General features: G+C 38.8%; 3 protein-coding genes and 2 long non-coding RNA genes across 10 annotated transcripts; all 5 read right to left on the bottom strand.

Moving 5' to 3' along the window:
- Positions 1–18,901: 18,901 nt before the first annotated feature.
- LOC134314383 (guanine nucleotide-binding protein G(I)/G(S)/G(O) subunit gamma-4) lies at positions 18,902–63,809 on the bottom strand. The gene is made up of 3 exons (XM_062994965.1): positions 63,726–63,809; positions 58,869–58,976; positions 18,902–19,030 (listed from the first exon to the last, which is right to left on the bottom strand). Exons 2-3 carry the CDS (start codon positions 58,965–58,967, stop codon positions 18,902–18,904), a joined length of 228 nt encoding a protein of 75 aa, XP_062851035.1. The 5' UTR covers positions 58,968–58,976; positions 63,726–63,809.
- Positions 63,810–74,050: 10,241 nt separating this feature from the next.
- Positions 74,051–195,802, bottom strand: lyst (lysosomal trafficking regulator). 5 transcript variants are annotated; one of them, XM_062995818.1, is made up of 55 exons: positions 195,741–195,802; positions 194,888–195,127; positions 182,542–182,633; positions 176,318–176,519; positions 169,194–169,284; positions 165,279–167,376; positions 163,563–164,442; positions 161,981–162,142; positions 155,284–155,437; positions 151,595–151,815; positions 147,799–147,865; positions 144,276–144,385; positions 142,536–142,878; positions 141,800–141,941; positions 141,463–141,636; positions 134,011–134,174; positions 129,070–129,260; positions 127,967–128,215; positions 125,698–125,871; positions 123,232–123,381; positions 122,977–123,114; positions 116,842–117,040; positions 116,148–116,285; positions 112,405–113,005; positions 111,043–111,223; positions 109,506–109,675; positions 107,478–107,708; positions 106,636–106,802; positions 103,143–103,295; positions 102,538–102,699; positions 101,918–102,109; positions 99,844–100,037; positions 98,495–98,704; positions 95,917–96,093; positions 94,948–95,024; positions 94,629–94,817; positions 92,637–92,782; positions 92,395–92,491; positions 92,188–92,249; positions 92,036–92,091; positions 91,795–91,950; positions 89,872–90,116; positions 89,637–89,703; positions 89,371–89,527; positions 88,772–88,912; positions 86,734–86,951; positions 86,139–86,369; positions 82,720–82,909; positions 81,902–82,038; positions 81,728–81,817; positions 80,839–80,978; positions 80,292–80,389; positions 78,207–78,363; positions 77,890–77,961; positions 74,051–75,783 (listed from the first exon to the last, which is right to left on the bottom strand). In XM_062995818.1, the coding sequence occupies exons 2-55, from the start codon at positions 194,963–194,965 to the stop codon at positions 75,645–75,647; spliced, it is 11,520 nt and encodes a 3,839-aa protein (XP_062851888.1). In that variant the 5' UTR covers positions 194,966–195,127; positions 195,741–195,802; the 3' UTR covers positions 74,051–75,644. The 5 variants fall into 5 exon arrangements, with proteins under 5 accessions (XP_062851888.1, XP_062851886.1, XP_062851890.1 ...); XM_062995816.1 differs by having other exon boundaries at positions 81,728–82,038; XM_062995820.1 differs by lacking the exon at positions 102,538–102,699.
- Positions 195,803–201,101: 5,299 nt separating this feature from the next.
- On the bottom strand, positions 201,102–245,801 carry herc4 (HECT and RLD domain containing E3 ubiquitin protein ligase 4). 2 transcript variants are annotated; one of them, XM_062995812.1, is made up of 26 exons: positions 245,570–245,801; positions 241,767–242,001; positions 240,763–240,846; positions 233,908–234,195; positions 232,012–232,171; positions 231,839–231,915; positions 229,325–229,546; positions 229,149–229,240; positions 227,394–227,524; positions 226,713–226,873; positions 224,487–224,563; positions 223,584–223,708; positions 223,406–223,465; positions 217,647–217,758; positions 217,364–217,553; positions 215,465–215,637; positions 214,230–214,349; positions 212,288–212,386; positions 212,007–212,180; positions 209,750–209,893; positions 209,497–209,663; positions 209,329–209,395; positions 203,947–204,029; positions 203,008–203,191; positions 201,923–202,025; positions 201,102–201,805 (listed from the first exon to the last, which is right to left on the bottom strand). In XM_062995812.1, the coding sequence occupies exons 4-26, from the start codon at positions 234,131–234,133 to the stop codon at positions 201,597–201,599; spliced, it is 3,156 nt and encodes a 1,051-aa protein (XP_062851882.1). In that variant the 5' UTR covers positions 234,134–234,195; positions 240,763–240,846; positions 241,767–242,001; positions 245,570–245,801; the 3' UTR covers positions 201,102–201,596. The 2 variants fall into 2 exon arrangements, with proteins under 2 accessions (XP_062851882.1, XP_062851883.1); XM_062995813.1 differs by lacking the exon at positions 240,763–240,846.
- On the bottom strand, positions 205,004–206,384 carry LOC134314963 (uncharacterized). Its single transcript, XR_010012439.1, has 2 exons — positions 205,357–206,384; positions 205,004–205,255 (listed from the first exon to the last, which is right to left on the bottom strand). It is a non-coding gene; the product is annotated as an uncharacterized LOC134314963 (long non-coding RNA).
- Positions 206,538–208,017, bottom strand: LOC134314962 (uncharacterized). The gene is made up of 2 exons (XR_010012438.1): positions 206,891–208,017; positions 206,538–206,789 (listed from the first exon to the last, which is right to left on the bottom strand). It is a non-coding gene; the product is annotated as an uncharacterized LOC134314962 (long non-coding RNA).
- Positions 245,802–288,358: the final 42,557 nt, after the last annotated feature.

Raw genomic sequence — 288,358 nt, 5'->3', positions numbered from 1 at the left:
TATGTGTTCAAATCCATCAGATGTGAGTATATCTTGGATATGAGTGACATTTGAGAGGGGTTCAAGTTTAAAAGATTATCCCATGATTGGCCTGAGGGAAAATGAGCATGATCCAAAAATGAAGAGGAGATGCAATGCCTGATCTGGAAGTATCGAAACAAATGAGAGGCAGGTAAATTAAAATCTGCAGATAACTGAGTGAAACTGCATAATATTCCATCCTTGTAAAGGTCCTGAAAAGAGTCAATGCCTCTCTCGTGCCACAACTTAAATGCCATGTCATTTAAGCCAGGGGGAAATAAGTGGTTATTTAAAATGGGCATTTTCATAGAGGGCAATGTCAACTTAAAGTGGGACCTAAATTGACACCAAATACGGAGAGAAGAAAGAAGCAGTGGGTTATTTGTAAATTTTGACATTTTAAGTGGTATCGGGGCTGTAAGTAATGTGAGTACTGATGATGGAGAGCAAGACAGAGATTCCAGCCTGCACCACAGTAGTTCAGGGAAGTGAAGCAAGTAAAGCAATTTGTGAATATTGGCTGACCAGTAATAATACAAAAAGTTGGGAAGGGCAAGTTCACTATCAAATTTAAATCTTTGTAGAAGCAAATTTCTCACTCTAGGGACCTTGCCATCCCATATAAAAGTAGATATAAGCTGGTCCAATGATTTAAAAAACTTTTTAGGTAAGTACAAGGGAATAGTTTGAAACAAAAAAAGAAATCTGGGCAGCACATTCATTTTTATTATATTTATCCTAGCAATAAGTGATAGAGGAAGAGGCCGCCATCTCTCCAGATTTAAGTTTTTCAAGCAGGGGGGAGAAGTTGGAGTGGAAAAGAGATGATAAGGTGTGAGACACAAAAATGCCCAGATATTTGAAACCAGTTGGGGTGAATTTAAAAGGCAAAATAGATTGATCAAGCAGCAAAGCTAAAGAATTCACTGGATAGCATTCACTCTTCTGCAGGTTCAATTTATATCCAGAAAATGAACCAAATTTCTTCAACAGCGATAATATTGATGGAAGACTACTCTCAGGGTCAGTTACATACAGCAACCGATCATCTGCATACAGTGACAGCTTCAACTCAATGCCTGAGCGAAGAATACCCCGAAAGAGTGGGAGAGATTTCAAGGCAATGGATAAAGGCTCAACAACAAGTGCAAACAGTAGGGGGGATAAAGGACAGCCCTGTCTGGTCCCACGTGACAAAGAGAAATGATCTGAATGTACACTATTCGTATGCACACTGGCTCGAGGAGATGTGTATAGTAGTTTTATCCAGGATATGAAAATGTCTCCAAAACCGAATCTACGCAAGACAAAAAAGAGATATTGCCACTCAACACGATCAAAAGCCTTTTCTGCATCTAAAGAGATAACCACCTCCGGGGCAGAACTTGAATGCTCAGTGTAGATGGTATTCAAAAGTGTACGAACATTAAAGAAAAGCTGACATCTCTTGATGAAGCCGTTTTGATCAGGGGAGATAATTTTAGGGAGTACATCTTCGAAACGTAGTGCCAGAGCTTTAGCCAGAATCTTCACATCCACGTTTAACAAAGAGAGAGGTCTGTATGAAGTGCAGAGATTAGGGTCCTTGCCCCTCTTCAGAAGCAGTGATATAGATGCCTGAGTCATAGTAGGAGGTAGAGCAGAGGAAGAGAAAGACTCATCAAAAAGAGCTAGGAGAAGAGGAGCAAGCTTATTCAAAAATTTCTTATAAAATTCAATAGGAAAGCCGTCAGGACCAGGAGCTTTACTAGACTGCATTGATCTAATAGATTGGGTAATATCTTCTAACCTCAGAGGTGAGTCAAGATTATCTGCAACTGTCCGATCCACAGCTGGAAGCACCAAACCCTCAAAAAATGAAAACATTTCAATGTCATCAGACGGGGACTCAGATGTATAAAGGTTGGAGTAAAAGGACTCGAAGGTTGCATTAATAACCAGAGGGTCTGAACAAAGGTCACCCTTTGTGTCCATAATTTGTGGTATCCCCCGAGACGCGGCTTGTCTCTTCAACTTATGAGCCAGAAGTCTAGATGGTTTGTCACCATGTTCGTAATAAGTACTACGCGCGTGTAACAACAGTCTTTCTGCCTCGGACGTTGTGAGAAGATCGAATCTGGTCTGTAGCGCAAGTCGCTGCTTGAGTAAAGACGCCGATGACTGAACTGCAATAAGCCTGTCCAGCTCTGCAATTTCATTCAACAGGTTTTGTATATTGGCTCGCTGCAATTTGTTAAGGTGTGCTGTGTAAGAAATGATTTGACTGCGAAGATAAGCCTTAAGAGACTCCCAGAGCAGGGAAGAAGAGATCACACTTATTGATAGCAATGAAATCGTCAATAGAATAGGAAATAAACGTATTAAAAGTGTCATTTGAAAGCAGTAGTGAATTGAATCTCCAAGTGGGTGGAGAACAATGAGTGCCCGTGAATTTTATGTTTATAGTATGAGGAGCATGATCGGAAATAACTATAGAATGATAGGTAGGAGAGGTGACTTTGGAAATAAGAGAACTGTCCACAAAAAAATAGTCTATGAGTGAATATGTTTGATGTGGGTGAGAATAAAAAGAAAACTCCTTAACTAATGGATTGTAAAACCTCCAAGGATCAATTAAAGAGCTTCCAGTTATAAACTCAGAAATTACCTGGGACATTAGAGATGGATTTAATGTACGTGGATTTGAGTGATCCAAAGTCGGATCGAGAGTAGAGTTCATGTCTCCTCCCATTATCAGGAGGTGAGTATTTAAAGAGGGAATCAAACCAAAGAGATTCTGCATGAATGTGGGGTTATCAAAATTGGGGGCATATATATTAACCAGTAGCACTGGTTTGTTGCAGAGAGAGCCCCGAACAATCAAAAACCTGCCATTCACATCTGCAAAGACGTGATCGGAAATAAACTGAATACCTCTCTTAATCAAAATCGCAACTCCTCTATATTTAGCATTAAATGTTGTATGAAAAATGTTACCAACCCAGGGAAATTTCAACTTAAGGTGATCCACCCCTCTGAGATGAGTTTCTTGTAGAAATGCTATGTCAGTGTTTAAACGTTTCATATGAGCATTAACCCTTAGACGCTTAACCAGGTTGTTCAGACCATTGACGTTCCAACTCAGGAATCTTATATTAGCTCCGCTATCTGGATTGTATGAACTACAATTAGTCATAAAGATTAGTTATACAATGGTGAAGAAAAAAGTAATTGAAAGGCCTGCCAGCCAACCAAATAAGGGCGAGGGAGGGGAAGGAAGAGAAGAAAAGGGAGAAGAAAAAGAAAAAAGAAAAAAGAAAAAAAAAAAAGAAAAAAGAAAAAAAACACATACATATACACACATGCATACACACACACAAATCCCTAACCACACACAACAACAACCCAACCAACATCTTCCACCAACCCGAACGCACAAGCAACACTCCGAGTAGGACATGATCAACCATGGAGCCCCTGTAGAGCAAAGACATCAAAAGAATTGTAGAAACATGTGCATGTACATGTGGAAACATAAGAGAACCAGAAATATGCACATGCATGTGGGAAAAGGCACAAAGACCAAAGATTAAAAATAATAATGATGAGAACAAATGCAATGTAAAATTAAATATTTACAAAAATAAATATACATTTAAATAAATAATAGAAAATTAAATAAACTAAATAAAAAAAAAGAAAATAAATATCACCAAGCAGGAAATCTGTCATAAATAAAAAGGTCGCGTTAAAACTAAATCAACGCCCAACTAGGGAGCAAGATATCCAGGCAACCTAAAAAGAAAAGAAGTAAATGGAACACGACATTGAAACAGGAAATCCCGCCTCCAATAAAAGTGTAAAATCACTAGATAGGTACAGCCCCAAAACGGGTGCTTTTTAACACTAAACAATGAGAGTAAAGTTCCAGAACACACAGCAAAACAGGCTAATAACTCAATGTCGTCTCACAACTGAGAAGATAGTGTTCAATCAAAAATGGTTCGGTACATAGAAACACTCAGAAAATAATTAGGACGAAATCAGGTTGAAATAGAAGACCAAACCGCTTCGCTTCATCAGCAGATGTGAAAATCTGGTGTTTATCGCCATGAGATATACGGAGACGAGCTGGAAAGAGAAGGGAATATTTCACATTGTCCAAAGCACGAAGTTGTTTCCGTACATCATTAAAGGCAGCCCGAGCCCTGGCGACCTTTGCCGTGTAATCAGGATACACCGAGATACTCAAGCCCGATACGGAGATCCGCTGCAGCTCCCTGGCTTTTCTCAGAATGTCAGCACAATCCTTGAAATAATGCAATCTAACTACAGTATAATACCTCGCGGTGGATCGCCGGATTTAGGGGTCGGAGCAAGGGAGCGGTGAGCTCGGGACACAATCACGGGACATTCGTCCAGGTTAAACGCGTCTTTCAGAAGCTGAGACACGTATGAGCTATGAACACGGATATCAGCTGCGATTCCGGGACCCCAACGATCCTAATGTTCTGTCGGCGAGATCTGGACTCCAAGTCATCGCACTTAGTGTCCAACTTACTGAGCTCCACAGTTAGATAGCTGACTTTAGATTGTAGACCCACGACATCATCTGAAAATGAGGAGAGAGACTGTTCCACATCTGAAACCGTCTTCCTGAGATCAGTAAATTCGGATCTCAAAGCAGCGTTATCGCGTAAAATGTCTGCCTTTAATACCTGGAACTCAGACCGAATACTGGATCTAAACTCATCCAATGCAAACCGCAGCTCCTCTTTCACAGCAAGAACCAGTTCAGACTTCAGCGCCGCGATGTCCTGGTTCAATGCCGAAGCAGCGCTCACCTCCGCCGGGGCCGCAGCAGCACTACCAGGTGAGGACGCGGACCGAGCTACAGGCCTGATGAGGCTCTGTGAGGGTCCCGGTGTTTTATTAACTTTTGGAGGCATCGTAACAAAAAAAACAAAAACTTAACCAGAATAAATAACTAAGAGTTAACAAAAACCTAAATTAAATAAAAACGGTAAATGTGCCTTAAAATAATGAAAACAGATGACTTTGCTCGGAGGGAAACACGAGCTCACGTCCTCTCCATGTGGCGCCAAACCGGAAGCTCCAAAAGGCAAAATTGTTAACAGACAAACAGGATCAGAGAGTTGAGGAAAGTACAGGAGAGAAAAGAACAGAAAAGCGTAAGTACAAGTAAACTTTCATCCTTTTAGTGTTAATTGTGTAACTATTAAATGTTCTTGCCAAGGGTTTGAGATTGTTATAAAAGATAATAATGATCATAATATTAATAGTATAATGATAAATGTATAATGATAACACGCTGGATCACGTCTACACGAATGTCTACACGAGCCTACAGCACCATTCCGCTGCCTCCATTTGGTAAGAGTGATCACATCTCGCTACTGATGAAGCCTACCAACAGCTGCTGAAATGGGTTAAAACAACAGTGAGAACTGTGCGTGTGTGGCCTGAAGGGGCAGAATTAGTATTGCAGGACTGTTTTCATGGCTTCATCCAGAAATGTGTTGATGATGTGACTCAAACAAAACAAATTCGCACATTTCCAAACCAAAAACCATGGATGAACAGCAAAGTCCACAGTCTATTGAAAGCACGGGATGCAGCTTTTAAATCTGGCAACTCTAAAGAATTTAAGACTGCTAGACATAACCTAAGGGTCGGCATCAAGGCTACTAAACACAGCTACAGCACACAAATTGCAGCCCACTTCAACACCAATTCAGACCCCCGACGTATGTGGCAAGGAATCCAAGTGATCACTGACTACAAGAGCAAAGTCAGTAACTCAGAGACCACAGACGCCTTGCTCCCTGCCGAACTGAACACTTTCTATGCCCGCTTTGAGACCACTGCTCAGGCTCAACCAACCACGTCTGCCGTGCCTCTCTCCACAGAAAAGCTAGCACTCATACTAGCTACAGAGGAGGTGAGAAGAGTACTGATGAGGGTTTCAACTTGGAAAGCAACAGGTCCAGATGGCATTCCGGGACGGTCCTGAAGGCATGTGCCAACCAGCTGGCTGCCACTTTTACAGACATCTTTAACCTTTCCCTGGCACAGTCTACTGTTCCCGTCTGTTTCAAGACCACCACCATCATACCAGTCCCAAAGAAGTCCAGCATCACATGCATGAACGACTACCGCCCCATCGCTCTCACACCCATAGTGATGAAGTGTTTCAAGAGACTGATCTTGGCTCATATAAAGAGCAGTCTTCCTAGCACCTTGCACACTCATCAGTTTGTTGTTTATTGACTTCAGTTCTGCTTCTATACCATCATCCCATCCAGACTGGTTTCCAAACCGAACACACTTGGGATTAGTCACACAATATGCTACTGCTAACAACCTCTCCCTCAATGTTAGAAAGACCAAGGCTATGGACCCAACAGTGGCTGCATAGCACCAATCCACCACCAATCTTCCGGTTGATAGCCCAAAGCTCTACCCACTAGGCTACCACTGTCCCTAAGGGTGAGCAACTTCAAGTTCCTGGGCGTCCACATAGCTAAGGATCTCACCTGGTCACTCAACACATCATACGTTATCAAAAAGGCACAACAGCGTCTCCACTTTCTCAGAAGGCTGAGGAGAGTCAACCTGCCACAGCAGCTCCTCTGTAACTTCTACAGATCGACTGTAGAGGGCATCCTGACAAGTTGCATCATGGTCTGGTACAGCAGTGCCACTGCTGCTGAACACAAGGCCCTTCATAGGGTGGTGAAAACTGCCCAGCACATCACAGCAACCGCACTCCCACCCAAACTGGACATTTACAGCAAAAGATGTCTGAGGAAAGCCAAGAACATTTCCTCTGACCCCACACACCCCAGCCACTTCCTGTTCCAGCCACTGCCATCTGGGAAGAGGTACCGGACCATTCGAGCCAGAACCACCAGATTTAAGAACAGTTTTTATCCACGGGCAGTTAAACATACCTCTAATTGCACCTGCACTTTATTGGGACTTTGTTTACTTAAACCTAAGCTGCTAATCCACTACCTCAGACCTGTCTATGCACATTATCCTTGTACCTTGTCTTTGTCTATGCACCTTTATCCATGCACCTTTTTTTTTGTGTATCTTTTGTCTTGCACTATTGTCTTTCATTGTCTACACTGGAGATGTAACCTGACAGTGTTTGGTTATACTGTACAACCCTGTATTGTATAATGACAATAAAGTTGAATTGAATAAAAATAACAGTACTATAAACAATAACACCATTGTAAACATAAGGCTAAACAAAAAGTATAAATTAGCCTGTTTTATTTAAACATCTGTGACACCTTAGAATTTGGGTATCAGCTTCTGAAGGGCAGATTTTTAGACAGACATCAAGCACAATATTTTTGCTAGACCTAGAGTGCTAAACCAGTTTGTAGCTAGCTGCTCTTAGCAATTAAAGTAAAACTGTTCAACTGTTCACCACTTTAGAGCAGCCAGTGGGCCACCCCACACAAACACACAACATAAAGAAGATGCCAAAGTCTTTCAAACCCAGATTTTCAGATCCTTTATCCTGGTCAGAATCACAGCAGGTCCTGTTCAACTGAGAAGCAATGGGTGCAAGGCAGGAATACCCTGTACAGTTCGCCAATCCATCACAGCTCTTCCACTATCCCACTTCACACATAGCAAATCAAGTGTTGATGCCCAGCTGGCCAATACCATCACTGACCAACACAACCTAATATGCTGTCAAAATAGCTCTGACAAGCTAAACATGGACTCCACAAGACAACAGAACGTCATGTATTTAGTCGGGTATTTACAGTAGTACCAGATTATTACCAGCACTTGTGAGATGGATCATCCTACAGCGCATCTAGATTCACAAGTCTTCCACAAGTAATCATCTAAATGATCTTGGGAGAAACAGGATACGTCTGTCCAGTCTATTGCTCCGATGTCCAGTTCTGATGCCTGCATGCCCAATGTATATGCTTTCAGTAGTGGACAGGAGTTAGCATGGGCACTTTGACTGGCCTGCAATTATGCAGCCCCATACACAGAAGGGGTCAGTACATGACACCATAGCCTTCATGTCCTCTGGCATAAACAGGACTTGGTACCCAACAACAGAAATTCTTCATCATATGGCCTGTGATGAAGTTTCTTTTATTGTGAACAATGACAGATGACAGTCGCCCTCGGCTTGCTCAACAGGGGTTTTTGTATCTGTTGGTCCTGGATTTTGTAAAGTTGCTTTGAGACAATGTCTATTGTAAAAAGCGCTATATAAATAAAGTTGACTTGACTTGACTTGACCTTTTATAACTGGGTGAACATTTATTTAGGCCAATGGGGTCAGATCAGAGTAAACATGACTACATCTGGCAAAAATTAAGAGAAGTTGCCAGACTTCTCCAAGAAGCAAAACAGAGGACACTGCTGACATGGATGGAGGAACTCACTGTCCCAAATTTCCACATGTCATATCAGCTGCACTGTAAACTCTAATATTGTCTGCATTTAAAAAATAAAGTTGAAATTACTTAATTTCTTACAATTAGTAGACACTGCTCTTTGTATTTAGTATGTACTATCTCTTTTAATGACCGAGTGTGCTTAATGTTTTGAGTAAAATGAACTGAAGCGAAGTGTGCATTTTTAGACTGTGAAATATTCTCACCTTCCTTCACATATTAAGTATTTACATTTAAAGTACACGTCAGTAAATTTTTCTTGTAACCATATTTTAAACAAAGAAGTTATAAGTTTTTATGGACAACCAAAACAAATTGATAGCTAGCCAAATAATTCTAGTTTAAAAAGCACTATGCAAATATTGATAGTATCAATACCAGCATTGGTATTGGAATTGGATCGATACTAGCGTGATGGGATCGATACTTTCGGTTCAGTTTCACATCGATACATTCAGTACGTTCCTCCTGTTTCATCAGAAAGTAGAGACCATGGCTGTGTTCGAAATTGCATACTTCCATACTGAACAGTACACGAAAAGTACCCGATGACCTACTGCCTGGGCAGCCGTTTTTGAGTATGCAAATGATGCACACTCACGGTCCGAGAATCTATCCCATAATTCAACTGGAGCTGCAAAGGCGTTCGTAGCAAAGAAGAAAGATGGCGGAAAGTGGAGTAAGACAAACATTAAAAATGTTATGATTAAGTACAACCCTGAATAACGTTATGAGTAGCTTTGTGGAGAACGACAGAATAAATTTTGTCTGATTTTAAATTTGTTATAACTGTGGCGATGAGACGTTATCCATCACGTGACGTTGGTAAGATGGCAGACGTAGTACGTACGAGGTTGCGTGCATACTGCACACTTGCCTACTGAAAGAGCTTACTGCTTTACCGGCCGACCAGAGCATACTGCCTCGAATCTAGTATGTACTGTTTAAGTATGTGATTTCAGATGCAGCCCATGCCTGTACAGACTACGCTCCTCTCACATCTTACTTGCTCACCCTGCTCCTCCCCTCTTGCTCTGCTGAGTTTTGTTGTCGTGCCGTCATGTGACTCAGCGACACTGAGAGAAAATACATGTACAGTAGTTTTGTTTTGTTATTATATTATTGTTTTTGATCAAAACCTCAAACTAAAAAATAAGTTATTTTTAATATACAGTCTGTATATAAGAAAATCAAAGTAGCAATTTAAGTAAACATAAAGAAAACTTTTCAATGTAATCCTTTACAGCTGTACTTTAAGGCCCTCCTGATTAGCTTAGCTTCTTATTCTATAATTGAGAGTATGACAGACACCCAGGTTAGGAATCTAATTTCTGTCACCTGTAACTGCAATCTTAATCTTTCAGTTATTACCCACAGCTTACAATCATGTGTGAACTTACTGGTACATAGACAGCACTGTTTACAAAACTAAACTCCTGTCTCACCACTACAGGAATACAGTGATAGCAAAGCTGCTGCCACTGATTTGATCCTCCAGCCAATCTCATGCTCGCTCTTTTTATCACTTAAGAAAAAGGTCCCAAGGTATTTTGATTTCTCCACTTCAGACAGGTCCAATCCCTCTACTTAAAGGGAGCACAATTAACTTAAAATCGAGGGCACTGATTTTTTTATCCAGCCAGTTCACATATATTTAAGTATATGATAAATGTTCACTTTAAAAGGAGCCAAGAGGAAAAGTCTACAGGCAACAGTGATGTAACATCAAACCCTCCATATGGGACACATTTCTAGACTCAACTGTGCCTTATTAGCCTGTTCATTAGACCTGAATAACCCACCTTAAATGACTTTGACATACAACTCTCATTTACATTCAGACAGTGACAGGATTGCTAGAAGAGTCTTTCTTCTCCATCTTTCATATGTGTGCACTAAAGCACATTTATGAGCTCATATTACCATTTTGATTAGCCAACTGTAATACCAAAACGAAGATTTTCATACAGTATCTAAGATATTGAGTAATTCCATTTACTAAATTGAGTTTACAGTTTATGTCAGTCTACAAGTAGCTCAATAGACCAGTAGTGATAATACCACACAGTGTTGCTGTAGTCAAGGTCCTAAAAGGGCCTTGCATGATTACATTAATCTTAGTATTAGTATAATGGTATAGTAATATTAGTATAGCTAGGAGATTTTTTGCCTTTTGGCTGCTTTTGTACTAAAAGCCATAGGGCTTGCCACAACAGATCAATCTGGTCTGCATTTCTGATTTTTTTTATGCCGGATGAGTAGTTTGGTTATTATTTAGGAGTATGCTCATAATATTGAAAGGCTTTTGCTTTATGCCCTGCATATCTTACTGATTTAATAATGCCATGTAGCACATCCTGAGATCTAAAGTATATTAAAATGCAGGATCCATATTATGTTGTATTATTTTAAAATCTGGGTATAAATCGTACTTGTTCAGCTGGCCATATTAAAAGCTTGCCATTAATCTGTTATTATTGTCATTTAAATATATTGTAATTTTTAATAGAAATAATATTATTACTGTTACATTTATAGAAATCACTTATTTTTGAAGAATTATATGAATAAAATTATTTCATTCAACATCAAAACAATAACAATAACATTACAACATAATATTACATACTATATGTGACAATTGGATCAAGAAAATTCCTTGTTAAGAGTTAGTATATCCCAAAACTAAAAGCTAAGTAATGGTAAGGCAAAGTCTAACAAAATATAGCAGTAATCCACCAGAGGTTTCAAAAAACCTACCAGAGGTTTACTATAATTCTCCAGAAATTTAAAGTAATCAACCATACCTCCAGCATAATCAACATGTTTAATGTAATTTGTCAGAGAAATAAAGTAACCCATTAATGCATCTGCTTAACCCATCTGCAGTTGATCATTTAGTCATTTTAAAACATTACACAATGAGCTGGTAAACCGGCAACAGATGAGGGTCTCATGATTGGGTATAAATGGAGAGTCTTTGCTAGCAAAGATGGGTTAGAGCAGGGCCGGCGCTAGGGGGGGCTGAGGGGGGCATTGCCCCCCCAAATTGTGTCTTTGCTCCCCCAAGCACAATGCAAGCAACGGCTATTTTTAAAATTATCTCTGAACCAATCACAAAAATGCATTTTGTTTTACAGTGTGAAGATATTTCCTTGCTTATTCCTGATTGGCTCTTTGAGTCATATAAAAATCGGCAGACTGCCCCAAACAGTTCAGTTCGGCAGTATATGTTCTGTTAGTGTGAGCGAGAGGCAGGTATACTGGTAAACACTTTTTTTTTACAGAATTAGTATTCTTTTGTTTTCTTTATATTTTAATTTCCCAATAATATAAATATTCTCACTCATTCCTATTTCCACGTTTGAATATTCTCAGTCTGTGTGTAGGTACATTTGTCAGCTTTGACTTAAATTTGTATTAAAGCCTTTCAAGAAATAGAGTTGTTCTATTAGTAATGGCAATTTAATTAAGGGGGCGTCTTTTTTCTCCATTTACATAATCAACATGTATTTTTTAATCATTGGGTTTTAAGTTTAAGTTCGAAAACATGCATTTTTATTTCTTTACCTCATACATCACTTTAAGCCAGTATCAATAGCTTGGCTGTCATCATTCATGCACAAATCAAGCCTTGAATATATTTCTGGCTTCAAAAACATGACTATCAACATGCCCCCTCATTAGGTTTTACTGCCCCCCCAAGCAAAGCAGTCCAGAACCGGGGCTGGGGTGATGTAGTAAACCGTCAAGTCCTCAGATGGCAGCAGATAAGAAACTGTCATGCTACAGTGATAAATATAGTCGCATGGACGTGGGAATAATTTGGAAAACCATTGCTACTTGACACAATTCACTGCTGCATCAAAAAAAATGCAACCTCAAACTCTACTACGCAAAGTGAAAGCCATACATCAATTCTACCCAAAAATGCCAATAGAAAATAAAGTGTTCTGGGCCTGAGCTCATCTCAGATGGACCCAAACTTAGTGGAAACATGTGCTGTAGTCAGATGAGTACATGTTTCAGCTTGTTTTAAAAAAAAATGGTCATCGGGTTTTCCATGCCAAAAAAAGCAGTACTATCCTGACTGTTATCAGTGAGAGGTGTAAATATATGTCATAATATAGAAGTGCACTTGCATATATGTGAAGGTACCATTAACACAGAGGTGTTCAGTGGGATTTTAAGAGAGACATGCTGCCATATCCTTTCTTCAATTGAAAATGAATGGCTGATCATAATAAAAAAAAAAAAAAAAACGAAACTATTAAAGTCAGCATTAAAGTCTTGTTAAAAAAAAAAAAAAAAGAATGGTCAAAAATTCCACTGCAAAATTGCAACAATTAGTTGTCAAACAGTTTAAAGTGTAATGTAAACATGCCTCTCTTCCAACTTTTTTTGAATGTGTTGCAGGCGTTAAATTCTAAATTTGTTTATATTTACAGAAAACAATCATGTTGGTCAGTACAAACAATGGAGACCTTTTCTTTGTACTTTTGTTAATTTGTTCAAGAGAATTAACAAATCACATATTATTGTTTTTTATTACAAAAAATGTTCAGTCAGTACAAAGTAACCCACCAAAGGTTTAGTGTAATTCAGTAGTAATCCAACAGAGGATAAAATAAATTCACAATAGGTTTAAATTAAAATTTAAGTTAAATTAATTCACCTTGGGTTTAAATCGATCCACCTTGGGTTTAAAGTAATTCACTACAGGTCCTGTAAAATCCTTGAAAAAGTATGGAGCTCAAACGCTGCCATAAGTATTTGAATCTGAATTTTATAAATTTGAAATATTTCAATCTGAATTTTATAAATTTGAAATATTTCAATCTGAATTTTATAAATTTGAAATATTTAATGGCGTAATTTATAAATTTGATATTTAACAATGCTTTTTTGTGATTTGAACTTGTGAGGTAATGACATTTGCTGTTGAAAAAATTTCATTTCAAAATCACAACTTGCAATTTTCAGATTTTAAAAATTCAGATAAAAAAAATTCAGATCTCTCAGATTCAAATCTCAGAAATACGAATTCAAGCTTGAGGTGAAACATCCGGGTTTCCCAGGAAAAACGCAGCATTTAACCAATCACAGCGCTGCCTCACCTGCGTTCATGTCTGTGGAGGAGAAATGAATCCCAATGAGGTAAGTGCATCCAAAGTGTCAACCTCAACTGACCAGATGAGTCGAACCAGGTGTGTTATGTAAATGAGGTAAAGACTGAACTCTGAAGTGCTATACGGCACACCAGGAAAGAAGTTTCACAACATTTCTGAACTCCCCGTTTTAATATGTGCAAGCAACGGAATATCCATGCCTTCCTAAACTCAGACCAGCTCATGCCAAGCAAAACTCTTAGCTAACCACTACCAACAAGCTAGCTAACGCTAACTAACCTTATCCCGCGCGTTATCACGCCACCAGCGTTACATAACGCAAAATATAAAACTTGCCGTAAAGCACGTTGAGTATTTACCAGAACTATAAATAATTAGCTGACTGTGTGGATCTGAAGAACTTTGGATGCACTTTCCTCATAGGGATTTATTTCTCCTCCACAGACATGAACGCAGGTGAGGCAGCGCTGTGATTGGTTAAATGCTGCGTTCGATCGCTCTGGAAAGTTTACTTTTCCTGGGAAACTCGGATGTTTCACCTCAAGCTTGAATTCGTATTTTTGAGATTTGAATCTGAGAGATCTGAATTTTTTTTATCTGAATTTTTAAAATCTGAAAATTGCAAGTTGTAATTTTGAAATGAAATTTTTTCAACAGCAAATTTCACCACCTCACAAGTTCAAATCACAAAAAAAGCATTGTTAAAATTCAAATTTATAAATTACGCCATTAAATATTTCAAATTTATAAAATTCAGATTGAAATATTTCAAATTTATAAATTACGCCATTAAATATTTCAAATTTATAAAATTCAGATTGAAATATTTCAAATTTATAAATTACGCCATTAAATATTTCAAATTTATAAAATTCAGATTCAGATACTTATGGCAGCGTTTGAGCTCCATAAAAAAGGCCTAGGATTTAGAAGTGAATAACACTTATTATCTAACACCCACATTAGACATAAATAATGTGGGTGTTAGATAGACTAGACAGAGATGAGCTCTGAAGTTTTAGAACAACAGTTTTATTGAGCATAGGAGGGTAGCAGTACTAACACACAAGGTTACAGCAAGCCAAATGCATTTTTTCCTTTGTCCCAAAACACCCGGACTAACCAAATATAGTCAATAGCACATCTGTGCATGTAAAAATAGCCATTGATTTACTATTGTTTGGCCCTCTGAAAATTTATAGATTGACCAATCACCAGCATTGCTTTCAGTAACAGCAGAGGTGGCTAAATTCTGGTAGAGAGACATAAGACTAGCCGGCCAGTAGCAGAGCTGGAAAATTGGTGAGCTCGAGATCGCCATACTGGTGGGCTAAAGTATGATGAATTTATGTGCTTGGATTTGTATTTGTTTAAATGTTAATTGTCAAATTTTGAGTAGATCAATAAAAATACAATTGTAAGGCCACAGAGGGCACTGTAAAGTCTATGGTGATGTAAAGCTTGTTGAATGTGGACAGTGTCTACATTAATTAATGACACCCTGATTTTTGGTGATTTTTAAGATAAATCTTTAAACCTTTTTTAAGGTAACAGTTTGGGTTTTCTTGATGGTTCCTGATGATACCGCTGACTGTAATGTGGAGAACTGCATTTCCCAGGAGGCAGTGGGCGATCATGTGTAATAAGCAGTCAATTGGACAGCGCAGCGGGAGCCTGTGTCACCAACTTACTAATAAACACCTGAAGCCAATTTATGAATTTATATATAAGCGTGATTGCAACAGAGGTACTTCGCGAGGTATTGCCAGTTTCAATCTGCGTACTGAGTGGTTTGCATGTGTTACGATATTTCAGTGTATGACCCTTTTGCTTTGTATTACAATTACGAGTTCGGTGTTCCCTTTGGACTGTGTTTTGATTGGTGACTTTGCGTGCTGACTTACTGCCTGGTTTTGACTTCTCTTTGGATCACCCCTTGTACTTTTAACTGTTTAATAAACATCTTCTGCTATCCGCGATCGTCTGTCTGTTCTGTTCACGGTCGTGACAATAATCATTCAGCCACAAAGTAATATTATTAAAATCTTTATCTTACATTCTTAGTGAGTTCAATTTAAGTTCAAGTGTATAATACCGAAAAATAATCCACCAACTAAAATGAGTGAACTTGAAATATTTTATTAATTCATCTTCACCTCCAAACAAAAAAAAGTGCATATATATACAGTGTATCACAAAAGTGAGTACACCCCTCACATTTCTGCAGATATTTAAGTATATCTTTTCATGGGACAACACTGACAAAATTACACTTTGACACAATGAAAAGTAGTCTGTGTGCAGCTTATATAACAGTGTAAATTTATTCTTCCCTCAAAATAACTCAATATACAGCCATTAATGTCTAAACCACCGGCAACAAAAGTGAGTACACCCCTTAGTGAAAGTTCCTGAAGTGTCAATATTTTGTGTGGCCACCATTATTTCCCAGAACTGCCTTAACTGTCCTGGGCATGGAGTTTACCAGAGCTTCACAGGTTGCCACTGGAATGCTTTTCCACTCCTCCATGACGACATCACGGAGCTGGCGGATATTCGAGACTTTGCGCTCCTCCACCTTCCGCTTGAGGATGCCCCAAAGATGTTCTATTGGGTTTAGGTCTGGAGACATGCTTGGCCAGTCCATCACCTTTACCCTCAGCCTCTTCAATAAAGCAGTGGTCGTCTTAGAGGTGTGTTTGGGGTCATTATCATGCTGGAACACTGCCCTGCGACCCAGTTTCCGGAGGGAGGGGATCATACTCTGCTCAGTATTTCACAGTACATATTGGAGTTCATGTGTCCCTCAATGAAATGTAACTCCCCAACACCTGCTGCACTCATGCAGCCCCAGACCATGGCATTCCCACCACCATGCTTGACTGTAAGCATGACACACTTATCTTTGTACTCCTCACCTGATTGCCGCCACACATGCTTGAGACCATCTGAACCAAACAAATTAATCTTGGTCTCATCAGACCATAGGACCTGGTTCCAGTAATCCATGTCCTTTGTTGACATGTCTTCAGCAAACTGTTTGCGGGCTTTCTTGAGTAGAGACTTCAGAAGAGGCTTCCTTCTGGGGTGACAGCCATGCAGACCAATTTGATGTAGTGTGCGGCGTATGGTCTGAGCACTGACAGGCTGACCCCCCACCTTTTCAATCTCTGCAGCAATGCTGACAGCACTCCTGCGCCTATCTTTCAAAGACAGCAGTTGGATGTGACGCTGAGCACGTGCACTCAGCTTCTTTGGACGACCAACGCGAGGTCTGTTCTGAGTGGACCCTGCTCTTTTAAAACGCTGGATGATCTTGGCCACTGTGCTGCAGCTCAGTTTCAGGGTGTTGGCAATCTTCTTGTAGCCTTGGCCATCTTCATGTAGCGCAACAATTCGTCTTTTAAGATCCTCAGAGAGTTCTTTGCCATGAGGTGCCATGTTGGAACTTTCAGTGACCAGTATGAGAGAGTGTGAGAGCTGTACTACTAAATTGAACACACCTGCTCCCTATGCACACCTGAGACCTAGTAACACTAACAAATCACATGACATTTTGCAGGGAAAATGACAAGCAGTGCTCAATTTGGACATTTAGGGGTGTAGTCTCTTAGGGGTGTACTCACTTTTGTTGCCGGTGGTTTAGACATTAATGGCTGTATATTGAGTTATTTTGAGGGAAGAATAAATTTACACTGTTATATAAGCTGCACACAGACTACTTTTCATTGTGTCAAAGTGTAATTTTGTCAGTGTTGTCCCATGAAAAGATATACTTAAATATCTGCAGAAATGTGAGGGGTGTACTCACTTTTGTGATACACTGTATATATATATATATATATATATATATATATATATATATATATATATATATATATATATATATACATACAGTATATGCTAAAGGAACCATGTCATTTCAGGCTTCTTAAATTAAACCATTTATAATCATTGTATCAAATTTTGCATTTTGTAAATTGTTATAAATCATTTATGTAAAACATCACAAAGCCTTATACCAATACATTTACATTTTGCATTAGAGATATACGTATAAATACAGTGCCAAACTAGCCACTTCAGAAAGTAACTTATTAAACCCAATTTAAATCAAGTTAATTCTAAATTAGCCTAGTATATAGTGTACTTTGCATGCTTCCATTTAATGTCCAGCTTCTTAGAAATCCTTGCAGATATTTGTAGTTTATGCTCACAGTAGTACCCCTTGAAGTATAATACACAAAAGAAACACCAGCTATCAGAAGTGCTATTCATTAAAGAGAATGTCACTTAGGTACAAATCAGTAAATGCTAAACTAAATACACTTAATGTTGTGCTTTTTTAGAGAATTAAAACATGGTTTAATACAGTCAACACAGTCAAACCATCACAGTACACAGTCCTTGGCACTCTAGTTCTACGTAGTTAGCTTTTTTATCACACACAATCAGACAAAACATGCTGGTGCCCAGTTTGGCTTATTAGTTTAAATCTTTATTACTCATATCTCAGCAGTTGGGTCAGTAAAAAAATCACAACATATTAATTAATTAATTTAAAAAAAAAAAAATTCTTTATGACTGTACTACTTTGGAAACTGAAAAGATGTACACAGTGCATTTGAGATATATTACAGACTCTAAGATTTTACATAATACTGTGTTTTTTTATTTAGAGATTAATGGAATAAACATTACATCACCTGAAAATCTATTAATTGTTATTATGTTTAGACTTAAACTTTCCCTTTATTTCTAAAACAGGACATTACAGGACTTGTTTAGTATTCAGTTTAGTAAGTATAATATGATTGCAAGTCACTATGTGGTACAGTACATATGTTGTGCAGAAAAGTTTTAAAACTGAGTGAATTTACCATGGAATTTTGATCACAGATAGCTCAAATGTTAACTTTTGCAGTTCACTAAAATTACTTGTTTGAGTCTCCTTTCTATCCTTGGCAATAGCATAGTAAGACAAAGAAATTGTCATTTTACAAACAAAAAATTTTGTAAGCCACCCAATAGTCACCCTCTCACCAAACAGTTATTTTATTTACTTGACCTGCTATACACAAGTGGTAAGTATTTTGACAAGACATAAGTTCTGATCGCCATCTGAATAACTTTAGCACCACCACCCACCCCATTTCTAAATTCAGAAAAAAACCTTCCAATAAACCCTGTCCTTTTTCAAGCCACCAGAAGGGAGCTGACCCAACAACACATGTGGTTGTTACTTAAACTAGGCTTAATGCTAGCAGCCAAGAGTTGCATGGTTGGAGGCTTAGTAGCATCCTTTTCTCAAAGTATGATACAGTAAAACTTCTTCTCCCGAAACGGATTCTCAGAGGCAGGCATTGGAATGATCAGTGGGTCCTCTCGTATATGTGCTTCGCAGTAAGCCATAAGATCTGCTGCTGCTTTGGACACCTGCAATCACAACAAATGAGCTCAGATAGCAGATCTCAGAATCATACAGGCACTTCTTAGTAGGAGGTTTGATTGTATAAATGTATAATGCTTCACATGTATATGTGTGTGTGTGTGTGTGTGTGTGCGTGCGTGCGTGCATGTGTGGTCTGTATGTCTATATTCTTTTGCTCTATTTTTGATCTCTTTCTAATTCTTTAACAATACGCTTCCATGCCTACTACTATTATTACTAAGACTAAAGAGATTTAAATAAACGGCAAGCAATGAGGACATGTTTTTATGTACATTATTATTACATGTATCATTTTATGTACACCCATAAAAATGATACCCATGAACACTCAAGCAACACATGATAATAAAAAAAGTAATGGTTTACATGTAACCATGGTTCTAAAACTTCAAAAGTCATCACAGAAAACATATCACACAATGAAGCAATGTTCTAAAAAGCTTAAAAAATACTTTGTATTGTGTTAATAGAGCTGATCAGTAAATAGTGAAAATGCACATTTAATGACTAATGTCTGTGCCAGGGGCGGCTCGTTCCTTCGATCGGGCGACGCACCACCAAAGGACGAAAGGGAAGAAATGTTTGTATCACAGCTGTGACTGTTTTGGAGTCTGTCTTGCCTCGGAATATCGTAGTCCAATCAGCGTTGAGTTGTGTTCCGTACAGTACCGCCCCTTATGAGATTGCTCATGTTAAGGCTCTTTTTTAAACTGCAATACATTCTGAATGAGTTCCGGGAGGGCACGCACTTACGATCTCATCAAAATGACTACCATTACTTCAGTTTGGAGCAACTCCATCGTGTAATCAGGATAAATTAGCAACTTAAGAATTAGGGCCACCCAGACCAAATGTAAACATCAAGCAAGTATCTACAAAGGGGGGGAAATCATATAAGTTACAAGTAAATTACAAGTAAGTAATGTAATTTTTAAACTGTAAATTGTGATTGCACTTATTGTATCTTCCCAATTGTTGAATTGTACTTCTTTATTCATTGCACATCAGCCCAGATGCCAATGTTTATTCTGGATCTGCTGCACCTAAAATAAAATGCTATCTGATGAAGACTGAATTAAATTGTTAGTGTGAAGGCTTTACTTAATTTTATGATTAATGGTAAAGCTGGTTAGTTATTTGTGAGGGCAAACTGACAGATGACTTAAGATGTTAATTATTTAAACTTTAATTTACCCATTGAACGGGTCACCTTGGCCATCATCGCAACAATTGCCCCCCCGAGAGATTTGGCAGGAGCCGCCACTGGTAATCAGGATAAATTAGCAACTTTAGAATTAGGGCCACCCAGACCAAATTTAAACATCAAGCAAGTATCTACAAAGGGGGGGAAATCATATAAGTTACAAGTAAATTACATGTAAGTAATGTAATTTTTAAATTGTAAATTGTGATTGCACTTATTGTATCTCCCCAATTGTTTAATTGTACTTTTTTATTCATTGCAAATCAGCCCCGATGCCAATCTTTATTATAGATCTGCTGCACTTAAAATAAAATGCTATCTGATGAAGACTGAATTAAATGAAGGCTTTACTTAATTTTATGATTAATGGTACAGCTGGTCTCTCTTCATGTTTAACGTTATTTGTGAGGGCAAACTGACAGATGACTTAAGATGTTAATTATTTAGGCTTTAATTTACCCATTAAACGGGTCACCTTGGCCATCATCACAACAATTGCCCCCCCCTGAGAGATTTGGTAGGAGCCGCCACTGGTCTGTGCATTGGTGTAAACATTTTGTAGGAACATTTAAGTACAAAGAGTAGAGCAATTGTTCTATAGGTGGCTTGGAATATAAATGCATACTTAATTCTATTAGCATGAAATGTTCAACAGAAACCACCCGGGGGTAGTATGGTTTTGGAGAATATCGTCAACTCCACAGATATCGGCATTTGCTAGTAAAAAAATTTTTGATCATTACTTGTCCCTTTGATCTTTCAATTATTACAATTACAATGATTATATGAAAAATCTAGATCTTATTATAAAATATTGTGGCGACGGCAAGACATACTTGTCTTACTCTCTGTAAAACTGTTTGTCAACTAGCATTGTACATTATTAACTACATTCTCTGTTGTTTTACCCCGAGGGCATTCTGATGGAAACCTGTTTACCCGCTGAGGTTAAGGATTAAAGTCGAGACTGCCGGGACAACGATGCTGCTCCTGTCAGATGTGACGGATCTGGAGTAATTGCAACGACAAGAAATCACTACAGACTTTATTGAAGACTAGAGCGGATAACAACTCTATTATAATTTAATTGTTTATTTATCTATTTATTACCAGTTATGACTTTTAGATCATTTAATTCTGTGTTTGTATGATTTGTGTAAATCGTGTATTTATTTAAAGTATCCTCCAGGCCACCCAAGAAGGATGGGCCCTGCTGAGTCTGGTTCCTCTCAAGGTCTCTTCCTGTAATTTTCAGGGAGTTTTTCCTTGCCACAGTCGCCCTCGGCTTGCTCAACAGGGGTTTTTGTATCTGTTGGTCCTGGATTTTGTAAAGTTGCTTTGAGACAATGTATATTGTAAAAAGCGCTATATAAATAAAGTTGACTTGACTTGACTTGAAGGAAACATAATGCTCTTGCTCTTAGGAGAGGCCTTTTTAGCTTTTTTTTTTTCAGCTTTGTTATTTAGGAAAAAAATAGCTATTGTGTGAATTACAAATTGTAATTCACACAATAGAGGCCAGATCTGCTGTACGGTAGATTCCTCCCACTAATTAAACAAGCGACAATGAGCACATAGGTCATTATGTACAACACACTTAATGAAAAGGGGACTCAATTCCACTCGAACACTAAGAGCGCTATGCACTACAACTCTTCAAACACATCTCACTCTACACAAACGCTCCTAAAACAATTCAACCATTAATCCCGTTTAACCCTTATCACTGTTTTAGCCGTGGACATGCTGCATCATGGAATACAGCACACCCACAGCCTCAAGATGGCTGCCTGCTTACCTTTCTAACTCAGCAAGCCGGCCGCTCGCCACACAGCCCCCTTCCCATAGGCCAACCGTCCTGGTGGCCCCAACACGCAAAGCATCCCAGCAATCACAACACCAGCATCACTATCACAACAATACTCTGCATGGGGAAGTTGGCAAGGTATTAGGGCAGAAGCTGCGCCCACCAAGGCCAGGCAGGCTGTGGCAGCATATCGCAGCCCACAGAAGTTGGTGAGGGCTCAGTCTCTGCCTCAGCCAAGCGTACCAGTCTATCATGGAGGACGACTGCTGTGCACCGTCACATGCAGACACGGTAGATGACATCAGAAAGACGCTCAAGCACGATTTAAGAGCCCTCCTAGGTGCTTTGGAGCTTGAGGTTAGGCCCTATACGGGGTTAAATGGCCATATCTGGGCTCTTCCTGACACCTCACGTCGTAGGCCCTCTTCTGATGATTGTTGGTGCCCCTCTGCTGCTGCTGGCAAATCTGGTGTATGGCATCCATCCTGCCACTCAATTTTTGCGCATAAGGCAAACACCCAACCAGCAACTCTCCAAATGTCCACTAGGGTGCGAAGCTCCCACCTGAACATCACCATGAAACCAAAAAAGCACTATGGGCTACATCTCTTCAAACACATCTCACTCCACAAACGCTCCTAAAACAATTCAAATGTTAATTCAGTTTGACTATTAGTTTTTGTGTATGTAAATTTTATTTAAGTCCAATTAATATAAATCATCCTTCAGGCCACCCATAGAGAATGGGTCCCTGCTAAGTCTTTTAAGTTCCTTTTAAGGTTTCCTCCTGCAATTTGAAGGAATTTTTTTTTTTTTTCCACAGTTACCCCTGGCTTTCTCAACAGGGGTTTTGGTCTGTTGGTCATAGTCTGTTGCTGTAGTTGCTTTGAGACAATGTATATTGTAAAAAAATCACTATATTAATAATTTTTACTTGACTTGTTTAAATGTAAAATTAAATTATGAAAATAGTGTGTTGTTTTTTGGGCCACTAGGGTGATGCAGTGGTAAAACACACCACAGCTGACATCTCGAACTTGCAAGTTTGAATCTCAGCTCTGTTACTGACAGGCTGGGTTCCTATATGGACATTGATTGGCTTGTCTGCAAGTTGAGGGATAACGAAGAATGGTGTGTTTTTCTGTTCGCAAAACAGATCCTCATATAAACTTGCCTTGTGCAGGTAAGAAAAAAAAAAGCACTGCATAAGAGTTGAAGGGGGCGTGTGACCTCTGTCATGGCTCTCCTCTGTCAGCAGTAGAGGCCTGCATCAGTAGAGATGAGATACAATCAGGGAAAATGAATGCAACTAAACTCGGCAGAAAATTTAATTTAAAAAAATCACAAAAATAGACCACATAAACAATTTTTTTAGGTGGTTGCTAAGCTATAGTTGCTATGGTAGAGCTGGCATTTACTAATATGATACCAAGTGGCTGCTAAAGTACTGCTAGGTGGTTGCTATGGTATGTTGACTGGTTGCTACGGTGTTGCTAAGTGGGTAGCAGGATATAAGGAACACCTGAGCATTGTACAGCCCTCAGTCCACATCTGGCCCTTTGGCTGTCCCCAGCCGGCCCGCATGGGGTCAGTGGTAATTAGAAATCAGACATAAGTAAGTGTACATTATACATGCAATGCAATAGCATAGGTTTTTTTTATTTTAAATGTTTGTGCGTGTAATGTTATGTTTGTGCGTGTGTGCGAGTGTATCCAGCTTCACTGTAATGTGTTGGTTAACAGAACTGTGAGTGCGATTGATACAAAATGTATGAGTTTTTAACAAGGCATAAACTCGACAAGACAAGTATTTATTTACTCAGATGTAAAGCAGAGTGTTCAGTTTGTGGAGAACAGACCACTGTTAGAATTACATTTTCAATTGCTATTGTGGTATAACACACAGAGAAATACAAGAACTTGAACGATGCAGTCACATTGGCCACATCTGAAGCTTTGCTAGCACAACTGTAAAAGCAACAAGGACTTTTGTATCAAGTTTTACACATTCAGGACTGGAGCAGTCCAGAACAACTTTGTGATATCCAAAAAGAATATCCAACAAGGACTGAAAACAGCAAATAAGGTAATTAGACTCCAAACAAAATAGTAATTTGTGTAAAGTTAATATAAAACCTGCACATTTTGTTCAGAATTGTTTTTGTGAAAGTTGATTAAATAATGAAATGTGTTTTTACTCTGCCTGCTTCTCATTTTCACTGGTTTATTGTAATGTCTGTTCTAAACAGTAACTGCTCATTAAAACATATATTTTACTGCCCTTTTAAAGAGATATTGAGTGGAATTAAGTTCAGCCTATTGGTTAAAACAGTCCCAGTTTCTCATGTGGCTCCATGCAAAATTGCCCACCCCTGATATAGGGGGTTGATTGCTAAGTTGTAATTAAGTGGCTGCTAAGGTGTTGCTAGGTAGTTACTAAGGTTTTGTTATGCAGTTGCCAAGGTGTAATGAGGTTGCTATGCTGTTACTAGATGGTTACTCCATTGGTGCTAGTCAGTTGCTATGCTAAGAGGTTAGTTGCTTAGGGTTGCTAAACTGTTGCTAGGTCATTCTTAATGTGTTGCTAGGCAGTTGCCCAGATTTATTGGATGGCTGCTAAACTGGTAAAGATGGTTGCTAGGATGTTGATTGCTAAGGTGTAGGGGTGCAGTTGGATGCAAAGGTGTAGTCAGGTTACAACGCTGGGTTGCTACTAGGTAGGTGCTTGCGAGGGTGCTGGTGGGTGTTTCTCATGTGTTTGGTGGGGGCCAGTGATAGCTCAGTGGTTAAGGTACTGGACTAGTAAACAAAAGGTTGCCGGTTCAAGCCCCACCACCACCAAGTTGCCACTGTTGGGTCCTTGAGCAAGGCCCTTAACCCTCAATTGCTCATTGTGTTCTGCTCATTGTGTAAGTCGCTTTGGATAAAAGCGTCTGCTAAATGCTGAAAATGTAAATGTAAATGTTTGCTATGGTGTTCAAGGTGCCTGCTAAGGCAAGTATCTATGTGGGTGAATACTTAAGATATGTGATTTAATTATTAGGCTAATGAGGTAATTGTTGTTAAGGGGTATTTTGCTGTTTGGTTAGTTGTTGTTGATGGGTTATATGGCTATTGGGGTAGCAAGTATCTATGTGGGTGAATACTTTTGTTAAGATATGTGATTTAATTATTAGGCTAATGAGGTAATTGTTGTTATGGGGTATTTTGCTGTTGGGTTAGTTGTTGTTGATGGGTTATATAGCTGTTGGGGTAGTTGTTGAGGGCAATTTGGCCTGAGGGGAAACTTCCTGTGAGGTAGCTGAGGCTGAAGGGGTATTTATCTGTTGGGGTAGTTGTGGTTAAAGGTTATTTGGCTGTGGAGTAGTTGAGGTTAAGTGGGTATTTAGATTTTGGGTAGTTGTGATTGAGGGGTAATTGGACGTGGTTTAGTTGGAGTGAAGGAAAATTTTGATGTAGGGGTAGTTTTGGTTTAAAGCTACTAAGCTAATGAGGTAATTGTTGAGTGGTATTGAGTTGTTGGAGTTCATGGGACAGTTGTTGAGGTTTATTGGTGGATGGATAATTTGCTTTGGGGCAGTTGGGGCATAGGGGTTATTCAGCTGTTGTGGTATATAGGATTGAGTGGTAATTGGCTTTGGGGTAGTTAAGACTAGCGGGCTATTTAGCTGTTGGGGTTTTTATGGTTAAAGGTTACTAATGGGGTAGTTGGGGTAGTTGTGAACAATTTAGCTGATAGAGTTGTTGAGGGGCTGTGGGGTAATTTTGGTTCATGTATAATTGGCTTTGGTGTAGTTGAGGCTGAGGGGTTATTTAGCTGTTGGGCTACTTAGGATTGAGATGTTATTGGCTGTGATGTAATTAAGGCTAAAGGGGTAATTTAGCTGTAAAGGTTATTAGGGTTGAGGGGTAATTAGCAGTTGGGTAGATGAGGCTGAGTGGTTTTTAAGCTTTTGGGGTAATTAGGGTTGAGGGATAATTGGTGGTGGGTTAGCTGATGCAAGGAGGTTATTTAGCTGTTGAAATAACTAGTGTTGATGGGTAATTGGAGGTGGGGTCATTAAGGTGGAAAGGTTATTTAACTGTTAAGATAATTAGGGTTGGCTGTAATTGGTGGTTGAATAATCAAAACTGAGGGGGGTGTTGGTGTGATTAGGGTTAATGGGCATTTGAGGCTGAGTTGTTATTTAGTTGCTGGGGTTGGGGTAGATGAAAGGCTAGTATGAGGGCAAGTATATTGTGTGTGCAAGTATGTATTTGGTGGGGGGTGTGAACTTTCAGAGACGTGATTGTGTGTGTGCAAGTACACAAACGTCCGGCAAATGCTATTGTGTTGCCAAGGTGTACTTGTTGGATGTTAAGGTTTTCTTTGGTGGTTGCTAAAGTATAGCTAGATGGTAGCTGTGGTAACAGGTTGTTGATAAGTTGGTTGCTAGTTACTAAGATGATACCAAGTGGTTGCTAAGATGTTGCTAGGCAGTTGCTCTGGTAGCAGCTTATTTGCGAATGTGTTGAGTGTTGCTAAATTTGCTAATCAGACAAAAAATAGGCATAAAAACAAGTGTGGCAAGTGAACAGGTGCGCATATCCAAAAGCTGTATACAAGCTGTGATGTCATCAACAGAACAGAAGGAACAATTTATAGTTGGAACAGTGTTGATATCTGTGAATAATGCAAAAAAAAATGGATATAAAAATAGGCGTGGCGAATGAACGGGTGCGCATATCCAAAAGCTGTATACAAGCCACAGTGTCATCAACAGGACGAACCATTTAGAGTTGAAACAGCGTCAATATCTGAAAAAAAAAAAAAAAATGGGTAGAAGTGAATAGGGCCAAAAAGGGTTATAACATAGGTGTGGCAGGTGAATGGGTGCGAGTATCCAAAAGCTGTATAAAAGCAGCGAGCGAACGATTAAGAGTTGAAACGGCGTCAATATCTCAAAAATGTAAAAAAATTATGGAAGTAAATGGGGCAAAAAAATTGATATAAAAACAAGTGTGGCTGTTGAACGAGTGCGGGTATCCACAATAAAATTGCGGACGAAGAAAGACAGTCAAAAAATATGGAATAAGAAAAAGAAGAAGAACTAGAGGTGCATTTCCTAAAGAAAATGCAAGTGTGATTGTAGATCAGCAGTGGTAGGTGTCCGAATACTTTTGGTCATGCAGTTGGTGGCGTCCGAATACTTTTGGTGATGTAGTTTGTACAAACGATTTAGAGTTGAAATAGCGTCAATATGGTGGAAGTAAATAAAGCAAAAAAAATGGGTATAAAAATGGACGTGGCAGGTAAACGGGTGCGCCTATCCAAAAGCTGTATACAAGCCGTGGTGTCATCAATGGCACAGATGATTAATAGTTGGAACGGCATTGATATTCTGAATCAAATGAGAGTGTAATTGTAACCTGTGCAAGCATGACAGTACATGTTCTGATACTAAATACGTAAAGTAATTTGTAAGTATTGATCAAGACCCTGGATTCATTAAAAAAAACCCAGGCTGCTTTGTTTACCTGGAGTGGTCTGCACAACAACCTGAGGCAAAGACGGAGGCGCTGTATGCAGAAGCGGAAGCGTGGCACCTGCGGTAAAGCTAGCAATAGGCTAAGAGATAGCCACCATTTCTGCTGGCCAATGTCTACACATGGGAAAATAAAATGGTTTATTTCAGGTTGGATTTAACAACAAAACGGAACATTAGAGACTGCTGTGCTCTAGCTTTTGCTGAGGCCTGACTAAATGAGATTGTAATGGACGATGCCAAAAGCATGAAGGGGCTAAAAACTTTCCGTGCAGATAGGGGAAGCGTCGTGATCGTGGTAAAAAAATGTCGTGGATTGTGCGTGTACATAAATAACAGGTAGTTTGATTAACAGGTAGTTAATGAAAATAGCCTTGAAATTTTGACAGTTAAATGTTGCCCCTACTCTCTTCCAATGAAAATTCTCTGTTATTACTATCATTGCAGTATACACCAACCCCCCAATGCCGACACAAATGCAGCCTTAAACATACTATATCACTCCATGAGTGATTTATAATTCTTATATCATGAGGGGTGTATTAATTTTTACTGGGGATTTTAACTTGGTAAATGCTTTTACAAACATGTGGATTTTGACACAAAGGGAGCCAACATTTTAGACCATGTTTATACAAACATTAAAGGGGCATTCAAGGCCACCCCTGCCCATACTTTGGCTCATCTGATTATATCACTTTAATGTTGATACCATCATACAGACCCCTGCCCTCCAGACGAGTGAGGGTCTGGCCTGATTGAGCCATGTCTGCATTGCAGGATTTAACTGTTCTGACTGGTCTGTTATTAGGGAGGTTGTCACCAAGGACCAGTATGTTGATGGGGTATGCTGAGGCTGTAGTGGGCTACATTTACAAATAAATAAATAAGTGTCACGAAGAAAATCATGGTGGGGGCAAATCAAAAACTGTGGATGACCACTGAAGTCCTAAAGCAAAAACACTGCTTTTAAATTTGGTGACACAAGTGCCCTTAAGTCTACAAGAGCTAAGTTAAACAAGGGTATCAGGGTGGCAAAATGGCAAAGAGAGCCAATGAACAGAAAACCTTCAGGACAAAGACACCAAGAGGCACCAAGAGGATGTGGCAAGGAATACAGTCCATTTCAGACTATAGGGCTGTTCTTTGTTTCTGTGATGACAACACTGACTTCCACAATAACCTAAATAATTTATTGAGGTCTGAGGCATTAAACAACATACCAGCATTGAAAGCCACTCCACACCACAAGCATTATAATCAGTATTGACCCAGCTAATGTACACCGGACCCTGAGAAAAAGGCAAGCAGTCAAGCAGGTCCCGACATACTGCCAAGCCAGGTGCTTAAGGAACCTATAGATCCTGTTTTTTCAGATTTTCTTCTTATTTTTAATACTGCATACACATTTCCTGTATCTTCTGGTTGTATTCTAATAAAGAAAAATAATTGTCATTATACTATTTCCAAAGCAACAAATCCAGTGGTGGCCTAGGACTTCTGCGTAGTATGTGCAGAACATAAAAAGAAGAACTCACAATTGCAACCAGTTTAAATAAAGAAAAGATGACTCAATCGTAATAACTGTATTTACCACTGTGAGCATGGAGAAATGAAAAAAGAGCAAATAATTTTCTAAGAATGTGAGAACAGAAATGTGCAAAAGTATGGACAATCTTAAGGCTACAAAGTCCATCTCCAGATAACTTAATATGTCTTCAAGGCACCCAGGTGGTGCAGTGGGATAATCCGCTAGCACACCAGCGCTGGGATTCTGACCTTCAGAGTTCGAACCTAAGCTCTGCTACCAGTCTGCTGGGTGCCCTCTAGTGGGCATAATTGGCAATACCTGCAGCAGACAAAATTGGCCATTAAAAGTCTGCCGGGAGGGTGAAAGACTGGACTGAAAAGTGGGTAAGGTCTTTGACGCTGTGTAAAGACTTTGGTTAGTAGCCCAAGGCTAACTGCAACAATTTTCAAGGAGAAATACAACTTTTGAAAAAAGTGCAGGGGTGCCAGTATTTTTGGCCATGACTCTATTATGCATTTTACATTTCACTATTACATATACATTTACTGACATTGAAGAAAAATATGTATTATTCTTATTTCTGTATTTGTACACCTCTGTTGTGGTATATCATTTTGTGGGTGTTAAATCTCTTACATTTACTGAGAGACGAATAAGTTTTTCATTGTTCGCTGATAGTAATTAATCCCTCTCTAGTCATACAATAAATATTCACAAATGTTGAAACGCTGAAAAGAAAATTTGTACCCATTCTGATTCTGTCTCAATTTTTTCATCAGCAACATATCCAGAACATACAATTTTAAAACTTGTGTAACATAGAATGTTAGTAATAAAGTTTTAAATACACAGGTTTATGCCAACACAATTTGCACTTTGCACACACTTTTTGTACCTTGTTTGATTATTCCAATTAAGTTTCAGGTGTTCCTGCAAACAAATCTGAAGGTCTGCAGTATGGAGTCACTGTCACATTTTTTTTTGTTTCAAAACAGGGGAAGGTTAGGACTGCAGACAGGCCAAAGACCTTTCACGAATACTTTTGCTTTTGTTCCAAATCATAATTACAATCAACTGTTAGAATCGCATTATTATTAAGATGTTGCATTTTTATAAAGAAATACAAATGTAATTTTAAAGTACAAAAGCAGGATCCACAAAAGGCTGAGTCTTTAAGGAGAAAAGGTGAGTAGAGGATCTCCAGTGAGAATGTGTGAAGAACCTTGATACAAAAAAAAGTGTTGTGAGAAGGAAGAACAAAATTACAAAATGGTAAATGCTTTACCATCCCAAGTTTTGGAATGTGTTGCAGGCCTAAAATGTAGAAATGTATGTATATTAAGAAAATATCTTGGGTTCATCTATCTGCAATTAAATAAAAAAGTTAATGTAAGAAAAACTGTTTTTTTCCTTTTCTTGCATTTTCCATACTGTTCTGGGCGGCGCAGTGGCTAGGTGGGTAGCACTGTTGCCTCACAGCAAGAAGGTCCTGGGTTCGATCCCCAGGTGGGGCAGGCCGGGTCCTTTCTGTGTGGAGTTTGCATGTTCTCCCCGTGTCCGTGTGGGTTTCCTCTAGGTTCTCTTCAGTTTCCTCCCACAGTGCAAAGATGTGCAAGTAAGGTGAATTGGAGACACTAAATTGTCCAAGACTGTGTTTGATATAAACTTGTGGACTGATGAATCCTGTGTAATGAGTAACTACCGTTCCTGTCATGAATGTAACCAAAGTGTAAAACATGACGTTAAAACCCTAATAAACCAAACTAACCATACTGTTCCAAATTTTCTGATTTTGGGTTATAAAACAAAAATAACAATAAACAAAGCAGAAACATTCTGTATGTATGTTTGTGATAGATATCAGAAATAATAGCTTAGTAAAGCTTTAATACAGTGCCTCCAAGGGTATTCAAAATGTATTCAATGTATTAAATGTATTTTGAAATGTATTCAAAATGTACCCTCGGTTTAGTAATCCGTACCCTCGGTTTAGTAAACCGTACCCTCGGTTTAGTAATCCGTATGTACGGTTTAGTAATCCGTACCCTCGGTTTAGTAAACCGTACGCACGGATTTGTAAACTGTACTCTTAGTTTTAAAGTCCGACCGTGGTCACGCTATCTGCGCTACAAGTTTTACTGTGCGCCTACACCCCGTTTTACGGTAATACAGTTGTGAAGCATTGAAGAGGATAAAGCGTCTCTTTACATCTTAACATACTATATATTAGATATAATAATTTAATAATATATATATATTTATATATATATATATATATATATATATATATATATACATACAGTGGGGCCAAAAAGTATTTAGTCAGCCACTGATTGTGCAAGTTCTCCTACTTAGAAAGATGAGAGAGGTCTGTAATTGTCATCATAGGTACACTTCAACTATGAGAGACAAAATGAGAAAAAAAAAACAAGGAAATCACATTGTAGGATTTTTAAAGAATTTATTTGTAAATTATGGTGGAAAATAAGTATTTGGTCAATAACAAAAGTTCAACTCAATACTTTGTAACCAAGGACGGATTAAGGATAGTCTGGGCCCCTGGGCAAAGGTTGACTGTAAATTCAAATTTATCATGGTTTTGAGCATTTTACTAGGACATTTTTCTTTTTCTGTTATGAATGATTTGTATTGTATCAATTCATCTGCCAGGCTCATGTTCAGATCTGAAGGACATGCTGCAGCGAGTGAGTTAGCCTTTAAAGTGAGCTCACTGTTGGACATATTGTCAGGCATGAAAAGAACATCAAATAGCTCAGTTAAGTGTGTGTATGCATCCAAACTGCTTGAAATTGCTTGTCTTAAATTTAAATAATTGCAAAATTGCTAAATTAATTTGTGTCTCTGCGCTTAAGAGAAATTGAACATAATAATTTTGAAACAATACAAATTCAGAAACATTAAGTAAGGGCCTGAATCGCATATTTGCAACAAAACGTCCGTTATGAAATATGGTAGCTTGCCTGGCAATTTGTAGGTCCCTAGAAAGTCAAGGAGCCATGGTAAATGACTTCTATGGAAGTCAAGGGCCCCATAGCAGGGGCCCTCGTGATCAAGGGCCCTCTAATGGTATGCCCTGCTCTTCTCTAGGGCCCCTGGTAGGGGCTCTCATAACCAGGGCCCTCTAAAAATATGCCCCCCTCTTTCCTAGGACCCCTAATAGCCAGAAGTCGAAGTCAGAGCAGTGCCACAACGCCTCATCCATTTTCATAAGGGGCCCAAAAGCATGGCTAGGGCCCAAAAGCATGGCTAGGGGCCCCAAAAGCATGGCTAGGGCCCCCAAGAGGCCCTGGGGTCAAAGTCCCTAATAGTCAGAGGATCCTTAAAATGGAGGGCCCTCGGAAATAAAAATATATTGTATCATAAATGTTGATAGGCATCGCAAAATGTTTTGGGCCAGGGCCCCCCCGGGGCCCCCTGACCTCAAGGGCCCCTGGGCGCTGGCCCCACTGGCCCGGTCAGTAATCCAGCATGTTTGTAACATAACCTTTGTTGGCAATGACAGAGGTCAAACGTTTCCTGTAAGTCTTCACCAGGTTTGCACACACTGTAGCTGGTATTTTGGCCCATTCCTCCATGCAGATCTCCTCTAGAGCAGTGATGTTTTGGGGCTGTCACTGGGCAACACGGACTTTAAACTCCTCCACAAATTTTCTATGGGGTTGAGGTCTGGAGACTGGCTAGGCCACTCCAGGACCTTAAAATGCTTTTTACGGAGCCACTCCTTCGTTGCCCGAGCGGTGTGTTTGGGATCATTGTCATGCTGGAAGACCCAGCCATGTTCCATCTTCAATGCTCTCACTGATGGAAGGAGGTTTTGGCTTAAAATCTCACGATACATGGCCCTGTTCATTCTTCCCTTAACATGGATCAGTCGTCCTGTCCCCTTTGCAGAAAAACAGCCCTAAAGCATGATGTTTCCACCCCCATGCTTCACAGTAGGTATGGTGTTCTTGGGATGCAACTCAGCATTCTTCTTCCTCCAAACACGACGAGTTGAGTTTTTACCAAAAAGTTCCATTTTGATTTCATCTGACCACATGATATTCTCCCAATCCTCTTCTGGATCATCCATATGCTCTCTGGCAAACTTCAGACGGGCCTGGACATGTACTGGCTTAAGCAGGGGGCACGTCTGGCACTGCAGGATTTGAGTCCCTCTCGGCGTAGTGTGTTACTGATGGTAGCCTTTGTTACTTTGGTCCCAGCTCTCTGCAGGTCATTCATCAGGTCCCTCCGTGTAGTTCTGGGATTTTTGCTTACCGTTCTCATGATCATTTTGACCCCACGGGATGAGATCTTGCGTGGGGCCCCAGATCGAGGGAGATTATCAATGGTCTTGTATGTCTTCCATTTTCTTACAATTGCTCCCACAGTTGATTCATTCACACCAACCTGCTTGCCTATTGTAGATTCACTCTTCCCAGCCTGTTGCAGATCTACAATTTTCTTCCTGGTGTCCTTCGACAGCTCTTTGGTCTTGGCCATGGTTGAGTTTGGAGTCTGACTGTTTGAGGCTGTGGACAGGTGTCTTTTATACAGATAACGAGGTCAAACAGGTGCCATTAATACAGGTAACGAGTGGAGGACAGAAGAGCCTCTTAAAGAAGAAGTTACAGGTCTGTGAGAGCCAGAAATCTTGCTTGTTTGTGGGTGACCAAATACTTATTTTCCACCATAATTTACAAATAAATTCTTTAAAAATCCTACAATGTGATTTCCTGGATTTTTTTTCCTCATTTTGTCTCTCATAGTTGAAGTGTACCTATGATGAAAATTACAGACCTCTCTCATCTTTCTAAGTAGGAGAACTTGCACAATCAGTGGCTGATTTTAAAATTCCATTAAAACAAGTGAAACTGTTATAGAACAATTTGAAAGGTCTAATAAAATAAGCAAATCAAACTGTTATTAAAGCACTCCACTTTTTTCTTTAAGAGAATTAAATCTTTTATTAATGAATAAACTTATTTTAATGAAATTTTAAAATTATCCATTTGCATAATTTTACCATGTTATGTGCTTATGTTGTCAAAGTATAAACAAAAGGATGTATAACAAATAGGTAGGAAAGTGATTTTTTAAAATGAAAAATAAAAATAACAGAGAAGGTCTGAATTTCCAACTTTTTAGATCTACATATAGGTTGTAACTTTTCTTTCTGGCACGTTTTTGTGCATCAGAGCTGGGTTTTGTATATTAAGATAAAAGTAAAGAGACGCTTTATATGAGAGGCCATGTAGGCCATAATTCTGAGATGAATTCTCTCACACACACCATCATACTCTCTCACACACTATCATACTCTCTCACACACACCATCATACTCTCTCACACACACCATCATACTCTCTCACACACACCATCATACTCTCTCACACACACCATCATACCAGGGGCGGAGCCAGGGGGTGGCCAGTGGTGGCCATGGCCACCATTAATGAATCTTCGGCCACCCCTCCGGCCCCCCCATCACCGCTTTGCCGGCAACTTTTTTTGCGGAAGCATTTCTGCACGCAGGTGTTCTCACAGGGACGCAATTCAACAGCGCAACTCAAAGAAGTAGTTCTCCCCCAAAACCGTGCAGTAATACACGACATAAATGTCAACCACCAACACAATTACAGAAGCAGTACTACATAGTGCTACTAGTACTATTTAGTAGTATTTGTGGCGAGCTACGAATAAAGGCGCAACCGGGCTCTGCGCGTTCCAGTGTTGCCAGATTGGGCGGTTATACGCCTAATTGGGCGGATTTTGTTGGAAAACAATTTAATAGCAGTTAAATAACACTTCTATTTAAAAGAATATATTCCGTTTTAAGAAGCTCCAGCATTGTAGAAGGCTGTTAAAAGTAAAGTCTATTTTCAATGCTGATTTGGCTTAATAGTGTTGGTCAGTCTGTATCATATTGTTGAAAGAAAATTAAAATTTGTTTTCCATGCATTCACACTAGCATGTTCTGGGGTTCAAATGAGTCTCATCATTACACACAAGTTGGCAGCCAAATAATAATGTATTGCAAAGGAATAGCTTTGAAATTCTTCCTCATAATGTTAAGGTTATAGGCTATATTTTGGTTTTTCACTTGTCAGGGAAAATGAAGAGAGAAAAAAAGCTTATTATTCTTCGTGATGTAATTCTACATGGCACTTACTGCCTGTATAGGTAAATGAGTGAGTGAAAAAAAGGTATCAGTTTCTGTGCCACCCCTGTGTGAGCAATGGTCTCAGTCTGGCCACCCCTATGAAAATTGTCTGGCATCATACTCTCATCATACTGCATCATACTCTCTCACACACACTATCATACTCTCTCACACACTATCATACTCTCTCACACATACCATCATACTCTCTCACACACACCGTCATACTCTTTCACACACACCATCATACTCTCTCACACACACCATCATACTCTCTTACACACACCATCATACTCTCTCACACACACTGTCATACTCTCTCACACACACTGTCATACTCACTCTTACACACTATCATACTCTCATACATGGATTACTATACTCTTTCACATATACTACTATACCCTCTTACAACTATAATCACACTTTCTTTTATTTACTATCATACTCTCACACACACAGCACTATTCTCTCTTGCACAGAAAACTATAGCTAGTTAAACATGCATTATGTGCTTTCATGATAAACTGTGTAACAGAGAATAGTAGTATATGTATGTAAGTTTGGTAGTCTGTGTAAGGGACGTTAACACTGTATGTAAAACAAAATCTACTATATGTGTAAGAGAATATTATTATATGTAAAACAGAATAATAGCATTGGTAAGCGTAATAAATAGTGTATGTGAATGCAAATAATCATGTTTATGGAACAGAATGATAGTGAATACAAGACAGAATGATGGTGCATGTGAATAAGAATAGTTGTATGTGTGAGAGAGTTTGATTGAAACGGAAGTAATATTAAATTCTCAGTACCTGATTGTGGGATTTCACAGACATGTCCCGCCTTCCTCATTATTACTGATAGGAGAGGATAGTGGACCGAGAGAGGCTCAAAGGAGCATCGGCCTGTTAACAACATTTTAAACTTTTCCACCGCTGCCACATCCATGTCAGAAATGTGGATTTAAACCCGACAGCCCGACAGGAGTCTAAACGCGGCCGCGGAGGAACAAATGCGGTGAAGCTTTATATCCGAATCATCAGTGATGCGAGCTCCATATCAGCCTCAACCACAGAGAGCAGAGGCTTCAGAGTCAGGGGACAGGTGAGTTCACTACATATAATTCAACTCTTCATTTAGCTTCTGATAGATTCGGGTTTAGATTGGGATATTTAATGAATATTCCTCTTTGTAAGGGACCGTCTGCAAATTACACGTTTTAAACGTTTTAGTAATGCCAAACTAAGTAAGTGAGTTCTCATAAAGCACATTTATAAGAAACTCTGTCTTGGAAGCTTTCTTAAAGAACAATAAATAAATTTACTTTATCGTTTTAATGGCTATAGTTGCTCCACATTAATGTGTCACTACATTAGAGTGGTTTTTTAAGTCGAATTACATGGAACTTTTGGACTCTTCCCTATGTATCTTGATAAGTAAAATAAAATATAGATTCATTTTATATACACAATCATAAACAAGCTGCTGCACATGGAAAGCTACAGACTTACAGTCTAACATTTCAAAATCTGTCTCAGTGGTCATTCTAACTTAGTCACTTGTACTATTAAAGTTTGTGATATTTCTTTTATTACAGAAAAGTTATGTAATTCATTATAGATTGAGACCAAGCTCTTTTGAGTAACTGTTCTCTAAATATTTGATTGTATTGGGTGAATTGCTATAGACTGGTTTTGAAACTAAATTCAATTTTTGTGTTTTCAGTATTGAACTTTTGATGGCATGTGGAAACAAACTGGTTTCACCAAAGTTGCACGAGGGCCAGAAACTAAATGGCTTCATGATTCACAATACATTTACATCAAAGGCAGTGTACAGTAGACCATTACACATTTACGGTAAGTTATTTAAAAATAATGTAAGCAGTATGTTTATATTGCATATTAATAATAATAAGTAATTTGTAGCATTTAGATTTCATGGTTTGGCAATAGGCTAACCCCCAACATTTTCTAAATGCATTGTGTGTGTGTTTGTTTTGTTTGTTTTTAGTTTGTCACCACAAATTTAGAGGACAGTGGTGTGGAGGTTGACACGACAACAGCATCTAGTGACCACAGAAGTACCACACCAGTCATTGTATGACTACAAGGGCTAAGGATACCTTAATCCACCTGAGTGACAGATTATTTGCTGTTGAGACTGTTCTGAAATATTTGGTTTCTGCATGCAACAATAAATAAGAAACATTTGTTTGCTTGGGACAAGATCTTTGTTAACCAGTCTAATAGTGATTTCCTGACTTGTCCATAACTTGATAATAAATATCTAAATATTATATGGGGTGTCCTCATTTTTTTACATTACTGCATTGTTTCATTTATCAGAAATACTTTATGAAGTTTAATTACTATCACAAATAACTCTAATAACCATAACTAATTGGGAATTTGAACATTGTAAATTCTTTGGCCAGTTGCACACCCGTGACGGAAGGCATGTCCATTTGGGTCAAGCACTTGCAGCGCATGCCAGCGCTGTTTTCTGATGTTGCAAGACTGTAGTCCTCCTAGCACGTACCTTTCATCTGCATTTGGGGTGGTTTGAAGAATCTTATTAACAATGTCAGCCAAAGACATTGCTGTATACGTCAGTTAACCAATTTGAAGTTGCTGTCTGTGCCTGTATAATTTCCTCCTGATGATTCCAAAGCATACAGCTATTCTTTAGCAACGAATTTCAAGAGACAAACCGAAGGTAATTTGTTTATGTAGTATATTGTACTGATGGCAACCAGGATGACCAGTTCTGATTGTTGGAGGCAAGGACGGATTAAGGATAGTCTGGGCCCCTGGGCAAAGAGTTGCCCAGGATACCACCCCCACGCCGCCCCCCCCCCCCCCCCTTCAAAAACATAAATAAATTAATACATTAAACAACCTGTCAATAACTAACCCTAACACAAGAATCTATTTTATATAAGTTTCTTTCTACTCTTCTTTCTTGCAAAGTCATCCACTAATTCATCAAAATTAAGCTGTCTGACCAAATCTGATTCAATGGCCAGAAGTGACAGTGAGTTCAGGCAGTTTTGGCGCATCCTAATCCTGAGTTCATTCTTAATACGAGCCAGTTTGGAGAATGAACGTTCCCCTTCACAATTTGTGATAGGCACAGTCAAAAAAAGTCTAAGTGCTATGTAGACATTTGGAAAGGTTGACTGTAAATTCAAATTTATCATGGTTTTGAGCATTTTACTAGGACATTTTTCTTTTTCTGTTATGAATGATTTGTATTGTATCAATTCATCTGCCAGGCTCATGTTCAGATCTGAAGGATATGCTGCAGCGAGTGAGTTAGCCTTTAAAGTGAGCTCACTATTGGACATATTGTCAGGCATGAAAAGAACATCAAATAGCTCAGTTAAGTGTGTGTATGCATTCAAACTGCTTGAAATTGCTTGTCTTAAATTTAAATAATTGCAAAATTGCTAAAGAGAAATTGAACATAATAATTTTGAAACAATACAAATTCAGAAACATTAAGTAAGGGCCTGAATCGCATATTTGCAACAAAACGTCTGTTATGAAATATGGTAGCTTGCCTGGCAATTTGTAGGTCCCTAGAAAGTCAAGGAGCCATGGTAATCGACTTCTATGGAAGTCAAGGGCCCCATAGCAGGGGCCCTCGTGATTAAGGGCCCTCTAATGGTATGCCCTGCTCTTCTCTAGGGCCCCCTGGTAGGGGCTCTCATAACCAGGGCCCTCTAAAAATATGCCCCCCTCTTTCCTAGGACCCCTAATAGCCAGAAGTCGAAGTCAGAGCAGTGCCACAACGCCTCATCCATTTTCATAAGGGGCCCAAAAGCATGGCTAGGGCCCCCAAAAGCATGGCTAGGGCCCAAAAGCATGGCTAGGGCCCCCAAGAGGCCCTGGGGTCAAAGTCCCTAATAGTCAGAGGATCCTTAAAATCGAGGGCCCTCGGAAATAAAAATATATTGTATCTTAAATGTTGATAGGCATCGCAAAATGTTTTGGGCCAGGGCCCCCTGACCTCAAGGGCCCCTGGGCGCTGGCCCCACTGGCCCGGTCAGTAATCCAGCCATGGTTGGAGGTACTCTTGGAGTAAATATATCCCTATGTCTAATTTCTACTGATCTTGAGTTTTCATATGAATTTTTTAGGGAACAAAAACATGCATAAAGTGCCTCCAGTGCACCCAAACTTCATTGACTGTCACCTCCTTCTAACTGCTGGCTAATTAAAAGAAAGTAAAAAGTTGTCAGTGTTTATCCATTAAGCTCACAAAATAATATTTCCAGAATCATGCTGGTATGTCCCATGCTGTCAGTTTTCCTTTCAATGTTCTAAATGCATCTCATTGTGACAGACAAAAATGTCCTCCTCATTACCATTTATTTCCACAAACCAAAGTGACCTTGTAAAAAAAGGTAGAAAGTAGAAATATCATGGCTAGCTCAACAAAAGTGTAAAGTCATAGTTAAAAGGTCTGCTGCCAGATTTAAATGTTTTTTGTAGACCAATTTATGCGCAGGCTCTGTTCTTACAGCTGTAAGCCAATCAGGTAATCTGACTTCCGGTCCTCCTTCCTCCTCCTTCCTGTCCTCCTTTGAACACCTTGATGGTGTGCGAGAGAGTATGATGGTGTGTGTGAGAGAGTATGATAGTGTGTGTGAGAGAGTATGATGGTGTGAGTAGTAAGTATCATACACTATCTGTCAAAATATGATTTATGACCTTGATTTATGACCCCCAATGTGAGTGACTGGGTAGTTTGATTGACAGGTCATGTTGACTGCCATAGGTATGGAACACCCACCCACCCACCTCTCCCATCCCACCCACCTCTCCCATCCCACTCACCCCACCACACCCCCCATCCCACACACACACACACACACACACACACACACACTCCACACTACTCAGACACAAAAGCGATTTAAGTTGGTGTCTTAAAGCAAACATCATTTGATTAATGCTAACTAAATATAAAATTATATTTAAAATTAAATGTATAATAATACAATAAATGAGATACTTAGTTTTTCTTCACAGGCCAACACCACAGACCCCAACCCACCCACCCACCTCTCCCATCCCATCCCACCTCTCCCATCCCATCCCACCTCTCCCACCCCACACCCCAGCACACCCCCCCATCCCACACACACACACACACACACACACACCCACACACACACACTCCACACTACTCAGACACAAAAGCGATTTAAGTTGGTGTCTTAAAGCAAACATCATTTGATTAATACTAACTAAATATAAAATTATATTTTAAATAAATGAGATACTTAGTTTTTCTTCACAGGCCAACACAACAAGCATAAACACACACACACACACACACACACACACCCCACACCTCAAGGGTTTATCTGGCTAGGGCTCCCCTAGGTCTCTAACATCAAAAGGTCAATTAGGAACAATGTATCTATATATGTTAATGTTTAAGGGTTTATAACAACAGTCAGGCCGGCAGACAGGCCGGGGTTTATCTTTACTACAAAAGACTTACAGATGTACACCCCACCCCACAAATGGTGAACACAAACATGCCTCCAAAGGTTTATGACACCTATGTCACACAGACTGGTCAATCTTTTTAGATATTTTTCTGTTAGTTCTAGTGTTCGTGAAACAAATTTGATTTTTGATCCAAGAAAGAAGAGATATGTCAATGCTTATGGCAGCCGGTATTGCGACCACTTTAAGGAAGTTAAAATTAACCTATTTGATTCTCGGGCTTATGACGTTTGTGGGTTGAACAAAGAGTATCCCGGTATACCTGTTTTGACTGTTAAAAGAAACATCAACCACATTCACTTACACCTCTCGCATCACTCCACCACTACTCAGACACAAAAGCGATTTACAACATCATTTGATTAATGCTAACTAAATATAAAATTATATTTAAAATTAAATGTATAATAAAACAAATAAATGAGATACTTAGTTTTTCTTCACAGGCCAACACAACAAGCATAAACACACACACACACACATACCATCACAAATAAGGCTAGTTTAAGGTATAGTGTTGCTTTTTTTTTTTTAACATTAAACGTATAGCCACCTTTCCTAAGACTCTAAAGCTACATTTTCCTAAGACTGAAGACATTTTTTCAGCAAGAGATTTTATTTTGTGAATGGCAAAATATATTAAGATAAGATAAGACTTTATTGATCCCCTTAGGAAAATTAACGTGTTACAGCAGTATGAAGACAGGAAAAAAATGGAAAGAAATATTAAAATATTGCACACATAGTGTGTAATTATTTACTCTAAAAAATATCTAACAATAATATATACATTAGAAATATACATAATATATTATGTTATTGCACTTCTTTCGGCTTTTCCCTTTTCAGGGGTTGCCACAGCGAGTCATCCTCCTCCATCTCACTCTGTCCACTGCGTCCTCTGTCCTCACCCCAACTACTTCCATGTCCTCTCTAACTGCATCCATATACCTCCTCTTTGGTCTTCCTCTTTGTCTTTTTCCTGGGCAGCTGCATATCTAACATCCTTCTACCAATATACCCACTGTCCCTCCTCTGGACATGTCCAAACCATCTCAGTCTGGCCTCTCTAACTTTATCTCCTAGTTGTTTAACCTGTGCTGTACCTCTGATTATCTCATTCCTAACCTTATCTATCCTTGTCACTCCCAAGGAGAATATTAGGTTATTGCACTTATTGTAAATAAATTACATATTGCACTTGTTATTACACCATGAACATGTAAGATTGGGTATGAGTGAGATTATTATATATTATTACTGTTGTCCTGATGGCTGCTGGAATGAAGGACCTGCGGTAGTGCTCCTTCTTACACAGGGGGGCGGAGAAGTCTGGTACTGAAGGAGCTTGGTAGGTCTCCTCATGTAGTGGATGTGTGGTGATGTCCAGGATGGATGACAGCTTGGCTATCAACCTCCTATCTTCCACCTCCTCTACAGGTTCTGGGATTTAGCAAGTGATCGTGCTGTCAAATTTAGTTTTATACAATGTGGATAAAGGTTCCACATACATTTTCTTATTAGCTTATTAACCTATAGAACTACACACTAGATAAATACTTAATCCCAAAATGAAAAAGTTACCAAATAAATTTTTATACATGTATAACTTTATAATACACCTATAGCTGTATTGCTAAACCACTAATTACACTTTAGTTTACACAATTACAACTTAAAATACAAGTTAATTTTATTTGTGTAATTGTGTAATTACACAATTACAACTTAAAATACAACTGAAATTTAGCTTGTTGCCCCCAAAACTTTTCCAGTCTTTGTTCGAATGTGGATGGTGCATCCGTCCTTCAGATCTACTGCATTTAAACTCTGGAGCCCACTCTCTCCCACAATTTCTGTTCTGCTCTTCCATCTCTTTCTTCAAAGATCAACTAAAAACTTTCTTCTTTACAGCTCATTACTTTTCTTCATCCATCTTTTACTGATTTTTATGTTTTCCTCTTCTTCGTTATACCTATCATAAGTATCGCTGAGTTTGTGAAAAAGTTATATAAATAGAGTTATTTAATATTATTATTATAGTATTTAAGATGCTTTTACTTGCTGTTTTTGCATTAAAGTAGTTAGCTTGCTACACATTTGCACAGCGTTTTGTGTAAAAATAATATTATGTTAATCATTAAGTAGTTTCACACAAGGTTTTATTCCCAACAACACTTTCTTAAAGCGATGCAGCCATAAATTTCACCTGTGGTTATCAACATATTTGTTTGGGTCTAATCATGTTGTAAGAAGGTGTGATGAGTGATGCTAATGAGGTGGCAGGGTAGGTAATACATTTACATAAGTCATTGTTTTTTGTTGTTTTTGTTCTTTTCTTGGTACAGGAATGATTTAAGATTCTTGTCCATTGTAATCACTAATGCTATAGAATGGTACATAATATAAGGTTATAATTTATTCCTTTAACATAAGAGCACACATTTTCCTGCTTACATCAAAATGAGAAACACTAATGCTGGCACAGTTATACTTTTAACATATTCTTCACAACACAGCAGTAGTACAATCCAAAGTATGAAAAGTCACACAGGATCACTTTTTAAAGTGACAAAACTCTTAACTCAGTACATGCATAACATATGTTGTTTAATTATTCTAGTTAATTATTGTTCACTACATATACTAGGTTATCAATAATGCTGTGAAGTTTTTTGTTAAGTCCATTGCACTTGGTTATTATTATTGTTTATAAATATTAAAAACTTAGATTTATAATCATCCATAGTATTACAGAATTGACACAGAATGTTGTAGAAGAAAGGCCTTTAAGTTTAAATGTCTTAAATAATTATTTAAATGTTTTTACATCAACCGATAAAGCTATAAGTTCTCGCTGCAACTAAATACAAACCATTTTACAAACTGCCGTATGCAATAAAACCAAAGAAAAATACAGTCAAGAAAGACAGGCCATATTCGTCAGATAAGGTCACTTTGTGATCATGCAAACTGATTGCTACTGAAGACATGCAAATTGCTAGAGCGGATGTCGGTGAACAAATAAACTTTAAAAATGTATTGTTCATATAATTATGTATAGTTAGTAATTAACAAGACTGACTGATCTTGTAATTCGGACTTTGTAAAGTATCATCTATTGTTTTTAACTAAATAAGTTTATCATATCTAGAATCTTGCTTGAAATAAAAAAGATTATGGTGAAATACATGATTGTAACTGTAAGATTAACAAAAAAAAAAAGAAAAAAGAAAAAAGTGAAATAACATATTTACACCTCAAACTCAAGAAGGGAAATATATAAACATTCACTCATACTGTTCTGCCTACAAAACAGTTGGCAAACTTTGTTAGCTCAATAATATGATGCACAAGAGTTTAGTGTTCTTCAAAAGAATGTAAAGACTCATTTCTTCTTCATTTCATTTGTTGCTCGATATCATTTTTTAGAAGTTGGAAGGTTTTCAATTTGGGCTTATCATTAAATATAACCGGTTTATAAATAAAATGTGTCTGTATTGACATAATTAAAATTCCTATTTCATCGCAATACATAATGTATTAGGCCATAGATCTGTTTTAGACTGTTGTCAGAAATGTTCAGACTATGTTACTAGAAATAATAAAAATACTGCTCAAGCTATTTCTTGAAATGCCGGATTTATCTGAAGTTATGTTTATTTTAGACATACATTTTTACACACAGATAAGGTGAGCATTTTCAACACATTCACCATGAATGATGGGTATATGAAACAAGAAAATTGAGCTTAACAGGACACATCAGGATTTCCCACCTACTCTTTCCTTAGAAACAATAGTATGGGTTATTTTAATATCATCATAAAGCAGGCAGTGTTAAACTTTTCTGGTTGTAACAAGAGAAAGTCCGGTGCAAGGTATCAGATACGTATGTCTGATTGTACTTGATATCAGTACTAGATATTACCAGATTCAGTTATCATTGTTCATCATCGCTTCATTAAAACAGACAAACTTTTACTGATCATTACTGTAAAACTGATTTCATCAAGGGGAACATGCAATGTGATTGTTAAATGTAACTCTCATGTGGTTTTGATACAAAACATTTTTGAAATTTTTTTTATTGTGCCATTCAGTTTATCATTATAAACATGGGTTACATTAAATTACAGTAGTGTTGAATAAATCTGCCATTAATAGTTACAGATCAATGATTTAGTTTACATGCTTTATTTTACTCTTAACATATATAAAAACAAATAAAAATTTTCATATCCACGGATTAAACAGGTTTTACTTAACCGGTAAATTGTACGGCTTACATAATAGTTTATCGTACAGCCAGCTTTAGTCATATTTAAAGATCATAGGACTAAATGTATCCAAATAGTCATGAGTTTATGCATGTACTTGATTTGGTAGATAAGTGTAAATAAAACTACTCAGACTGAGCAAATAAAAATAGAAGGAACAAATAAACCAGTTTAAAAATCTATCTGATTTATACATATAGCTCCATGGTTAACAGAGCTAATCAACTCTAGAGCAGACCTCAAAAGATCATAATTTTAAAACATTATTATTAAAATAGACAATATTTCATTCTTAAAATATTGTCAAATCACTTTTTTCATGTTTTTGTCCCTGTAAAATGGCTGCATGCATTCCTTTATCTTTTAAAAAAATTAACCGTATGGTAAACTGTCTAAAATCCGAGAAGCTGTATTAAATCATAAATTTTTTACTCTAATATTCTTATACACATTATCTGTGATGCATTCATTACACACAGAGTTTATCAATCACAGTAAATGTTGATAAATTCAGTTGTTTAAAGCGGTCTGATTTCTTGTTTCTAGTGCTTTACTTTCTCACAAAGTTACCATCATAGCATATCACCAAACAGCGGCTAATGTATAGTTGTGTTTGTTGGGTGAATACATTTGTACATTTTTAATAGTGACCGAATATACTGTATGTGTCCTTGTTCATTTAAAATAAAAAAACAATGCTTTTCTGTTTACAATAAACACAAAGTCAAAAGAAAAGAGCACTTATTCACCTAAATACGGAATAAGTGCCTCACTACGCATGTTTCGATTCATGTGCGTAAGGTGCATCTGTACTTTACGTACGTATAGTTTACACTATTATTTTCATAAAATCGCCACTATTTCTGTACCTGCAAAGCAAAGTATTCAAAAACTTACAATCTTCCAATGCCTACCAATGTACTGATATCTGTTAGGATTTTAACAACATAACAACGAGACGGTACCGCAACAAAACACAGCAGAGCAGGAGGGGAGGAGTAAGGTGAGCATGTAAGATGTGAGCGAAGCAGCGCCTGTACTTTACGGGAGAAACGTGCTTAATGTAGAGGAGAAAAAGTACAACTAAAGTATCGATCCCATCACAACGGTATCGATCCGATACCAATACCAATGTTATATCGTAATATCGTAACATAATATCGTTATTTGTATCGCTCTGCCCACCCACTACTTAATGACATGTTAAGTACTAGAAACAAGAAATCAGACCGCTTTAAACAACTGAATTTATCAACATTTACTGTGATTGATAAACTCTGTGTGTAATGAATGCATCACAGATAATGTGTATAAGAATATTAGAGTAAAAAATTTATGATTTAATAAAGCTTCTTGGATTTTAGACAGTTTACCATACGGTTAATTTTTTAAAAAGATAAAGGAATGCATGCAGCCATTTTACAGGGACAAAAACATGAAAAAAGTGATTTGACAATATTTTAAGAATGAAATATTGTCTATTTTAATAATAATGTTTTAAAATTATGATCTTTTGAGGTCTGCTCTAGAGTTGATTAGCTCTGTTAACCATGGAGCTATATGTATAAATCAGATAGATTTTTAAACTGGTTTATTTGTTCCTTCTATTTTTATTTGCTCAGTCTGAGTAGTTTTATTTACACTTATCTACCAAATCAAGTACATGCATAAACTCATGACTATTTGGATACTTTTAGTCGTATGATCTTTAAATATGACTAAAGCTGGCTGTACGATAAACTATTATGTAAGCCGTACAATTTACCGGTTAAGTAAAACCTGTTTAATCCGTGGATATGAAAATTTTTATTTGTTTTTATATATGTTAAGAGTAAAATAAAGAATGTAAACTAAATCATTGATCTGTAACTATTAATGGCAGATTTATTAAACACTACTGTAATTTAATGTAACCCATGTTTATAATGATAAACTGAATGGCACAATAAAAAAATTTTCACAAATGTTTTGTATCAAAACCACGTGAGAGTTACATTTAACAATCACATTGCATGTTCCCCTTGATGAAATCAGTTTTACAGTAATGATCAGTAAAAGTTTGTCTGTTTTAATGAAGCGATGATGAACAATGATAACTGAATCTGGTAATATCTAGTACTGATATCAAGTACAATCAGACATACGTATCTGATACCTTGCACCGGACTTTCTCTTGTTACAACCAGAAAAGTTTAACACTGCCTGCTTTATGATGATATTAAAATAACCCATACTATTGTTTCTAAGGAAAGAGTAGGGGGGAAATCCTGATGTCTCCTGTGTCCTGTTAAGCTTAATTTTCTTGTTTCATATACCCATCATTCATGGTGAATGTGTTGAAAATGCTCACCTTATCTGTGTGTAAAAATGTATGTCTAAAATAAACATAACTATAGATGAATCCGGCATTTCAAGAAATAGCTTGAGCAGTATTTTTATTATTTCTAGTAACATAGTCTGAACATTTCTGACAACAGTCTAAAACAGATCTATGGCCTAATACATTATGTATTGCGATGAAATAGGAATTTTAATTATGTCAATACAGACACATTTTATTTATAAACCGGTTATATTTAATGATAAGCCCAAATTGAAAACCTTCCAACTTCTAAAAAATGATATCGAGCAACAAATGAAATGAAGAAGAAATGAGTCTTTACATTCTTTTGAAGAACACTAAACTCTTGTGCATCATATTATTGAGCTAACAAAGTTTGCCAACTGTTTTGTAGGCAGAACAGTATGAGTGAATGTTTATACATTTCCCTTCTTGAGTTTGAGGTGTAAATATGTTATTTCACTTTTTTTTGTTTTCTTTTTTTTTTTGTTAATCTTACAGTTACAATCATGTATTTCACCATAATCTTTTTTATTTCAAGCAAGATTCTAGATATGATAAACTTATTTAGTTAAAAACAATAGATGATACTTTACAAAGTCCGAATTACAAGATCAGTCAGTCTTGTTAATTACTAACTATACATAATTATATGAACAATACATTTTTAAAGTTTATTTGTTCACCGACATCCGCTCTAGCAATTTGCATGTCTTCAGTAGCAATCAGTTTGCATGATCACAAAGTGACCTTATCTGACGAATATGGCCTGTCTTTCTTGACTGTATTGTTCTTTGGTTTTATTGCATACGGCAGTTTGTAAAATGGTTTGTATTTAGTTGCAGCGAGAACTTATAGCTTTATCGGTTGATGTAAAAACATTTAAATAATTATTTAAGACATTTAAACTTAAAGGCCTTTCTTCTACAACATTCTGTGTCAATTCTGTAATACTATGGATGATTATAAATCTAAGTTTTTAATATTTATAAACAATAATAATAACCAAGTGCAATGGACTTAACAAAAAACTTCACAGCATTATTGATAACCTAGTATATGTAGTAAACAATAATTAACTAGAATAATTAAACAACATATGTGATGCATGTACTGAGTTAAGAGTTTTGTCACTTTAAAAAGTGATCCTGTGTGACTTTTCATACTTTGGATTGTACTACTGCTGTGTTGTGAAGAATATGTTAAAAGTATAACTGTGCCAGCATTAATGTTTCTCATTTTGATGTAAGCAGGAAAATGTGTGCTCTTATGTTAAAGGAATAAATTATAACCTTATATTATGTACCATTCTATAGCATTAGTGATTACAATGGACAAGAATCTTAAATCATTCCTGTACCAACAAAAGAACAAAAACAACAAAAAACAATGACTTATGTAAATGTTTTACCTACCCTGCCACCTCATTAGCATCACTCATCACACCTTCTTACAACATGATTAGACCCAAACAAATATGTTGATAACCACAGGTGAAATTTATGGCTGCATCGCTTTAAGAAAGTGTTGTTGGGAATAAAACCTTGTGTGAAACTACTTAATGATTAACATAATATTATTTTTACACAAAACGCTGTGCAAATGTGTAGCAAGCTAACTACTTTAATGCAAAAACAGCAAGTAAAAGCATCTTAAATACTATAATAATAATATTAAATAACTCTATTTATATAACTTTTTCACAAACTCAGCGATACTTATGATAGGTATAACGAAGAAGAGGAAAACATAAAAATCAGTAAAAGATGGATGAAGAAAAGTAATGAGCTGTAAAGAAGAAAGTTTTTAGTTGATCTTTGAAGAAAGAGATGGAAGAGCAGAACAGAAATTGTGGGAGAGAGTGGGCTCCAGAGTTTAAATGCAGTAGATCTGAAGGACGGATGCACCATCCACATTCGAACAAAGACTGGAAAAGTTTTGGGGGCAACAAGCAAAATTTCAGTTGTATTTTAAGTTGTAATTGTTTTAAGTGTAATTGGTGGTTTAGCAATACAGCTATAGGTGTATTATAAAGTTATACATGTGTTATACATGTATAAAAATTTATTTGGTATCATTTTGGGATTAAGTATTTATCTAGTGTGTAGTTCTATAGGTTAATAAGCTAATAAGAAAATGTATGTGGAACCTTTATCCACATTGTATAAAACTAAATTTGACAGCACGATCACTTGCTAAATCCCAGAACCTGTAGAGGAGGTAGAAGATAGGAGGTTGATAGCCAAGCTGTCATCCATCCTGGACATCACCACACATCCACTACATGAGGAGACCTACCAAGCTCCTTCAGTACCAGACTTCTCCGCCCCCCTGTGTAAGAAGGAGCACTACCGCAGTTCCTTCATTCCAGCAGCCATCAGGACAACAGTAATAATATATAATAATCTCACTCATACCCAATCTTACATGTTCATGGTGTAATAACAAGTGCAATATGTAATTTATTTACAATAAGTGCAATAACCTAATATTCTCCTTGGGAGTGACAAGGATAGATAAGGTTAGGAATGAGATAATCAGAGGTACAGCACAGGTTAAACAACTAGGAGATAAAGTTAGAGAGGCCAGACTGAGATGGTTTGGACATGTCCAGAGGAGGGACAGTGGGTATATTGGTAGAAGGATGTTAGATATGCAGCTGCCCAGGAAAAAGACAAAGAGGAAGACCAAAGAGGAGGTATATGGATGCAGTTAGAGAGGACATGGAAGTAGTTGGGGTGAGGACAGAGGACGTAGTGGACAGAGTGAGATGGAGGAGGATGACTCGCTGTGGCAACCCCTGAAAAGGGAAAAGCCAAAAGAAGAAGAAGAAGTGCAATAACATAATATATTATGTATATTTCTAATGTATATATTATTGTTAGATATTTTTTAGAGTAAATAATTACACACTATGTGTGCAATATTTTAATATTTCTTTCCATTTTTTTCCTGTCTTCATACTGCTGTAACACGTTAATTTCCCTAAGGGGATCAATAAAGTCTTATCTTATCTTAATATATTTTGCCATTCACAAAATAAAATCTCTTGCTGAAAAAATGTCTTCAGTCTTAGGAAAATGTAGCTTTAGAGTCTTAGGAAAGGTGGCTATACGTTTAATGTAAAAAAAAAAAAGCAACACTATACCTTAAACTAGACTTATTTGTGATGGTATGTGTGTGTGTGTGTGTGTGTGTGTGTTTATGCTTGTTGTGTTGGCCTGTGAAGAATAACTAAGTATCTCATTTATTTGTTTTATTATACATTTAATTTTAAATATAATTTTATATTTAGTTAGCATTAATCAAATGATGTTGTAAATCGCTTTTGTGTCTGAGTAGTGGTGGAGTGATGCGAGAGGTGTAAGTGAATGTGGTTGATGTTTCTTTTAACAGTCAAAACAGGTATACCAGGATACTCTTTGTTCAACCCACAAACGTCATAAGCCCGAGAATCAAATAGGTTAATTTTAACTTCCTTAAAGTGGTCGCAATACCGGCTGCCATAAGCATTGACATATCTCTTCTTTCTTGGATCAAAAATCAAATTTGTTTCATGAACACTAGAACTAACAGAAAAATATCTAAAAACATTGACCAGTCTGTGTGACATAGGTGTCATAAACCTTTGGAGGCATGTTTGTGTTCACCATTTGTGGGGTGGGGTGTACATCTGTAAGTCTTTTGTAGTAAAGATAAACCCCGGGCCTGTCTGCCGGCCTGACTGTTGTTATAAACCCTTAAACATTAACATATATAGATACATTGTTCCTAATTGACCTTTTGATGTTAAAGACCTAGGGGAGCCCTAGCCAGATAAACCCTTGAGGTGTGGGGTGTGTGTGTGTGTGTGTGTGTGTGTGTGTGTGTGTGTGTGTGTGTGTGTTTATGCTTGTTGTGTTGGCCTGTGAAGAAAAACTAAGTATCTCATTTATTTAAAATATAATTTTATATATAGTTAGTATTAATCAAATGATGTTTGCTTTAAGACACCAACTTAAATCGCTTTTGTGTCTGAGTAGTGTGGAGTGTGTGTGTGTGTGTGTGTGTGTGTGTGTGTGTGTGTGTGTGTGTGTGTGTGTGTGTGTGTGTGGATGGGGGTGCTGGGGTGTGGGGTGAGTGGGGTGGGAGAGGTGGGATGGGATGGGAGAGGTGGGATGGGATGGGAGAGGTGGGATGGGATGGGAGAGGTGGGTGGGTGGGTGGGTTGGGGTCTGTGGTGTTGGCCTGTGAAGAAAAACTAAGTATCTCATTTACTGTATTATTATACATTTAATTTTAAATATAATTTTATATTTAGTTAGCATTAATCAAATGATGTTTGCTTTAAGACACCAACTTAAATCGCTTTTGTGTCTGAGTAGTGTGGAGTGTGTGTGTGTGTGTGTGTGTGGGATGGGGGGTGTGCTGGGGTGTGGGGTGAGTGGGGTGGGAGAGGTAGGTGGGATGGGAGAGGGAGAGGTGGGCGGGTGGGATGGGAGAGGTGGGCGGGTGGGTGTTCCATACCTATGGCAGTCAACATGACCTGTCAATCAAACTACCCAGTCACTCACATTGGGGGTCATAAATCAAGGTCATAAATCATATTTTGACAGATAGTGTATGATACTTACTACTGGTGTGTGTGAGAGAGTATGATAGTGTGTGTGAGAGAGTATGATAGTGTGTGTGGAGATAGTATGATGGTGTGTGTGAGAGAGTATGATGGTGTGTGTGAGAGAGTATGATAGTGTGTGTGAGAGAGTATGATGGTGTGTGTGAGAGAATTCAACTCAGAATTATGGCCTACACGGCCTCTCATAGCTTTATCCTCTTCAATGCTTCGCAACTGTATTACCGTAAAACGGGGTTTAGGCGCACAGTAAAAGTTGTAGCGCAGATAGTGTGACCACGGATGGATCTTAAAAAAAAGTTTACAAATCCGTGTGTACGGATTACTAAACCGAGGGTACGGATTACTAAACCGTGCGTACGGTTTACTTTACCGAGGGTACGGATTACTAAACCATGCGTACGGTTTACTAAACCGAGGGTGCGGATTACTAAACCGTGCGTACGGTTTACTAAACCGAGGGTACGGATTTTGCTCTTCACATATTTTTTTTCTTAGTGACCCCTAAGGGTCTCCGTACAAACATGCCAACTCTGATGATGATAATGTAGGGGAGGAGTACTAACTAAGCACACCCACACATGCAAAATGGCCAATATGAATGCAGTGCATTTTTGATGACCAATGACAAACAGAAAACTATGAATGCTCAAATCCCCCCCCCCCCTTTTAGCGCTTCAATTTGCATTGTGCTTCCTCTCTGTCTATGCCGAACCCTGCCCTAACCATGGAGATCGAAGCTAACCCATATCCCCTGGGCAGCAGCCGGATGCATTTTTGCCACCCACACATTGATGAGTTTGGTGCCACCTAGCGTTGCATGCGGAGAGACACACCCTAAGGGCACTCCAGTGGTGTATAAAGTCCATACTTGAGTGAAAGTACAATTATCTTACCAGAAATTTACTTTGATATAAGTAAAAGTCACCTTTTAGAATATTACTTGAGTAAAAGTCTAAAAGTATCTGATGTTTAATGTACTTAAGTATCAAAAGTAATTTGATATTAAATGTACTTAAGTATTAAAAGTAAAAAGTAAAAGTAAATGCTGTTAGTATAAATGGTCATTTTAAATATAAAGATTGTTCTTTTAAGCCACCTTAACTTTCTTTTTTAATCACCTTAACAATTAACCTGTTTTCTTCCTTTCATCTGAACATGATTTGTGCCAATTCATGATCATAATCAACTGTTGACATGACCTGTTTGAAATCATGACATTATTTAGTTGTTTTTTTTAACTTATTACTAGCCCTAAATGTTCCTGTTCCAACGTTTTTAGAATGTGAGTCGATGTAAATGTAAGAAACACTGCATCTATTTTATTTGCATTTTACTGTCCCATTTTTTTTATTTGGGTAGTATATTTCAATAACAAAAAAATAATTTTGGCATAATTAATTTAAAGCAAAACTCAGGAGAGTTTAACAAAACGTGTGGCACTTTTATCCCTTTAATGATCTGTTCAACCATTAATTTAAATCAAAATATTTGAGTAAAATAAGCTATACTTAAATAATCTTTTTTGGGCTGTATCTACTCACTGAATGGCATGTGTTAAACTAAAAAAATATTGGTATTCTTACTTTAAGAAAACACCATTTCTAACTTGAAGCCAACAGCTTAAAAATCATTAATAATAAGTTGGATAAGTTGAGTTCTTGTTGAGATGATTAAAGGGTTAAAGATGTGCTGCATGTTCCTCAGCACCATGAATCTCTCTTCTGCCGGTGTAATACAGAAGTTATCTGAGGAAATACTTGTCCGTAGGTGAGTTTTTAAAAATAATGGACGTGTCTTCATGAGTTTTGCAGTCAATGAATTCCAAACAAATTTAATGATTTATAAAACGTTTTATTTTTGGTTCGAATGTAATCCGTAAAAATGGTAGGTAGATATCTGAACAATGTTAATGCTAATAATATTTAAAAAACGCTGATGCTGCAGCTTTACTTTGTTAATCATTGTTAACTTACATCAGTGAGTTGGACGGGGAACTTCTAAAATGTCCATATTTGTGTGTCTTTGGGTGAACGGCGCACTTTTAGAAAACTCTGATGGCTTTTAGAGAACGTTTGCACATGCACATTAATGTGTTTAACCACCGTCTAACTCACAAGCGCAGATTCACCAAACCAGCGTGCAGTCCGTCACACATCTCACATCATTTAACTTTCATTTTGTAGTAACGAGTAACGAATTTACATACTGCGAATGTAACAGAGTAAAAGTACACAATTTTTTTAGAAAATGTAGTGGAGTAAAAGTGAAAGTTGCTGAAAATTCTTATACTCCAGTAAAGTACAAATACTTCAAAAAACTACTTAAGTACTGTAACGAAGTATTACTACTTTGTTACTATACACCACTGGGGCACTCTCCCTCATATCTGTGCAGGCGCCTCTAATCAGCCGGCAGAGGTCGTAATCGCTGCGCCATCTGAGCGGCTCCTAAAATTTTTGTTTTTGTTTTTATTGGATGGGCAGATGATTCCTCTGGGTAGGCAGTTCTTAACTCAGTCAGTTCTTAACCCATTTCTGTCCATCCATAGACGTGCCAATTCACATGCTTATTGTGGAATATTTCAAAAAATTGTAACAATAAACTTCTATCAATATTTTATCGCTACACTCTTATTTGTCCCAGCTTTTGCCACCCTCCCAAGTTTTTAAGTGTGTTGCAGGTACCAAATTCAACATTTTATTTGGTCAGCCAAAATATTAAAAGTAATTTCTTTGTAATTTTGTTAGTAATTTTGTATGAACAATGAAGATATCTAAGTAGCACTTTACATTACAGATCTGGGTAATGATTTGGTAATATTGGGGTAAGTCATATTTATTCATAAACTGAATGTCAATTTCCTAGCTGTTACATAATAATACTTCAGTTATTGTAGCTATAAAAACCTGCAATAAAACAATAATAAAAATTTACAGATTCTTCTTTCAACTGCAATTTACAAAAAGTACCTTTCTGGAAATGGCGTATGTACTAAGTAAGTATATTGGCAAGTAAGACTTTTTAAATGTTTGATTTCTTGTCTTTTAATTATTATTCATTATTTCATATTTACAATGAAATTTATGTTTAAGTTCTGTAGTTTTTACAATATCTGCTCCCTCCAGTGTCTGCCAGCAAACTCTAACACCCATGATTCAAGCAGAGTCTGACCTCACAATCACAGGTCCACCTTCCACTTTTCTGATCTGAACTTGTATATTGGTGTTCCATTTTAAATGTAAAGAAAATATAAACAGGTCATATAAAGATATATGTAGTGTGGTTTTTGTCTTATTTTTGAGCCTTTTGTCATATTTGTGCTATATAATTTATGTATTTGTTTATTTATTTAAAAATTTAAAAATGTCATGTTTTACACACTTTGGTTACATTTATGACAGGACAAGTAATTACTGTTTACACAAGTTTCATTAGTTCAAGTCTTTAATGTCAAACACAGTCATGGACAATTTTGTACCTCCAATTTACCTCACACTTGCATGTCTTTGGACTGTGGGAGGGAAATGGAGCTCCCAAAGGAACCCCCATGCAGACATGGAGAGAACATGCAAACTCCACTCAAAAAAGACCCTGGACCTGGGAATCGAATCCAGGACCTTCTTGCTGTGAGGCAACAGTGCTACCCACCGAGCTTACCAGAAAGCTTACCAGACCTTGACCTGTGCCACATTTGGAAACTCTGTCCACTTCCTCATCCACCTCATCTCTTTATATAAGCAAAAGCTAAAAACCACAAAGCCTGCGAGGAAGTCAGTGAGAATTTGGTCTCTTGATGCCATAGATAATTTGAGGGAATTTCTGGACTCAACTAACTTGGACTCCTTCAAATCTGCAAACAGCAACCTGAATGTCTATGCAGATGCAGTCACCTCATACATAAGCATCTGTGAGGAAACTTGCATTCCATCAAAGACTATCTATGCACATAACAACAACAAACTTAGAAAACTACGCACAGACAAGGAAATGGCTTTAAAAGTTGGGTGCGTGATGCATAAAAAAAGCAAAGTATGCAGTGAACAAAGGAATTAAAGCTGCCAGACACAAATACAAGAAAAACTGTAACAGAAATTATTTTCAAATGTCTTTAGTCTATAACAAACTACAAGCCCAAAGCTTCAAGCGCATCTATAGACCCCCTGCTGTCAAACCAGCGCAATAACTTTGATTCAAGCTTCCCTCCTCCCCAGTCAAGCTTCAGTCTGTCTGCTACACACTGTCTGCTGACTTTTTACACTTAACAACCATTTGTCCTCCCCTCCACAACATCTATAACCCCCTCCTTACCACCCCCATCAACAGCATGCAACAGCATGTCAGCTGTGTTCTCAAAAAAAAAAAAGATCAGGAAAGCTGCCGGTCCTAATGGAATCTCACCCACAAGACTTGGGCACTGTTCTGAACACTGTTCTTTTTTCTCCCATCTTCACCGATCTCCTTAATCAGTCCCTGACTATGTTTGCTGTTCCTGCATGTTTCAAGACCTCTGTCATCATTCCAGTATCTAAAAAGCAGACGATCTCCCACCTAAATGACTACAGACCCGGTACCCTAACATCTGTAGGCATGAAGTGTTTTGAGACTTCAAAACCTTAAAGTTATGATTGATGCTCTTCAGGACCCTCTCCAGTTTGGGTACAGAGCCAACAGGTCTGTAGATGATGAAGTAGGCTTTTTCCTATTTCCTGCAACACCTGGACGGCCCAAACACTTACGCCTGTGTGCTGTTTGTAGAACTCTGCTTTTAACAACATCATTCTTGACTACATGAGCTGTGGCAGCTCATTTTTCCCCCATCTGTTTGCTACTGGATCCACAACTTCTTGTCTAACAGAAAAAATTATGTAAAAATGGGTGACCACATTTTAACAACTTGGAGCTTAACACAAAAAATGATGGAGATGATCATCGACTTCCTCCTCACTGCCTCTACTGAAAATAAACAGCTCCATAGTCAGCAGAGTCCCACAAATTCTTGAGCACAACCATTCAACAGGATCTTAAATGGAATAGGCATGGCACTGCAGTTTCGAAGAAGGCCCAGCATTTCCTGTGACAGCTTAGGAAATTTAGCCTACCTCAAGCACTGCTCATTCAGTTCTACACTGCTATAATTAAGTCCGTCATAACATCTTCCATCACTGTCTGGTTCGGCTCTGCATCTCTGCACACCAAGCGTGAGCTACAGCATACAGTGCGATGTGCAGAGAAAATAATCGACTGTTAGCTTTCCACCCTAGAAGATCTTTACTTCTCTAAGATAAGGAACAGGGGAGGGAGGATTATGGCTGACCCCTCACACCCTGGTCACTCCCTTTTCCAGCGGTTTCCATCTCAGTGGAGACCAAGTGGGACAGCCCTAAAAAATCGGACCAACCACCTCCTCCACAGCTTCTTTCCCCAGGAGATCACTCTCCTAAACAAGGACGCTTCTCACATTCCTTTGCTTCATTCAACTGCACATGCACTTTATCACACATGCAGTACATACGTATGTATTCACTGTATATACTATGCCATAATTCTACTGTGTACATATGCACCTTAACTGTTTGAAGTACACATTTAATAGCCAGTTCAGTAATATCTCCATTGCACATTTTTTTACCTGACGTTTGTGTACTGTAATATCTCCATTACACACTTTTTTCTTTAAGTGTGAACTGCCTATTTGTGTCTCTATTCTATGTTTATATATAGTAAATATTATGTATTTATAATTAGGTCCAAAATGTGTTTTTTTCCTTTTAACTTTAATAAATGTACAGCTGCTCTTTAACAAGGGCCTTTATGGTCAGATAATCTTATTCCTTCACATTCAGCGTTAAGCCCTAAACAATAATAAGAACAAATTAAAAAACAGTTGTCACCTATAAATAAAAATCCCTTTATTTTTTAGTTTCTTTGATGTATTGTACAATCGTATCAGCACTTATTAGTAGTGTTTTTAACTTTAATTTGATTCACTTTAATTATTTGCTCCCATCAGTAGAAACCCAGCAGTAAGATGTCTTCTAGTGCTTGCTGAGCAATTTCCACCAAATGCAGTGCCATCACGGTGTTGACAAGAGCCTCTGTGTTAGTATGTGCACATGAAAATCAGACTTATTTTAACAAAACAGATGCACTCCTAAAAAGACCTAAAAACAAACCAATGCAAACCAATGCAAACCAATGCAAAAACATACACACAGAATAGTCACCAGACATTTTTGGTGATTTAAAAATCCAGGCCAGACGCATTTTTTAGGTCTCAAAAAGAGGACATGTCCGGGAAAAAGAGGACGTATGGTCACAAAAAACAAAACATGCCCCTACACTGTATGTCTAAATTGGCAGCTCAAGGTAAATAGTAGTCAGTACCCACCTGCTATGTGCAAGTATGTGCATGAGGAGGATTGATTAATTTGAAAGCAGAAACAATCTGTCTGTGAAGGGATCCTGCTTGTGAATAAACAAGTCATGCTTTTGACTATGGCACAAAAAGAACAAAACAGATTTTTTCTTTACAATGTTATTTTTAATAATCTAAACATTTTATTATATAAAATATACATAATTTTTTATTAATGCACCAATGCATGTACAAACACTGTTTTTCTGACCAGTCTTCAAAACTACTTTGCATATATTAGCTTACATTATGTTTATCTTAATTCAAAGGTTGTGAGATCTGACAATGACTAATCATTGGTAAATGTCAAAGTTATTTGGATAATGTTTGTGAAAAACATGCCATATTTTATCAGTTTTGTGTAAACATGTTTATAAACATGCATGAAGTTACACATGCACACAAACCTTTATTCTGTCCATGCAAGCTTCCATTTTGAGTTGTTCTACTGCTTTTCGAGCCTGGGAAATACTGGCCATGTTGTTATTGGCCATGCTGTCCTTCATGACTGTTACCTGCAGGACAACATAAAATATACAGTACTGAACAATAAACAAGAATATATTTGAAAAGAGCTTTTCTTAAAATGTTTTTTCTTTTATTCTTATTTATTTGAACTCTATTATGTTTTTTGTTTTGACTGTTGTAACACTCATGTAGCTCTGATTGTACAAACTGACATTTTGTAAAATGCAATAAAAATAAGAATCTGTGATTTGTTCATTCTCTTGAAACTTTATTTAATTTGACAAATGTACAGACAAAACATTTTCACATTTTGTAAATATTAACAAATTTAGAATTTGATGCTTGCAACACTCAAAAAATTTTAGGACAGAGGCATGCTTGCCACTGTGTTCACCACATCACCTCTACTATTAATTTACAGAATATCTGAGGTAAAAAAAAAAAATAAAATTACGTAACTAAAACACCAGTGTAAGGTTATTGTTTGTGAAAAGCATGTCACTGGTAATAGAAGGGATTAGAACATTTACCCAATATAGTGTAAAGCTTAATCTGGTCAGCTGTGTTTATTGAAACATTCATAATAAACAACTGCCAGTTTAGTTAGCCAATTAGAGAGCTAACTGCAGTAGTTTGGCTGGCTATTTGGCAGAGGGAAGCGCAGGTCAACAAGTTGTAGGTCTAGACAAACTACAGGTTCCAGGGCCTCATTATCTTATCAGCACTTATGCACTGCAGCTAGGGTTGTGAGACAACCAGTGGCACAGAAAACATTGCATAGGTTGAAGTATATTTGACATAAAATGTAAAGTCAGGACTATGTATACAAGCTACTGGATATTGATTTGTTTAATTTATTTTGCTAATTTTCGTGTGATACTGCCACCAACATCACAGGCCACGATTGGCAATGGTTATTTCCTGCCATTCAAGGCTGCAATTCTCTTTTCTCTTAGTAGAGGTCACATGGATTTGCTCAGATTAGTCTGTAGCCACATACAGTAGACCTACAGGGGTTGGACAATGAAACTGAAACACCTGTCATTTTAGTGTGGGAGGTTTCATGGCTAAATTGGACCAGTCTGGTGGCCAATCTTCATTAATTGCACATTGCACCAGTAAGAGCAGAGTGTGAAGGTTCAATTAGCAGGGTAAGAGCACAGTTTTGCTCAAAATATTGCAATGCACACAACATTATGGGTGACATACCAGAGTTCAAAAGAGGACAAATTGTTGGTGCACGTCTTGCTGGCGCATCTGTGACCAAGACAGCAAGTCTTTGTGATGTATCAAGAGCCACGGTATCCAGGGTAATGTCAGCATACCACCAAGAAGGACAAACCACATCCAACAGTATTAACTGTGGACGCAAGAGGAAGCTGTCTGAAAGGGATGTTCGGGTGCTAACCCGGATTGTATCCAAAAAACATAAAACCACGGCTGCCCAAATCACGGCAGAATTAAATGTGCACCTCAACTCTCCTGTTTCCACCAGAACTGTCCGTCGGGAGCTCCACAGGGTCAATATACACGGCCGGGCTGCTATAGCCAAACCTTTGGTCACTCGTGCCAATGCCAAACGTCGGTTTCAATGGTGCAAGGAGCGCAAATCTTGGGCTGTGGACAATATGAAACATGTATTGTTCTCTGATGAGTCCACCTTTACTGTTTTCCCCACATCCGGGAGAGTTACAGTGTGGAGAAGCCCCAAAGAAGCGTACCACCCAGACTGTTGCATGCCCAGAGTGAAGCATGGGGGTGGATCAGTGATGGTTTGGGCTGCCATATCATGGCATTCCCTTGGCCCAATACTTGTGCTAGATGGGCGCGTCACTGCCAAGGACTACCGAACCATTTTGGAGGACCATGTGCATCCAATGGTTCAAACATTGTATCCTGAAGGCGGTGCCGTGTATCAGGATGACAATGCACCAATACACACAGCAAGACTGGTGAAAGATTGGTTTGATGAACATGAAAGTGAAGTTGAACATCTCCCATGGCCTGCACAGTCACCAGATCTAAATATTATTGAGCCACTTTGGGGTGTTTTGGAGAAGCGCGTCAGGAAACGTTTTCCTCCACCAGCATCACGTAGTGACCTGGCCACTATCCTGCAAGAAGAATGGCTTAAAATCCCTCTGACCACTGTGCAGGACTTGTATATGTCATTTCCAAGACGAACTGACGCTGTATTGGCCGCAAAAGGACCATACTAATAAATTATTGTGGTCTAAAACCAGGTGTTTCAGTTTCATTGTCCAACCCCTGTATATCATACACTGTTTTCATGTTATAGTGCAGCCAGACCAATAAGTATTTTTTAATAACATTTGTTTTGAGAAAAAAAAAAGGCACCAGGCAGATTAATCAGCTGAATTAAAATGTAAAACATCATACTGATCAATAACAACTAAAAATCTATTTGTTTGAGAAATACAACGCCGCTGTATTGCAGTTTAAGCAATCTGATCACCAAACAAAACCAAAGAAAAAAGAGTTAATAAGGAACTCTAAGCTCACAAATGCACAGGAATTTATTTCAGACATACACAAGTCCTAAAACATAGCATTCAGTTCATTCATTCTTAGGAAACAAAGCTAGAACAAAACATAGTACATGACAACCAAAACACACACATACAGTCTAATGCTACTGCTGCTGACCTCCACTCCTGACCGAGGAGAGCCGTGACTAACGCCTCCTCCAAAATGTGTGCAGAAGCAGGCTGCTTCTCTTTACGTTTCATGGGGAACAGTATTGCATAGTCACGCAAATCTCCAATATCCCACATCTCTGTGCAGGTGCCTTTAAACAACCATCAGGGGTCATAATTGCCCAAAGGACAAGACAATCATTGTTTGTATAGGTGCCCGGCCTGCCGGTAGCAGAGCTGAGATTCGAACTTGCAAGTTCAAGATTTAAACTCTGGTGTGCTAGTCTGTTTTACCACTGTGCCACCCGAGCCTTAATGTGACATTTTTAATGTGATGTAATTTTTAATTTTTAATTCTTCATTCTTCACAATCTTCACAGTACAATTCAGTCCAATTCTCGAAATATTTTAATAATGCTATGGACTGTGTATCGCTTTGCAATTGTGTGTTGAGATGCAGTGTTTTGAACCCATTTGACTTTCTTTTATATCTAATTATGATACACCATAAAGATAAAAGTATATGGACACCTGGCCATTAGCTTGTTGGACATCTCATTTCAAAAACAAATGGTATTAACATACAATGATCTCTGTGTGATCAGCTATAAGAACAGCCATTTTTAAGCCATGAGAAGGCTTACAAGACTTTAAAGTATGTCTGAGGGAATTTGTGCCTTATCAGTCAAGTGAGCATTTGTCTGGGCACTGACGTTGGTCTAGAAAGCCTCAATTGATGTTCCAGTTAAGTCCAAAGCTGTTCAGTGGGGCAGAGTTCAGGACCATTAGAGTTTCTTTAAACCAAGCTTTTCACTGGTCTTTGAATCAAAATGTTTGTAAATGCCAAATAAACTAACTTTTGTTGTGACTGCATAATAGTTGAGCTTATTCAATTCTGTGGTCAAATTTTTTGTGGCCGAATTTTTACATTTAGCAGCATTTACTAGGTAACTACCTTGTTAAGTATGTGGTATTACCCTCAGTAAACTTTTGGCCACTTTTTGTTTTTTAACTGATGTTGCTTGTCCATGTTGGATGTATGCTGGCATGACTTTTAATATAGATTTCTCTCAAACGTATTACTATTCTAGTTTGACTCACATAGAGTATACGCTCACATTGAGTTATAAGTTCTTTTTTTTTAACAATTAACTTTGCATTATTTATTTTCAATGCTCTGATGCTCAATAAATAATTATTTTTCGTAATCAATATATCAGATATTTTACTTTTTTGGTGAAAAATATGTTAAAAGGACCTTCAGTTTTATAGTATAGCTGTATACTAATTTAAAGTACAGTTTCCCAATAATAGTGTTCTTTTAAACTTTGTATATTAAACTTTAATGTAATATGTTTTCTTGTTTAAAGTGTTTGTTTAAAGACAGGAATATTTAGTTCAGTCCTTCTTTAAATGCAGATATTTCACTCTATAAATCATTTTCCGAGTTCATTGGTGTTCGCCCGTTCATCAAAGCTATGATGGCATATAATAAGACACGTGTTTAATAAATGTTACCAAGCAGTCATGTAATTCTTAGTCTAAATAAATTAAACCTTTTTTCGATCAACGTATAGGGTTATCCCAAAAACAAAATTGAGCATATTACATCTTTACATGCTTAACAAAGATGTATTGTCAGAATTGTGCAGATATGTGAGGTGGGGCCAATTTTCTAAAACCCTTTCATGATATATAAATACTGGGCATTAAAACAGGTAAAATGTGTGAAATATCACTGAAAGAGACAAAAAATACACGTCGTGTGTGAGAACAAGTTTAAACCAATGCCATCATTTAAAATGTGCATTGCAGTTAAACGCATGTTTCGATTTTGCGTGCACGCTTGTTTTCTGCTCCGTGAATGGTAAAAATACATACGATGCTGACCCATTTGTTAATGTTGCGTCTAGAAATTATAGATTGATTATGCACTGCATTAGGTGATCTTGTGCGCTGTCTGGCTTTGTGCTTTTCCTTTTAAAACATACAAGACGTCAGGCAGTTGCTTCTAAATCGGCGTTCTGTGAAAACGACTAAAACATCTTCAGTTCTAGGACCTGGATTGAACACCTAGACTTTCACCTAGCCTTTGCAGCAATAATAAATAAACGCAGTAGCCTAATATAGTATACATACCCCAAATGTAACAATGATCGAAGTGTTCAGCACGCGAAAAACACGGTCGACTCCTCCTTAGCGCTCAGTCAATTTGGGCTTTACGACGCATGAAAAAACGTGGAATACCCAGCGGCGACCCTAGTCCCTGTTCCGTCTGCAGAGCAGATTCTTTATATGCATGAACGGACGAGTTTTCTCACAATTTGCGAAGTGGAATTATTAGTCTTTCAGATTTAGGGAGCTCTTTTTGTGTTGATGTTCTCCGAGACCGTCAGATGTATGGGGAACCTCTCGATGACGTAACACTGGACATATTAACAGTGGCACTAAGATGTTGTGATATGATGGTACTGTAGATAGCACTGCGCCTTTAAGGACAGCTTGAAGCTGTCAGTGGAGGCCTGCTGATTTTAATCATGTCTGATTTAAAGTAGAGTTTTATTGAATGCGAATTATTATACCATTCTTTCCAGTCTACAAACACGCAAAATATACATTGGGTTGCATTCTGACTTGGTCTTTTTTACAGCCGAGCGCATGGCGGCGCGTGGAGGCTCTCCTGTTTAATTTTACATCACTACTGACATCACCGGGCTTCCCAAATGCTATAGTTGGATTTGTAAAGTACTTTTAAAGGTGCATTCGGTGGAATTTGGACTTTTTACATGCTGAATTACAGCAGCGCATTTACATTTCTTAAAATTTTTCAGAAACATGTAGAATGTGAAATAACCGCTTTAAAAAGCCCCTGATTGTGAAACTAATTAATAAATTGTACATTCACTTGTGGCTGAGGTGGTGTCATTAAGAGTATGTCTTTTGTATCTTTGCATATTTTTAGTAGATACAATTGATTAAGTGTACCTTTTATTCAGTTTAGGTACATAAAACAATGTTTTTATGATGTGTACATTCCTTTGTAAAAGTATATATTTAAGGTACAAAGGCCATACCTGAGATAAACACCACAGTGATAAGCAAAGCAATATTTTAATATTTTCATTTTTGAGAGTGTAGGGCAACTAAATTACCATAATTGTACCAACTGGGTCATTATCGAGCAGCATTAAAAGTGAAATAAAACACTTCAAATAAAACAAATAAAAATTTCATAATAATTAAAAAAATGAAAAGATAAATAAAAAGATTATTAATTATAACAAGTATTATTAATAATAAGTATTATTATTATTTTTATTATTATTTAATTTCATTAATAAGAATAACAACAGAGCTAAATGTGCACTGTAATAGTGGATATTTTACTGAAATACAAAAATCTGAATTTTTTTTTTTTTTACATGCAACTAAAATACACACTACACACACACACACATCTAAACACCCACCTGTGTTTTAGATACAAACCCTATTTCCGGAAAAGTTGGGACATTTGTAAAATACATATAAACAAAAACCTGTGATTATTTAACTGATAAAAGTACAAATGCAAGATTTCTAGTGTTTTTTACTGCTGAGCTGAGGTGCCACTGTGGTTTGGTTGCCTCACAGTGAAAAGGTGCTGGGGTTCAATCCCCAGGTGGAGCGGTCTGAATCCTTTCTGTGTGGAGTTTGCATGTCTGGGTGGGTCAGAGACAGCCCCGGTTCTGGACTGCTTTGCTTGGGGGGGCAGTAAAACCTAATGAGGGGGCATGTTGATAGTCATGTTTTTGAAGCCAGAAATATATTCAAGGCTTGATTTGTGCATGAATGATGACAGCCAAGCTATTGATACTGGCTTAAAGTGATGTATGAGGTAAAGAAATAAAAATGCATGTTTTCGAACTTAAACTTAAAACCCAATGATTAAAAAATACATGTTGATTATGTAAATGGAGAAAAAAGATTATCTAATTGTATTTCATTTTAATACGCCCCCTTAATTAAATTGCCATTACTAATAGAACAACTCTATTTCTTGAAAGGCTTTAATACAAATTTAAGTCAAAGCTGACAAATGTACCTACACACAGACTGAGAATATTCAAACGTGGAAATAGGAATGAGTGAGAAAATTTATATTATTGGGAAATTAAAATATAAAGAAAACAAAAGAATACTAATTCTGTAAAAAAAAAGTGTTTACCAGTATACCTGCCTCTCGCTCACACTAACAGAACATATACTGCCGAACTGAACTGTTTGGGGCAGTCTGCCGATTTTTATATGACTCAAAGAGCCAATCAGGAATAAGCAAGGAAATATCTTCACACTGTAAAACAAAATGCATTTTTGTGATTGGTTCAGAGATAATTTTAAAAATAGCCGTTGCTTGCATTGTGCTTGGGGGGGCAAAGACACAATTTGGGGGGGCAATGCCCCCCTCAGCTCCCCCCTAGCGCCGGCCCTGGTCAGAGATGTTCACAAGTCACAAAATACGAGTCTGAGTCAAGTCACAAGTCTTTAGGCTAATCCAAAACACAGCAAAAAAAAATCATAACCACTGCTTACCTTAGTTTATGTTCTTCCGGATGCTATTAAATTTATAACCGTGTGTTGTCCCATTTGAGATATAATTTTGTAAAACACTAACTCGTTAGAAAGCCAATCAAGCGTTTCATTGACACATCATCTGTGTGATGCAAACTGAATAAATGTAAATAACAGCATTTTTTACTTAAAATTTAAATCAGAAGGTCTGATTGGTTCAGAAAGCGGTTCTTTCAACCATTAGCGCCAATTCTGTAGGAGTCTTCCATTCACCCCAGTTGTTCCTGTGAAGTGCACTACGTAGGGTATTCCACCATTTTAAGTGAGATTCCAATCCAAAGGTAATGAAAATGTTCAAATAAAGTGAACTTCAAACTGTGTAGGGAGTGACGCTTTATCACTACGCCGGAAGCTGACTGTAACATTTACCCATTGCGTGTGTTGCGGGTTAAGACGGACAGAGCGTTATTAGAGAGCAGAAAATGACTCGAGCAGAATGATGTTGGATTGACATTTCATTCATCTTTAATAAAAACTAGCAGTAATGTGAGAATAACCAGTGAATGTCCAGAAACCCTGCACACAATCCACCAAAAACACAAATGTAGCTTATTAACTTTTACACCACTAATCACAAACAATAAAACACCATGTGGCATCACAAAGTGGCTGTACGATGATAAAATCAGGTTTATTCCTAGATTACATCACAATATGATAGACGGCTGAGCTTCATTAATTTGATAGTTTAGAAAGTAAAGACACGCTCAAATGCTCAAAGAAATTTTGGTAACAAGGCGTGTTGTCATGTTCATGATGATGTCACAGGGCGACCGAATGAATTCGTTTAACCTGCTTAAGGTCCCATGGACAAGATCACGTGATCAGTATGTAGGAAACACAAGGGCACTCAGTAGTAACTAATGTTAACACATGCTAACGCTAGGGACTCTTGTTTACAAGTAATTTTTTTGCAAGTTATAAGTCAAGTCCGAGTCATTTGAAACGAGTCTGAGTCGAGTCTGAAGTCTCGAGTCCCCATCTCTGGGGTGGGTTCCTTCTGGGAGCTCCAAAGACATGTGAGTTCGGTAAACTGGCCTTGATTGTATTTGAAATTAAACTTATAATCTGTCCTGTCATGAATTTAAAAGTGTAAACTTGACATTAAAATTCTATCAAATAAAAATAACAACACTAATAAACTTAATTTTTCTTAATAAAAACAAATGTAAAATTTGTTTTAGACATTTACATTACACTCAACACAGCTATTAATACTCTCCTCTCCTCACTTTCCTCATCAACTTACCCGAAGCAAGTTTACCAGTGTTACATCAACATTTCTATTAATTCTATTAATTACTGCTCAGTACCTCAATAGTGGTGTACTTTCTCTGATTCAATTTAAATGAGGTGCCATACATTTTTGCTAAAATAACCATGGAAGAGACTTCCCAGGAAGAGACGTTGCATTGATGGCAACATATGACTCTCTAAGTCCCAATATGTACCTCGGTGACTACAGTACCTTTACACACATGCAAGTCACCCCTGAGGCACCGACATACCATGACAAATTACTTTTGCACCTTTCACTGTTGACTTTCTGGATGGTACTTTTTATGGCATGGAGAACCCAATGTCTGTTTTTTTCCCAAAAACAAAAAAACAAAATCCATGTGTTTGTAATGGTTCGTTGGATTCAATTGTGTGTCTGCATCATGCCAATAAAAATTACACCAGCCATTACCTTAGGGAAGCAGTCATTGTTGCAAATTAAACTGTAAAAGGTCAGAGGAACATTTTCAAACAATTTAACTGACCGGGATGACAACCAACTCATTCAAATATCGCTCAGCAACTTTAAGGATGACATCAACTACCAAAGGAATGGCAAATGGCAGTTGGGGTCAAGTAAATGACGAAGACATGTCAAAGCAGGCACCTAGGGGCAGGGCTGATGTCATGTAATGCTACAAAAAATTATTATTAATAAAAGCAAGGAAAAGCCAGGTTGAGGTATGTCATAAGGACTGTACCGTAGAGGACTTGAGTAAGGCCATCTACTGTGATTAGTCCAGTTGTTAAGCTTAGCCCAATACCTAGAGAGGCCTACAAGCCACAGTATCCTGCACGCACTGCAAAATCTGGTGATGGAACAGTGATGATGAACATAAGCCATGTCTTAGTGGTCGTGGTGGAGGAGTAGCCACGATTTATGACAAAGACATAGGCCTTACTGTAAAATCAACTCCTATAACAAACTCTTTTGAAGTTCTTATCTCTGACATAGCCAATAAATGTTCATCTGATAAAACTAGTATGTTTAAGCTGGTTACTGTTTATCGACCCCCTGGTCCTTACTCGAAATTTCTTCACGAATTTGCCGATTTTCTTTCCAAATTAGTCCTATCAACCGAAAAAGCTTTAATTGTTGGAGACTTTATTATTCATTATGAGGATAAGTATGATCTGCTCAAGACTGCGTTTGATTCTATTTTAGAATCTATAGGTATTATACAAAATGTAACAGATCCCACTCACCGCTGTAAACATACCTTAGATTTATTACTTACTTATGGTATGAACATAGACAGCCTGGTAGTTCTACCACAGAACGACTTGATTTCTGATCACTCCCTACTAATATATGAAGTGTCCCTATCCAATAATATTCAGGAATTACATCGTTTTAAATGTAAGCGCACTATTACGTCTGCAACTGCAGCAGCATTTATAAACAGCCTACCAGAATTACCAACTGTATCACCATCAGAACCTAAAGAGCTAGATCAGGCAACTCAACATTTAGGAAACTTCAAACAACCTTAGATAACATAGCCCCACTCAAAACTAAATTGATTAGGGAGAAAAAGCTTGCTCCATGGTACAATGACCACACATGTGCACTTAAACAAGCAGCATGAAAATTAGAAGCAAGTGGCGGCACACTACACTGGAAGTGTATAAGATAGCATGGAAAGATGCTCTAACTGAGTATAAACATGCACTCAGAAAAGCTAAATCTTTATATTATTCTTCCTTAATAAAGAAAAATAAGAATAATTCTAGATTCCTTTTTGAGACGGTGTCCAAATTCACTAAAAACGTCAATGAAACTGAATCTAATATTCCACCCAACTGTACCAGCGATGATTTTTTAAAATTATTTAATGACAAGATAGAAAGAATACAACTTCAAAGTCAGAGTGTATCACATGTTAAGTATGAACTCACTCTGAGCAGCATTGGCGATAATCGTGACTTGCCCCTGCTTACATTAATTAATGCATCTCTTAGCCTTGAGTATGTACCTAAATTGTTCAAAAGTGCTGTTATTAAACCCCTAATTAAAAAACCTAATCTTGATCCACGTTCTATCTAATTGTGGGCCAATTTCAAATCTTCCTTTTGTTTCTAATATACTAGAAAAAGCAGTTTCCAAACAGTTATGTTCTTATTTAAATGAAAACTGTATTCATGAAAAATTTCAAACAGGATTTAGACCCAACCATAGTACCGAAACCGCATTAATTAGAGTAGTTAACGAGTTGTTAGTCTTCTGAAAATGGATGGGTCGCTTTTCTTGTTCTATTAGATCTTAGTGCAGCGTTTGATACTGTTGATCATAACATTTTACTGGATAGGCTAGAAAATACAGTAGGTGGTAAAGGAGTTACTCTCTCTTGGTTTAAATCCTATCTGAGTGACCGCTCTCAATTCGTTTATGTAAATAATAAATGCTCGGAAACTACAAAAGTAAAATATGGTGTTCCACAGGGGTCAGTACTGGGACCTCTATTATTTACACTCTACATGCTTCCATTAGGAAAAATTATTCATAAAGATGGTATAAATTTCCACTGCTATGCAGACGACACACAGCTGTATATATCAGCCAAACCAAATGATACTGACACAATCAGTAAGATTGAAGATTGTGTAAATTACATAAAAGACTGGATGTCGTGTAACTTTCTTTTACTAAATTCAGATAAAACAGCTGCAAGAGACAAGTTGTCTAACCTGGTGCTAAACCTAAAAACTTTCTCTGTTACTCCCAGCGAAGATGTAAAAAACTTGGGTGTCACAATAGATTCAGATCTCTCCTTTGATTCACACGTTAATAATATTACTAGAGTCGCTTTCTTTCATCTGCGTAATATCTCTAAAATAAGAAATATACTATCTGTAAATGACGCTGAAAAACTGATCCATGCGTTTATAACTTCTCGGTTAGATTATTGTAATGCTCTTCTCACCGGATGCTCTGGTAGATCCATAAACAAACTCCAGTTAGTTCAAAATGCAGCAGCTCGAGTGCTAACTAGAACTAGAAACTTTGATCATATTAGTCCTGTTCTATCATCTATACACTGGCTGCCAGTTCAATTCCGCATTGATTACAAAATACTTTTACTAACTTATAAAGCGCTACATGGTCTGGCTCCACAGTATCTGAATGAACTTATTAATCACTACAACCCAGCACGTCCACTTCGTTCACAAGATGCAGGGTTACTTATAGTTCCAAGGATTAAAAAGATCACGACTGGTGGAAGAGCATTTTCTTAAAAAGCTCCACAACTTTGGAATAATCTTCCTGCCTCTGTTCGGGATTCGGACACAGTGTCAATGTTTAAGTCTAGACTGAAAACATATTTATTTTCTCAAACTTTTGATTAGTATAGACAAAGACGCAAAGCTTGGTGGTTTTGGTCATAGAAACTTGTGGTGATCAGGGATGTTGGATTGCTGTCGTTCTGCCTCTCTTGTCCGATCACTCAGGTTTGATAATGGTGGGGAGGTGGGCGCTGATGTCCTGTGAAAGCCTTCATGACCTTGTTACCTGCTCGCTCTCCCTTTTAGTTATGCTGTTATAATTAGGGCTGCCGGAGTCTAAAACTCTCTGTAAAACTGATATTTTTCTCAACTCGCATTTTACATTTTTAACTACAGTTTCTGTTGTTTTACCCCGAGGTCCTTCTAATGGAAACCTGTTTACCTGCCCGAGGTTAAGGAATGAAGTCGAGACTGCCGTGCCAACAATGCTGCTCCTGCCGGATGTGACGGAACTGGCGTGTTTGCACCAAGAATGTCAAGAACTCAGTACAGACTTTATTACAGACTGGACTGAATAATAACTCTATTATTATTTATTTTATTATTATTGCTAGTTATAACTTTTAGTTCATTTTAATTCTGTGTTTGTATGATTTGTGTAAATACTACTTATTTAAAGTATCCTCCAGACCACCCATAAAGGATGGGCCCTGCTGAGTCTGGTTCCTCTCAAGGTTTCTTCCTGTAATTTTAAGGGAGTTTTTCCTTGCCACAGTTGCCCTCGGCTTGCTCAACAGTGGTTTTTGTATCTGTTGGTCCTGGATCTTGTAAAGTTGCTTTGAGACAATGTCTATTGTAAAAAGCGCTATATGAATAAAGTTGACTTGACATGATCGGGGTGGGGGTGGGGGGGGGGGGGTGCTTTAACAATGCAGGAATTGGGCAAATTTGTCTTTGTAAAGGACATATTAATCAACTTCACCATTTCTTCCATCTCCTCTGAGGACTTTTTCCAGCAAGATACAGCTTCATGCCACACAGCCAGGTCAATCTATGAAATCTCCAAACCCATCTGCAGATGGGACTTTTCACATTGTTCTTAAAAACTCTAACTTTCAGTTAACTTCAGCCTACCAGCCTTTTTCCTCTACTTTTATTCTTTTACCTCCTCTTTAACAACTGCCCCCTCACACACACACAGTAGGCAATCTTCTAGACAGAGTCTTCAGTCGACCATCATCAGCTCTTGCTCTCAATGTCACCGATCTCTTTGACCATTACTTTTTTTTGCCTTTTTCCTTTATCTATCAATTCTTAATGTTTCTAACCCTACGTACCTCCTTTTTCCCTGATAGCCGTCAACTTCCTTGTCACACTTGTCATACAGTCTACCCTCCCACTCAACACTGCTATAAGTACCTCCCTCTTCTCACCTTCCTCATCAACTGACCATCTTTGTGCACTTTTCCTCAAACCAGGAAAATATTCCTCCTTGTTCCTAGTGGAGAAAATCTAAACTTAATATTTATCTTTCTTACTACACTACCCTGTTTATGTTCTTATCTAATGTAAACTGCCAAATAAACCCTTCAACAAAGCAAAGCTTGAAGAGCCACACAAGCCATACATCCCATCGTTTCTTTACTTCTGACTGCTCTTTCTTTCCTCACTGTCCTTACTGCCAATGACTTTGCCATATATAGTACTTTCAGAAAAAGATGAAAAAATTCAAGCAAAGTCAATCAACAGTAAGGGAGGTGAAGAGAGGAGGATGATTAGCAAAAGCAATGATAGCTGAAGAAAAAATAGATTGTGTCCTGAAAGAATATGGCAAATTATTTTCTTTAGCTACCATTGCTTCTGCCTATCCTCAAACTTTAAATTCACCTACCTGCTTCTCTAATTTTTTCCACTCGGCAAACCTAAAACCTGTCTGCTGGGTCCTGTACCATCTACATTCTTTCAAATAATTTCCCAAGACATTTCCCCCTTCTTCACATCCATTACAACAGATCCTCGACATCTGGTGGTGTCTCTACAGATTTTAAAAAGGCAGATGTTATCCCTATTCTTTAGACTACCACAACCATAAACCTTTCTAAAGTTTGCCATTTGGCCAAACTGGGCATCCAGGCAAAAAGGCCTTGGTCAGAGGGGTGAGAAAAAAGCCAACTGTCACTCTAAAAGAGCTCTAAAAGTTTTGTGCCAAGATGGGAGAACCAGTTGGACAACCATCACAGCATTACTCCATAAATCAGTTCTTTATGGCAAAGCATCATAACAAAAGCCACTGTTGAGTTGGAGTTTGCTAAATACCATGCAAATGTTGTTTGTATGTTATTACCATGTTAGTTCCATTGCAGTCTGAAGTTCCAATCGACTGATAAATAGAGAAGAAGAGGTTGACAAAGACAAACAAAGCCAAACAGACCAACAGATAAGCTACAGTCAGTAATTTTACACCACCAAAGTTCATTATGATCCATTCATTCTTACCTGAGCTTTGGTTAACTTGAAAATGTGCTTGGGATCATTGTCGCAGCGAGACAATACTCCCAATGCTGTATTAAGAAATGCTCCGAGTTTTGTAAATACCATTGCCTTTTTGGTGCAATGAAATCTACTTTTCTAGGTTCTGTTACAGCTCCTTATAGCAACACACTTTAAATACTCTGTTTATATAGCACAGTTGTTATTAGGTTGCCAGTGGTTAAATCATATAGTAAGCCAACGTTGGGTCATACAGACAAGCAGTAGATTTCAAGATCAGCAATATTATTTAGGACAATAACTGTGACATGGTAGTATTAACAAAATATCCAGCTACTCTAAAATACTACATAATTCACTTTTTTTTTAAAAGACTTCATTTAAAGTTAGAAGAGTTATAAATCTTTATTTTCCTTAGAGGGTTAAATATTTCCAGTTGCAACTGTATTAAAGTGCTTCTTATGTGTATATTTACATTATTGGTAAAATGTTTGAGAACACCCCCATTTTACTGTTTTTTAGGGCACGCCTCTTTTTATTTTGCCATCTTTGCAACTGCTTTTTTACTGCACACTTTTAAATATACACTTAAGAGTTATAATGGTTCATCTCTCTTCTTTGGTCTTCTCGTCATTAAAATAGCAATATACTATTTCATGCAGTGCAATATTGTCAAAGTACAACATACGTTTTTAATCAATGACTCACCTGTACAGCCGTTTTGTTATAAAACTGACATTATTTTTTTCAGTTTTTGGTAACATAAACTTTAAGTTAATTTGCTAGAACCACTTTTCTAAATAAATATTAATTGAGAGGTACCACCATTGGTTTGTGTCTCCCAAGAATGCCACACAAGATTCTTAAATATGTTTTTTTTATTTAGGCATATATTCATACTGTGCTGATCACTCTTGTCCATTCACAAATGCCGTTTAAAAATAATTAAATCCAAGGCTCTCTAGGAAAAAGGTTTAAAGAAAAAGGGGAAATTCATGCACATAGAAAACACAAGACTGAAATGACTCTCGAAATAATTTGCACCCATATTTTGCATTGTCTACCTCATTGCTTGCTGCTTTACAACCCACTCGCAGTAATATCAAGTTAATTTAGAGTACCAACACTGTACAAGGAAATACACACATGACAAGTGAAAACAAGAAAGAAAAATAATAACCTAAGGGTGCTGACATTAATAATTAACAACACTAAATACAATAAGATAAGTGTGCTGGAATTAAATAGGCATTTCATGGGTGACATAATGAGGAAATAAAAAGACAGTCATGGATATGAAATAGATAGGTAACTTTCCCTTTGATAAAAATACAATTTGTCCAAGTCTGCAAAACATGCTTTCAAATATCCAAAACAAGTGTCTTGCTGCCATACAACCTTCAAAATGAGAGCTTTTTACAAAGTATACATTTTGGTCTGTGGGTTTACCATAATAATGACTAAAATTACAAAAAAACTCTTTTTAAATGGTTCAGAGTTAAAAGATGGATCCCCTTTCATTCTACTACCATCTGAGTAGATTAAATAAATCTATTCTTTTTGTACCTAAAGATTTCACTTGATTTTTGTCACATGCACAGACATTTTTATTCATTCATCTTTAGTGACTTGTCAGAGTTTAATCCTTGTCGTGGTTACAGTAGGTGTCATTTCCTTGCTAGGCATCACATACACCTACTTACACCTATGGACATTTTAGAATGAATTGGGGTAACAGATGACATGCATACATTTTGATGTGATCCTAAATTAAATGAGACCCAATACAGCACAAATGCATTGCCCTAGACATGATTAATGCATTATTAGTTTCCTCCAAGGAAGCACTTACTTTTAACATATACATTAAGTGGTCCACTGTTGATACATAACTCTCAGTTCAAAGGAGGAAGATATACATAGTAAGAATTACCCTCAGAGTTAAATGCCTTCTGGTTTTAGAGTCAATTTTATTTCTCTGGCTGAAAATACTGAAGTCTACATTCAAAGGACTTTTTACTTCTGAAGTTACTTCAAATGCTGAAGTTACTGAGAACATAGAAAAACAGAATGTTTAAAGCAGTTACACACTAAAAACTGCATTATACAGAGCAAAACTAAACACCACAAATCAAACAGCAGAAAATGACAAAAACATGACAAAATAATACTAAATCATGAGGAAAAAACAGTGGTCAAAGTCCTCTATCGTTTACTTGCAATGTTAAACTGATCTATTTTTTCCTTCAGTTTGTGTATCTACATAGACACTTAGGAGTATTTTATAGCGCATTAGCTATTAGCACACAGTGTGCACTTTTGATGGTGGTGTGAACTCATGCCTTGAGAAATAGAGTTTTGATGTCCAGAGACAGTTGGATGCATGCAGGCTCCTCCTCCTGAGGCAGCAGTTTTTAGAGGTTTTAGGCTGATGGAAGATTGTAGTTTATGGTCTCAGCCTGCTGCATAGCTGCTCAGGAATGAGTAGAACATGGGCAACTTGGTACGCTGCTGATCACGGCGACACCACGCAATGACCATTCCTTCACTGTTTGCAGTGTACAGATGGTGCCCATCACACGAGAATGTGAGACTGAAAGTGAGTAGAGCAGCAGTTATTTAGGAAAACTGAGAAAAATCTCATTGCATAGTAATGTCAGGTGGGGTTGTTAGCAATACTTTTGACCACAGCTGGTAACAGGTGCCCAAACATGCGAAAACATTAGGACCAACAGTCTAATATGCTGTCAAACTTCTGTTCACTGCAAGGTGGATCGTCCAGTGCATCCTAGTGCAAGTTTTTCCACATATAAATGATACATATATGCCTGACCATACACAATCTCAGAGAAAACCAGATTCATCTGCCTCCTTTAATTGCTCTGATGTACGTATATTCCTATGGCCTTTGATCAGTGGGTTTGCATAGGTATGTTGATTGGTCTGTGAATAAATAGTGTTATACAGTGCATGTATTACATGTAACTACCATCAGCCCAACATTAAGTATACCCTAACCAAGATGTGCGCTTTTTGGGGGTGGTCCTAGTGTTTTTGCGTAACAGTGTAAAATGAGCTGATTTTACTGCACCAATTTCAAAGTATGTGGAGCAGTGGTTTCTTTGACAAGAACAAACCGTCAACTTTTACAGAATGAAAATTTGTCCAGATGGTCATATGGAATCTAAAAACAACCATGAATTTGAAACTGCTAAGACACAGGTGACATTCTCTATAGCAATATTAATGTTGGCATGGGTTTAGAGACTGCCACTTAAGTAAAAAAAGCCCTTGCTTTAGGAATTTCCAACTAAAACCTTGAATAAAGTTTGTGGCTGATCGCATAGACAACAAAAAAAACAAAAAAACAAATGAATGCCTTTGTTCTTAAACTGTAGTCTGTAAGCCCATAGTAATCTAAAACTTGCTTGTCTGTGGGCAATGTCACTCAGGTTTCAACGGTTTCTAATTGTCTGAAGACCTCTTTAATACTAATTTTTAAATTGTATCACAACATCCAGATAATGTTTCTCCCTGCACAAGGTGCCATTTTTTGTTTTATGTAATTTGTAATACAAACCCCATTTTCAGAATTTTTATAAAATGTAATAAAAACAAGAATCTGTGATCTGTTAATTTAATATTTTTAACTGACATGTACAAAAATAAAATAACTTTTAATGTTTTGTCTGACCAACTTGACTGTATTTTGTAAATATGAACAAACTTTGAAAACTGTTATGGGGCAAAAAAGAGTGAGAAGTTTATACAATATTTATCAGTCAATAGGTGAAGGTATCATAATTAATTATAAAAGAAGGCTCCACCAAAGGTTTAGTCTTTGCAAGCGAAGATGGTTTAAGGCTCATCACAATGTCCCAGACTTTGTGGGAGAGCTGTCAGGTTATCTGTGCCAAAGACAAAAAGGGCCATCCCGACTGTGTTATCAGCAAGATGTACAAGATATTTTTGAATCAAAGGTATATATTTGGATTTGAGAGATACCATCATGTTTTTGTGGTAAGTCTGGGGTTATATTAGCAGGACAATGTCAGGCCTTATTCTGGACATGCTTTAACAGTGTGACTTCATAGACACAGAGACTGGCTTGCTTGCAGTCCACATCTGCGTCTTATTGGAAATGTACGGCCCATCATGAAGAGGAGAATCAGATGACTGAAATTTGGGTTAAAAAATAACATAAAGTATAATCAGTTCCCAAAAAAAAGTATAATTTGATGTAACATAGTGGTAAGTTTGAGCATATTAGAGGCATCAAATTAAAAGTTTGATTATAATTACATAACACAATTAATCTGGTCAGTAACAAAATGAAAATCTTTTTTTTGTATTTTTCTTAGTTAATAAAATGAAAAATGATCATTTAATTTTAATAATTTAATAGTTAATTTGTGAAAAAATTTATTTGATCACATTTTACAAAATGTTCCTTAATCATGCATCTTCACCATTAAAAGTGTGAAACATAGCAATACAGTAAATGAATTACTGCATATAAAATAAATATAATAGTAATATCCTTTTCAAACAAATTTTTTTGCCAATGACCCATATATGATACATCAACCATTTTGTTCATTTCATTCCAAAAGTATGAGGAATATTATGAAGTTGCCTTTCTTTGTGGCTATACTTTTGGCCATACAGTGTAGAAACACAGAGCATATGTAAATCATACCTTATAATAGGCTTGTTGGACTTGGGGAAGGTTATTTCTCTCACTGGCTTTAGATCCCATGTACTCCAGAGCCTAGTGTGTATGTTTGAGCAGTAAAACAATGAGAAAGTGAATAAAAAGTGTTTCAACTGATAAAACAGATAAAAGGTCAAAAGCCACAGTAAATAACCGAGAAAAGCCACAGTAATTAATCAAGTGATAACCATAAAGTGTTAAAAGTAATGAGCTGCCTGTCTTTCTCAACAAGCAAACACATTGCCAAGAATGACTAAACAAGTTATTTACACAAACAAATGGTTGTAGTGCATAAACTTTACCTCACAACACCGTTCTCTAAGCCACCTGCGATCACATTGACTGACACCCCCTCCGGCTGATTGGAGAAAGCCACTGAGCATATAATCTCTCTGCAGTGGACGTGACCAATCAGATCACCATTCACAGTCCACAATCGCAAATCACTTCCTCCTCCCACTACATACAAGATAAAGCATAAAGCAAGTAAAAAGACTATATTAGTGAAAATCAAGTAATTCTGATCAAGTTTCTTTATATGTCTGTAAGTTTTCATGATTTATGGGATTCATTTAAAGATAATTAGAATAAGGGGTCTGTAGTGTCTAGATCAGAGTATTTAAGTAAAACTCAGTAAGGTCCAGATAGAGAACATGTCCTCAAACATCATAATGTCTAACTTGCATTATGATTTAGTGCCATAAACTGTATATTCAAGGAGCCGAGTAGTCATATTAACATCTTATGTAAAAAAATCAAGTAAAATTCTATATATTTGAACAATATATATTGTTAGTTTGTGCACTGAACTGGATGAATTATAAATGACAAAAACTCAAAATAAATGTTGAATTCTAACTTTACGTAAATATAAGGGCTGCATTTTAAAAGTGAAATAGAATGCTTTAGGCTCAATTTTAGAAAAAGTAAATAAAAAGTGCAGTTAATTTATAATAAAGAAATCTCACGTCTTAACAGCTGAACAGCTTTTAACACCTTTTTTCCCCTTCTCTTCCTCTTGCATTCCTTATCCCCACTTCATAGATATTGTCATGATTACAGTAAGACAGTAATCAGAGCCTAAGGCTGCATTTACATTATGCCCAACAAAACTTATATTATAACTTTTTATTATTATACTTCCTAACTTAACAGCCATTGTTGCTTTCTCTATCCTTTACAACTTGACATGCCCAAGGGTGATGCCACAGTTCACACTGAAACCCTAGTATTCTTTGGTTCCAGCTGCGAACAAATGGGTTTTTTTGGGTGGAAAAGGGCTGAACCAGTTCAAAATCAAGTTCGCAAAACGGAACGGAGTCCACGTCTACTGAAAAAGGCTAATTGTTTCCAAAAACCTGAACTTTACATTAGAACCCTGGCATTATGAGAAGACAATACACCATGGTGACTAGTGAGCTGTGAAACAAGAAAACCAGGTTTGTATTTTAGATAACACTAAACTGTTACTTATTTGCTTTCTTATTAAACATTCACTGTGTTACCTAGTAAGAATGAGCTGTCTTTTTCTTGTTTACATAGTATCTGCATGGTATTTGACAAAGGACAACCATCAGGGCCCTCTAAGTCCCCAGAGAGGGCCTAAGATATTTTAAAAAATATACAATATACTGTATATATTATAGTATAATAAGTGTTCAGTTCTAATCTTAATTTAAACATTAAGCATTTAAACAACTACAGATCTATGCAAATAAACCTTCATAGCTGCCTATTTGGTTTTTGTTGAATGTAAAGGGTTAAATCAAAGAAATCCTTTTGTCGCCCTTTGTTGTTGCTGAAAAGAATCTTGCGCTGTGATTGGTGGTGCAGCTACAGATTTTCAGAGGGCCAAGCAATAGAAATTTAAAGAAAGACCAATTTTAAGTGACAGTAAAATTGACCAATCATATCAGCCTAATAAATGGGTGGGCTTTGTTATTGCTAACCTTATGACAAGTTTGCCCACTTTCCCAGCTGCAGCAATTTCTGCCTTCAGCACCACATGGGCATTACTGTCATGTGTTTTGAACTCTGGCCTGAAACAGAACTTGTGTTGTGATTGTTCTTGTATATTGTCATAATTTTTTTTTTTATATTCCTGAAACAACACATAGCTTTAAATTCCTTATTTTAAATAACACAAGCTAAGCTTTTTTATTTCTTGCCATACTTTCGTTTTACAATAAAAACGCTTTTGGCGTTTTTATGATCGTTCATTTGAGGCAAAATGGCAAGTATAAATGTGATTGTGGGTGGGATATATTAGGCAGCAAGTGAACATTTTATCCTAAAAGTTGATGTATTAGAAGCAGGAAAAATGAAGTGGTTTTATATTGATCAGCTGAAAAGCTGAGCTCCTAGTTCTGGAAACTGTATTTACTTACCTGAGTCACACACAGTAGCAATGTCCCCAGTGGTCTCACTTGCTGACACTGCATTTACAGGGCTTTTGTGGCCAGTAAGACTTTGGACATAGCACAACCTAAGAAGACAATACCAATTACTCAGCAGGTTCATATTTTACCTATTAGACAAATCCAAATAGAATTTACTTTTTTATTGCAACGGATCTCAGCATTTGGGTCAGGACATCGGCTTGGGATGCAGACAGGGAATTTTTACAAATAGATAGTATGACGTTTTGGGCATTTTAGCAGGCCATAATTTTATTAGTCTAGGATATTTATTTTATATGAAACACCTCCTACAGTCACGTAAATACTGGCTACATTACCACAACTAATTACATACTTTAATCTGAAAGTGATATGAGAAAATGGCACATATTACAGTAAGGGTAAGGACTAAGACAAAAAACTTTGAAAACGCCTGGCCTTCGCTTGGGCACAATTAATAAACATCTCAGTACTACTGTTTATTACTACCTGCAAGCACTAGGAATGACCATAATAAATATGCATGCAAACACACCGATTGAGATCCCAGAGAATGCAGGTTCCATCTCGGCTGACGCTTATTAGAATGCTGTAAGGTTTGCAGACAAACAGGCCTGTGACCTCTTCTGTGTGCCCATACAAGTAAACTTGAGACTCTACCTCCATCTCAGAGGACTAGAGAGAAAGAGAAAGAGAAAATGAGAGAGAGGGCAAGAAAAACTAATAAAGTACGACAGAGAAAACAGGAGTCATTAAAAGGTCATAAGTTTAAACAAATTTTAAAAGGATAATAAGCCAATATGAAAATTCTTGACACTATTTTTTATTTAACCAAGCAACTAAAAGTAACAGTAATCCTTTTTAAATGAGTATCAGTAAATAAAAAGCAGTGGAGAAGTAAAAAGTAACAATGAGAGGAAAAAGAATCAGAATACTTTATTGATCCCAGAGGGAAATTGCAGTTATAGCACCCATTTATGTAGAAAGAATAAACACTCTACTAGCTTAAAACAAAGAAAAAAGAAGAAGAAAAATTTGCAAATTGAAGTTGAAAAGTTATTTACACATAATTAAATAATTAAAATGCTTACTTTATTATTATTGCACATATAAATACTGAATATTGCACAGATGAACCAGTGTCACACATAAAGGGAGGAATTATAGAGTTTGATGGTCACAGGTAGAAAAGACTTCCTGTGGCGCTCTGTGGTGCATTTTGGTAGAAAAGTGCAAAGTGTGATTGGCCAAATGGCAATACGTCTCTCTCCTGTCGTAACCTCAGTTACAAAAAATGTGTTTCTAAAGCAACGCAAAATGAAGAATAAGGCCACTCCAAACTCAGTGTGCATATGTGTGTGATTAGAGAGTGGGTGAATATGTGGGGGTGGAAGCAAGAGAGTCATGTTGCTCTGGTAACCTACCACAAAGCGATTGCTGTAGGCGGTGATCACTCCACATTTACTGCCCATAAACAGCTGACAACCATCAGGCACCCAGGCACAACTAGTCACCTGAAAGAAAGTATTCAGAGTACGTTTAGGGAAATCAAATATAGCAACAGAAGAAACAGAAGGAAATTCACAGCTAGGACACACCTGGTGAAGTGGAGAACACTGGATAAAGTTGATTGGTGGCTCACTCTGCTTGCTCTTTAACCGCAAAGTGTTATCATTGTAGCCCCAACTAAGAATGGCCGACCACTGAATGTCAGTGCTGTGCATGCTCCTCACACCTGCAAAACAGTGGGTTGTCTGCTAGGATTAATATTTCCTGAGAAAATACATTTCAACACTATGCTTTTCTTTTTTATGTATTCATTAAACTTTTAATTTGATTTACTTTACTGTCAATATAGTTGTTTTCACTTCCTGATTTCAACTCTTTTGGCACTTGCACCACCGCAGCCCTGACTGGGGAGAGCCAAAGACAACACGTGCACTGACATGCCTGCTCCGACACACGTGCAGTTGCCCGGCACTTTTTTTTTAGGAGCTATGCACTTTGTGAATCCAAGCAATGAGGAACCCTGTTTACTTCCCTCCCACAGCCAGGGCCAGCTGTGCTTTTCAAATGCTTTCAGATGATTAAGTGACATCAGCAAGTTGGGTTTTAGAAAAGCCTGTAATAAATCTCACTGTTGCAGCCAGTTCAGTAAAACTTCTTGGTATCAGACAAGCGATCCAGTCACTAGAGCAAGTCTGAGAATTTTTATAGAGATCATAGATGACCATAAGCCGGCATATGGCCCTTTTTATTCATAAATAAAAATGAGCCAGTGTTTCCCATTGTGCTACTGGTGAGAAACCAACTAATTTCTTTGTAAAGATGTACAAATTTGGACACTGACCTGGTAATATTCTACACAGTACAATAAAATTGTGTCTGTCATGTGTGAGTCTGCAGGTTCCCTCACCTTGCTCCTTGCTGTAGATCATCATGAGGCAGAATTTGGAGGAGAGGCCACAAATGGCACGGGTAGGCAGAGCAAGCAGTGAGCCAAAGCGTTCTCCATGAGGTTGGCTGAAACACACCACTGGATCCGGGGCACTCGGTGAGCCAACATACTCACCCCATTTTAAGCCCTTAATCCATGGCAGAGGACTCTTAAAAAATTAAATGGAGGTTTAAAAACACAAAATAGTAGACAGAAAAAGATCCCTTAATCTTAGTAAAAAAAATGCTACCCTAAGCGTAGCTAAATGTACATTTAGAAAATATATATGATCTTTCCTCAACTACCAAACAAAATATTGAGCAATAATACAGAGATATAAAAGTACAGTCTCATAGTCTCATGCAATAGTTTGGACACCCCTGTTTTGCTGATTTTCGATGTAAGAATAAGTTAATACTTTAGAAAACCAACTTAAATTTAAGTCCTATTACAAAGTTGGGACATTTTGTATATTGCAACAAAAACAAGAATCTTTGATTTAATTCGTAATTCTTTGGAACATGGCTGACAAATTTGACAGTATTTTGTAAAAATAAACAAATTTGACGTCTGCAACAAGAGAGAAAGAACGAAAATTTTATGAAATATTCAATTTAGGCGCTCAGGTGGCGCAGCGGTAAAAACACACGCTGTTTACCAGAGCTGAGATCTCGAATACATCGTATCGAATCTCGGCTCTGCCTGCCGGCTGAGGCTGAGCAGCCACATGAACAACAATTGGCCTGTTGTTCAGATAGGGGCGGGATTAACCCGGATGAGGACTCTCTCTCAGACTAGTGCGATTACGACCTCTGCTGGCTGGTTGGTGGCACCTGCACGGAGATGGGAAAGGAGTGCGGTAGAGGGTGTGGCTCTCCATACACAGCGCTGTACTGCACTGCACTCGTCAAGTGTAGGTGATAAGATGTTCGATTGCTGTGCACGTGTTGTAGGGGGTGTGGAGCAGCCTCGCCCTCCCCAATTAGGAGCAGGGACCAGCATTAAGTGAGAGGATGATTGGCGGGCAGAAATTTGATGCGCTAAAGTCAGAGAAAAATGGGGGGAAAAAAATATTCAATTTACAGTTTAAGCTGGTAACAGGTGAAGGTATCATGATTGGTTAAAAAGGAAGGATCCAAAAAAGACTCTTTGCAACCAAAATGGTTTAATATTTTGTGCCAAACTTTGTGGGAAAATTGCTTGTCAGAACATTTCTCAATGCAAGATCACAAATAAAGTAGGTCTTTCTTCAAACACTAAACATAAAAAAAAGATTTAGGTAATCAGAAAAAATCTTAGTCCATGTACAGCAAGGCTGGAAACCACTGTTATATGTGTAAACTTTGAGCTCTTAGACAGCAGTGCATGGGAAACCGTCCTGTAAGCCGTAGCCTAGTGGTTAAGGTACTGGACTAGTAATCAGAAGGTCACTGGTTTAAGCCCCACCACTGCCAGTTTGCTGCTGTTGGGCCCCTGAGCAAGGCCCTTAACCCTCAATTGCTCAGACTGTATACTGTAATGTAAGTGGCTTTGGATAAAGGCGTCTGATAAATGCCAAAAATGTAAAAATAAGACCCATATGAGTACTTAGAAAATGGGTGACATGGGTGTAAGGAGTGTAATACAAATGTTATAGCTATATCATCAAGCTCTATCTGTTATACATGCTGCATGATTAGTTAGCTACATTTTGTAGGAAACTGAATGTCATTTATATAGGTATATAAATATTACTTAATGTAAATCATTTTACAAAAAGATTGTAAGCACATGCTGTTAGCTATTAAATAAATTACATAGCTCAGTTAGGTAAAGACAGAAATACACAACTTTTTTTTAACTTCACTGCACTGTTACTTTTTTGTAATTGTTTTCTGCATGTTTATGTAAAGCAAACTGTCTTTGTTCATGTATGTTCATTTAAACATATAAGTGGGCAGCACAGTGGCTAGCACTATCGCCTCACAGCAAGATGGTCCTGGGTTCGATCCCCAGGTGGGGCGGTCCGGGTCCTTTCTGTGTGGAGTTTGCATGTTCTCCCAGTGTCTGTGTGGGTTTCCTCCAGGACCGCTGTTTCCTCCCACAGTCCAAAGACATGCAAGTGAGGTGAATTGGAGATACAAAATTGTACATGACTGTGTTTGACATTAAAACTTGTGAACTGATGAATCTGTGTAATGAATAACTACCATTTCTGTCATGAATGTAACCAAAGTATGTAAAACATGACGTTAAAAATCATAATTTAAGTTTAAGTTAATTTATATATGTTCATTAAAAAATAGAATAGAACGCCCTTGTTTGTCTTATGTACATATACAGGTGTACAGTACACTGGAATTCTTTCTTCGCAGATCCCAGTTTATATCCCATGTATATATAAATATAAATATAAATATATATATATATATATACATATATATATATATATATATATACTGTATATATACAGTATATATATCCAAAAAACATAAAACCACGGCTGCCCAAATCACGGCAGAATTAAATGTGCACCTCAACTCTCCTGTTTCCACCAGAACTGTCCGTCGGGAGCTCCACAGGGTCAATATACACGGCCGGGCTGCTATAGCCAAACCTTTGGTCACTCGTGCCAATGCCAAACGTCGGTTTCAATGGTGCAAGGAGCGCAAATCTTGGGCTGTGGACAATGTGAAACATGTATTGTTCTCTGATGAGTCCACCTTTACTGTTTTCCCCACATCCGGGAGAGTTACGGTGTGGAGAAGCCCCAAAGAAGCGTACCACCCAGACTGTTGCATGCCCAGAGTGAAGCATGGGGGTGGATCAGTGATGGTTTGGGCTGCCATATCATGGCATTCCCTTGGCCCAATACTTGTGCTAGATGGGCGCGTCACTGCCAAGGACTACCGAACCATTCTGGAGGACCATGTGCATCCAATGGTTCAAACATTGTATCCTGAAGGCGGTGCCGTGTATCAGGATGACAATGCACCAATACACACAGCAAGACTGGTGAAAGATTGGTTTGATGAACATGAAAGTGAAGTTGAACATCTCCCATGGCCTGCACAGTCACCAGATCTAAATATTATTGAGCCACTTTGGGGTGTTTTGGAGAAGCGCGTCAGGAAACGTTTTCCTCCACCAGCATCACGTAGTGACCTGGCCACTATCCTGCAAGAAGAATGGCTTAAAATCCCTCTGACCACTGTGCAGGACTTGTATATGTCATTTCCAAGACGAATTGACGCTGTATTGGCCGCAAAAGGAGGCCCTACACCATACTAATAAATTATTGTGGTCTAAAACCAGGTGTTTCAGTTTCATTGTCCAACCCCTGTATATATATATATATATATATATATATTTATATATATGGTACAAATATATCAGAGACAGAGTGGGTTTAGACTCACCGGGTGGACAACGTCTTTGTTCTGATCACGGCTTTCCCTGAAGGCCAGCTGCACCAGTAGACCCATGGCAGCAGGCAACTCTCCCTCCATCATAAGTTTGGGCCCAGCACGACTTATATGTAAAGTGTGAAACAGCTGCCTGGGCGTCTGGCCATACGTCTTGATCATAGTCTCCAAGGCTCGTCGCTGTACAGGATCTTCCACTGCTGAGACGTCCATACCAAAGTATGTCTACAGAAACAATTTTTTGTACATTTCTTTTTAAAACAAAAATGCATTCAAGAGTTTTACAACTGCATTTACAACTGCACTCCTTAAAAAATAAGACAAGTGAGAGTACAGCTTAAACTGCATAGAAGAGTAGTGAACTGATCACACTGAAAATTTTTCCTAATATTAATTTTTAATAAACAATATCATTTTAATAATATTAACAACAACAATTACAACAATAACTATTATATAGATTCTCTCACAGGCTAAAAACTCGAAAAAGGCAAAAAAGAACATTAATGGTACATAACCATATAACATTTCCATAGTATCTAAATTTTTTAATTTGTAAAGCAGAAAAAATAATTTTGGTACAACAAACCGCTGGATGAAAGACATTGATGGCCTGGATAGCAGGCTTGCCCTTTTGCTTGAGACCAAAGACCAGATCTATCCACTGACAGAGTGTTTGAGACACCTGATCAGACTCAAGAGCCTGTCTGTGAATTAATATGAAGAGCCGTGGGTCATTCCTTGCCCATGGAGGCAGATTAACATGGTTCACCCTCTCACCATTTTGCCGAACCCCAAAGTCAAAACCTGGCAAGAAAAACATATGCTTAACACACACACACACACACAAACACACACATACACATATATATACAGTATATATACAGGGGTTGGACAAAATAACTGAAACACCTGTCATTTTAGTGTGGGAGGTTTCATGGCTAAATTGGACCAGTCTGGTGGCCAATCTTCATTAATTGCACATTGCACCAGTAAGAGCAGAGTGTGAAGGTTCAATTAGCAGGGTAACAGCACAGTTTTGCTCAAAATATTGCAATGCACACAACATTATGGGTGACATACCAGAGTTCAAAAGAGGACAAATTGTTGGTGCACGTCTTGCTGGCACATCTGTGACCAAGACAGCAAGTCTTTGTGATGTATCAAGAGCCACGGTATCCAGGGTAATGTCAGCATACCACCAAGAAGGACAAACCACATCCAACAGGATTAACTGTGGACGCAAGAGGAAGCTGTCTGAAAGGGATGTTCGGGTGCTTACCCGGATTGTATCCAAAAAAAATAAAACCACGGCTGCCCAAATCACGGCAGAATTAAATGTGCACCTCAACTCTCCTGTTTCCACCAGAACTGTCCGTCGGGAGCTCCACAGGGTCAATATACACGGCCGGGCTGCTATAGCCAAACCTTTGGTCACTCGTGCCAATGCCAAACGTCGGTTTCAATGGTGCAAGGAGCGCAAATCTTGGGCTGTGGACAATGTGAAACATGTATTGTTCTCTGATGAGTCCACCTTTACTGTTTTCCCCACATCCGGGAGAGTTACGGTGTGGAGAAGCCCCAAAGAAGCGTACCACCCAGACTGGTGCATGCCCAGAGTGAAGCATGGGGGTGGATCAGTGATGGTTTGGGCTGCCATATCATGGCATTCCCTTGGCCCAATACTTGTGCTAGATGGGCGCGTCACTGCCAAGGACTACCGAACCATTCTGGAGGACCATGTGCATCCAATGGCGGTGCCGTGTATCAGGATGACAATGCACCAATACACACAGCAAGACTGGTGAAAGATTGGTTTGATGAACATGAAAGTGAAGTTGAACATCTCCCATGGCCTGCACAGTCACCAGATCTAAATATTATTGAGCCACTTTGGGGTGTTTTGGAGAAGCGAGTCAGGAAACGTTTTCCTCCACCAGCATCACGTAGTGACCTGGCCACTATCCTGCAAGAAGAATGGCTTAAAATCCCTCTGACCACTGTGCAGGACTTGTATATGTCATTTCCAAGATGAATTGACGCTGTATTGGCCGCAAAAGGAGGCCCTACACCATACTAATAAATTATTGTGGTCTAAAACCAGGTGTTTCAGTTATTTTGTCCAACCCCTGTGTATATATATATATATATATATATATATATATATATATATATATAAGAGGTGTAATATTCTGTCATTTTCAACCTTCTGGTGATTTTTGTTAATAAAATACAGAAATAATTTGACAAACTATTCCACTACTGCAGTTAACTATTGAAGTTTATCGAAACTTGTGTTTGCAGTGTCTAATTTGGATTGGATGTGTGATTTTAATATTTGTCTACATTACCATTTAGGTACAAGTAATTTTTTGTTTACCCTTATTTTAGCTTAAATAAAAATATAGAAATTTAGTAAAAAGACAGTAACAATGCTGAACAATCAAGCAACTTATTGTATTAGCTACATTATGGGGTTGCTTACAGGGGTTCATATGGTGTTTAAATAATTGGTTAATTGGTTAACATGAGAAACAACGAGACAATGAATTAGGAGGCTGCAGATACACCATGCAGATGTTTGTGGTTGAGACAGTGCAAAAAAAAGAAAAAGAAAAACTAAATACCTTCTCTGTTTACCAAGAACTCAGGCAGGTAAAAAAACTCTGGAATGAGCTCCTTAACGTCAGTCATGGACTCATAAGACGAGAGTCTCCATGTCGTGTTCATGGAGTGGAAAGTTCGGTCAGGAATATCAAAGCTTTGGTCTATGGGATCAGAGAGATAGGTACAATAATGTCTGAACAAAGGAAGGCAAGTAGAAAGGAAAATGGAACAACATATGATTAAAACAGCCTAATACTTGACACTACAGGAAACCTTTGCTACTTCAAAACAGTCTTTAAAGCAGTGGCCTGTTTAAAGGCCCAGCTACTTATATGCAAGCCCTGTTCAACACTAATATTAAATGCTAATTATTAGTACTAATTGCCGTTTCCTCCCACAGTCCAAAGACATGCAAGTGAGGTGAATTGGAGATACAAAATTGTCCATAATTGTGTTTGAGATTAAACTTGTGAACTGATGAATCTTGTGTAACGAGTAGGTACCGTGTCTGTCATGAATGTAACCAAAGAGTGTAAAACATGACGTTAAAATCCTAATAAACAAACAAACAACACTGACACAACACTCTCAGGTTAAGGACATTAGAGCGTTAGATTACCTTGATAGGCGAGAAACATTTTGGTGAAGGGAGGCATCCTGACTAGGAAGTGCAAGACAGTACCACTGTTCGAGTAGTGGGACCCATAGTGGTAAGGTTGTACAGGGGGCATAGGATCATCCTCACAGGCACCCTTTTTATACTCCTCTTCCAAATACTACAAATCCAGATTAATTGATGTCAGTTTTGAAGTATTGTTTTATGAATAATAAAAATAAAACCATTATTAAAAAGAAGAATTAACCAAGAAATAGCCAAAGCAGTACCCTGTAGTTGTCCACATATCTGTCTTCCTTCTCTTTTGACTGTACTGCAATGGGTTTGCTTAGATTTCTAAAAAATATCAAAGAAAATCTTAGACATAAAGCTGTAAAACACTTTCTGAAAAGTAGAATGTCTAAACTTTTTCATAGTTATTTAATGTATTACAATCAAAACAAAATAAATTAAATACTTGATTAAATGATCAGGTATTTTTTAAATCTCAAAGTAATGGATCACCTGTATATAGATGAGTCCTGAAGATCCAGTGTCTCACTTACATAGTCTCTCAGGATGAAAGGAAATACTGGGTATTGCATCAAGTCATTGAAAGAGCGTCCTGCATGCTTGTTGAGATGTGTGAGGTACTCAAAGTTAGTAATCTGACTGGAACTCCATAGATGAGTGAGTGCATTTATATTGTCGTACTCTAACAGGTTGGGCAGTTCGGATGTAAGGATGTTGTGATAGACATCATCACGAACCTAAGACACAGAAGGGAAAATGAATAGTGGAAAGAAGAAGAATAAACTTGTGGTTGTATCCCCAGGTTTTGGCCTTTTTTGTTTTACAGGTTTTTACAAGTTTTTGTTCACTTTTTTATGATTTAAAAATCCTACACTAAATAGACCAAAAAAGAAAATAAACAATTAATTTAAACACTGTAGCGAATGGGGTGACAAAAAAATCCCACATTAAGAAATAATTATTTTACATGAAATCATGTGTGCCACAATTATTGGCACCCCTGATGTTAATACTTTGTACAACCCCCTTTTGCCAACAAGACAGCACTTACTCTTCTCCTATAACAATTCACAAGATGGGAGAATACAGAGAGAGGGATCTTCGACCATTCCTCTTTGCACAATCTCTCTAAATCGTCCAGAGTCCTGGGTCCTCTCCTATGCACTCTCCTCTTCGGCTCACCCCACAGGTTTTCAATTGGGTTGAGGTCTGGGGACTGAGATGGCCATGGGAGGAGCTTGATTTTGTGTCTGGTGAACCATTTTTGTGTAGATTTAGCCACATGTTTAGGGTCATTATCTTGCTGAAAGACCCAGTGACGACCCATCTTCAGCTTTCGGGCAGAGGCCACCAGATTTTGATTTAAAATGTCCTGGTATTTCAAAGAGTTCATGATGCCATGCACCCTAACAAGGTTCCCGGGGCCTTTGGAAGAGAAACAGGCCCACAGCATCACCGATCCTCCCCCATACTTTACAGTGGGCATGAGGTGCTTTTCCGCATACTCATCTTTTGTGTTACACCAGACCCACTTAGTGTTTGTTGCCAAAAAGCTCTATCGTGGTCTCATCTGACCAAAACACACGGTCCCAGTTGAAGTCCCAGTACCGCTTAGCGAAGTCCAGACGTTTACGTTTATGCTTGTAAGTAAGAAAAGGCTTTTTCCGTGCATGCCTCCCAAACAGCTTGTTGGCATGTAGATAGCGCCTGATGGTTGTTATGGAGACTTTGTGACCCCAAGATTCTACTCTTTGATGCAATTCTCTAACAGTGAGCTTTGGAGAACTTTTTACTTCTCTTACCATCCTCCTCACTGTTCGTGGTGGCAAGATAAACTTGCGTCCTCGTCCAGGCTTGTTTGCCACTGTTCCAGTTGTTTTAAAATCCTTGATGATTCCTCTGACTGTAGATATGGGCAGGTGTAGGCGAGTGGCTATTTTCTTGTAGCCATTGCCTGACTTATGAAGGTCGACACACATCTGCCTTACTTGAATGGTGTGTTCTCTTGCCTTTCCCATGTTGAAGAGTGGATAAGAGAAATGGGCCTCTGTGTCACATCATATTTATACCCCAGGGAAACAGGAAGTGATGAATTACTAATTAAAGGTTCCTAGATACTGTGATCAACTTTATGAACTACAGTAGAAATGACAGAAATGCTTCAATTACAATTATTTTCTAGGAATTGTTAGGGGTGCCAATAATTGTGGAACACGTGATTTTATGAAAAATAGTTATTTCTTAGTCAGGGATTTTTTTATTTTCCGTGTGAGATTATGCTTCTGCAATAAATATTGAATTTATTTTAAGGCTTTTAACACATCTTAACCAGGGGTGCCAATAATTGTGGAGGGCGCTGTATAGTAACCCGCAATGCCTTCACGTGTGCTAGCGCTCTAAAGAGATTAGTGCTACCTTTGTGTTGTCGAAGGCCAGAAGTAAAGTTCGGCCATTGGTGAGGAAGATCTCCACAGCATTGTCTCGGAGCTGCCACCAGCGCTTGTGCACTTCCTTAATCTCCTCATAGGTCCAACAGAATGAGGCAGGATCTGTCTCTCCATGAGGACTTCGCTAAAAAGTTTTTTTGTTTAATTAAGTCACTCACATATAGACACACATTTACAAAAACACATCAACATACCATTGTTAAACTAACCTGGCTATCACTAGCCTCAGATACATTGTCCTCCACAAAGTACATCCCTGATTTCCCTGTACACACAAAACATAGCAAACTTGTAGTCAGTGCAGTGTTTTACTTAAAATGTTATTTTTAACTTAAATCTTATTTAAAAACAAACAAATTACCCAGCAACAACTCTCCTGCAGTTTCTCTAGAGGGAGCTACACTTATACACCTCCGTGTGAACCTAAAGTAATTTACAAAACAAAAACAGGACAAGTCGTGCCTGTTAGCTTCCTGTGACAGCAAAATGTGCCACAGTAATTTTTCAAAATGTAACTTTTAGGTAGTGACTAAAAATGCCTTTAAAACAAGAAGGACATTTGCAGGACCTGATTGGCTCACTAGTGGCTTTATCCTTCACGGTGGAAGAAAAGGATGAGTGGGTCTTGTCCTCAAACAGGAAAGCCAGTGGACCTTTGATAGTCTCTGTTCAGGAACCAACAATCAGCAGTTAGATATACCATACATCCTAAAGCCAGTCAAAACTGTATTCTGTAATGCATTCATGTGTTGTTTAATCCTTGTTTATTCCTCTTACTTAAAGAAGTTTTTGTAAAATAATATAGTGTACCTTCTGGTCTACGCCGGTCCTTAAGTAGGTACTTATTAGGGATAGTAAGGTAGCATCGTTGCAGGCGCCTGCGCTCCCTGTTGGGTCCCTCAGTAGAATCCAACTGCCATGATGTTGGGTATGACGACTGGTCATACCATACTGCTCTAAAAACATAAACATACATTTATTACAATTAACAAAAAAGAAAAAGTTTTAACTAAACAAGTTTTAACATTATAATGTTTAAAAGAAACATTAGGTAGACTTTGCTAATTCCCTCCACCGCTGCAGACCCCCACCCATGATCTTGGAGAGCCACAGCCTCTTCTGACATGCATGCAGTCACCAACTGCTTTCTTTCACCTGCCAGAGTCGGGGTTTCATAGAGAGCAGTATCCAAACAATGTCACGCACTACTATCAGTAAATCAATCATCTCTCATGCTGGCACCTCGGCCAGTCGTGGTGGGCTAGTACATTAACTGCAGCATCACACCCAAGCACCTACCAGGTAGTCAAAAGATTACTATTTATGCACATTTTAGCCCAAGTAACTAAACTACAGCCTCTGGAGGGTTAACATTAAGTAGTTCAGTACATACTCCTTTATGCTGCTGCTAAAAAAAGTAAAGCAAACGGGGGGTTCCAGAGCACGGACGAGAATTTGTCTTTGAGACCGTCGCAAAATGTTCTAGGTTTACATTCAACCGTTAAAGTAGGCTTTGCTGTGCACTGTAGCTTCCATTAATTCCATTAATTTGAAAAAGGTCAGTGAAATTAAACAATTTTTCCCATAAATTTAGTAGGGCTCTAATCATAAGCCACATGTGGCAAAAACAAACAAAAATATAAATAAATAAAATACAAATACAAAAGGCTAAGAAATGGTTTTTAAATAAGGTCCAATTCACATCTGCATCATGAATGGCATTGCAACCGAACCTCACACTTTACCTTACAAATGGGAAGCAAACCAGGCCAGCTTGTGCTAAGGTGTCCACATACTTTTGGCCATTTAGTATATTTTCAATGGTACACATTTACTTTCAAACGTCCCCCACCTTGAATAGCAATTTCACAGTCTAAGAAGGCTAAACTGTTGTTGCTTGCATCCTCCCTTGTGAACTTGATGTGTTTGTCCACCGAGTTGATGTGGTCCGTGAAATGTGGTACTTCCTCGGATTTTATTTTAACCCAGGTGTCATCCACATATCTGAACCAATGACTCGGTGGTGTCCCTGAGTAGGACCTTAGTGCCTTCTTTTCCACTTCCTCCATGTACAGGTTTGCAACAATAGGTGAGACTGGGGACCCCATAGCACACCCATGTTTCTGTTTGCAGAACTGTCCTCTGTACGAGAAGTAGGTGGACTGAAGACAGTTCTAGGAGTGTGCACACCTGGTCCGTGGTAAGGGTGGTCCTCTCTGGCGAAACGGATGGCCCAGCATAGAAGATCGACCTCCTCTGGCCAGGACTCCGTGATTTACACCCACCTGCAAGCCAGCGGCCACTCATTTAATGATGAAGATGTGCAGATCCTTGACAGGGAGGAACGCTGGTTTGAACGGGGAGTCAAAGAGGCCATCTATGTGAAGAGGGAACGACCATCCCTGAACCGGGGAGGGGGCCTGAGAGTACATCTCTCACCATCTTACAACACCGTAATAGGAGCTATACCCCAATCATATGTGAAAGACACACATGACCATTGTAATTAATGGTCATTGTGATTTGCATATGGACCTGATCACCGGTTCCATTGTTATGCAATACGTGGTGATCGGTCGTTATGCAAATCGACTGCATATAAGGTTGGGGTATTCACCACCAGCTCAGACTGAAGAAGTCATTCGGATTGAGTGACGAAACGTATCTCTACAACAAACTTGTGTCCAGATGAACTGATTCAACTTTGTGGATTTTAAAAATAGTATTAAACAAATAGAAATAATCAGCACAATGAAATAAAGAACAGTTAAGGTGAATGTCAAGAACCATACAGAGACTTACCTATCATGGGTGAGCTGCTGCACTAACTCTTGCCAATGTCGACTGGCACTCAGGTCAGTCTTGTAAAGGCCTCGGATATGCTGAATAACCTTTTTCCTCTCCATGCCTTGTTTAAGAGACATGTTCTGAGTGATGTCTGCTGCAATTTTGGAGATGTCCTTTGACTTACCATCCAGCCTCTGTATTAGACTGAAGAGAAAATACTGGGTATATGATGACATATTGTAAACAAGTGCAATAAAAAAGGGTGCTAGGTATCTGCAAGAGGGTATGCACCACTTATAGCCTCATAGACTGCATATACAGCAATTTAACTTACATCTTCTGGGCATTGACCAGCTTCTTCTCCCATGCACCTTTACTTGTTCTCACATCTGACTCATATTTAAGTTGCTCCTTAGAGTAATAAAGAAACATTAACACACTTCAGAAACAGCCAGGAAAAGTAGAGAGTTAAAGAGTTACATTGTAACATGATTATAAACATATCATGTTTTGTTCTGAATACGAGTATAGTCGACTGATAATTAATTAATTACTAATACCAAGAATATTCAGATAAACACTGACGGGTTACTTTCTTTAGGAGCACCAGACTAGTACTAGAAAGAGCCAGTCTTATTTTTTGGCATATATTTGATGTCCAATGAACTTAAGTTAATGGGACCAGGTCAAGCTGACAAAGTGCTTTGAGACATGGTACATTATTAAGTCCCCACACCATTACTCCACTACCACCAGCCTGAAACGTTGAAACAAGGCAGGTTGGGTAAATTGATTAAATTATGACCACACCATTAGCATTAGCATGGCTCAGCAAAAATCAAGCTTTATCAAACATTTAGCCAATATTTAACTGGTTAAGCTGTACATGTGCTTACTGCATTCTCAGATTCCTGTTTTTTGGCTGTTGTAGCCAAGCTACCTTGGGGTTCAAATATATGTAATGTTAATACTAATATACATTTCTGATCGCCACTGTTGTAAATAGTGGTAATTCTTGTATCTACTGGCTTCCTAGCTATAGTTTTTCTCCAGCCGTGCTTACCCATTTTCCCACCGTGGCCTATTTCTTTGTATAAAAGTGCAGAGCTAAAGCAGCCACTATTTTATGAAAATACATTGTATAGCATAAGGCAAAATTTTTTATAAAGGAACATTAAAACAGCTGTCACCTAAATTTTTAAGTACCTAACATTGATGGTTAAGGGGTACTAAGGTCTTAAAAGACATTGTCATGTTGTAATTGCTGTTGTAAATATACTTGTAGCTGATTAAAATGTCTAACCTCTTTGATGGCTTTCAGGAGGTCTGGTTTGGGTGGAACGGTGGGAGGTATGCAGCGGTGGCCACACAACTTTAGCGATGTCATAAAGGTGTTAGCAGCAACCTGCTCTTCTTTTGTCAGGCTCTCTTTGTGGTCATGTAGCATCTCATACAGGTACAGAGCTAGCTTCGGACCATGCTATAAAACACAAGTGTATATACACAGCATAATAAAAGGATCCATTAGTTTCTAGGCTGCAAACACTAACCACGTATTACTAATTGTATGTACAGTACATTTAACAGCTACTGGGTCATTTAAAATATACTGTTGTATTCAAAAGTTTCAGCCCTCCTTATCAAATAACAACAAGCCTCTCTAATCATAATATTACACAGTATAATTGCTATTACACAGTATTTAAAAAATAGAAACAAAATTAATTGTAATATCTGCACTCATACAAGCAGTTTTCTTGCTCGACCACCACAGCCCCCCATGACTGCCATTTCTTGTTTTTTTGAGCTGAAAGTGCTTTTGTATTATATAAAACCCTTTTCCTGCTTTGTAAGCATCAGTTAGCTTCACTTTAGATCTGTAGTAATTCTCCTAAAATTTGTAAGCTTTAGCAGAAGCTTTTATCCAAATTAATTTACAATTCTGACTTCGCACAATGCAAAAAATTGAGGGTTAACAACTTTGCTCAGGGGCCCAACAGTGGAAACTTAGCAGAAGTAGGGTTTGAACAGTCCGATCAATAGTCCAGTACCTAAACAGCTAAGCTAAAACTGCACAACAAATGTAGATTTTTACTTAATATTATCTCTTATGCATTATCCACCCCTTTTACATCTAAATTTAAAGCACTCAGCACATGCTTTTAAAGTGATTTCAACGTGTGACTGAATTTAGGTCTGACTTTACAAAGTACATTTTCTAGGTTTTAAGTTAATCAGCTATTAAGTAACTGTGCATCAACATAGTTCATATTTTAAAATAGTCTGCAACAAACATTACACTTACTTTTTTTCACTTGAAAAAAAGTGAAAAAATGAAAAATGAAATTTGGTGAAACTGCTTAAAACTTTGCATGCAATTTTTACATACATATATAGCAGGAAAAAATGGTTCCAATTATAGTTCCATTAATTTAAAAACTAATATGCCATTTGGCTAATAAGGCAATTTATAAGTTTTTAATTTTGTAATTTGTACTTGATTAAACCACTGTGCTTTGGCAGTGTGTTTAAGGGATGCAGATTTGTATTAAATATCTTTCTGTAGCATTCATTTTTCCTTCAATCCTGACTAGACACCCCCTGACTGTCCCTGATGTCAAAAAGCATTCCCATCAAAACAGGATGCCACTGCCACCATAAGTGGGAAAGGAAAAACTAGGTAGTTCACAATTATCGTCACAGTGACCATGTAATCTCTTGTTGTTTGGGACCTGACAGATGCAGTAAGGCTGTAGGTCCTTCAGCTTCTGTACATTGACGGTGGATCATCCTACATTACAAGCTAAACAATGCACACTCGCTATCCACATGACCGTGAAGAAAACAAGATTTGTCAGACCAATCAACTTTCCACTGCTCCAACGTCCTGTTCCTAAGCCTGCATGCCCATTGTATGTGCTTTTGATGGTGGACAGTGGTTAACATGGGCACTCTGATCAGCGACAACACATAGCCATACACTGAAGTGTTTGATGCGCTGGGTGTTGTGACACCTGGTACACCTACAAACGTCTCGGAGAGGTAAACGCTATGTGTGCTTTCTTTCGACGGGTTACACCTGAATTCATTTTGCATTGATGGGTTAGGTCTCTCTCAGTAGGACAATGCACCACCACCACACATGTCTAGAAACGCCAAATTATGGTTAGAGTAACACATATGATTTAGGGGTTTTGCCATTCCCACCTAAGTCACTCGATTTTAACGTCATTAAACATCTAGGATACCATGCAATGTGCTGTGGAACACAGAAATCCTACACCTTGGAATACAACAGAATTGGTAAAAGCATTGTGTTCATTGTCAACAGAATATTTCCACAAGCTTGTGGAGTCCATGCCCCGTCGTATTTCTGCAGTCCTACACTTCCATGGGTGACCTAACAAGTATTAGACTGATGTACCAGTTTTTCTGCCAAGTCAATATTGTGTTGTGACAAAGGGAAAGGTCAGGTGTAACTAAGGAATTTAAAGAGGAACTAGCCACAAAAGAATTAGAAAGAAAAAGCAAAACCCAGAGAGACTCTTGCTGCTCTGGAAATAGCATGGCGGGTAAAGGGTCATGAAGACATTTATATGGGTTATTTACAGTCAGACAAATAAAACCTGCTGCAATCACAGGAAAACTTAAAATTCTCTTTAAAATCTTAAATTCATAATTAATGAATCAAGCTTTTACTAAATACATCAATAATAGTTTTCTGTCAAATAAACTAAATTAATCAACTATTTTAACAGATTTTAAGTATTTTATCATGAACCAAGTTGTATGTGCACATTGCACATTTGTCATTTCTGTTTAAGGTAAATAGAATAAAAATACAAAATAAAGTGATTGTGCTGTAAATCCTTACAGCTTACCTCAAGCCCAGGGCTTAGACTCTCTCTCAGAATGTCGGGATGATTCTGCTCATGAACAAATTCTAGAGCCTCCTTTCTGTCTGCTAGAGAAAGTGCAGGACTGAGCGTATGCACCAGCAGTCGGCCAATCTGGACCCGAAAGGTGTCTCTGCAAGACCATAAGATACGATGCCACTGCTGTCGTGGTGCTCCACTTCGACCTGAATTGGCCTAATTGAGACAAGAACAGTCAGAGATACGGTGTTTATTCGCATATACAAAACCAATTCCTAAAAAGTTGGGACAGAAGGTAAAATGTAAATAAAAACATGCAACAATGTTTTGCTTTTTTTAACCTGTACTCAACTGAAAACAGCAAAAAGACAAAGTTTTATTGTTTAAAATACCAGCTTAACTGTTTAACACACATTGTAATTTTATGGCTACAACATGTTTCAAAACATCATAGGAAAGCAGTATGTATACCATTGTTTAACATTCCTGTTCCTTATAACAATCTCTAATTGCTTGGGAACTGAGAACATCAATTGTTGCAATAATGAAACTGGAGCTGTTCTTTTTCTAAGAAAAGATGTTGTGTACATGTCAGCCTATGCTGCTACAAAATGTGTATGTTCCTTTTTGTATTATTTGTGCCTTCACAGATGTGCAAGTTGCCTATGCCATTGGCACTAACACACCCCTGCACCAGACGTTGGCTTTTAACTTTTCTTTGTTAACAATTGCAAAAGCCCCTTTCCTCTTTGGTACGAAATAAACAAATGTTCATTATGCACAAAAACAATCAGAAAAATAGACTTCAGACCACAGCACACATTTCCATCTAACAATCCATCTCAGACAAGTCTGAGCCCAGAAAAGTCAGCTGCATTTCTGGATGCTGTTGCTTTTTGATGTATTACCATTTGAAGTGCAGTTTTTTAATGCAGAACAGTTTAAGAGATTAAAGCTACTGGGCATTTGCAGGTAATTGACTCAACTGAATACCTCAACTGAATTCATTTAGAATTAACCATTAGCAATTAATGAGATCTTAATCTCTAATTTTGGCCATTTCAAGACATTTCTCCTGTTCGTCATTTTTACTAACTCTAAGGCTTAGCTGTTGTTATCTTTTTTTTTTTTTTTTTTTTTTTTTTTTTTTTAATCAGCCACCATGTCTGAAATTTTTACCTGGTAACATACTGGCTTTTGTACGCATACACTATTTTAACGATTACCTAAAATTTACCTCAAGTAAAACGCATATGTGAAAGAGACTACAAAATATTTTTGTTGAAAACATATCCTCACAATTATAACCCAGTAACAAAAGTATAATATGCATAACAGTGCTGTGTGGCACTAACCAGGCCAATCTTTATGCCCTCCATCATGAGCTTGAGAAGATCCTTCTGAAAGCACCTCATGTTGGCCAGTGAGAAAGAAGCAGGATTAGTAAAGCTGTTCTCATCTGACATCAGCTCAGCATTTGAGGGTGTGCTCACTGTGTGATCAGGAGACTCCGGAAAGTTTAAAAGGTCCAGGAAATCTTTACTTTTATCTAAAAATAAATATAAAGAATTCACTCAGTGCAAGCAATTTAAATGAGATTTAATTATATATACAGTGCCTAGCAAAAGTATTCAGACCCCTTGAACTTTTTAACCTTTTGCCACATTTCAGGCTTCAAACATAACGATATGAAATAGTAATTTTTTGTGAAGAATCAACAACAAGTGGGACACAATCGTGAAGTGGAACGAAATTTATTGGATATTTTAAACTTTTTTTTAGAAATAAAAAAAGTGGGGCGTGCAATATTATTCGGCCCCCTTGCGTTAATACTTTGTAGCGCCACCTTTTGCTGCGATTACAGCTGCAAGTCGCTTGGGGTATGTCTCTATCAGTTTTGCACATCGAGAGACTGAAATTTTTGCCCATTCTTCCTTGCAAAACAGCTCGAGCTCAGTGAGGTTGGATGGAGAGCGTTTGTGAACAGCAGTTTTCAGCTCTTTCCACAGATTCTCGATGGGATTCAGGTCTGGACTTTGACTTGGCCATTCTAACACCTGGATACGTTTATTTGTGAACCATTCCATTGTAGATTTTGCTTTATGTTTTGGATCATTGTCTTGTTGGAAGATAAATCTCCGTCCCAGTCTCAGGTCTTTTGCAGACTCCAACAGGTTTTCTTCCAGAATGGTCCTGTATTTGGCTCCATCCATCTTCCCATCAATTTTAACCATCTTCCCTGCCCCTGCTGGAGAAAAGCAGGCCCAAACCATGATGCTGCCACCACCATGTTTGACAGTGGGGATGGTGTGTTCAGGGTGATGAGCTGTGTTGCTTTTACGCCAAACATAACGTTTTGCATTGTGGCCAAAAAGTTCGATTTTGGTTTCATCTGACCAGAGCACCTTCTTCCACATGTTTGGTGTGTCTCCCAGGTGGCTTGTGGCAAACTTTAAACGAGAATTTTTATGAATATCTTTGAGAAATGGCTTTCTTCTTGCCACTCTTCCATAAAGGCCAGATTTGTGCACTGTCCTATGGACAGATTCTCCCACCTCAGCTGTAGATCTCTGCAGTTCATTCAGAGTGATCATGGGCCTCTTGGCTGCATCTCTGATCAGTCTTCTCCTTGTTTGAGCTGAAAGTTTAGAGGGACGGCCGGGTCTTGGTAGATTTGCAGTGGTCTGACACTGTTTCCATTTCAATATGATCGCTTGCACAGTGCTCCTTGAGATGTTTAAAGCTTGGGAAATCTTTTTGTATCCAAATCCGGCTTTAAACTTCTCCACAACAGTATCTCGGACCTGCCTGGTGTGTTCCTTGGTCTTCATGATGCTCTCTGCGCTTTAAACAGAACTCTGAGACTATCACAGAGCAGGTGCATTTATACGGAGACTTGATTACACACAGGTGGATTCTATTTATCACCATCAGTAATTTAGGTCAACATTGGATCATTCAGAGATCCTCACTGAACTTCTGGAGTGAGTTTGCTGCACTGAAAGTAAAGGGGCCGAATAATATTGCACGCCCCACTTTTCAGTTTTTTATTTCTAAAAAAAGTTTAAAATATCCAATAAATTTCGTTCCACTTCACGATTGTGTCGCACTTGTTGTTGATTCTTCAAAAAAAATTACAATTTCATATCTTTATGTTTGAAGCCTGAAATGTGGCAAAAGGTTGAAAAGTTCAAGGGGGCCGAATACTTTTGCTAGGCACTGTAATTAATTATAATGCATTTAAACCTGGACTGAATTTAAATGCAATTTCTCTATCGAACCTTCTCTTTTACTGCTCCCCTGTACATAGCCAGCTTCAGCAGTAATTTTTAACTTATTATCAGCATATATACTCATGTAATTATCAAGTTCATATTGGAATAATTCTCAATATAAATAATTAATTAAAAATGGAAATTAGAAATTTACCATAGTATATTATCCTGTTAACAGCCAGCACTACAAGTCTCTGCAGTCTCTGAATGAACTCAGTTTCACTGGCTCTAATGGGGTTCTCCAGACTCATCCGTCGCTGCATCATTTGAGTAAGCTCATCAGTAGCCACAGAACGCATCCGCATCAGCAATGAATCTGACTGTGCCAAAGAGAATTTCCGCTGACCTGCATCATGTACATGTGCAATATTATACAAAAAGAATACTGCAAAAAATAAAGTCAAACATTTACATATAAAGATAATTTATTTTTTATTTAGTCAGTGAAATAAACTTCCACAGGTTCTTTTGTTAACTTTCCAGACTCTTTCTCACTCAGATCCATGCACATCAAGCAATGCTGCAGCCACGCCAGATGTGAATGCCTTTTGTAGCATTTGTAGCATTGTAGCATTAGTTAAACATGCAACAGATTATAAGGTGGATTAGGTTTTAAAACTTGGTAGCACACACTTAGGCACCAGTACTCTTTACATGTATTGGGCAAAAAAAGAACAGTCATGCAAATTAAGTAGTTAAGTAAGTCAGTCCTCTGCTTGTGGAGCAAATAATGCAAAAGAGGCTGGAGTTGTTTTTTAGAGCTGCAGGAACTACCTTTGTTGAAGGGGATAGTACAGGCGGAGAATCCAGGGGAGGGAGATAGGGAGCTGTCCTGGGACAGAAAGCTGAATGCTGGGGGTAAGGGGATCTGGCCATAGGAACAGTAGTGCTGCCAGGGTATACAGGGAATTATGGAGTCTTTGAGGGCCATTGAACCTTAGGGACGGGTATAGTAAAAAAAAAAGAAAAAAAGAAAACAACTTGAGCATTGTAATGTAATAGAATTTGGATTTTATGACACCAACCTCAGTCAATCTACATTTTTGTCTTATTCTCGCTCTGGCGAGTAAATTGTTTGGTTCACAGTTACATGCATCAGTCTAAACAGTCCAAGTACAAGAACAAAAGGTTTTTTTCAACATCAACATAAAAACTTGGCAGAGGTGGGAGTAAAATGAAAATGTGAACTGGCTTAGGGCCCTAGATGATAGAGAATGTTTTGTTAAAATGGCATAAAAAATAAGTAAAAACTAATATAGTAATTACATGAGACTAAATGCAAAAACATTTATATACAGCAGAAAACCAAACTTCCAAGCTATCCAACGGGTCAGTAATAAATGCCAAATATAAACTGTGCTTAAAGGGTTTTTTCTCACCTGCAATGCTTTTTCGCTTTTGATGGAGAGCCTGATGTAACGAGGAGGACACTTGTGTGGAGGTACTTAGCTTCTGATGGTCCTGGTTGGTTGTCGTCTTAATAAAATCAATGGCTGATAGGAGAACTCGAAACTGCAAGCCCATAGCCATTTCTAATTGACAAATTAATTTCAAAAAATGTATTTAAGATATTTGAGAAAATGCAAATAAAAAGAAATAGTGACTCATAAACTGTCCTTTTGCAGTTATTTAATGGAAACTAGCACAAAAGAAATACTCAACTTTAGGACAGGAGCAATGTTAGACTGCTAAGTTTGTGGAATGAACAAAAGAAAAACGGTTGGTAAATAGGTATATAGTAACAGCCAATGCTACAGGGCTCTAGACTAACGTTTTGCACTGGTTGCACTGGTTGAACTTTTTTTCTTAGGTGCACCAGCACAAAAGTTAGGTGCACCCAAATTTTCGACCGCATCACATTTAACACAGCAGTTTTACAGGTTCATTTTTTTTTTTTTTTTTTTTAATCTCTGTCCATACAGGCAATATTGACTTGTAAATAACTAACAATCTGGTCAACATGGCCTCGTCTGATGATCTGTTTGTTGCTGCCTGCCACTGAAAGGCAGCGGGGAGAGGGGACACTTGGGCAGTGCATTTATCGAGGCATGTAATGTGTTTTATAGATGCATTGTGCTTTTTCAGCCTTTCAATTCGAAATGTATTAGAACCAGTCACAAATATACTATTGCCGGCCACTGTCTTCCCATGCTCTTTACAGTTAATTATAGTATTATAGACTAATTATAGCACACTTATAAAAATTATAAAAATAATAATAGAGTAAATGTGTATGTATGTGTGTATATCTATTTATGTGTGTGTGTATATTTAAAATGATATGTATATGTGTGTGTGTGTGTGTGTGTGTGTGTGTATGGGGCTCTAGAGTGTTAGAGTGTAATCTTAAATGCAGTGCATTATATTATCAGCTTTACTGGATCTTTTACACAGATTCCCAAAATCGCTTGCGGTGCACTCACTGCGTATTTTGACTACATGTATTGTAATATATTATGGTCTTTTAGTTATTTTTATATTTTACTTAACGAAAATATTGTCGTGTTTTTACTTTCACTATCGTCGCACTTTACCGCTAGCATTAGCCCCTTGCTACTGTAGAGGGTCGGCTCACCTAGCCGCTGTCCGGTGGGGATGCTGCGGGTCTTTTGCTGTGCGGTGGTGGAGGTGTGGGAATAAAGGCACACGACAGGGTAGAGTCACTTTAACTGTTTAGTCAGGACTTAAGTGAGCGTTACAGCACTTTACACCGTCAAGCTCCAGAACCCGAACTTCCATTCTGGGGACATCCGGCAAGTCTCATATACAAAACTAAACTTACTGCAGAACGTCCGAACGCACGTGTATAAACCTGATGCTGCATTCTGATTGGCTGAGCTGAATGTCGCTCACATATCACCGCTACAATATTGTCCCGCCCTTCGCTATCTCTGATTGGTTTAGACCATGATATTGGCCTAATGTGTGTCTGTTGTTTTTTGCCCCTCGGACGCCTGGTCGCACCGGTGCGACCTGAGATTTTTTTTAGTCGCACCATTGAGAAATTAGGTCGCATGTGCGACCAAATTGGTCGCACTCTAGAGCCCTGTGCTATCCTTTTTATTTTTATTTTGGCTGCTCCTATATGTTGGGGTTGACACAGCAAATCATTCTGGTCTGAATACTTGATGTGGCATTTTGACGCCCAACCTGATGCCGATATGCGACTACAGTACACATTCAGCAGCTGTGTATGCATATATTGAGAAGGCATCAGAAATTCTCATCAGCACATACACTGACTAGTCATAACATTATGACCACTGATAGGTGAAGTGAATCATACTGATTATCTCTTCATCACGGCACCTGTTAGTGGGTGGGATATATTAGGCAGCAAGTGAACATTTTATCCTCAAAGTTGATGTGTTAGAAGCAGAGGAAAAATTAGCTAGCGTAAGGATTTGAGCGAGTTTGACAAGGGCCAAATTGGGATGGCGAGACGACTGGGTCAGAGCATCTCGAAAACTGCAGCTGTCGTGGGGTGTTCCCGGTCTTCAGAGGTCAGTATCTATCAAAAAGTGGTTCAAGAAAGGAACAGTGGTAAACCGGCAACAGGGTCATGGGCGGCCAAGGCTCATTGATGCACGAGGGGAGCGAAGGCTGGCCCGTGTGGTCCGATCCAACAGACGAGCTACTGTAGCTCAGATTGCTTTAGAAGTTAATGCTGGTTCTAATAGAAAGGTGTCAGAATACACAGTGCATCACAGTTTGTTGCATATCTGGCTGCATAGCCGCAGACCAGTCAGGGTGCCCATGCTGACCCCTGTCCACCGCCGAAAGTGCCAACAATGGACACGTGAGCATCGGAACTGGACCACGGAGCAATGGAAGAAGGTAGCCTGTTCTGATGAATCACGTTTTCTTTTACATCACGTAGATGGCCGGGTGCGTGTGCGTTACTTACCTGGGGAGCACATGGCACCAGGATGCACTATGGGAAGAAGGCAAGCTGGTGGATACAGTGTGATGCTCTGGGCAACGTTCTGCTGGAAAAACTTGAAACATCCATGTGGATGTTACTTTGACACGTACCCCCTACCTGTACACCCTTTCATGGAAACAGTATTCCCTGATGGCTGTGGCCTTTTTCAGCAGGATAATGCACCCTGCCACAAAGCAAAAATGGTTCAGGAATGGTTTGAGGAGCACAACAAATTCCCGAGATCTCAATCCAATTGAGCATTTGAGGGAAGTGCTGGACAAACAATTCTGATCCATGGAGGCCCCACCTCGCAACCTCCAGGAGTTAATGGATCTGCCGCTAACATCTTGGTGCCAGATACCACAGCACACCTTCAGGGGTCTGGTGGAGTCCATGCCTCGACGGGTCAGGGCAGTTTTGGCAGCAAACAGGGACCAACACAATATTAGGACGGTGGTCATAATGTTATTCCTTATTGGTGTATATAAATATATTATATATAAACACTTTGCAAATTACAATCAAACAAAAATATTTCTTTTATATATCAAATGAACTTAAACTGGAACAGACAACAAACAAAAACATTTCTGATGCACAAATGTATTTGATAAGTATTTCTATCAGTCAGTCCCACGCCCCTAGACAATCGTTCAGCGGTAACTGGACAAATTTATTGAAGACCTTCAAACCACCTTTCCTTTTTCCTTTCCTCACTTTATTTGTGCGTGAGCATGACAAGCACCCCCCACCCCCAAGGCTTAGCTAATCATGTCTGTGTAGAAGCCTAATTGATTTAGATTTAGTTGATTTAGAGCAACTACTCTGTAAAATATAGTGAGAGTAAGTAAAAAGTAAATAGCAAAAGTAATTAAGTACAAATGTTTTAAATATGTACAAAATTAAAGTAATGAATTAACTTTCATTACTGGTGTTAATGTCTGTACCTTGAGTGCGATGTACTTTGCTGCCCTGCATGAAACCCAATAAGGTGATAAGATCCTCAATTATGCGGAAATACTGGGAGCCAGAAGAGCTGCAGGCATGGATGGTCACAGCCACAAGCAGCTGCTGAATGTCACATAGTAGAAGTCTGTACTCGTTTGGAGCTATCCTGAAAAGTAAAACATTTACAGCATTTAGCAGACACTTTTATTCAAAGCGACTAACAATTATGTATAAATACAATTTAAGCAATTGAGGGCTGAAGGGTCAGGGCTAACATGTGCTTCCTTGCTAACTTAATAAGCCAGGCACTGCAGCATTTTAAACTTCTGTCACACAAAACACTTAAGGAGGAGCACTAATTATCCTCTAATCTACACAAAATCTCAGAAACTACCAAGACTGTCTAGTCAGGAATTCCATCACCCAATCCCACCCAAAAGGGCCAATTACCCTGTCTAAGACTTTAACAAATGGTATCATTAGGTATTAAGTTTGTAATCTCTCAATGCCATATATTTATTTATATTGTGACCCTAGGGAGCTTAAAAAATAATATTGTTAACAAATTTGCATAGTTTAGACAACTTCCATGACATACCCCACCATCCTATAATCAAGGTGACTTTAGCTTCTGAATATAATATGTTAAGTGATAATTACGGTGGATGTGAGCCTGTAGTTATTTAATACTAAATCCTTTTCTTTGGTCATAATTAATGACAAATGTTTGACATGAATTGAAGATTCTAAGTTTAGAGTTGTGTCAAAGCTGCTTATTTATCCCAAGGAATAGATAATATTTACAACATTCTCAAAAAAGAGAGCAAAAATTTTATCATACCCATTCTCCAGGCCATTAAGGGTAGAAAGTGTGTTGATGAGTACATAGAGTAGGCCATGGTCCAGCAGGATATCAGCCAGCTTTGGGCAAGCATTTAATAGCTGTAGTAGTACACACATGGCATTGTGAACCAGGGAGTTCTCGTACAAAGAGTTCTCCAGAAGCCCCAGGATGGGTACCACAGAGCGCTTCCTGAAGGGAGAGATGCTCTCCATGTCTTCCAAGTCAAGACTACAGAAAAGAAAAAGTTGTAAAGAAGGAAGTAAATAAGTCTAAAAACATGTATTTTTTGATGTACTTTGTGTGAGTAAACATAATGATCTTTTGAATCAGAGCCGTGGCACAGTGGGTAGCGCTCCGGCCTCACAGCAAAATGGGCCAGGGTTTAATTCCCCGGCTGAGGGTCCTTACTGTGTGGTGTTTGCATGTTTCCCCTGTGTCTGTGTGAGAGATACAGTCAGGCCAATTGGTGCTACTAAAATCTTACCTAAGTGTATGTGTCTGCCCTTGTTTGTTTGTTTCTGTCTGTCTGTCTGTCTGTCTGTCTGTCTGTCTGTCTGTCTGTCTATCTATCTATCTATCTATCTATCTATCTATCTATCTATCTATCTATCTATCTATCTATCTATCTATCTATCTATCTATCTATCTATCTATCTATCTATCTATCTATCTATCTATCTATCTATCTATCTATCTATCTATCTATCTATCTACACACACCAAATAGGTTTCAGCAAAATATGGCTAGTAAATATGACCTTTGCATTAATAAATCGTAACACAATGGGGTAAAATGTGATGTGCATCTGTGATTGCATCATTCATGCTGAGGGGTACAAGTGCATAATTGGTACAGCCACCTAGACTAGAGCTGCATCCGGAATCGCATACTTACAGAGTACGTACTAGATTGGAGGAAGTATGCACTACTCGGCCGGTAAAAAAGTACATACTTTCAGTACAAAAGTGTGCAGTATGCACACACCACCACTACGTACTACATCCGCCATCTTACCAACGTCAAGTGATGATGTGAGGATGTGATGACGTAATATCACCATAGTTACAGACTCATTACAAATCCCACTCGCCAAAATTGGGGATATTTTATCGTCTTTTTGTTATTTATTCGTCTTAAAAATTTTTATTTTATTTATCTTACTTACACTTGTAAACAGAGGACTCTCCGTTTTCCACTATCTTTCTTGTTTCTTATTCCGCTTCGAACGCCTACACAGCTCCAGTTGCATTATGGGATACATTAGCGGACCGCAAGTGTGCATCGCTTGCATACTCAAACATGGCTGCCCAATAAGTAGGTCATCCGGTACTTCTCGCATACCTTTTTGTGTATACTATGTATTCAGACATACTTACCGCTCTCGCGTACTCATTTCGCTCATTCTATTGAGTATGGAAGTATGCGATTCCGGACGCAGCTTATGTCTTTTTTTAAGGAATGCCCCTTCTAGTTTTAGCAAAATAGGGCAAAAGCACATATAACATGAATTACAAAAGGGTGCTTTTATAGTTATGCAGGTGCTAGACTGGTCTGCCAGCAGCTCAGTGTGGGGCAGATTATGAAATGACAGACTTCAAACTGTAGTGGCTAAAGTATTTTCTCATTCAACAAATAATACGTCCCTGGTCAAATTCCATTTTGGAACAATCCCTTTCCTTTTACGCCTTAATTATTAATGATTGAAGAACATGTTAACAAAACATGGACTTTTGAACATTTACATATGTCCATAATTCTGTATTTTCACCATATTACAAAGTTTTTGTGTACATCTGTGTATTTTGCAGTAAACATTGGATTTATGGTAAAATGTTGTTACCACATACTGGCAGGCACAAGACTTGTTTTTGGACCTGTTTGTAACTAAACAGAAAGTCGACTGTGTTTTTAAAAATAATGTCCAGTCTGAAACTGCTGTGTGTGATCTGGAAAAATCCTAACCTTGAGAACAATTCCACCCAGAATAAAAAATTCAAATAAAGAAAAAAATTAAATATACTCACTCCTCCTCTAAACTCACAGGCCGACCAAACAGCATTCCCAAAAAGCACTCCAGCACCCCCTGAGTGCCCTGGTGCAGATATAGCTGGTTTGCCAACAATGAAAATCCATGATTTCTTAGGAACTTCTCCTTCTGTTCCTTGTGGGCTCGGCTAAAGTAGGCATCCAGCAGCTGTGTATGCATATTGTGTGCATATATTAGGAGTACATCAGAAATTCTTATTAGCAAACATGGATAGTTCTGGTCCTAAAATCTGATTGGCTGAGCCGCGTTTGAAGCTGTTGTAAAATCCCCGATATACGCACACCTATGACCACCTCACATCATTCCATATTAATACGCCACTGAAAAGACACACTATTTTAAGTCATGTACTATACATGGAAATGTCCAGATTAATATAAACAGTAATCCTAATCATTAAGCGGGTGTTTCGTCCAAGAAATAGTGTAATAGTGTTTGTGGAGGAATGTTTATTGCGAATGTTGTTCGCCCTCATGTTGCCAGCAACACTGTTAACGGACTACCTGATTTCGCGGAAGAATGCTTTTTGTAAGTGTTTTTGTAAATAAAAACATTTATAAATTGAACATTGTTATATTTTATTATATTTTATGTTGACCGCCGTTTTATAAAAGCAATAAGCCACTCGAGACCGTTCGTTACTGCTATGATTTTATCACGGGGAAAGGCACTCGCAGTAACGCACGGTCTCTCGTGGCTTATTGCTTTAATAAACACTTTCCATATGCCACAACAAACATTTCTTTAGATCATAGATTTTATTTAAGTATTAGACAAACTGAAATATTGATGTGCATCACAAATGTTTTTGTCATCTTTCAAACTTTTATGCAAGATTTATAAAGCAACATTCTATTGCTATCCAAGACTCTTGGTGTTTACATTTTTACCAAAAAAAAAGCGATACGGCCCTTTGTGGAAACCCAATACTGCCAGGTGACTGGACACATTTTAAACAAAGTGGGGGTTGTGCAAGTGGCAGTAAATTCACAAACAGGAATTGTAAATAATTAGCTTAGCATTTAATTAGCTTAAATAGCCATGTCTGTGCCATATTATTGGGTTTACAAAACATCTGCTTACCTACCAAAACCCCAGTGACTGGAAACCCAACGAGAGACAGGTACTGACTTCAGAGTAGACTAGGGCTTTTAATAATTAGCAGTGTGGAATTTCTGGGAGGGACTACACTGTACCAGTACACTAAACCATAACCTTTTTTTAACCTTATTTAAAAAAAATAATTAAAATATTCTTTTAAAATTTACTTTCTAATTGTTTGACAAGTATTTTACTTTTCACTTTAACATGAAATTTAACATGAATTTTTAATCACATTAAGGATTTTGTACTACCAAACATCTTTAATACCCCATCCCAAACTGACATAGCAGTCTATTCATGCAAGCTGCCGGAATTTTACTTGCACAGTTAATGAACCAAATTTGATGATTCTAAAGCATCAGCTTCTGATAGATTTATTACACTGATATAAAACAATATGAAGTGAGCACCTTTATGACACCTTGTTGAATGAGAGGAGATGAGTGGTTGACCAGGACAATGAGGGCCTCTGGCTGAATCAGTTTGTCCATCACCTCCTCCAGCATGACATCTGGCAATAGCAGCAGAACACCTCTGAGTAGCTCATAAAGTCCACAGCAAATCAGAATCAAGCAGTCCTCTGAACCCGACCTTGACAAAAACATGCAAAATACACACATGTATTTGCCTGTAAGTTACGATGCTGGTAAATATTCTATCCCACAGGTCTTCCAGCATATATGTTGCATGTCTATGTGTTTTGGAAGTGTGACATTTTAGAAATAGTTCTTAATCTTTTTTATCAGTGAGGCAGCATGACAGCCAGCTGAAAGCCAGTCAAACAACAACACAAATGCATTTATAGAAATAATGCCATAGAAGGATGAACCACACCTCCAAGTGTTGCAGGCTGCTAATGGCAGACCTGCATACATTCAGATTTTGAAGTTAAAAAAAGGCTTAATAGTGCTAATTAAAAAAATAAACCAAGCAACAACTTTTAATTAATTAGTTAACAATAATAAACCCAGCCTTTGCATTCGGGTGGTGCAGTGGTCTGTTATGCTAGCCTACTACCACTGAGATCCAGGTTTGAATCTCAGAGGTTTTATCAGCCAGCCATCTAAACAGACATGATTGGCTAGGTCGGAGGTGAGGTTGGCTGAGGCCCCGAATGGATTGGCACCCTTTTTAAGGTATTCATGCATTTTACTCAGTGTTTAAATTAAATGAAAACTAAGCCCTCCTATTGGTCCTGTATGCCTCATGTTAAATGCGAGGCTAGAATTATTCTACATTTTACATTTTCAGCATTTAGCAGACGCTTTTATCCAAAGCGACTTACACAATGAGCAGAACACAATGAGCAATTGAGGGTTAAGGGCCGTGCTCAGGGACCCAACAGTGGCAACTTGGTGGTGGCGGCAACCTTCTGTTTACTAGTCCAGTACCTTAACCACTGAGCTATCACTGGCCCTAAATATTAAATAGTGCAATACCTATTGCATTGCCAAACATAAAAACCCCCCCAAAAAAGGTTAATTTTTAAATTGAATTCCTTGATGCACATCACTGCTAACAACTATTGTGCAACCAGTTTAGTGCACAGTTACTTTTCACACCTAATAATAGGGGATTTTTGCATGTCTTTGACCATATAGTGTATCTTTGTTTTATTTATTTTGTTAATTAAATAAAAGCATAATTCTGTTTTATTCTGGTATGATGCCCATCTAATTCATTAAGGATTAAATTAATTAATTATTACTCATTGATATTATGCAGCAGTTTCCACCTAATTGGATTCACAAAATGGTTTACATGGATTTTACCTTTCAATGGTGGAGTTACTCCTGTTGCGTGCTTGGTCGTAGCCAGGTGAATAGGTGTAGCTCTCCCAGTCATCACATGGAGCTGGGCGATCAGTTACACTGGGCCAACGAGCTATGGCCATAGAGCTGTTCTGTGCTGGAAAGGCAAGACCCAGACTGGCTAGTTCACTGTGGCTTCTTTGAAACGACTGGATGCCTTTCAGGCTGTCTGGCCTTCGCAGGGCCTCCTCTCCAGCTAATTCAGTGCTGGCACTGGGTTCTTGTTCTACTCCAACTTCACGCTCCTTTTCAAAACTGTCAGAAGCTGTGCAAGGAACCTCTTCAATTGCATCCTGAGACTCACAGATAGTCTTGACAGATTCACAGCTGCTGAGGAGCTGCTCATCTCCATACCTCAGTGTCTCTGTACTGCCAGGGTTGTGCTGGGTAGTCAGTGAAACAGCCTTATCTAGCTCCGGTGGTCTAGAGACTATTTTACACGAAGCATGCTGATCCTGGCAGGCTGTGAGAGCTGGCAAAGAGTAAGGAGAAGGAGAAGAGCTTTTTGGGAGTAGGAGAGAGATGGTGTCAGCTCCTATGTCTGGAGTAGGAGGTGGATGTCCTGTAATAATTGACACCTTTAGTTTAGTGTTGCAACATAGCATAGCTTTCATTTGCTCACTTACAGGGGTTGGACAAAATAACTGAAACACCTGGTTTTAGACCACAATAATTTATTAGTATGGTGTAGGGCCTCCTTTTGCGGCCAATACAGCGTCAATTCGTCTTGGAAATGACATATACAAGTCCTGCACAGTGGTCAGAGGGATTTTAAGCCATTCTTCTTGCAGGATAGTGGCCAGGTCACTACGTGATGCTGGTGGAGGAAAACGTTTCCTGACGCGCTTCTCCAAAACACCCCAAAGTGGCTCAATAATATTTAGATCTGGTGACTGTGCAGGCCATGGGAGATGTTCAACTTCACTTTCATGTTCATCAAACCAATCTTTCACCAGTCTTGCTGTGTGTATTGGTGCATTGTCATCCTGATACACGGCACCGCCATTGGATGCACATGGTCCTCCAGAATGGTTCGGTAGTCCTTGGCAGTGACGCGCCCATCTAGCACAAGTATTGGGCCAAGGGAATGCCATGATATGGCAGCCCAAACCATCACTGATCCACCCCCATGCTTCACTCTGGGCATGCAACAGTCTGGGTGGTACGCTTCTTTGGGGCTTCTCCACACCGTAACTCTCCCGGATGTGGGGAAAACAGTAAAGGTGGACTCATCAGAGAACAATACATGTTTCACATTGTCCACAGCCCAAGATTTGCGCTCCTTGCACCATTGAAACCGACGTTTGGCATTGGCACGAGTGACCAAAGGTTTGGCTATAGCAGCCCGGCCGTGTATATTGACCCTGTGAAGCTCCCGACGGACAGTTCTGGTGGAAACAGGAGAGTTGAGGTGCACATTTAATTCTGCCGTAATTTGGGCAGCCGTGGTTTTATGTTTTTTGGATACAATCCGGGTTAGCACCCGAACATCCCTTTCAGACAGCTTCCTCTTGCGTCCACAGTTAATCCTGTTGGATGTGGTTTGTCCTTCTTGGTGGTATGCTGACATTACCCTGGATACCGTGGCTCTTGATACATCACAAAGACTTGCTGTCTTGGTCACAGATGCGCCAGCAAGACGTGCACCAACAATTTGTCCTCTTTTGAACTCTGGTATGTCACCCATAATGTTGTGTGCATTGCAATATTTTGAGCAAAACTGTGCTCTTACCCTGCTAATTGAACCTTCACACTCTGCTCTTACTGGTGCAATGTGCAATTAATGAAGATTGGCCACCAGACTGGTCCAATTTAGCCATGAAACCTCCCACACTAAAATGACAGGTGTTTCAGTTATTTTGTCCAACCCCTGTATATAATATAAAATGTGTATAGTGTATTCTAAGAGACAATCAAACAGGAATTACAACTACAGATTCTGTTTTACATTTACTTTAATTATAACTGGTTTAAAAATTTGTAATACTGGGTGATCGGGATCTAACGGGTAGCACACCACTGCAGAGTGTTTGAATTTAGGAGTTTGACCTGGCTGTCCACACAAACACAATTGATCATGTTTGAGGGAGGGAGGGTTTGTTGGGGTAATACAATATGTGATCTCCAGGACTGGTCCTGAAATCTGCACATGGATTGTCATACTGTGGCTCTCCATGGCTAGAAACCATAGCTGAAAGTGCTTGACCTTTGAACCCTAAGATGACATTGCATGAAAAATCGTGTTTTAAGTATAGCCACATGGGCTCTGGATTACTTTGGTACACCTTTATTACTTAACACAGTCCACTGATGCCTCAAGAAAGGACTAGTTCTCTAGGTCTGATCTCATCTCGGATGAATCAAAAGACAATGGAAATGTGTGCTGTCAGCAGATGAGTCAACATTTCAGCTTCAACAGACACACAGTTCATTATGCCAAAGATGAAAAGGACCATCCATACTGTTATCCGCAAAAGCTGCAAAAGTCAACATCTGTCCTGGTATGGTCGTGGATCAGTGCCCATGGCATGAGTGACTTGCATATGTGTGAAGGTACCATTGATGTCAAAATTCTCTACTGGGGACAGGTTAGGATAACAGGCAGGACACTCCAGTACCAGTACCCTCTTTCTTCCATGGCCATGCCTTTGTAATGTGTGTAGCAAGCAGTTTTGCATTGTCTTGTTAAAATGCATGGACGTCCCTGGAAAAGATGCCGCTGTGAAGGAAGCATGTTGCTTTACAATCTCAAAATACTTTTCTGCATTAATGCTGCCATCACAGAAGTGTGTAGAAGAAATTCCAAAAAAGTTCTGGAATTTATCTGACTACAACACACGATTCAACTGTGAGATGGTCAATCCCATATGCCTCAGAGCCTAGTGAAATTGATGCCACATCTGGAGATGGTACACATAAGGTTTCTTTTTTTGCACAGTAAAGTTTTAAGTGGCATTTGTGAATGTAACTCTGTAATGTAGTGCTTAACCAAGGTTTGCCAAAGTAATCCTTTGCCCCTGTGGTTATATCAGATATTGATGAATTTTTTTTATGCCGTGCTTCTGAAGGATGGAAGATTACAAAAGTTCAGCTAAGGCTTGTGCCCATGTCCTTTATGCACTGAAATTACTCCAGATTCCTTGAATTATGCACTGTAAAATTCCGAATATGCCGATACCTTCCAATCGTTCATTAAGCAACATTGTTTTTCAACATTTCAACAATTTTATCATGCATTTGTTAACAAACTGGAGATCCTCCGCCCATCTTTGCTCCTCAGAAGACTTGAATTCTGCATTTGTTCCAAATCATGATTACAGTCACCTGTTGACATTTTTACCCAATCATTTGCCCTAAATTGCCCCCATACCAACTTATTCCTTATATGCAGGAATGAATGTACATTAACAGATAAATAGAAGTTGACCAGACAAATTATAAAATACCTTGGGTTCATATTGTCTGCACTAAAAAAAAGTAAATGTAAGAAACACTGCATTTGTACAATTTTCATACTGTCCCAACTTTTTGCTAATTTGGGGTTGGGTTGTACATTTAGCAAAGCAACGTACAATTGTGACTAAATACAATCCAAGAAATAGAGTTTTAAGGCCACTGCTTAAAAGGCAAATTTTTCTGATAGCCCAATATCCTAACTATTGAGATACCACAGCCCTGTTAAAATGTCATTAAAAATACCTTACCCTCAGCTCGTATTTCAGTACTTTTTTCAGTAAAAGTTGGGGAGAGCGAGACCACAGAGCTGCAGGTAGACTTTCCTCCACTGCTGGACTGACGCAAGTACATCATGGACTGAACTTTATCCTGGAACAGCTTACCATCTGAGATACATAGGTACACAGATATGATACACAAAATAAATTTAAGAAGTGTTGTTTTACTGCTGTGGTCAAAGCAATGAGTATGAATTGTAATGTAAATTAATATACATATTATGATTCTCTGTAATAATCTGCCAGCGATTGGTAAAAAGATGTGGTCATTGACTTTGTGCTTGTTGGAGGAGGTGTGCAATATTTGGCCAGAGTAGCAGCGTGAATTTAAAAAAAGACTAAGCTGGAAAAAAAAAAAAGCCAAACACACCCCCTCCAGTCCAACAAGTCGCTACTTACACCTACTGCATTACTAAAATCATCCCCTACTTAAGTATACATAAAAGACTTTCATGTTAGGCTTTCTTGCATTATTGACACATTAGAAACAGATAACATGACTTAATGCAGCAAAACACTTGAACACTGATATATACTGTTTAAAAAAATGTTTAAGTAAAGTGGAGTACTTTAAACACTAAATGTGTTAATTATAGTGCTACCTCTTTCAAGCAATAACATAATTATCTTTTCATTCATTTATACACTAATACAGTTTACCCACCAATGTGCAGGTAAAAGTAAAAGCTGGAGGGAGTGTGGCACACATATGTGTTCGTAGGTGGATGTACAGCTAGCAGAAAGTGGTAAAGCAAACGCAGGAGCTTCAGGTCTGGAGGGGAACCTAGCACTTCTTGAATAATTTTAATGAAGGAGAGGCACACTCCCTGTGGGATGGAAATGAGATGCTCATCTTGATTTTCCTGTACAAATGGAGGAAATAAAAAAGGGTCATAAATATACATATATACAGTGTATCACAAAAGTGAGTACACCCCTCACATTTCTGCAAATATTTCATTATATCTTTTCATGGGACAACACTATAGACATGAAACTTGGATATAACTTAGAGTAGTCAGTGTACAACTTGTATAGCAGTGTAGATTTACTGTCTTCTGAAAATAACTCAACACACAGCCATTAATGTCTAAATGGCTGGCAACATAAGTGAGTACACCCCACAGTGAACATGTCCAAATTGTGCCCAAAGTGTCAATATTTTGTGTGACCACCATTATTATCCAGCACTGCCTTAACCCTCCTGGGCATGGAATTCACCAGAGCTGCACAGGTTGCTACTGGAATCCTCTTCCACTCCTCCATGATGACATCACGGAGCTGGTGGATGTTAGACACCTTGAACTCCTCCACCTTCCACTTGAGGATGCGCCACAGGTGCTCAATTGGGTTTAGTCCATCACCTTTACCTTCAGCTTCCTCAGCAAGGCAGTTGTCATCTTGGAGGTTGTGTATGGGGTCGTTATCCTGTTGGAAAACTGCCATGAGGCCCAGTTTTTGAAGGGAGGGGATCATGCTCTGTTTCAGAATGTCACAGTACATGTTGGAATTCATGTTTCCCTCAATGAACCGCAGCTCCCCAGTGCCAGCAACACTCATGCAGCCCAAGACCATGATGCTACCACCACCATGCTTGACTGTAGGCAAGATACAGTTGTCTTGGTACTTCTCACCAGGGCGCCGCCACACATGCTGGACACCATCTGAGCCAAACAAGTTTATCTTGGTCTCGTCAGACCACAGGGCATTCCAGTAATCCATGTTCTTGGACTGCTTGTCTTCAGCAAACTGTTTGCAGGCTTTCTTGTGCGTCAGCTTCCTTCTGGGATGACGACCATGCAGACCGAGTTGATGCAGTGTGCGGTGTATGGTCTGAGCACTGACAGGCTGACCTCCCACGTCTTCAACCTCTGCAGCAATGCTGGCAGCACTCGTGTCTATTTTTTAAAGCCAACCTCTGGATATGACGCCGAACACGTGGACTCAACTTCTTTGGTCGACCCTGGCGAAGCCTGTTCCGAGTGGAACCTGTCCTGGAAAACCGCTGTATGACCTTGGCCACCATGCTGTAGCTCAGTTTCAGGGTGTTAGCAATCTTCTTATAGCCCAGGCCTTCTTTGTGGAGAGCAACAATTCTATTTCTCACATCCTCAGAGAGTTCTTTGCCATGAGGTGCCATGTTGAATATCCAGTGGCCAGTATGAGAGAATTGTACCCAAAACACCAAATTTAACAGCCCTGCTCCCCATTTACACCTGGGACCTTGACACATTACACCAGGGAGGGACAACGACACATTTGGGCACAATTTGGACATGTTCACTGTGGGGTGTACTCACTTATGTTGCCAGCTATTTAGACATTAATGGCTGTGTGTTGAGTCATTTTCAGAAGACAGTAAATCTACACTGCTATACAAGCTGTACACTGACTACTCTAAGTTATATCCAAGTTTCATGTCTATAGTGTTGTCCCATGAAAAGATATAATGAAATATTTGCAGAAATGTGAGGGGTGTACTCACTTTTGTGATACACTGTATATATATATATATATATACATATATATATATATATATATATATATATATATATATACTGTGTATATATATATATACAGTGTATCACAAAAGTGAGTACACCCCTCACATTTCTGCAGATATTTAAGTATATCTTTTCATGGGACAACACTGACAAAATGACACTTTGACACAATGAAAAGTAGACTGTGTGCAGCTTATATAACAGTGTAAATTTATTCGTCCCTCAAAATAACTCAATATACAGCCATTAATGTCTAAACCACCGGCAACAAAAGTGAGTACACCCCTTAGTGAAAGTTCCTGAAGTGTCAATATTTTGTGTGGCCACCATTATTTCCCAGAACTGCCTTAACTCTCCTGGGCATGGAGTTTACCAGAGCTTCACAGGTTGCCACTGGAATGCTTTTCCACTCCTCCATGACGACATCACGGAGCTGGCGGATATTCGAGACTTTGCGCTCCTCCACCTTCCGCTTGAGGATGCCCCAAAGATGTTCTATTGGGTTTAGGTCTGGAGACATGCTTGGCCAGTCCATCACCTTTACCCTCAGCCTCTTCAATAAAGCAGTAGTCGTCTTAGAGGTGTGTTTGGGGTCATTATCATGCTGGAACACTGCCCTGCGACCCAGTTTCCGGAGGGAGGGGATCATGCTCTGCTTCAGTATTTCACAGTACATATTGGAGTTCATGTGTCCCTCAATGAAATGTAACTCCCCAACACCTGCTGCACTCATGCAGCCCCAGACCATGGCATTCCCACCACCATGCTTGACTGTAGGCATGACACACTTATCTTTGTACTCCTCACCTGATTGCCGCCACACATGCTTGAGACCATCTGAACCAAACAAATTAATCTTGGTCTCATCAGACCATAGGACATGGTTCCAGTAATCCATGTCCTTTGTTGACATGTCTTCAGCAAACTATTTGCGGGCTTTCTTGTGTAGAGACTTCAGAAGAGGCTTCCTTCTGGGGTGACAGCCATGCAGACCAATTTGATGTAGTGTGCGGCGTATGGTCTGAGCACTGACAGGCTGACCCCCCACCTTTTCAATCTCTGCAGCAATGCTGACAGCACTCCTGCGCCTATCTTTCAAAGACAGCAGTTGGATGTGACGCTGAGCACGTGCACTCAGCTTCTGTGGACGACCAACGCGAGGTCTGTTCTGAGTGGACCCTGCTCTTTTAAAACGCTGGATGATCTTGGCCACTGTGCTGCAGCTCAGTTTCAGGGTGTTGGCAATCTTCTTGTAGCCTTGGCCATCTTCATGTAGCGCAACAATTCGTCTTTTAAGATCCTCAGAGAGTTCTTTGCCATGAGGTGCCATGTTGGAACTTTCAGTGACCAGTATGAGAGAGTGTGAGAGCTGTACTACTAAATTGAACACACCTGCTCCCTATGCACACCTGAGACCTAGTAACACTAACAAATCACATGACATTTTGGATGGAAAATGACAAGCAGTGCTCAATTTGGACATTTAGGGGTGTAGTCTCTTAGGGGTGTACTCACTTTTGTTGCCAGTGGTTTAGACATTAATGGCTGTATATTGAGTTATTTTGAGGGAAGAATAAATTTACACTGTTATATAAGCTGCACACAGACTACTTTTCATTGTGTCAAAGTGTCATTTTGTCAGTGTTGTCCCATGAAAAGATATACTTAAATATCTGCAGAAATGTGAGGGGTGTACTCACTTTTGTGATACACTGTATATATATACTGTGTGTATATATATATATATACTGTGTGTATATATATATATATATATATATATATATATATATATATATATAGTGGTGCTTGAAAGTTTGTGAACCCTTTAGAATTTTCTATATTTCTGCATAAATATGACCTAAAACATCATCAGATTTTCACACAAGTTCTAAAAGTAGATAAAGAGAACCCAGTTAAACAAATGAGACAAAAATATTATACTTGGTCATTTATTTATTGAGAAAAATGATCCAATATTATATATTTGTGAATGGCAAAAGTATGTGAACCTTTGCTTTCAGTATCTGGTGTGACCCCTCTTTGCAGCAATAACTGCAACTAAACGTTTCCGGTTACTGTTGATCAGTCCTGCACACCGGCTTGGAGGAATTTTAGCCCATTCCTCCGTACAGTACAGCTTCAACTCTGGGATGTTGGTCGGTTTCCTCACATTAACTGCTCACTTCAGGTCCTTCCACAACATTTCGATTGGATTAAGGTCAGGACTTTGACTTGGCCATTCCAAAACATTAACTTTATTCTTCTTTAACCATTCTTAGTAGAACGACTTGTGTGCTTAGGGTCGTTGCAGGGCCGGCGCTAGGGGGGGGGCTCAGGGGGGCATTGCCCCCCCAAATTGTGTCTTTGCCCCCCCAAGCACAATGCAAGCAACGGCTATTTTTAAAATTATCTCTGAACCAATCACAAAAATGCATTTTGTTTTACAGTGTGAAGATATTTCCTTGCTTATTCCTGATTGGCTCTTTGAGTCATATAAAAATCGGCAGACTGCCCCAAACAGTTCAGTTCGGCAGTATATGTTCTGTTAGTGTGAGCGAGAGGCAGGTATACTGGTAAACACTTTTTTTTTACAGAATTAGTATTCTTTTGTTTTCTTTATATTTTAATTTCCCAATAATATAAATATTCTCACTCATTCCTATTTCCACGTTTGAATATTCTCAGTCTGTGTGTAGGTACATTTGTCAGCTTTGACTTAAATTTGTATTAAAGCCTTTCAAGAAATAGAGTTGTTCTATTAGTAATGGCAATTTAATTAAGGGGGCGTATTAAAATGAAATACAATTAGATAATCTTTTTTCTCCATTTACATAATCAACATGTATTTTTTAATCATTGGGTTTTAAGTTTAAGTTCGAAAACATGCATTTTTATTTCTTTACCTCATACATCACTTTAAGCCAGTATCAATAGCTTGGCTGTCATCATTCATGCACAAATCAAGCCTTGAATATATTTCTGGCTTCAAAAACATGACTATCAACATGCCCCCTCATTAGGTTTTACTGCCCCCCCAAGCAAAGCAGTCCAGAGCCGGGGCTGGGTCGTTGTCTTTCAGCATGACCCACCTTCTCTTGAGATTCAGTTCATGGACAGATGTCCTGACATTTTCCTTAAGAATTCTCTGATATAATTCAGAATTCATTGTTCCATCAATGATGGCAAGCCGTCCTGGCCCAAATGCAGCAAAACAGGCCCAAACCATGATACTACCACCACCATGTTTCACAGATGGGATAAGGTTCTTATGCTGGAATGCAGTGTTTTCGTTTCTCCAAACATAACACTTTTCATTTAAACCAAAAAGTTTTATTTTGGTCTCATCCGTCCACAAAACATTCTTCCAATAGCCTTCTGGCTTGTCCACGTGATCTGTAGCAAACTGCAGACGAGCAGCAATGTTCTTTTTGGAGAGCAGTGGCTTTCTCCTTGCAACTCTGCCATGCACACCATTGTTGTTCAGTGTTCTCCTGATAGTGGACTCATGAACATTAACATTAGCCAATGTGACAGAGGCCTTCAGTTGCTTAGAAGTTACCCTGGGGTCCTTTGTGACCTCGCCGACTATTACACGCCTTGCTTGGAGTGATCTTTGTTGGTCGACCACTCCTGGGGAGGGTAACAATGGTCTTGAATTTCCTCCATTTGTACACAATCTGTCTGACTGTGGATTGGTGGAGTCCAAACTCTTTAGAGATGGTTTTGTAACCTTTTCCAGCCTGATGAGCATCAACAACTCTTTTTCTGAGGTCCTCAGAAATCTCCTTTGTTCGTGCCATGATACACTACCACAAACAAGTGTTGTGAAGAGCAGACTTTGATAGATCCCTGTTCTTTAATTAAAACAGGGTGCCCACTCACACCTGATTGTCATCCCATTGATTGAAAACACCTGACTCTAATTTCACCTTCAAATTAACTGCGAATCCTAGAGGTTCACATACTTTTGCCACTCACAAATATGTAATATTGGATCATTTTCCTCAATAAATAAATGACCAAGTATAATATTTTTGTCTCATTTGTTTAACTGGGTTCTCTTTATCTACTTTTAGGACTTGTGTGAAAATCTGATGATGTTTTAGGTCATATTTATGCAGAAATATAGAAAATTCTAAAGGGTTCACAAACTTTCAAGCACCACTGTACATATATATATATATATATACATACACACACACATTGCAGGGCACATATAACCATACATTTTTAGGTTTGCCATGTTCGCATCAATGTTGTTTGCCACTGATTTACATTTTTTATGACAGTCTTACCTGTAGCACCTGGCAGGTAAGCAGAAAGCTCTGCACCACCTGGGCTTTGAGCAGCTGTCGAATATTAAATGCCTGCTGAGGATGGTGCACTCTGATTAAAATCTCTAATGCAGCCAGTAAAGTCTCCCATACCCCACTCTGCCAAAACCAAAACAATGGCCATGTTAGAGGTTTGTATTTCTGTTGAAATTGGCATTATTTTCCTGTCTTAAATAAAAAAAAAAATTTTAAGCTTCTGTATGTGATTAGGAGTACTTGAGCTTTAGTCCATATCTTCCAGTCCAGCAGTATTTCAGAGAGCAACCTTAGGTCCTGCACTACAACAGTGGTCTCTGTGTCTAGATGCCACTGACCATCTTTCGTTACCATCAGGATGGAGCCACTGCAGCACCCATCCAGTAGAGTCTAAAATATGGAAATTCAATAAATACATTACCATTCTGGATAGAGCATATATACAATTCATTTTAAATACTGATTAGTAATTATTGTAGTTAAATAATTCTTGATTATCTATTTTACGTTAACTGTAGACATCATGTCAGTGACTTAAAAAGCTCTAGTAGGGCTTTTTAAATTACAATTAGTTTTCCAGAAAGACCTGTATGTTTATGTAATGTCTGTATTTATGTAATGACTTCATGCAGCATCCTATACAGATGTTCACAATGAAAAAAAAAAGGTGATCTGTCAGACTTTTACTGAGGCATGTTAGAGGTAGTTCTGCAGACAAAAAGGCTTAATTAAGACAGCGCACAAACGAATGGCAAATAGGTCCAAACTTATAGAAAACTCTGGTAACACAAATAATCACTTTTACAGCTGTAACATGAAGAAAAACATCTCAAAACTCACATGTCAAATCTCAGAAATCAAAAGCTACAGTTTGTATACATTTACTGAAACTGAACAACTAAATATTGCTCTGATTTGATTGATTTCTGTTGTGACGCTAAATCTTTTAATCTTTTATCTTTAAAAAAAAAAAAAATTTTTAATCTTTATTCTTTTAACCTTCCTTTTCCTACAGCTCAGGCTGGTGGTGGTACAATGATGTCTTCTTGCCTTTATGTAACAAATAAGCTACAATGATAAAGTTGTTTTGATGGTTGTAAGACGAATTTTTTATGAATCACACAGTAGGCAAAACTTTAAACACTGTTCATGTGGTTAAACACAATTAGCAAATCTAAATCATCTAACTCTAAACACATTCTCATTCATAAAACACATTTAGCAGCGTGGTGCTATTTGACCCAGAATGACTCACACAGGCCCCAAATATTAAACACAACTAACACACTGTTGTCTTCGTTAACACACTACCACTCAAAACTGAGCATACATATCCATTCAGTGATGTGATAAACCCAATTAGTAAATAGAATAGAATAAATAGAATATAAAGAATATAAATGTTATTTGTGATTTCCTTAATGAAGGGCTGAACAGAAAGAGAAGGATTCAGAGCAACAATCATAGACCAACAATCATAGACCATATTCTGGTACATGGAATGAGTATGAGGAAAGCAGGACTACGTGTCCAAAAAATCTGCAGTACTAATGCACTGAATGCATTTATACTGTATTGTATGTAAAGCAGCACATGTATGAGATATGCAGCCTGGCATGCTATGCCATTTTCACAACTAATTTCAGTTTATTTTTGTTTTGGGTAGAGAATGTTTAAATATGGATGAAGCAAGGTTTAATCTCACGAAGAGGAAAAGGAGAGGTCGCACCACCAACGTGTGACTTTAGGGCCATCTTCTAACATTTCTGAATGACGAGATGCTGTTCTCAGATATGAGCAAAGCAGCTCGAGCATCCTGTGTATGTAATTCGGGACAATGTGAAATTTCACCAAAATTCAATAACTTCTGAATAATTTACCGATAACCTATGTTTCATAAATGTGTGCCTCCCTTAATCCTACTGAAGATTTTTTTGGAAGGTGTATGACCAAAATCCCTATACCAAGAAAATCTCCTCCAGTCACTGGATGCAGCATGTGACAAAATAGGATTGGAATCTATTCAAAGCTGATTTCAGCATGTTATAGGATTCTTTCCTTATTGTTTAGCAAGGGAGATTCCCTGTGTTGTAGATGTAGTCCAATGGCACGAGCTGGCCCAGAGGCATGATGCTGAGGTTTTGTGCAGGAATATGCATGTGGTCTACAACAAATAACGTTTTTTTCTTCTGCTTTTCCCAGAGTGCAGTGCTTTGCATTTATTTATGCAGCATGTAATGATTGGTTGGCTTTGTGTGTTATGTGTTGTGTGTTGTGTTACAGTGTTTGGTTTTGAGGAAAAATAAAATAGTTGTAAATCAATTGTTGGATTTTGCAAGTCAATGTTGCCTCCCATCACTCCAAATATGCTTCGGTGAATTTTACACTTCCCTAACACTACTTTAAATTAAAAAATTTTATAACATGTTTACGCTTTTATTTAGAACATGTAAACCAAGCATAAATTTTATATTTTGTTAAAAAGGCCATATTTCTTCAGAGACAGAAAACAAAAGCTTGTTCCCAAAGCTTTAAAAATGACAAAAGCAGCTAAAGAAGTTGGCACATTTGATTTGACCTTTTAAAACAATTGCTAATTTTAAAGCAATTCCAAAGTATTTCTTTAATATGGTGAACAAAAGATGTATGTTGTGCTTTAAGTATTACCTTAAAAAGATACTGCTACAATAACTATAGCATATCTACCTTAAGGATATGATATCCAACAATGCACTTGGTCTTCATAAGAACCTGGTGGATCATGGAGTACCCATGACAACACTCCATCTCATGTATACGATGATGATTATGCTTAGCCAGAGACAGTAAGACCTGCAGTGCCAGTGCCTGGATTTTCTCACAATCACGTAACTCCACTACCTGTGTGACAGAAAGAAAAGGGAGTAGGTAATGAAGGGAAGAAGTTTTATTAAAACCATAACATCACCATTCACACATGAATGAAAATTAGCCTAACTAGCTTAAATAAGAAAAAAAAATCTAAATTGATATTAATGCTTTGGGAGGTTTGCTAGTGTTATAATAATGGTACAATAAGAAACACCCAAGGACGTCTTTTTTTTTTTTTACTAATTTTAATGCAGTAAGCAGTCACACTTAAGTAATCACACTTTTGTTGTACGATGTCTTACTATCATTATTTTACTGGCTTGACAAAGCCAACATTCTGTTCTTATTTCTCGTCTTATTATTAGTATTATTATTATGTTGGCTTGACAACGTCAATGTTCTGTTTTTCTTCATATTATAATTGTTCTATTTCCAAATATTCACAGTCCAGTTTTGTTGCAGAATTATGGAATTTGGCACAAACATAGATCCTATATGGAAATAGTGTGCTTGTGCTTTTGAAAAAGATCTGACTTATGGTTTTCGCACAACGGAAGCACATACTCTCTTCTCTCCCTCATTCCCTTCTACCACAACTACATGAACAGCTATATAACCCCTCGGCCTAAACTACCCAACAACCAATTATTTCTCAACCCCTATTACCAACAGCTTAATAACCCCTCAACCTCAACTACCACACAGCCAATTATCCCTTAACCCTAATCAACCCCAACAGTTAAAAAACCCCTTAGCCTCAACTACTCCAAAGTTACCATAGCTTCTGTTTATCTATAGCTTAGCAACCACCTAAGAAAACCTTAACACAGGATTTACATTAAAACAGGGTTCAACATCATTTTATACACATAATCACATATTAAGTATTCAAGCCCCCACACATATCACTGCTGAGCTGCAATCACACTCACATTTTCTTCAAAAAAAATGCTAACCTCTAATTTTACACTTTATTATTATTTTTTTTACTATAATTGTAATTATTAATGGGCCATTTCATAGCATACTCTTGTTGGCATTTATCAGTGTTGGTCTTGTTTATTATTGCTGGTCTTAGATACAGTTATTATGTTGCTACAGTAACTATATAAGGTGTTTTCAAGTAGTCCAGGATTTTTTTTAGGTAAGTGTTTTCTTGAACATGTCTTTTAGTTTCTCTAATTTGTAATACATTAGTCTCATGAGGCTACATGAATGGCAGTCAGTTAGAATGTACTTTATAGTGAGTAGCCAGTTGCATGTTTGACAGGTTGTTGTGTCCTGTCAGAAGGTGTCTAACATGTTTTGTGGCCGATGTGACATCTGGCTGGGGAAGTAATGTTTTTTCTTCCCCATTTAACGTTAGAGAGACTTTGTGCAGGTTGTTATGTAACTGTTGAGTATGTTTTTATCACATGAAAGGCGTCAGAAGCTGGGATACAGCAGGTAATTTTCCTTGCAAGTTGTTTCCTTGTGACTAGGAACCCAGCATATGATTGTTTTGTAGCTTTCTACTTCTGCAGGAATATTAGCAATGGTGGGGAGGTCTGTTTTAAGAGATTCCAAAATTTTTAATTGTTGAGTCGGAACAGATTAAGGAAGTCCTTGTGGGTGCAGTGTTGTATGGATTCCATGGCGTGTAACAAGGAATAAGCTTCTGTGGTGAAGATAGAGTCGTGTTGATGGCCAGTAGTTACAAAAACTGCACCCACATGTGCTTTTGTTCAGCAGCCATCTGTGTAGATTATGGTATTTTGGTAAATCACATAATTTGTTTTTGGGTTTAAAATGTTAAAAATGATTTTCATTTGTCTTATGAGGCTATAGTTGGGGTATCCTATGCGTGTTTGTTTGAGTGTCCCTTTGGATGTGTATATCCCCTAGGTTCAATTTTGTTTGCAGTTTATGTGACTTGATCTGATTTAGTTTTGTTTCATATAGGTGTGGGTACTGATTATTAACAAAAAGATTGCTATGCTGGGTTTTGTGGCTTTTCTACCAGGTGTCATGGAAGGGATCTATAAGCACCTTCAAAAGATAAGAAATACAATACTTCTATGTGCATTATATTTAAATCATAATTATAAGCAATAGCATGCTAATTAGCAGTTTATAAAGCAATTACCCGAGCAAAGAGGAAGACAAATGCACCAATGCCACCGATCTTATGTAGGCAGTTATGGAGGCCAGAAGGCTGTGAAGCCTGCAGACTTTTGAATGAGGAAGCCTCCAGCACAGAACTATGTACTTCTTTAGCACTGAAGGGCCTCTGGGATGCTACAGGGACTTTAGCCTGTCCTTTTAGCCGAATCACTGGCTCATAGATGGTGTAAACAGAAGGGCTGCTGGGAGAATAGACAACAGCCAGGTTTTCCTAGAAAAAAGAAAAAACACAAAGTGAAAATCTGTACCACCAATTCTGATTTTAAAAAGGCTATTTGAAGGGTACCTAGTTGGCACAGCAGTTTAATGCACTAGCCCACCACCGCTGAGTTTTAAATTTGAATTTTAGCTGTGCTATTGACCAGGTGCCTAAATTAGCTATATCTGTGAATAATGGAGGTCAGTGACTCTCTATATTCAACCATGCCCTTTGCTTATCTCTGGCAGGTGAAAAGAAGCAACTGGCAACTGCACACATGTCAAAGAAGACATGTGTTAGGTAGGCCCTCCTCGATCAGAGTAGGTGTCTACAGCAGTTAAGGAGAGATACGACTGGTTAATTTGATATAACTAGATTGGGAGAAAAATAAAAAAATGCATAGACTAAAAAGGTCTATATATACATATACATACATATTCACATGTATAAAACCAATAGCATAAGGCATAATTCCAATTTTACAATAAAATTGCAATTTTATATTCAGGGTGTGCCAGACCCACTGCAACCCTGACCACCTGATGAAGAAGTTAGATAAAATTAAAAATGAGATTACTCTTTTTTAAAGTTGCATTTTAATAGCAGCTTTGCATACTGTTAATGTATAAGATAAACAACCTAACAGACATTTTTGTACCAGTCTTGCGGTGGTTTCTCTATACATTAAGCACAGGGGTGTTTAAATGTTAAACTGGCAGTGCATGTATCCATGTTACACAGAATATATTTCAGATGCACATTTATTTATTCAGAGCCTACAAGGTGGCCTTAATTAACTTTAAAAAGTGTAAAATGAACAAATGTTCTTTTTTTTCCAATTTATCTAATTTTACCTCTAAACTTACAATAAGAAGTGATGTGTCTACTTCAGAATTCCGCATCAGCAGCTCCCGAATCTGTTCACACTGAAGCCCTTCCTGAGTAACATACTTTGAAAATGTCACACTGGGCTTTCCATACTTGCATGGCATGATGGATGTGAGATCAGGGCCATTTGCGTACAGATAAAAGGCCTCTTCTGTGTTTATTCTGCAGCCTTAAGCAACCAAGAAACAGAATCAAAAAAGAAATCAATTATAACAGTTATGGCCTAAAATGTCAATTACCAACCAAGTCTTTCTATGAACACTTACCACCAACACATATGTACAGTGTATCACAAAAGTGAGTACACCCCTCACATTTCTGCAGATATTTAAGTATATCTTTTCATGGGACAACACTGACAAAATGACACTTTGACACAATGAAAAGTAGTCTGTGTGCAGCTTATATAACAGTGTACATTTATTCTTCCCTCAAAATAACTCAATATACAGCCATTAATGTCTAAACCACCGGCAACAAAAGTGAGTACACCCCTTAGTGAAAGTTCCTGAAGTGTCAATATTTTGTGTGGCCACCATTATTTCCCAGAACTGCCTTAACTCTCCTGGGCATGGAGTTTACCAGAGCTTCACAGGTTGCCACTGGAATGCTTTTCCACTCCTCCATGACGACATCACGGAGCTGGCGGATATTCGAGACTTTGCGCTCCTCCACCTTCCGCTTGAGGATGGCCCAAAGATGTTCTATTGGGTTTAGGTCTGGAGACATGCTTGGCCAGTCCATCACCTTTACCCTCAGCCTCTTCAATAAAGCAGTGGTCGTCTTAGAGGTGTGTTTGGGGTCATTATCATGCTGGAACACTGCCCTGCGACCCAGTTTCCGGAGGGAGGGGATCATGCTCTGCTTCAGTATTTCACAGTACATATTGGAGTTCATGTGTCCCTCAATGAAATGTAACTCCCCAACACCTGCTGCACTCATGCAGCCCCAGACCATGGCATTCCCACCACCATGCTTGACTGTAGGCATGACACACTTATCTTTGTACTCCTCACCCGATTGCCGCCACACATGCTTGAGACCATCTGAACCAAACAAATTAATCTTGGTCTCATCAGACCATAGGACATGGTTCCAGTAATCCATGTCCTTTGTTGACATGTCTTCAGCAAACTGTTTGCGGGCTTTCTTGTGTAGAGACTTCAGAAGAGGCTTCCTTCTGGGGTGAAAGCCATGCAGACCAATTTGATGTAGTGTGCGGCATATGGTCTGAGCACTGACAGGCTGACCCCCCACCTTTTCAATCTCTGCAGCAATGCTGACAGCACTCCTGCGCCTATCTTTCAAAGACAGCAGTTGGATGTGACGCTGAGCACGTGCACTCAGCTTCTTTGGACGACCAACGCGAGGTCTGTTCTGAGTGGACCCTGCTCTTTTAAAACGCTGGATGATCTTGGCCACTGTGCTGCAGCTCAGTTTCAGGGTGTTGGCAATCTTCTTGTAGCCTTGGCCATCTTCATGTAGCGCAACAATTCGTCTTTTTAGAGCCTCAGAGAGTTCTTTGCCATGAGGTGCCATGTTGGAACTTTCAGTGACCAGTATGAGAGAGTGTGAGAGCTGTACTACTAAATTGAACACACCTGCTCCCTATGCACACCTGAGACCTAGTAACACTAACAAATCACATGACATTTTGGAGGGAAAATGACAAGCAGTGCTCAATTTGGACATTTAGGGGTGTAGTCTCTTAGGGGTGTACTCACTTTTGTTGCCGGTGGTTTAGACATTAATGGCTGTATATTGAGTTATTTTGAGGGAAGAATAAATTTACACTGTTATATAAGCTGCACAGAGACTACTTTTCATTGTGTCAAAGTGTCATTTTGTCAGTGTTGTCCCATGAAAAGATATACTTAAATATCTGCAGAAATGTGAGCGGTGTACTCACTTTTGTGATACACTGTATATACTGTATATATATATATATATATATAAAAACATTTTACTGGTTAGAAATGTCCAGATTAAAGCCCAATCATGACCAATTGCCACAATATCTGCTGTCTGGATGATTTATATGGGTAACAAACACTAATCAGCTAACTAACCAAAAATATACAGTGGGGTCAAAAAGTATTTAGTCAGCCACTGATTGTGCAAGTTCTCCTACTTAGAAAGATGAGAGAGGTCTGTAATTTTCATCATAGGTACACTTCAGCTATGAGAGACAAAATGAGAAAAAAAAATCCAGGAAATCACACTGTAGGATTTTTAAAGAATTTATTTGTAAATGATGGTGGAAAATAAGTATTTGGTCAATAACAAAAAAGCAAGATTTCTGGCTCTCACAGACCTGTAACTTCTTCTTTAAGAAGCTCTTCTGTCCTCCACTCGTTACCTGTATTAATGGCACCTGTTTGACATCGTTATCTGTATAAAAGACACCTGTCCACAGCCTCAGTCAGACTCCAAACTCAACCAAGGCCAAGACCAAAGAGCTGTCGAAGGACACCAGGAAGAAAATTGTAGACCTGCACCAGGCTGGGAAGAGTGAATCTACAATAGGCAAGCAGGTTGGTGTGAATAAATCAACTGTGGGAGCAATTGTAAGAAAACGGAAGACATACAAGACCATTGATAATCTCCCTTGGGGTCAAGATCTCATTCCGTGGGGTCAAAATGATCATGAGAACGGTGAGCAAAAATCCCAGAACTACACGGAGGGACCTGATGAATGACCTGCAGAGAGCTGGGACCAAAGTACCAAGGCTACCATCAGTAACACACTACGTCGAGAGGGACTCAAATCCTGCAGTGCCAGGCGTGTCCCCCTGCTTAAGCCAGTACATGTCCAGGCCCGTCTGAAGTTTGCCAGAGAGCTTATGGATAATCCAGAAGAGGATTGGGAGAATATCATGTGGTCAGATGAAACCAAAATGGAACTTTTCGGTAAAAACTCAACTCGTCGTGTTTGGAGGAAGAAGAATGCTGAGTAAACACCATACCTACTGTGAAGCATGGGGGTGGAAACATCATGCTTTGGGGCTGTTTTTCTGCAAAGGGGACAGGACGACTGATCTGTGTTAAGGGAAAAATGAATGGGGCCATGTATCGTGAGATTTTAAGCCAAAACCTCCTTCCATCAGTGAAAGCATTGAAGATGGAACGTGGCTGGGTCTTCCAGCATGACAATAATCCCAAACACACCGCTCGGGCAACAAAGGAGTGGCTCCGTAAAAAGCATTTCAAGGTCCTGGAGTGGCCTAGCCAGTCTCCAGACCTCAACCCCATAGAAAATTTGTGGAGTCCGTGTTGCCCAGCGACAGCCCCAAAACATCACTGCTCTAGAGGAGATCTGCATGGAGGAATGGGCCAAAATACCAGCTACAGTGTGTGCAAACCTGGTGAAGACTTACAGGAAACGTTTGACCTCTGTCATTGCCAACAAAGGTTATGTTACAAAGTATTGAGTTGAACTTTTGTTATTGACCAAATACTTAAAAATCCTACAATGTGATTTCCTGGATTTTTTTTCCCTCATTTTGTCTCTCATAGTTGAAGTGTACCTATGATGAAAATTACAGACCTCTCTCATCTTTCTAAGTAGGAGAAGCTGCACAATCAGTGGCTGACTAAATACTTTTTGGCCCCACTGTATGCAAAGCAATAATGGAACAATCAAAAGCAGCAAGTGCATGTCTATTGGTCATTAACATAAAAAGCCTATTTTGGAAAAGTTGGGACATTTTGTAAAATGCAAGAAAAACGTAAATCTTTTATTTGTTAATTCTGACGAAAAAAACAAGAAAAAAAAAATCACTGACCAACCTAATTAAATTTGTACATTTAATTTAAGTAGGACTGGACTCTGAGGCACGTTTACAACTGTGTTCCATCACCTTTCTTATTAATCACACTTTTGGTTTGGAAACTGTGGATACTAATTGTTGCATCATCCAACAGTGGTTGCTGGCTTTGCCCTACAAAGACTGAGATTTCTCTGGATTCTTTGAATCTGTTCACAGTGATATGTATGGTAGATGGTAAAACCTATGAACTTGTATTAAAAATGTTCTTTAAAAAAAACAAAAAAAAAACTGACAATTCTTTTGGCAAGTGTTCAGCTACTACTGATGTTTGCTTACAAAGACTGAGCTTTTCATGGATCCTTCTTTTATACCCAAAATGTTCTTTTTAGGTTGAAAAATGGTGTAACTTAAATATTCTATAAACTTTTTGGTCTTATTTGCACCTGTCCCAACTTACAAAGTGTTTCCTAATGATTTCATAGGAAAAGTCATGTAACACAGTGGTAAATATGCCTCAACTTATTTTGAGTTTGTTTCAGAAATTCAAAATTCAATACAAGTTGTTAAACCAAAATATTAAGTCACTGTATTTTTGTTAGTTAAACAAAGGTTTAAGAGAATCAACAATTCACAGTTTTTATTCAATTTTACAAAATGTCAACACTTTTCCAGAAATGGGGTTTGTAACATACATTATTATAACTATTTAAAAAGTAATAGTTGACTAGTCTTCTAAATCTTTAACATCATGCAGTAAAGTGCAAGTCAGAGTATTTCAGTCTCTAACAAACTTGACATTCAAATTTTTGCAATGTGGCTTTAGGTGGCATTTGTTCTGTGTGTTACATGTTCTCTTTCACAGATTTGCAAGTTCCTTTTTCTGGTAAACCTGCTTTTCTTTGGTACCATGATGTCAGGCTTGTTCCGATTAATTTTTTTTGCTGGTGTATGAGGCCAGCTCTTTCTGGGAACTAATACCTGTTATTTTGGACCTTGTGCTTTACAACTGACCCAGTTAAAAGTGTTCAAAACTTAATTTTCAGTAAAAAATTTACTACTTTTAACTTCTACACAGTATAATTATTAAATTATATTAGTGCACATGTGACATTATCTAACAGTTGCACAAAAAAAATAAAAAAACTGTACCATTAAAAAGAAGCAGAGTGCCTATATCCAAGCGTGTGGTAAATCTTCGAGGCAACTCCTCAGTGTCATTTAAGCAGTGGCCCAGCATACAGAAGGTCTTATTACTATCTGATGAGAGACTGGACTTCCTGGGAAGGGTGTAGTCTAGTGAGACTACACATTTTCTGATGGAGGCAGATAAAAATTTTACTGTAGCTTTTTTGAATTTTGCTAAACAAAAATCAACATAAAAACAGTAATGATTTAAAAGGGTTATAACATAAAGCTCTGAGCATTAAGAGATGTTTTATACAGTTGATACAAAAATTATCTTCTACATTTATAAAAAAATCTTAGTTAAAAATGGGTATGAAACAAAAGGAAGGCTAGCTGTTCTTTAAGCCTGGACTATATTGAATAGAACTGGTCAAGATTTGGTTTCCTTTAGGATAGACTAATTATCATACATTTACAAGACCATGTTTGATTTAGATCTTATATATAGATTCTATATAAGACTCTTAATAATGTGTTAGCATGAATAAAGTGCTTAGGTGGCTAAGAAGTAAAACACACTAGCCTGCTACCAATGAAATCCGAGGTTCAAACCTCAGCGGTACAAATGGCCAGCCAGGCATCTACACAGACATGACTGGTTATGTCTGGGAGGTGAAGGTCCAAACACAATTGTGAATCCCTAGGAAAATTAGTTTCTTGTTTACTATTTTTTATTTAGATTTTTTTAAATACATTTTTGTTTATGCATTTTCTCCCCTTTTTCTCCCAACTTTTTTAGCGTGTCCAATTACCCGATTGCACTACGCTTCCTCTCCACTGATGCCGATCCCCGCTCTGACTGAGGAGAACGAAACTCACACACACCCACTCCGACACGTGTGCAGTAGCTGACTGCATCTTTTCACCTGCATGAGACAAGTTTATATGCAGATCAGCTTTGTGTACAGAGAGCCACACCCTGATCAACGCATTTATTCCTCGACTGTGCAGGCGCCATCAATCAGCCAACAGAGGTCGTAATTGCATCAGTTATGAGAAAGTCCCTATTCGGCTCCCCATCCCATATGAACAACAGCCAACTGTTGTTCTTGTAGGCACCAGCCCAGCCGGATGGCAGAGCTGAGTTTCGAACCGACAAGTTCGAAATTTCAGCTCTGGTGCACCAGCGTGTTTTTTTTTTTCTTTTTTACTGCTGCGCCACCTGAGCACCTTCTTTATTTATAAATAGAGTGATTTCAGTAGAAACCTTAGCAACCACCTGGCGGCTATTTATTAACCACTGTACACCTACTACACTGCTACCTAAGCAACTGCATAGAAACAACTTAACAACAACCTGTTACCATAGCAACTATCAAGCTATACCTTAGCAACCACCTAAGGAAAATGTAACAACCTTTGCACTCACACACAATAACCATTCTGAGCAAAAGTATTCACACCCCTTCCCACTCGTACATACTTCCAGACACCCTAGCAACCACCTAGAACACTATTGCAAGCACCCACTAGCACCATAGCAACCACCTTACCAACCAACTAGCAAGACCTTAGCAACTACACCTAAGCAATCAATCCTACTGTAAAAAACTGCTTGGGACCACCTATAAACTATCACCCATATCCTACTAACACCTTAGGAACTACCTAGCAACAGCTTAGCAACCTCTGTACACCTTGGACACTATGTAGCAAAACCTTAGCAAAGCTAGATTTAACATGTTAGCAATTAAGCCGCTACCACACCATAGCACCTTGGCAACCATTTGGCGTCATCGTAGCAACTGCCATCAACATGTTACCATAGCAACCATCCAGCTATACCTCAGCAACCATCGAGTACACCTTGGCAAACAACAAGCAACACATTAGCATTTGCCCAGCACACTTATGTCCTTACACACACACAAGACACATATTCCCTTTACACATCAGATTTTAGACATAATACGGGACTGCTACCTCCACATAAACACCAGCAAGACAAAGGAATTGGTGATCGACTTCCGGAAAGTTTGCATCACATCCACCTATGAACATCCAGGGTAGAGATGGACCGATCGGGGTTTTTGGCACCGATTCCGATCTCCGATCTCCTTTCAGGGACATCGGCCGATAGCCGATGCCGATTCCGATGGGGGGGGGGGGGGGTCTGTGGATTAGCAGTAAATAAACTTAAAAAGATAAACCGGAGCAGCGCGCGCGCGTGCGTGTGTGTGTGATTGTGCCTTTAGAAGATACGCTTTGTTCACAGTATCGCTATAAGTGATTCATTGATTCATGAGTTGATTCGTTTTTATGTGAAGCGTAAGTTTCTCTTCTCAGTTATCTCTCCGTGTTTACTGTTATTAATTAAATGTCGTGGTTTTAAATAAACACCAGCTAATACAGAACATTTTGTGTGACTCTCTTAAATTAAAAAGCTTAATTAAAAAGCTTAATTAAACTGCTATTACCACAGATCTGTAACCGACCGTCAGACTCGTTCCGTCTAAGGAGCTAAAAGTTTTCTAAAAGTTCAGCAGATGATCCTGAACTAACGAATTTGGTAATGAATAAACTTTTGCCTCGGATTGGCTCTGTAACATTTTCTGTTCTCATCTACATCACAAGTAAGAACCACTTACGATTTACCAAAGTGAACCAGGAGTTTATATAACGTGCTGATAGAATCGACTCAGATGTGACCGGGTTGAATTATCTTTTTAAAGTAAATATTACAATCAGCAAAATTACATCGTAAGAGCTTTCACGATGGTTTCTGTACGATTGTTGATGAATGGTGATGTGATGGTTGGTGCTTCGTAGCTCAAAGTCTGGATCAATCCACTGAGCTGTTAACTTAACATGGTCTTTATATATCACACGATTGGATCGGCTACTTTTAGGAAATATCGCCGATAGCATATTTTGATTAAAAATCGGCCGATACCGATTCGTAGCCGATCGATCGTCCCATCTCTAATCCAGGGTTTTTACATTGATGACACCCATTGATGAGACCATGCAGATTTTGAATACAGGCACACAGTCACCTGCCTGAGCAAAATAATTAAAACCCCCACCAACTACATGCCCAAACACACACTCAGTCACCTGCACAACCAAAAGTATTCAGATGTCACCAACTGCATGCTTGCACAGACACACAAAGAGTTACCTGCCTGAGCAAAAGTATTCACAGCCCTACCATCTGCATGCTAAATACTCACACAGTCACCTGTCTGAACAAAAGTATTCACACCCCACAAACTAGGTGCTTGCACACACAGTCACCTGGCCAAGCAAAAGTATTCACATCCTACAAACTGAGTGCTTGCAAAGACACACACGGTCACCTGTCTGAGAAAAAAGTATTTGTACACTAAACTTCTGCTCAACCCATAGACACCGTTTCAGACATACCATCTCAGGGCAGAACCACAAATTAAGTCGTTTTGACCCACACTCTTTTTTTACCCTTATCCCTTGTTCCTCCTATTCACTCCCATTAATTTTTGCCTCTACCAAAAACACTACCTTTGTTCCTTCCCCCCATTAACTCCTGTTCATTTTTATCCATGCCCCTAGCCTCACCTAGCTAAGGCTTAGCAACCCCTATAGCAACTAACGTGTTAGCATAGCAACTAACAGACAACAACTTAGCAAGCACCTAGCAACAGCTTAGCAATGTCAATAGACCTTGGGAACTGCATAGAAAAGAATTTGCATCCACCAAGCAAGACCTGTTACATGTTAGCAATTAACACACTACCATATCAAGCACCTAGCAAGCATCATCTTAGTGACTGCCTAACAATTCAACTCAAAATCATTTTACCATAGCAACCCTCTAGCTATGAGTTATAACTCCAGCTATAACCACCTAAGAAAAACTTAACAACCAACGTGTACACTTTACATTCATGACAGAACAGGTAGTTACTCGTTACACAAGATTAATCAGTTCACAAGTTTAATATCAAAAACAGTCATGAACAATTTTGTATCTCCAATTCACCTAAGTGCAAGTCTTTGGACTGTGGGAGGAAACCAAAGCTCCCAAAGAGAAACCCACGCAAATTCTACAGAGAAAGGACCCAGACCATTCCACCTGGGAATCGAGCCCAGGACCTTCTTGCTGTAAGGCGACAGTGCTACTCACTGAGCCACCGTGACACATTAGCTTGTACTGGTATGTTAGCTTGTTTTTTGTCTGGCTTTTTTCTTCCACATTTTAAAATATTGACACACTTTAAACTCTAAAACCTTAATCCCATCATGTTTGAAAGGGGCACTTCTTCACCTGCCATGCAAGTTTTTAATCCTTATTGTTGTCCCATTCACTCCCTTTTGTTTTTGAAAGGTACAACCCCAAATCAGAAAAAGTTGGGACAGTATGGAAAATGCACATAAAATAAAAATGCAGTGTTCCTTACATTTACTTTGACTTTTGCAGACAGGATGAACCCAGGATGAACCCAAGATATTTCATGTTTTATCTGCTCAACTTCATTTTATTTGTTAATAAACATCCATTCCTGCATTTCAGGCCTGCAACACATTCCAAAAAAAGTTGGGACAGGGGCAATTTAGGGCTAGTAATGAGGTGAAAATAATGATGCGATTTTAAACAGGTGATGTTAACAGGTGATTGTAATCATGGTTTAGCACAAAAGCAGCATCCAGGAAAGGCTGAGTCTTTGATGAGCAAAGATGATCAGAGGATCTCCAGTTTGTCAACAAATGTGTGAGAAAATGATTGAAATGTTTACAATGTACCTCAAAGAAAGATTGGAAGGAATTTGCATATTTCTCTCTCTACAGTGCATAATAGCATTAAACCAGTCCAGGAATCAGGAGGAATTTCAGTGCATAAAGTCCAAAGGCGCAAGCTTAAGCTGGTCAAAGTAAATGTAAGAAACTCTGTGTTTTTTATTATTTGCTTTTTCCATGCCGTCCCAACTTTTTCTGATTTGGGGTTGTATATTAATCTACTGTACTTCTGTCTACTGTACTTCTGATCAACCGATAGCTTGCACACACACAGTCACCTGCCTGGACAAAAGTATTCACCTCCCTACCATTTACATGCTTGCGCGCACACACACAGTAACCTTCCTGATCAAAAGTATTCACACCCCACCAAATTTTCATGTGCTTGCCCACACACAGTCACCTGCCAAAGCAACACAGTCACCCTCACCAAATACATGCTTGCACCCACACAATTACCCTTTTAAGCAAAAGTATCTGCATCTCCACCAAAAAATGCTTGCACACACACAAAATCATCTGACTGAGAAAAAAAACATTACACCCCCACCAAGTACATGCTTGCACACACACAATCATTTTTCTGAGTAAAAATATTCACATTTCCATACATGCTTGCTTACACACACACGTATCTTAACAAAAATATTCACACACTGCCCTCCACATACATACTTGCATACACCCTTACAACCACCTAAAACACCTTAGCAGCCACTTAGCAACAACTTAGTAACCCCTGTATCTTGGCAGCCACCTAGATACACCTTAGCAACTGCTTAACTACACCTTAGCAAACACTCCCTATATCCTGCTAACCACTTAGCAGAAGCTTAGCAAAGATAATAAGGTGAGTCTGTGATCTGATAATACGAAGGTTCTTCAAAAAGTTTCCGTACTTTTTAAATTCTATTTATCAAAAATTTTAAAAACAAATGACATCACTTTTCTATATACAGTGGGGAAAATAAGTATTTGATCCCCTGCTGATTTTGTAAGTTTACCCCCTTACAAAGACTTGAACAGTCTATAATTTTTATGGAAGGTTTATTTTAACAGAGAGAGACAGAATATCAACAAAAAATCCAGAAAAAAAAATTTAAATAAAGGTTATGAATTAATTTGTATTTAATTAAGGGAAATAAGTATTTGATCCCCTACCAACCAGCAAGAATTCTGACCCCCACAGACCGGTTATGTGCCCATGAGGCACACAAATTAGTCCTGTCCCTGTATAAAAGACTCCTGTCACAGAATCAGTTTATTCCATTCAAATCACTCGACCACCATGGGCAAGACCAAAGAGCTATCAAAGGACGTCAGGGACAAGATTGTAGACCTGCACAAGGCTGGAAAGGGCTACAAGACCATCAGCAAGAAGCTTGGTGAGGTAGAGACCACTGTTGGCGCGATCATTCGAAAATGGAAGAAATACAAGATCACAGTCAATCACCCTCGCTCTGGAGCTCCATGCAAGATCTCACCTCGTGGGGTAAGAATGATTCTGAGAAAGGTGAGGTCAGTCCAGAATTACACGGGAGGAGCGTGTCAATGATCTCAAGGGAGCTGGGAGCAGAGAAATGCTGGATATGACCCCAAGAACACCATCCCCATTGGGCATTTCTCTGCCTCCAAACACGGCGAGTGGAGTTGATGCCAAAGAGCTCAATTTTTGTCTCATCTGACCATATCACATTCTCCCAAGCTTTCTCTGAATCATTCAGGTGTTCAGTGGCAAACTTCAGATGGGCCTGTACATGAGCCTTCTTGAGCAGAGGGACTTTGCGGGCACTGCAGGATCTCAATCCATTACGGCGAAGTGTGTTACTAATGGTTTTCTTGGTGACTGTGCTCCCAGCTCTCTTGAGATCATTGACACGCTCCTCCCGTGTAATTCTGGACTGACCTCACCTTTCTCAGAATCATTCTTACCCCACGAGGTGAGATCTTGCATGGAGCTCCAGAGCGAGGGCGATTGACTGTGATCTTGTATTTCTTCCATTTTCGAATTATCGCACCAACAGTGGTCTCTTTCTCACCAAGCTTCTTGCTGATGGTCTTGTAGCCCATTCCAGCCTTGTGCAGGTCTACAATCTTGTCCCTGACGTCCTTTGATAGCTCTTTGGTCTTGCCCATGATGGTCGAGTGATTTGAATGGAATAAACTGATTCTGTGACAGGTGTCTTTTATCCAGGGACAGGACTAATTTGTGTGCCTCATGGGCACATAACCGGTCTGTGGGGGTCAGAATTCTTGCTGGTTGGTAGGGGATCAAATACTTATTTCCCTTAATTAAATACAAATTAATTCATAACCTTTATTTAATGTTTTTTTTTTTCTGGATTTTTTGTTGATATTCTGTCTCTCTCTGTTAAAATAAACCTTCCATAAAAATTATAGACTGTTCAAGTCTTTGTAAGGGGGTAAACTTACAAAATCAGCAGAGGATCAAATACTTATTTTCCCCACTGTAGTCACATTCTGATGCATTTTTCCCAGCATCATACCAACTTTTTAATGCCATCAGCAAAAAAATGTTTTTGGTTGAGCGTGTAGCCACTGATGCACTGCTGTTTTCACATTATCATCACATGAAAATCTTCTTCCCCTTAAAGCCTCTTTGAGCAGTCCAAAATGGTGGAAGTAAATGCTTTTTTGCTATACTCTATCTACTGACACGGAGGGTTATAGTGAACTTACTTGATGCCACACACCCAAAGCGTTAAACAACTGTGTATGTTCTTCTTGCCCTCAAGCTGCTGAGTATAAGTGAGAGCCAAATGCTGCCAACGGCCTGCAGTTAACACTCCCTGTCCAGATTCTGTCTGGGCCAGCAGACCTGCCTTCTTCTCATCATTGGGATCAATGCAGATCCTTTTAACACAAATCCATAAATTAGTTAATTTCAAGGTCCAGGTATTGTACATTAATCCACACTTATCTGCAGGAGATACATATAGGATTTCTACTATGTTCATTTTTTAGTAAGATGAAAATATTATTTATTTATTTGCATAACAAATGGTATGACTTCTACCTGAAGGTGCATGCTCCTGTCGAAATGTCAGCCCACACTTGTAGCATTAGGGCTTTGGAGCCCATGGAAAAAATGTGCAGAAGGCCCTTTTCGCAGATCTGTTCCACCATCTGGACCCCATCAACTAGCTTTATATCATCAGCTAGAAAACACCACCAAAAATGACAGATATAGACATGAGGTAGTATGCAGTAAGCTTTATGCTTGTTATAATATAAACAGCTGACCATGAGCTTGTTAGACATCCCATTACATAACCTTGGGCAGTATTACCAAATCCCAACTTTTGCAGCTATAACAACCTTCACTATTCTGGGAAATCTTTTTACAAGATCTTTAAGTGTCTATGTAGGAATTTTTGTTCATTAAGGCAAAGAGCATTTGTGAGACTAGTAAATGCTGGCTGAGAAGGCTTGACTTACAATTATTATTAAAATGTATTCCAAAGGTGTTAAAGGGTAGGGTTAAGGTTAGGACTCTGTGCAGGCCACTGGTGTTCCCTCACACCAAACTAATCAATCAATGTTTTTATTGACCTTGCTTTGTGCAAAAAAAAGGGCCTTTCCCTAACTGTTGTCACAAGATAGGACATCTGTTAGCAATGGTTAGCAACTGTTAACAAATGGGTGCATTTGTAATCCCTGTATATGCTTTAAATAGCAGAGTAATACTGGAAGTACCAAATTTCGTCCAACAGTTATTTATTGGTGAACAGATGTGGAAGGCTATAGCATACCTTGGTGTGATGGTCTATCTTTATCCTCATTCTTTGCAACCCTGAGCCAAAGCGAGGCACTGAAGCCGCTGGCCATGTGCGGCCAGCAGTTCTGTCCCACTAGAGGCAGGTGGAGAGGAGCAGTATGCCAGGGGGAAGTGCGTAAATGCCCAGGTCCACGCTCACCTTCCACTTTGAGCCTGCCTTTCCAGAGCATGCTCACCCCTGTCTTGGTAGAAACTGCCCCATTTGTACTGGTGCCAGGGGCACTAGAGTACAGATGCATGGGAAAAGACAGGTAATGAAGTGGCTCGTTGTCTGTGTTGGCCTCCACCATCCGCAGAACTCCATTTAGCAGAATTTCCTTAATAATAAAGAGGTTAAAGAACAATGAAAAATTATGATACAAGTAGCAAAAAATGACTTTGCTTAAAAAAAACAATGACCACAAGATATACATTTTTAACATTTTTAAGCTGTTAATAGAAAAAAATGACAGAGAAAGACAAACAATTCGGAAAAATTTTTTATAGCTTAGCGAAATATATCATCTGGAATAAATGTACACCATATTGCCAAATGTATATAACACCCCTCCTAATTATTGTGTTTAGGTGTTTAAGCCACACTCACAGCTAATTCTGTGGCTACAGTTTGGGGAAGGATCTTTTTTGTCCCTGCATGATTTGCCCCTGCCTAAAAAGCAAGGTTCATAAAAAAACAGTACAAGTTTGAAACTTTAATGGTCAGCACAAAGCACTAACCTCAACCATACTGAACAAATAAACAGGAAGGACAATTGCAACTCAGGCAGTTTTGTCCAACATTAGTTATTAGTAACATCACAAATATTTTATTCTGACTGAAGAGACACAAAGTCCCACAGACAAACTTCAAAATCTTGTGGAAAGCCTTTGCAGAAGAGTGGATGCTGTTACAGAACGTAAGGGAAAGCCAAATCTACATTTAGCTTGCTTTTACACAATATGTGGCCAAACGCTTCACTCTGGCTTCTCTCTGGCTATGCTAAGTGAAGCTATGCAGCTTACCTTGCTGCTGTGCTACCTAAAGCACCACATCACCCAAATTCACCACTTTCTGCTTGTTATTTACAGCTTGCTGTACCTGGTTGAACTTTGACTAGTGACCTTTTCAAAGCGACACCAATGAGATAAATTGTTTATATGACAATATAAATTGTTTATATTTACTAGTTCTTCAGTATAATTTAAGCTCTTTAATTGAAATCAAGCTTCATGAACCTACTTTCTTTTGTACAACCATCGCACATTTAATAAAACTTATTTACATTTTATAAAAAAAAACTGCATGTAAATAAACTGTCAATACAGTCTATTGTTTTCAGGCTTGTTGTTAAGTGGCAAAGCCAGCAGAATGCAGTAAGCAGCGATATGCAGTCTTACAAAGAATAAAGCGCAAAACGCTTATCATGTGAAACCAGCCTAACAGCCATGGTTTTAAAATCAGATATCCAACAAGCTCAGTGTTGTGTGTCCACATACTTTTGGCCATACAGTGCACCTCCACCAGTAACATCACCACCATCATGTAGATGAAACTAAATTGCTGATTAGAGTTTGCAAAAACATCTAGAACTGACTGCAGTTTCTGCTAAAAAAATCACAAGGACAGAGTATTTTTCCCTTTTCATTTCTTTTATTTTGGCTAATTTGTCACAGTTAATCATTGCTCAGTTAGCTAGCTAGTAAAAACTCAGATTAAAAGTAAAAGGGCTCTTACAGTCGGAGGTGTCTTCTCCAGGAAAAGGCGAATTAATAAAGCCACCTCTTCTGCTGTGATCTTGTCATTAGCCATTGCAACTAGCAGTTCCACTAGTACTGTCTGGCACTCTAGAAAAAAAATCAAAACAACAACATTATTACTATTATTATCACAATTAATAATATTGTTTTTATTATTACTATAGTAATAATAATAATAATAATTGTGTTAATAAAGAAAAGAATAATACTGGATTATTATTACCATCATTATTATTATTACTATTGTAATTACTACTCTACCATAATTATTACTAATATTAAGAATTATTATAAGTAGTAGTAGTATTACTATTACTATTACAATTAGTTATTTTTATATTGCTACTATTACTACTACTACTATTATTACTTATCATTATTATTACATATATTATTATTATTATTATTAAAACATTACTTTGACTTTTATTTCATCGAAGACATTTATCCTTGCATTTCAGGTTTGCAACACACTCCAAAAAAGTTGGGATGGTCAGGCATTTACCACTTTGCATTGTTGCAATTTTTTGTCCTATTTTTTCTGCAAATGTGGGCAACAGTGCAGGGTTGTTGGCGTCAAATTTTTTGTTTAAAATTTCCACACATTCTTTATTAGGTACAGGTTAGGACTGCAGGCAGGCCAGTCCAGTACCTGTACCCATTCTTTCGCAACCATACCTTTGTAATGTGTGCAGCATGTGATTTTGCATTGACTTGTTATAAAATGCATGGATATCCCTGCAAAATATGTTTGTAAAAGCAGCATATGTCACTCTAAAATCTCAATTTACTTTACTACATTAATGCTGCCATTACAGAAGTGTAAATTACCCTTGCCAAGGGCACTGACACAGACCCTGACTTTTGGACTTGTTGATAATAGTCAAAGCACCTGGCATTTATTTCTTTAAAAAAAGATCTCAAATACTGATTTGTCTGACAACAATACATGTTTCCACTGTGTATTGGTCCATCCCAGATGCCTTAGAGCCCGGAGAACTCAATGCCGCCTCTGAGCATGGTTTCTTTTTTGCACAGCAAAGTTTTGAGTGGCATTTGTGAATGTAACCAGATTGCTTGATACAAGTTTGTCAAAGTAATCCCTTGCCCATATAGTTTTATCAGCTATTAATAAATGACAGTTCTTAAAGCCGTGCCATCTAAGGAATCAGAAACCATGGATATTCAGGTGCATGGCCATTGCCCTTATATACTGAAATTCCTCCAGATTGCTTGAATTGTTTAATGATACAACATAAAACCTAACCTACACATAACTGTGGCTATACTTTATATGTAGTTATCTGCCATGGGGTAGAAACCAAGTTATCAAATATATTTGATGTAGCTTTCAGACCATTGCAGTGTTTTCTTCCCGTTTTCTGCGCTCGCCAGTTTTAAAAGAAAGAAAGTAAGCTGTTACAAAGTGCTTGCTATTTTACATGATCTTTTCAGCAAAGATTAGAGATTATATTACACCTATCTTTAAATAACTGCACTGGCTACCTATGTCATGAATTTACTTCTAGCACCTTTATGCCTCAGAAGTATGATCATAAGGCAAGGATCCTCAGATCAGCTAATAAAAAAGGCTGATGCTGCATCACCTGACAAAAGAGGCTGCCTTTTGCTGCCATGGCCCAAACTCTGAAATTCTTTTCCAAATGACCCAAAGGTCCTCGATGACAAACACTTTTAAGACTAAATTTAATATCTCGTAAGGCCTTTAAGCTGCTCTGTCTCATCTGTACTTCCTCGATGGTCAGAAATGTGATGTTAAATGTTTTTAATTCAGTTAATTTATAAATAATCATTTTAAGCATTCTTAAACTTTTTTTAATTTGGTAAGTATGTTCCTGAGGAGATAGATCTCAATATGTACAAAGCTTTATTATTCCTCTATGTATTCTATATTCTATAAAGCACTTTATAAACTGTTTAGGAAATTGCAATACAAATAAAGTTTTGTTATTATTACTTTTATATATAATTATTATTGTTATTATTATTATTCAGAGCATTAGTAACCATACAGCAAAATTAGTATTATAAAGTATGATATTTATTTTACTTTTTGTAACAATTTTTTTTAAAGCACAATTTACAGTACATAAACCTGCTAAATAGAGATGTACCGATCGGGGTTTTTGGCACCGATTCCGATCTCCGATCTCCTTTCAGGGATATCGGCCGATAGCCGATTCCGATACGAGGGGGTACATCAAACAATAAAGTACATCAAACAATTTTTTTTTTTTACCCACAGGAGACATATTTCATTAGTCTAACTGACCACACACACACGCAGGTTTAATGTTATCCAGTTCAGTCTGAAAAAACCTTAAAAAGAGCCTCACAGTGAAGATAAACCGGAGCAGCGCGCGCGTGTCTGTGTGTGTGTGTTTGTTTGTGCCTTTAAGAGATGATCTGTTCACAGTATCGCTATAAGTGATTCATTGATTCATGAGTCGATTCGTTTTATGCGAAGCGTAAGTTTCTCTTCTCAGTTATCTCTCCGTGTTTACTGTTATTAATTAAATGTCGTGGTTTTAAATAAACACCAGCTACTACAGAACATTTTATGTGACTCTCTTACCTTAAAAAGCTTAATTAAAAAGCTTAATTAAAAAGCTTAATTAAACTGCTATTACCACAGATCTGTAACCGAGTCAGACTCGTTCCGTCTAAGGAGCTAAAAGTTTTCTGATGATCCTAAAAGTTCAGCAGATGATCCTGAACTAACGAATTTGGTAATGAATAAACTTTTGCCTTTGATTGGCTCTGTAACGTTTTCTGTTCTGGTCCACATGAAAAGCAAGAACCCCTTACCAAAGTGAACCACGAGTTTATACAGTATAACGTGCTGATAGAATCGACTCAGATGTGGTCGGGTTAAATTATCTTTTTAAAGTAAATATTTTAATCAGCGAAATTACATCGTATGTTAATTATGTTATTTTAGGTCATGAAGAGCTTTCACTATGGTTTCTGTGTTGATGAATTTTGATGCGATGGTTGGTGCTTCATAGCTCAAAGTCTGGATCAATCCACTGAGCTGTTAAGCTTAACGTGATCTTTATATATCACACGATCGGATCGGCTACATTTGGGAAATATCGGCCGATCGCCGATAGCATATTTTGATTAAAAATCGGCCGATACCGATTCATAGCCGATCGATCGTTCCATCTCTACTGCTAAATGTGAGTGTCATTTGGACTGCTTCTGTTACTGTACATTTATCGCACTGAATGCTTTTAGATTGTTGAACCAAACATGATGTTGCACAACCGAAATTTGAGGTAAAACAACATATGATGTAAATTTTTTTATTTATTTATTATTATTATTATTAAGTTAGCATACTCACATAAAAAAAATTAACAACTTTACCAGATTTAATTGGTAAGCCAGTTTAGCTAACTGATCACAAACAGGCTTGATTTTAGTTAGCATATATAAACAACTAAATATCTTTAATTAAAAAAAGGAACTGGTACCTTCATAACAGGGATCTGATTGACTGAGGATGTTCTGAAAGCCAGTCAGAATGGTTTTCATGCCACCCTGAAGACAAACAGAAGTTACGTCAAAATACATTTAGAAAAGTGTATCAAGAAAAAAATGTGTGTTCTATTCTACTAATTACCTCAAATAGAATAGTATATGGGTCAAAGACGAGACGTAACTTTTTAGTGTCCCCACTTGATAAATAATATACAATTATATTAATATAAGTGGATATAGCTTCAATCTACTCCATTTGTACATCTTTACTGAAACCTAAAATAATTTTTACGGAAAATTTATGATTTTTGAAAAAATAACCCTTGAAACCCCCAAAATGTCATTCAGTGCAACGGTCCCCCTACCTCTTTAAGTAATAAAACATTAAGAAAAAACTAATTAATCTTAAGTAAAACTTAAAATTTACTGCTTTGGCATAATTGTACAAATGTCATGTGACATATTAAATAATATTCAATCAGATGTGTTTTTTTATTTTTTATTTTTTTTAATAAATTTAGCACGTCCAATTTCGTCCCATCTATCATCCTCTATGCTCCTGATTGTCGGGCTGACGAGGCCGTTCCATGCCTCCTCCGAAACGTGCACAGCCAATCGACCATCTTATCACCCACACTTGACGAGTGTAGCGTGGCAGAGTACTGTGTACGGAGGATCACACACTCCGCCACACCCCCTCCCGTCTCCATACAGGCGCCACCAACCAGCCAGCAGAGGGCGCAACCGCCCCGTTCCTGAAAAGCATCCCCTACGGTCTCAAGTCCCGCCCCCCACCCGGACAACAGGCCAATCGTTGATACATAGCCGCCCAGCCTCGACCGTGAAGGCAGAGCTGGATTCGAAATGCGTGTCTTTTACCGCTGCGCCACCTGAGCGGCCACATGTGTTTTTTAATATTAATAATATTCAGGATACTTTCAGGTCAATGCATTTTAACATTATTTGATAAAAATGTCTTTTTACTGACACAGTACATTAAAGAACAAAACTGAGTGTCATTCATACAACACAGAAAACGTAATATTACGGTTAATCTTGTAAACAAACAAGGTTATTAACATTTAAATGTGAATATGTGTAGAAATGTCTTTGAGCTAAGGTCAATGTTAGCTTTTGCTAACCACTGGGATAACTGTAAAATGTGCTAAAGTAAAATTTCTGTCATTCAGTACAACAACAGTCATTCAGTGCAACAGAATTTCGCTGTTGCACTAAATTGACAATGACATTGTTATACTGACTTTATAATGTTTTAAAATTATTTTTAAATATTAAAACCACTTTTTTCCATTCTAGTCTTCCTTAATAAGAGCAGTAATTACAATGAATATTAATAATTATGTTTTTGATGAAGTGGTCCCTGAGATTTTGTTATTGTCAAGTACGATGACCTGCAATTCGTTGGGCAGGTACTGCTGTCTGTAGGAGATGAGGTGCAAGTTAGCTGCATGCTACAAAATTCAAACAGAAATTCCTTTGTGTGGCCAAATCCACCTGATGAAATTTACTACCTTAAGTCTGATGTCAAAATCATAATCGCAGAACCAAAGCCACGTACAGCAAGAACCTCAAGGTTAACAACAAAAGACTGGAAAACACTTGTTCAGTTCATGAAATAAAATGCGACTTCAAATGGTTTTCACGGCTGAATGAATTTAGATTTACTGCAGCAACTTTTTCACGTGTTATGACACAAATTCCATACTTCCACACTGTTCTGGTGCCTTACAAGTTGTTATGATGGCTTCATTAGCTATGTTTTTCATTGCCTTACTTTTTTCATGATGTAGTAATATTATAACACATACTTGCCACTGGTGTGGCATATTTTCATTCTACTACTGCTACTTTAATCAATAAAGAACTTAAAAACTAATTAAGTCATGAATATTCTGATGTAACAGGATAATTTGGAGTATGTCATTCAGTGCAACATAAAATCATCATACAGTGCAACAAAAACATTTGCTTAAAATTACTGTAATAAGTAATTATTATATATTTTTTTCATGTAAATGCAAGAGAATCCAGGCCTGCTTCATAGAAAACAGAGTTTGATTAGGTTTCAAATAGAATAGAATGTGTAGCAAAAACATCTTGTATACAAATAAACAAAATCCCAAGATGCATTAGAGTACAAACAATGCACAGAAAATTCAAAACAGAGTAAGTACAGTTTCTTCTGAGGTTTTAAATCTTTTGTAAGAGATATACTAAACTTATAAATTTGAAATGGCTAAGATTGTTCCTTGTGTGTGTATTTTGTCATAAATTAGTTGTTGCACTGAATGACATTTTTGTGCCCTTGTTGTGTGTCAACAACACTAAAATTATCAAATAAGCAAAATGCTGAGAAAAAAAATACATATTTACATAGGTGACACATTTGTGCACAATATTAAATGAAAAATTATACAATTTAACCATTTTATTTTTTTGGTACTTGGAACACCCTATTCGTCTTTCACCCATATACAGTAGATAAAATGTACACAGGTTTTTGTGATGTTAAAAAAAAAAGATTTATTTTTACCTTTAATGTGAAAAACAAACTAAAATCTTTTAGGGTGGGAATAAAAATAAACTTATAATTATGTGGCTGCATTAATATACAAATACCTAAACTAATACATTTTTTAAAACATATTTTGATTTTATGACAGTATTTAGTCTTTTTGGGTAGAAGTCTATCTGCATGGCACACCTTGACTTGGCAACCTTTCTTGTAAAAGTGCTCCCACCCCATAGGTTTTTAATTGGATTCAGGTCTGGGCTCTGGCTGGCTTATTCCAAATCATCTTCTCGTGAAGCCATCCTTTTGCTGATGTGGCGGTATGCTTTGTGTTGTTTTTTAGCTTTTTAGCAGAGACCTGAAGGTTTAGTGCCAAAACTGACTGTTATATGGACCTGTTCATAATTTACTTAACCTTAACTGAAGCCCCAGTTCTAGCTAAAGAAATACAGCCCCAAAAACATACTGCACCACCATGCTTTACTGTGGGGGTATGGTGTTCTTTTTGCGACAAACATACTTTTGAATTACGGCCAAAAAGTTCAACCTTGGTCTCACCAGAGCGTATTGTATTTTTCTACATGCTTTTTCTACATGCTTAGAAAAAGAGATTGTTATAAGTAGTACACAACCACTACTTGCAAGAAATTCCTGCAGCTCTTTTATTGTTGCTGTAAGCTTCTTGGCAGTTTCCCAGACCAGTTTTCTTCTTGTTTTTAATACATTTTTGAGGTACGTCTAGTTTTGGTAATGTCATGGTTGTGTCCTATTTTATCCACATCTTCATTATGTTACATGGTATAAGGTATGCGTTGGAATTTTTGGTACCCTTCTGACTCCTTGTAACAATGAAACATAATTGTGAGAAAAAGCCTACATGTGTATTTTTATGATTTTGGTTTAATAAACCTTTTCAGTAGTTTTACTGATAACATTTTTCAAAGAAGGATGGTACTAAAAATATCAAAACCTAGAAGTTATTCATAGGCCCACTGACTGCTTAATCTCCCCAGTATCCCTAATAATTATTTTACCCGATTATCTCTAACTGTATAAAAGCTGAAATTAAAACACAAGATCAGTCCCTGTACATCAGCCCTTAATAAGTAAACAATTAAAATGCAGCATTAAGAGGCCTTTATTTGGGGAAAAAAATTCCCAAACATCCTAAGTTTGAGTTCTGGGATATAAAACAGACTATATTCAGGTCAAAGGACCTGAATAGTAATCAATATAAAAGACAGCAAATGTGGAACCTGTTGGTAGATCATTGCAGCATTGAAATGGTGCATTTGCATAGCTCCCAGCAGGCTTTTCAGTACATGGTTCAGGACATCCAGATCAGGTGAGCTGCTGGCCAGCAACTGCAGCTCCATATAGCAGATCTGTGGGAAAAGCAGCAGACCCTGGCTAGGGCCATGAGAAACAGCAGCAGATCCCAACACACACGCGCCTGGTAGCACTGCCACCTTCACATCTGAGACATGGACAGAGGACAACATGTGACAAGTTAATACTTGTTTTATTTTGATTTCACATCTGCTTCATATGTTGCTACCCTGCTGCAGAATACAGTGCCTTGCAAAAGTATTCAGCCCCCTTGAACTTTTCAACCTTTTGCCACATTTCAGGCTTTAAACATAAAGATATGAAATTGTAATTTTTTTTGAAGAATCAACAACAAGTGGGACACAATCGTGAAGTGGAACGAAATTTATTGGATATTTTAAACTTTTTTTAGAAATAAAAAACTGAAAAGTGGGGCGTGCAATATTATTCAGCCCCCTTGCGTTAATACTTTGTAGCGCCACCTTTTGCTGCGATTACAGCTGCAAGTCGCTTGGGGTATGTCTCTATTAGTTTTGCACATCGAGATACTGAAATTTTTGCCCATTCTTCCTTGCAAAACAGCTCGAGCTCAGTGAGGTTGGATGGAGAGCGTTTGTGAACAGCAGTTTTCAGCTCTTTCCACAGATTCTCGATGGGATTCAGGTCTGGACTTTGACTTGGCCATTTTCACCTGGATAAGTTTATTTGTGAACCATTCCATTGTAGATTTTGCTTTATGTTTTGGATCATTGTCTTGTTGGAAGATAAATCACCGTCCCAGTCTCAGGTCTTTTGCAGACTGCAACAGGTTTTCTTCCAGAATGGTCCTGTATTTGGCTCCATCCATCTTCCCATCAATTTTAACCATCTTCCCTGTCCCTGCTGAAGAAAAGCAGGCCCAAACCATGATGCTGCCACCACCATGTTTGACAGTGGGGATGGTGTGTTCAGGGTGATGAGCTGTGTTGCTTTTATGCCAAACATAACGTTTTGCATTGTGGCCAAAAAGTTCGATTTTGGTTTCATCTGACCAGAGCACCTTCTTCCACATGCTTGGTGTGTCTCCCAGGTGACTTTTTATAGATATCTTTGAGAAATGGCTTTCTTCTTGCCACTCTTCCATAAAGGCCAGATTTGTGCAGTGTACGACTGATTGTTGTCCTATGGACAGATTCTCCCACCTCAGCTGTAGATCTCTGCAGTTCATTCAGAGTGATCATGGGCCTCTTGGCTGCATCTCTGATCAGTCTTCTCCTTGTTTGAGCTGAAAGTTTAGAGGGACGGCCGGGTCTTGGTAGATTTGCAGTGGTCTGATACTCCCTTCATTTCAATATGATCGCTTGCACAGTGCTCCTTGAGATGTTTAAAGCTTGGGAAATCTTTTTGTATCCAAATTCGGCTTTAAACTTCTCCACAACAGTATCTCGGACCTGCCTGGTGTGTTTCTTGGTCTTCATGATGCTCTCTGCGCTTTAAACAGAACTCTGAGACTATCACAGAGCAGGTGCATTTATACGGAGACTTGATTACACACAGGTGGATTCTATTTATCACCATCAGTCATTTAGGTCAACATTGGATCATTCAGAGATCCTCACTGAACTTCTGGAGTGAGTTTGCTGCACTGAAAGTAAAGGGGCTGAATAATATTGCACGCCCCACTTTTCAGGTTTTTATTTCTAAAAAAAGTTTAAAATATCCAATAAATTTCGTTCCACTTCACAATTGTGTCGCACTTGTTATTGATTCTTCACAAAAAATTACAATTTCATATCTTTATGTTTAAAGCCTGAAATGTGGCAAAAGGTTGAAAAGTTCAAGGGGGCTGAATACTTTTGCAAGGCACTGTATGTGGTGGTGGTGGTTTAACCTAGACACTTTTTTGTGTATATCAAATACACCCAGGCAGTTCTACTTATTTCATACATTTCACACACTAAAACACATTCAAACATGTCTGACAGGCTTGTGCATTTTAAGAAACACCCAAACTATTTGCGACCATTCCACTTTCAATTTAATATGCCACAGGATTTTAAAGGACACTAACTAGGCTTTTTTATTTGTGTTTGTGTAGCTACAGTATGCAAATACAATTAAAAAGTAATCACAAGATCTGTAAGCACTATAGACATGTTACATCATAGCCCAGGAAACAATAACTACATTCTCAGGCAAAGAGTGGACTGAGTCTGCATGTGACCACAGATCCGGATCACACGCTTCCTGAAATACCAGACATAATGCAACAGTGTTACAAAATATACATAGGCATGATAATTTTGCTCAGTGTTAAATTCAATAAAACACTCCTGGACTGAACAAGTGTGTAAGGGTACAACATAAATGTACTCACTATGACATTAGTTAGTAATTACTAAGGTACACTATATGAACAAAATCATTGGAACAACCCTTCTTATTACTGAATTCATGTGTTTCAGCCACAATAATGGCAAAATGGTGTAATAAACCAATTATATATATCAAGAAAAATTATAAGCTTTTTAACAGTTTAACTGTGGTCCTTTACTGTTTCAGCATGACTGTGCCCACATGCACAAAGCAAGATCTATAAAGACATGAAAAAGCTTGGTTTAAAAAAAACCTAAATGGCCAGCACAGATCCCTGACCTCAGCCCCACAGAACAACTTTGGAATTAACTGGAACATGAATTGAGGCTTTATTGACCAACATCAGTGCCCAGCCACCACAAACTCCCACAGGCATACTTTAAAGTCTTGTACGAAGCCTTCTCAGAAGAGTGGCTGTTGTTATAGCTAAAAAGATCACATAGCAGCCACTGTATTTTAATACCATTTGTTTTTTAAAAATATAATGTCCAATAAACTCACAGTCAGGTGTACAAATACTTTTGGCCATATAGCATATAATATGTTTCTGTAAAATGAGTGGATAAAAGAAGTTGTTACAGGAGAAAACAAATGTAGTATTATTGATTATTATTGCGTGGTTCACACAATTGTAATTGAACCAGTTTTATTTACTACCATTTGCACTTTTTTCACAAATAAACAACTTGTTACACAAAACATAAAGTAAACCCTACATGTAACGAATTTGATTTAAACAACCTCACTTTAAAATCATTTTTTTTCCCATTACATTTCATTTTTTCATTTTTTTTCATGTAGGTCACCCAGTTCATGATTAACTGTTAGACTAAATGGCCAAAAGTATGTGACTCTTGTCCCAAAATGACTATGCCTCTGTGCACAAAGCAAGGTCCATTAAAACCTGATTTAACAAGACTGGTGCGAAGAATGTGGCATGTATAAAGACACACTTTAAATTTTGTGGAAAGCCTTCGCATAAGAATAGAGGCAGTTACACCTGTCAGGAAGATTGGGGAGGGGGGTTTGATCACAGGCTTGTCGATATACTCCCTATTAATGTTCATGAATTTGAACTGGGTTGTGCAACTAACTCATTACATGCGTTTGGACAAGCAGTCAGTTTGCCACACTAACTGTGAGGCAAGAAGTTTCCATCTACAAGATACAGCATGCTAGACAAGAAAAAAAACAACAACAATAACTCAATTACAGTCCTGTGTGTGTGTTTGTGTGTGTGTGTGTGTGTGTTATTTACTACCTTGCCCCCCCTGGGCAGAATCCTCAGGGTTACTCTCACTGTCAGCCTCATAGCCTTCCTCCTCTTCTAAGCCTCGAACACCAAACACGACTTCATCTGCTTCTTCAGACAAATTCCCTGCTGGAGCGGCCACTTCACAGTTAACTTGACACTTCTGAAAAATTCAAAGCAGCCGAGCATAAAGAAATAAGCAATCCAGTTTATACTCGTTTTGAAGTGAATGCTTTCATAATTCAACTAAAGAAGAAGCCAAATAAACATTTTGGTCACAGGATCAAATCAGCTGACCAGTAAAGCATTAAAACAGACCCAAGCCCTAAAGCATTCAGTAACAAACACTGACGCCAATTCTTGTATCCATGTATGTATGTCAATAAAGGTTAAATAAAAAAAATAAAAAAATGTCTAGCACTATACAAAAATCTATTACGCTAGCCCACTATATTTAACCTATAAGTAAACATTATCGGATTCATTTTTAGTTGTGACTGATACAATGCAATAACTGAGCCACCACTGAGATCAGAGTTTAAATATCAGTGGTGCTTCCAGCCAGCAGGGTGTCTACACAGACATTATTGACTATGTCAGTTGGGGGATAGCTGAAGCCCTGTGATGCATCTGCACCCTGTCCAGGGTATATCTGCCTTGCATCCAGTGTCTCCAGGTACACAAAACTTGCCATAAACTTGACCAAAATAAAGCAGTTGATGAAAATTAAATGTATGAAAAAAAATCCACTCAAAAATTAGGGAACAAATAATCAATGTTAAATAAACACATTAAAGCATTTTAATTTTGCCTATATAAGATAAGATTTATATTCATGTTCACTAACACACACAACTCTTACACAAAATCTTACCCTGAATTGTTACATTTAAAATAACCAAACAGTTGTTTAGTTTGGTCTATCACAGCATCACAAAATCATGAAAGAGTTCACAAGTAAAAGATGTAGTCAGCTTTGGCCTATGCAGAGGAGGGACGGGGGTTATATCAGAAGAAGGGTGCTGAGGATGGAGCTTCCAGACAGGAGGAGGAGAGGAAATCTGAAGAGGAGGTTTATGGATGTGGTGAAGAAAGACATGCAGGTGGTTTGTGTGACTGAGAGGGATGTTCAGGACAGGGCAAGATGAAGACAAATGATCCATTTTGGTGATTTTGGTGACCCAGGGCTCTAGAGTGCGACCAGTTTGGTCGCACATGCGACCTAATTTCTCAATGGTGTGACAAAAAAAAATCTCAGGTCGCACCGGTGCGACCAGGCGTCCGAGGGAAAAAAAAAACAACAGACACACATTAGGCCAATATCATGGTCTAAACCAATCAGAGATAGTGAAGGGCGGGACAATATTGTAGCGGTGATATGTGAGCGACATTCAGCTCAGCCAATCAGAATGCAGCACCAGGTTTATACACGTGCGTTCGGACGTTCTGCCGTAAGTTTAGTTTTGTATATGAGACTCGCCGGATGTCCCCAGAATGGAAGTTCGGGTTCTGGAGCTCGGCGGTGTAAAGTGTTGTAACGCTCACTTAAGTCCTGACTAAACAGTTAAAGTGACTCTACCCTGCCGTGTGCCTTTATTCCCACACCTCCACCACCGCACAGCAAAAGACCCGCAGCATCCCCACCGGACAGCGGCTAGGTGAGCCGACCCTCTACAGTAGCAAGGGGCTAATGCTAGCGGTAAAGTGCCGCGATAGTGAAAGTAAAAACACGACAATATTTTCGTTAAGTAAAATATAAAAATAACTAAAAGACCAAAATATATTACAATACATGTAGTCAAAATACGCAGTGAGTGCACCGCAAGCGATTTTGGGAATTTGTGTAAAAGATTCAGTAAAGCCGATAATATAATGCACTGCATTTAAGATTACAATCTAACACACACACAAACATATACATATAATTTTAAATATACACACACATATAAATAGATATACACACATACAGTGTATCACAAAAGTGAGTACACCCCTCACATTTCTGCAAATATTTCATTATATCTTTTCATGGGACAACACTATAGACATGAAACTTGGATATAACTTAAAGTAGTCAGTGTACAGCTTGTATAGCAGTGTAGATTTACTGTCTTCTGAAAATAACTCAACACACAGCCATTAATGTCTAAATAGCTGGCAACATAAGTGAGTACACCCCACAGTGAACATGTCCAAATTGTGCCCAAAGTGTCAATATTTTGTGTGACCACCATTATTATCCAGCACTGCCTTAACCCTCCTGGGCATGGAATTCACCAGAGCTGCACAGGTTGCTACTGGAATCCTCTTCCACTCCTCCATGATGACATCACGGAGCTGGTGGATGTTAGACACCTTGAACTCCTCCACCTTCCACTTGAGGATGCGCCACAGGTGCTCAATTGGGTTTAGTCCATCACCTTTACCTTCAGCTTCCTCAGCAAGGCAGTTGTCATCTTGGAGGTTGTGTTTGGGGTCGTTATCCTGTTGGAAAACTGCCATGAGGCCCAGTTTTCGAAGGGAGGGGATCATGCTCTGTTTCAGAATGTCACAGTACATGTTGGAATTAATGTTTCCCTCAATGAACTGCAGCTCCCCAGTGCCAGCAACACTCATGCAGCCCAAGACCATGATGCTACCACCACCATGCTTGACTGTAGGCAAGATACAGTTGTCTTGGTACTTCTCACCAGGGCGCCGCCACACATGCTGGACACCATCTGAGCCAAACAAGTTTATCTTGGTCTCGTCAGACCACAGGGCATTCCAGTAATCCATGTTCTTGGACTGCTTGTTTTCAGCAAACTGTTTGCTGGCTTTCTTGTGCGTCAGCTTCCTTCTGGGATGACGACCATGCAGACCGAGTTGATGCAGTGTGCGGCGTATGGTCTGAGCACTGACAGGCTGACCTCCCACGTCTTCAACCTCTGCAGCAATGCTGGCAGCACTCATGTGTCTATTTTTTAAAGCCAACCTCTGGATATGACGCCGAACACGTGGACTCAACTTCTTTGGTCGACCCTGGCGAAGCCTGTTCCGAGTGGAACCTGTCCTGGAAAACCGCTGTATGACCTTGGCCACCTTGCTGTAGCTCAGTTTCAGGGTGTTAGCAATCTTCTTATAGCCCAGGCCATCTTTGTGGAGAGCAACAATTCTATTTCTCACATCCTCAGAGAGTTCTTTGCCATGAGGTGCCATGTTGAATATCCAGTGGCCAGTATGAGAGAATTGTACCCAAAACACCAAATTTAACAGCCCTGCTCCCCATTTACACCTGGGACCTTGACACATGACACCAGGGAGGGACAATGACACATATGGGCACAATTTGGACATGTTCACTGTGGGGTGTACTCACTTATGTTGCCAGCTATTTAGACATTAATGGCTGTGTGTTGAGTTATTTTCAGAAGACAGTAAATCTACACTGCTATACAAGCTGTACACTGACTACTCTAAGTTATATCCAAGTTTCATGTCTATAGTGTTGTCCCATGAAAAGATATAATAAAATATTTGCAGAAATGTGAGGGGTGTACTCACTTTTGTGATACACTGTACATACACATTTACTCTATTATTTTTACAATTTTTATAAGTGTGCTATAATTAGTCTGTAATACTATAATTAACTGTAAAGAAGACAGTGGCCGGCAATAGTATATTTGTGACTGGTTCTAATACATTTCGAATTGAAAGGCTGAAAAAGCCCAATGCATCTATAAAACACATTACATGCCGCGATAAATGCACTGCCCAAGTGTCCCCTCTCCCCACTGCCCTTCATTGTCAGGCAGCAGCAAACAGATCATCAGACGAGGCCATGTTGACCAGATTGTTAGTTAAGTCAATATTGCCTGTATGGACAGTGATTTAAAAAAAAAAAAAAAGTGAACCTGTAAAACTGCGGTGTTAAATGCGATGCGGTCGAAAATTTGGGTGCACCTAACTTTTGTGCTGGTGCACCTAAGAAGAAAAGTTAGGTGCACCAGTGCAACCAGTGCAAAACGAGAGCCCTGTGACCCCTAACTGGAGCAATCCAAAGAATTGGAAAATGTAGCCATCTACATTTACATTTTCAGCATTTAGCAGACGCTTTTATCCAAAGCGACTTACACAATGAGCTGAACACAATGAGCAATTGAGGGTTAAGGGCCTTGCTCAGGGACCCAACAGTGGCAACTTGGTGGTGGCGGGGCTTGAACCGGCAACCTTCTGTTTATTAGTCCAGTACCTTAACCACTGAGCTATCACTGCCCTATGTATCTATGTATTTATATGTTGACTGATCTAAAGCAAAAACTACATTAATTGTGCTACTTTGTTATTTATGTAAACAACCGTGATATACACCGATCAGCCATAACAATAAATCCACCTCCTTGTTTCTACACACAATGTCCATTTTATCAGCTCCACTTACCATATAGAAGCACTTTGTAGTTCTACAATTACTGACTGTAGTCCATCTGTTTCTCTGCATGCTTTGTTAGCCCCCTTTCATGCTGTTCTTCAATGGTCAGGACCCGCACAGGACAACCACAAAGCAGGTATTATTTAGGTGGTGGATCATTCTCAGCACTGCAGTGACACTGACATGGTGGTGGTGTGACACAGCAGTGCTGATGGAGTTTTTAAACACCTCACTGTCCCTGCTGGACTGAGAATAGTCTACCAACCAAAAATATATCCAGCCAACAGCGCCCCGTAGGCAGCGTCCTATTACCACTGATGAAGGTCTAGAAGATGACCAACTCATACAGCAGCAATAGATGAGCGATTGTCTCTGACTTTACATCTACAAGGTGGACCAACTAGGTAGGAGTGTCTAAAAGAGTGGACAGTGAGTGGACAGGGTATTTAAAAACTCCTGCAGCGCTGCTGTGTCTGATCCACTCATACCAGAACAACACACACTAACACACCACCACCATGTCATTGTCACTGCAGTACTGAGAATGATCCACCACCTAAATAATACCTGCTCTGTGGTGGTCATGTGGGGGTCCTGACCACTGAAGAACAGGGTGAAAGCAGGCTAAAAAAGTATGTAGAGAAACAGATGGACTACAGTCAGTAATTGTAAAACTACAAAGAGCTTCTATATGGTAAGTGGAGCTGATAAAATGGACAGTGAGTGCAGAAACAAGGAGGTGGTTTTAATTTAGTTATGGCTGATCGGTGAAATGCCAGAGCTGTGGAGACTGTCCTGACCTTTCAGTCAATGAGGCATATTCCTTGTATTTTACTGATCTGAAATCACAAGTCACAAGTTTCGGATAAACAAGCCTCAAACAAGTCTCAAAATCAAATAAATGTAATACATTTTACTTTAAAAACAGAATTGGATTGTAAACAAACTGAATAATTACTTGAAGGTAATACAGTAAAATAATGATTTTGTTTTACTGTTGCTTAAGAGTGAAGATCATATTGTGTTTTGTGGTATTTTTGTACACTTTTTTTTTTTTTTACAAATTCCTCCTACTTTTTGAAAAAAAATAGTGAAAGTGCCAATTTAAGAGTTTCATTTAAAAAGAGGACAGTGTTAGCTCTGCTGGTAGAGCTATGGACTATTGGAAGGTTGTGGGTTAAAATCCCAGCACTGCTTTTATTGTACTGTACATGTATAAATGTATATATGACAAATAAGAAAATTGCAATTTTTTGCATTTTGTTTACAGTTACACTGTGTAATTTGCATGATATACAGAGGTGAAGCATAATTTTTATAGCTTTTTAATTTTTTATAGTCATTTTTTAAGATCTGCATTTCCTGCTTAACTGACATTCAGTCGGTATTCTATCTGGTAATACACTGATCAGCCATAACATTAAAACCACCTCCTTGTTTCTACACTCACTGTCCATTTTATCAGCTCCACTTACCATATAGAATCACCTTGAAGTCCATCTATTTCTCTACATACTTTAACCTGCTTTTACCCTGTTCTTAAATGGTCAGGAGCCCCACAGGACCACCAAAGAGCAGGTATTATTTAGGTGGTGGATCATTCTCAGCACTGCAGTGACACTGACATGGTGGTGGTGTGTTAGTGTGTGTTGTGCTGGTATGAGTGGATCAGACACAGCAGTGCTGCTGGAGTTTTTAAATACCGTGTCCACTCTATTAGACACTCCTACCTAGTTGGTCCACTTTGTAGATGTAAAGTCAGAGACGATTGCTCATCTATTGCTGCTGTATGAGTTGGTCATCTTCTAGACCTTCATCAGTGGTCACAGGACGCTGCCTACAGGGCGCTGTTGGCTGGATATATTTTTGGTTGATGGACTATTCTCAGTCCAGCAGGGACAGTGAGGTGTTCAAAAACTCCATCAGCGCTGCTGTCTTATCCACTCATACCAGCACAACACACACTAACACACCACCACCATGTCAGTGTCACTGCAGTGCAGAGAATGACCCACTACCCAAATAATACCTGCTCTGTAGTGGTCCTGGGAGAGTACTGACAATTGAAGGACAGCATGAAAGGAGGCTAACAAAGCATGCAGAGAAACAGATGAACTACAGTCAATAATTGTAGAACTACAAAGTGCTTCTATATGGTAAGTGGAGCTGATAAAATGGACAGTGTGTGTACAAACAAGGAGGTGGTTTTAATGTTATGGCTGATCGGTGTAAGCTACCATGCTACTGTATGAAAAACCATTGTACTGTTAAAGTGTGCCAAAGAGAACTCACCCGTTCAGATTTTTCTTCTGTAGGAAATGTGGTGCCAAACACGTCAGCCAGAGCCACGTGCAACAGACAGTCAAAAAGGGGAACAGCCAGGTCAGAGTTCATTACACCAGAGCTAGACAGTTTATCCTTAACCTCACATAGGGTATCCTCTACAGACAAAAGCTACAAAAAAGAAAACAATAAGAGGGAAAGCAAATAGGTGAGTAAGTGGAGAAAAACACAAAATGTAGCCAGTAATGAGATTCATGACCGCCTAATTAATCCTCAATTATAATGTAAAACACTAAGTAAATGAAATAAACAATATACATACACTGCCTGGCCAAAAAAAAGGTCACACACAATATTTCATTGAACCGTCTTTAGCTTTGATTACGGCACGCACTCGCTGTGGCATCGTTTCCACAAGCTTCTGCAATGTCAAAACATTCATTTCTGCCCAGAGTTGCATTAATTTTTCCCCAAGATCTTGTACTGATGATGGGAGATTTGGACCACTGCGCAAAGTCTTCTCCAGCACATCCCAAAGATTCTCAATGGGGTTCAGGTCTGGACTCTGTGGTGGCCAATCCATGTGTGAAAATGATGTCTCATGCTCCCTGAACCATTTGAGCCAGATGAATCCTGGCATTGTCATCTTGGAATATGCCCATGCCATCAGGAGAGAAAAAAATCCATTGATGGAATAACCTGTTCATTCAGTATATTCAGGTAGTCAGCTGACCTCATTCTTTGGGCACATAACGTTGCTGAACCTAGACCTGACCAACTGCAGCAACCCCAGATCATAGCACTGCCCCCACAGGCTTGCACGGTAGGCACTAGGCATGATGGGTGCATCACTTCAGCCGCCTCTCTTCTTACCCTGATGCGCCCATCACTCTAGAACAGGGTAAATCTGAACTCATCAGACCACATCACCTTCTTTCATTGCTCCGGAGTCCAATCTTTATGCTCTCTAGCAAACTGAAGCCGTTTTTGCCGGTTAGCCTAACTGACAAGTGGTTTTCTTAAGGCTACACAGCTGTTTAGTCCCAATCCCTTCAGTTCCCTTCACATTGTGCGTGTGGAAATGCTCTTACTTTTACTATTAAACATATCCCTGAGTTCTACTGTAGTTTTTCTATGACTTGATTTCACCAAACGTTTAAGCGATCGCCGATCATGATCATTCAAGATTTTTTTCTGACCACATTCCTTCCTCGAAGATTATGTTTCCCCACTGTCCTTCCACTGTTTAATAATGCGTTGGACAGTTTTTCACCCGATTTTAGTAGTTTCAGCAATCTCCTTAGATGTTTTCTCTGCTCGATGCATGCCAATAATTTGACCCTTCTGAAACAGATTATCTTTTCCACGACATCCTTTCGACATGGTTGTTTAACAAATGAGAAGCTACTCACTGCATCAGTTAGGGTTCAATAATTTGTTGCCAGCTGAAACATAATCACCCATGCAGTAATTATCCAATGGGAGGTGCTTACCTATTTGCTTAGTTAAATCCAGGTGGTGACTTTTTTTTTTTGGCCAGGCAGTGTATATGCATATATGTTTTTATTTCATGAAAAAACATGCTATTTACCTGAAATGTAAAGTCTGGTTTATGTTTCTGTAGAACAGAGTTAGAACTGTGAAGACAGATTGACAGAAGTGCTTCAAAAAGACGAATACTCTGCAAGGGCCACTCCTCTTCCAGCTTGTTTTTTGGGTCCTTGGTCTTGCTCTTTACCTGATTAGGACTTATCAAGTCAAAATCTAGTCCAGTCTGTACTGGTGTCAGGACTGTAGAGTCTGAATGTGATGGGTTTGTTTTGCCCTTACCCTCCCTTTTGTTCTTATTTTTATTGTCTTTGGTTTTTGAGGCAAGCTTCTGAATGACCAGAGCCATGAGGCGACTGCAGGCATCCAGGCCACCCAAACTTAGGAACTGTCTCTGGAACGCTAGGTTGGCCAGATAGACCCTACAGCACACAGACCACACATCAGCTGCTCGTCTTAACTGCTCCACTGGGGGCAATGTCACACTGTCTGGTGAGAGAAAGGGTAACCGGACACTGAAAGATTCACTGGCTGTACTATCGTATCCGGAGGTGTCCTCAGAGTCATTAGCAGTGTCCCCATCTGAATCAGCCTCCTTGCTTACACATAGAAAGGCGACACACAAGAAAAGATGAATCGTGTTTAAGTGCGCTTCTCCATGGCTCCGTCCTTTCCCGGCACCTATGCTGCTTTTGTCTTTGCGATTTGGACATGCCTCCTCTGCACTCCTAAAGACAGTAGGACTTTCCTTGTCATCTGGCTTCTTTAGCTCTTGCTGGGGATGGTCTGTCTGCTGGTCCCAACCATTTAAGATCAATGTCTCAAACACCTTAAGTGCCCAAGGCCGAGTGCAGTCCAGATATATTAACTCAGTGACCTGGTTTAATCCATTACAGCTTAAAAACAAGTTCCGCACAATTGGGCTGAGTAAAAGAAAAGAAACATCAATAGTTAAAAAGTGTTAAAATGGTAAAATAACATTATCTTATTTTACACAATACAAAATGCTTAATTCCATTAAAATTCCATTCCACAGTAAAACACCAAATCAAAAAAAGTTGGGACAGTATGGAAAATGCAAATTTTTAGTTACATTCTCTATTGGGGTAGATAGACAGACCAGTCCAAACCCTCTTTTTCCACAGTTATGCCTTTGTAATGTCTGCAGCATGGGCTTTTGCATCATCTTTCTACACACTAAAAGTCCTCCAGATTCTGTCAATTGTTTAATGATAAGGCATGATAGAGAAACATGCATATTTCTTTCAATCTTTCTGTAAGGAACATTATTTTTAAACATTTCAATAACATTTCAAGCATTTTTTGACAAACTATGCCCATCTTTGCTTCTCAGAGACTCCTGCTTAATTCCTATGGATACTGCTTTTGTTCAAAATCATGATTACAATCAGCTGTTGACACAGCATTTTGTTACCTCATTACTAGCCCTAAATTGCCACAACCCAAACTTTTTTGGATCGTTTTGCAGATCTGAAATGCAAAAATTGGAGTATGTTAACAAATAAAATTAAGTTCACCAAACAAAAAATAAATTATGTTGTACTTATACTGTATATAATGAACTAAAAGTAAAGGTTTTTTCATTTGCATTTTTCATTTTGTCCCAACTTTTTCTGAGAGTTATAAGGTTTTAAAAATAGAACCAAAGAGACCACACTTTGCCTTCAAAACAGCATCAATATTTTTTAGAAACAATAGCAGTTATAAACTAAAATAAAAAAAGAAGGTAAAATCTTACCTTGACTTGAGTAAGGGGGGTAATGTCTGAAGATAAACAAGCAGTACCTCCACAGAGAGGCAATGAGTGTGGTAACTGCAGACCTGCGAGCATGTATTTGAAACACCTAATTGTTGGGCATGATGAGCTAGTTCCACACCCCTCTGAAGCAAAGGATTAAAAATGTGGGTATACAGCTGCCACTGTAACACTTCATTTCCTCTCAGTGTGAGCTGGCAAACATGACCGGATACCTGCTTACTCAAATGCAAGTCCTCACCAAACACTATTTCCTGGTAAGCTTTCAAAACATTCCACTTCCAAAGCATGTCTTTAGACCCTGTACTTGTCAGAACACCTTGCGAATGGAAAGGGGGAAAAAACATGCCAGAGGAGGTGTTCTCTTTATCTTGTCCACTTTCCTGCAAAGTTGCTTCAATACCAGGTATCTGACTGCTGTCCAAGGTGCAGATATTACAAGAAGTAACTCTGCCCTTCTCTGAGTGTTGTCTCCCTCCCAGCTGTTCCAGCACGAGCTGACTAAGCACATTAAGTATATAGGTCTGATAGTTGCACAGACCTGGGGCTTGAAATGCAAAAAGCAAAGGAAGAACCACTGACTGTGGATCCATACAGCAACAAATACCAACAGCTTGTACACCAGTCAGCACCTGCAGCACTGCAGACCCTGAGTGTGATAGGCGCTGAAGCAGGCGCAGAAACTGGTGAGCACAGGCGGCCAAAACACAGCAACGATCTGGGTAGCACACTTGTCCACGATTACCCTCAGCTTCATCCTCAAATGGGTTATGTTGAGTTGCCTGCTTAAAGGCAGACACAGGTAGTCCTGAAAGGTCACAATGGTGGTGCAGCAAGTGAGAGTATTCACAGCGTCTGTGTCGACGTCTTGTACACACAGACTGGTGCAATTGCTCAGATTTGGCCTTTTTTATTGCACTGATTATCTTAAGCACACCAGCAATTATGCTGCGCAAATGTTCTGAGGCCTCACCACTAATTGGAGAGTTACAAGAACCTGCAAGGGTTTCAAGACGAAGTGAGGTTTCCTCAAATAGCTCAAGGCCATGGTGGTGCACAAATTCATGAACTAGTTCAAGAGATTGGCTAAAGAAGAAAGGATTAGGTGCAGTGGTCTGCAAACAGCCCAATAAAAGCTGAAGAACACCCTCAAGAAGTTCTGGCAGCAGTAAAGCCCGGTGACGATACCTAGAAAAAAAAAAAGCCTCCTGCACTTCTTGTGAAGTCTGTTTGTGCCGGGGAGCAAAAGGATCTGCTCGCCTTTCAAAGCAGCTTCGAATTTCTAAAGTGGCTCTGAGCAGATCAGCAAGGCTTTGCCGAAGATTATCAGGTAGTGCCTCACTCTGACCGACCTCTACAAACATCAAGTGCAGAATCGTGCGCAACAACATTCTCTGAACTAGGGCAATCGGCTCCTCTGTCCAGCCTCCAGCCAATTCATCAACCCCTTCCCGACCACTACCACCCCCTGGTCCACAACAGTCACCAAACTCTGTTAGGATTTCAGTGAGTGTTGGAACAACACTAACAGCCAAACCTGAGTTGTGATTAATAGTCATGTCAAATTTACAGACTTTCTCCAAAAGGGACAGTAAAACATGACAGAGATCAAAGGGTGAATTCTCCATACGGTTCAAAATGGAAAGGGCTGTTGGGTCAGTTAGTGTTTCAGTGTTGGGTGGTGGGGATCCAAAGAACCTGGCTGAGGTTTTGGATCTTTCTAGGCTGCTCATACCATCCACACAGGGATACTGCAATGGCTGCTGCGGTGAAATAACTGATTGGTTATGCTGTTGACTGACACGGATGCATGAAGCATTAGACTTGCAGTATTTGGACCCTTTGCTTGCTTTTTCATCCGAATTGGCTTCTGAATCAGAAGTTGACAGCTGGGATTTGCACGCATCCCTTACTGAATATCTCTGGGCAGTTTTACGTGCACGCCGTAACTTCCAGCTGCGAAACAAGTGTCTTCCAGAGGTTTGTACATCAGAACCAGTTTGATCCTTCCCCACTTCCAGGGCTACAGCATGTTCCTCTCGACTTAGATCCCCTTTCAGAAGTGAAGGCAGAATGAAATCTAGCAAGATAAAAACACCAACATAATTTAAAGTCATTTAGTTAATATTTATACATTTCGCAATAACATTGCGAGGTAATACATGTGTTATAATGCAAAAATAGCAGTGGTCCTAAAAAAGGCTGTCAAAATACACTTTATTATCAGATATTTTATCTAAATTGGTTTCAGGTTATAAGAATGCATTTTGGAGAATTTTGGAAAAGCAATATAAATATAAAAAAGATTAGCATGCAAGTACTAATTACCAAACTTAAACAGAAACATATTTTTACAGTAAATTACTAGACTGATATTTAATTTCCAAAACAATTTACTGAATGTTAATAATGAAAGGTTTAGCTGATTACAATGGCACCATTATCTTGTATAAATGCAATTTGCAAACAAATCCTTTAAGACAGTGTTTCCCAACCACTTATGTGCCGCTAGAAATCATCAGGTGTGCCGTGGAAGATTATTATCCAATTTGGTACTCTAAGCGAGCGGCGTGTAGTGACAGGCAGAACAATTACATTCTCTTCCACTAGAGGGCAGTACAATAATACTTTTTGTGACTTTTGCTTGGTGGTGTGCCTTGTGATTTTTTCTAATGTAAAATATGTGCCACGGGTCAAAAAGTTTGGGAAACACTGCTTTAAGAAGTCCTCCCAAAAACACTTCGTTTAAAAAGAACTTTACATTGGGCACATAGCATGTTTTAACAAATACATATTAAAATACCAAAATAATACTTAACACCAACACAATTGAATCAAATGGAATTACACTGTGATCAGTCACAATTGTAAGCAGCTTTGCATAAAAAATATATATATATTTGTAGTTCATAGTACATTTTACGACATTTAGCAGATGATTTTATTCAAAGTGACTTAGAATTGTAAGCAATAAAGCGCAAGCAACTAAGGGTTAAGAAACATACTCAAGGGCCCAACAGTGGCAACTTGGCAGAGGTGGGGTTTAGATCAGCTACTTCCCTAACCACTAAGCTATCACTACTGATATGACAACAGTGGGATGTTTTATCAAAATGTGGGTAAAAAACTTGTTTGAAATGTGTTTGAAAGCATTCTCATCCTTTACAAGTGAGCCTTAATGTATGAAACCCCTATAGCATGCATGTGTAGTTAAAAATAAGCACTTTCTCTTGTGTTTAAAAATAATCCAAAAATGCATACTGAACACAAAAACGTATATTTGACTTGCTATACAATTTGAATACGCTTCTTCAGAAAAAAGTGCATTCTAAATAACATAATGCATACTTTAAAATACTTTCAAAATATAAACATTTTTAGTATTACTCAGGTATTTATTTGAATGAATACATTTTCCTAACCTATTTTATTTTAATTGATCTTTCACATGAATAAAAACTTTGCTAGTTTCCCCATCTCAGCCCCCCAACCCTAAGTAAAAATTGCAGCTTATCAAGTCAAGTCAATTATATTTGTATAGTGCTTTTCACAATAGATGTTGTCTCAAAGCAACTTTACAGAATTCAAGACCAACAGATCAGAAACCCCTGTTGAGCAAGCCGAGGGTGACAAGGAAAAACTCCCTTAAAATTACAGGAAGAAACATTGAGAGAAACCAGACTCAGCAGTATTATGTTGGAACCTTCTATATTGGAAGGGATTCACATCAGGAGAAAAAGCTCAACATGTATCAAATAAACCTAATTTTACCTATTAAAACAAAGTATCAATTTTAACAAACCAGTAATGGCTTTGCTTAAATAGTACACAACAGTTAGGTCTACATTTCAGTGAATGCATAAACAACAAGTCATTTTCAATAGGATTGACACTAACCTTGGGCTTTTTCTTCCGGAGCAGGAATCTTCCACACTAGTGGCAGCAATGACAATAAAAGTGTGAGCAACTCTTCTCGGCAGGTTAGTTCCTACAGACGCAATATAGGAGGGTCTAGGTTTTAAAAGGTTCTTTTAAAATATCCAGTTTGTCAACAAAGTCAAATAAACACCAGCTAATTGTTCAAATAAACAAAAAAATCCTGTGTAAGAAAAATCCTGTGTTTTTAAAAAGTATAACTGGCTCTGGTTACTCAAGAAGTAGCAAATGACATTCAAAAGATAGCCAGATAAAAAATAAATGCAGGGACTTTAAGATGCATGTTTAAAGCTAATACTATGAAAGAGTGGCCCTAAATAGTAGCTCCGCCCGGTACATTTTGAGAAGAACATTCTTCACATGGAACAGAGAAAGTGCACCAGTATGTGTGAATTAAAAGTAAATATAGCGGCTTGCTGTCTCAGTTCCCTGTGATCCCACATATCCATTCATCAGATTATGTATCACAATATATATACACACATTGTCCAACCCCTGTATATATATATATATATATATATATATATATATACTGTATATATACAGTGTATCACGAAAGTGAGTACACCCCTCACATTTCTGCAAATATTTCATTATATCTTTCATGGGACAACACTATAGACATGAAACTTGGATATAACTTAGAGTAGTCAGTGTACAGCTTGTATAGCAGTGTAGATTTACTGTCTTCTGAAAATAACTCAACACACAGCCATTAATGTCTAAATGGCTGGCAACATAAGTGAGTACACCACACAGTGAACATGTCCAAATTGTGCCCAAATGTGTCGTTGTCCCTCTCTGGTGTCATGTGTCAAGGTCCCAGGTGTGAATGGGGAGCAGGGCTGTTAAATTTGGTGTTTTGGGTACAATTTTCTCATACTGGCCACTGGATATTTAACATGGCACCTCATGGCAAAGAACTCTCTGAGGATGTGAGAAATAGAATTGTTGCTCTCCACAAAGATGGCCTGGGCTATAAGAAGATTGCTAACACCCTGAAACTGAGCTACAGCATGGTGGCCAAGGTCATACAGCGGTTTTCCAGGACAGGTTCCACTCGGAACAGGCTTCGCCAGGGTCGACCAAAGAAGTTGAGTCCACGTGTTCGGCGTCATATCCAGAGGTTGGCTTTAAAAAATAGACACATGAGTGCTGCCAGCATTGCTGCAGAGGTTAAAGAGGTGGGAGGTCAGCCTGTCAGTGCTCAGACCATACGCCGCACACTGCATCAACTCGGTCTGCATGGTCGTCATCCCAGAAGGAAGCTGACGCACAAGAAAGCCAGCAAACAGTTTGCTGAAAACAAGCAGTCCAAGAACATGGATTACTGGAATGTCCTGTGGTCTGACGAGACCAAGATGAACTTGTTTGGCTCAGATGGTGTCCAGCATGTGTGGCGGTGCCCTGGTGAGGAGTACCAAGTCAACTGTCTCTTGCCTACAGTCAAGCATGGTGGTGGTAGCATCATGGTCTGGGGCTGCATGAGTGCTGCAGGTACTGGGGAGCTGCAGTTTGTTGAGGGAAACATGAATTTCAACATGTACTGTGACATTCTGAAAGAGAGCATGATCCCCTCCCTTCGAAAACTGGGCCTCATGGCAGTTTTCCAACACGATAACGACCCCAAACACAACCTCCAAGATGACAACTGCCTTGCTGAGGAAGCTTAAGGTAAAGGTGATGGACTAAACCCAATTGAGCACCTGTGGCGCATCCTCAAGTGGAAGGTGGAGGAGTTCAAGGTGTCTAACATCCACCAGCTCCGTGATGTCATCATGGAGGAGTGGAAGAGGATTCCAGTAGCACCCTGTGCAGCTCTGGTGAATTCCATGCCCAGGAGGGTTAAGTCAGTGCTGAATAATAATGGTGGTCACACAAAATATTGACACTCTGGGCACAATTTGGACATGTTCACTGTGGGGTGTACTCACTTATGTTGCCAGCCATTTAGACATTAATGGCTGTGTGTTGAGTTATTTTCAGAAGACAGTAAATCTACACTGCTATACAAGTTGTACACTGACTACTCTAAGTTATATCCAAGTTTCATGTCTATAGTGTTGTCCCATGAAAAGATATAATAAAATATTTGCAGAAATGTGAGGGGTGTACTCACTTTTGTGATACATTGTATATATATATATATATATATATATATATATATATATACAGTGTATCACAAAAGTGAGTACACCCCTCACATTTCTGCAAATATTTTATTTATATAGCCTTAACCCTCCTGGGCATGGAATTCACCAGAGCTGCACAGGTTGCTACTGGAATCCTCTTCCACTCCTCCATGATGACATCACGGAGCTGGTGGATGTTAGACACCTTGAACTCCTCCACCTTCCACTTGAGGATGCGCCACAGGTGCTCAATTGGGTTTAGTCCATCACCTTTACCTTCAGCTTCCTCAGCAAGGCAGTTGTCATCTTGGAGGTTGTGTTTGGGGTCATTATCCTGTTGGAAAACTGCCATGAGGCCCAGTTTTCGAAGGGAGGGGATCATGCTCTGTTTCAGAATGTCACAGTACATGTTGGAATTCATGTTTCCCTCAATGAACTGCAGCTCCCCAGTGCCAGCAACACTCATGCAGCCCAAGACCATGATGCTACCACCACCATGCTTGACTGTAGGCAAGATACAGTTGTCTTGGTACTTCTCACCAGGGCGCCGCCACACATGCTGGACACCATCTGAGCCAAACAAGTTTATCTTGGTCTCGTCAGACCACAGGGCATTCCAGTAATCCATGTTCTTGGACTGCTTGTCTTCAGCAAACTGTTTGCGGGCTTTCTTGTGCGTCAGCTTCCTTCTGGGATGACGACCATGCAGACCGAGTTGATGCAGTGTGCGGCGTATGGTCTGAGCACTGACAGGCTGACCTCCCACGTCTTCAACCTCTGCAGCAATGCTGGCAGCACTCATGTGTCTATTTTTTAAAGCCAACCTCTGGATATGACGCCGAACACGTGGACTCAACTTCTTTGGTCGACCCAGGCGAAGCCTGTTCCGAGTGGAACCTGTCCTGGAAAACCGCTGTATGACCTTGGCCACCATGCTGTAGCTCAGTTTCAGGGTGTTAGCAATCTTCTTATAGCCCAGGCCATCTTTGTGGAGAGCAACAATTCTATTTCTCACATCCTCAGAGAGTTCTTTGCCATGAGGTGCCATGTTGAATATCCAGTGGCCAGTATGAGAGAATTGTACCCAAAACACCAAATTTAACAGCCCTGCTCCCCATTTACACCTGGGACCTTGACACATAACACCAGGGAGGGACAACGACACATTTGGGCACAATTTGGACATGTTCACTGTGGGGTGTACTCACTTATGTTGCCAGCTATTTAGACATTAATGGCTGTGTGTTGAGTTATTTTCAGAAGACAGTAAATCTACACTGCTATACAAGTTGTACACTGACTACTCTAAGTTATATCCAAGTTTCATGTCTATAGTGTTGTCTCATGAAAAGATATAATGAAATATTTGCAGAAATGTGAGGGGTGTACTCACTTTTGTGATACACTGTATATATATATATATATACATACAGTGGGGCCAAAAAGTATTTAGTCAACCACTGATTGTGCAGGTTCTCCTACTTAGAAAGATGAGAGAGGTCTGTAATTTTCATCATAGGTACACTTCAACTATGAGAGACAAAATGAGAGAAAAAAAATACAGGAAATCACATTGTAGGATTTTTAAAGAATTTATTTGTAAATTATGGTGGAAAATAAGTATTTGGTCACCCACAAACAAGCAAGATTTCTGGCTCTCACAGACCTGTAACTTCCTCTTTAAGAAGCTTTTCTGTCCTCCACTCGTTACCTGTATTAATGGCACCTGTTTGACCTCGTTATCTGTATAAAAGACACCTATCCACAGCCTCAAACAGTCAGACTCCAAACTCAACCATGGCCAAGACCAAAGAGCTGTCAAAGGACACCAGGAAGAAAATTGTAGACCTGCACCAGGCTGGGAAGAGTGAATCTACAATAGGCAAGCAGGTTGGTGTGAATAAATCAACTGTGGGAGCAATTGTAAGAAAATTGAAGACATACAAGACCATTGATAATCTCCCTTGGGGTCAAGATCTCATCCCCTGGGGTCAAAATGATCATGAGAACGGTGAGCAAAAATCCCAGAACTACACGGAGGGACCTGATGAATGACCTGCAGAGAGCTGGGACCAAAGTAACAAAGGCTACCATCAGTAAACACACTACGCCGAGAGGGACTCAAATCCTGCAGTGCCAGGCGTGTCCCCCTGCTTAAGCCAGTACATGTCCAGGCCCGTCTGAAGTTTGCCAGAGAGCATATGGATGATCCAGAAGAGGATTGGGAGAATATCATGTGGTCAGATGAAACCAAAATGGAACTTTTTGGTAAAAACTCAACTCGTCGTGTTTGGAGGCTGAGTTGCATCCCAAGAACACCATACCTACTGTGAAGCATGGGGGTGGAAACATCATGCTTTTGGGCTGTTTTTCTGCAAAGGGGACAGGACGACTGATCCGTGTTAAGGGAAGAATGAACGGGGCCATGTATCGTGAGATTTTAAGCCAAAACCTCCTTCCATCAGTGAGAGCATTGAAGATGGAACGTGGCTGGGTCTTCCAGCATGACAATGATCCCAAACACACCGCTCGGGCAACGAAGGAGTGGCTCCGTAAAAAGCATTTCAAGGTCCTGGAGTGGCCTAGCCAGTCTCCAGAGCTCAACCCCATAGAAAATTTGTGGAGTCCGTGTTGCCCAGCGACAGCCCCAAAACATCACTGCTCTAGAGGAGATCTGCATGGAGGAATGGGCCAAAATACCAGCTACAGTGTATGCAAACCTGGTGAAGACTTACAGGAAACGTTTGACCTCTGTCATTGCCAACAAAGGTTATGTTACAAAGTATTGAGTTGAACTTTTGTTATTGACCAAATACTTATTTTCCACCATAATTTACAAATAAATTCTTTAAAAATCCTACAATGTGATTTCCTGGATTTTTTTTTCTCATTTTGTCTCTCATAGTTGAAGTGTACCTATGATGAAAATTACAGACCTCTCTCATCTTTCTAAGTAGGAGAACTTGCACAATCAGTGGCTGACTAAATACTTTTTGGCCCCACTGTATATACACACACACACACATTATATACCTACATACATAGCTTATTGGCTTATTAAAATAATAAAAATAAATAAAAGTAATTTAACTTTTTTTTCTGTATTGTGTTTATGCATTTTACCCTTTATCTCCCAATCTAGCCATGTCCAGTTACCCAATTGTATCTCTCGTCTCCTGCTGTAGACCCCTACTCTGACCAAGGAGGGCCACTCCTAACATATGACCCCTCAGACACTTGTGTAGTAGCAAACAATTTCTTTCACCAAAAATCAGTATCGCATACAGAGAGTCACACACTGATCTCCATTATTTCTTATTTTTGTGCAGGCCCCTTAAACCAGTCAGCAGAGGTTACAGTAAGGAATCCTTATGGCCCACCCACCCTCAGACATAGCCAATCATGTCTGTGTAGGCCAGTCGATAACAAAGCTGAGATTCAAACTTGTGAGCTCATGATCTCAGTATTAGTGTGATAGCACACTAGACCAGAGAAATGATCAAGCTTTCTTCAAAGACAAATTTAGATCTTGAGTATGATTAGTCATTATTCTCAAATAACAAGCAAATATAAAACTATTAGATAAACTGAAACTACTACTTCAATATCACATTCATCATGTTACACTGGTGTTGATTCATTAAAGCATAAAGACGTTTTCATATTAACCTGTGCTTTATACTTTGATGGAACACTTTATGCTCTTCTCATATTAATTGATTAATTTATTGTATTTATTAGGATTTTAACATCATGTTTTACACACTTTTGGATACATTCATGACAGAAGCGGTAGTTACTCGTTACACAAGATTCATCAGTTCACAAGGTTAATGTCAAACACAGTCATGGACAATTTTGTATCTCCAGTTAACCTGACTGCATGTCTTTGGACTGTGGGAGGAAACCGGAGCTCCCGGAGGAAACCCACACAGACACGGGAAGAACATGCAAACTCCACACAGAAAGTACCCGGACCGCTCCATCTGGGGATCGAACCCTGGACCTTCTTGCTGTGAGGCGACAGTGCTACCCACCAAGCCACCATGCTTCCCTCTCTTATTAATTAAAAAAATGACAAAATGTACATCTCAAATGTACTAATTCAGACTACCAGATTGTGGACACTTGTTTGGAGTGTAATAGTGATTTGTTGGTTTCTTAAAGCAAAGTTTAGTCCTCCTATCCAGCAGTTATCATTTGTCCTTAAGCACTGGTAAAGACTACAGTCTTTTGTAACACAATTGGTTGCAACAATTTTAAGATGAAAATTATTAAATGAAAGAACTGTTATATTTTATTTCATTTTTATGTTTTAACCATCACTTTATCCTGATCAGGAGTGTGGTGGGTCCAGTTGTCCCTGGAATCAATAGGCACAATGCAGTAACACATCTAAGAGAAGAAGCCAATCCGTTGGTTAAGAGCTGCTTGATTGGCCGAAAGCACCTCTGGGGACTACAACTGTGGATCTGAGGAGTAGTGTGCTAGTGTATCATATTGCTGTGAAAATTAATTGCCTTACATGAAATAATGACTGAATAAATAAATATATGGGCCATAAAATGACTAACAGATTACACAGAAAATACTTAACCACAAATCCAACATAGCTATTTTAGGTTGATTTTCCAAGTTTTTAAGAAATAATGTTTATCAAGAAAAACTTGATCAAAAAGGGAACACAAGGGAATACCTTAATAGTGCGCCAGGCTATCACAGGGCTTTACACACATACTGATTTCACTCACATAGAGGGGCATTTAGAATGTTTTTACAACTGGTCCAAAGAGGCAAAAGCCTTTATGACACAATAAAAAATGCTCTAATTTAGATTTATTACAGCAGCATGTCTTTACAATGTCCAATATCATTTAGATTTATGAAGGCAGCATGTCTTATTTGTACAATACAACTATTGCAATGTCCAATAAAACCATTGCTTTGACTGACCTGGTCAATAATTGTGTCCAGAGTGCTTAGCAGAAGGAAACCACGGCCTCGGACCAAATACTCTCCCAGAGCCACCATGTGACTCTCCTCTGCTTCCTCCTCCCTCTGGGCTTCTGCTTGCTGAGCCACTGCGCTACACAGCTGGTGAACATCTGTCAAGAACTCCCTAGCCAGCGTGTTACTAGCACCACTCATGTCCGAGCTTAAAAAAAAGACAAATTAACAGGGAAACAAAATGAAGATACAGACATACAAACATACCACATTTCTGGAAAAGTAAGGACATTTTGCAAAAACACAGAAAAAAGATTTATTAATTCTACTGAACTTTAATTAACTAAGAAAAAACAACATTTCCAATCTTTTTACTGACCAGAGTAATTCTTTTGGTAAATATAAACAAATTTAGAATTTAATGCCTGCAACATTAAATGGGACAGACACATATTTAGCATTGTGTTAAATCATCTTTTCTATAAATGACACTTTTTAATTATTTGAGTTTTGCAAGTGGAATAAGATGTCACACTGATGGTAGCATGTGTCTCTCAAAAATTTCAACCACTGAATCAATGGCACCTTTACACACATGCATGTCACCCATGCCATGTCCACTGATGCACCCCCATACAATGAAAGATATTGGCTTGAGCACCTTTTGCTGGTAATAGTCTGGGTGGTCCTTTTCTTCTCTGGCACAGTAAACTCGATTTCTCAAGCTGAAACATGGACTCATGTTACCACAGCATACAGTCAATCTGAAATAACTGATATATGGCTTTTGCACTGCATACTAAAGATTCAACTTGCATTTCTTGATGCAGTTGCAGACTGTTTTAAGTAACAAGTTTTCTGAAGTATTCAAGAGCAAATGTGGCTAAATTTATCACAGTAGTATGGGCGCAAGCTTAAGCTGAACGCCTGTGATGTTCAATCCCTCAGATGACACTGCATCAAAAATACTGCACTCAACAATAGCTAATATAACCACATGGGCAAGGTATTACTTTGGCAAACCTTTGTCAAGCACTACAATATGGAGTTGCACAAATGCCACACAAACTTTACTGTGTTAAAAAGAAGCCTTATGTTAATCACGTCCAGAAGCGGCGTCAACTTCTCTGGGCTCGGAGGCATCTAGGATGGACTATCACACAGTAGAAACGTGTATTGTGGTCAGATCAATCAGCCTTCTAGGTCTTTTTCTTAGAAAAAATGGATACCGTGTTCTCCCAACCAAAGACGAAAAGGACCATCCAGACTGTTATCAGCAACAAGTCCAAAAGCCAGGGTCTGTCATGGTATGGGGCTGTGTCAGTGCCCTTGGCAAAGGTCATTTACACTTCTGTGATGGCAGCATTAATGCAGAAAAGTACACTGAGATCTTTAAGCAACATATGCTGCCTTCAAGACTTTTTCCAGGGACGTCCAAGCATTTTTCAACAAGACAATGCAAAACGACATGCTGCACACATGGCTGCGGAAGAAGAGGGTACGGGTACTGGACTGACCTGCCTGCAGTCCTGACCTGTCCCCAATAGAGAATGTGTGGAGAATTTTAAAACAAAAAAATGCGACAGCAACAACCCTGTACTGTTTCACATCTTAAAACATGGTTGCAGGAACAATGGGACTATTTGCATTCTCCATGCTGTCCCAACTTTTTCTGATTTGGGCATGTGGCTATGTCCATCATGACAGCATGACAATTTTTCAAATAATACCTGGATTAATGTTCCCTCCCTGCTTATTGCTTTGTTTTGGTAAATGTTTCTGTTATATATACAGTATATACTGGATATATACAGGGGTTGGACAAAATAACTGAAACACCTGTCATTTTAGTGTGGGAGGTTTCATGGCTAAATTGGACCAGTCTGGTGGCCAATCTTCAGTAATTGCACATTGCACCAGTAAGAGCAGAGTGTGAAGGTTCAATTAGCAGGGTAAGAGCACAGTTTTGCTCAAAATATTGCAATGCACACAACATTATGGGTGACATACCAGAGTTCAAAAGAGGACAAATTGTTGGTGCACGTCTTGCTGGCGCATCTGTGACCAAGACAGCAAGTCTTTGTGATGTATCAAGAGCCACGGTATCCAGGGTAATGTCAGCATACCACCAAGAAGGACAAACCACATCCAACAGGATTAACTGTGGACGCAAGAGGAAGCTGTCTGAAAGGGATGTTCGGGTGCTAACCCGGATTGTATCCAAAAAACATAAAACCACGGCTGCCCAAATCACGGCAGAATTAAATGTGCACCTCAACTCTCCTGTTTCCACCAGAACTGTCCGTCGGGAGCTCCACAGGGTCAATATACACGGCCGGGCTGCTATAGCCAAACCTTTGGTCACTCGTGCCAATGCCAAACGTCGGTTTCAATGGTGCAAGGAGCGCAAATCTTGGGCTGTGGACAATGTGAAACATGTATTGTTCTCTGATGAGTCCACCTTTACTGTTTTCCCCACATCCGGGAGAGTTACGGTGTGGAGAAGCCCCAAAGAAGCGTACCACCCAGACTGTTGCATGCCCAGAGTGAAGCATGGGGGTGGATCAGTGATGGTTTGGGCTGCCATATCATGGCATTCCCTTGGCCCAATACTTGTGCTAGATGGGCGCATCACTGCCAAGGACTACCGAACCATTCTGGAGGACCATGTGCATCCAATGGCGGTGCCGTGTATCAGGATGACAATGCACCAATACACACAGCAAGACTGGTGAAAGATTGGTTTGATGAACATGAAAGTGAAGTTGAACATCTCCCATGGCCTGCACAGTCACCAGATCTAAATATTATTGAGCCACTTTGGGGTGTTTTGGAGAAGCGAGTCAGGAAACGTTTTCCTCCACCAGCATCACGTAGTGACCTGGCCACTATCCTGCAAGAAGAATGGCTTAAAATCCCTCTGACCACTGTGCAGGACTTGTATATGTCATTTCCAAGACGAATTGACGCTGTATTGGCCGCAAAAGGAGGCCCTACACCATACTAATAAATTATTGTGGTCTAAAACCAGGTGTTTCAGTTATTTTGTCCAACCCCTGTATATATATACACACAAACTACAATCTAGCTTAAGTTAAGTAAGATAAAGCAGTTAAATAAAAGTTAGTTTAGTTCTTAGTTTTATTGCATTTTTAGAGAGGGTCCCAACTTATGTTCAGGGAATCACCGCATGATGACTGAAGTAGTGAAGAAATAATGGTTATGCAACAGGATTACATTTAAAATGAACACAAGATCCTGTCCTGTACTAGTCATCTGATACTGACTCTGAGAGGCTCACTGTATCACTGCCTGTTATTCCATCCTCCAGATCAGACTTTGTAATGAATTTTCAACTATTTCGCTCTCCCAGTAACATAGGTGGCACAATGACAGTTTCTAACAAAGTTACTTAACAGTGACATTTTATAAAAGGTTATTACAAACCCCATTTCCAGGAAAGTTGGAACATTTTGTAAAATGCATGCAGTAAAACAAGAATCATTAATTTGTTAATTATTTAAAAAGAAATGAACAAAAGTACAAATAAATTTTTTTGTGTTTTGACTGACCAACTCAAGTTGATTTTGTAAAAAGAAACCTTTCAAGCAACATATTTTGAAACATTTCACAAGAAGCTGGTGAAATGGTAACAAATCAAAAAGGATCATAATTGGGAATAAAAGAAGACCCAACACCAAAGGCTTCTAGCAAAGATGAACCATTGCTTACCACGGTGTGCCAATCTCTGTAAGAAATATGTCAATCTGTTTAAAAAGAAGGTTTTTTCAATGCGAGATTTAAAATAATGTTATCATCTTGCATACATAATATTGTGAATTGATTCAGGGAATCCATAAATATTTTGGTACATCAAGCTTTCAGACGGCATTGCATGAGAAACTATTATGCTACCATGATAAATATGTACAGACACATGGGTAGACACAGAATGCATGTGCTTAACTGGCAGTCCAGATTTGTCTCCTTTTGAAAATGTATGGCACATTATGAAGAAAAAATCAGACAATGACAAAACTGTTGGAATTTTATTTTTTTATACCTACCAAAATATACCAAATTGTTGGTACTGACATTTAAATAAAAATTCAAGAGCATTTACCAAATCACAACTTCCTGTATTTATGGCATTTTGCAAAATGTCCCAACTTTTGCAGAAATTGGGTTTGTAGACATTTCCAGGAATTAACATACATAAAACATTTCTGACAGAGCTGTCCAACGTTAAATGTAGATTTTTTTGTCTATTTAAGCTGGTAGCAATATTACCTCAGTGTTTTAGGTTTTGTGCTAGACTTTAAATTCCAGCACTGCTATAGAGCTACTTTAAACCTTTAATGTACCAAACAATGCACACATTAAATGAAGATTACAATCATATTATACCCAACCAACATCCAAATTTACACTTAAATCCAGCCCTTAAATGTGTATAAGACACACCTCTAAATGTGTCATTTAAAATACTACACACAAGCATTTTCCAACGCAATGATGAATAACCTACCTTGAAGTACCATGCTAAAGAATGTGTATTCCATTCAATACAACTGCACACTGTTCATATTTAACTGCATCTAAATAGTTCCACTCTTTTCTAACGACTAAATGTTCTGTCCTGTACTTCAAATTTATTTAAATTGGAATTTTCAAAAAAATGATTTCCAGATTTTGGGTGGTTAATGCATCACATGAAAGCATGTGATGTCACATGGCACCAGGCCTGACTCAAGGAATCAAATCACTTGTAGATCTTAATCTCTGTAGTAGAATCCCAAATCAGACAAAAATGCACTGTTTCTTACATTTAGTTTGAGCTTTATTTTATTGCAAACAGTATATACCCAAGATATTTAATGTTTTGTTAAGTCAACTTTATTTTATTTGGAAATATACATTTATTCTTGCATTTCAAGCCTGCAACACATTCCAAAAAAGTAAAATTAAATGAACGAAAAATTTTTTAAAAATGTTTTTTTTTTTTGCATTTTCCATACTGTCCTTACTTTTTCTGATTTGGGGTTGTAATGCTTGAGAAATGGTTAAAGTAGCTATCTAAATAACAATGCTCAGACTAATAGGAATAAATACATATTCTACAACATCACACTTATGCAAAACTGCTGTTTTTATTTTCACTTTTACACACAAAACATTCAGCAGCATTTTTGGCTTGTTTAACAGCACCATACAAAACATTTAAAATAAAATGTAAAGTGCCACGTTATCTGTACTTAACAAATAAATTATAATTTCAATATAAAATTCTAGATCTGTCAACTCTCAAGTCTACACCTTGAAGAGGCAGCGAAAAATTATAAAATAAATAATAATAAAAATATTATTAATAAACAATAAAAATGAAATTATTAAATAATAAAAAATAAACAAATGTATTTATATTGTCCCAGCTTGGAGATATCTCACATCCTTGAGGAAATTTAATCCATTAGTGTTATGAAATAAAACTCTTCAAAATCCTCTTCAATCCTCTTCAAAATCCAGCAGGGTTTTTAATAAGCGCGCTTTGGTTTTTAATAATCTAAAAATGTGACAGAACTTTAACGGAAAATCTCAACCAAACACTGCATCAATTCTAATTGGTCCATCTCGTTTGATTGACATCCACATCTTCCAATTGTAGCCATGCCATAAAACAGTGTTTCTGGTTGTGGCAGTAGTAGATGATTTTTAAAATGCTAAAAGTTTAAGTAGATCAGTGTGTTTTAATTTCTGAATGGCCTCATTTACATTAAGTGTTATTTACATTAAGCAACAGTATCGGATCGGATTACACGTTTTTTTTTCTTCCGATATCCGATCCAGTGATTTGGGGCAATATCGGATCGGTGCCAGCCCTAGTTATTAGTTATTAGTGCATTGTTTAACCTGGCTCTCAGATAAACAATAGTTATAATGCATATTATATATTTATTTAAATTATTTCATTTCCATGTTTTAATACAATGTTTTAAGACAACAGTAAAATATATCACTTAAAGGTCTTTATATCATTAGACTAATAGTGCAATAGTCATTTGTGATTGGAATAAAATTTTACTGGCAACATCTTCTGACATGTTCACTTATTAGAGCCAGTGAACATAAACACTAAATAGTTTAGTACATAAACAGTAAAAAAAAAAAAAAAAAAAAAAAAAAAAAAAAAAAAAATAAGAACCTACACTCGAAAAACTCTAAGAACATACCAGAACTTCAGTGAATCTGTAGCCCCATGGTCACTGAGGTGCTGTACCCAGTAAAACAAACTCAGGAAACTCTCCAAGTACTGTAGACTTTCCTAAGATAGACAGATAGAAGTAGATTCAATTTATGCATCATTAAAAAAAGTACTTAAGACCAAAAATATGCAGTATAACATTTTAAATGTTAACATCTGATAACAGCAAATGACCAAATGACCAGATGACCAGAAGTCTCTAAACACTATGTTTTAACCACTCACATTGCTAAAATGTAAACATTTTGGAGAATGGCTTTTTCAGCATGCATAAATTTATTACTATTTATCTATTTATTACCAGTTATAACTTTTAGATCATTTAATTCTGTGTTCGTATGCTCTGTGTAAATCGTGTATTTATTTAAAGTATCCTCCTGGCCACCCAAGAAGGATGGGCCCTGCTGAGTCTGGTTCCTCTCAAGGTTTCTTCCTGTAATTTTCAGGGAGTTTTTCCTTGCCACAGTCGCCCTCGGCTTGCTCAACAGGGGTTTTTTGTATCTGTTGGTCCTGGATTTTGTAAAGTTGCTTTGAGACAATGTCTATTGTAAAAAGCGCTATATAAATAAAGTTGACTTGACTTGACATAAAGGGTGGCCCATTAAGACATGATTTGATTAGTTTGGTGTTGAACTCCACTAGCCACATAGAACTCTGACATCAACCCCAACTGAACACCTGGTCCTGGATTTTAAATATGAGCACATGAGTAAGGCCAGAGACAGTTCCAATTAATACCAATTAATAAAGGTGTTTCATGGGGTTGAGGTTCATGCCTGGTATTAAAACTGAAGTCTTTTATATTGCTAATCAGCCATGCAAATTATTTTGCAACAAACAGTCCATATACTAAAGATTTTTTTCCTGAGGTTACCACGTTTAAAACTAATAATTTTTTTTATTGTTTTTACATGCTTCTGCAATCTGTGGTTCCATCCTATGTGCTAGGATGTCCTACAGCTTTAGTAGTTACAATAACACTAATCAAATATGGGTGGGACAGCTTTAGCTGGGTCCAAAAAGATCAAACTCCCTTTTTAAACAGGTAGCAACTTATCACAGCGCCTTAATAAAAAGCAATGATATATTTAATATGCCAATCACATTACATATCTGTTATCAGGGGGATCTCAGCATCATCAAGTGTGTCTGGGATTACGTGAAGAGAGAGAAGGATTTAAGCAAGCCTACATCCACAGAAGATCTGTGGTTAGTTCTCCAAGGTGTTTGGAAAAACCTCCCTGTGGAGTTCCTTCAAAAACTGTGTGCAAGTGTACCTAGAAGAATTGATGCAAGTCGTCACACCTAATATTGATTTACATTTCTTTTTGGTTCATTCACTTTGCCTTTTCTTAACTGACAAAAATAAACTATTAACTTGCAAACAGCATTCAAGTCAAGAATGTATGTATGTACGAGAGATCTTCAAAAAGTTTCCGCACTCTTATATTTTCGTTGGAAACGCTGAGGGAGAGAAGAGTAGTAATTGGTTGTGTGTGAGAGACTGAGATAGAGCTTATAGTCCAGATTTAGCGCCATCTGATTTCCACCTTTTTGGACCGCTCAAAGAAGCGGTCATAATTATGTGATGATGATGTGAAAGCAGCGATGCATCAGTGGCTACACACTCAACCGAAAACATTTTTTGCTGATGGCAATAAAAAACTTGATACAGCGCTGGTAAAAATGCATCGGAAGATGACTACTGGTATGTAGAAAAGTGATCTAATTTGTTTTTGAAATTCTTAATAAATAGAGTTTAAAAAATTGCTAAAACTTTTTGAAGAACCCTTGTATTTATATATATACTGTATATATATATATATATATATATATATATATATATATATATATATATATATATATATACTGTATAAATATATATATATATATATACTGTATATATATATATACTGTATATATATATATATATATATATATATATATATATATATATATATATATATATATATATATATATATATATATATTATATATACACACACAGTGTATCACAAAAGTGAGTACACCCCTCACATTTCTGCAGATATTTAAGTATATCTTTTCATGGGACAACACTGACAAAATGACACTTTGACACAATGAAAAGTAGTCTGTGTGCAGCTTATATAACAGTGTAAATTTATTCTTCCCTCAAAATAACTCAATATACAGCCATTAATGTCTAAACCACCGGCAACAAAAGTGAGTACACCCCTAAGAGACTACACCCCTAAATGTCCAAATTGAGCACTGCTTGTCATTTTCCCTCCAAAATGTCATGTGATTTGTTAGTGTTACTAGGTCTCAGGTGTGCATAGGGAGCAGGTGTGTTCAATTTAGTAGTACAGCTCTCACACTCTCTCATACTGGTCACTGAAAGTTCCAACATGGCACCTCATGGCAAAGAACTCTCTGAGGATCTTAAAAGACGAATTGTTGCACTACATGAAGATGGCCAAGGCTACAAGAAGATTGCCAACACCGTGAAACTGAGCTGCAGCACACTCAGGGTCCACTCAGAACAGACCTCGCGTTGGTCGTCCAAAGAAGCTGAGTGCACGTGCTCAGCGTCACATCCAACTGCTGTCTTTGAAAGATAGGCGCAGGAGTGCTGTCAGCATTGCTGCAGAGATTGAAAAGGTGGGGGGTCAGCCTGTCAGTGCTCAGACCATACGCCACACACTACATCAAATTGGTCTGCATGGCTGTCACCCCAGAAGGAAGCCTCTTCTGAAGTCTCTACACAAGAAAGCCCGCAAACAGTTTGCTGAAGACATGTCAACAAAGGACATGGATTACTGGAACCATGTCCTATGGTCTGATGAGACCAAGATTAATTTGTTTGGTTCAGATGGTCTCAAGCATGTGTGGCGGCAATCAGGTGAGGAGTACAAAGATAAGTGTGTCATGCCTACAGTCAAGCATGGTGGTGGGAATGCCATGGTCTGGGGCTGCATGAGTGCAGCAGGTGTTGGGGAGTTTAATTTCATTGAGGGACACATGAACTCCAATATGTACTGTGAAATACTGAAGCAGAGCATGATCCCCTCCCTCCGGAAACTGGGTCGCAGGGCAGTGTTCCAGCATGATAATGACCCCAAACACACCTCTAAGACGACCACTGCTTTATTGAAGAGGCTGAGGGTAAAGGTGATGGACTGGCCAAGCATGTCTCCAGACCTAAACCCAATAGAACATCTTTGGGCCATCCTCAAGCGGAAGGTGCAGGAGCGCAAAGTCTCGAATATCCGCCAGCTCCGTGATGTCATCATGGAGGAGTGGAAAAGCATTCCAGTGGCAACCTGTGAAGCTCTGGTAAACTCCATGCCCAGGAGAGTTAAGGCAGTTAAGGGAAATAATGGTGGCCACACAAAATATTGACACTTCAGGAACTTTCACTAAGGGGTGTACTCACTTTTGTTGCCGGTGGTTTAGACATTAATGGCTGTATATTGAGTTATTTTGAGGGAAGAATAAATTTACACTGTTATATAAGCTGCACACAGACTACTTTTCATTGTGTCAAAGTGTCATTTTGTCAGTGTTGTCCCATGAAAAGATATACTTAAATATCTGCAGAAATGTGAGGGGTGTACTCACTTTTGTGATACACTGTATATATATATATATATATATATATATACAGGGGTTGGACAAAATAACTGAAACACCTGGTTTTAGACCACAATAATTTATTAGTATGGTGTAGGGCCTCCTTTTGCGGCCAATACAGCATCAATTCGTCTTGGAAATGACATATACAAGTCCTGCACAGTGGTCAGAGGGATTTTAAGTCATTCTTCTTGCAGGATAGTGGCCAGGTCACTACGTGATGCTGGTGGAGGAAAACGTTTCCTGACTCGCTTCTCCAAAACACCCCAAAGTGGCTCAATAATATTTAGATCTGGTGACTGTGCAGGCCATGGGAGATGTTCAACTTCACTTTCATGTTCATCAAACCAATCTTTCACCAGTCTTGCTGTGTGTATTGGTGCATTGTCATCCTGATACACGGCACCGCCATTGGATGCACATGGTCCTCCAGAATGGTTCGGTAGTCCTTGGCAGTGATGCGCCCATCTAGCACAAGTATTGGGCCAAGGGAATGCCATGATATGGCAGCCCAAACCATCACTGATCCACCCCCATGCTTCACTCTGGGCATGCAACAGTCTGGGTGGTACGCTTCTTTGGGGCTTCTCCACACCGTAACTCTCCCGGATGTGGGGAAAACAGTAAAGGTGGACTCATCAGAGAACAATACATGTTTCACATTGTCCACAGCCCAAGATTTGCGCTCCTTGCACCATTGAAACCGACGTTTGGCATTGGCACGAGTGACCAAAAGTTTGGCTATAGCAGCCCGGCCGTGTATATTGACCCTGTGGAGCTCCCGACGGACAGTTCTGGTGGAAACAGGAGAGTTGAGGTGCACATTTAATTCTGCCGTGATTTGGGCAGCCGTGGTTTTATGTTTTTTGGATACAATCCGGGTTAGCACCCGAACATCCCTTTCAGACAGCTTCCTCTTGCGTCCACAGTTAATCCTGTTGGATGTGGTTTGTCCTTCTTGGTGGTATGCTGACATTACCCTGGATACCGTGGCTCTTGATACATCACAAAGACTTGCTGTCTTGGTCACAGATGCGCCAGTCCTCTTTTGAACTCTGGTATGTCACCCATAATGTTGTGTGCATTGCAATATTTTGAGCAAAACTGTGCTCTTACCCTGCTAATTGAACCTTCACACTCTGCTCTTACTGGTGCAATGTGCAATTAATGAAGATTGGCCACCAGACTGGTCCAATTTAGCCATGAAACCTCCCACACTAAAATGACAGGTGTTTCAGTTATTTTGTCCAACCCCTGTATATATATATATATATATATATATATATATATATATATATATATATATATATATATATATATATATATATATAACTACAGATGATTTAAACTACAGAGTTTAAACTATAAACTATATATATATATATACAGTGTATCACAAAAGTGAGTACACCCCTCACATTTCTGCAAATATTTCATTATATCTTTTCATGGGACAACACTATAGACATGAAACTTGGATATAACTTAGAGTAGTCAGTGTACAGCTTGTATAGCAGTGTAGATTTACTGTCTACTGAAAACAACTCAACACACAGCCATTAATGTCTAAATAGCTGGCAACATAAGTGAGTACACCCCACAGTGAACATGTCCAAATTGTGCCCAAATGTGTCGTTGTCCCTCCCTGGTGTCATGTGTCAAGGTCCCAGGTGTAAATGGGGAGCAGGGCTGTTAAATTTGGTGTTTTGGGTACAATTCTCTCATACTGGCCACTGGATATTCAACATGGCACCTCATGGCAAAGAACTCTCTGAGGATGTGAGAAATAGAATTGTTGCTCTCCACAAAGATGGCCTGGGCTATAAGAAGATTGCTAACACCCTGAAACTGAGCTACAGCATGGTGGCCAAGGTCATACAGCGGTTTTCCAGGACAGGTTCCACTCGGAACAGGCTTCGCCAGGGTCGACCAAAGAAGTTGAGTCCACGTGTTCGGCGTCATATCCAGAGGTTGGCTTTAAAAAATAGACACATGAGTGCTGCCAGCATCGCTGCAGAGGTTGAAGACGTGGGAGGTCAGCCTGTCAGTGCTCAGACCATACGCCGCACACTGCATCAACTCGGTCTGCATGGTCGTCATCCCAGAAGGAAGCTGACGCACAAGAAAGCCCGCAAACAGTTTGCTGAAGACAAGCAGTCCAAGAACATGGATTACTGGAATGCCCTGTGGTCTGACGAGACCAAGATAAACTTGTTTGGCTCAGATGGTGTCCAGCATGTGTGGCGGCGCCCTGGTGAGAAGTACCAAGACAACTGTATCTTGCCTACAGTCAAGCATGGTGGTGGTAGCATCATGGTCTTGGGCTGCATGAGTGTTGCTGGCACTGGGGAGCTGCAGTTCATTGAGGGAAACATGAATTCCAACATGTACTGTGACATTCTGAAACAGAGCATGATCCCCTCCCTTCGAAAACTGGGCCTCATGGCAGTTTTCCAACAGGATAACGACCCCAAACACAACCTCCAAGATGACAACTGCCTTGCTGAGGAAGCTGAAGGTAAAGGTGATGGACTAAACCCAATTGAGCACCTGTGGCGCATCCTCAAGTGGAAGGTGGAGGAGTTCAAGGTGTCTAACATCCACCAGCTCCGTGATGTCATCATGGAGGAGTGGAAGAGGATTCCAGTAGCAACCTGTGCAGCTCTGGTGAATTCCATGCCCAGGAGGGTTAAGGCAGTGCTGGATAATAATGGTGGTCACACAAAATATTGACACTTTGGGCACAATTTGGACATGTTCACTGTGGGGTGTACTCACTTATGTTGCCAGCTATTTAGACATTAATGGCTGTGTGTTGAGTTATTTTCAGAAGACAGTAAATCTACACTGCTATACAAGTTGTACACTGACTACTCTAAGTTATATCCAAGTTTTAGTTCTATAGTGTTGTCCCATGAAAAGATATAATAAAATATTTGCAGAAATGTGAGGGGTGTACTCACTTTTGTGATACACTGTATATAAACTACAGATGCATGAGTACCGATACTGGTATCGGGTATTTGCCCGATACCGCGCTCATTAACTTGAACTCGTACTCGCAAACGAGGCTCCGATATTAAACATCCGATACCGTGTGCCTAGTGCACGTTGCTGCGTTATGCCTAGTTCACACTACACGACTTTTGCCCTGATTTCCGCTCGGCGACTGGTCGGCGCTAGATTTGCCGGCCCGGGAGCAACTCGGCGTTCGCTCGGCGATCAAAACTCGGCTCTCGATCGCTAAGTGTGAACTATCCAACAACTCGATCCGACCGGCTCGCCGAGCGCTCGAGTTTTCTGGCACGTCAGATATCTGATCTGAGATGTGCGACTGGGAATGAGTGACATGTTGAACAGCCAATGAGAACGCAGGATACGGTGTGAGGGGAAACGCAGGAGAGGAGTGTAAACTGGTGGGACAGGGGGATAATATAGTTTATATCAGAATACACCGGCACACACACACATTTTACAGTATTTCTGACCTGATCATTCTCTACAAAACATAACAACAAAACACCAACATTGCAAAAATATTTATTAACCTCCAACTCACTACAGAACAATCCATGCTATTCGTGTTGCCAAATCCACTCAGATTCATTTATTTTTCCTCCTTGATTTCATCACGTCAGCGCACAAACACTTTGATCACTCGCTACTTGTTGACGTGCATTTTTGGACGTGGTATCATTAAACTTCTTGTCACTTCTCACGTCTGTTTTTGTTTTTTAAAAAACGGTATTCTAAATAGGTATTGGTATCGGTATCGGCAAGTACAAAAATACATGTACTTGTACTCGTACTCGTACGGGAAAAAATGGTATCGATGCATCCCTAATAGCAACGATACGCTACCAGCAAAGCTTTGTAAAGCATTGTATAGCACAATGTACACCAATGTCAAAACCAAACCACAATCCCACTTTCCATAAGAGCCTCTTAAATCAGTTTTTCATTTAAAGAATACTTCACTTACCATTTGCTATAGCCTTAATTTTTTATTGTAAAATTAGCATGACTTTAAAGAGGAAAACCCAAACCTCTGCTGTATGCTTGGGTACTGAGCCTTACCAGATGATTCAATTTCCTTCCTCAACTAACTGTATTTCAAAAGACCTCTGCCAACAGTTGATATACAGTTAATTTTAATAAGGTTTGTTCAGTGATGCAGGGTAACCGAAAAAAATACATTTGATAAACATCTGTCCTTTTTTACAGCAGAAAAGCTTATTAATAACATCATCTGGAAACTAGAAAATAATTACTATAATAAAATCATAAAATGGCTTGAACTTCATTAGGGACACATCTGGTATATGTAATTATTGATTTTTTTACACGCTACAGCTACAACACAGATACATTCTGTGGGTAAACAATTAATGACTGTAACCTGTCTGCTCTATAAACTTTGCCACCCATTGTACCCCATTTCTCAACTGAAAGCGCCACAGGACCCCACACTGAACACATGAGGAGATGTAAGGATATTTAAGTTCTGTTTAAACTTACTGGACACTTTTTTAAGAACAAATACCTAAAAGCAATAACTGTAGCTGTAGCTTGTTTCATAGATGGTGTGTTAATGCAGATGGGGTTACAAGAGATTTTTTTACAATATTAAAATAGGGTTCTATAGAATATTTTAGAATACTGATTAATGTGTTTATTTATATATATACAGTGTATCACAAAAGTGAGTACACCCCTCACATTTCTGCAAATATTTCATTATAACTTTTCATGGGACAACACTATAGACATGAAACTTGGATATAACTTAGAGTAGTCAGTGTACAGCTTGTACAGCAGTGTAGATTTACTGTCTTCTGAAAATAACTCAACACACAGCCATTAATGTCTAAATGGCTGGCAACATAAGTGAGTACACCCCACAGTGAACATGTCCAAATTGTGCCCAAATGTGTCGTTGTCCCTCCCTGGTGTCATGTGTCAAGGTCCCAGGTGTAAATGGGGAGCAGGGCTGTTAAATTTGGTGTTTTGGGTACAATTCTCTCATACTGGCCACTGGATATTCAACATGGCACCTCATGGCAAAGAACTCTCTGAGGATGTGAGAAATAGAATAGTTGCTCTCCACAAAGATGGCCTGGGCTATAAGAAGATTGCTAACACCCTGAAACTGAGCTACAGCATGGTGGCCAAGGTCATACAGCGGTTTTCCAGGACAGGTTCCACTCGGAACAGGCTTCGCCAGGGTCGACCAAAGAAGTTGAGTCCACGTGTTCGGCGTCATATCCAGAGGTTGGCTTTAAAAAATAGACACATGAGTGCTGCCAGCATTGCTGCAGAGGTTGAAGACGTGGGAGGTCAGCCTGTCAGTGCTCAGACCATACGCCGCACACTGCATCAACTCGGTCTGCATGGTCGTCATCCCAGAAGGAAGCTGACGCACAAGAAAGCCCGCAAACAGTTTGCTGAAGACAAGCAGTCCAAAAACATGGATTACTGGAATGCCCTGTGGTCTGACGAGACCAAGATAAACTTGTTTGGCTCAGATGGTGTCCAGCATGTGTGGCGGCGCCCTGGTGAGAAGTACCAAGACAACTGTATCTTGCCTACAGTCAAGCATGGTGGTGGTAGCATCATGGTCTTGGGCTGCATGAGTGTTGCTGGCACTGGGGAGCTGCAGTTCATTGAGGGAAACATGAATTCCAACATGTACTGTGACATTCTGAAACAGAGCATGATCCCCTCCCTACGAAAACTGGGCCTCATGGCAGTTTTCCAACACGATAACGACCCCAAACACAACCTCCAAGATGACAACTGCCTTGCTGAGGAAGCTTAAGGTAAAGGTGATGGACTAAACCCAATTGAGCACCTGTGGCGCATCCTCAAGTGGAAGGTGGAGGAGTTCAAGGTGTCTAACATCCACCAGCTCCGTGATGTCATCATGGAGGAGTGGAAGAGGATTCCAGTAGCAACCTGTGCAGCTCTGGTGAATTCCATGCCCAGGAGGGTTAAGGCAGTGCTGGATAATAATGGTGGTCACACAAAATATTGACACTTTGGGCACAATTTGGACATGTTCACTGTGGGGTGTACTCACTTATGTTGCCAGCCATTTAGACATTAATGGCTGTGTGTTGAGTTATTTTCAGAAGACAGTAAATCTACACTGCTATATAGGGTTGGGCGATATTGCCGATTTTCATACCGTCATACCATCTTCAGGAAATACCGCGGTATACGGTATTACCGCGGCGGGGGGATTGGGGGGGGGGGTTGTGTCGCGGACAAACTGTACAGTGTACACACGAGTGTAATTACAATATTTCAATGTTTTATTATAAAAAGATTTAACAATCTGAACGTCAAACATTGCTTATCTTATCTGATCTATAATAACTACACATAAGTATAAATGCATGTGTATCAATTACACTTTAACACAAACATTAACACATAACATTTTGGCATTGTAATCTCTCTCTGCCCACACAAAACAGAATAATAGCAGGCTACACACTTCAATATATTTCAAAAGTTAACTGCTTAGTTTATAGTTACAGATATTTCTTAAAAGTGTATGAACGTGTACGATTAGTTATGCCTGTAATCCAGAATTAAGTTCTATACCGTAACAAAAAATATGAATGTAAATGTTCATGTTGCGATGACGGTGATGTAAAGTAATGTTAAAATAATTCAAAGTCCAAACATTTGAGTGGTTAACGAGGACGCTACTTTAAATGTCACACAAGCTAAGTGCAAAACAACTCGAGCACGGAAACGGTACAAATCCGATCTATTCCCTACACACTCGCTCCCTACGCCCTATAGTGTGCTTAACTTTCTTAAAGGGCCAGACAATATATTTTATAATTACATTACACGACAGGTGAGACGTTCTTTTTTCTTAATATAGCGCTTTTATTTAGGAAAAAATAGTTCTTACATAGGCAGGAAAATCTATGGCAGACAAGAGTCAGAACAGCGGATTGAGCGTAACGTTATTATTACTGTTTGCTCCTTTTTCTCAACACTTGTGCTCGATTTACACTGAAGATATATTTAGTAAATAAGTACATGTCCGCGCTTGTGTTCATTTCCGGTTGAACTGATAAAAAATGTTGATTTTGAAAAATTTAAAGACGAGCCGTTATTCAGTTTCTGCTTGTTAGCTCACAGCTAATGCTAGCCAGTGTGGCTCTTCACTCGTCTCTCTGTGTGAGCACCCCACAGCCAATCAGCGAGCTCCGAGCTCCAACCGCCTACCCCTCCCACCCCTCCCTCACTGTGGATGCGCGCATGTCCTAAAGTCTCAGTTTTCAAGGTAAACCTGAAGCAGAAATTCGACGCTTCACATTTAAAAAATACCGTCACCATTTTTGAATACCGCGGTATACGGTAATATCGTCATACCGCCCAACCCTACTGCTATACAAGTTGTACACTGACTACTCTAAGTTATATCCAAGTTTTATGTCTATAGTGTTGTCCCATGAAAATATATAATGAAATATTTGCAGAAATGTGAGGGGTGTACTCACTTTTGTGATACACTGTGTATATATATATATATATATATATATATATATATATTGTTATATGTGATACTAATATGCAGAAGGAATATAATATATTGATTTTTAAACAATAATACATACATTCTAAATTTTTTTATATTTACAAAATATACTGTGGTAAAAGTTGGTCAGTAAAAATTATTTGTATTACTTTTGTAAGTAAAATAGAGGTTCAACAGAATTAACAAATCACAGAATATTTTACTGTATTTAACAACATGTTCCAACTGGAGATAGCATTTGTAAATTAAGCAACTGAAAGATCAGAACTCATAGTACAAATGCAAATCATTTGTACTGCGGCACATAATTTAATATAACTACAGATTTGAGCATGAACTGAAATGTAAAGCCTTAAAAAAAAGCCTTATTCCATATATATTTTTGGCTGTTATTGCTTAATTAAATAAAACAAACACACTCACTTCCTCATTGTAAGTGCAACCCTCCCTCTTGTGTCTTGTCTTAATGTTGATTTGTCTGTATGTATCACAGCCCAAAGCCTCAATGAGAACAAAACAGGCTAATGAGAGTCTCGTGATGGAGCTGTTAGTTCAGTCAGGGCTAAGTTCTTTAGAGAAGCCCAATGAATGGCTTCTCAGTTCCAAGAACATCTCTCACTCACAAGACTGCTTAGCTTAGTTCTCTGACTTTAATTAAATTCCAAGTTACACCCTTTTAATCAACAGCACATTAAGCTCAACTTGCAGGTGACTGTGCTGCCTGGACAGTCTGCCATTTAAGGAATGACAGCACTTTACTTGTAGTCAGGCACATCAAACATTTGGTTTGATTTGGTTAAAATAAATAAATATCACCCCTCCACAACATGCAAAAGATGCATTATCTACGCTAAGTTGTGTGTGGCTGCGATAGATTGACTGTGGTTGAATAGTGTACTTGAAATGAATGAATGAGTAATGAAAAAATATTGAAACAAATATCAATACAATGCATTGAAGACTATTGGTACAACATTCTTATCACGTACATTTAACTAAGGTTTTAAATGAGTTAAACAGTTCTGAAACTCATTTCAAACTTTCTTTAATAAACCTTAACGTTCCAATTGATCTACATGCTAAGAAAAAAAACTACAATTTATTTTGTCCCTACCAAGTTGAGTAAACGGATTCCTACCTGAAGATCTGCTCCCTGTGCACGACAATCCATATATTTATCCCAGGCAAGAGTGAGATCACACGGTTGTCTGGCCATGTTTTCAGTAACAGATTGATTATGGAGCTCTTACTAATTAACCATTTTTTTCTGGTTCAAATCCACCACTATAAGGTCAACCAAACATCTCGACTGGTTCTGCTACGGCTTTACCAAATCCATCATCTGTAGCGCACAGTAACTGCGTCAACATTTGATTTCCTACAAAAGAGAGAATGAAAAAAATCAACGCAGGATATTACGTAAGTTTACTGATTCTGCTCAAAGGCGATCTAACAGAAAATCCTAACCTGTCCCATCACTAACGGCTAGGCTGCAGCATATCTATGCTACTTACCACTAGCAGCTATGCTAACTGCCGAGTTCCCGTCAAGTTACTACAAACAGAAAGCGAATGACGACAATTATTCTAGTATCCATAACTAACCGTGACCTAGACTTTTTGTCAGCGGTTTCATTCTCTGCACACAGATAAACTAATTCATGCATTGTACCGAGATCTTTTTAACTGGCCTATCTGCAATCAGTACTTACTTTGAAAACATGGGTGCTTACAATGTCCACCAGTATTTCTTGTTAGTATTTGCAGTATTTCAGTTTTGCTGCAATGATGCGAATACTGTTACCCACCTTCCATCTCAAGCCAAAGCTCAACACATTACAATCCCTCTACTACGATTAGAACACATACTAAAAGACGTATTGCAAACATACTGCAACGAATGACGTTCGCAAAATATTTATTTAACGTGCCTTCAGGCAAAAAATCTGGAAACCCTTATAAATAAAAATACATTAATTTCACTACATTTACCTCGGTACAACATAAAAGACGCTTCTTCCCTTGACTGTCATTTTGATTACGTCAAAGCAAGTGGTTCCCTGTGTGGGCGGAGTTCTGTCGCAACTCGGAGGCCTTTTTTTATTGCGCATGCGCACCTAGTCCTTAAACAACTGCGCGGAAAAACTTCACTGCTCACTACAATAGAAGGCCTTAGACATGGATTAATTAAGCATTTGATGAGGGGAGACATGCCTGCGATATCAACGCTATCCTAACATTACAGGCTATTGAGTGGAACATGTTTATCTATAAATTTTACATCAGTATATTGGGGGACATCTGAATATTGGGGCTACATGTCTGCCCTTCTCTCTTTTTTACTCTCACAGAAAAAAAAAGTTTGTAACATGTGCTCAGTGTGAACCTGCTCTCATCTGTAAAGAGAAGGGGTACCAATGGTAGACCTGCCAATTCTGGTGTTCTCTGGAGTATGCCAATCGAGCTGCACGGTGCTGGGCTGTGAGTACAGGTCCCACTAGAGGACATCGGGCTCTCATGCCACCCTCATAAAGTCTGTTTCTGACAGTTCGTTCAGAAACATGCACCGCTAGCCCGCTGGATGTCACTTTGTAGGGCTCTGGCAGTGCTCCTCCTGTTCCTCCTCACACAAAGGAGCAGATACCAGTCCTGCTGTAGGGTTGATGCCCTTCTATGGCCCTGTCCTGCTCTTCTCGTGTAATGACCTGTGTCCTGGTATCTCCTCCATGCTCTTGAGTATGTGCTGGGAGACAGCAAACCTTCTTGCAACAGCACATATGGATGTGCCACACTGGATGAACTGGACTACCTGTGTAACCACCGCATGCTACCTGTAGTGACAAGGACACTAGCAAAACGCAAAACTAGAGAAGAATCAGTCAGGAAGGATAGGGAGAGAGTATTTGTCTGTGGCCACCACCTGCAAAACCATTCCCTTTTTGGGAGTTGTCACTTTCTTTTGCACCAAAGCAGGTGAACTTGATTCACAATCACTTATGCTTCCTAACTGGGCAGATTGGTATCCCTGAAGTTTAACTGACTTTGTATGGAGCCCCTATGGTGACATCCCATAAAAAAATAAAATAATGCGTGGCCATGCCTTATTAAGTTGTGGCCACGCATTAATAAGGGGTGGAAACTAGATAATTAAGTCATGGCCACACATTATTAACTCGTGGAAATGAGATAATTAAGTCGTGGCCACGACTTAATAAGGCGTGGGAACGAGTTAATAATGCGTGGCCACGACTTAATAAGGAGTGGGAATAAGATCGTGGCCACGACTTAAAAAGGTTGAAACAGTTGAATATTGTTTACTCTGTTCCCTTTCTTGACTATCGTGTCAATAAACAGAATGGACGATTAAAGCATTGTACTTGCTTACTTTATATTTATTACATCTACAACAGTAGCGAACATTAACGTGTGTATAAACATTACTATGAAAAACCCGCATACATCTGTGTGTGCGTTGCTCTAACAGTTCCGTACTGAAACATAAAACCATCACACGTTCCATACATTAACACATATTGTTACAAATATGGTGTGATCATCCGTACCCATTTTCTAGGGAGTCGTAGATTGTTTCTTTTGGAGCCTTGATGTAATATGCAGTCTCCCTCCTGGGTGTAACAGATGATCACACCATATTCAACTGTTTCATACGGAGCCCCTAACAATATGTGTTAATGTATGGAACGTGTGATGGTTAATGTATTGGAAAAACGACACAGCAACACTAAACCTCTCTTTTTACTAATTATTACTGCTCATAAGTTCTCTCCACTAATAAAATTCCTCGCTCGTTGTTTTAGTACAATAAGTCACGTAAAGCTTTGTGCACCGCCACACTTAATAGGAAATAACAGCAGTCAGCGCAAAAGCTACTGTGCCTTTACTGAACAGAATACAGTATTCCAAGATCAAGCATCTCCATGATTAAGAAGCATAAGGAAACAATAAAAAAGTAAAGGTTAGGTGCTTTTAAAGAGCTTTTAAAGTTTTATTGTATTTAATTGTATTTCAGTGTTTTTTATATTATATTTGTGTTATTTTTAGTGTATCAAAAAGTGTCAAAAACAACCCCATTATTTTACATTAGCCCAAAATATATGTAGTTCCACGGGACCATACACCTTTTAAACTTGACACCACTCCCAAAACCAATTGATGTTGAGCTGCAAGGTACCACTGTATTTATTTAAATGTTACCAATTTATAGACTAATAATTTAAGGGCAATCAAATCATTTTTGCCATTTTGAAAGAGTGTATATACATGTACTCAATTACACAGCACTTTATTATCTGTACATACATGTGATCATTTATAAAGCTACATCTATTATACAGATGAATGCAAATACATATTTAGTGTAATTACATACTTACTGTAGCCCATCTGTTGCCCCATACAGTTTATGATATTCCTGTACCTTTTTTAATAATCAAAAGAGAACCTCATAAGACCCCTAATGACCAGATGATGTTTGGCTGGTAACAACATGGTAGTGTGTGTTGTTCTGATATGATGATCTCTAATAACTTTAATTTCCTTCGGGATCAATAAAGTATCTATCTATCTATCTATCTATCTATCTATCTATCTATCTATCTATCTATCTATCTATCTATCTAATATCTATCTATCTATCTATCTATCTATCTAATCTATCTATCTATCTATCTATCTATCTATCTATCTAATCTATCTATCTATCTAAGCTGCAGCAGTGATGTTATGATTTTTAAGTGCTATTTATACACACTGAACTCTTTATTAGGAACTCGCCACTCGACCATAATAGCATGATTTGTGGAGTGCTGCCTGGATGGTTGATCTTCTGATAGGTTCTCCCATCTCCACAGATACGCTGGAGCTCTGTCAGAGTGACCCCCTGTTCCAGGTTGTTGGGGGACCTGGGTTTGATTATTATCTCTGGGAACTGCTTGTAAGGAACAGACAAGTCGGAAAGTCTGCACACCCCTTTCACCTTATCCATGTTTTGTTATGTTACAGACTCATTCTGTAATAGATTGACTTCTTTTTTTTTGCCTCAAACATCTACACACAATCGCCAATAATTACGAAGTGAAAACAGGGTTTACCTAGGTAGCACTGTTGTACGTGTGCAGTTAGAGACCAAAGCTACTTTATTTTCTCATGCATAATGTGTGCTGATCTTTCTTAAGTGTTTTATCACAGGACTTTCTGATTACAGGTTGCTGTTGGCTTTATATCTTTGGTTGGCGCTTTAGTTTGCTCCCAGCACTGACATTTATGTGTTTACAAATCCCAACAACACAGTGACACCATCCAAATAACATCTGGTTAATTGCAGGTAGGTATGTCTTATCAAATAATTAAAGTAGCAGGTTGGTATATATATATATATACAGTGTATCACAAAAGTGAGTACACCCCTCACATTTCTGCAGATATTTAAGTATATCTTTTCATGGGACAACACTGACAAAATGACACTTTGACACAATGAAAAGTAGTCTGTGTGCAGCTTATATAACAGTGTAAATTTATTCTTCCCTCAAAATAACTCAATATACAGCCATTAATGTCTAAACCACCGGCAACAAAAGTGAGTACACCCCTTAGTGAAAGTTCCTGAAGTGTCAATATTTTGTGTGGCCATCATTATTTCCCAGAACTGCCTTAACTCTCCTGGGCATGGAGTTTACCAGAGCTTCACAGGTTGCCACTGGAATGCTTTTCCACTCCTCCATGACGACATCACGGAGCTGGCGGATATTCGAGACTTTGCGCTCCTCCACCTTCCGCTTGAGGATGCCCCAAAGATGTTCTATTGGGTTTAGGTCTGGAGACATGCTTGGCCAGTCCATCACCTTTACCCTCAGCCTCTTCAATAAAGCAGTGGTCGTCTTAGAGGTGTGTTTGGGGTCATTATCATGCTGGAACACTGCCCTGCGACCCAGTTTCTGGAGGGAGGGGATCATGCTCTGCTTCAGTATTTCACAGTACATATTGGAGTTCATGTGTCCCTCAATGAAATGTAACTCCCCAACACCTGCTGCACTCATGCAGCCCCAGACCATGGCATTCCCACCACCATGCTTGACTGTAGGCATGACACACTTATCTTTGTACTCCTCACCTGATTGCCGCCACACATGCTTGAGACCATCTGAACCAAACAAATTAATCTTGGTCTCATCAGACCATAGGACATGGTTCCAGTAATCCATGTCCTTTGTTGACATGTCTTCAGCAAACTGTTTGCGGGCTTTCTTGTGTAGAGATTTCAGAAGAGGCTTCCTTCTGGGGTGACAGCCATGCAGACCAATTTGATGTAGTGTGCGGCGTATGGTCTGAGCACTGACAGGCTGACCCCCCACCTTTTCAATCTCTGCAGCAATGCTGACAGCACTCCTGCGCCTATCTTTTAAAGACAGCAGTTGGATGTGACGCTGAGCACGTGCACTCAGCTTCTTTGGACGACCAACGCGAGGTCTGTTCTGAGTGGACCCTGCTCTTTAAAAACGCTGGATGATCTTGGCCACTGTGCTGCAGCTCAGTTTCAGGGTGTTGGCAATCTTCTTGTAGCCTTGGCCATCTTCATGTAGCGCAACAGTTCGTCTTTTAGGATCCTCAGAGAGTTCTTTGCCATGAGGTGCCATGTTGGAACTTTCAGTGACCAGTATGAGAGAGTGTGAGAGCTGTACTACTAAATTGAACACACCTGCTCCCTATGCACACCTGAGACCTAGTAACACTAACAAGTCACATGACATTTTGGAGGGAAAATGACAAGCAGTGCTCAATTTGGACATTTAGGGGTGTAGTCTCTTAGGGGTGTACTCACTTTTGTTGCCGGTGGTTTAGACATTAATGGCTGTATATTGAGTTATTTTAAGGGAAGAATAAATTTACACTGTTATATAAGCTGCACACAGACTACTTTTCATTGTGTCAAAGTGTCATTTTGTCAGTGTTGTCCCATGAAAAGATATACTTAAATATCTGCAGAAATGTGAGGGGTGTACTCACTTTTGTGATACACTGTATATATATATATATATATATATATATATATATATATATATATATATATATATATACATACATTCAGTTAGGTTAATTGTTTGATTAATTAACAACAGTGGAGAATAACTTTTTTTTTTTTACACAGGGCTAGTTGGTGTTAAATAACCTTTTGTTTTATTTTTTTGTTTCAGATAAAAATAAAAAATGCTCTAAAATGTAAAATGTGATTTTTCTCCTGATCTTCTTCAGAACATGTTTAATAATAAAGGGAAAAAAGCAAAACATTTCAATGCAAAGTTTTAATTTACTCACACAAACTTTTCTTATTTACTTAAGTTAAAGCTTTTTTTTTGTAAGCAAAGACCAAATCTAGACAAGTTGAATAACACTTGCTTTCTGATACACAGCTTTTGTATTATCAGGTTTAAAGGCCTTTTCAAGTTATTATTTAAAAAATGACAAGAACTCAAAACTGTACATTTTATTGATGGCATAGCGCAAAAGGAGTCCACCACTGCAGCAATTTTGTGTAAAAAAACTGTTACTACTTAGACTTTGTCATCTTGTTACTAAATAATAATAAAAACCCAACATAATAGTGTTTATCTGGCAGATGTAACTAATGAGCAGAAAAAAGATTATAGTGTCCATCACAACATGTCAAAAAATTTGAAGCTAAAATAAAATAGTGAAAAAACAATGCTTGTAATTGCTGTTTAGTAGCAAACAAATGAAAGTTTGCTAATCAATTTTGAGCAAATGTAGCTGTTGTTCTTTAATAGTCTGTAGTTGGAAAGTAGTCATTTTGTTCCAGAACACCTTTCTTCAGACCAGATTAAATCCTTGGTTGTGTTCTATGGCATGCAGAAGTTTTTCTCTAAGGGTTTCAAGGCTTGTATACTTCGGCAAATCCAAAAGATTGAAGCAGGTGTGGGCAACAGGAAGATATTGTTCACCACCTCCTGTTGACTGAATGACCAAAGCTAGACTTTTCATACCCAGAATGGGAATACGGTCACTACCTGTGAGGAACACTGAAAAAAAAAAAGACAAAACGCAAACATGTTTCATGTGAATGATAATTTATACCTAGAAAATATTTTACAATATGTGATTTCTACAGAGAAATAAAAGGAAACATTTACACTTACACAGAAACTGCTTCTTCTTTTCCAAAGGTAACTCATGGAAAACCTTCCAGAACAGTTTGATGGTTGGGTGTTCAGCCCGATAGTCTCCCCTGTACTCTGTACTCTGGGTGAGATCAAAACAATTCCTTATCAATAAATCTGTTAATTCTTGATCTGTCACTAAATGATGAATTATAAACATAAATTAATCTATATAAAACTGTAAAAAAGCAAGAAATTTCATTAAACCACAAATATTAACATGGACACAAAAGCAAAATCTACATTTGTTTATCATATCTCAAGTAACCCAAATCGAAACGTCTTATTAGGCTCAAATTAAACAAAAAAGTAAGCAAAATTACACACATTTTACATCCACACTTAATTCACACTGATGTTTTTCCAGATCCTGATTCAGTATTTATTCTTAATATACAACTTATTTTATTAATAACTCTCAAAAATAGAACAAAAAATAATAACTTATGCAAGTTTACATGCCCCGTTGAATGTAAATCCCACTACATAGCAAAAACAGCTAGACAAGGGTTGACATTAGGAATGTCAATAATTAAATGTTTAATTAATAACTGACAAGGTCATTGTTTGATTAATGCTGTCAGATTTACATAATTTCAATTCATTTTTAGCAGCTGACACTTGATTCCAATTAAGAGCAAAGATCTGTGAACAGCTCCATTTAGAGTTTATTAACTTTTTTAGGTTTAAACTATTTATATGATTTTAATATTTATCAATAATACACTTGCACAATAAATCATAAATGAGGAATCTGTGTCAGTAATGGGTCTGACTGCATGTTGTGTGTGCATCCCCCCCCCACCACCGTTTTTACTTCTGATGGACAGACTAAAGCAAATAAAAATCCCTTTGATATCTATTGTATATACTCGAAAGGCTGAAATTGTTGAATGATTATGGTGGCTCCAAATTGCTGGATGATTATGGTGGCTCCAAATTGCTGGACTGTTGGTATTCTGCTGTCCATTAAAAATCTGTTGAGGTGGATCCTTACTAATAAGCATTTTTTTCCATTCATTCATACAGTATTCAAAGAATCCTTAAAACATTGACTATCATACCTTCTCTAGTTCTTTCCAGTCATAATTGGTGTTTCCTATTACCATAGCTTGAAGTTCATTTGGCTGAAAAAGCTCCAGAACTTTCCCTCCACATACTTTGTGGAAGCCGGCAGAAAAGGCATTGAAAAGAGGGGCCACGGATGAGTTGAAGATGTAGTCAACATATGCATTCACAAATTCTTGCCTGCAGGAAAAAAAAAGATTATACTGACCTGTTTCAACTTTTTATTTTTATTTACATTCAGAATTGCTTATTTAGTTTCTCTTTAGTTGACGAGAGAAAGCAGTAATAAAAGGTATACATTTCTTTCCTTTATACATTTATGACTAGCTTGATAAAGCAAGGACACTACACTTTGATGGTGTAGTAATGGTGTTGAAAACGTTTTTTGACACACAGTTTTGAGTATTGTTTGGCTTATTTTAGCATAATAATGCACATTGACCTTCCCAGTCATCAAATCTGAATCCAATAGAACCTGTAGTAAATAGTCACAGCACAAATGTGCAGGTGACAAGTGGAATGTTTTCACTGCATTGTGGAATCCATGCTACAAATAGTCAAGCCTATTTTAGAAGCTCATGTTATAATGGCGTTTTTAATAAAGTGACCAGGGAGTGTATACATTTAAGAGAAATGTCAGAATGTTGCAGTTATTTTTAGGTTACCATGGCATTTTTGGTATGACTGGGTCAATCAATGTTTTTTTTAAACATTTATGGTCATTGTCTTGTTGGATCATCCAGCTTTAAATAAGCTTTAGGCAATAGCTTGCTATGACAATTTCTTATATCTTGATGCACAAATGAAAGGCAGAAAATGAAGCACTGAGGCAGAAAATGAGGCAGCACATTTTCTTATAACAGTGAAAACCTACAGTAGCAATCCATTAACATAGATTACAAAATCTGCACGTTAAACATAATTCAACGAAATACCTGTTATCATTGTTGACACTGATGTTAATTCCATTAGGTATCAGCTCCAAAACCTCAGTTGCCCCATAATTTTCAACTGTGATCTAAAATCCAAGCATATAAACATTATTACATGTTTAAAAAAAAACAAAAAAAACTCTAAATATGAATAAGCAGCTTTTCTAAGCAGTGCTTGATGATTACCATAAAACACAGACTAACAGTTTGTTTATTTGTTTATTAGGATTTTAACGTCATGTTTTTTACACTTTGGTTACATTCATGACAGGAACGGTAGTTACTCATTACACAAGGTTCATCAGTTTACACAAGGTTATATCGAACACAGTCATGGACAATTTAGTGTCTCCAATTCACCTCACTTGAATGTTTTTGGACTGTGGGAGGAAACCGGAGCACCCGGAGGAAACCCACGCGGACACGGGGAGAACATGCAAACTCCACACAGAAAGGACTCGGACCCACCTGGGGATCGAACCCAGGACCTTCTTGCTGTGAGGTGACAGTGCTACCCACTTAGCCACCGTGCCGCCCCAGACTAACAGGGTGCTGCAGTTTACGTGTATCTTTAAGTATCTAAAATCTTTCAATACAGCCAGTTGAATACATTTTGGACTAGAATTTATAAATTTAAATGCAACTGCCAGCATTCATCTTTTACTACTAAATATATTACAGTTTTTCTGAGTTGCTAAAACACATTTCCTGAAACCTCCTCTCCTTTTCTCAAAACAGTAAACCCAAAACCCAAAATGTAAGCTACTTTCACAAAACCTCTGATTTGTCTTGCAAAATCAAACTATCGACTCAAAACTGTTTTATCTTCGCTCAAAACCAAACACTGCCGTCAAAATACACACAAATCCAGCCAATGCATGAACACTACACAGCAGTTATTACACACTACATAAAACAATACAAAACACTGTGCTTTTATCATAGCAAAACCAAATATCTTTATTCAGGAATTCTGAAATGTTTTTGTTTACATAAAAACATATTTACTGAAGTGTTTACATATTTAAATACTAGGTAACAAACAAAGAAACACAGTATATGAACTGCAATATATTTATTTATTGTATATACAGTTTGCAAAGTCAATCATTTATTCTGCCTAAGGATCATGTCTCTGGGCTCGGTCAGGCCACAGAACTTTATCTACATTACAGGCAATATTCTCCCTATCTAGACAATGCAAAAAAAAAATCCATGCAGATTCCAGGCTTGAGAAGAATCCACTCTAATGTCATCACATACTGCATCCATTGACTGGAGCAGATTTTTCTGGGTACGCCGAGTAGAATTCCTCAAATGATTTTAGGAAGAGAGAGTATGGTTGAAGGCTTAGATTTATGAAACAGAGGTTATTGATAAACCACTAACGTTTAGACGAAGGTGAAAGCTCACATTGGTCAAACAACAACGTACACAGGGTGGTGCTCTCTCAGTTCAGGATCCCCTGCTGAAGTCCAATCAAAGCATCTTGTAGACCATCCAGAAATGTTAGTAGTACCCCATTGCTGTTGATGGCCGCACATACATTTTACATTTTCAGCAATATGCAGACACTTTTATCCAGACAACTTACAGTATACAGTCTAAGCAACTGAGGGTTACGGGTCATGCTCAAAGGTCCAACAGTGGCAACGTTGCAGTGGGTTTACTAGTCCAGTACCTTAACTGCTAGGCTACATGTTCACATTGCCACCACAATGATCAGGCATTTCTATAATTGCAGGTTGATCAGTTATGTTTGATATGTATAATATATGAAACTGATATGTTTATCAGTTGAGACCTCTTCTCCACCTCTTTGTGAGAATAAATCCAGCTTTGTTCAAATGTAAACATTCATGGGGCCTCTCCGGGGTTTTAGTTTAAAAGTGACACATCATGACAGACCTCATGTTGTATAAATGTGCTGCTTTACACAGAATACAGTATTTGATATAACTGCTCTTGTTCTTGGTCATCCTCATCTTCCTCCTCGTCCACCACCTCTGACATGCCCTTCTCTTCTTCTTCTATTGTTGCCCTTTATTGCTAGTCACAATACAGCTCAGAAATGCCACATGCATCTGAAATGACTTTTATTCTGTTTACCTAATCATTTTAATTCTTTTTACTGATATGACACGTGTGAACAGTTTTTACCTGTAGTGTGTTAACGATGACAATAGTGTGTTTGTTGTGTTTAACTTTTGTGGCATGTGTGTGCCATTTTGCATCAAAGTGCACTGCCATGAGAAATGTGTGTTAGTCAGTGAGAATGTGTTTAGAGTTTTGCAAAAAGGTTGAATCAGACGTGAAACAGTGTCAAACTAGGAGAAAATGGTTTAAGGTTTTGTGAAATGAGTGAGTCATTCAATAGACAAGTTTTGGCAGTTTACAGTTGTGTTCCAAGAATGGGGTTTAGTGTTTTAGCGATTGAGAAAAACTGTAATTAGGGTAATGTCATGCATTTAACAACAGCATGCTGACTGGTTTTTAAATAGGAGAGAAAAGGTTACACGCCATCATGTCATGTAACACTGATGACTGATAAGGTCATAGGTACTACTAGGTAACAAACAAAGAAACACAGTATATGAACTGCAATATATTTATTTATTGTATATACAGTTTGCAAAGTCAATCATTTATTCTGCCTAAGGATCATGTCTCTGGGCTCGGTCAGGCCACAGAACTTTATCTACATTACAGGCAATATTCTCCCTATCTAGACAATGCAAAAAAAAAATCCATGCAGATTCCAGGCTTGAGAAGAATCCACTCTAATGTCATCACATACTGCATCCATTGACTGGAGCAGATTTTTCTGGGTACGCCGAGTAGAATTCCTCAAATGATTTTAGGAAGAGAGAGTATGGTTGAAGGCTTAGATTTATGAAACAGAGGTTATTGATAAACCACTAACGTTTAGACGAAGGTGAAAGCTCACATTGGTCAAACAACAACGTACACAGGGTGGTGCTCTCTCAGTTCAGGATCCCCTGCTGAAGTCCAATCAAAGCATCTTGTAGACCATCCAGAAATGTTAGTAGTACCCCATTGCTGTTGATGGCCGCACATACATTTTACATTTTCAGCAATATGCAGACACTTTTATCCAGACAACTTACAGTATACAGTCTAAGCAACTGAGGGTTACGGGTCATGCTCAAAGGTCCAACAGTGGCAACGTTGCAGTGGGTTTACTAGTCCAGTACCTTAACTGCTAGGCTACATGTTCACATTGCCACCACAATGATCAGGCATTTCTATAATTGCAGGTTGATCAGTTATGTTTGATATGTATAATATATGAAACTGATATGTTTATCAGTTGAGACCTCTTCTCCACCTCTTTGTGAGAATAAATCCAGCTTTGTTCAAATGTAAACATTCATGGGGCCTCTCCGGGGTTTTAGTTTAAAAGTGACACATCATGACAGACCTCATGTTGTATAAATGTGCTGCTTTACACAGAATACAGTATTTGATATAACTGCTCTTGTTCTTGGTCATCCTCATCTTCCTCCTCGTCCACCACCTCTGACATGCCCTTCTCTTCTTCTTCTATTGTTGCCCTTTATTGCTAGTCACAATACAGCTCAGAAATGCCACATGCATCTGAAATGACTTTTATTCTGTTTACCTAATCATTTTAATTCTTTTTACTGATATGACACGTGTGAACAGTTTTTACCTGTAGTGTGTTAACGATGACAATAGTGTGTTTGTTGTGTTTAACTTTTGTGGCATGTGTGTGCCATTTTGCATCAAAGTGCACTGCCATGAGAAATGTGTGTTAGTCAGTGAGAATGTGTTTAGAGTTTTGCAAAAAGGTTGAATCAGACGTGAAACAGTGTCAAACTAGGAGAAAATGGTTTAAGGTTTTGTGAAATGAGTGAGTCATTCAATAGACAAGTTTTGGCAGTTTACAGTTGTGTTCCAAGAATGGGGTTTAGTGTTTTAGCGATTGAGAAAAACTGTAATTAGGGTAATGTCATGCATTTAACAACAGCATGCTGACTGGTTTTTAAATAGGAGAGAAAAGGTTACACGCCATCATGTCATGTAACACTGATGACTGATTTGGCTAAAAGTAGATGACAAATAACAAGCAGATATATTTTAAATAATATTTTAAACAAGCAGATAAGGTAACTGCCAAACCATTGAAGGGACAGTGGCAGCATTGTTGATAGATCTTTGGTCTATTAAACTGCTGGGCGCTTAAAACCCATGATTCCAGGGGTGCCGTACAATGGCTGACCCTGCACTCTTGACCCCAGCTTCCAAAAAAGTGTATGTGGTATATGTGGAAAAAGAATTTCATTGTACTGTACAAGTATATGTATATATGACATATTCCATCTGCATGGATTATTTTTACTATGACATTCAAAGTTCCCAACACACCATACAAAGCCTGGTTGTTACTGTTACTAATTTAATAAAAAAAAGTAAAGATTTATTTATTATTACATGGTATCCCACGCTATCCATAGGAAGAGCATTCCTATAAAACCTCTTGTGAGCCATAATGACAAAAAGCAAAGAAGCAGTTACCATTTACTTATTACCAGACCCAAAATACAGTCTTTAAAATAACACGTAAACCTACAATAACATGCATACAATAACATTAATGCATAATAAAAGCATAAATTATATGATAAATACACGACCTATATATAGTACAGTGTAGTTTAACTAGTTTAACTGTAATTTAACTAGAATTACCATTATCGTTGCCTCTATAACATCTCGCTGCAAAACAAATACTGAATGCTACTTTTGCTTTTTGCCTTTTTCATGAGTGCAAGATCATCTTCAGAATTTTCAGTTAGAAAAAAGTCCTGTAATAATGCAGGTCTTTTGTAAAACAGCCTTTCGAAAACTGGGGGATACCAGTATATTTGTAGCATAGAAGAACTGTTCTAAAAAAACACATTTGTGGTGCTTAGGTAGAGAATTGCAGCCTTTACAGGATCTGCTGCACATATCCTACACTAATTGCGCACATCCTAAAAAATACAAACGGTGTAATTTTTAAACTTCTAATGTAGTAAAGGCATAATGCACAACGTTAGATGCTTCCTCATGTTCAAACACAAGTATTTTCTTTATGTACTATTTGTCTGTAATGTATTAGCTTGACATAGTCTAATCTTGATTAAAATTGTTGTTATATGCACTGTATATTTTTTACTATTATGTTTAGAGTACTTACTATAGAACACAAGGTAGCTTTTTCCTGCAAGTAATGTTTTTGGCAATGATCTGATTATGGTGGATAAAGATTGTACAGTCCCAGAAAAAAGTATGCATGTGAGAATACATGATGTATATGCTATTTCAAAAAATGTTACTTATAAAAGCAAATATTCTTACTGTAAAGTTTAAACAGAATGTATCCTCAACATCATCTTCAGTGTAGTCCAGCAACTGTTGTAGATTCCTTAAAATGTCAAAGATTAGAATAAGAATAAAACCAAACTACATTTTATTAATAATCTAGAATAAATATTATGCAAGTTAACTAAATCATTTAAAACTGACCGGCCAACAATGGGCATGAGTTCTTTCAGGTCCTCCAAAGTGGGAGTTTTCTTTAAGAGTTTCTTGTACAGAGCTACAGGAAAGTTCAGCTCTACTATAGTCAGGTTATAGATCGCCAAACCACAGATGACTCCAATGAGGTGGAACAAGTCAACTTCTTCAAATGTCTGCAAAGCAAGAATTAATACATTTTAATTAAGAAGACTAAAAATGTTGTCAGACAATTAATATCCAACATAAGACAGATATTTACCTTGCCCGAAAACCAGATGAGTCTAGAGTCCTCATAGTACCTGAACATGCCATATCTGGGGTCAAGCAGTTCTTTCATAATCAGGAGAAAAAATTCTTTTCTCACTCCTCCAGCATCCACAGCCTCCTCTCCAACAAAGATAACCTAAGCACAGAACAAAAAATAACTGCATAACGCTTACTTAAATCTTGTAAAATTAAAGGTTAAATTATGTTCTACATTTTAAAATGTATACCTTTATTAAAAAGCTTTTCTGTGTCCTACTCACTAGATATACTGCATGAACTGCTTTTGATTTTCATGTTGCAATGATACTATAGTGTAAGTTGTTAAGTACAGAAACAAAAAACATTCATAGCATTTACTTATCCGGAGTTATTGACAGATGTCAATGTGTGTTTTCCTCAGAAAATATTTTCTTACTCAAAAATACAGTACAAACAACAGTTTAAAACCTTGTGATAGATTTGCGGACAATGAGAGTAACAGGAATGCTAAAAAAAGGGAACTCCTAATCATTACAGTATAACACCGTGTCAATTATTCAGAGATATCAATCTGTTCAGTTAGTAAATAAGCAATTCTAAATTAATTTTACTTGCGCTGGTGCAATGAAAGTGACAACAGGTACACTGGGGAAGCAACAGCATCCCAACCCCAAAACAGGAATAGCTTTGCAGATTGGTGGCTACAGTTTTTTCTGTCCTTATCCTTTCTGACCGTTTTGCGTTTTGCTAGCATCACTGTCACTACTGGTAGCATGAGGCAGTATTTGCTGCCCATTCAGGTTGCACAAGTAGTCCAGCACAAGCTTCTCCAGGATGAAGCATCCATATGTGTCATCACAAGAAGGTTTGCTGTGTCTCCCAGCACAGTCTCAAGTCTTAAGAGCATAAAGGAAATACCAGGACACAGGCCGTTACACGAGGAGAGCTGGACAGGGCCGTAGAAGGGCATCAACCCAACAGTAGGACCGGTATATGCTCTTTTGGGCAAAGAGGAACAGAAGGGGCACTGCCGGAGCCTTACAAAGGACCTTCAGTGGGCTACTGGTGTGCATGTTTCTGAAGAAACAGAACCTACAAGTGTGTCATGGAGGACAACATTCTCTTGTGAAACCTGTGCTTACAGCATCATGCAGCTGGACTGGCATTCACCAGAAAACACCAATTGCTGTTGAGGGAAGTGGGGCAAACATGCTACTGAGTCTCATTATGAGCTGCCATGCTGAAATTCACAAATTAGCCTGTGATTTAAATATTTTACTTTTTGGTGTGATTTCTGGGCCTCAGTAGGTTGATGCTTTTGGTTTCCACTGACCGCTGATTCATCATTTTGTTCTCAACAAAGATTTTTGAACTTGAATCATTTGTCAAGGTTTGATGTATAATTCAAGTGTTCCCTTTTATTGAGCAGTTTATTTATTTATTTATTAATTTTTTTTTTTTTTCATTTTCCCCCAATTTTCCTTCCAATGTAGTTGTATCCAATTACCCAATTGCATTACGCCACCTTTCTACTGATGCTGACCTCCACTACTGACCGATGAGAGTCGTGACTAACACGCCCCTCCGACACGTGTGCAGTAGCCAACTGCATCGTTTCACCTGCATGAGGTGAGTTCACATGTGGCTCAGACTCACACATGGAGAGCCACACACTAATCCCATTATCCCTCGTCTCTGTGCAGGCGCCATTAATCAGCCAGCAGAGGTCGTAATTGCATCAGTTATGATAAATCCCCTTTAGCACCCTCCCTAAAAACAAGCCAATCATAGTTCGTGTAGGCGCCCAGCCTGCTGGTAGCAGAGCTGAGATTCAAACTGATGAGTTTAAGAAGTCAGCTCTGGTGTGCACCCCAAGTATTTTTTTTTTTAAGTCATATGTACAACAACACAACACAGTTTAATTAATATATAATAAAAAGCACTTGTTTCTTAAGCTGTGTTAAATAATTTGTTGTTCATTTTATTTTCTTGTTTTACAACCACATTATCCTGGTCATCATTGCAGCACTAGAATATGCAAACAACTGCAACACCCTGATGACCTTGTTGGACATCCTACTCCAAAACCTTGGGCATTATTACTGATACAATGTACCCTCCACTTGCAGCTTTAACCACATCCACCCTTTTAAAAAGACTTTCTACAAGATTTCAGAACGTTGCCCAAAAAACCCACAATCACTATGCTTTAACATAACATAAAAAGTGTTTGAAACCCTAAACTAAATACAAGATATCACCAACATTACCTTTAGAGGTTTCTTATAATCCACATTTTTGGACTTTCGCAGAACTTCCATGGTGTCCCCAACAACATTTTCTCTGCGCACAATAAGAATGAGGCAGGGGTTTACAGACTCCATCATGCCACCAGGCAGGAATAAAGAGCTGAAGTTCTGTCTTTCAGCTTGGTCCACGGCTATCTGAACACAAACACAGATTTGTAGTAAAGCAACAAATGCAGAAATAGTCAGGAGGGGCCTCATCATTTCTGCATTTGTTTTTACTATAGGTAAGAGAGAACATTTACCTGCATCTGTATAACAGCATCAGTTTGAAGCAGTGTGGTCTTTGCTTGGGCATCAAATATAAACGGATATTTACACAGTGTGACTTGAGAATCCATGGCCTGACAAAAACATGACATTTTGTTGATTATCAAAATAAAAAAGTAAACAATCTGTACTGCAAAACAATAAGTACTGCTTTCTTTAAATTTTAATGCTAATTAACTTTTTTCTGGAATTGTCCCCCTGTGCCTCCCAATCAAGTCACTGATTATGAATCCGCTACCTCTTGCACAACCCCCAATCTGGTCAAGGAGAGCTGGATCACCACACACCCCCTCTGACACTGGTCCAATCTGTGGCTGCTTCTTAGCACCTGCTAGTTTGAGTTCCCACACATAGCCATATCGCATACTGGAATAGCTTTAATTGAGTCTTGCTAGTCTGGTTAAATTGTTAGCTAAATAAATTTCAGGAGCAAAATAAATGTAAAAAAATTTTTGTGCTAACACAACAATCATGGGCTTAATTTGACAGCTGACTTAAGATCTAAAAATAAAGCTAATGGTGTAGATTTTAAAATGTGTGTTTTCAGTCCTGTTTTGGTAAAGAATCTGGATTTTCTGGGGCATTTTCAGCAGGCCAGCAGGCACTGGGCTTGTGAATACCTATGGCATTCTGCTAGTATGGCTTTGATGATCAAAGTAGAGTATCATCTGACACATTGGTGGGGTCCCCCTCAGTAAGTATAAATGGGTGATTTTGAAGCAGCCAATATGGTTTAATCTGCTCGGTTTTGTGGTCTAATCCCAATATTGGTGTTTTTGACTAGGCATATTTCATGTACTTTATTTCCACCCTGGGATTCCCACTCAGTTTGCCAGTTATTATGTGTACGTTATGATCAGGGGTCTCGCATTTGCTGAGAAGAGCTTGCGTTTGGTCTGTTGTGGGTCTAAAGTGTTCCTTGCCAATCTGCTTTTTATTTTCCTAAAAGCCCACTGTGTCCTGAAATCCAGCATAGCTTTATGTCATAGTTTTCTCTGCTTAATTTTTGAATTTTGTCCAGTACATTATTTATTGTTGGGTGTGCTTGGAATATAGATTCCAGAGCTTGCAAACAGGATTCTGAGTCTGTGCAGATTGTGTTTTTTGTTTTCTGTGTTTCTTCAATTAAATTTAGAGCCATAAGGAGTGCTAGTGAGAGATTTAAAAGAGCTTGAACTCTTATTTGACAAACAGTACTGCTTGAGAATCGTTTAGTGACAACTGCTGCTGCAACTCGATTTGGTGTGTTGGATTCGCCTGCATATATAATAGTGGGTCTGTCTGAAAACCTAGTAAGCTCTCTACATAGACAGCATTTTACATCAGACACGAGGCACTGACACAAAATAGGGGAACTTAAAGCTGCTCTTGCATGCCTTTCACTCAGTCGTGGCTAATTTTGCCATCTTACCTAAAGGCTTGATTTACAGAGGGTTCCATAGATGACTTTCCGTCCAACAGGTTCCAATATCTCTGCACAGGATTTCTAAAGCTCTTTTAAAATGACCGTTCTTTCCTAACCTTTCCCTGACCAAGAACCTTTCCTTGATTTCATGGCTAGGTGTTCATCCTGACAATGTGGTGTAAATTGTGGGCCTTTATAGACTTATGTGTTGGCCCATCCAGACTATGTCTAATCCATTAAAATTGCACCTGGTGGCTTCTGGACACAACTAAAAAATAAAGCAAACATAACGCACCTTTCCACAGTTTGGAGTGCCACATCAAAACTGAATATTTTTTGTAAATAAGAGATTTCAGTTTTTTAATTTTTTAAAACATTTTCAAATCCGCAACAAAAAGTTTACAAAAAAAGCAAGGGGTCTGACTATTTTCTGAATCAATTATGTATATACACTGCATAGAGTTACTGGATATACTCTAAAATAAGGTTATGAAACACAAATGTGAACTTACCGTGGAAAATATCTGCTGCTGAATCCAGGTTACATAATCACTTCTAATGTCCACAAGCTCCTCCAGCTCATGTATATAAAACTTGTCATACTGAATGATTTGGCCACCCCTCTCATTTACCTGCAATTGTTACATGAATAAAATTTAAATTTAAATTTTCAGCATTTAGCAGATGCTTTTATCCAAAGCGACTTACACAATGAGCTGAACACGGTGAGCAATTAAGGGTTAAGGGCCTTGCTCAGGGACCCAACAGTGGCAACTTGGTAGTGGCGGGACTTGACCCGGTAACTTTCTGTTTACTAGTCCAGTACCTTAACCACTGAGCTATCACTGCCCACTGCCCAAATAAAATGTTTTAACCATTACTAAAGCTCTATTTACAGTTTTCCTAGATATACACCCAAATTCCAAACTTCACCAAATTTTATGAATTTATTGCATTGAAATATCCCTAAAAAAAGAATAATTCTATGTTTTTTTTCAGATGATTTTTTTAGATTCCAGTCCGATGCAGCTTACTAAGGCCTGCAAGGACACAATAAAATATGATACATTTTGGATAATATATTAAGATACTTTATTTTTTGTCGAATTATTAGGGGATGCTGTGTCACAAACTAGTCTATTAGCAGTGCAAAATAAAAGTGTTTTTCACATGGCCGAGGACACATTCTTACTATTGTTAAATTGATACTGTACTGTATCACTGGCCAGGTGATTAAGAGAATCAGGAATCAGTATCTGTACTGAAAGGAAAAGATACTTTTACCATTACTTGTACCATGTTCAATACCACTTAGCCATCAAATGGTAAAACAATTAATCACAGTCACTGCGTTGGGATGGCACGTATAATTAACATGTGCAAAGAGTTTTTTGTAACCACTTTTTGACTTTAGAGAGCCTGGCAATTTTTCATTACTTACAAATTTATGCCAAAACCATTAAGCAAGCTGCTTTGAACAACACCATGGCCATTTTACATGTAGCATTTGATGTTGTTCTTAAAGTTTTGCTTAACCATGGCAGAAATGGTAATAAAATTCTACTTCATTTTTTTTATAATGAAGGCACAGACTTTGTCTAATTGTCATGGAACAAATTCAATTTACACCTTAAATAAAATCTGTTTATTGTTACTGCCTAAAACTGTAAAAATGTACCCTACAATATACTAACATTTACTACACACACTTTGTGTTTTACACAAGGTACTTAGTCAGAGCACTTACCAAGCATAGAATCTCCAGAAATTTTAGACAGCTGCTAATACAGGTGTTAAATGTCCTACGCTCAGATGATGAAATACCCACTTTCTGCATCCGGAGCAGGTACACAACCACCTCCTTATACAATTCTACAAGTCCCTGAAAAAACGTTGAATCCAGGTGAGACCACCAGTTTCCTTAGAAAAATTATAGAACATAAAAAAAGGAAATTAATTTTGGCAAATGGTATGTTTTATTACATTAAAACGCAAAAAGTTGAGCTAAATTTTAGGGGGAAATAATTCATTTATTTATTTATTTGGATAGTTGTCTAGTTACAGTATAGATATAGTCCTGCTAATAATTATTTAATAAGCAAATAAAAGATGTGCATTAATACGATATGCAATAATTTGTATGAACAGACTTGTGAATCAGAGATAAACAATGACATCAAGGTCACATCACGAGTGGCAGAAAAATAATACTGGAATTAGTTCAACATATAAATTTGGCTAATAATTTAAAATGATGTGTGATAAGGCAGAAGGGCTTAATAGTACACTAAGGAATAAGAGTGATGTGGTGGAAAAACCCTTACTGAAATACCTCAAAGGCTGGATTATGAGTAGAAAAGAGTTTTATTGTTGTCTGCTGAGGAGGATCGCACTGACAAAGTCTCACATGGAAACTCGGAAAGTGTGATAAGGTGGAAAGAAAATCATCTTATATACTCCCATCATGTGTCTCTCAGACAGTGGAATATTCAACCATTAACAGAGATTTGGAACATAGTAACTGGTCTAAACCAGCTAGAACTGGGTTTTGGAGGTCATACAATCTAACTGACACACTTATACACCATACACCACTTTCCAGTATCATTTCATTGTAGGGGTATTATTGGGATATTGGAATATGACTACTGGCAATCATGCCCTAAGCATATCTACATGTTCTAAAATAGTAATTTATTGTGTATTAATACTTCTAGTGTACATTAACATTTTTCTCCCACAGTTATTACAAAAGCTCATCTGCAGCTCTTATATTTTTATGAACAAAAATGTGATGTAACAGTGTAGTTAAAGAAAGACAATAAGCAAAATTCTACCAAAATATAACTACGTAGTTTTCATTTAATTTCATTTTCATGAACTGCTCTATCCTTGTCAGAAGAGTAGCAGGCCTAATTACACTGGCAAACAATGAGCGCAAAGCAGGAATACCCTAGACAGGGCATACATTAATTACAGGGCGTTGGCCACCCCTCACCAGATATAGCCAAAGTTGTTTGTGTAGATGCCCAGACTGCTGATAGTACCACTGAGATTTCAACTCAAATCTCAGCGGTGGTGGCCCAGCCTGGCCTTACTGACCACTGCAACACACAAAGGCCTAACCATAAATATATATAAATATTTCAATGCACTGCCGGCAGGTTAAAAAGAAGCAGCCGGCAACAGGACGCATGTTCAACAAGATACATGCTCTTCCTTGCCAACCCTGGGGTAATGCAAGTGGAAAAATGGGAAAAATACCCCACCCCCAATTTTTTAATTACATATGTTAACTTACAAACCCAATTACAATTCCAAGCAAAAACAGAAATGAAAACAAAATTAGTTGTAAATTGTCTTTCACAGGTATTTAATTTAAACAAACCCGAAAAAAGAGATATTTAATGTTTTATCTTGATTGATGACCAATCTTTAAGCCAAAGAGAAAAGAGGCCATCCTGAATTACATACAGGACAGAAAAGATTTGCAAACACCTAAATTTTCTATTGTCCCCAAAAATTTGGAATTGGGTTTGTAATTATGATTAGACAGTGTATAACTGTAATAATAATAATACATGATTAAAGTATTACTCTTTTCAGCACATTACTAATACAAAAAATTATATTACATTATGCTTACCAAGCACTTTGAGGGGAGCATTGCTGAGGCTGGTGACTGTCTTGGCAAATGGGATGGCAATTGTGATGTAGGTGTTTGGGTTGTTAAACAAAGGACACTGTGGAAGTGTGATGTAGAGTCGTAGCACCTCAATATCTGGAGGAGAGCTGCTCAGGTTGGGAATTAAGTTCTTCTCTAAACTAGCAGCAACCTACGTTTAGAAAAAGCAAAATAATTACAATACAAAGTCTCTCAAAAGTTTAGCAAATTCAAACCAATTATGAGAAATTGGCACATAACTCACTATTTGGGAGATTTGTGAATGATCAGGCTGAATAAGTCTGTGGAAAAGGAGGCGAGCCATGTTCACATCTACTCCTGGACATTTACTGCTAGTGCTGTAGTGATCTGGATGACTAAAAACACAGTAAATATCAACAAAATACATTTTAACATGTCCAAATATTTACAAATTAATACAAAATGCACCAATTTTAACCAAACTATTGTAATTTTGTTCTGGGTTGTGCCATTTTCGCAGTTCTACAGTGGAAATGTAAAATATTCAACCTCGCACACCTTAAAAGGTATTATGGTGATGTGTTATCAAAATTGCTTGTAAAAATCAAAAATAGATATTTCCTACATTTACTAAAACTTGTTGTAAAGGAAATACACCAAATGTCCATGTGCCTTATTATAGAACACCAAGCCTCAGTGCTTGATGGAACATTTTCTGTACAAAAGCTTCCAACTTATTGAGGTTTGGTGGCTTTTGTATTGCAACTGCTTTCTTTTAATTCTACTGAAGATTTTCTTTGAGATTAAAATCTGGTGACTGAGAATGCCACTTGGTGTGTTTAGGATCATCGTCTTGCTGGAAAGTGCAAATATCACCAGGGTTCAATTTCACCACAGCATCATGTTCCTTCTTAAATTGCCTTGTTATTTCTGTAAATCCATGACACCAGTCACATGGTCAAGATCTCCAGTTCCTGCATCTAAAAAACAGTCCAACATCATCAGTGACCCACACTCCATGGGGATAGCTGCAGTCTAACAGCTGATCTATATGGCCAAACAGTTCCAGTGTTAATTTGTTACTCAGGGCTATCCAAATTCCTTCTGACGTATTTCAGTCAACCCTTCACGTGAATCTTGGTCGAGTGCCGTGCATTGTGAAGTCCATCAATGAGGTCCTTGTTTGTTTATTAATCCTCATATGGTTGCCACTGACACGTTTGTCCCAGCCTTCATCAGATCATCCTTTAAGTCTTTTGCAGTAACATGGCGTTTTTTCTTTACTGTCCTGATGAGGTTGTTAAGCAAATACTCAGTTAAATGATCTTCTCTCCCAGCTTTTGAACCCCTTAGTTTTCACCACGGTTACAATGACCTTGAAAACTTGAATCTCTGGGTGATGTTTATGTAACACATTACAGCTGAAGCAAATTAGGGGTAGGGTATTGAGTCTTAATGGTTTAATCATGTTGTAACCCAGGGTTAGATTACACAAACTATAAGTAGGTTTTAAGAGCTACAATATTATGTTGGGGTAGAACACTTGTGACATGACATTATTAACAAAATATCCAGCTATTTTAAAGTTCTACATAAGATAACATAAGACATTATTGGTCCTCTTATTGATCCCCCTCCTTTCTCACACCTCCTCCACAGATTCGAGAGAACACAGTCCAAGACAGAGCTCATTCTCTTTCCTGTCTCTCTCCGAGATTGCACCTTAACAGCACACCACTGCATATAAGATGGTTGACGCCACCAGTGTCATAGAAAGTGGCCGGCACACTCCAAAGGACCTCAGTATCCTCAGTAGGTCAAGACGACCTTGGCCTTTCCTCTATAGGACAAATGAGTTGCTAGACCAGTACAGTTTGTTATTGAGGTGAACACCCATATATTTATACTCCCTCACTATTTCCATGTCCAAACCCTGGATGTTCACAGACGTGGTGTGGTGCAACCTATTCTGATAGTCAATTACCGATTATTTTGTCTTACTTGTGTTTATGTGAAGTACAATTATTTCACACCAGACAACAAAGTCCTTAATGACCCTCCCATATTTCAATTCATTACCATCAGATACACATCCAACAATGGCTGTATCATCAGAGAACTTTTGAAGGTAGCAATCTTCTGTATAGTGTCTAAAGTCCAATGTCCCTTATATTGCAGACCATCACATCAAACACACAATCCTGAAGCCTTACATACTGTGGTCTGGTGGTAAGATAATCGATTGTCCATGTGGTGAGGCGGCAGTCAACTCCAGCATCCTCCAGCTTCTTCTTAAGTAGTGATGGCTGTAGTGTTGAATGAACTGGATAAGTAAAAAAAATATGACCCTCACAGTGCTCTCAGGGGTGTCAAGATGAGAGAGGGATCTGTGTAGCAAGTGGATGATTGTGTCTTCTCCAATGCCAGTTTTGTAGGCTAATTGCAAGGGGTTCAGCATTGGGCCCATTATGGGTCGAAGGTGGTATTATCCTCTCCATAGTCTTCATTTACATCATTCATTTGCTGTAGCATTTAACTAATAAAGAATTAATTTAAAGCAAAATCCAGCACTGCAAAAAAAAGTATATATATCCTTAATTTCTTTGAGGGGTTGAATATTTTTGATTGCAACAGTAGCAAAATATTGCATTTTGCCAAATGTTAACTATAAGTTCCACATCTCAAACTCAAATATTAATGCACCTCTAAGTTTAAAACACCAAACATAACTTGCCTCAAAAATTACAATAGTAACTTCTATGCTCTTGCTAGCTCATTGCTTTACTGTTTTTTTTGCATAAAATAAAGTTCAGCTCTAACTTTTCCCTGTTGTTGGTCCCACCTACCTCACAATACTTACATTCACTATACCTTATGTTGCTGTATACAAAATTTTGAGGAAGAGTAATAAAAAACCAACATTAATTTGTTCTTGGAGTATGAGTTAATTATGGGTTTGACATCTGTTGATAGAATCTGGTACTTTGCCTTTGGTATACCTATGTTTTTTTGCTTGTGTTCTGGTATCCAGCATAATATATTGTCCCATCAGTGAACAAACCCCACTTGACACTTTTGGAATTAACTAGAACATCAATTAAGTTAGGCTATTTTGACTAAGACGCCACAAACACTCATCAAAATGTGTACAAAAACATTCCCAGAAAAGTGGAGGTGGTTATAATACATGATATTAATGCCCAAGGTTCAAAATGTGTAAGCTTATGGTCTCTGGTGTGGTTATGGGCTTGTTAAGTCTGACGTCACACGTGACGTTCGGACCATTTCCGGGTCCAAACGCAAACAACTATGATATGATAAGATAAGATAAGGCTGAACCTCTGAACCTTTTTATATATATTGTAAAAGCAATATTGCACTAATTGTAATTTTCTATGTTTATTGTCATAAATATTTCCTGTTTGGTTAAATAATACTTATTTGAAGTGGAGACTTGGTATTTTAACTATTGATAATTTTTCCTGGTAGTCAATGTATGCTGTTATTCATTAGTCCTATTTGGTTAGCCCTTAAGAGGGCAGAATTGTATTGGCTCTATATACGGAAAATATATATAAAATATACGGAAAGAAAGAGGACGCGGAGCAATAGATTTTTTACCGTAGTTTTGTTTGTTATACGCCAATTGCGAACATATTGAGTTTTTATTTTGTTTTTATAAGAAACTTGGATTAATGGATAAGCCAATTTAAGAAGAAAGTTAAAATAAATAATGTTTGTGGAAAACTTATGGAACTCTGTGTCGCTGTCATTGGAAATTGGGTTTACAAACACGAGTCATAAACTTCTAGTCCTTCTCAATAGCGATCTGGACGAGAAAAGGTCTTTTATATATACAGTGTATCACAAAAGTGAGTACACCCCTCACATTTCTGCAGATATTTAAGTATATCTTTTCATGGGACAACACTGACAAAATGACACTTTGACACAATGAAAAGTAGTCTGTGTGCAGCTTATATAACAGTGTAAATTTATTCTTCCCTCAAAATAACTCAATATACAGCCATTAATGTCTAAACCACCGGCAACAAAAGTGAGTACACCCCTAAGAGACTACACCCCTAAATGTCCAAATTGAGCACTGCTTGTCATTTTCCCTCCAAAATGTCATGTGATTTGTAAGTGTTACTAGGTCTCAGGTGTGCATAGGGAGCAGGTGTGTTCAATTTAGTAGTACAGCTCTCACACTCTCTCATACTGGTGACTGAAAGTTCCAACATGGCACCTCATGGCAAAGAACTCTCTGAGGATCTTAAAAGACGAATTGTTGCGCTACATGAAGATGGCCAAGGCTACAAGAAGATTGCCAACACCCTGAAACTGAGCTGCAGCACAGTGGCCAAGATCATCCAGCGTTTTAAAAGAGCAGGTTCCACTCAGAACAGACCTCGCATTGGTCGTCCAAAGAAGCTGAGTGCACGTGCTCAGCGTCACATCCAACTGCTGTCTTTGAGAGATAGGCGCAGGAGTGCTGTCAGCATTGCTGCAGAGATTGAAAAGGTGGGGGGTCAGCCTGTCAGTGCTCAGACCATACGCCGCACACTACATCAAATTGGTCTGCATGGCTGTCACCCCAGAAGGAAGCCTCTTCTGAAGTCTCTACACAAGAAAGCCCGCAAACAGTTTGCTGAAGACATGTCAACAAAGTACATGGATTACTGGAACCATGTCCTATGGTCTGATGAGACCAAGATTAATTTGTTTGGTTCAGATGGTCTCAAGCATGTGTGGCGGCAATCAGGTGAGGAGTACAAAGATAAGTGTGTCATGCCTACAGTCAAGCATGGTGGTGGGAATGCCATGGTCTGGGGCTGCATGAGTGCAGCAGGTGTTGGGGAGTTACATTTCATTGAGGGACACATGAACTCCAATATGTACTGTGAAATACTGAGCAGAGCATGATCCCCTCCCTCCGGAAACTGGGTCGCAGGGCAGTGTTCCAGCATGATAATGACCCCAAACACACCTCTAAGACGACCACTGCTTTACTGAAGAGGCTGAGGGTAAAGGTGATGGACTGGCCAAGCATGTCTCCAGACCTAAACCCAATAGAACATCTTTGGGGCATCCTCAAGCGGAAGGTGGAGGAGTGCAAAGTCTCGAATATCCGCCAGCTCCGTGATGTCGTCATGGAGGAGTGGAAAAGCATTCCAGTGGCAACCTGTGAAGCTCTGGTAAACTCCATGCCCAGGAGAGTTAAGGCAGTTCTGGGAAATAATGGTGGCCACACAAAATATTGACACTTCAGGAACTTTCACTAAGGGGTGTACTCACTTTTGTTGCCGGTGGTTTAGACATTAATGGCTGTATATTGAGTTATTTTGAGGGAAGAATAAATTTACACTGTTATATAAGCTGCACACAGACTACTTTTCATTGTGTCAAAGTGTCATTTTGTCAGTGTTGTCCCATGAAAAGATATACTTAAATATCTGCAGAAATGTGAGGGGTGTACTCACTTTTGTGATACACTGTATATATATATATATATATATATAGACAAGATGTGCAGTACACTAGTTCATGTCATTATTTAATTTCATGTCAACTCATCAAGAGGTAAGCGGTCATATTTTTAATTAATTAAAAATTAAAATTAATTAAAATTACTTTTAATCAGTATAGCTTATAAAAATCAAAAATCCAGGATATCACATGTAAATTATATGAACATATTACATGTAAATTAAAAACAGCTCGAAACACGTGTAATGAATATACAATTTGACAGTTTACATTAAATTATGAACAAAAATATTACTTCATGATATCTAATTGCAAGAAAAGCGGTAGAAAGACAGTTGGGTAGTTTTTTTCCGACTCGGACACAGCACTGTGGTATATTGAAAATACGAGGGGTCTCAGCCAACTTGGACCCGGATGTGACGTTTCATAAGGTCGACACGTCACGACTTAACAAGCGGATATTGTATATTCATTTTTTAACTTTTGTTCATTAATTTATACATTTTATTGTATCGTACCATAATGTAGCAAATCAGAGACAATGAACATTACCTTTTAGTAAGAAAACTTCCATTTAAGCAACTTGATGAGGAGAACACAAGATCAATCTCACTAAAAATATCAGAAATAAAAACAATTAGAAAAGTGAAGAAACAAATAATTAAAGTAACATAGAGAACCTGCTACAAAGTTGCACAAATTTTAGCCAGAAAGAATTTTTGTTACATACTCTGTTGTTTCTGGTGACAGCCTCCCATGTGCATGGTTTAGCCATTTTTGGATAAGGTTGTCATTCAGGGTTAAGAGGTGTCGATCAGAATTTTGTATTCGTAGATCCTCTGGAGGAGAGCCATTCTACAACAAAACCACAAATCATATTAATTAATTTCATTCACACGTTTCATTATACACATCTATACCAGGTCAGAACAGTGGTTGTTTTTTTGTGACAGAAAAATACAGGGTTGTCGGTTATTAAACACAGCAAACAATAATTAGTGCTCAGATCTATTTTGTTGTTGTTTACATATTACATAAAAAAAAACAATGTTTAAGGACTAGACATAAAACCATTTAGAGGTAGAAATCAGAAATGGTCAGAAATAAGACAAATATTATAGGTCTTTGAATCATGGTCATAAATAAAGACACAGGTGTGTAACAGAACAAAGTTTAAAGAAAAAAAACTAATCATGTGTGAAATAGAGAAAATGTGAGGGTGAAAAAAGTTTACAAATATTTTAAATCAGCACCTGTCCCCCAAATGCCATGTTCTTGCACAGCTATCAAAGCCTCTTTTTGGAGAAGGCTTTCCACAATATTTTAAAGGAAATTTGTGTCATGATAAGTCAAATGAGCATTTGAGAGGTATTCTGTTACTCATAATCTGCTTTTCTAAGTCATCATAAAAATGTTCAATGCCATTACGGTCAAGATTCTGTAGTCTCCAAACTACAGCCACAAAGTCATATAGTATAATTTATTTGACTTAATTATGTTTATATACCTTTTAGCAAAGGGTGAAGTCAATAACTAGGAGATGTCCATATACTTTTGGTCATATGATGGTGAGAGCACCACATCACACCACACAAGTTTTTTTTCCCTTGTTAATAGAGTTAATATGTAGTACCTGAGGGCAGCAGCAATAAACAAAGCTCTGGTCGCCACCAGCAAAAATCCTCTTCACACAGTAGCAAGGTTCAGCCTCTTAAATGGACAAACCAAACACACATTTAACACAACACAATAAAAGTAGCTAATAAATCTGATCTAATTAAAAAGGCTAAATAAACGGAAACGTCAAATATGTTTTTATCTTCCGAACCAGTCACCAGTCAGGCATGCTGTAAGACAGCACAGAAAACATGTACAGTGGGGCCAAAAAGTATTGTCAGCCACTGATTGTGCAAGTTCTCCTACTTAGAAAGATGAGAGAGGTCTGTAATTTTCATCATAGGTACACTTCAACTATGAGAGACAAAATGAGAAAAAAAAATCCAGGAAATCACATTGTAGGATTTATAAAGAATTTATTTGTAAATTATGGTGGAAAATATTTGGTCAATAACAAAAGTTCAACTCAATACTTTGTAACATAACCTTTGTTGGCAATGACAGAGGTCAAACGTTTCCTGTAAGTCTTCACCAGGTTTGCACACACTGTAGCTGGTATTTTGGCCCATTCCTCTATGCAGATCTCCTCTAGAGCAGTGATGTTTTGAAACTGTCGCTGGGCAACACGGACTTTCAACTCCCTCCACAAATTTTCTATGGGGTTGAGGTCTGGAGACTGGCTAGGCCACTCCAGGACCTTGAAATGCTTTTTACGGAGCCACTCCTTTGTTGCCTGAGCATCTTCAATGCTCTCACTGATGGAAGGAGGTTTTGGCTTAAAATCTCACGATACATGGCCCCGTTCATTCTTCCCTTAACACGGATCAGTCATCCTGTCCCCTTTGCAGAAAAACAGCCCCAAAGCATGATGTTTCCACCCCCATGCTTCACAGTAGGTATGGTGTTCTTGGGATGCAACTCAGCATTCTTCTTCCTCCAAACACGACGAGTTGAGTTTTTACCAAAAAGTTCCATTTTGGTTTCATCTGACCACATGATATTCTCCCAATCCTCTACTGGATCATCCATATGCTCTCTGGCAAACTTCAGACTGGCCTGGACATGTACTGGCTTAAGCAGGGGGACACGAGTCCCTCTCGGCGTAGTGTGTTACTGATGGTAGCCTTTGTTACTTTGGTCCCAGCTCTCTGCAGGTCATTTAGCAGGTCTCTCCGTGTAGTTCTGGGATTTTTGCTCACCGTTCTCATTATCATTTTGACCCCATGGGATGAGATCTTGCGTGGGGCCCCAGATTGAGGGAGATTATCAATGGTCTTGTATGTCTTCCATTTTCTTACAATTGCTCCCACAGTTGATTTATTCACACCAACCTGCTTGCCTATTGTAGATTCACTCTTCCCAGCCTGGTGCAGGTCTACAATTTTCTTCCTGGTGTCCTTCGACAGCTCTTTGGTCTTGGCCATGGTTGACTTTGGAGTCTGACTGTTTGAGGCTGTGGACAGGTGTCTTTTATACAGATAACGAGGTCAAACAGGTGCCATTAATACAGGTAACGAGTGGAGGACAGAAGAGTTCTTAAAGAAGAAGTTACAGGTCTGTGAGAGCCAGAAATCTTGCTTGTTTGTGGGTGACCAAATACTTATTTTCCACCATAATTTACAAATAAATTCTTAAAAAATCCTACAATGTGATTTCCTGGATTTTTTTTCTCATTTTGTCTCTCATAGTTGAAGTGTACCTATGATGAAAATTACAGACCTCTCTCATCTTTCTAAGTAGGAGAACTTGCACAATCAGTGGCTGACTAAATACTTTTTGGCCCCACTGTATTTTAAACCATTGAACATTTATTTTAAATCATTATACATAACCCATGTAGTATGGAAAGGTAAATTGTAAACATCAAAAAATAATTTGAGATCAAAACAGGAACAATAAGGCCTGGCTTGCAGTTGAAGATCAAAAATTAGTAAAGGTTCTTGCTCCTCCACACCATACTCTTTAAGCATGTTTTTGTGGATCTTTTCTTGTGCACAAGAGCAATGCTAGAAAAAGGTAGGAAATTCTAAATTCTTTAGACTTTACTTTGTAAACGTTAGCAATGACTGTGGCTGAAACACCTAAACTCAATACTGTAGATCAAAGAGCTGCCCACATACATGTATCCATATAATGAACCTGTACCATAACCACAGTTTTTACTCTCCAGCCATGTCTGAAACAAGCACCAAATCTGCAAAACTATATGCACGTGCTTATTACGTTCAGTATATGTACTGACCTGTGTCTATTGGTGTAGGGTCATTGTGCGCTTTCCATTGGCCCTTAACAAGAGCAGGACTCTTTCTGTTGCAGGTTGAATGTGTGCCAAGCTGTCCATTTCCTCCAAGACCAAAAGAATTTATCTTTCCAGAGGATGGGATGAATGCTAGGGTGTGCTGCCTTGCATAATAAAAAAAGTAAATTTACTAAAATTGTCTTGTAGCACTAATATATGCCGTTTGTGTAAAATCTATGAAATTAATTTGTAAGTGTAGCTCACAAAAGAACTTGCGCGCAGCCCCTCAAAACTTCGTGTACACAAAATGCTCATTTATGGGGTTTTTTTGTCCTGTAAAATTCTGATTGGTTTTGCTAGCTATCATTTTGCATGCTTTACATTGAAACAGTACTTAAATATATCCGAATATATTCCTACATTATGGCTTTGGATGTACACTCTCTCAACAAAATCAATACTGCTTGGGAACAGGAGTTTACTCAGCAGTGGTGGGACAGAGCAATAAGCAAAATACGTACATGCGCACCTTGATAAATGAAATAACAAAATGAAAGATAAGATAGTTCATATGTTCATCTGTCATATGTGCACAATGGACACACTTCTGATTGGTAATTTTTAACAGTAAAAAAACATTAAAAATTCTTTGAGAAAAATGAAATGTAAAAATTTTATACTTACCTACCACATGCGATTTGTGTAACTACATTTCCCATAAGCTCAAAAACCTTTCGGGGGTTAACCTCGTGGTTTGTGGTGTTGTGGCCCAGCTGGCCATAACCCCCAGCTCCAAATGTAAATACGCCTCCCTCCTAAAGCAATGAATAATCAAAACAATCTAAATTACTATGAAGGTACAAGACAAAGTAATGTCTCTTTGACTCTTAGTCTTAACAAAGCCTATCAGCATTGTTAATGCTTATAAGGTGTCACAGATAATCAACATCAAAGAAGAACTTTCTACACATGAAATCCAGACAGGAATCATGTGTCACCATTCATAGTTCAGATTTATTTGTGTGTGTGTGTGTGTGTGTGTGCATGTATTCATATACACATTACTGTGCAAAAGTCTTAGGCCACCATTAAATTAGTTGTTTTAGCAATCGTATAATTACCATATACAATGATTTCTCAGTCTCTTTATTAGAACACAATAAGAAATTATAGAAAATTCTATGGAGAAGAAGTCCAATAGGGAACTGGCTCACTATTTAGCAGCTTCATCATGATGCCAAGTTGACCTTCTACAGTCTAAAAAAGCTTGAAATGGCTGTTTTGAAAGGGCAGTAGCCAAGAAACCACTTTTATGCAGGTGGAACAGGGTGAAATTTCATTTTTTGGGTCTGTCTTGGTTCGGGGCTGCATTTTTGCCAGTGGTGTTGGTGATATTGTCCAATTTGCTGAGAACATAAATACTGAAAAGTACTGAAAGGTTTTATTTTACTATGCCACTGCTTATGGAAAGCACCTGATCGGGAATGGTTTAATTTTCAGCATTCATGATCTTATCAATTTGGATGAGATATAGGTTAACCAGTTAGGTTAAACTGAAATCCCTAACAATGATCCTAAAAACATGTCTCTGAACGTCCTTCAGTGGTCCAGGCAAAGCTCAGACTTAAACCTGGAGTGACCTGAAGATGGCATTTCATAGACACTCTAAAAGTAAATAAACAAAACTCTAAAAGCATGTTTTCATTCATTATTATGGGTGATTAAGTGTAGATTAATGGGTAAAACTTTTAACTATATTTATGCAAATTCAGATCCACAAGACAAAAAATCCTAAAATTAAAAAATTCAAGTAGCCTGAATACTTTCTAAATCCAGTGTGTATATACGTTATCATACTGGTCAGCAAAAGAAGTAATTATACATGAGGCACCACATGTTGGTGGATAAGTGGGTTTATGAGATTTAACTTATAAATCAGCAGTGTTAAATTTTAATCTGTTGGACTATATGATCACAGTTTTTTTTTTGTGAAGTGGCAAACCTCAACCCATCTTTTCTCTGTTTATAGTTATTTAAGACAAAATTACACATCAAAATATCTGTTTTTTCTGCCAACTTCAATAAAATATTTGAGAAAGACAACTTTCTTAGTTTGCATTTTAGCTGTGCCACAGTGCCTATATTGGTATTCTACAGCCACAGAATAGTATCTGAAAGAGGAAAGGAAGTCACCTTGGCGCAGCAAAACAACATTTACTGTCTATTCAAGCATAGCATATTTCGTTGTGCCTGGTAAATCTCGATCACTAAATAGTGAAAAGGAGCCGCATGCTAGTTTGTGGCATGGTTTTTGTGCACACAGCAAGAGTGAAGAGGTCAAGAGTGCAGTATGGAATTGGATAAGTCTAAATAGTAAGAAATAGGACAAAATATTACCCAGATAGATCCGAAAATTGCATCATTGATATAAGCTTTTACCTTTGTCAGTGCTGCAGTGTGATCCTCTCCACAGCATATAAAAACAACCCTTTGGGACCTGAGTGTTTTCAGTAAGGAAGGAAAACCTCGATCTATGCAAAAACAAGCAACAAATTCTTAGAATTGCTTAAGTAAATCAGAGATAAATTATATTCTTCAAATGAAATCTAACTTACCTTTATTATCATTCAAGCCTAGCTGACCAAACTTGTTTCGCCCCCAACCAAAAACAGCCCCAGAAAGAGAAAGTGCAAAACTGTGTGCACCTCCTGCCGAGATCTGGGCAAATGGGATGCCGACTAAAGACTGGATAATCTGTGGAGTTGGGACTGTTGGTCCCTCTTGACCCAAGCCTAACTGCCCATACCTGTTTTGCCCCCAGGAAAAAACTTGTCCTCCTATTGGAAAAAAAAGTTGAAGATGAAGAAAAGAAACCATTAAAAATAGCTAAACTTTAGAAGAGTTCTAATTCACCAAAATCCCAATTTTGTAAACACCTTAAACAGTCTAATTGTAAGTATGGTCAGTTAGCAGGTTGTGGTTGATTTAGTCATAATAACAATGTACTGTACAAATACCTGTATACATAAAATGAATATATAAAATAATCTTTCTTCTTATAAATGCCTTTTTTTCTGCAAGTTACAAATTTTCTGCCGTTATAACCCTGCTTGACATTGCTTGAGCAGTGCTAGCTCAGTGAGTAAAGTATTGGCCTAGTAATCCAGTGGCAGTTAAGGGTGTAAGGAACTGACATAGTAATTTAGTGGAAGCTCAGTGTCTAAGGTACTGGCCTAGTAGTCTGAAGGTTGCTGGTTCAAGCCCCAACACTGCAGATTTACCACTGTAAATCTTGCTGGCTCCTAACCCTCAATTTCTTGCATTGCATTAGGTCGCTTTTGATAGCATCTGCTGAATGCTGTATACTATGTAAAATGCTTGCTGCTACTACAGAGCAATATGATACTGTGAGCATTTAGTTCACTTACCAGATAAGAACTTACAAATTAAAGCAAATGTCACAAGTGGAATTTTATTCTAGTTGCAATTTTCTTGTTATAGATTTAACAGATTCAATAGGCTTTGTCATTTCAGCTATATACAAGTACATTTTAAAACAAAACAGTGTTCATCCAGGACCATGCTGCAGGACAGAACACAAGTGCAAACAGTACAAAATAACAATGCAGAACCTTAAAAAGCTGAGGGGTGGGAGCAAATGACAAGTGTGTTGTTGGCCACTACATAAATATAATATAAAATGTAAAACGATGAAAAACACTATACAGCAGAATTTACTATATAAGCAACAGTGTATGGTTTGTATAACAGCCCATATATCAAATCGCGTGCAAAATGCAAGTTATAATACAGTCACTGAGTGTGAGAGCAAAGTCCAGGAAACAAGACTGTGTGAGACTGTGTGTGTTTGTGTGTGAGTGAGTGTGTGAATATGTGGGTGTATGTGCGTGTGTGCAAATGATAAAAAAAATGCAAATTCTTTCAAATTCTGCTGACTAACACTATTTTGCACCTAAGTGACATAAGCTATGTTAGCTAGCTAAGCATAGATTTTACAGTGCCATTCTGGTGGGGCCAGATATCACTGACGAGATTAAAGTCAGGAGAATTTGTCAGGTTTTGGCTTGAAGGTGGATGAAAACAAAGGGCTAGAGCAACATTTAATTGTATAAGCCAACCCATGCCAAATGAAAGCGAAGTTCAACAGGATTTAAAGTGGCTGTGTCTGAAATCACACTCTAATGTAATGAGTAGTATGATTATTAAGCACTAGTTGTGTGATTTAGTTACAAACCATGTAGGATTTAGGATGTGCTTTGGAATGCAGCCAGAAAATCACATGTGAAGGATGTCCACATGAGTAATAAATCTTCTAATTTGACAAACATGTCAAATTAATTGTGACGTGTGTAAAACGTACATTTTTGTTCTAAACAGAGTATCATAAATTTGAATTCCTTTAGAAGTTTATTGTGATTTTCTGAAATTTTTGACAAAACAATTTTGTTTTCAGCTGTTCACAGAAGATCATTTGTCTCCATCTTGCCCTGTCCAGAACTTCCTTCAAACCAACTTGCATGTCCTCCCTCACTGCATTAATAGCCCTCTTTGGCCTTCCTCTTCTCCTCCTGCTTTGTGGCCACATCCTTAGTACCCATCTCACGATCGAACTCTCATCCCTCCTCTGCAAATGCCCAATCTATCTCATTCTGGGCTTGTCCTGACCTGCTGGTTGATTAGAGTGGACCCATCCTACCACCTGTCTATGCAAAATAGGAGCCAAAGCATTGTGTTGGGTTCAGGCAGCCGTAGCTTTCCATTTACATTTTTCAAGTACCAGGAGCTCTTCCTCCATAGACACACACCTCATGGAAAACAAGGCATCTCATTTATTCACCTTTTATGAACAGCATGAGGAAGCTGGGGACCTGTTCTACTATGGGCCCCCAAGGGGGCCAAAACTACCAAGACATACATGTCCCTTGCAAGTGTGTGAAAACATTTAATAGTAATGACTCCTAAGACTGGCTGGTGTTGACAAATACTAAACCTCATAAACATAATCAGCCATTTAAAAAGAGTAAACCAGTTTAATTCTAGTTTTGAGGTTCTATAAACCAAGTCTTATGTAGTCATTTTAATAAAAGAACATTAAACACCATACTTACTTCTAGAAAGAGCAAGAGAATGCCGATACCCACAGGCGACCTGGACAATGTGGACCTCTGAGAAACTCTTGATAGTTCTGCAGTTGAAGAATTTTATTTAATTAAGTATGATACATGGAACTAATAAAAAGCAACTATTACTGCTTTGTCATGGAAGAAGACATATGCTTTACCTAGGCACACGCACGTATTCCTCCATGTTGGCAAGGCCAAGCTGTCCATCAGAAGCCAGGCCCCATGCAAAAACTTGTCCATTGTCATTTAGAGCAAGAGTATGAGCCTCACCACAAGATACTGCAACAATGTTCTGAGCATCCAGTGCCATAACTTGTTCTATAGACATTTGAACAAAAATATAAAAAGGCTTTCTATTAGAATCCAACTCCACAAGCTGTTTTATGAAACGTTCAATATAACCTATGACAATGTGTATAATATAGAATAGCTAACGATACTGATACTAAAACAATGTCAATCATTTTATTTTACAATATGGCAGTTATGCATTTAAGGAACTTTGCTTTGATGACTTGTGAATAAAAATTGTCAACAGTGCTGTCAATACAAAACTTCCAACATGCAGCAAATGCCAAACAATTTAACAACATAAAACTGTATGTGGAAAAATGTAGGCAGTACAATTTACAGTCGTGGCCAAAAGTTGAGACTGACACAAATGTTGGTTTTCACAAAGTTTGCTGCTTCAGTGTTTTGAGATCTTTTGGTCAGATGTCTCTAGTCTAGTGTATACTGAAGTGATTTAAAACTTATGAAATACTTATAATTGTACAAGTTGTTATTGACAAATACATCAAGTTAATGCAAAGACTCAATATTTACAGTGTTGACCCTTCTTTTTTAATACTTTTGCAATTCGCCCTGGCAATGCCCAGGCCGCCATTGTAAATAAGAAGCAGTTCTTAATGACTTGCCTGGTTAAATAAAGGTTAAATAAAAAAAAATAAAAAAAAGCTGGATATCAGTTCATCTCAATTTTTGTGTTGTTGTTTTCTCCTGGAAGTTGCTTTTGGATGATGTTTTAATACCAATAACACTGTGAAAACCAACATTTGTGTCAGTCTCAAAACCTTTGGCCACATCAGTATTATTTACACGTGCTGAATAATAATTAGATAATAAATAAATCTAAAAGGTTGGGACATTTGGTAAAACGCAATAAAAGTTTTTTTAAACACCCCCTCAGACTTATGCGCAGTAGCTGACTGCTTCTTTGAACGTGGCAGGTCCATATGGACATCCATTTGTCTTTGTGCAGGTGCCATCGACCAGCCAGTGGAAGTTGTAATTTGCAGCAGTCATTAAGGTGCTCTTCGGCAATCCTACTTGTGGACGAGCCATTGAATGTCCATATGCACCTGGCCTGCCGGTAGCAAAGTTCAGATTCTGACTCGAGGTTATCTCTGGTGTCCTAGTGTGTTTTACTGCTGTGCCACCTTTCCACATGAAGCAAGTGACTTGGTAACAGGTGAGGGTATAATCATTGGGTAAAAAATGAAGATAAACCAAAGGCTCAGCCCTTGCAAGCATAGATGGGTTGTGGCCAAAATTCATATGAGACCTGTCACTTAAAAAATAAAATGTATGTGAAAGTTGTTAATAGTGGTGCAACAGTGTAACGCGCTAGCAAGTAAGAATCTCCGCAGAGGCACTGACATGGTTGGGAGTGCACAAAAACACAACTGCCGGTTTTTCAAAGAAGCACCAACTGGGACTGGTCCGGGTGCCTGCACAAGTTGGGGTGAAGTTACATGAAGCATAGCGTGGCTCTTTATGCTCGTTACGGCTGTGTGGTAACCCAACACTGGCAGGTGAAGGGAGGCGGCCACAGATTGGACATGTGTTGGTGGATTCACAATCAGGAATAAAAAATGACTTGATCTGGAGATAAATCCAAGAATCCAAGAAAATGCAGGAACAAAACTGAACAGAAGCAAACCACTGAAAGTGCTGTTTCCAGCGGCTTTAACTAGGGTTGCACTGAATGTTTTTTTGTGTTTTTTCTGTAAAGTGGACGCATATATTTGACGAAGTGTCTGTCATATATTTACCTGGTTTCTTGCGAGCCTTGTCATGCCCCAGCTGTCCCAGATCATTGCAACCACATGTGTACACAGTTCCATCCCCAAGTAGAAAGACAGTATGTCTTCTTCCGCAGCCTACATCTCTCACCAACTTTCCTTTAAAGAATTCACATTTGTGGGGCTCTGCTACAATCTCTTCATCAATCCCACCCAATCCAAGCTGGCCATATGATGCATTTCCCCAGCACAGCATGGCTACAGCGCACTCTGTCCTTACTTTTACTGGATGGTGTCTTTACCCAACACGTTTCAACACTGTAAAAAATTACAGACACATTAGCAACGGAAAACAGCAAGAATGATCTTAAAGATGTAAAAAAAAAAAAAATAAATAAAAAAAAATAATAAAAAAAATGTTTTATGTATGTATACAGGTGCTGGTCATAAAATTAGAATATCATGAAAAAGTTTATTTATTTCAGTAATTCCATTCAAAAAGTGAAACTTGTATATTATATTCATTCATTACACACAAACTGATATATTTCAAATGTTTATTTCTTTTAATGTTGATGATTATAACTGACAACTAATGAAAACCCCAAATTCAGTATCTCAGAAAATTAGAATATTACTTAAGACCAATACAAAAAAAGGATTTTTTTAAATGTTGGCCAACTGAAAAGTATGAACATGAAAAGTATGAGCATGTACAAGCACTCAATACTTAGTTGGGGCTCCTTTTGCCTGGATTACTGCAGCAATGCGTGGCATGGAGTCCATCAGTCTGTGGCACTGCTCAGGTGTTATGAGAGCCAGCTGAATGCGACAGCTGAAACCCATGTCTTGCATACGTCTGTGCGTGGTGGTTCTTGAAGCACTGACTCCAGCTGCAGTCCACTCTTTGTGAATCTCCCCCACATTTTTGAATGGGTTTTGTTTCACAATCCTCTCCAGGGTGCGGTTATCCCTATTGCTTGTACACTTTTTTCTACCACATCTTTTCCTTCCCTTCGCCTCTCTATTAATGTGCTTGGACACAGAGCTCTGTGAACAGCCAGCCTCTTTAGCAATGACCTTTTGTGTCTTGCCCTCCTTGTGCAAGGTGTCAATGGTCGTCTTTTGGACAACTGTCAAGTCAGCAGTCTTCCCCATGATTGTGTAGCCTACAGAACTAGACTGAGAGACCATTTAAATGCCTTTGCAGGTGTTTTGAGTTAATTAGCTGATTAGAGTGTGGCACCAGGTGTCTTCAATATTGTACCTTGTCACAATATTCTAATTTTCTGAGATACTGAATTTGGGGTTTTCATTAGTTGTCAGTTATAATCATCAACATTAAAAGAAATAAACATTTGAAATATATCAGTCTGTGTGTAATGAATGAATATACAAGTTTCACTTTTTGAATGGAATTACTGAAATAAATCAACTTTTTCATGATATTCTAATTTTATGACCAGCACCTGTATATGAACTCTGATCTTGTCTGGGAGTGAAGTTCAATACTGTGCACAAGACACAAGCAAGCAAGCTCAGCTACAATGGGGCGCGAGAAGCGGTTTTTACCCCGAAATAAAAAAAAAGAAAAAAATGGCAAAGCGAAAAAAATAATTTATATATTTTTTTTACAGTCATTGGGAAGAAGAGTTCTTTTTTACGACAGTGAAAGAAAAGTGTGTATGTTTTATTTGCGGGGTGACTGTGGCGCCGGCAGAGCAGCACAGTGTGGAGAGACACTTCAGTATGTGTCATAAAAACTATAATGTACATCGCAGTACATCGCAGCTTTAAAAAAAATACATAACTGATCATTTGTAGAAACATGGGACAGAGTTCATGATTTGTTCTAAAATGTTAAAAAGCTAGTGATAAGCACAAACATGATTTGACGATGTGCCAGTTAATGATTTCCTAAAAATGCTACAGATCATTAGTAAAAAAATAAAAAATGTGTGATTTGGATCAAAATGCTACAAATGTGTTTCCTACCATGCTAAATCATTGTTAATAATTATTGTGAGGAATCATTAACATTAACATGTGATCAGACACTCTCTTCACATATATGAATGTTTATTATTATTAAACATAATATTATAATTAATTATTAACTTTGTTATTCAGGAAGTTTGTATCAAACAAGTAGCCCTTCATATTACTCAGTACCCTTGAAGTAGCTCTTGACTTCCACGTTTGTCAGTCCTCAGAACATAATGTTTTCTGCTAAGTGTAAGACTAGCCTTTGGGTTCCTCTTGGTTTGTGTAGGGTTTTTTGTGACTTGAATGAGTCTACATTGCAATTGAAGAGAAATTTTAGTAGGCCACTTCTTTTTCTAATTGTAGCTATTGGCTCATACTGTGGTTCGCTAAAGCTTAAGAATGGACTTTTAACCATATCAGACCTATCTATTTTAATATCATCCCTTCTCATCTGCCTTTTAACATACTTTACATTTCTGAAAATGTTCTGTTTACATTTAACAGAGCTGACAGTAATTAAGTCTCAGGTGTGTGTAGTCTTAATTAAATCCTAACATTGAAACTACCAACTAAATGTAATTGATTAACTACAAGGGGGATTGCTCTTTCATACAAGGCCAGTTGGTGTTTAATAAATATTTTGTGTTTACTCTAGTTGTCTTGGGTTTGTTTAAATTAAAAATAAAATACAGTCTCATGTAAAGTTTTGCATGCAAAAAATTAAAGATTAACTGTCAGTCAGAATAGATATTGGCTTCTCATTGTCAATTCGATTATATTTTCAGATATTCCATGCAGGTAGCAAACCAATAATGAAGTATGTGGTACAGGCTTAGATGATAATTAAACAAACTTACAAAAAAGGCTGTTTTTAATTCCACCCATCCTCACTAGAAAGGCATATTTCAGTTACAAAGTCAATGTTTACTTTAAAAGCATATATTGAATATTAAAATGCAATAGATGTCTGTCATTTTAGAACAACATATGCTGTCATACTGACGCCTTTTTAGGATTGTCCTCCTTGTTTTAGCAGACAATGCCAAGCCACATTCTGCACTTCTGCCAAAAAGTGTGGCTTTATAGTGAGTGCAGGTGCTAGACTAGCCTGCCTACAATTCAGACCTGTCTCCTATTGAAAATATGTGGTTCATTATTATTATATACAAAAGGTCAGATTCACTGGAGTCTTATCCAATAAACACATGAAGGTAGGTACATTTGATCTACATATCAGAAGCTTATTTAAGTAAATGCATGTAATTTTGGTGATGAGTTAAAGTTAAACGGTAATCTGGTTATGCAGTAAGACCACAAAATTAAGTCAACATCCAAAGGTTTAAAAGTAACAGAATTGAAATTTTTGGTGGCCAAGTTTCAGTCCTCACTTAAATCAAATAAGGATTTGTTGTAGCTTAACCTAAAATAAGCATTTTGTGCCCAAAAATCAAGCAGTGTGTCTTAAATTCAAACCGGTTCTACAAAAAAGGCTACAATTCCTTCACAGGGATGTAATACACTTCTATTAAGTTTAGTTGCAGACATTGCTACTATGAGTAGTTGTAATCAGTGATTAAGCTAATGTTTTGCTAATTGTGTTATATTTTTACTCAAGTTTCCCTTATAATAATTTGAAATCATTAAATGTGCCAAAAAGGAAGCAATTAGAACAGGGGTGGCAAAATCTAACATTAAAAAAATAAAACAAATGACAGACATTTCGCAATTAAGTATTTTAAAATTTTAAAAAGTTTTATTGTTTAATTTGCAATCCAAAATACTAGTGAAGATAATTTACAGCAGATTTACACCAGTTACATCACATCTGGATTAAACTCTGGCGGCCTAGGGACACAGATGAAGGAGACTCCTATATTGTTTATGAAAAAATACGATTTAAAACAAATAAACAAAACAGAAATTTACAGAACTTAATTAAATCCATATTTAACACTCAGTTTCTATAAATTTACATTATTCACTATTAAATTCAGTTTTAAATGGGCCAGTACACTTTGTGTAAATGACTTTTTCGTGACCGATTGAATTAAACTTTTAATAAAAAAAAAATTTTCTACTTTCATTCTTCATTTTTTTAACGTTTACATTTGTTCTAGTCAATGTAGCTCCGAATGTAATTCCATTTTTTGTCTAATACAATGTATTAATCAATGTATCATTGAAGTCAAAGATTTACATGCGGACACCTGATCATAAGCTAGTTAGACATTCCATTCCAAGACCATAAGCAAATAGCAATTATTTCCAATTTTTTTGGACTTGAAATGAGAACAGTACAAAGAAAATGTATGTAATGTTTTAACTAATAAACCTTTTGTTTTTGTCAGACAGTTGGAATGTTTACAGACAATTCAACAATGTTGAGCTTGGTAAAGGGCGCTATATAAGTTAAACTTATTATTATTGATGCTTAGGTGGCGCAGCAGTAAAAACACACGCTGGAACCAGAGCTGGGGTCTCAAATACATCGTATTGAATCTCAGCTCTGCCTTGCTGGATGAGAACAATGATTGGCCTGTTATTCATACGGGCGGGACTAAGCCGGATGGGGTCTCTCTCATGACTGGTGCAATTACGACCTCTGCTGGCTGATTGATGGCGCCTGCACAGAGATGAGAAAAGAGTGCTCTTAGACACCCTCTGTACACGCAGCTATAAGGTGATAAGATGCATACGGCATGCTGCCCACGTGTCGTGTCCTCAATCAGAGCAGAGATCGGCATTGGTGGAGAGGAAGCATGATGCAATGGGGCAATTGAACGCGCCAAAAAGGGAGAAAACGCATTAAAAATTTTTTATTATTGTTGTTGTTGTTATTATTATTATTGTATTTCAAAGTGGATTTTTCCCCATTTTTGCCACTCACACTTTAAAATGCTCTAAACATTTTTAGTAAGAGACAGTATAACAGGGACTGCCCGCAGGTCAGTCTTTTAGTTTTTCCCCAATTCAATTCCCTTCCACTAAAATAATGCTGCAAGCACCACCTCCAGTGCTGGCTGAGAAGGGCTGAGAGTATCATGTGCCCCCTTTTAAGCAATTTTGCACTAGGAAATGTTCTTCTTAAACTATTGGACATCTTGCACAAGTTTTTTTTTTTTGCAAAGTAGTGAATATCAACTTATCCCTGTCACATGACACATTACATGTTTATTTTTTTACCTTTTTACTTCAATTTTTAGGTCTAACACTGTCCCTCTCTCAACTTTTTTGGAATGTGTTGCAGGGACACACAAATAAGGAATATATTTACAAAAATAAATATTATTGATATAGTAAAACATTTAATATACAACTCTAAATCTGAAAAAGTTGAGACATTATGGAAAATGCAAATAAAAATGAACTTTTATTTCATTGCAGACAGTATAAACCCAGGATATTCCATGTTTTGTCGGCTCTTCTTCATTTCATTTGTGATTATACATCCATTTTTGCATTTCAGGCCTGTAACACACACCAAAAGAAGTTGGGACAGTAAAGCATTTACCACTTTGTATAGTTGCCATTTCTACCACAACAAAAAAGATGTTCTGGCACTGACGATACAAAGAAATGTAGTCTTTCAGGTTTTATTTTGTCCCATTCTTCCTGCAAATACGTCTTAAGGTGTTTTACAGTACAGGGTTGTTGTCGCATTTTTTCATTTCAAAATTCTCCAAACATTTCCTATTGGAGACTGATCAAGACTGGAGGCAGGACAGTCCAGTACCTGTACCACTGTACCATCTTCTTTTGCAGCCATGCCTTTGTAATGTGTGCAGAACGTGGTTTTGAATTGGCTTGTTGAAAAATGCATGGACGTCCCTGGGAAAGATGTCGTCTTGAAGGCAGCATATGTTGCTCTAAAGTCTGTGTACTTTTTTGCATTAATGCTGCCATCACAGAAGTGTAAATTACCTTTGCCAAGGGCACTAACACAGCCCCATACCCCATGGTCTGGATAACGATTCGTTTGACAACATTACACACTTTAACTGTGTGATGCTCCATCCCAGGCACCTCTAAGAACTTGACGCTGTTTCAGAACATGGTTAACAAGGCTTATTTTTTGAACACTAAAGTTTAAAATAGAAATAGCCCATGTGGCTATATGAGTTATTGATGAATGATGGTTCTTGATGCAGTGCAGTCGGGGGGATCGGAAATCACAGGTGTTCTGCTTAGGCTTGCATCCTTGCTCTTTACACACTGACATTCCTCCAGATTCCTGTAGAGGAGAAATACCCATTTCCCATCCAATCTTTCTATAAGGAACATTATTTTTAAACATTTCAATAATTTCCTCATGCATTTGTTGACAAAGGCTCAGCCTTTCATGAATACTGATATTAGTCCAAATCATTATTACAATCACCTGTTGACATCACCTGTTTGAAATAAACATTTTTAGTTATTTAGTTTTATTAGCCCGTTTTGGAATGTGTTGCATGCCTGAAATGCAGGAATATATGTATAACGAATAAAGTTGATCAGGCAAAACATGAAATATCTTGGGTTCATAATGTCCACAATTAAAATAGTCAAAGTAAATGTCATTTGCATTTTCCATACTGTCCTAACTTTTTCTGATATGTGGTTATATCTTGTTTGTGTTGTTTTTAATAACATATCTGGAAAAGCTTACAAATCACCTGTCTGGCATTTCTCTTGGTCCATATAAATAGGACTAGTTTAATCGCGCCCATTAGACTGAGCCACAAACAATACAATGAGAAGTTTAGTAATCTCTGTAAATTTCTCAAAATGCAGATTATAGATTTTTACAATTAAGAAATGCCATAGGTGGCAGGCACAATTTCAAGCAGCTTTAATTCCACAAACAAATGTGTAAAAGAACAACGTGCAAGGAAGAGTAGTTTGTTACCAAAATGTCACCTTATGCTAATGGGTACTTGTCCTGATGGTCAGATGTAATCCAAGAAACAGTAAACAAAGTAAGCTGCTAGAACACAGGTGTCACTGTAAGAAATAAACAAATGATTTTTGATTTTTGATTTTTGAGCTTTAAATCATCATTGACTTAAAAGGTTAGCCAGAAAGTTGAATCTTGGATACAATCAGGAGTTCCAACATGACAATGACCAAAACAGACGTCATATTGAGCCAGACCTTTGTTATCCAACAGTGTTTGACTTCACAAATGCTCTTTTGACTGAATGGGCACAAATTCCCACGAACTCTAAACAAATTTGGGAAAAACCTTCCCAGTTATAGCCACACGATGGCACCAGGGCGATCTTCTCACAACCTTTGAGTAATAAACAAATTCTGACTTAGAGCTGGTGTTGCTGTGTCCCTGATCTTTCTAAGCTCATGCCAGTGTGCTTGGGGGCTGCCAGCATACCCAAACAAATAGAAAAGAGAAGTGGGATTGTTGAACCTTCAAAGCCTCCGCGTCCTGACCGAAATTCTGGCCTTGCTGTGCTTAAACACTATAAAGAATCCCGAATTCAATTCTACCACATTCATTTTCTCAAACGGCTTCTAGAAATCTCCAGATTGTGTGTGTGTGTGTGTGTGTGTGTGTGTGTGTGTGTGTGTGTGTGTTTGTGTGTGTGTGTGTGTGTGTGTGTGTGGAGGGGGTGTAAATATACATCAGTAAGAAGTAAAAAACAGTGATGGGTTAGTAGCAGGCATGAGTAATAAAAGAGTCACAGATGGCAACAATGCAAGTGGAAGCTCATATGTCAAGTATTATTTGCGAAAATAAACAGCAAACAACTTATCGGTTTTAACAAATACTCAAGCTGTTTTAATGCATCTGATTTAAAAACATATTTGACAATAATGTTTAACTAAAGCACTAATCAGATAACGTTCATGCTGGGTTGGAATTCACTGAGCTAAAGCTAGCAGTGTAAAGCATGCATTACTCTTACCTGTTGTCAGTGATTAAAAGCTCAGTTTTTTGTTCTCAGCAGTGTTTGTAGAGCATTTCCACCGTTATTAAACGCTGCTCATGTGCATAAAGACGCTCTGAACTGTCAAGCAAACATTCCCACACCACAGGACAGGCTGATGACATCACGACTCTCTTCCATGGAAAGCACGCGAAGCTACTGTACAAGATTCTGTAACGTTCTGGACAGATCCCGGATGTGACGTCAAGCCCTGCTACAAAGGCACGAAAATATGGTTTTACATTAAATGTTTTAACATTTTTAACGTTTTAACATTAAATGCCTTTCGTATGATTATCCATTTTACATTTTAGATATTTACAAATGAGTTGTGACTAGTAACAATTGCATTTTGACCAGACATCTGCATTTACAATCTTACTAGTAAGAACAGCAATTTACGATTAAAAAGTCATTTTAAGATATCTCAAATGACGTCATAGATTTGTCATTGATAGTCACCACGTTTTAATTAAAATACTCCTTTAAGATTATAAATAGTCAAAATGACTATTAGTCATTAAAGACATTGAATGCATTAGGCCCCGCCTTATGTGAAGCCACTTGGGTTGTTTTAACTGTAGCCTGCAGAATTATAGATGGCTAAAATAGTTGCAGCACTAAAAAGCGTGTTAAAAAACAAGTTAGACTGTCCTGCCATACAGACCACTGATCTGCAACCGCAATCGATGCCAAGTGCTTATTTTTAAAAACAAGGTGCAAAAATTATATGCTCAAACTGCAGCCGCCCCTGGATTTATCCCAGCCCAAAGTGCCTGGCCCGTGGTTTTTCCACCAAATTTTGCTTGTTTGAAAACTGCAGTCGCTAATGAAAAATTTTAAAGGCATGGGGTGCAATTTTTGGGCTACTTTCAAAAATGTTTCAGCAGCTGGAAAAAAGCTTTCATTACAAACAGTACAAAATGCATCTAAATTTTGTTGTTAATGTGTACTGATGTGAGTGTTAAATATGGTGTCTGCAAAACATAACTCTCTTTTACTGTAGGAGGAAGCTCTTTTATTTAAGAATTGCTCTCGTGTGAATCACAAGGGTGTGGAAAAGAGTCCAGATCTGACATACGGCAGATCCCTCCCACTAAACTGAACAAGTGAAAACAAAAAAAGTAACCTGCTTCAAAATGAACACAATTTGAGCTATGTGCTACATAATTTGAAACACAACTACCTATTCAAGTGAACCAGTTCAACCATTAACCCATTTCCAACCCACATTACTGTTTCAGCCGTGAGAACACTGCATTATGGGATACCACGCTCCCACAACCAATGACGTAAACAGGCAAAGTGCCCCAAAGGAACCTGACATGGCTGCCCGCTTACCTCTCTACAGCAAGCAGGCCGCTCACCACAATATGTTAGCTGACAGCTATCACAAACCACTAATATGTCACGTAAACAGGGAATTTGCAAGAACTGGTAGAGAGAAAAATGGTTGATTGGATTCAACCCTATATCGGACAACAAGAAAAAATATTGCAAATGTGAAATAAGAGTCCACCACAGTGGCCTGGTACCCCTTGCTGCCACAAAAAATAAATAAATAAGAATGTTCTTTTCTTAGGACATTATTTGACACAGGTGGTTAATATTCTAGTATGAGTATTCCAGTGAAGAAGGCAGAGCTGCAGCTGGTGGTTCTTTTTGCTTGCCATTCAAGTATATTACTGTTGTGTAGTCAAAGAAATTTCCAAGAAAGTGATTCGTTAACACAGAGCAAAATGCACAGCGCTAAATAATCTAGTAAACAGGGATGTCTGTAACATCTTTGGTCTTGGGTTGGTTGCAGCTTCTGAAGAGTGGGTTTTAGACAAATTTTGGGCTTGATATTTTATGTTTAAGTAATTATTAGCAGATATCTTTGATATCAGATACATATCTGATACACTACATGTATGTATGTATATATGTATATATGTATGTATGTATATATTTATTGCGCTTCTTAAAGATATTATATTTAATGAAAGAAATCTTTATCAACTGTTAGTATTAATGTAGTTTAATGTATGGATTACAAATTAATATCTGTCTTTGTAACTTCATTTCATCCAAATCTACAGTTATCCATGTCTACAATTGCAATTACAAAGACAGTTGTGAAAACTTTGTCAACAAAATGAAATATAATTTCAGTTATTGAGGAGAAGTTTAAGGTTCTTTGTGACTTGTCTATTAATAAAAAAAAAAATCTTTTTTATTAAAAAGAGGAAATCACAAGGTATTGATGGTTTATCTGTAGAAATAATAGACAACAATTATTTGGTTTTGGTGATGTCAACATTGTCCGCATGTTATGTAAGGGAATTAATAGTGCTGTTATTATCAATTTGAATACATTTAATACAAGATTTGACATAGTATGTGGCTTAAAAGGGTTGCCCAATTTTCCCTTTTGTTTATAGTAACTACAAAATGATTGGCCTTAAACTTTATTTGTCTAAACAGATCATACACACTTTTAAATTGAATAAGCATATACACTGATCAGCCATAACATTAAAACCACCTCCTTGTTTCTACACTCATTGTCCATTTTATCAGCTCCACTTACCATATAGTTTTTGTAGTTTTGTAAAACTTTGTAGTCTGTTTCTTTACATACTTTTTTAGCCTGCTTTCACCCTGTTCTTCAATGGTCAGGACCCCCACAGGACCACTACAGAGCAGGTATTATTTAGGTGGTGGATCATTCTAAGCACTGCAGTGACAATGACATGGTGGTGGTGTGTTAGTGTGTGTTGTGCTGGTATGACTGGATCAGACACAGCAGCGCTGCTGAAGTTTTAAAATGCTGTGTCCACTCACTGTCCACTCTATTAGACACTCCTACCTAGTTGGTCCACCTTGTAGATGTAAAGTCAGAGACGATCACCCATCTATTGCTGCTGTTTGAGTTGGTCATCTTCTAGACCTTCATCAGTGGTCACAGGACGCTGCCCACGGGCTGTTGGCTGGATATTTTGGTTGGTAGACTATTCTCAGTCCAGCAGTGACAGTGAGGTGTTTAAAAACTCCATTAGCATTGTTGTGATTTATCCACTCATACCAGCACAACACACACTAACACACCACCACCATGTCAGTGTCACTGCAGTGCTGAGAATGATCCACCACCCAAAAAATATCTACTCTGTAGTGGTCCTGGGAGAGTCCTGACCACTGAAGCATGAAAGGGGGCTAACAAAGCATGTAGAGAAACAGATGAACTATAGTCAGTAATTGTAGAACTACAAAGTGCTTCTATATGGTAAGTGGAGCTGTTAACATGGACAGTGAGTGTAGAAACAAGGAGGTGGTTTTAATGTTATGGCTGATCGGTGTATAATAAATTGTGATAATAAACATATTTGACATATTATTAAGAGTCAAAATAAAACTGTTTCTCATGAAAATTTTTTGAAGATCCTATGTTAAGGATATAAATTGGAGGAGAGTCTGGTTGTTGTTGCAAAAGTTTTGTATTAATAAAACTTAGGATATTCATTTAAAAATTTTACATAGGATATACCCAGTTAATTTGGTAATTTTAAAGTTTGTCAATGCTGAGAGCTTCTGTACCTCCTGTGGAAATGCTAAAGAAATGTTTATTTATTTTTTATGTAAGATAACAAATTTTGATTTGACATGCAAGACTATGGCTGCGTCCGGAATCGCATACTTCCATACTCAATAGTACGCGAAATGAGTACGCGAGAGCGGTTAGTATGTCCGAATACATATTATACACAAAGAGGTACGCGAGAAGTACCCGGATGACCTACTTATTGGGCAGCCATGTTTGAGTATGCAAGCGATGCACACTTGCGGTCCGTTAATGTATCCCATAATGCAACTGGAGCTGCGTAGGCGTTCGAAGCGTAATAAGAAACAAGAAAGATAGCGGTCCTCTGTTTACAAGTGTAAGTAAGATAAATAAAATAAAACATTTTAAAGACGAATTAATAACAAAAACACGATAAATATCCAAAAGTTTGGCGAATGGGGTTTGTAATGAGTCTGTAACCATGGTGATATTACGTCATCACGTCCCACGTCATCACTTGACGTTGGAAAGATGGCGGATGTAGTGCGTAGCAGTGTTGTGTGCATACTGCATACTTCTGTACTGGAAGTATGTACTTTTTTACCTGCAGAGTAGTGCATACTTCCTCCAATCTAGTACATACTCTCTAAGTATGCGATTCCGGATGCAGCCTATGTGTTTAAACCAAGTAAAGTTACTAACTATCGGAAGCTTAAAGATAAAATATGTTATTATATAATATATAAATATGCTATTTTCTGCAAATATTTTTATTAATAAGAAAATGTTTAAGCTGCAAACCAACTCTATCCCTATTCTTAACTGAATTTAATTCACTTCTGCAATCCTTACAACTTTAAAACAGCACTGTATTTTTGGATTAATATAATTGTTTGGGGAGGGGGTGAGATAATGGTTGATTGGCTGTTTTTGTTGCAGATGTTTTGTGTGGTTTGGGCGTGTGGTTGTTTGTTTTGTGCCACTCCATACAATAATACTTTGTACAATGATGGTATGGTGAGTTGTGATGTCTTTGTTACTTGTTGTGCTATTATTGTATCCTAACCAGTTTTGTATTAACAACGTTCAATAAAAGCCATCAAATGTATTCAGTTAAGTGCAGGGATTAGAGGATTAAAGGATTTATCACGACAGGATTGTTGCACCTAATTAAGAACTTTTTACTCACAATGTCAGAATTATTGGCACAATTGGCAAAGATTGATATATGGGTAGTTATGGGTCATTAAAATGATTTATGATTAATTAAATACATTTTACACGAAAAATATATTAATTCACTAGCCACCTACTAAAAACCCCATACATATTTTTTTATTATTTGTGACATTGCTTAAACAAACATTACTTCTGCTTTGTGCTAACATGGTTGTATCACATAATTGTTTTTTCAGCTGCGCTATTATGCTTTCTACCAATTTCAACAAATTCTTATAAGTTAAAGGGTCAAACAACCAAACAGAATTGTGCCAGAAGCTAAATACTAAGTGTCAGTAGTACATAAGTATGTTTGACCCAACACAATTTATTTTAAATATAAAAAAACAACAACCATAATTTAAATCAAATCAAAGTTTGTTTGTCACACACATAATCACACACGTTACAACTGGCAGTAAAATACTTTGGTAACTGCTCGACCACACGAGTAATTAAGTAAAAGTACTTAAGTATCGAATTGTTAAAAAATATAAAAATATTGAATAAAATAGAAAATTTATAATAGAGATTTAAATTAGAAGTAGAAAATGGAATTAAATTAAAAGTATATATATATAAAAATTTCGCACCACTCTTTGTTTCCTGTCCTGCTTGGTGCTCTTTTCAAACCAGGCTGTGATGTTTTCTGTGATGATGCTTTCAGTGGTGCGGTTGTAGAAGTTACACAGCACCTTAGAGGGCAATTTAAGTCCCTTAAACATCAAAGTTGATATAGATGCTGATGCTTTTTGTCCAGCCCCGGCTCTGGACTGCTTTGCTTGGGGGGGGCAGTAAAACCTAATGAGGGGGCATGTTGATAGTCATGTTTTTGAAGCCAGAAATATATTCAAGGCTTGATTTGTGCATGAATGATGACAGCCAAGCTATCGATACTGGCTTAAAGTGATGTATGAGGTAAAGAAATAAAAATGCATGTTTTCGAACTTAAACTTAAAACCCAATGATTAAAAAATACATGTTGATTATGTAAATGGAGAAAAAAGATTATCTAATTGTATTTCATTTTAATACGCCCCCTTAATTAAATTGCCATTACTAATAGAACAACTCTATTTCTTGAAAGGCTTTAATACAAATTTAAGTCAAAGCTGACAAATGTACCTACACACAGACTGAGAATATTCAAACGTGGAAATAGGAATGAGTGAGAAAATTTATATTATTGGGAAATTAAAATATAAAGAAAACAAAAGAATACTAATTCTGTAAAAAAAAAGTGTTTACCAGTATACCTGCCTCTCGCTCACACTAACAGAACATATACTGCCGAACTGAACTGTTTGGGGCAGTCTGCCGATTTTTATATGACTCAAAGAGCCAATCAGGAATAAGCAAGGAAATATCTTCACACTGTAAAACAAAATGCATTTTTGTGATTGGTTCAGAGATAATTTTAAAAATAGCCGTTGCTTGCATTGTGCTTGGGGGGGCAAAGACACAATTTGGGGGGGCAATGCCCCCCTCAGCCCCCCCCCTAGCGCCGGCCCTGTTTTTGTCATTCCAAAACAAATATTGTCATTTTTTCTGCATCAACAGCTTGATTTCTTTCCATTGCTGCAGGACAGCTTTAAGTTAATTAATGAACTGTTTAGTTAATTTTTTCATTGCTTTTTTGTTGTTTTCTGAAAGTTTTTAACATTTTCTAACACCTGCAGCTTATTGCACTGTAAAGCAACTTACATAAATTGAAGGACGTGCTAATGTCCTGGTCCCACTTTGTTCAGAATATCGAAGGACTCATTGACATTGGTGAAACTAATAAACTTGTCCAGCAGATGTCAGGAAAGAGCTTTGTATAAAATTCTTCTCAAACTTTTTGTAACTTTTTAAGGCTGTTACGGTTTTAAGGCAGAGTGCTCCAGTACCTCATGATGGTGCAGCACAGCTTTAGAGTTTATAGTTTAAACAGATGGACACACACACACACACACACACACACACACACACACTTACTCACACACAGTCATTTACACTCACAGACGCACACACAGCTTTATTGGCATGGCAAATATGGACAATTGTATTACCAAAGCTTATTTACAGAAATAGTACTTATTTTATCATTATAAGTAATTTACAGAAATAATAACAGTAATTATATATAATATATTGTACATATACTGTATATATTGTACGGTAATAAATAGTAACAATGACAGTAATAATACCAAATGTTAGTAATAAGAATAAAAAATAAAAATGTGTGTGTGTGTGTGTGTGTGTCATGGTCACCCACTGTCCCTCGCCTGGTAGCAGGTGTGTGAGTCTGTGTGTGTACAGTATAGTGCTGCTAGTCTGCAGCTTTCTCTGTACTACACCAGTAGGTGGGACACACACACAAGCACTCACAAACAAACACTCATACACACCTCAACACACAACCCTACACTGTGGCTTGTACATTCTTTTCCTCACATTACATTTACTCAGTACCGTGTACTACCCAATGCCACACTTGTTTTTTTTACCCAAATTTGGTAGGGGACAACTGGACAATTTTATTGGACAGTGATTACTTTTCATTTCGTCACTAATTTTTCGCTGGCTTGAGACTGAAATACAGTGCTTGTTCGAAAGTCGAAGCAGCACACAGTTTAATGCAATACAGCTGCATTTTAAGCTGATTTGTATTTAATTGTTTTCAGCAAAGAGATCAAGTGACGTTAAAACAGTGTAATAGAGGCATTGCTTTTGATTCTTGACTTCGATTTTGTTACCTTTACCACACGTTAATATGAAAAAGCAATGATGTCCGTGTATTGCGTTTTGATGTTTTTGTTGTTTACATATCGCACAGTTTGGCAGCAAACCTATTGATTGTAAATGCTCAATATATATATATATATATATATATATATATATATATATATATATATATATATATATATATATATACTGTATATATATATATACGTCGCCAACGTATTCTTGCCTTCGTGAGTTTCTAAAAAATCTTAACAATTTTAATAAGCTAAGATTGACAGTATTAGGCCTATATAACTTATTTTAAAGGCTCTCCAGGAAGTTAAAGTTAAAGTTAAAATTCGAGTGTTGTGGAATGTGTCTGACGTGCTAGTGAACCTGCAGAACAGGTTCAGAGTAAAACGTTGAAAATCACACAAGCTGAAGCAGAGGTGTAGCTTCAAGAAACAGCAAAACGACGATGTTATTTCTGGTGGGGGTAAGAAACAATATATACATTTGAATATAAATAGTACCGTTAAAGAGAGCTTTTGTCGTTTTAGCCTCGAGGTTTTTTTATGCGGAGAAACTAAGACCCAAAACATCACAGCTAACACGCCTATCATTTTGATTATAATCGATCCCTAGAATTAAAAATGCAATTATTTGTATTCAAATAACACTAAACATTCAATGTGTTGGACATACATTAACGTATGTACTTACTTAAAAAATGTTAAATGGTATGATCTCAGTAAGTGACTAAAAGTAAACGTATTACTCAAACAATTGTTTGTTAAATAGTGTAAAGGTTTTATAAATACACTACTGTGAAATACATTTGAGTAAAACTATGTTAAAAAAAACTATTGCTATACAAACTCACTTAAAGTTTTACTTTACGTTTATTTTACCCTAACACAATATTAATGTCCATTTTCTTGAAATGCTCAGGTAACCAGATACTCTCACCATATTTAAAGTCACTTAGATATTGTCTACATGTATTTGTAATATAACAAATTACAAATGTAGCCACAAGCAGTGATTTCCAAGGACAAATTAGCCCAATGTGGCCAAATGGATAAAGGGTACAGGACCATTTTTGAAGGAGGATATGACTATAGCTGCGTCCAAATCAGTGGCGGCTGCTGGTCTTTCAAAGAGGGGAAGCTCATTGTCGGCTTACATCATAAAATTTGTCAATTTATTTATACATAAATTCTGCCCTCCATTCCTTTTCAAGAAAATGGCCTGTGATCCGATCAAAGAAATGGGTTGCAGTTTGTCTTTCGACTTAACTCTCAAAATCCGCGATGGGACTGAAGCTCCCAGTGATTAAGTGACGGTGTAGATCTCAAAATAGCTGTCAATCAAAACGGGATTCAGCCTTTTGACTGATCCTCCAACCATCTTGCAGAAGCTGCCCGCGTCCAGACCCGCCCACAGCTCCATTCACCCCCAGAGACACTCAGCGTCCGGGGGCGGGACAAAATCGTGGCATTTATCCAATGGTTGCGTTGGGGCTCTGGGGGCACAACTCTAAAGGTTTGTGTGGATTCTGGGGCAGTCGAAAGCTTCATAGATAGTGATTTGGTACACAGGTTGGGGATAGAAATCCAGCTGCTACAGGCCCCCATCTCGGTTTACGCCGTGGATGGTAGGGCAGTAGAGGGCAGCCCGATTACCCATCAGACCCAACCTCTCACTTTGCGTCTAGGTAACCACGAGGAACGGATCATCTTTTTGGTGACCCGTGTTCCTCACCTCCAGGTGGTTCTGGGTTACTCGTTGTTAGTAAGGCATAACCCACAAATTGACTGGGCTACCGGATCGATATTCATCTGGGGAACACGGTGCCGGGATTCGTCTTTGCTGCAGGCCGGCACGTCTCCTGCTCCGCCAGTACCTACGGTGGAAGCTCCGAATTTAGCTCAGATCCCCTCCATGTACCATGACCTGCAGGAAGTTTTTAGCAAGTCCAGGGCGCGGGACTTGCCCCCCCATAGACCGTTAGACTGCGCCATAAATGTATTGCCCGGCACTTCTCCTCCTAGGGGGCGCCTTTTCTCTCTCTCCGGTCCAGAGAAGGTTGCTATGGAAGAGTATGTGCGTGAGGCACTTCAACAGGGGTTCATCCGTCCTTCTTCCTCCCCAGCCGGGGCGGGGTTCTTTTTTGTAGGAAAGAAGGACGGTAGTTTACGCCCGTGTCGACTATCGTGGTCTAAATGCCTTTACGATTAAGGATTGGTACCCGCTGCCGCTGATGGCCACGGCTTTTGAAGCCCTTCAGCAAGCATCAGTTTTTACCAAGCTCGATTTACGCAGCGCATACAACCTGATCCGGATCAGGCAGGGGGACAAGTGGAAGACTGCGTTCATTACTCCCACTGGCCACTATGAATATCTGGTGATGCCCTTTGGGTTAATGAACGCACCCGCTGTCTTCCAGCGTTTTATCAATGAGGCCTTACGGGAGGCCCTTGATAGGTACGTCTACATTTATCTAGACGACATTTTGATTTTTAGCCGATCCATCGACGAACATGTGGGGCATGTCCGACGAGTCCTCCAGCTTCTGCTCGATCAGCATCTCTTCGTCAAGTTGGGGAAGTCCATCTTCCATTCCCCCTCTGTATCATTCTTGGGGTTTATTGTTTCACAAGGGGCCCTTCGCATGGATCTGGCTAAAATAAAATCTGTGGAGGATCCAAGTTCTGTTCACCAAGTGCAAAGGTTTTTGGGCTTTTCAAACTTTTTTAGGCGATTTATTCAGAACTTTGGTACTGTCGCCGCTCCCTTGACGGCCCTTACAGGTAAGAATCCATTTAGATGGACGGTGCAGGCCCAACAAGCCTTTAATAGGCTCAAATATCTCCTCACCACTGCTCCTGTCTTGCAGTTGCCCGCCAGAGGAACCCTTCGTTGTCGAGGTTGATGCCTCTGAGGTTGGGGTTGGGGCAGTGCTTGTGCCTTCTTTTCGCACCGCCTGACTCCAGCCGAGCGGAATTACCCGGTAGGAGACAGGGAACGCCTAGCCATCAAGTTGGCACTTGATGAGTGGCAACACTGGCTCGAGGGAGCCAAACATCCCTTCTTTGTTTGGACAGACCACAAAAAATTGTCGTTCATCCAGCAAGCGAAGCAGAAGAACTCACGTCAGGCTCTGTGGTCCTTATTTTTTGGAAGGTTCCAATTTACATTGTCCTATAGACCGGGGTCCAAAAACGGTAAGCCGGACGCCCTGTCTAGGCAGTGGGAGCCCACCAGACCGGAGACCGTGCCTGATCCCATTATACCCTCGACCAAGATTGCAGCCCCAGTGACCTGGGGTATATTTAAGGTCGTCCGGGATGCCGAGAGGGCTGAACCCAACCCTGGTGGGGGACCTCCTGACCGACTGTATGTCCCATCTACAGTTCGGTGTCAGGTTTTTCAGTGGGCCCATGCGTGCCCTTTTGCGGCGCACCCAGGAGTCACGAAGACCCTGGTTTTGTTGCGTCGGAGATTTTGGTGGCCGGGGATGGAGAATCAGGCAAGAGACTTTGTCCGTGCCTGCGCTGTTTGTGCTACTAACAAGAGCACTAGAGAGCGCCCTCGGGGACTACTCCATCCGTTGCCAGTACCATCCAGACCGTGGTCCCATATAGCCCTGGATTTTGTGACAGGCTTGCCAAAGTCCAGGGGATTCACGGTGGTACTGGTAATTGTCGACCGGTTCACCAAATCTTGCCTTTTTGTCCCATTGCCCAAGCTGCCATCCGCCATGGGCACTGCACAAGTCATTCTGCAACATGTGGTGAGAGCGCATGGGGTCCCCTCAGACATTGTGTCTGGTCTGATCGGGGCCCGCAGTTTGTCAGCCAGTGCTGGCAGGCCTTTTGCCAACTCATTGATGCAACGGCCAGCTTATCCTCAGGCTACCATCCTGAGTCGAATAGGCAGTCAGAAAGGCTGATTCAAGACCTGGGCAAGGTGCTCAGGTGCTTGACTGTAGGGAATCCGGCTACTTGGGCCGATAAACTTTTGTGGGCGGAATTTGCTCACAATACCCTGCACCATTCTGCCTTAGGCATGTCACCATTTGAGGCACAGTTTGGGTACCCCCCTCCGCTTTTTCCTGAGCAAGAACAGCAGGTGGTGGTCCCAACTGTGCAGCATCATATCCGCCGCTGCCGTGCCGCCTGGCGTAAAGCAAAGGAGGCACTCCTAGCCACCCAGCGCACCATGAAGCGCAATGCGGACCGCAGGCGGCAGTCGGCTCTCACGCTCCGGCCGGGCCAACGAATCCTAGTCTCGACGAGGGATCTCCCCGTCAGAGGTGCCCCCCATAAGTTGGCACCCAGGTACATTGGCCCGTTCAAGGTGGTGAGGTGGATAAATCCGGTGACTTACAGGTTGGAGCTTCCTCCCAGGATGAAAGTGCATCCAACATTTCACGTCTCCCAAATTCGCCCATTTGGTTTCGTTTTTCATACAAGCCAGCGCTTCATAAGCGCGAAGGGCTCTGTTAACGTTCACATGATTGTGGTGTAACGGTGAGCAGCTTTTGTGGTTACTTTGGTTTTTTCTTTTTCGGTTCCATTTGCCTGCGGCGCCCAGCGGCATCGATTGGGGTTCTCCCGATTTGTTTTTCATTTCCTGTTTTTCTTTTTTATGTTCAAATTATCTGTTTATTTCATAAAAATTATTTATTTTACTCTGCATTTTGAGTCCTTTCCATGTAACAAAACAATACTTATATTAAAATAATTGTTGCTTTAATGGGGTCAAAGAATACTAGTCTCACTAAAGCTGATACACTACAGTAGATATCTATAGATTCTTTACAAACGCTATAATTATGATATAAATATGAAATAAGTTTGTTTTAAAACAATATGATGCTAGTGAGAATATCTGGCTAAATACAATATAGAAGAGTTGAAAACTTGTGGTTGATATTGTATCTAAAAAATACATTAATAGCTTTATTATAACAGAGTAGCAAAGAAATCCTGTTATAATCCCAAATTATTTACTGTTCTTTTCTTCTGCAGATTATCTGTGGCCTAATTTGTGTCGTAGGACTCAGTCAGGTAAACTAATTCAGTCTTTTGATATTTTCCTTTTAACTACATAATTATAATTTTAATAGTCAGCGTTTTGGTAATTAAGTTAATGTAAACTTGTTACTGATCTGAAAAATATAAAAGCAGGCTGCCTTTAAATTGCATAGTTAATTAGGAAAGTTGCTTTATACCACATTTTCTTTTAAAAACATGTGCCTTGGGTTTGAACACTCGCACTTATTAAATGCCTAAAATTATAAAGTAAAGGGTAAAGGGTTATCTGGGTTAATAAGAAATAACTTATTTTTGCCATTTATAATAAGCTGTATGTACATTTACTGACCATTAAATCTGGTACTCATACAATATACTTTCACTTTGTACATGTACATAGAGGTAATGAGTGTTGCCAAGCTGCTGGACTGGTAAGAGTACAACCTAGGATGATTATTGTATAGATGAAAGTGAACCAATCCCACCACAGGTGTGACTATGACATGATTATATATAATTGTTGGTATTATGATAAAGTTCACACCAACTGTAGTGAATGAAGAGTAATTGTGAGACTGTAAGGGAAGGGAGGGCTGGAGTTTAGGGTGGCTCCTTTCTTTTTTGGGTATTCCAGTTAGGGGGTGCCATAGCAGATCTTTCATCTTTCATCCCAACTATTACAGAAGGTTGATAAAGGAAAAATGAGAATCATACCTCTTTCCTGCCTGTCAGCAAGAACATTTGTACCATCAAAATGCATGGAAATTTAACAATCATGCATATCACAATCACAAATATATAGAAATCTTGGGCTAATGGTAGTAACTCCTAGTACAAATCTTAAATGCAGCAGATATGGGCACTATAAAGACCTGAGTGACTTAAAAAAAAAGGCCAAATCTAAGTATCTCTGAAACAACAAGTGGGGATCACAGGCAGCTGTGGAGAGCACTCACCAACAGTGATCCTAGGATAGATAAGCCACAAAAAGGCAACAGGTTGTTGGTTGACCAAGAATTATTAATGCCACAAGGCATGCAGTCTATGAAATCCAGTACAGATCAACACAAGTGCTACTGTGACTAAAAAGTGCAGATAATAATTTATTATGCATTTAAAAAATATACAATGTAACCCGGTCCATAACTTCTTTAGAAAGTATGGTATATTTTCATCCCATCAGTCACATAGTACTGGTCTCAGCAGGTCCAGGTTCACTGCGAAACCCACAAGGCAGGAATACCCTGGATAGGGCGCCAATCCATAGCAGAGCTTCGGCCCGCTCCCTACCCCTCTTTAGACCTAGCCAATCATGTCTTTGAAAATTTTTATCCAATAGCGCTGCTGAGATTCGAACCTGATACATACAAACCCCATTTCCAAAAAAAGTTGGGACATTTTATAAAAGGTAAAAAGAGAAGCTTTTCAGTGTTTTTACTAGGGATGCATCGATACCATTTTTTCCCAACTGAGTATGAGTACGAGTACATGTATTTTTGTACTTGCCGATACCAATACCAATACCAATACCAATACCAATTTAGAATACCGGTTTTTTTTTTAAACAAAAACACACGTGAGAAGTGACGAGAAGTTTAATGACACCACGTCCAAAAATGCACATCAACAAGTAGCGAGAGATCAAAGTGTTTGTGCGCTGATGTGATGAAATCAAGGAGGAAAAATAAATGAATCTGAGTGGATTTGGCAACACAAATAGCATGGATTGTTCTGTAGTGAGTTGGAGGTTAATAAATATTTTTGCAATGTTGGTCTTTTGTTGTTATGTTTTGTAGAGAACAATCAGGTCAGAAATACTGTAAAACGTGTGTGTGCCGGTGTATTCTGATATAAACTATATTAAGCCCCTGTCCCACCTGTTTACACTCCTCTCCTGCGTTTCCCCTCACACCGTATCTTACGTTCTCATTGGCTGTTCGACATGTCACTCATTCCCAGTCGCACATCTCAGATCAGATATCTGACGCTCGGTGAGCCGGTTGGATCGAGTTGTTGGATAGTTCACACTTAGAGATCAAGGGCCGAGTTTTGATCGCCGAGCGAACGCCGAGTTGCTCCCGAGCTCGGCGCTAGATTTGCCGGCTCGGGAGCAACTCGGTGTTCGCTCGGCGATCAGAACTCGACTCTCAAGAACGCAGGATACGGTGTGAGGGGAAACGCAGGAGAGGAGTGTAAACAGGTGGGACAGGGGCTTAATATAGTTTATATCAGAATACACCGGCACACACACGTTTTACAGTATTTCTGATTTGATCCTCTACAAAACATTACCAACTTACTATAGAACAATCCATACTGTTTGTGTTGCCAATCCACTCAGATTCATTTATTTTTCATTTATTTTACGCTGCACATCAGCACACAAACACTTTGATCACTCGCTACTTGTTGACGTGCATTTTTGGACGTGGTATCATTAAACCCCTCATCACTTCTCATGAATGTTTTTGTAAAAAAAACAACGTAGTTTGGGACCAGAGAAGCTCGCCTGAGATTCCAGTTGGTGATAGATCGTGTAGTGTGAAACCCCCCTATCACCGATCAGTCGTGTAGTGTGAAATACACACCGACTGAAAGACTCTGGAGTGCAAAAGATTCAGTCGTGTAGTGTGAACTGTACAGCGACCTGGCAAATCAGAAAGTCGTGTAGTGTGAACTAGGCATAACGCAGCAACGTGCACTAGGCACACGGTATCAGATGTTTAGTATCGGAGCCTCGTTTGCGAGTACGAGTACAAGTTAATGAGCGCGGTATCGGGCAAATACCCGATACCAGTATCAGTACTCATGCATCTGTAGTTTTTACTCATCAGTTTCATTGTATTTTAAAAATATAAATGCATTTAGAATTTGATTAGAGAGCCAAAATAAAGAAGAAGTTGAAACATCTCACAGTAAGCAGGTAAATGAGTAACAGTTGAAGGAATCATGATTGGGTGTAAAGGAGGATCCACCAAAGCCTTGGCCTGTACGAACAGCTATGGGTTGTGGCTTACCACTGATTTCCAAACTTCATATTTCATCAGTCTTACATAATACTGTGAAAAGATTCAGAGAATCTGGAGAAATATCAGTCAGTGTAGGGCAAGAGCAGAAACCACAACTGATTGTGTGTGACCTTTGAGCCCTCAGACGAAGATGTGTTTTTAAATTTTAAAGAGAGATGCTACTATGAAGGTGCTGTCTTTTCCAGGTAAGTCCATGGTTATTTCAGCAAGACAATGCCAAACCTAATTCTGCATGTGCTACAACAGTGTGGCTTCATAGACACAGAGTGTAAGAGTGTAAGATACAGTAGAATTATCAAATCACAGATTCTTCTTTTTATTTTACAAAATGTCCCAACTTTTTTGAACTAGGGTTGTATATACGTACACACACAGAACTATAGTTTAGTTGCAAATATCTTTTTCCATAGTTTATAAATTAATTACATGTCAAAATGATTTGGTATTTTGTTAATATTTACCTATCCCTACTGTCTCCTAAACTAAAAATCACAATTTTATATCATTAAATTTACAATATAACCCAGTTCTTCGAAGGAATTATGATTTTTTAAACACAATGAGAAACATTAATTGCCAAAAATCAGCGTAAACTTGTTTTTGTTGGCAAAGGCTTTGATTTGTATTGTGTCTGGCCTTTTTATAAATCCTAATTTTCTCTTTCAGGGAATGCAAAAATGGGACAAAGGTTGCCGTACAGTTTGCAATAAAAAGAAGGTAAATGGCTTTTAAGATAAATAGTATACTCATATAAATGACAAGAATAATAAGTAAATGTTATGTTCCAAGGAACTATTTTATGTGCAGTAATGCGGCACTATGTTTACCTTTTTGAGATCGTGGATTGTTACAGTTTGTGAAGGTGCGTTAAGTGACTCTGTTAACGGGAAAAAAATAATAAAAGAACGTATCCGCGAAGGTTCGTGAACTTACCGTTTGGCATAGTTGTTTATTTGTTTTGTGTTAAGTGTAGAAAACACAACAACTGGCGACGAGGATGGGATAAATCCATACGTGCGGTGGACATAACGCGAAGAAAGAAAAAAAAAATCCGACACTCGAAAGACAGACGAAAGTTGAACCAAGATGGCTGGATGTGTAGGACAAATGGACAGTTTTGATAGCACTGTAGAAGACTGGGCTACATACATTAAAAGCCTTGAGCAGTACTGCGTTGCGAACAAAATAGAGAATGACAGAAAAGTAGCTGTGCTATTGAGTGTCATGGGTGCAAAAATGTACAATTTGCTGCGCAACTTGTTGGCTCCAGATAAACCAGCATCAAAGAGTTTCAAAGACATTGTGAAAACTTTGCACAATCATTTAAATCCAAAGCCACTTGTCATAGCAGAAAGGTTTAGATTTCACAATCGTAATCAGAAGAAAACAGAGTCAATCACAGAATATATGGCTGATTTATGCAGGCTATCAGAGCATTGTTTATTTGGAGATGGACTGTCAGATGCACTTAGGGACAGATTAGTGTGCAGGCTGCAGAATGAAGGCACGCAGAAACGGCTCCTTACAGAGAGAGACCTTACACTAGCACGTGCACTGGAGATAGCCATATCTATGGAAACAGCTGCAAAAGATGCTCTAGAGTTGCAGAAGAAAATGACCAGTGAATGCACAGTGAACAAAATAACAACAAAACGTCCTGAGAAATTTCCAGCATGTTACCGCTGCGGAAAGAAATCACATAGCCCTGATGACTGCTGGTTAAAAGACAAAGACTGTAACTCATGTAACAGAAAAGGACATATACAGAAAATGTGCCAAGCCAAACAAAATGAGAGAAAGTCAAAATTTAAAATGAGAAACAAAAAGATACATAAACTTAATGAAACTGATTCCCATGAGACAGATTCTGATGAATATGAGAGAGACTTGGCACGCTTGGAACTTCACACTGTGAAGGACGGTGAACATAAAGTCATCTGGGTGACACTAGAAATTGAAGGACAGAAACTCAAAATGGAGCTTGACACGGGGTCAGCACTGTCAATCATTTCACGTAAAGACTATCAGGACAAGTTCGCCAAGGTAAAACTGAGATGCACATCCGTAACATTGAGGATGTACACAGGAGAAAAAGTTGTTCCATTGGGAAAACTAAAGGTGAAAGTAAAATATGAGAACACAAAACGAGTATTGGACTTGTATGTAGTGCAAAACGACAATGTCCCATTGTTTGGAAGAGAATGGCTGCGAAACATCCAGCTTAATTGGAAATCAATCAAACTGATAAAAGTGACTGAGAAAAGCACAGAGAGCCTTCCAAAGAGGGAATTGGAACACTGGCACAAATAAAGGCCAAAATAGCCATAGAGGAAAATGCACAGCCAAAATTCCACAAAGCACGCATTCTACCCTATGCCCTGCGCCCAAAGGTTAAAGCAGAGATCAAGCGCCTAGAAGACCAAGGTATTCTGTCAAAGGTGGAGTGGTCAGAGTGGGCTACGCCCATCGTGCCTGTGGTGAAGAAGAGCGGCGCCCTGCGCATTTGTGGTGACTTTAAGGTCAGTATAAATCCAGTTCTTCGCACAGACCATCCTCTACCCCGTACAAAGGACATTTTTGCCTCACTTTCGGGAGGCCAACATTTTTTCCAAAATAGATCTTGCACAAGCCTACTTGCAAATGGATGTGGAAGAGTCGTCAAAGAAATATCTGACCATTAACACCCATAAAGGACTTTTCCAATACAACAGGCTTGTTTTTGGAGTAGCCTCTGCGCCTGCTGTATGGCAAAGAGCCATTGACCAAGTGTTACAGGGCATTCCTGGCACTCCTAGCCAATCTTGAAACAGTCTTAAAGAGACTATCAGAGTTCGGACTGACAGTAAACAAAGAGAAATGCAAGTTTTTCAAAGACTCAATAGAGTACTGTGGACACAAGATTGATAAGGATGGTCTTCACAAGGCACAAGACAAGATGGATGCTGTTTTGAAGGCACCCAGACCTGAAAATGTGAGCCAGTTACGCTCCTTTTTGGGCCTTGTTAACTATTACGCCAAGTTTTTGCCAAATGTAGCTACAGTGCTACACCCCTTAAACAGCTTGCTGCAGGTGACAAATTCCTCGAAATGGACAAAAGCATGTGAACAGGCATTTAAAACAGCAAAAGAGCTCATAACCTCAGACAAGGTACGGACACATTACAACCCAGACTTGCCATTACGTTTAGCCTGCGATGCATCTCCATATGGCATTGGAGCTGTTCTTTCACATAAAATGACTGACGGCACTGAACGGCCTATTGCCTTTGCATCAAGATCATTAAACAAGGCCGAACAAAACTATGCCCAAATTGACAGGGAAGGTTTGAGTCTGGTCTGGGGGGTTAAAAAATTTCATCAGTACCTTTATGGTAAGCATTTCACACTGATCACTGATCATCAGCCTTTAGTGGCTATTTTCAACCCAGGCAAGTCAGTTCCTGCCATGATGGCAGCACGTCTGCAGCGATGGGCATTATTATTGGGTGCCCACGACTACACCATTGAGTTCAAGGGCACAAAGCTTCATGGGAACGCAGACGGACTTTCTCGTCTTCCTCATGAGCCAGGAGACGCTACTGCATCTGCAGACCCAGCTAAACTAGAGCTAAGCTCTAAAATGTCCATATCAGAGAAACTGGCCAACTTCCTACTCTCTTACCGCAACACTGACCATTCCACTACAGGTCAGGCACCAGCCGTTCTGTTTATGGGGCGATCTCTCAGGTCACGCCTGGATCTCTTAAAGCCAGACCTGCACCGGGACGTGTCCAAGAGACTAAGTGGCCAAATAAAAAAGCAGTCACCACTGAGGACATTTGAAGTGGGACAATCAGTGCTTGCCAGAGACTACCGCCAAGGCAACCGGAAATGGCAACCTGGTGAGATCGTCTCTAAAACTGGTCCTCTCACCTACACTGTGAAGGTGTCACCAGGCCTGATCTGGTGCAGACATGTGGACCAGTTACTGGACAGCACAACCCGTTATTCAAACCAAGTGAACGCAGAGAGTGGTGTGGATAGCACCAAGGACCTTGAGGAATTCCCATCCTTTCCATCAGACACACAACCTGCTGTGATGGACACACCTGTTTTAGAGACTGTTGACCCAGCGACATCTTTCAGACCTTTTCCAGTTTCACAAGAGCGGCATTATCCAGACCGAGTCCGACATCCACCACATAGATTAGATTTGTAATGAAAATGCAGTAGTTATTCAGGTTGAACAGTGTTATGTTGTGACCAACCTGTTGATATGATGTGACACGATTTGAGTGATATTGCATTTAAGATAATTTGAGAAAATACTTATGTGTTATATTCAAGGAATGTTTTAGCCTTGTTTGTGATGTATTTCCATGCTAGAAGGGGAGGAAATGTCATGTTCCAAGGAACTATTTTATGTGCAGTAATGCAGCACTATGTTTACCTTTTTGAGATCGTGGATTGTTACAGTTTGTGAAGGTGCGTTAAATGACTGTTAACAGAAAAATAATAAAAGAATGTATCCGCGAAGGTTCGTGAACTTACCGTTTGGCATAGTTGTTTATTTGTTTTGTGTTAAGTGTAGAAAACACAACAGTATAGAAACTGTAACACTATGGAGTGGTCAAGTCAAATTTATTTGTATAGCGTGTTTTACAATAGACATTGTCTCAAAGCAACTTTACAGAATCCAGGACTGACAGACCAAAAACCCCTGTTGAGCAAGCCGAGGGCAACAGTGGCAAGGTCTAGTCAAGTCAAATTTATTTCTATAGCTCTTTTTACAATGAACATTGTCTCAAAGCAACTTTACAGAATCCAGGACCAACAGACAAAAAAAACCCTATTGAGCAAGCCGAGGGCGACAGTGGCAAGAAAAAACTCCCTTAAAATTACAGGAAAAAACCTTGAGAGGAACCAGACTCAACAGGGACCCATCCTCTTTGGGTGGCCTGGAGGGTACTTTAAATAAATAGGATTTACACAAATTATACAAACACAAAATTAAATTAAACTGAAAAGTTGTAATTAGCAAAAAATAATTGGAGTTCTTCATTGTTCAGTCCAGTCTGTGATAAAGTTCGTTGTAAGTTCTGGACAATTTTGGTGCAAACACACCAAAAATCCCATCCCATCTAGAAGGAGCAGCATTGTTGGCACTGCAGTCTCAACTTGCAGTCTTTAATTAACCTATGGAAAATGCAAACAACCTATGAAACAACCTATGACCACTAGCACGTGCAAAGATGCGACTGGTTAATGCACATGTATTGGAGGTGGGTGCATAACAGTTTTGCCCTCCCCAACTGGCAAGGAAGGGTAAGGAGCAAGCGAATTGAGGAATTGGCTGTAATTAGATTATGAGATAATTGGGGTAAATAAAAAAAGAATTATCCTGTGGATTAAGGTTCCAACCCAAAACACAGTGCCCACAGAGCAAGGCTAAATGTGGTTAATCCTTTTCTGTGTTTTCTTCTGTTACAGAAAGATCTTAGTGAGCAAGAACTTCTTTTTATTACCAGAATCCTGTCCATTGGCTTGGTGGATGCAGATCCTGACATTCTACACCACATTAAAGAATACAGAGATCTGCATGGAGGTTCAACCTGAGTGTGACAGCATGTATTCAAGGCAGCTAGGTCAGACAGCTGTTAAGTGCATTTCTGCTCCTCTGTTTTATTTCAAACGAAGGTGCTGGTGAACACTTGATAGCAGTTGTACAGTATATGTATGGTAAAGTTAATTTTTGTAAACTGTGGTAATTGAAGTGATAGCTTTAAAAATATGTGCAAAAAAGTTGGGACTTAAGCCATTTAGGGCTAGTTAGAGGTAAATAATAAAAAAAAACTAAATAAATAATGTGATTTCAAACAGGTGATATCAACAGGCGATTGTAATCTTGACTTACATTATTCATGAAAGTTTTTGAGGAGCAAAGATGGGCAGAGGATTTCCAGTTTGTCAACAAATTCATGAGAAAATTTTTGAAAAACAATGTTGCTCACAGAAAGATTGGAAGGGATTTGCATATTTCTTCTTATAGTGCATAATATTAAATAAATGATTCAAGGAATTTGGAGGAATTTCAGTGCGTAAATAATAAGCCTGCAAGCCTAAGCTCCGATGCTGCACTGTAAGAATAATGTTTTTTATTTTTTTAGCACCTTTAACACCGTACAGCCCCTCTTACTCAGAGATAAGCAGACCAGAATGCAAGTGGACCCATATCTGGTAACCTGAATCACTAACGACCTCACTAGCAGACTGCAGTATGTTAGGCTAAGGGGCTGTACATTAGAGACTGTGGTCAGGAGCACCACAGGGGACTTCACCTTTTCTCTTCACACTCTACACATCAGACTTTAACTATGACTCTAAGACCTGCCACATGCAGAAGTTCTTGGATGTTATTGTGGGGTGTGTCAGGGATGGAAATGAAGAGGAGTACAGGAACCTGGTGAAGGACTTTACTGTATGGTGCCAGGTGAACCATTTGCAGCTAAATCCAATATAAAGATAAAGGAGATGGTGGTGTACTTTTGTAGGACAGGGCGGCCCACGCAGCCAGTATAAATTGAGGGGAGTGCTGTGGAGATGGTCAGGACCAACAAATTCCTCTGGGTGCATCTGGATGAAAAACTAGACTGGTCAGTGAATACAGACATCTTATACAGGAAGGGGGCAGAGTCTGCTCTACTTCCTAAGAAGGTTGAGGTCTTTTAATATATGCAAAAACTCTTGCATATGTTCTATCAGTTAAGTGTTCTGGCTACCACAGACTGAATAAATAGTAAAGAGTGCTGCCTCCTGCAGTTTAAAAGAGCAGAAATGTCTCGTTCTTCCTCGCCATCGCCACAATGCATATGGCTATACTGGCCAAATTCAATGTTCAATACTCTTCAATACCACTTTACTATTTAATATTTCATCTTTATTTAATTTTTACCTTACACTTGAAACTGCACCCTCCTGCACTTTTATTTGCTTTCATCTATCTTAATTACTGAAAATTTCTTTTCCAAATCTAGGGCACTCATAAATAACTCTAGTCTTAACATTCTTGGATCAAAGATTTAAATCCTCAGCTGTCCTAATTGCTGGTAGTGCGTCTACAGACATGATTGGCTACGACACGGGGTGGAGTGGGTTTTGGCTGAGGCCCCAAAATGGATTGCCATCCTGTCTGGGGTGTGTTACTGCATGCAATACAGATCATTGCTTTTCCATAGTTACATGCAGAATATGGAAAGTAAAAGATCCATTGAAATAACTGATTGATTACTTTTTTGATCCTCAAAGGGAAATTGTAGCAATTCACAAACATGACAAGCATCACACAAAACACGTCAATGTAGTGCAAAGGAAATAAAATAAAATCAAAATGGAATGAAATGAAATGCAAATATAAGTAGGGTGACCACACGTCCTGTGTTATTGCATTGATTTCACCTTAGTTTTTAGGTCTTTTTTAGGACTTTTTGCATTTTACACCTTAAAGCACCACAACAGCTGCAGATCAATGGACTTTACTTCTGCCTTGTTAAAGAAGCCTTTCTCTGATTCTGAAACAGTGCGAAAAATTTCAAACGAACATACTAACACAGAGGCTCTTGTCAACACTGTGATGGCACTGCATTCTGTGTAAATTGCTCAGCAAGCACTAGTTTACTATAGGTTTCTACTGATGGAAGCAAATAAATTAAAGTAAATTAAATTAAAGGTAAAAACACTTTAAATAGGTCAACTGATATGATTGCGCAATACATCAAAGATACTACAAAAAGGGATTTTTATTTTAATAACATAGTTGCATTATTGATGCATTGATGCAAAATATACAGTAATACAAATCAATATAAGACAATTCAAAAAACTAAGAGTAAGCCTAAAAGGTGCAGTTTATAAACATTATGGTGTGCAGTTGTGCAAATAAAACAGTACCATATGTAATTGTGCATATCAAATAATATCATTTGCCAGATTGATTGTCTTTTATAGGTACTATAGGCTCTGTGTCCTCTTCTTGCACCAGTGAAAGCCATTATAGATTGCCTCTGCAGTGGGCAGAAATGACTTCCTGTAGCGCTCTTTATTACAGCGAAGTTGGCCCAGCCTCCCACTGAAAACACTTTGCTGTTTAATCAGTATATTGTGCGAAAGGTGTGAGGTGTAGTCTATTATAGTAAGCTGCTTGTGCAACATTCTTTGCTCAACCACTAGCTCTAGGGGCTCCAGAGAAAAAAACAGCACAGAGCTAGCCTTCCTTACAAGCTTGTTTAGCTTTTTGGAGTCTTTGGCTCTGATGTGGCTTTCCCAACAGATAGCTGCATAGAAAATTGCACTTGCCACAACAGACTGGTTAAATATATGTAACATCTTGCTGCATACGTTTACAAACTTGAGCTTCCTTAGAAAATAAAGGCTTCCTGTACACAGCCTCTGTGTTACATTTCCAGTACTGTCTGATCTCAAAACATTCCTGCAGAGTCTAATTCGCTTCCTGTGTCCACCTCATTACAATTTGAATGGTCGCAGGATGCTCCTGAACAATGAGTGTGTAGGTGGGGGTAAGAAGCACAAGGTTGTGATCTGATCTACCCAAATGGGGAGGGCAGTGGAGCTGTATGCATTCTTGACATTAGCATATAATAAATCCAGTGTTTTATGGTCTCTGGTGGGGCATTTCGCAAACTGCTGGAAGTGTATCAGAGGGTGAGGTATGATTAAAATCTCCAAAAATTGCTAAGAAGGCATTTGGGTGCTTTGTAGTCACGTATCTCTCCTGGACTACCACAGTAGCAGTAAAAAAGGCACAGCAGTGGCCTGGTCTTGGTCTTCATCTACTGCTGCTCCATCGAGAGTGTGCTGACGTTCTCCACTGCATCTTTACTTGCTCCACCAGTAGCTTGGCGGCAGACAAGAAAGCAATACAGAGGGCTATGAACTCTGCTCAGAAAAACATTGAATGCCCGTCGTCCTATCTTCAAGAACTTTACACTGCCCGCTGCGAAGGTAGAGCAGTCAACATCCTAAAAGATCCTTCCCACCCTGGACATCAGCTGTTCAAACTACAATTAAGGTCCATCACATCACAGACTAATAGACTAAGAAACAGCTTCTACACCAGTGCCATACTTAAGCTAAACAATGCCAGTTTACTCACATTAGACTAATCTGGACTGAATAAACAGATACTAGTCTACATCCTACTGTGCAATAACCTACTGCCTTGATTGTACTGCATTACTGTCTTTGGTATTGTATTGTGATACTCTGTTAATGTTAGTAGGTCTATGTTTAGTTAAGAAACTTAACAGCTAAAGACAAGTTGTTGACAGGGTTTATCTTAAGTTGTTTGAAATGGTTCATGGCTAACAGTTTAAAGTTCGGGCTACAAAACTTCTCTGTAACAGTAACGTTCTGGATTACACCATTTGTCATTCACAATCACTGCAATCCCCCCCTTTTCTTCTTACCACTCTGTCTGCAGTCTCTTTGAGCCCGTACAGTCCGAAAACCGATGATGGTAGAATTTGAGTCCAGAATATGTTCCTGCTGCCATGTCTCACTAAAACACCCGAAATTCCTGCTGTGTTCTTGTCAGCACACTGAGCTCATCTTTCTTATTTACCAGAGATCTCACATTCCCCAAAACAATTGAAGGAAGGTATGGTTCATATGTTTCAGCCACATAGTGTCATTCCGCTTGAAGGAATAATCACATTTTTGTGTCAGAATATATGAGTTAGCAAAACTAGCAAAAAAAGTTTTGCTGCAAAAATAATCTAACTGCTTTGTCCATCGTCTTGTATGTGCAGTTGGTACTTTTTCTTTAAGGCTAGAAAATACTGAGTTGAATAAAGGATTGTAAAGGGTTGTGCTAGTAATTTAATTAAAATGGATTTACCAAAAAAAGGTTTCATTTGCTGTTGGTAGATTGGGTGCCATGCAACAATATGGGTCTTCATGTGGAGTTTTGCATAAGGGCTTCTCTGGGCTTCTCTTTCCTTTCGTTTTCCAAAAGCATGCAGAAGATAAATTCATACATTCACTTTAACCTACAGTCAGTTTAAAACAACTGCAATATGACAACAAATCCATGGTATACAGTGTATCACAAAAGTGAGTACACCCCTCACATTTCTGCAAATATTTCATTATATCTTTTCATGGGACAACACTATAGACATGAAACTTGGATATAACTTAGAGTAGTCAGTGTACAGCTTGTATAGCAGTGTAGATTTACTGTCTTCTGAAAATAACTCAACACACAGCCATTAATGTCTAAATAGCTGGCAACATAAGTGAGTACACCCCACAGTGAACATGTCCAAATTGTGCCCAAATGTGTCGTTGTCCCTCCCTGGTGTCATGTGTCAAGGTCCCAGGTGTAAATGGGGAGCAGGGCTGTTAAATTTGGTGTTTTGGGTACAATTCTCTCATACTGGCCACTGGATATTCAACATGACACCTCATGGCAAAGAACTCTCTGAGGTTGTGAGAAATAGAATTGTTGCTCTCCACAAAGATGGCCTGGGCTATAAGAAGATTGCTAACACCCTGAAACTGAGCTACAGCATGGTGGCCAAGGTCATACAGCGGTTTTCCAGGACAGGTTCCACTCGGAACAGGCTTCGCCAGGGTCGACCAAAGAAGTTGAGTCCACGTGTTCGGCGTCATATCCAGAGGTTGGCTTTAAAAAATAGACACATGAGTGCTGCCAGCATTGCTGCAGAGGTTGAAGACGTGGGAGGTCAGCCTGTCAGTGCTCAGACCATACGCCGCACACTGCATCAACTCGGTCTGCATGGTCGTCATCCCAGAAGGAAGCTGACGCACAAGAAAGCCCGCAAACAGTTTGCTGGAGACAAGCAGTCCAAGAACATGGATTACTGGAATGCCCTGTGGTCTGACGAGACCAAGATAAACTTGTTTGGCTCAGATGGTGTCCAGCATGTGTGGCGGCGCCCTGGTGAGAAGTACCAAGACAACTGTATCTTGCCTACAGTCAAGCATGGTGGTGGTAGCATCATGGTCTTGGGCTGCATGAGTGTTGCTGGCACTGGGGAGCTGCAGTTCATTGAGGGAAACATGAATTCCAACATGTACTGTGACATTCTGAAACAGAGCATGATCCCCTCCCTTCGAAAACTGGGCCTCATGGCAGTTTTCCAACAGGATAACGACCCCAAACACAACCTCCAAGATGACAACTGCCTTGCTGAGGAAGCTGAAGGTAAAGGTGATGGACTAAACCCAATTGAGCACCTGTGGCGCATCCTCAAGTGGAAGGTGGAGGAGTTCAAGGTGTCTAACATCCACCAGCTCCGTGATGTCATCATGGAGGAGTGGAAGAGGATTCCAGTAGCAACCTGTGCAGCTCTGGTGAATTCCATGCCCAGGAGGGTTAAGGCAGTGCTGGATAATAATGGTGGTCACACAAAATATTGACACTTTGGGCACAATTTGGACATGTTCACTGTGGGGTGTACTCACTTATGTTGCCAGCCATTTAGACATTAATGGCTGTGTGTTGAGTTATTTTCAGAAGACAGTAAATCTACACTGCTATACAAGTTGTACACTGACTACTCTAAGTTATATCCAAGTTTCATGTCTATAGTGTTGTCCCATGAAAAGATATAATGAAATATTTGCAGAAATGTGAGGGGTGTACTCACTTTTGTGATACACTGTATATATAAATATATATTAGGGCTGTCGAAGTTAACGTGATAATAACGCATTAACGCGATCTCAATTTAACATTTAATTTAATTTAAAAATTAGTGCCATTAACGCAAATTTTATTTGGCCCTGCGAGTCATCCGTAGTTCATGTTGAGACTTGACCGGTAGAACTCTGACTGGTAGAACCAACGTTTTAACGTCGGACTTGCCACCGTTTGTTTCATTTGCGGTTTGTTAACATAATGTAACCGAGCGTCGTAGTGATGCACTTGCTTAATAAAGAAATAAATACGTGCTATATTCACAAATTGTCGGGAGCAGAACACTTTATTAACTTCTTCTGTAACGGTACCGAATAGCGGACAGCTAAAGCTACAGTAGAACTATGGAAGCCCCAAAGGGTCAAAACACACTCACTTCGTGTAGAAACGTCCATCAAACCATTGTCACGATACAACCACAGCAAAGTCTGTTCTCTGATGGAGAAATTTTAACCTACAATCTGACATATATACCAAGTCAAGGGTCTCTGCTGGATAGTATTAATGCCTAGTATGAATATATGAATATGAATAGTATGAATAGTGAGTGAATAAAACTCCCTTACAGTTTTCTCTTGTCCCAGCAGTTTTTAACATAAGTACATTTAGCATAAAATGTGTTCACCATTTTAATTGTAACATTTCACTTAAAAATCCTTGTTTTCTATAACATTTACACAGATTTTTTTTAAATGCGATTAATCGCGATTAACTATATGAAATTCTGAGATTAATCGCGATTAAAAATTGTAATCGTTTGACAGCCCTAATATACAGTGTATCACAAAAGTGAGTACACCCCTCACATTTCTGCAAATATTTCATTATATCTTTTCATGGGACAACACTATAGAAATAAAACTTGGATATAACTTAGAGTAGTCAGTGTACAGCCTGTATAGCAGTGTAGATTTACTGTCTTCTGAAAATAACTCAACACACAGCCATTAATGTCTAAATGGCTGGCAACATAAGTGAGTACACCCCACAGTGAACATGTCCAAATTGTGCCCAAAGTGTCAATATTTTGTGTGACCACCATTACTATCCATCACTGCCTTAACCCTCCTGGGCATGGAATTCACCAGAGCTGCACAGGTTGCTACTGGAATCCTCTTCCACTCCTCCATGATGACATCACGGAGCTGGTGGATGTTAGACACCTTGAACTCCTCCACCTTCCACTTGAGGATGCGCCACAAGTGCTCAATTGGGTTTAGTCCATCACCTTTACCTTCAGCTTCCTCAGCAAGGCAGTTGTCATCTTGGAGGTTGTGTTTGGGGTCGTTATCCTGTTGGAAAACTGCCATGAGGCCCAGTTTTCGAAGGGACGTTTCAGAATGTCACAGTACATGTTGGAATTCATGTTTCCCTCAATGAACTGCAGCTCCCCAGTGCCAGCAACACTCATGCAGCCCAAGACCATGATGCTACCACCACCATGCTTGACTGTAGGCAAGATACAGTTGTCTTGGTACTTCTCACCAGGGCGCCGCCACACATGCTGGACACCGTCTGAGCCAAACAAGTTTATCTTGGTCTCGTCAGACCACAGGGCATTCCAGTAATCCATGTTCTTGGACTGCTTGTCTTCAGCGAACTGTTTGCGGGCTTTCTAGTGCGTCAGCTTCCTTCTGGGATGACGACCATGCAGACCGAGTTGATGCAGTGTGCGGCGTATGGTCTGAGCACTGACAGGCTGACCTCCCACGTCTTCAACCTCTGCAGCAATGCTGGCAGCACTCATGTGTCTATTTTTTAAAGCCAACCTCTGGATATGACGCCGAACACGTGGACTCAACTTCTTTGGTCGACCCTGGCGAAGCCTGTTCCGAGTGGAACCTGTCCTGGAAAACCGCTGTATGACCTTGGCCACCATGCTGTAGTTCAGTTTCAGGGTGTTAGCAATCTTCTTATAGCCCAGGCCATCTTTGTGGAGAGCAACAATTCTATTTCTCACATCCTCAGAGAGTTCTTTTCCATGAGGTGCCATGTTGAATATCCAGTGGCCAGTATGAGAGAATTGTACCCAAAACACCAAATTTAACAGCCCTGCTCCCCATTTACACCTGGGACCTTGACACATGACACCAGGGAGGGACAACAACACATTTGGGCACAATTTGGACATGTTCACTGTGGGGTGTACTCACTTATGTTGCCAGCCATTTAGACATTAATGGCTGTGTGTTGAGTTATTTTCAGAAGACAGTAAATCTACACTGCTATACAAGCTGTACACTGACTACTCTAAGTTATATCCAAGTTTCATGTCTATAGTGTTGTCCCATGAAAAGATATAATGAAATATTTGCAGAAATGTGAGGGGTGTACTCACTTTTGTGATACACTGTATATATATATATATATATATATAGATAGATAGATAGATAGATAGATAGATAGATAGATAGATAGATATAGATTAGATATAGATATACGTAGATAAACAGTATATATATATATATATATAGATAGATAGATAGATAGATAGATAGATAGATAGATAGATAGATAGATAGATAGATAGATAGATAGTACAAGTTTTGCCGAGTCAAATAAGCACCAGACCCAACTTATTGAAGTGGAAACAAGATTTTTCAAATGTGCAAATTTAACAAAGAACTACAGGAAGACTCTGCCCTGTATATTCTGTCAGAACACTGGTAATGCAAAGATACAGAGAGGGAAGACACTATTCAAACAGAACTCACAACATATGTTGCTAGCTTTCGCCAGAGTGACCACATGAAAAGAAATAGAACCTTCAAGTTCAGCAAAAGTTAAACAAGTTTCAAAGCATCCTTTATTAAAAGGTAAAAGCAGTGGGGCACTCAGGTAGCACAGTAGTCATGTACATTAGCCCACCCAAACTCAAGACTTGGGTCTTTATGGTGCACCTAGAACTGGTGGTTCCAGTGGTGCACAGAACTTACACAAATGACCATGTCTGTAAAAGGAAGGCCAGATGTCACCAGCAGCTTCACACATACTTGGTGAGGCATGTGGTAGCCTGCGGCCCTCCTCTGCTGAAGAGGGTATTGTGCAACTGACAGAGGTCAACAGAGTACAAAAGGAAATCAAGTGTATTTATATTGGGACAATGCATAAAGGGGGTCGGGCTAAAAGCACAAACATCCTGCCTCATCAAACTCACTGTGTTAAGTTGTAAGTGGTGTCACATGAAGAGACACCGTGCAGGAGCAGGAGACTCACAAAGTCAAGAGCATAGAGAGAATAAAAATTCTTCTCAGATGCTTACAATTTACAAGAAACAGAGGAAGTTTAGGAGTCATGTAGCAGTCAACAGTCATGTAGCAAATTTTTAAGACTGATAGAGGAGCAGATGTAATTGCAATGCCAAATACAGAATGTAACACACTCTAAGAGGATTTTAGGACTTCCAGTAAAATGGAGATTTGAATTCATATGCATGTCCAGTGGTATATATACTGGAATATGCCACTTCTTGTACTTCTTTAACAAAATCTGCTGTGAACACTTCCAGATGAGGTTGTCCCAGATTATGGTTTGAGCAATGTACCAGATAAAAGACATCTTTGTGTATGCTGACATGTTCACAACATGATAAAACATTACTTGCAGCCCATCAGACCAGAAAAGGCTGGGGTCACACAAAGGCTGAATTGTAAATTCTCAATAGACACCGTAGAGCACAGATAACAGACAAAGCAGAAATCAATTAGACCTGAGAAAGTGACATCAGTATGAATAAGCCTTAAGACGTGACTTGGGTATGAAGTGTCCTCTGGTAGTCAATCAAGTTGGCAGGTTCCTCTACATGGAACTGAAAAGACTGTTTGCCTCTAAAAGGTTTGCTGCATGGAAAAATGCCTGGACCTGTGGAGACATTCAACAAAGAGCATTATTAAGAAACTAAGTACACGCTAAGTAGAAGCTAAATAAGTTTGGAGCTCTACCATATCTGCTGTATCTGTTGATACATGGTTGATACATTGTCACATATGGATCAGTAGTAACCAACACAGAGTAAATGTGTTTTTAGATGCTTAAAGGTATACATCTTAATACATCTTAATATTTGTAATCAAAACACATTGACAACACCAGCTTGTACCACTGATGAATGAGCTACCCATAATATACAACTATTAAGAATAATACTTTAATATGAATACTCCACCTTACATGTATTCCATAATCACTGTAAGTTAAAAAGAAAAAAATGCAAACACAGATCATGGGATTAACCTGTACATAAACTACATAGACCACAGCCGAGGATAGAACATCAAGGCAGAAAACGACTACTAATATACTGTATATACAGTACTGTTGCACAATGGAGGGGAAGATACATTCTTGTTACAAAAAGTATACTGACCTTTCCGTTTCAAAATAGATAACCATGCAGATAAGATTGCTGTTAAAGGGAGAATGATTGATGATATGGGTAAGATAAGTCAATAGTTAGCTGAGGGGAACTTCCAGAGCCCCTTTAGGCCAAAAATATTATAAAAATGTTATAAAATATAATAATATAATAAGTGTTCAGTTTTACTAACTACTTATATATTGAATTACTTATACTGTATATTGAAAATCAACAAATTCTTCATACCTGCTTATTCAATTTGTGTTGAAAATACAAATTTAAATGAAAAAAAGCTTCTTCGTCGCCTTCGTGTTTGCTAGAAAGAATGTTGTGCTGTGATTGGTGGTCCAGCTATAGGTTTCAGAGGACCAAGCAACAGACCAATTTCAAATGACAGTAAAATTGACTTACTAATTTTAAATGACAGTAAAATTGTCCACTCATATTGTTACTCTAAATTTAATGGGCTTTGTTATTGCTAATTTCTGCCCACTGTACCAACTAACAATATTGTCTGGAGAGCCATGTGGGCGTGTCTGTTATGTGTTTTGAACTCTGGCCCCAAACAGAATTGCATTTCTTTATTTAATGCATTTTCCACCAGTTTTTCTCCCAATCTAGTTATATCCAATTACTTGATCGCATTTTACTTCTTTTACTACTGCTGACTTTTACATCTGACAGAAGAGAGCCTGCTTCATTTTACCTGTACAAGATGGGTTCATATAGGTATCAGCATTGTGTACTGACAGCTACTCGTCTTACTGTGCTGCATTCCTACTCGACAGACAAGCCAATCATTGTCAGATTTGACAATCAGATTTGAACTTGCAAGTTTTACCGCTGCACCACCTGAGTGCCTGCTCGTTGCATTTCTAAGGCTGAACTTTCATCCTATTTTTTGTTTCTTTATATTCCTAATGGAACAACACACAAATATAAATTTCTCATTTTGTAAAACACAAGCTATGGTAAGGTTTTGTATTTCTTTTTTTCTTTTTTGTAATTTTCTATTTTCCCCACTTTTCCCCCCCAATTTTCTCCCCTAATAAAGTTGTGTCCAATTACCCTGATTATGTCCTCTATACTGATTTGACCCTTTACCGCTGACTGAGGATGCCTCTCAACTGATATACACCCCCTCCGGCACGTACAGTCAGTACAGACTGCATTTTTCACCTGCACGAGTCGAGTTCATACACTGACGGGCACGGTGTACGGACGGCTACACCCCATCAGCATTATTCCTCAGCCCTGTGCAGGCGCCATCAGTCAGCCAGCAGGGGCCATAGTTGCACCAGTTATGAGGACCTATGGTCCAACTTTTTACCCCTATGAACAACAGCCAATCGTTGTTCATGCAACCGCCCAGCCCAGTCGGAAAGGCGGAGCTGAGATTCGATACGATGTATTCGAAACACTAACTCTGGTGTGCTAGCGTACTTTTTATCGATGCGGCCGGTTTTGTATTTCTTTGTATTTTGATGTCTTGATTTACTGCACACAGAAGGGTTTTTTTATGCTCATTATGCTCATTTATTTGAAGCAAAATGGCCAGTATAAATATAATTATGATTTGTTTAATATAACAACTGTCAATATAAAAACAACCTTGTAATATTTCAAAATATAAATACCATAATTTATCAAAATGTACCTGTTTTTGTAATGAATTATTTACATTCCAAACATGTTGTGAATGGACTTATTAAAGATTTTAAAAATAAGGCCCAAGTTGTGGACTAAGAATGCTACATTAATAATGTATTATTTTGTTTCTTAACATTTGAGGCATTTAGCAAATACTTTTATTCAAGGTGAATTACAACTGTAACTGAATACATTCCAAGCAATTGAGTGTTAAGGTTCATATCCAAGGGTCCAACAGTGGCAACCTTGTAATGGTAGGACTTGAACCAGCAATATTGCTATTACTAGTCTAGTATCTTAACTGCTGAACTACCTGAAGTCCTGTGGTAACTTAAAATGATTTTGAGGTTTGCTTAGGATTATAGTTATGTTGTAGTATAAAACCTTTTTTAGCTTCACTTTTCATTATTAGATTAACATTAATGTTTGTATTTTTATTGGCACAAAATGTTTCTGCCACTGGCTGACACACAGACCAAAAGCATGATCCACCTTAATTTAAACAGTTCAGGATTGTGATATTTACTTTACTTTTTTTTTTTTTATGTACCCTTGGCAATTTGTCATGTCAATTTATTATATAGCACTTTTAACAACAGACATTGTCTCAAAGTAACTTTACAGAATCTAGAGCCAAAAATCCCCTGTTGAGCAAGCCAAGAGCAACAGTGGCAAGGAAAACTCCCTTAAAATCACACGAAAGAAACCTTAGAGGAACCTGACTCAACAGAGATCCATTCTCTTTTGGTGGCATAGAGGTTAATTTGATTGAATTAGAATTAGATTAAACAGTGTTAATTTACACAAGAATTTAATTTAATTTTTCACTGAAACATGGCTTAGCGACAACATTCCAGACAGTGCCATTCAGCTAGACGGGCTAGCATCGTATCGCGCCGATAGAAATGCAGCTCAGTCCGGTAAAACACGAGGAGGAGGCGTTTGTGTTTACATTAACACCGAATGGTGCAAGGACTCTGTGCTTGTTATGGCGTACTGTTCTCCGATGGTGGAATTTGCTATTGTTAGATGCAGACCTTTTTATTTACCACGGGAATTCACCAGCGTGCTTATTGTCGTGGTGTATCTTCCGCCCAGCGCGAACGCGAAGGAAGCATTGAGCGAACTTTACAGAGCCATCAGCGAACTGCAGAACATTCATCCAGACGGACAGTTTATTATCGCTGGGGATTTTAATCATGCAAATCTCAAGTCTGTTCTCCCTAAATTCCATCAGCATGTGGACTTTGCTACGAGAGGAGCGAACACGCTGGATAATGTTTACACGAACATTGCCGGTGCGTACCGGGCGGAGCCCCGCCCCCACCTCGGATACTCAGACCACATCTGTAATGCTAATCCCAGCATACAGAGCACTCGTCAGGCGCTCCAGACCTGTACAGAAACAGGTGAAATCCTGGCCAGAAGGATCCATCTCTGCTCTTCAGGACTGTTTTGAGTGCACTGACTGGGAATGTTTAGGGAGGCTGCAACATACGGCGATTACACTGATCTAGAGGAGTACACGACTACCACTAGAACCATCACTTCCAGACCCAACCAGACGCCGTGGATGACTCCAGAGGTGCGTGCACTGCTGAGGGCCCGAGACTCCGCTTTTAAAGCAGGTGACCAGCCGGCTCTGAGAACAGCGAGAGCCAGACTGTCCCGAGCAATCCGAGAAGCAAAGCGCGCACACGGCCAGAACATCCACAGCCACTTCCAGAACAGCGGTGACACACGGCGCTTGTGGCAGGGCATCCAGGCCATCACCAACTACAGGACGACTCCACCCGTCTGTGACAGTGATACCTCCCTTCCAGATGCGCTGAATGACTTCTACGCTCGGTTCGAGGCGCAGAACAACATGTTGGCGAGAAAGATGATCCCACCTTGTGACGACCAGGTGCTTCGTCTCACCACAGCGGACGTGAGGAGAACTCTGCACAGAGTCAACCCACGGAAAGCTTCTGGACCAGACAACATTCCTGGCCGAGTGCTCAAAGGATGTGCAGACCAGCTGGCAGATGTATTCACTGACATCTTCAACATCCCCCTGAGCAGCGCCATCGTTCCAACGTGCCTCAAGACGACCACCATCGTACCCGTGCCAAAGAAGTCATCTGTGTCATGCTTCAATGACTATCGTCCCGTAGCACTCACGCCTATCATCATGAAGTGCTTCGAGAAACTAGTCATGAGGCATAATAAGACCCTACTGCCTCCCACCATGGACCCACTGCAGTTTGCGTACCGTCCTAACCGCTCAACGGACGACGCCATATCCACTACACTTCACCTGGCTTCTACACACCTGGACAGAAAGAACACTTACGTCAGAATGCTGTTCATAGACTTTAGCTCAGCATTCAACACCATCATTCCTCAGCATCTAATTGGAAAGCTGAGCACGCTGGGCCTGAACACCTCTCTCTGCAACTGGATCCTGGATTTCTTGACTGAGAGACCTCAGTCCGTCCGGATCGGTAAGAACACCTCCAGCACCACCACACTGAGCACCGGCGCTCCCCAAGGCTGTGTGCTCAGTCCACTGCTGTTTACTCTGCTTACGCACGACTGTACAGCAATGCACAGCTCGAATTCCATCGTTAAGTTTGCAGACGACACAACTGTGGTGGGACTCATCAGCAACAACGATGAGTCAGCGTACAGAGAGGAGATACAACATCTAACGGACTGGTGCCAAGTCAACAACCTGTCTCTGAACGTGGATAAAACCAAAGAGATGGTCATTGACTTTAGAAAGACACTAAGGGACCACTCCCCACTGCACATCGACGGCTCATCTGTTGAGATCGTCAAGAGCACCAAATTTCTCGGTGTTCATCTGGAGGAGAATCTCACCTGGACCCTCAACACCAGTTCTATAACCAAGAAAGCCCAGCAGCGTCTCTACTTTTTGAGAAGACTGAGGAAAGCTCATCTGCCACCCCCCATTCTCACCACGTTCTACAGAGGAACAATCGAGAGCATCCTGAGCGGCTGCATCACTGTCTGGTTCGGAAATTGTACTGCGTCGGACCGCAGGACTCTCCAGCGAGTAGTGAGGACAGCTGAAAAGATCATCGGGGTCGCTCTTCCATCTCTCACGGACATTTTTAACACCCGCTGCATCCGCAAAGCTCTCAGCATTGTGGACGATCCAACCCATCCATTACATGGACTTTTTACTCTGCTCCCGTCTGGGAGACGATACCGCAGCATCCGGACTAACACAACCAGACTGTGTAACAGTTTTATCCCACAAGCAATCAGACTCCTCAATTCAGTACTATAACAATTTCCTCCGGAAATTTTCTGCTGCCACACACTGAACTGTATTGACTATGTTACTTGCATTTTTTGCACACCTCCTGGAACTGAACAAGTAATTTCTGCACCTTACTTGTATTTTTGCACCTTACTTACTTTTTAGGCACCTTATCGGCATTGCCAATTTTACGCTGCTAATGTACATGTCACTACCTCATGAATCATTGTACCATCTATTCACCATCATGTACTAACACTTGTCTTTAGTCCTGTCTTCTAATTACTTGTTTATATTAGGGATAATTAGGAATATCTTTTGTAGTTATTTATTATAGGATTTTTTGTATTTATTGTTGTATTTACACTGTTTTTGTATTGTCTTGCACTTTTTGTACCGTGTTACACCGTGATCCTAGAGGAACGCTGTTTCGTTTCAATATGTACTTGTATGTAGCTGAAATGACAATAAAACCTCTCTGACTCTGACTCTCTGACTCTGAAGAAGTATTAATACATATTCAGTTTCTACTTAGAACAGGTAAAAATGCTTAGGGTATGATTGCCAGTAGTCATATTCCAATATTCTAAGAATACTGCGACAATAGAATGTTACTGGATGTGTATGTGGTGTACGTGATGTAATGGTGTTTATTTTCTTCTGTTATTGCATACACAGAGTCTATGTGTGAGACTCTGTTGGTGTGATCGTTTTCTGCAGACAAGATTAAAACTCTTTTCTACTCACAATCCAGTCTCTGGGGTATTTCATTAAATGTTTTTCCACCACACACATGTTTTTCCACTGTGTATATATAAAATAAAATACTTTTTAAGAAAAGTTATAACCAGTTAAAAGCATAAAGAATTTGAAGTCATTGTCTTTCACAGTTCTGGACATTTGGGTGCAGACATGGTAGATTTTCATCCAGCAGGAGTGTCATTGTTGGCATGGCAACCTCAAATTTGCACCTTAGGACAAGATGTACATACTGTATGTAGTGAAAATGTGATATGATTAAAATCGTTGATAGTAAGATGTCAGCTGTGCAGAGAATACCCCTATTCATTACAGCAAAACTACAAGGTTATGCTGTAATGCATTCCTTTTAACAACATTTGCAGAAAAAAATACTGAAATACTGCATTGCTTGGTACTCTCTGTGCCAAATAATCTTTTGTGTGCAACAGTACAGGTTGTAGTTGTTGAATTTTTCATTTCCAAATTCTTCACAAATTTTCTAATGGGGATAGGTCAGGACTGCAGGCAGGCCAGACCAGACTTTTGTAATGTGTGCAGTATGTGGTTTTGCATTGTCTTGTTGAAAAATACATGGATGTCCTTGAGAAAATGTGCATATATTTTTTAGCATATATTGCTCTTAAATCTAAATGTATTTTTCTGCATTATTGATGCCACCACCACTAGAGAAACAATCGATAGTACGGATTTGGATTGGGAGGGTGTTCCAGAGAGAAGGGGCAGAGTAGCTAAAAGCCCTCGCACCCATAGTCGACAGGAGGACAGAAGGAATAGAAAGCTGGAAGGCTGAGGAAGACCTAAGATTGCGGGTGGGATTGTAGACTTGGAGTAAATCGGAGATGTAAGAGGGTGCTAGACCATGTAGAGCTTTGAACCTGAATAATAAGATCTTAAAGTGTATGCGATAATTTACAGGGAGCCGATGAAGCTCTCTGAGAACTGGAGTGATTTGTTTAGTTGAGGGTGACCTAGAGATAATCCGTGCAGTGGAGTTTTGGACTAGTTGGAGTTTTTGTAATGATTTATGAGGTTAGCCGAATAGAACTGAATTACAGTAATAATAATAATAATACATTTTATTTATTGGCGCCTTTCATGACACTCAAGGTCACCTTACATCAACTAAAACAAGAATTAAAACATACAATAAGTTATTACAACTACAACAAACAAATTATCACAACACACAAGCATAAAACAAAAAGTACAAGATATGTTAAAGTGAATAAGCCAGTTTAAAAAGATGAGTTTTAAGAGCCGTTTTGAATTCTGCGATGGATTGCAATGTTCGAATATGGGTGGGGAGTGTGTTCCAGAGTTTAGGTGCAACATAGGAGAAAGCCCTGGTACCCATTGTACTAAGGTTAATGGCTGGTTCTGCCAAAAAACCTGCTGAGGAAGATCGCAACGAGCGGGAAGGAGTGTAAAACTGTAGGAGGTCTGTGAGATATGCAGGGGATAAATTATGAAGTGCCTTGAATGTCAGTAATAAAATTTTAAAATTGATCCGTTGTGATACTGGGAGCCAATGCAGTTGGATCAGCAGTGGTGTGACATGCTCAGTGGACTTGGTGCATGTAATTATCCGTGCTGCTGAGTTCTGGATATGCTGAAGTCTTTGAATAAGTTTTTTGGGAATGCCAGCCAGGATTGCATTGCAGTAGTCAATCCGTGATGTGACTAATGCATTGACTAAGACTTCCGTGGAGTGCTGTGATAAGACGGGCCTCAGTCTGGAGATATTTCGCAGGTGGAAAAAAGCAATCCGGGAGACACTATTTATGTGAGTTGAAAAAGAAAGGGTGCTATCCAAGATAACACCAAGGCTCTTAACATGGGTGGACACAGGTATGATATCCTCAGCAACGGAAAATGAACTAATATTATTTTTTGAAAGTGCAGCCTTAGATCCAATAAGAAGTATCTCGGTTTTACTACTATTTAGTTTTAAATAGTTGTTTGTCATCCATGTATGTACATCATGGAGACAAGCAATAAGAGTAATCGGAGGAGTAGTAGAAGTTGGCTTAGTGGATACATAAAGCTGCGTGTCATCAGCATAGCAATGAAAATGAATGCCATAATGCCGAAAAATATTGCCAAGCGGAAGGAGATAAATGTTAAACAGGAGCGGTCCCAGCACTGAACCCTGTGGAACTCCATTACAGACGGTGAGACACTCTGACCTGTGATTCTGGATCTGTACAAACTGTGTTCTGTCAGCGAGGTAGGAGGCAAACCACTGATTCACAGTGCCACAGACCCCAATGCTAGCCAGGCGATCCATGAGGAGCTGATGGGATATGGTGTCAAAGGCAGCACTGAGGTCAAGGAGAATAAGAATAGAAAGTAAGCCAGAATCAGCTGCTCTAAGGAGGTCATTGGTTAACTTAACCAGTGCAGTTTCTGTGCTGTGTTTAGGGCGGAAACCAGATTGGAATCTTTCAAAAAGATTGTTATTATGAAGGTGAAGCTGAAGTTGAGCTGCAACCACCTTCTCAAGGATTTTGGAAATGAATGGTAAATTTGAAATTGGCCGATAGTTATTTAAATCAGAAGGGTCTAAACCAGGTTTCTTCAGAGTTGGTCGGATTATGGCAACTTTCAGTGAAGGGGGAACTATACCAGTGGTCAAGGAAGAGTTAATAATTCTACATATGATGGAAATGATCGAAGGCAAACAAACTTTTAGTAGGGATGTAGGAATTGGGTCCAAATAACAAGTAGACGTACTGGACTTTCAGTTGGAAGACTAAAGTCACATAAAACAGAGGGTGAAAACAGATCTGTGATGCTTGCTGACAGTGAGTCAGACTGCACAGTTATTTCAGAGGACAGCTGCTCATGAATTGTGCACATTTTGGAATTGAAAAACTTCAAAAAAGCTGAGCATTGTTCCTTAGTGCTGATACTGTTCATGTCGTGTGCAGGTGGCTGGAGTAGTCTTTTTACTGTTGAAAAGAGACACCTAGTATTCCCTTTACCTGCATTGATGATATTTGCATAGTGAGAAGTTTTCACCGCTGAGAGGACATCTTTATATTGCAGCATATGATCAAGGTACATTTGTTTATGCACAGTCAGTCCAGTCCTAGTGTAGAGCCGCTCTAAGCGCCGGCCAACCACCTTAAGTTCACGTAATTCAGGTGTATACCAGGGGGCAGTATGGGCAAATGAGACAGCGCGTATTTTCAGTGGGGCCAAAGAATCAAGCGCTGAGGATAAATTACTATTGTAATATTTGACCAGATCCATGGAAGAGGAAACTGAGGCTGAGATCGGACTAGACGTGATTAACCTGGCAAAGTCCTCTGGATTAACATGTCTGATGTTTCGATATGACATCATACGATGTACCTTTGATTTACCAAGTTGTAAATTAGCAATAAATAACACAGCTTTATGATCTGAAATGGGTAACTCAGCTGAAGAAATATCATAAGGTGTAATGCCAGAGCAGCAAACTAAATCAAGGATATGGCCCTTACTGTGTGTTACAAAATTCACACTTTGGGAAAGATCAAAGCAGTCTAAAACTGCTTTAAAATCTTTTGTGAACATGTTTTCAGTGTTATCAAAATGAACATTAAAGTCTCCCATTAAAATGATATTAGGAGACATTGCACTAAGAGTGGTTAAAAGTGTTGATAGTTCATTAATGAAACTATTTGATGATGACTTGGGGGGTCTGTACAGAACAGCAATGATGGTGGGTGTGGATCAACAGAGCTTTACAGCCAACAGTTCAAATGACGTCTGATCAGGTAACGAGAGTGGCGTTAGTTGTATACTCTCGCGATAGATCAGCGCGAGACCACCGCCCTTACCGGAGGAACGCGATTTGCATATGTAAACAAATCCTGGTGGAACTGCAGAGTTCAGGTGTAGAAAGTCATTCTGTGGCTGCCAAGTTTCCGTAAGACATAAAAAATCCAGTTTATGATCTATGATGAAGTCATTAACCATAGAAGCCTTGTTAGTGATGGATCTAATGTTGAAAAGACCAAATTTGTGAGAAGACGTGTGCATGTTTACTTGAGATTTAGCCAGTGGAATTAGCACACTGTGATCTACACATCTGATGGAGCTCTTTGAGCGCCGTGAACCTGCAGACCAGAAAGTAGAGATAGTCCCAGTATCACCGCCACTAAACCTGAGATAGTCAATTGAGTAGTCAATTCGGGATGATACCAGCGCATGGACGAGAATGGCAGTACTTGTTTGACTAAGGAACGGGCGTAGGTGGTTGATATTTCTTAAGTGGAAGTAGGCAGATCGTGTAATGTTATTGATGTGTGATTTGAAAGAAAGATGACTGTCAAGAACAACACCCAGGCTTTTAACCTGGGAAGAAGGCAGAGTTTTCAAAGTTCAAAGTAAATGATTGGGTTTTCGCTAGAGTGGTCTTAGTTCCTACAAGGAGAATTTCAGTTTTATTTATATTAAGCTTCAGGAAGTGTACCATGACAGATCCTGGCTTTTGGACTTGTTGTCGATGGTCCAGGGCATGGCTGGATTACTGACCGGGCCAGTGGGGCCAGCGCCCAGGGGCCCTTGAGGTCAGGGGGCCCCGGGGGGGCCCTGGCCCAAAACATTTTGCGATGCCTATCAACATTTATGATACAATATATTTTTATTTCCGAGGGCCCTCCATTTTAAGGATCCTCTGACTATTAGGGACTTTGACCCCAGGGCCTCTTGGGGGCCCTAGCCATGCTTTTGGGGCCCCTAGCCATGCTTTTGGGCCCTAGCCAAAATACTTCTCTGTTATAGTTAATAATTGTTAATAATGACGGACATGTAGTTGAGCGTTTTCTAGCTTTTGAGCCTATTTAAAACCATAGTGGGGACAGTTTGGCAGAGTGTGTCGTTGCTATGGTGGAGAATCTGGGCCTAGACTTATCCAACTGTAGGGGCCAGTCATATGATAATGCAAGTAACATGTCGGGAAAGTACAATGGAGTCCAAGCTCATCTTAAACAAAGAAACCCTTTGATTTGTTATGTCCCCTGTGCAGCACATTCACTGAATTTAGTTGGTGTCAATGCTGTTGACAGTAGCCCAGAAGCTGGACGTTTTTTTGACTTTGTACAGGCAATGTACACATTTTGTGCATCATCTACACACAGGTGGGGAAAGGTTTTCCGTGATACTAATATCAAACTCACACTGAAATCACTGTCAGGTACTCGATGGAGCGCACGAGCTGAGTCAACTAAGGCTCTTTGGAAATATTATGCACAACTGAGAGAGGCATTGAATGATATGTCTAAAGATATGGAGGAGAAATGTGTAACTCAAAGTGAAGCCTCTGCACTCTGTGACAAATTGGACACGTTGGAGATGGCCTTCATGGCATACTTCTGGGACACAATACTACAGAGGTTCCAAGCCACAAGCCTGCAGCTGCAGAAGCATGATATTGACATATGTACAGCTACACAACTTCTCTTGTCTTTACGAGACTTTGTGCCAGCACAGAGAGATAACTTTGAGGTGTTTGAAGGGGCAGCTTTAAATGTCACCACTGCTGTCTCCCAAGAGTACAGGCATGACCTCCAGCGTACAAAGAAGCGCAAAATTATGTCTGATCATAGTGCAGAGCCAGGTGTAGCATTTAACGGAAAGGACAAGTTTCGGATCGAAACTTTCAATGTTGTCATTGACAAACTTGTGTCCTGTCTCAACCACCGTTTGAATGCATACACACACTTAACTGAGTTATTTGATGTTCTTTTCATGCCTGACAATATGTCCAACAGTGAGCTCACTTTAAAGGCTAACTCACTCGCTGCAGCATATCCTTCAGATCTGAACATGAGCCTGGGGGGGGGGGGGGGGGGGTGAGGGCCAGACTATTCTTAATCCGTCCTTGGTCCAGGGCAAAAATAAATGAAAGGAAAAACGGTCACTCAACAGGCAGGGTAGGACGTCAGTGTGCAGGGCATGAAAAATGGACTCCAGCAGTCTAAATGTTACAGTGGCCCGACCCCCTTCTTAAAGTGATAGAACAAGCAAGTCCCAATGCTTCTCTCCCCATGCTAGAATAGAAAAAAGGTGAGAAAATAAGCCTTAAGTGTATAGTAAACCAACTGTAAAAAGTCAAAAAGCTAGTTGATTTAGGCAACTGACTCGGGGATAGAATTCAGTTTAAGAAGTAATGATTTCTGTTAAGTGAATTTGAGGCCAACCAAACAACACTTTAAGAGTGTTAAAGAATCAAGAGATCTCATGAGAAAACAAGCCAGGGAGTAACGCACACTGGACAACTACCATACCGACTGAGGAAACACTCAGCTGTAAATGTTTGTTTGGGGTTTCCTTAAGTTGCCCTGGCTACAGGTGCTGAGAGTTTGGCACTGCAGCTCCTGGAAAATGAAATTTGCTTTGATGTAAAACAGGTTGATGTACGCTTCCTGCTGTGAGGTTGGCAAACTGCTTTTTCTAGAATCTTGGAGCCAAAAGGAAAATTTGAAATTGGCAAATGTGGATCAAGATTAGGTTTTTTAATCAGGGGTTTAATAACTGCACATTTAACGATTCCGGTACATATCCAAAGCTAAGGGATGCATTTATTATGCTATGCAAGGGCTCTGAATTAAATTTTTGTGAATTAAATATTTGTCCATTCTCAAAACCTAGTGTAGGCTATAGGTAATTTAAAATAGATTAATATGACATCACAAGAGAGCTCCTGTGTGTTAATAGCCTATTAATTTTTTCCACCCCACCCCCCTGTTGAGAACCACTGTTCTATCTCATATACCTCCAGTGTAGTGTGCTGCCATTTGCATTCCAGTTTTGTAGTTAAACAACCAGGTTGTCCGTGTCGGTACCATGTTATTTAAAGGTACACAGGGTGAGTACATTCTGGGTTGTACCCCTAGATTCTAAATGGAATTTAGGTGGATCACAATTATTTTCACAATGAATATTAAAGTCTCTAACAATTAAAGCCTTTTTGGTTGATAGGACTAATTTTTTTAAGAAAATCAGCAAATACTTAAAGAATTTGAACCAGATTTGAACCTGGATTGGTGGTGGGCTAGTGTAATTTGTCATAAATGTCTGAGAGAATTGGATTTTCTGTCTTTGCACAAGAATTTTGGAGGTTTTTAAAAGAGACACTTGGGTTTTTTCCTTACCTCCCTGACCAGGGTGCTTGCCTAAATGCCCAATTTAGCGTGACAGACAACTTTAGCAATGTTCAATGCAGTGCCATGTTTCAATATAAAAAAAATTTTCAACTTCAAATGTAAAATTATTAAGACCACTGTGGTCCTGGGAACACTTTGGCAAGGTTTCTTTCTTGTATTGTTTTCTTACCCTGATCTATGCTTTGCCACAATTTAATCATGGAGATCCACAGACACTGTATTGCACTCTGTCGCTTGGTTTTTATCCTGAAACTGATCTTATCACCTTTATAGACCTAGGTGTGTGCTTGGAAGGAATTCAATTGAGATTAACATGTTTTTCATGTTTTTTTTTATTATACTTTGTTAGAATGGATAATTAATTGTAGATTGATAGGTACAAATGGCAATCTTCAAAAACAAACCCATAAGACAATAAACTGGCAAAAATCTGGGGGTCTGAAAACTTTCTTCTGAATCAACTGTGCACATGTTTTATTCTGTGACAGAATAATGTGCAAGTTTGCTACTGCGCTTAATGCCCTTACAGAGGTGTGATGTCAGTGCAGTGATACTGCCTCCAAGCAGTTTGGCACCTAAGTCAGAAAGTTGAACAAAGGGTTGAAACGCACACGCTGAGCTTGTTTTTCAATCTTTCAGGATTTTTTTCAAAAAAGTAATAGGCCAAAATATCTGCCATGCACTGTAAAGTATGAAGCTCCAAGTTCCATTTAGAGAATGCTGGACTATGTGGGTAGACTATGTGGGTAGACCATGGAATTTATATTATATGTTTGTGTTCAATATGGCTTTTGGGGTTTATCAAGGTGCACACCTTACTTTTATGACCTTTTATATGAGACAGGTAGAGGCAGTGGTGTGTATTTATTTTACTTGGATTACACACACACCCAAGAGCAGTACCGGCCTTGTCTTTAAATCCAGCATAACATGACCTCACCGTAAGGTGACCTAGGTGTGGTACCATTAGTAGAATAATACAGACATGGGTAGAACACCTCCAGGCTTCTTTCTGGGGCAGGAAGGTGTAATTAAAGAACTATGAATTCCATCATCAGAGGGCTGGCAGTACTCTCAAAAATTAAGAAGAAAATGAAGCATATGCTGTTTTCAGGATGTGTTAACTGGTTTCTCCAGAACTGACCAATTACAATTAATTTTTTATCAAAACTCTTACGCTTAAAATGGTTCCTGTTGTATAACACTGTGAACCTGAGCATAAAATAACAGACTTGTTTTAGTTACATTTTATGTGGAGGAACTTCAGTGACCTGCACCTCAAACCCACTGCTAATTAAATAACTTTGATTATGAGTCTGGCCTTTTTTTTGACAAACATTAGTGTCTGACATTACATATGCCCTTCTTACTGAGTAGGCAATACTTCCCACAGATACGTTATAACATCCTGGAGCATGCTATAGCCATGGTGGGCTGGGTTTGTACCAGCCTCCAAATAGTGCCCATTTTTGGAATAATATGTCCAAAAAGCTTATGGTCAGATGTCAAATTAAGTTTTACCTGAGGAAAACTCAAGTATATACAGTGTATCACAAAAAAGAGTACACCCCTCACATTTCTGCAAATATTTCATTATATCTTTTCATGGGACAACACTATAGACATGAAACTTGGATATAACTTAGAGTAGTCAGTGTACAGCTTGTATAGCAGTGTAGATTTACTGTCTTCTGAAAATAACACAACACACAGCCATTGATGTCTAAATAGCTGGCAACATAAGTGAGTACACCCCACAGTGAACATGTCCAAATTGTGCCCAAATGTGTCGTTGTCCCTCCCTGGTGTCATGTGTCAAGGTCCCAGGTGTAAATGGGGAGCAGGGCTGTTAAATTTGGTGTTTTGGGTACAATTCTCTCATACTAGCCACTGGATATTCAACATGGCACCTCATGGCAAAGAACTCTCTGAGGATGTGAGAAATAGAATTGTTGCTCTCCACAAAGATGGCCTGGGCTATAAGAAGATTGCTAACACCCTGAAACTGAGCTACAGCACGGTGGCCAAGGTCATACAGCGGTTTTCCAGGACAGGTTCCACTCGGAACAGGCTTCGCCAGGGTCGACCAAAGAAGTTGAGTCCACGTGTTCGG

The sequence above is a fragment of the Trichomycterus rosablanca genome, chromosome 5, assembly GCF_030014385.1.
Source record: "Trichomycterus rosablanca isolate fTriRos1 chromosome 5, fTriRos1.hap1, whole genome shotgun sequence".
Lineage (NCBI taxonomy): Eukaryota > Metazoa > Chordata > Actinopteri > Siluriformes > Trichomycteridae > Trichomycterus > Trichomycterus rosablanca.
The sequence above is the reverse complement of the archived record's forward strand: the minus strand, read 5'-3'. Positions and strand labels throughout refer to the sequence as shown.

Coding starts and splice junctions, on each gene's coding strand:
- lyst (XM_062995816.1), bottom strand. CDS start 194,965: ATGGCCAGACAACCGTGTGATCTCACTCTTGCCTGGGATAAATATATG. Junction 151,816..155,283: donor TTCTGCCCAGGGGGGGCAAG/GTAGTAAATAAC, acceptor TCCATGTCTCAG/ATGTGAAGGTGGCAGTGCTA. Junction 100,038..101,917: donor TAACAGGATAATATACTATG/GTAAATTTCTAA, acceptor ATTTATTTTTAG/ATAAAAGTAAAGATTTCCTG.
- herc4 (XM_062995812.1), bottom strand. CDS start 234,133: ATGCTGTGCTGGGGAAATGCATCATATGGCCAGCTTGGATTGGGTGGG. Junction 217,759..223,405: donor GGAAGTTTTCTTACTAAAAG/GTAATGTTCATT, acceptor CTGTGTTTTTAG/TCATCCAGATCACTACAGCA. Junction 203,192..203,946: donor AGTGTCAACAATGATAACAG/GTATTTCGTTGA, acceptor TTTTTCCTGCAG/GCAAGAATTTGTGAATGCAT.
- LOC134314383 (XM_062994965.1), bottom strand. CDS start 58,967: ATGAAGGACAGCATGGCCAATAACAACATGGCCAGTATTTCCCAGGCT. Junction 19,031..58,868: donor CTTGCATGGACAGAATAAAG/GTTTGTGTGCAT, acceptor TTGTGATTGCAG/GTGTCCAAAGCAGCAGCAGA.